At 47.2% G+C, this 288,358-nt stretch overlaps 6 protein-coding genes across 12 annotated transcripts; 3 read left to right on the top strand and 3 right to left on the bottom strand.

Annotated features, from left to right (window-relative positions):
- Positions 1 to 49,046: 49,046 nt before the first annotated feature.
- Positions 49,047 to 160,320, bottom strand: Eipr1 (EARP complex and GARP complex interacting protein 1). Its single transcript, XM_027424718.2, has 9 exons — positions 160,114 to 160,320; positions 151,888 to 151,971; positions 145,255 to 145,387; positions 86,083 to 86,239; positions 69,263 to 69,362; positions 56,619 to 56,755; positions 53,633 to 53,800; positions 51,711 to 51,875; positions 49,047 to 49,588 (listed from the first exon to the last, which is right to left on the bottom strand). The coding sequence occupies exons 1-9, from the start codon at positions 160,153 to 160,155 to the stop codon at positions 49,414 to 49,416; spliced, it is 1,161 nt and encodes a 386-aa protein (XP_027280519.1). The 5' UTR covers positions 160,156 to 160,320; the 3' UTR covers positions 49,047 to 49,413.
- A 1,193-nt stretch (positions 160,321 to 161,513) lies between these two features.
- On the top strand, positions 161,514 to 204,093 carry Trappc12 (trafficking protein particle complex 12). Of its 3 annotated transcripts, none has more exons than XM_027424715.2 (12): positions 161,514 to 161,665; positions 163,773 to 165,010; positions 166,391 to 166,507; positions 176,130 to 176,243; positions 177,292 to 177,430; positions 181,287 to 181,399; positions 191,375 to 191,447; positions 193,253 to 193,326; positions 197,591 to 197,689; positions 202,089 to 202,189; positions 202,949 to 203,036; positions 203,227 to 204,093. In XM_027424715.2, the coding sequence occupies exons 2-12, from the start codon at positions 163,778 to 163,780 to the stop codon at positions 203,467 to 203,469; spliced, it is 2,394 nt and encodes a 797-aa protein (XP_027280516.1). In that variant the 5' UTR covers positions 161,514 to 161,665; positions 163,773 to 163,777; the 3' UTR covers positions 203,470 to 204,093. The 3 variants fall into 3 exon arrangements, with proteins under 3 accessions (XP_027280516.1, XP_035303455.1, XP_027280517.1); XM_027424716.2 differs by lacking the exon at positions 161,514 to 161,665 and adding an exon at positions 161,705 to 161,846; XM_035447564.1 differs by lacking the exon at positions 197,591 to 197,689.
- Positions 204,094 to 207,740: 3,647 nt separating this feature from the next.
- Adi1 (acireductone dioxygenase 1) lies at positions 207,741 to 214,555 on the bottom strand. Its single transcript, NM_001285925.1, has 4 exons — positions 214,436 to 214,555; positions 211,485 to 211,604; positions 210,417 to 210,596; positions 207,741 to 207,860 (listed from the first exon to the last, which is right to left on the bottom strand). The coding sequence occupies exons 1-4, from the start codon at positions 214,553 to 214,555 to the stop codon at positions 207,741 to 207,743; spliced, it is 540 nt and encodes a 179-aa protein (NP_001272854.1).
- A 14,577-nt stretch (positions 214,556 to 229,132) lies between these two features.
- Rnaseh1 (ribonuclease H1) lies at positions 229,133 to 239,311 on the bottom strand. Its single transcript, NM_001285919.1, has 8 exons — positions 239,184 to 239,311; positions 236,857 to 236,972; positions 235,323 to 235,484; positions 232,787 to 232,886; positions 231,527 to 231,581; positions 231,138 to 231,222; positions 230,590 to 230,714; positions 229,133 to 229,219 (listed from the first exon to the last, which is right to left on the bottom strand). Exons 1-8 carry the CDS (start codon positions 239,309 to 239,311, stop codon positions 229,133 to 229,135), a joined length of 858 nt encoding a protein of 285 aa, NP_001272848.1.
- Positions 239,312 to 254,001: 14,690 nt separating this feature from the next.
- On the top strand, positions 254,002 to 259,065 carry Rps7 (ribosomal protein S7). The gene is made up of 7 exons (NM_001285924.1): positions 254,002 to 254,075; positions 254,271 to 254,353; positions 254,447 to 254,518; positions 255,858 to 256,001; positions 256,355 to 256,419; positions 258,294 to 258,444; positions 258,961 to 259,065. The coding sequence occupies exons 2-7, from the start codon at positions 254,279 to 254,281 to the stop codon at positions 259,036 to 259,038; spliced, it is 585 nt and encodes a 194-aa protein (NP_001272853.1). The 5' UTR covers positions 254,002 to 254,075; positions 254,271 to 254,278; the 3' UTR covers positions 259,039 to 259,065.
- Positions 259,066 to 266,656: 7,591 nt separating this feature from the next.
- Colec11 (collectin subfamily member 11) lies at positions 266,657 to 285,180 on the top strand. Of its 5 annotated transcripts, none has more exons than XM_035448044.1 (6): positions 266,657 to 266,804; positions 271,203 to 271,274; positions 279,698 to 279,769; positions 282,931 to 282,984; positions 284,024 to 284,119; positions 284,302 to 285,180. In XM_035448044.1, exons 1-6 carry the CDS (start codon positions 266,672 to 266,674, stop codon positions 284,691 to 284,693), a joined length of 819 nt encoding a protein of 272 aa, XP_035303935.1. In that variant the 5' UTR covers positions 266,657 to 266,671; the 3' UTR covers positions 284,694 to 285,180. The 5 variants fall into 5 exon arrangements, with proteins under 5 accessions (XP_035303935.1, XP_035303931.1, XP_035303932.1 ...); XM_035448040.1 differs by having other exon boundaries at positions 266,672 to 266,804; positions 284,284 to 285,180; XM_035448041.1 differs by lacking the exon at positions 271,203 to 271,274 and having other exon boundaries at positions 266,675 to 266,804.
- The last annotated feature ends 3,178 nt before the right edge of the window (positions 285,181 to 288,358 follow it).

The following is a 288,358-nucleotide window of genomic DNA, read 5'->3' as shown; positions in this document are numbered from 1 at the left end:
CATCTCAAAAGTAATACTGAAAAGTAGGAGATAAGCAAATTTCAAAATTCCTAATGGAAGGGTGGCAAAACAGGACAAAAGACAAGGGCACTTGCTGCCAAGCCTGCTAAGCTGAGTTCTATCCCCAGGACCCACATGGTGGAAGGGGAGAACCAACTCCCACAAGATGTCCTCTGACCTCCACACTGCATGCTGTGGCATGCACATAGAGACAGACACTAATGTAATAAATGTAAATAAAAATGAGTGAGTACATGTCATGTTTATCTTTTTGTGTCTGGGTTACCTCGTTCAGGATGGTTTCTTCTAGTTCCATCCATTTGCCTGCGAATTTCAAGATTCCGTTGGGTTTTTTTTTTTCTGCTGAGCAGTACTCCATTGTGTAAATGTACCACATTTCTTCTATCCATTCTTCAGCTGAGGGACATCTAGATTGCGTTCATGTTCTGGCTATTACAAATAATGCAGCTATGAACATAGTTGGGATTACCAGTCTACAATCCACACTGCCAGAAGACCTAGGAAACAAGGAGGACCCCAAAAGAAGATTGCATAGTACATTAAAGAAAGGACACTTGAACAAAGTGGAATCATGGGCATGGGCGGAGAGGAAGGAAGTGAGAAGGGAAGAAGGGGATGGGGAGGAGAACAAGAGGCCTGAGAGAGAGGAGGAATAGAGGAGGGCAGAAAAGGAGATGCCTTGATAGAGGGAGACAATACAGGTATGGAGAAAGATCTCGCACAGAGAAAATGTTAGGGGATCCACAGGGATGACCCCAACTAAGAATCCAAGCAGTGGTGGAGAAAATGTCACTGATGCCCTTCCCCTATAATGAGGTTGGTGTCTTCCTTGGTTACCATTCCTAGGGCCTTCATCCAATAGCTGTTTGAAGCAGAAACAGGCACCCACAGCTGAGCACTGAACCATACCATACCCCTAGAATCCAACTGTGGAGAGGGAGGAAGGATGAGCAAAGAAGCCAAGATGGTGCTGCAGAAACCCACAGAAACAGTTGACCTGACCTAGTGAGAGCATAAAGCTGCAGAATCAGCAGTGGACCAAACCCAGCCCTCTGAATGTGGGTGCCAGCTAGGAGGCCAAGACAGTCTATGGGACCTCTAGCAGTGGAGCCAGTCTTTAACCCTAGAGCACAAATGGACTTTGGGAGCCCATTCCCTATGGAGGGATACCATTGCAGCCCAGATACAGCAAGGAGGGCCTAGGCCCTCCCCCAAACGATATGACAGACTTTGAAGGTCCCTGGTGGAGGGCCTCACTATCCCTGGGGAGGAGTTTGGGGATGGGTTGGGGGGGTTGGTAGGGAACATGGGAGGATGGGAGGGCAAGGAAATGGGGGGATGGGTATGTAAACATGAGTAGTAATTAAAAAATTTAAATAAAAAATGCTTTGAAAAAAATAAAAATAAAATAAATGTAAATAAATGATGAATTACAAATGAATCCCAATCTAGGGTTGCATATATGCAAGATATCATCAAGTTTCTAAACATAGAAGAAACTCAAAGTTTGCCCCTGTGAACTGGTAACTCATGGAGGGCAGTAACTGTGGAGGTGGAGCTATGAAATCCACAGCAAGACAGAGAGGAATGTCCCCAACAAAAGGGGAGAGGGGTGCAAACCGGAACAGCTGAGTGGCAACCAAGAGGAGCTGGGGAGCTTTGTCCAGTGGAATCCATTTTCCCAGAAAGAACTGAAGAAATCCCTGTGGGGCCTGAGAGTGTCAAAAGGAAAGATGGGGCCTAGGTGCTTAGACAGCTCATGAATAAACAAAGCCTATTAATTCTGGACAAAAAACATGTACCATCTCAGGAAGGAAATGAAAATATAACACTCCCTGAAAGGTTCCTGTGCAAGCAAAATGGACTCCAGTATTTAACATGCTGCTTTTCCTTGTGAACAAGACCCCAGAAAGCATTCTAGATCTTTCACCCCAGTCACTAACATTTTGGTTTTTTGTTTGTTTGTTTTTTAGAGACACTCCACTCAGAGCTGGAGTCTCATGTCAAGTTGGGAACACATCCCAGAGAGGTGCCATTTGGACTTCAAAAGAAGCTACAGAGCCAGGATCCCTGTTACACAGTCCCCCAACATGACCCTTGCTGAGGCCCTGGCCATCCCACACCTGTTTTTCCCAGGAAAACAGTGCTTCCTAAGCAGCAAAAGGAATTCACTGCTGGAGAAGCCTGGCTTCTTCAGCTTACTCTGTGGGTCTTGAAGGGTGCTTCCTTCTCTCTGGATCACCGCGCAGGCCCACCACCAGTGGGCTGTCGGCATAAACATGAGCTATTTCCCCCTCACTTATAATAACCTCATTCCACTTTCTTCTTCCTGAAGTAGTTATGGTGTAATGATGTCATGTATTTAAGCTTGATAAACATAATTACTATCAACATTTAATTGATTCTTGATTACAATCAATTATATTTCTGAAACAATCAAGCATCCTACAATTAAAAATAATTGGTTCATTAGCACACGCCCTTACTTGACAATTACACAAATGCATTATTTATGTAATTAGACACATTTACAGTTCATTATTCCACATTTTATGCTATTGTTACAAAGCTACTAAACTCTTCAACTTACTTTTCAAACCTCCTTTGGCTAATAGTGAGATGGAACACTAAGTTGCTTCAAACAGATCCAGTAAGAACGGGAGGTTACCTACTGCAACACAAGCTATAAATCAGAAGCCTGAATAGCACATTGATTCCAAAACAATAATTAACCAATTTATCACCCTTATTTCTAGAGGAAGGCATGAGGGCCCATATTTGTGTGCACTCAATTGTGTGCTTTACAAGTTAAGCTGATCACTTGATTGAGGTGAAAATCTTCATAGAGTTGGGCAGGAATATTAAAAAAGCAAGCAACCATGTAGGCTGTGAGAGGTTTCTTTAATCAAAGATAGCACAAAGCCTGTCTGCGACTCTTCTTGCCTCTGTTGTCTAGTGGAAAGACCTACTCTATTGAGTGACCTGCTAACTAATTTTACCCACACCAAAGTCCAACAATTTCCTGTTCTCCTAAGTTCCTCTGTCACCCTTTTCCTCTCTCACTCCCAGAATTCTGGTGTTTCCATCCATGGTCCCAGGCATTTCTTGCTTCACTTGGAGGCTCCTTTCTAAATGTGACACTGACATTTCCCTACATGACTCCCAGGACTAGTCTTTCCCAGTAGTGGCATAACCTGTGAAGCTTCCTGGTTGCCCTCAGACACTACAGACTGAAAATCAGAATTCACCAATCCATGTATGGAGCTGAGAATGGAGCCAGAGCTGGAAGCAAACCTGGGTCTGAGTAGCTCCATGGAAGAGAGGAAGCAGTCACACTGACAGACTAGATGAAACATATGGGGCAAGACCACAGTAGAAACCAAAGTCCTAGGGAACCAGGACAAGCTGGAAAAGATGTGTCTCCTCTAGGAGCTCAGCGCCCAGGAGCCAGGGCAGAGAATCAGCTGGCTCCACACATCCTCAGAGGGTATGTAGGAGAGAGGAAAGGAGGTAACAGTTCTGTACAGGGAATTCTTGAGCAGGGCAGGATGTTACACATCTTGAGCAGTGCAGGATGTCACACAGTGTGCAGAAAGCCCACTGAATCAGGCAGTGTACCCCCCCACACACACACACACTCAATAGAGTAAGTCTTTCCACTAGACAATGGAGACAAGAAGAGTCACAGACAGGCTTTGTGCTATCTTTGATCAGAACAGAAACACTCTTACAGCCCACATGGATGCATGATTTTTAAAATATTCCTACCCAACTCTATGAAGATTTTTCACCTCAATCAAGGGTACCATTTATGGAGCTGGGGCCAACACTGTACTGGAGGAAAGGCCCGGTAGAGAACCAAAGTATAGAAGAAGGAAACAAAAGGATAGGGAGGGATAAAGGGGAGAAGAGGGAGAGAGAGGAAATGAGAGAGGCCCAAAGCCAACAAAGAACACCTAAACTAGTCAATCTGTACTTTCACAGCCAAGGGAAATACACAGCGAAATGTTTGTAGATCATGAATAGCCAAAAAAAAAAAAGGTAAGTGAATCCCTTGAGAGAGAAATAGATTCAGCAGCCAGACGATGACCTTTCCAGAAGTTTCCATTCGATGAGAGAGAACGTCCCATGCCAGCAAAGCCATCTAGCAAGATGAGGGTCCTGAGGAAAAGGAGCAATAGGCACCTAAATGAACTCTAGAGAAAGTCTGGAAATTTGTATATCTGTTACATAGTGAAGACTGAATTTATTTCCCTAAAAACATGACAGAGAAACAATTCAAAACATCAGAGAGGTTCGAAGGAAGACTTGGGATACCAGGGGCCACACAGAACATCCCACAGTGAGTAACACAGAGAACAAAGAAGTGAGCTGATGAAATGTTTGCTAAAAAACTGAATAAAATTTTCACTGGTTTAAGAAAAAGCACAAAATGTTCAACTAAGCACATAAAGCCCCTGAAGGTATAAAAAGAAGTCTCATACTTAACATATTCTGTGGTGAAATGTCACTATTTCAAAGATAATAATGATATAGCCATTGCTGGAATGCTGGGTAGTTGAAAACATGCATAAAATATTAATACATAAAGATCTGCATCATGTATTAAGGAGCCATGGGCAGCACACAGGGTACAGGCTATCGGTTATGAAATGGTGAGAAGGAGTCTGGGATGTTGGCTTATAGATGCATGAAAACCTTCTGGGAGGATTCATGGGAAAGCGAACACTCAAACTCTGAGATGCAGGCTAAGGCGGGACAGGATGAAGGAAGCGTTTCCATCCATCATTTATTCTTAAAATATTAACCACCTGAAAGTCATCTATTTTAAAATTACATTAAATAACAAAAGTTGTGGCAGCAAAGATCCATTTTCCTTTTGTCTGGAACTTACCTGAATTCTCTCTCTGCTCAGGGGCACTGTCGCCTCCCTCATACTGAGACCCAACACCGTCTGCAGCACTAGTGGCTGCAGTGACATGGGAATGAAAAGGATCAGGGTGACACACAGGACCTGGAAGTGGCAATGTCACACAAGCAAGCCTGCATTGTTAGGGGATGAGGGTGGGTGACTTGCTGGAGAGTGGAGTGGGTACCTTGCTGAGGGTGAGTTGTGGGAGTGGACATTATGCTTTTCACTGAGAAAACCGGAAATTGATGGGTAGAAACACATTCTGCCTCAAGTATATGGTCCAAAGACCTATTGGCGCCAAGCCACGCTAGAGGGAGAGGAAATAGGGACCTAGCTTCCTGCAGAAGGTACAAATAAGTATTATGAACCTACACCAACAGCTTCTACACTAAGGGTGTGATTGACAGAGAGCTGCAGAGATGGCTCAATGAGTAAGGCACTTGACGTCCGAGTGTGAGGACCTGATTCCCAGGGCCACCTGAAGTCAGACACAGAGGTAGGTGCATGTCTACAATCTCAGCGCTTCTGAGATTTTTGTCTCCTACAGAGAGACAGGAGACAGACACAGGAGAATCCCTGGGAGATCTCAAGTCCCTCAGCATGGTGAACTCAACAGCAAGCAATAAAGACCTTGTCGTAAAGTCTTAAATAAGGTGTAAAGTGAAGGTAGAGGCCTGGGGTTGTCTTCTGACCTCTGTGAGTACACCATGGTACACACATGCCTTTGCTGATACATACATACACACATACATATATACACACAAACAAACACATATAATATATATACATATATATATATATATATATATATAAAACCATACAGCCACACAAGAGAGAGATTTTAAAGTATTTAATTTACAAGAAATAACAGCACAAAGGGAATTAAAATACTATATAGTAGCAAGATGTTTGCATACTATTGAAGTTAATTTGTTATCAATATGATACTAATAATCAAAAATCCAGTCTATACAATGAACACAAGGTTCATATCAGCATTACAGAACATGGATGATGCTTGAAACACTAACTCAAAGAAATCAACTGTAAAGGGTCATAGATTATTCCATCTGTATAAAATGTCCAAAATAGGTAAATCCATGGGTGTAGAAAGTAGACAGGTGACTAACAGTAGGTAAAAGGAGAGGGCACTAAAATCTGTGGCGACAGCTGCTCAATCCTGAACACACACACACACACACACACACACACACACACACACACACACACACACACACACACACACAAACAGAAAACTGTTGTTTATATAAAGCATTCTAAACAACTGGAATTGAAATATAGGTTGATAAGATATCAAACTAAGAGGCTGGACAGATGGCTTAGCAGATACACTCATTGTCCTTCAGAGGATCTGCTTCAGTCCCAACCACCCATAGGGTGGCTCACAACCCTCTCCAGCCCCATTTTCCAGGGATCCAATGCCCTCTTCCGGCTTCTGTGGGCACTTCATGTACGTGGTGCACAGACATACATGCAGGCAAAACACTCATACCTAAAAATTAAAACAGTACATCTTTAAAATATCAAATTGATATAAAGCTGGAAGAGGCTTCACTCAGGAATAACCTAAGAGATGAGTAGTGCCCCCAGAAGAGTTAGAAGTACCTTCAGAAGTATCAGGAGACACTAAAAACTCAGCAGAAAAAAAAATGAAAAACTATCATGAAAGGAGATAAGGAAAGCTAATCCTAAATGCCCAAAAAGAAGATGCCAACCACACAAAGCTACACATTAAGAACCCAAGGTCAGTGGAAAATAAGTGCTACAACCACATTGGAAGACACACCAGGAGAGTCCCTCCCTGAAAAACAAAAATCAAATCGTGAAACACTAATAGACATATCCCACAGCAGTTATGAGTGGCAACAAGATTCAAACTTCCAAGTAGCACATTGGTGAAACTCAATTCTGAGGATAAAGTTTCTTTCAAAATTCCACTCAGTGTTCAATGCTCATCCCCAAGTGGGTCATCTACACCATCTCCTCCAAGGTCGAGGGATCATTTCCAAAGAGGGTGTGGAAAGAATGAAGATCCAGAGGAATGGGGTGGGGTCTTGAGGACCATAGCCTTCTGGGTATGACATAGCTCTGCACTCTTAAAACTTAACAGCAGCTGTGATTGCCTGCAAAAGACCTGCACAAACCCGGGGCTGTTGGTGTTCTGTCATGGAAGGGGGTGGCTGGTGAGGTGCCCCACCTCTAAGGATTTCTATGCAGTTCACAGTTGCTAGGAGAAAGGGGGGGCATTTTGTTCAGCGGTATAGCCACTGGCAAGGCACCCACCTGACCAAGGCATCCATCCTGGAAGCCACATCAGCTATACTTGCTGGGTCAAACACACAAAGTGAAAGGGAAACTTGAGAACAGAGAGGGCAGCAAGAAATGATAATGGATTAAATATAATCAAGATATGTCATGGATGCGTTATATACATGTACAAAATAGTCATGATAAAATCAGTCATAATAGATGAAAAAGAGAGGCTCTCAAAAACTCCAAACAGGGAGACTATGCCTCAGTTCCACAAACAACTGCCAGCATGGCCTCAGTTTCCCTTCCACAACTTCCAAGGCTTGAAAACAAGGAGAAAGTAGCAGAGTTTGGGTAGTGGGGAGAGGGAAGATTGTGGTAGGGGCTAAAAGGAGAGGAGGGAGGGAGGGAAACTGCTCAGGCTGGGGGGAAATGAATTAAAATTTTCAGTGGTAGTTTACAGTGGGTATAGGGCTCTCATCTGTCACCTCAGCACTCAACAGACTTGAGGCAGGAGGATAGTTGCTAATTTGAGGCCAGCCTGGGTTACATAGCAGAGACTCTGTCTCCTCCAGAACAAGAGGAAAGTCAATAGCCCCGAAGTTCTATACCCAGCTGAGATTTCAGAACTGGCAACCTCATCTCTGTCTTCAATATGAATGAAAAACCCCAAAGAGAGCAGACAGCATCAAAGCCATTTGATCAAACAAACCTAAATACTCATCAACTAAATAGTTTGTGTATGCAGTCTTTGACGACAAAACACTTCCTGTGAAGAAGACCTCCATGACAATATGATAGTGAAACAGCAGAGCCAAAGGAAAAGGTACAAGAAAATAAATGTACCAATTTCCTCAATTTAGATAGGAAAAATCAATACATATGCTTCATTCTTGATGTAGGCATCCAGACAATGTATGCTTTCTCTTCTCTAGGAAAATGAGTCACCATAATTGAATCAATAAGCAATAAACAAAAAGCCATGTATGAAATTGGAAATGGCATTCAAGAATTACTGCTCTCAAGTTCCCAGTGTTTTGGGGGCTGGCTTTTCAGACTGTCATGGAACAAATAATGTTCATGCTGGGCGTTTCCAGCGAATGAAAGAGGATGGATGGCTCATGGATCCTACATTCCCCAAGCTAGGATATCCTAGAGAAGTGGGTACAAAGGTGGATGAAAAAGAAATACAAGGCATGTCTGATGGCTACAGATGTCGACACTGCATAAGGAATTGTAACACATATGAAATTCTGTCCTCCAGTGTCTCAATGAAAACACCCATGCTGGAGTAAAGCAAGCCGGATCCCAGAAAGAATGCTTGAGTGTTGACAGAAGTGATTCACTGCCACCTTCTCAGGTACTGAAAAGGTGTTGGTGGATGTTTTCCCATAATGCAATTGTTCTCAAGCTTCCTAAAACAGCACTGTTGAGACCCTTTAATACAGCCCCTCATGTTGTGGTGACCCTCACTATAAAATTATTTTCATTGCTACTTTGTAACTGTAATCTTGCTAGTTATGGATTGTAATGAAAATATCTGTGGGTTTTCTGATGGTCTTAGATGACCCCAGTGAAAAGGTTGTTTCACCCCCAAAGGGGTCACAAGCTGCAGGCTGAGAACCACTGACATAAGAGGACACTTCTTAGCATGGAGTGAGTAGCCATGGCTTAAACACAACTACCTGGTGATAAATTCAATGCTGCTGTCACTGAAATCTTAGGGGGGCGTGTCAGATAATTTTATGTGTGTAACCAGCATCCTTCCAGCTCAACAAGGTAAGAAGAAAGGAATGGAAGGGATGGGTAGATACATTTGCCAATACATACAGCTACATAACCATACATATAATTATTGGGGGAAAGGGAGAATTGGCATTTCTCAAACATAAAAGAATTGCCTACTTGAAAAGAATCTTTTAAAACAACATACTTTTAAAATGTTTCTATGATTTCCTTTATTTTTTTGAGATCATAATTACACCATTTCTCCTTTCCCTTTCTTCCGGACAAACCCTTCCTATATACCACTCTTTGCTTTCTCTGAAACCCATGGCCTCTTTTTTTTTCATTAATTGTTGTTGAATACATATATAAAACACTTACTTGTAAAATCCACTAATATAAATATGAAAAGGCACGTTCCTCCAGGGAGCCACCAATAACAGGCAGCAATGAAAGAGAAACTGTTTGGGTCAGTCACACTGACTATGGAGGTTGACCTCTTTCAGGCTCTAGTGCTGGGAACCAGGTCCCCACGGGACTCATGACAGGAGACCCCAGGAAAAGGGAACACAGTGCCCACACCAACAGATCAGTGTAAAAGAGATGCATGTGGCCGGGCATTGGTGGCACACACCTTTAATCCCAGCACTCGGGAGGCAGAAGCAGGCAGATCTCTGTGAGTTCAAAGCCAGCCTGGTCTCCAGAGCGAGTGCCAGGATAGGCTCCAAAGCTACACAGAGAAACCCTGTCTCGAAAAAAACCAAAAAAAAAAAAAAAAAATGAGAGAGAGAGATGCACACTCATGCCAAACTAATTTATTAATTGGATGCAACACAGTCAATGCTATAATAAAGTTTTTAAGTGAAATTGAACACAAAGACCATCTCCAAGAACAGAGAACAATAAGCAAGGGAATTTAGAAAGAACATAAGCAGAGGTGCATGTGAGATACTTCATATTGAAATAAAGCTACCAGTTTGACAAGAAGGGAGGGAGAACCAGGCAGGGCAAAACACGCAGCACACTCCTAGGTAAGCACAGAGCCCACAATTGTGGCTGGGGGTCTAGGAGTCAGTACATGGCAAGGTATGGTCCTTAGTCTGAGAAGGTAGCCCAAAGTGCCCGGGGGGTCTCACCCCACAGTGTCTGTGTGATCTCCTGCTGGCTCCTTGTCATCTCTTGTTTGGCCAATGGAGAAGAATGGCAATAAACTATGTCATACTGGGATATCAGAAGGATAAACAGGAGCCACATGCAAGGCTCTCTTAGGTCTGCACACAGACTACCATGTAGAAGATAAAGGGGATGCAGTTGGGTATTGTGGCTCATGCCTGTAATCCCAGCCCTTGGGAAACTGAGGAGTTTCCCGCCAGCCTTGACCAAAATTAATTGAGTAACTGAAACAGGTGTGTTGAAAAATCAGCTATCTGGGAGGACAGCTAACAAGCTGTGTGTGTGCTCAGCCACACCCCCACTTGAAGGGCTAATGGACTTCCAAAGGATATCACAAAACATAACTGCTAAATAATGGTCAGAGAGGGTGCAGCAACCCATAATCCTGGGTGGATGGCAGGTGTTTTGTTTTGTTTTTTGGTCTTTTGATTTTTTTATTAATTTATTTTTTACATTCCAATCCCAGTTCCCCTTCCTCTCCTCCCACTGCCCCCACTCCCCCCTCCTCCCATCTGCTCCTTGGAGAGGGGAAGGCCTCTCCTAGGAAGTCTACTAAGTCTGTCCCATCATCTCACTGAGGCAGGACCAAGGCACCTCTCCACCCCCACACCCCACCCCTGTGTCTAGGCTGGGCAAGGTATCTCTCCATACTGAATGGGCTCCACTAAGTCAGTTTGTGCATTAGTGTTAGATCTTGGACCCACTGAATGGCAGATGCTTTAATCCCAGAGAAAGAAAGGAGATGAAGTCGATAGCAAACGTGAAATGTTGGGAGATTGGGAGAAATCGTCACTTTTAAGTTTTTTTTATGTGTATGTGCCTAAGCGTATACATGTGCACCCAAGTCTTCTGCAAGGGCAATAAGGGATCTTAGCCACTAAGCCGGGTCTGCAGGCAGCATCTGCACGTCTTACAGCAGAGACCTCAGGAAGAGGATGAGAGACATTGGTTTATGGTGGGCAAGTAAGTGGGGGCGGGGAAGTGTGTGTGTGTGTGTGTGTGTGTGTGTGTGTGTGTGTGTGTGTGTGTAGTGTGTGAGTAAAAGAGAGAATGTGTGTGAGAGCATGTGTGTAAGAGAATGTGAGAGGAGAGAGAAAGTGGGAGAGGGAGGGAGAGAGAGTATGTGTGTGTGAGGGTGTCAGTGTGTGTGAGTTAGAGAGGGAGAGTGTGTGTGTGTGTGTGTGTGTGAGAGAGAGAGAGAGAGAGAGAGAGAGAGAGAGAGAGAGAGGAGAGTATTGTGTGTGTATGTGTGTGTGTGTGTGTGTGTGTGAGAGAGAGAGAGAGAGAGAGTAAGAGAGGGAGAATATGTATGCGTGTGTGAGAGAGGGAGAGACCATGTATGTGTGTGTGTGAGAGAGAGTCAGTGTGTGTGTTGAACATGTGTGTGTGTGAGAGAAAGAGAGAGAGGAGAGAGTATTGTGTGAGAGTGTGTGTATGTGTTTATGTATGTGAGAGCATGTATGTGTGTGTGAGAGAGAATGTGTGTGTGTGTGTATGTGTGTGTGTGTGTGTGTGTGTGTGTGTGTGTGCACATGTGCGCACACATGCATGTTCACCCCCCTGCACATGTGTGCTGCTGAAATGTAGACAATTGGGTGGAGGTCAGAGTTCAGCCTCATGTGTGTTTCCCCAGGCTCCATCCAGTTTGTTATTTCCCAATTAGGTTAGCCTGACTGGTCAACAAGCCCCAGGGAACACATGTCTCCATCTCTCCAGTGCTGGCATCACACGTGTCTGTCATCACACCCAGATTTTCATACGGGTTCCGAAAATGGAATTCAAGCCCTCATACTTACGCAGTAAACCCTTCACCAACCGAGACATCCCCAAGCCCCCATATTTATGTTGAATCTGATAGGGCTTATGCCCTATCTAGATATAACACCTATCTAAAAGAGAAAATAGACAAGCTAAGGGGAAACAAACAAATTTCCAGCATGAGAATAGGGACACCTGCATTTTCCTGGTTTCATCTTACAGGAACCTATAGAAAAATTAAGCAAACTGACACACGGGTAGGAAATGTCATTTTACTAGCATTAAAAAATATACCATCTCTATGGAATAGCATTTGCTTGCCATGGTTACAGACCCGCATGAATATCGACACCTTGTGACAAGTGGCCAGGGGATGCACGAGGGCAGTGATGAGCAGGGAATGCCGGCTCGCCTCTGCATGCAGTCACTGCTTCAAAGACGGCTGTGACAGGATCAAATCAAACGGCACCACGTGAAGCCCTGCCACCGCCGTACTGCCAACTTACTGCTATCATTTGCAGGAAATATGAGGCACTAAAAGTCTGACACCACGTCCTCAGGAAAAAAATTGCAACGGGAAGAAGAAACGGCACGACATGAATCCAGCCTCTCAAATGAGTCGGCCAAACCTTGACAATTGATCTAGTGCACCATGATTTATCCCAGGAGACACTGACCCTCGAGTCAAGTAGAGCCCCAGACAATCCGAGAGCGCCATACGGGCTCCATTGTGCGGCACTGCAGAGGGAGAGCGTGCCCTTGGCAAGGACTTGAAGATGTGTGGAGATGGCTTGCCACAGCCACTGTCCCTCAGCAAAAGAGAGGAGCAGGGGAGGGTGGGATTCTGTAGCCTTTTGTACCAGAACAACCTGCAGCCCCAGCCCTGCTCTATACCCTTTGTAGCAGTTTCTACCATGCCCAGCAGGGCCATCAAGCACTTCCCAGGAATTATCTAACTACAACTGTCCTAAAAGGAGCAACAACCTTGTCCTCATTTCACAGAAAGGAAGAAAGAAAGAAAGAAAGAAAGAAAGAAAGAAAGAAAGAAAGAAAGAAAGAAAGAGAGACAAAGAAAGAAAGAGGGACGGAGGGAGGGAGAGAGAAAGAGAAAGAAGAGAGTGAGAGAGGAAGGAAAGAGAGAGGAAGGAAGGAAGGAAAGAAGGAAGGAAGGAAGGAAAGAAGGAAGGAAGGAAGGAAGGAAGGCAGAAAGAAAGGACAGCAAACCTCCTCTGACCTGTGTCAGTCTCCAGGCCTAGTAATTAGCATCTACAGAGTCAGCCAGAACCTAGGATCCTGGCACAATGGGAAATACAATGCACCTGTGTGACCTCCAGAGTCACCCATGAAGACAACTCCTGCTCACACATGCCCTGACTGTCCCTTTGAACTTGTTAGACCTGTCTCCATCCAATGGGCTTCCGGGCCCTTACGGTCTCCATTGATGCCTGGTATGATATCAGAGACCCAGAACAATGCGATGAGACTGTGGAGTTGTGGGACTCCATGCCACACACTGGACATAGTGTATAAGGACCCTGTGTCTCAATGTGCCACCCACGGGCAAAGAGAGGTTCCTAATTCACACGGGGTGCCAGAGGAGGAAAGACAATGTGTCCTAGTGGCAGGCACTGTTTCCATGGGTAAAGAGGAGTTCCTAATTCACACAGGGTGCCAGAGGAGGAAAGACAATATGTTCTATAGGCAGGAACGGCTTGTGATCAGAGGGCCAAGTTCCTTCTCGCCTCTTCCACACTCTACTGGGTGATCCTGACCCAGTTCTCATTGTTTATCTTTTCTACAGTCCTTTTGTAAAATGTGGCTATGCCTCCCTGCTCAGCTCACTCTGCCTCTTCTCATCAGAAAGGTAGTGCAGGCTGAAGAAGAAGGTGGCTGATTATATGTGGACTATGGTTCTGAACATGTCAGAGGACTTAGGGTGTTCTTCACAGAGCAGAGGATGCTTCCAGACCTCTCAAGCTCTGTGAGCCGAGCTGCAAGCAACCTCACCTGAGCAAGTAGCACGGCAAACAGAGCAGCTACTTCAAGGCCCCTGTGAAGCAGAGACTACCCCTACCTCACTGTCCTCTTGCTACTCAAGTCTGTAATTTAACTTTCTTTTCTGTGAACTGTGTGCACAGTGCTGCTTGGCCTCCTCACTGGATTGTGGCACAGTGGACCCAATGAGGCAGAGACCTGGAGAGGCTGAGGGAAGAACTGTTTCCCTAGAGTGGCCTTCTCCTTCGCTACAGAAAACAGTGCCAGAAGCTCCAGTCTGAGCTCCGTACTGCTAAAGAAGAGTTTATGCCTGCACCTCTACTCCAGATGGCTGACAGACATGGCCTCCACAAGGCCAGGCCCAGGCACACCAAACTACCCAACATTCCTCACAAAGTGCACTGCATTTCCTCCCAGGCCAGAGCCTCAGGCTGTTGGGTCATAAAACCAGCAGCCTCAGACACAGCAGCTCTGCCATGGTCAGGGACACTCACAGGGAGGGAAAACAGCCTCAGCTGCCGATTTTTGTCCATCTCTGTGACAGATGCTAAAGTGCCAGCAGTCAAAAGGATGCTTTGGGGCTGACAGCTGCCACTGTGCCTGTTACTGCCATCCCACGCATGTGCGAGTACACACACAGAGACATGTGCACAGCACAGAATGTGCATACCATGCATGCCTGTCTTCTCTGGGCCTTCTCAGTAGTGCTCATATTCCTTCTCGAATGAGGTCACTTCCCTTCTGGAAGGCAAATGTCCTCCCTGCAGAAGGATCTCCCTATTTGTTGGCATCTACCTGACAGGCATCTCTCCCAGGAGGGACAATACTAACTCCGAGGGGCAGTACTGCATACCGCTTCAAAGGGCCAAACCATCTGCTCTTCCCTCATCTACAGAGACTGTCTGAACTGCCAGATGTTACAGTGTCCCTAAAAGTTATCCCTGAACAGCCACAGGCAGAACCAGGAAAGAGATGGCCTGTGGAGTTGCAAGGCTGCTGCCAGGGAGCAGCGGTCACATTGGAGACACCCAGGTCAGCTCAGAACCAGGCCTGCTGGGATAGCTGCCATGCACTGTCCAGGGGCCAACCCACCATGCACCTCCAAAATTTGCAGTTTCCAGCCTCCAAGGAAGGACATCAAGAACTCAGAGGAGTTGAGGTCATTGAGGATCAAAGACAGACCTGGGGCAAGTCACACAAGCTTCATCAGCTCACCTAAGCCCCCAAGAATAGCTCCAAAGAAGTCCAAGCAGAGGACGCCAGAGACTGTCCCCACAGCACAGGTGCCATCAGAGAGAGACCTCTAGAGAGAATCTTCAGCCTGTGTATTAAGTGTCACTGTGGACCTGGACTATTGTCTGCTGTCTGAAGCCCTGGGCCTTCATCCCCTCTCTGTTACATATGCCTGCCCCAACCTGAGACCACACATCTACTCTATTTCTCAGGGCCTGCTTCTGGAAGCTCCTGTGGGAGAAACTGTGGAGTTTGCCTGAGACCAGTGTACCTCACTTCCATATATGCTCAAAGCTCATCTGTGCCAAGCATCACAGGTCAGGGTTGGAGGAGGATGAGGCAGCCCTGGTCCCTGTTTGCTGCAGAAACAAAGGACCACAAACACAGCAGCTTTGCCATGTGATCTCAGTCCCCAGAATTGTAGGAGAGGAGTAGTGTCTGGTATGTGGCACAATCCACTCCTTGTGAACTTAGATTTCATTGCTGATATCATTCCTGTGTCCAGAGAACCTACTGCCTATACCCTCCTCTCCCCTTCTACCTCCCAAAGACTTGGGGTCATACTGGGTAAGACAGACCATCTCTCTTCCTTAAATCCTAACCTCCATTCTCTCTGCAAAGCCCCAGTCATAAGTCCTGGGCATTTGGAGACTGGGACAAGGACACCTTTATGACCAACCAAGGGAGATCTAACGTATAAAGCAGAGTTGACCATGTGAGAGGCCATGCATAGGGAAATGCCCCCCAAAGCACAGCAATGCCATTCCCTGAGGCAGGAAGAAGCTGTCCTTCTCTGAGGACTAGACAACCATGGGTGCAGCCAGCATAAATTGGGTGATGGAGCTAAGGACCAGGCCCACCAGGCAGGGGCTTTGGATTTACTGAGAGGGCAATCAGAAGCCATTCAAGGGTTTAAGCCAAAGAACTACCTTGTCTGATTTATATTTCTAAAAGATCGCTCTCTTGCCTGACATTTGAGATGATATTTGAGATGTGCCTTGAAAGCACAGGTAGGATTTGGAGTGATGAGAAGGGGAGATGCATGGGTGCCCAGAGCCGGACAAGCGTGGTGGTAGGAAGAGAAGAGGGGAGGGGAGCAGAACCCTGGGTGAGACAGAGGGGCCAGGGCTGGGAGCTGGGGAACCCTCGGCAGCAGCAGAGAGGAGGGTGAAGTCTGCAGGGTGTCAGGGGTGGGGGGCACTCGGGGTCTGCTCCATGCAGCTCCTCAGAGCGATCAATACTGCCGATCAATACTGCGCTGGCAGCGTCTTTACATCATCATTAGACACCATTAAAGGATCAATAATTGGAATAAAGGGGAATCTTTGCAAAAGGTCAGCTTCAATGCTGCAGGGACAGATCACTCCAGGAGGAGCCAGTCTGGGGCCCAGAGCCAAGACTCTTCACAGACATTCTCTACTGCACTCGGGTATAGAGTAGGGGATTAATTCACTCAGAGAGCTTGAAGGAAAGATATCCCATCCCACCGTCCCTCTCCTGTTCCATACTCCCTCCCTCTTTCCTCGTTTGTAACACACAGATGGCTGCACCTGATAGGTCAGAGAAGTCTATAGGCTGTGACCATGTCTAAAGCAGGCGGCAGTATATGTGACACACTGGGGATGGGTCTCACCCCCTAGAGGTGGATCACCAGGTGATCAGCGGCCATGAAGACTTTCAGTTCAGGTCTCAGAGTCCTTCAGCAGGAGAATCACACCACCAACACCAACCTCCCAGACATTTACAGAAATAAGCATGGTCTCCGGCTCTGGTTTTCTTCTACTTCATGTTGTCACCAAAACGACAAGGCCTGAGTGTTTCTCTGCCTCTTGCTAGCAAATAAAAAGTACACGCTTCAGAACAGGACCCAGGATCATGCAGAACTTTTAAGTATGGTTCAGTGGAAACAAAGAGAAATGGTAGGGTGGAAATATGAACCCTGTCTCTTTAAACTCTGCTCACAGTGCAGGCAGGGCAAATTCACTGTGTGTGGTCTCCCTCAGATTGAGAGAGGACAGAATCATTGCTGGAGGTGTCAGCACAGACACCATGCCTGCCTTATTCATAGAGAAAAATAAAATATGAACCTTCCCTGTGACCCACGGACCTTTATATATTCTGCAGAGCTGCTTGAGCCTTAAATTAAATGAGAGATGCCATGCGCAGTACCGTCTTAGGATGGCTCTGCACCTGTCTGGTGGAGGAGTACTGCTGCTGCCCTCCGCCACCGGTGTTTGTCTTTCTTATTAAAGAGAAAGATGGAGAGCCCTGTGGGAAGGACCAGGTCTCAGCCAACAAAGGAGAGTTTAACCGTCTCCTGTCCTACTGAGCACAGTCAACGTCATCCATACTCCATGGAACAGTGACCTTGGCTCTGCCCAGGGACAATCCTAGGTCAGAGCTGACTTGCTCTGCCCTGAAAGGCAAATGCCCAATTCCAGTTACAACCTGCTAACTTGTCCTCAACTCTCATCCTTAACAAGATTCTACTGATTTATCAGTGCTTCTGTCCATACCCCCGAACCAGAGGTGTGCAGAAAATCCCAGCCTCACTGCAAGAACAGGTTCAAGAACCTCAGAGGACACCAGGTTGGCATCCCTGTGTGTCACCTCAGCACACCATATGGAGCTCTTGTGTCTGGCTGTGGCACTCATCCAAACAGAGCTGTGTCTCTTTGGAAGAGGAAAAGGAGGTAAAAACTGGGCACAGGAGATGGGGAATCACTTTCTTCAGTGATGTAGCCACTGTCAAGATGCCCAGACACCAATAAATATCTCTCACCCATGCTCATACAAGCCATCTTAATTAAACTCAGTGGCTGACATGAAAGGGAGGACAAGAGGGAGAAGTGGGGGTGACTCTCATCAAAATACGTTATGTACACACATGAAATCACAAATAATAATGACATGTCCAGGAAAGCAGCCTCCAGGACCATGTAGGCCCAGGATCCAGACTTTACACCACAAGTCAACAGAGCCAGAGAAGACACAGAAGGCTGTACCTCACCTGCATGTTCCACATGTGGCCCACTGATATTCCAGGAATCTCAAAAGCCTAAGGATGGCAGAAGACTCTGGTCCCTTCCCCTTCAGGACCCACTGGCCCTGTGGAGTCCTGGAACTCACACACTAATCTCAGAAGATGGGTCCTGAATATCAGTCCCTGGGATGCAGACGGGTGGTTCTAGCTTTCCATTTCATTCAAATCCTGTGGCCACTACTGTAGGGTGTGAGCAGTGAGGCCCGGTGGGAATAGGATGAGGATTCTACTTGTGCGACCATCAACTCCACTTCTAAAATTACCCCAAAGGGAATAGGAATCAGGGATTTAAAAAACGATTTCCCTTGGTCATTTTGCTGTGGCAATAACTGAATACCTCAGGCTCGATAGTATTGGCTCACAATCCATAAACTTTAGAGGTCTGAGGTCAGGGTTTTTTGCTGGTGAAATAGTTGCAGAATCCCAGAGTTGCACAGGGCAGGCAGCCCATGGTTAGAGAGCACATCTAAGAAATACAACTAGGCTGACTATTGAAGCAGGCTCACTCTCAAAATAACCCATCAAGCCATGAACGGACCACCCTCCTGACCCCATCACCTGGCAAATGTCATCTTGTTGAAAGTCTTGAAACTTTACAATGGTGACTAAATTTCAAAATGAGTTTGAGTGGAAACACCCAAATCATAGGGCATGAACTTGCCAGCCATAGCTCTCCCCAAGATGCCCCATGATGGCTACAGAGACAAGGCGGGTAGACACTGGACCAAATTTGTGCAGGGAAGGAAGCAACCACCATATTTAACCATAAGGCATGGTCTAATAAGCAATGAAAATTATCACCTGTGAATTTGGCTGATTAAATCAGGGCACGGCGGCCTGTGGGCTTCTCACACTATATCAGAGACACCTGGCTCATGAGTGTGCCACACACCAGAGCAAGGACTGACACAGCTGCCTTGCTAAGATACATAAAAGATGGACACGAGAGAGGCCCATCTGTGTCCCAAGTTTATCTCAATACCATTGTCCCAGAGTTGTCACCATATTGCCTTTGACTTTGACAACCTTGCCACAGACTTGTAACCTGGCACCAGGTCCCCTGCAGTGTCTCTTGGCGCTTGTGTTTACTCTTCGCTTTGACTCCTTGCATTTCCAAGGCCTCATTAGCTCTTCCATCTTTATATAAACTAATTCAGCTGTTGGAAGTATGCTGTGATTTGAGGGCTACGAAACTAGTAAATGGAATAAAGAACTTTCGGTGTCTATAGTCACGGTGACCGAGTGAGACCAGTAGCAAAGCCAGTGGAAATGCTGTAGCTTCAATAAATCTAACTTCCGGCTGCCTTTGTTTGTTTTTGTCAAATACCATGAAAGGTACAGGTAACAGTCCATGATAAGTGAAGCCAAGGAAGGAACCCGGAGGCAGGAGCTGAAGCAGAGACCATGGAGTAATACTGTTTACTGGCTTGCTTCCTACTTGCTCTCCTATATCTGTTATGCATCCCAGGCCCACCTATCTAGGGGTGGTACTGGCCACAGTGGGCTGGACCCTCCTATATCGATCAGCAATCAAGAAAATGCCCAAGAGCTGGGCATGTGGCACACGCCTTTGATCTTAGCACTCAGGAGTCAGAGGCAGGTGGATCTCTGTGGGTTTGAGGCCAACTTGGTCTATACATAGTGAGTTTCAGGGCATCCAGAGTTATAATACATAATGAGACCCTGTCTAAAAAAATGCTTTTAAGGAAAAGGAATAAAAGAAAGAAGAGGAAAAAAAAGAAAGAAAATGTCCCAGACATGCCTACAGGCCATTCTGACAGAGGCAATTCTGCAACTGAGGATCCCACTTCACAAGTGACTCTAAAGTATGTTAAATTTACAATAACAATGGCACAGCTCTGTCTGGAAAAATCTCAAAGAGTAGACAAAAGGGAGAGCTACAGGGATGGGGTGAGGCACAAGGTCCCAGGCCAGTTCCCTGACTACAACAGTACCATAGGATCACAAACTACCTGTTTCTAGGATCCCTAACACATCCCCACTCTGCACTCCAATGGCCTAGCTGGTAATTTCATTGCTTCCGTTCTAGGTCTTTTTAGCAGTCAACAGTGGAGCAGGTCCAGACCCCTTCACATAGCACTGTCTCTCAGATGCACACACACATGTGTGTATACTCAAAGCCCTGGAGATGTGTGCAGACATGTATTAGAAGTAGTTTCCTTGGAGAAGGTCTGGAGACTCCAGTGAATTCCCTCCCCAGGACCCTAAGAGCCTTGCCTATTTACACATACACATTCCTCTCCTCTCACAGGTGACCCCACATGGCTCAAGGGAAGCACAGTGTCCTGGGCCCTCTGAGGACTGAATTCCATGAGTGGTTTCAAAGAATAATCACAAAAAGGGGAAATGTCACCAAGAACTACTGTGGAAGAGCATCCCAGGGAAACGAACAGGTCCTGTGTGGCTTTTTAACAAAATTGGAAAGGACTCTCTCTCTCCCCTCCCGCCTTGGGTCCTTCAGGAAAATACTTCTTCCCCAATAAGCCAGACCCCCATCCAGCAGGCCATGCATCTCCATTTGTCTGGCTGTCTATGTGGAAGTAACAAAAGCAAGCAGACCACAAGCAGTTCTGGCAAGCTAATAACTGTCTTTTCTACGTACAGGTTTTCACTTCCCTCTAAGCCTGGGACTTTCTCCTTCGTTTAATTCCTGAGGTACACACATGTTCATGAACACACATGCATACAGACATACATAATACAAATGCACACATGAGCACATGGGCACACCTATACATTCCACACACAGAGAGACTAGAGAAAGAGAAACCCGTGCACATAGGCAGATGCATACACATTTGCATATGCCAGCTAAAGTACATTCGCATGCATGCACCTGTGCATAATCGGATGCTGGCCAACAATGTATGTATGCATGCACACACGGTGAGGACCGCCTCCTGGCTGGAGAGATTCACAACCGGGTTTTTACCCCAGGTCTGCCCTCTTGATGACCCACCGCTGTGAACCAGCTTCCTGCCACACATCAGGAAAGAGAAATATAGAGCCATTATCACACCATTAACTCGGAGCTAATGGGCCAGGTTCATCACCCCTTTTTCCTGATGCGAGGTAACTGCATGGGCCTGCTCTGTCTGAACTGTGACTCATCAACGTGGCCACAAATCAGCCTTGCTGGACAAAGGGAGCAGGGAAAGGCAGCTTCCCCCTCGTAACTGTGTGTGAGTCAGGCACGAGCCATAGTCCGGTCAAGCCCCTGGAAAGTTGGTTTCTATGTGAAGCTCCTTTTAGTGGGAAGTGTGGGCCTAGTGTGTTTACCAGTCTAAAGGCTATGGAACCTGGGGCAATGGAGCCTAAAAATGAGGCCAACTAAAGTCTCATGCAATAGCTGCTTTATTCAGAGAACCAGACAGTTTATACCCTGGGGGTTAAGAAAGGTCCCATGAGTAAAGTTCTCAGGAGTTCAACCTGTATACAATCACAGGAACAAGCTGCACATAGCAATAACATGTTTCTCCATAGAGGCACACAAACAAATAACAACAGCCAGTTGCAATGAGTAATCGAAAGTAAACTCACACACCCAGGAGGGTCTCAAAAGTCCATTCCAAGAACAACTCTGTTTTTGAAGAAACTGAGGTCACATGCTTCTTGTCTTGTTTTCTTCCATGCACTTAGAATTCCCCTCAGACAACTCCATTCTTGGACTATGTTCCAACACTAGTGGGGAGGCATACCTCAGTTAAAAGTTAGCATAATCCTCACCCTGTGTACCCTTGGGCTCTGAGCAAGTCTCCAACTCCCTAAGCTTCTGTTCCCTCAGTGGCCAAGGGAGGCAAGGAGGAAGAAAGAGGTCCCAGAGCCGCCTTGCATTCCCATCACACAGGGACATGGCCAGGAGGCACCATCTATGAATGGGTGGGTACACAGCCACAGCCCTCACCAAACCCCCAAACCTGCCAGAGCCTTGGTCTTAGACTTCCAGGCTTCAGAGAAATATGAAGTGAAATCTCTACTGTGTGGGATTCCACAACTGCTCCCCAGAATGCACACCCTTGCTCTCTCTCTCTCTCTCTCTCTCTCTCTCTCTCTCTCTCTCTCTCTCTCTCTCTCTCTCTCTGTGTGTGTGTGTGTGTGTGTGTGTGTGTGTGTATCTCTTTCTCTCTCCCTCTCCCCACTCTGTCATAGTGCTTTTGATGGTTAATGTCATCTTTACACAATTATCTAGGAGACAAGCTCCTAGGCACACCTGTAAGGAAATTTCTAAATGAGGTTGACTGACATGAAAAGACCTAGTCTATCTGGGCAGCACCATGACACAGGATGGAGTACAGGACTAAAGAAAATGGACAGCAAGCTGAGCACCTGATTGCAGGCACGAAGTGACCAGCTGCCTCAGGCTCCCAGAATGATGGACTTGTAGCTTTAAAGCATGATGCCCCAGCAATGAAAGAAAGACTGGTAGCCTTGAACCATGAGCCACAAACAAACCCTCCTTCTTTGTTTTCATTACAATATTTTATCACAACAACAGAAATAATTAATCTGGCTTCTAAGCAGACCAAGCCAGCAGGCAAGGGCGAAGAAGTGGGGGTCATGGTAATCTGTAATGGCATCTGCCTTGCCAATGAACTTGTAGCAGTGGTCACACCATTTGGGCGTGGTTTCAGAGGCGGATGGATGTCACCCTTTAAGGTAAGGAGCTGTGGGCACACACTTTCTTGGGTCGTGGAGAGCATCAAAAGGACAGAGACTGCATCTTCTGGAGCAAGAAGGCCACAGTGGTTATTTACTCCTATCTGTGTAAGTTGTTCCCCAATAAAACACCTATTTATCATTTATCTTGGGTGTGATGAACTCATTTAAACCCCGCCTTCAGTAGTCCCTCACTGTGGCTGAGTACAGAGCTGCCACTGTGGCCTCAGTAAGGAGTTTAGAGATGCACAGGGCAGCAAAGTGACAGAAAAAGACACACACACACACACACACACACACACACACACACACACACACACACACACACACACACACACACCCTCATTACCTGACTGGAGGTCCTGAGGCCATGGGGTCCAGCTAATGCTGGGAGGAGACAGGCCAAGGCCAGCTATCACTTTCTGGGATGTATTGCAATGCTGGATGGAAGTGTGGTCTCTGAACTCTGTCAAGATCCTAGGAGCATCATAGCAGTCTGTGGTCCCTGATGCATGATATGTTCTCCCAGACCCTACAGCCCACAATTCTGAGGGTCCTGAGTGGCAGGTAGGGACAGCTGGTTACTGTTGGCCAGTGTTTCTTGCCCTGGTTGGAGACTTTTCCATAATAAATAAGTATTGATTGAACACCGTGATCCTGGCACTTGGTAAAGCAGCCCTCCGTGTGTCTGTCTCCTGGAGTGACACATTTTCTCTCCAGCCTTCAGGACTCCCACACTCTGCCCACCTCTGAAACCCAAAGGCCAGGAACACGGGTAGCATGGCTTAGAGTAGCCACGACTTTTTTCACCTGGCTTTAGCTTGCCCTCAGAACTGGAGACAGGGTCTAACTTTGCTGTCCTTCCACTTGGTCACGAATATAAAACCCAGAGGTGTATTGCTACAGCTAGCCCCCACCCCCACCCCATGCATGGTCACCTGTGAGCTCTCCCAACTCCAAGTGTCTATGGGAAGCTGTATCATGGAAGAATCAGGTAGCATCATCCCATCGGGGTGTGGTGGAGCTATCTTTGGACAAAACCTGCCCTCTGTGTGGCTTCATTCCAGAGCTGTGCTCTGTAGGGCAGAACAAGGCTGCCCCCATGATTCCTGGGACAGAGACCAGACCCAGTACAGTACCTTCCATCCCATCTCCTATTCAGTGCTGATGGGTCAGTCCAGGTTAGTAGGGAAGGGATCCAGGTGGGAGGGTACCTGCCTGACATCGTATGTGTTATCCACATCTTTCTCTGTGTGTCTCTCTGTCTCTCTCTGTATCTTTCTGTCTCTGTCTTTGTCTCTCTCTGTCTCTGTCTTTGTCTCTCTCTGTCTCTGTCTTTGTCTCTCTCTGTGTCTGTCTCTGTCTCTCTCTGTGTCTGTCTTTCTATCTCTCTCTATGTCTGTTTCTGTCTCTGTGTCTGTCTGTCTGTCTGTGTCCTCTCTCTCTCTCTCTTTCTCTCTCTCTCTCTCTCTCTCTCTCTCTCCCTCTCTCTCTCTCTCTCTCTCTCTCTCTCTCTCTCTCTCTCTCTCTCTCTCTCTCTCTCTCTCTCACACACACACACACACACACACACACACACACACCTGTAACCAATGTGCCATGGCCTCTACAGCACACACACTCCTGGAAGGGCAGCTAGGAGGAAAGCTGCACCACCAGACCCATCTCCAACCCTGTCACTTACTAACTCTGTGACCCAATAAGTTAATTAACCTCCAGGAGCCTCAGTTTTCCCAACCATAAAAGTACCATAATGCCCTGTGCTGTTGAGCAAACGGATTCATCAGTATAAAACATGGGTGCTCAGGGCTTGTCAGTACCCTTGGAGTGCTTGCAACCTTCCTTCTCAACAAGATCACTTTGTAATGCCTACCCATCCTATTCAATCCACCATGTTCTGGACATGTCTGTGCCTCACTCGGCTAGGTAGGGAAGGACAGAGTAACTGTGACACCCCATGGGGAGGAGGAGTAAGCAGCAGTTCAGACTTCCCTTCCATCCTTATCTAGTGAGGGTGACACAAACCTCTTCAATGTGTCATAAACGCAGAGTACACCTGCCATTACCACTGTAATAAAGAGATACTGTGGGATTTCCCTTCTGCCCCCACCTCTCTTGACTTAACCCTTTCCTAGGCCACAATATTTACATCAGCTTTATGAAACTTCCCATGAGCCAAGTTAAACCCTTGGTGAAACGAAGCTAGCATAAACAAATGAACACACCAGACAATCTTCGATGTCCCCAGCCCTGCTGTGTCTTCCAAAGGGGTTCCCATCGATCGCTCTGCACTCCCTGACCCCTGGCCCCTGACCTGTCTCCTCCCAGAGGAAAGAGCACATCAGCAACTTTCCTGCCGCCATCCATAAACCTTGCTGAGTTAGACCCTCATCCTTCTTCCTGATTAGACCTTCCGCTCCGTTTGTCATCCGTCCGGGTGATCTACTTCTCTCCAGTCTGTCAAGTTGCCCCATAACCTCGTTCCCAGGGACTTCAATCTCTCAAAACCGGACTCAGATTTATTGTGAGGAACGGCCCCAGAATAGAAATTGCCTTGTCGCCCTTTGCAGGAAGATCAAAGACCACAGGGCCCCTCCCTGTGGACTGCATTGGCGCCTCCTCCCACCAGCCCCACAGTGTTCCAGGAGGCACAATAACCCCGGCACCATGGGTGGGGACTAACAGATAGTGAGAGTCATAAGGTCATGGCAGCAGGGTCACACTTCAGCTGTAAGGAGAGCCCACAAAAACAAGAACAACAGGACTAGGCTCAGAAAGACTGTGACCTTGCTATGAGCTCACTCCATTTTCAGCTGATAGACCCATCCTATTGGAAGTGCATGGCATCCAAGAGCAGCAGAACTTGCTCAGTCCTCTCCACGAGTCAATAAGCTCCTCTGGAAATGGACTTCATTCAACCCAGATGGCTCTGACCTGATGTGACCCCATCTTCAGAAGCCATACAACATCAGAAATGTCAATGGAGACAAATGGCATATCTCATCTTGCTAGCGCTGTCAGCTGGTGAGCCAGGTGTCTTGCTCCCTAGGGCTGGGTGGAAAGGTGTGCTGGATTGTTTCATGTCAACTTAACACAAGCTAAAGTCATCTGAGAGGAGGGAACTTCAATTAAGAAACACCTCCATAAAATCAGGCTGAAGGCGAGCCTGTAGGTCATTTTCTTAATTAGTGATTGATGGGGGAGGGCCCAGTCCATTGTGGGTGGTGCCATCCCTGGGGTGCTGGTCCTGGGTTCTATAAGAAAGCAGGCTGAGCAAGCCATGAGGAATAAGTCAGTAAGCAGCACCCCTCTATGGCCTGTGTATCAATCAGCTCCTGGCTCCAGATTCCTTTCCTACTTGAGTTCCTGTCCTGACTTCCTTTGATGATGCACAGTGATGTGCAAGTGTGAGCAGAATGAACCCTTCCCTCCCCAGCTTGTTTTTTAGTCATGGTATTTCATTGCAGCAATAGAAATCCTAACTAAGACTCTAGCACATATAACAGTGTTTCTCAACCTGTGGGTCACAACCCCTTTAGGGATCACATATCGGATATTTATATTACAACTCATAACAGCAGCAAAATTACAGTTATGAAGTAGCAACAAAATAACTTTATGCTTGGGGAGTGGGGTCACCAAAACATGAGGGATTGTATTAAAGGGTCCTAGCATTAGGAAAGTTGAAAACCATTGACACAGAACCTTCCAGAGCCAGACAGTTGATCTGTATGTTCCTGTACTTCTATCCAAAGGCTTGATACAAAGTACCTCCAAGAGTTGCTAAATGGATGAACAGATGGACATGTGTGTGTGTTTAGTAGATGAAATGTGTATGTATAGGACACGTTTATGACACTTTTCATTTTCTTTGAGAAATAGTAAAACCATCAGACAGCTGCCCAAGGCACTTGTATTAGTTACCTTTCTATTGCTATAAAGAGACACCATGACCAAGGCAACTCATGAAAGAAACATTTATCGGGCTGGCACAGTTCCAGAGAGCTAGAGTCCATGACCATCATGGTGAGGAATATGGCAGCAGACAAACAGGCATGGTGCTGGAGAAATAGCTGAGAGCTTACATCTGTATCCACAACCATGAAGCAGAGAGAGAAAGCTAACTGGGAGTGGCATGGGCTTCTGAAAGCTCAAAGCCTACCATAGTGACATACCTCCTACAACAAGGACACACCTCCTATTCATTCCCAAAGAGTTCCAATAACTGCAGCCCCAACATTAAAACATGAGTCTATGCAGACCATTTTCACTCAATCCACCACAGCAACCCTTCTCATTCCTTCTATCCTTTTTTCTGTCCTTGGTAAAAGGTGGCATAGTCATGTTGGTCCCACCACTCACAGGAATCTGGATTCTTGGCATCATCACGGATTACCAGGAAACCTGGTAACTTAAGTCTCAGAAACACATAGGGTAGAAACTTCTTCTAAGATCCTGCTTGGGACCTCCCTAGCATATGACCTTGGACAAGTCCAGTCATCCCCCTCATCCTGTACCTGGAACAGTAATGCCCTGGTCCCAGAGTCACTGAGGATGAGGCCTACAGGGGACCTGGGCTAGCATGCATCACCTCTGCTGTCAGTGGGTTCCTTGGCTCATCCTTGCCAATGGTGGCTTTGACATGCAAGGGGTCTGACTTGCAAGGTGTAGACACTAGGGTGGGAGGTGTCTCCAGAGGCAGCACTGATAGGGATGGGATGCATATATGTGCTGCCCCAGTAATTCTAGAAGACAGTAAACCTCACTAGGCCACATGCATGGGGGTAAGGAACACTCTCTCTCTCTCTCTCTCTCTCTCTCTCTCTCTCTCTCTCTCTCTCTCTCTCTCTCTCTCTCATGAGCTGCTATGAGCCAACAAGAAATACCTTAGCAGGCAAGTCATTGCAATCTAGAAGCATAGAGAGTTTGGGGAAGGCCAGGTTCCTAGGGCCCAGACTCCAGTCTGTGCTCAGGATTTCAGGCATGTGAAACAGAATGACTCTTCTGTGAGTCTGCAGAGGATGGACCTGAAATCCTGTGGCTGTACCTAGATGTATCTGAGCAACAGCTATGTGATAACACACCTGATGATGTGCCCATATGCCTGGGAAGAAGGAAGGTGTCCTCTGGGGAGCTAAGTAGGATTGTGGTATTGGCTTCCAGTGGGATCCTTGGGGGGTGAGCAAGGGTTCTTTCCTGGTCTACGTCCTGTGGCAAAGCTGGGGACAGGTAAGAGTCTGAAGTCTGCCTGGGTAGGCCCAGAGCTCTGCAGTCTCAACAAAAACTGCCTGGACTGCCTGTGATCCCCAGGCTCTGGCCAGCTTTATTTTCAACCCCCTGAATCCTGGAGCTGATAGGAACAGAGTTCTCCCAGTGTTATTTTCTGCCTCCTTAATTTTTAAAGGCTGAATCTGTGTTTTAATAAAACAACAGCTGGGTAAACCCTCAAGCAAGCCCTCTGTACTCTTCTCTGGGCTCTGGGGAAGGCCTGGTGCAAGGCTAAAATAGATGACAGCCTTGTGCTGTGTCCATAGCACCCTGGAATGATTTTTTTTTTTTTTTTTAGTTCACTGTGGTAACACACAGGGATGGTTCCCTTGAGAACACACCTCATCCAAGTTTCCCAATTAAAACCACAAAAATAGTCATGGTTTTAGCCAATAAAAAGTGGCTTTCAAATCCAGCCCTGATGCTGTGAAATGGGGAGGCTATCCCCATTACTCATCTGACATGTGGTGGCATGGATGGAGAAGAGATGCCCTCCCCCCATCCTTCCACCCTCCCAACCCCCCTACCTCCCCACCCCAACCACCACCACCACCACCCATCGATGCCTGGGACAAATAGAGGGGCTTGTCCTGTAGTCACAGGAGCTGGAGGGCTGTCCCTGTCCCTCACCAGCTGCAATGCTTGGCAGAGTGGTCCCTGTGCCTCACCTGGGCAACATAGTGAAGCTGGCCCTGATGGTGCAGGTGGTGGAGAGCAGACCCTGAGGGCATGAAGGCAGGAGAACAGGCCCCAACTCTCACTCATTGCTGCAAGGGGTGAATTAGCCAGGGCAATGCTGGAGAGCTCACCCTGGTGGTGAGGACAGGGAAGAAATGGCCCAGAACTGGTTATGACTTGGCCTGCCCCAGCATCTACCCCATCTATGATCTGCTGGCGAAGGGGTTGGATACGCCCACCGGAAACAAGTTTTCCTGAGGTTTGCTATCATCCATGAAGTAATATCACTGAACATAAAAGCTGAGTGTGCATGGACACGGTAGCACATGGCAGAGATGATGTGATTTTTACAAACTAGAAGTCTGGTGCTCATCCCTGACACCAGCCCTTCCCAGCACATTTCCAGTCCATCTTGTGGATGGAACCAGAAAGAAAAGCAACCTACTTGCAAGGATCCAACTTGTAACTGCTTTTCCTGCCTGTCCTTTGGGATGTGTACCCAGAGCCAATGCTTCATGCTGAGGAACCTGGGAACCAGCACCTACAGACTGGGAGTGCTCTGATTGCCAGAGGAGAGAGCTGACTTGGCTGGGTCGGGTGTGCCCTAGGAGGCTTGCAGTCCTCCAGCTGCCACTCTGGGCCTTCCCACCTGGCTCCCTGGTGGCATCTTGCTGATGGCTTCCATGCAGCACATTCAGTGCCATGTCTTTCCTGCAGGACAAACCAGAGGAGGTTCGTGAGCAGCGTCATTTCTCATGTGCCTGGTCTCTGACATCCAGGTGTCAGGGAAGCCCTGGGATTTTCTTTTATTTTTAATCACTCATTAAATTTGCTATTTGACAATGTCATACATGTATAAATTATGTCCTTACTGTTATCCTCACAGCTCTTACCTTCCTCCCGCCTCTTCAGTCGGTCTGCTTCTCAGATTCGTGTCCTTTTGTTTCAGACCCACTTGAATTTAAACACAATCATCTGTATGACCACAGGTTTGGCGCGATCTACTGGACACAGTCATCTGTATGACCATGGGTTTGGCGCAATCTACTGGACAGTCATCTGTATGACCACAGGTTTGGCATGATCTACTGGACACAGTCATCTGTATGACCATGGGTTTGGCACTATCCACTGGCCAATCACCTGTATGACCATGGGTTTGGCACTATCCACTGGACGATCACCTGTGTGACCATGGGTTTGGCACTATCCACTGGAGTCTGGCAGGCTCACCTGTAGATACACAACTGATGACAATGACTTCTCCTCCCCTAGAATCTATCAGTAGTCAATAGTTTAGCAGTAAGGGATACCGTCCATAAGCACCTCACCATCCATGATACACAACTGATGACAATGACTTCTCCTCCCCTAGAATCTATCAGTAGTCAATAGTTTAGCAGTAAGGGATACCGTCCATAAGCACCTCACCATCCATGCTGAATGTGGACAGGACCTGCCTCTAACTCGAGGTTGCAATGTCATGCCCAAAGATGGCATTTGACGGCTCTTCTCTCCATCCTCCTACTCTTACATTCTTTCCTCCTCATGTTCTACAATGTTACCTGAGCCGTAGATGGGGTCACATAAATGTCAAGCTTAGAACTGAGCTCTCCATTGTCACTTATTCTTAGCATGCTGGGCTGCCACATGTCTCTGCACTCATGTTCACTGCAAAGAATGGTTTCTATGTCCATAGGTATAAAAATAGATATATTTTTGGTGCTACATTGACTTAGTAAACAACAGTAGTAAGTCTCCCACCTACAGCCCACGACTTCCCAAAGCATGGGCATTTGACTGGGTTTATAGTACCAGGCATGGGCTCTCCCATAGAGTGGGCTTCAGATCCAATCAGAGAGCATCTGGTTACCCCCATGGCTGTGCAGATGGGTTCATCAGCCTGCCAGGTTGGTATCATGGCTCTTAAAGTGTTCCCATTAAATGGTATCAAGTAAATATGATCATTGTTCAAACAAATGAGTCTGTCTCTCTCTTCTACCTGGGTACTCTGTAAACTCATCTCCTTTTATATTTTCCCTGAAGTGATCTGTACACATGATTTTCCTGGACTTGTCGGTCCTCAGCACTTAAAGCCCTCCCACTCTGTGTCCAATCACATGCGTGTCATTTTCATGCTACAAAAGCAGATCTGCTTAGACCTCACAGAATGAAGAGGTGGTTGATGGGAGAGTGGTCCTTTGACAGCTGGGAACTTTCTCAAAGGGCAGCAGATGATAAGAATATCCTAAACCAGAAGCCTGGAGATCTCCCCGGATACAGAGACAAGGAGGGTCAGCAAACTGATGCCCATAAATAATTGATGGCCCTAGGTGCTAGAACCAGACAAGCTTTGTGTGCTTTGAATGAGCTTTGAAAAAACCTGTTTACTTAGTAAATCTTTAATAAATGCACATGTTTAATGTATAAAATAATACAGGTGGTGCTGGAAAAAAATGTGGGCAGGGGCTGAGGAGGGAGGACTGAGGAGAGGGAGGACTGAGGAGAGGGAGGACCGAGGAGAGGGAGGCCGAGGGGAGGGAGGGAGGGAAAGGAAGCCTTGGATCTTCCAGCACTTCCCTGAGGTACACTTGTTCTCACAGCACACTGCTTGTGTATTTTGCCTGCATTTTATTCTTCAATGTCTCTGAGGAGTCTAATTACTGGGGATTTCATTATTGTTTGCCTACATGGGCTATTTTTATCTTATTTGTCTATTTTGAACAGTTTTGAATATTTCTGATCACATTTGAAGGGTTATTTGTGGTGTGGGTATCAGAAATGAAGTCCAGTTAGAGGGTATGGTGCCTGGTAGGTGAGTGATCTACCACTGAGCAACACTACCAGACCCCTCCAGACACATTTGAGAGTGAGGTTCTGTAGGTGGGTGACAGGCTTTTCTTTGGAAGTGAGCAGGAATCCCCAGGTGTCATAATTAGTCATCTTTACTTCAAGGTGCCAGCAGTCTTGACCCATGTGTGCTCACCCTGTTCTCTCCGGATCTTTAGACAAGAAGGAAGGGCTTGGGTCTGTGCGTGGAGTGAAGTGTCGGCTGCCATTACTGGTGTCTGCCTGGGATTGGCTGTCTCTACTTTATTCAGTTCACCTCTGTTGTGACCCCCTATATCCAGCATCCACCCTGCTTCTCTATCTGCACACACCACTCGTGCCTGCTGAGTAAGAACGCCTCCTGCATCCCAGATTGTGCTCCAGATAGTCTTCTGGAAATCCTGTGCTGACGGTTCCTCTCCAAGCTCATCTTAAAGAGATCTTAGGAAGTAAGGAGATAAACACTGAGCCCAACCTGTCATCTCAAGCCAGAAGTCTAGCTCTCTCTTGCAAACAGAGGATAGCTGACAGACCCTGCAGTTCTCAGGGGGCGGGAGGGGAAGAAGACAGTGTATCTAGGGACACTTCTGAGGGTATGCAGCATTCAAGATGTCTGGGACCAAGGAGATGAGAGGCTCATGCATGAGGGGCAGGGTCTGTTTCTGCTGGGGACTTTCTGGAAAAGAAGGGAGGGAAAAGGCATGGAAGATCTCAGGAGAAGAGCTTGGACCCTGAACCATTTAGCCCATGTGACACTAGGGGTTTGTTGTAGTTTCCTGACTGAGAATGTAGAAACTTGTGCTGAAAGACCTACCTGTGAAGATGTCCTAGTTCTTCAAACCCCTTCCCTAAACTGCTGTGATGCCCGCTATCTCTGTAGCAACCAGAGAACACTGTCATACTATGTGACACACGGGCATATTCAGTGGCATGCATGAGATAGCAAAGCTACATGGGCACCTGAATTCTATCCCCTGTGACATGCTGCCTCCTGGAGACAATGAGTGCTAGACAGAGGACAGCACAGCCTCACAACCCCCCCCCCCCGAGTCAGAAAGCAGAGAAGCTTTCAATTCATTAATGGTCAGAAACCCTGTTGAACTCTTCAGTGATTAGCCAGGGCCCCGGTACTGCATGACCCTGAATTCTCTCACTTCCTATACTTGCAAAGAAATGGGCATCACTGTGGGGCTGAGAGAGGAAACTGAAGCATAGAGAGCTCACGTGCTGGGATGAAGGATGCAACCTGGATTTGAACCTGCATCTCCATGGCCCAAAGGCAACGCTCTTTCATCACTGCTGTTTCCTAACACTATAGAACACCACACAGACACCACCTAGTGCTACACTAACACCAATGGCAGGCTAGAACCATGCTAGTGCCACACTGGCACCATGCAAATACCACGCTGACCATGTTAATCTCACACCAGCACCATGCTAGCCATGTCAATCCCACATTAGCACCACACTAACCACACTCACCCACACCATCACCACAGTAACCACACTCACCCCACACCATCACCACACTAACCACGCTCACCCCACACCATCACCACACTAACCACGCTCACCCCACACCATCACCACACTAACCACGCTCACCCCACACCATCACCACACTAACCACGCTCACCCCACACCATCACCACACTAACCACGCTCACCCCACACCATCACCACACTAACCACGCTCACCCCACACTAACCACACTCACCCTACATTAGCACCACACTAACCCTTTCACTCCACACTAGCATCAGCTTCACATGAGAATACTGACACCAGGATGCTAGGATCTCACACCACAATACGAACCGAATCTTAGTTTAGTTGGCACAAAACAACATGAACGGAGGAACAGCTGTGACAAGACAAAGTTCCTTTTCACAATATGTGGCACCCAGACACAAAATCCTCCAGTGTCTAAATACCCTACTAGCACCGTGAAAATACTTCTGTCAACTGCCATGTGCCAGCAGAACTCAATAGACATATCAATAGCCCGGTTAAAGCCATTGGAAGTGGGGGCTTCAACATACTCTGGAAGTGGGGGCTTCAACATACTCTGGGTGCTCACCCATTCCGGAGCAGACACACCTATCTCTTTCATGCTTCCCCACAGAAATGTTCACTAGAGAGCAGCCACCACCACGCCACGCCTTGGATGGCACACAGCTCCCAGAGCCGTGGCTGACAGGACTTCTCCAATGTCTCCTTTGTTTTGCATGCTCTCTGCTTCTTTCTCGTGTCTTTGGCATGACAATACCTCAGTCCCTTTTAACATGCAGGTGAGGGTCCATCTGCACCAGTCTGTGGGGTCCTCATGCAGTGGCCCCACCGCAGGCACAGGGTGGGCAATCATGGGCAACTCTCCATCTGGACCATGAAGCATGTGAAATGACGTAGAACCACACACACACACACACCCAGGCACAGATGGGCAGGGCCAGCAGCAGGGAAGTCTGCATGAGGGGTGGTCTGTGTTAGGAGCAATAGCATATTAATCGTTAGGGCTCTGACGATTTTATAAATCTAGCTCACAAGATGTTTTATGGAAAGAATCTGGGTAAAGAATCCATGGGCCTCCCTGCTGTTTCCTACTGTGAGCCTGTAATTGTGGTAAACTAAGAAGGTTTCTTAAAGCAGGGATACATTTCCCTGACCTTGCAGGCAGACTCTAACCAGAAGTCTGGCTGGGCCTGGGAAAAGGCAGCAATAATAAGCTCCTAGGGACCAGGGTAGCCAGATAGGACTAGGAACCACTGTCTAGTGCCCCAATCTTTGGCTTTGTCCCCTCTCTTCCCCAGAGAGGTGGGGGCTGGAGAGAGCAGCTTCCCATGGGCTCCTTTAACAAAGCTGGATGCAATGCACCTCACCATGGCTAGTGGAGCCATTCAGGTAAGTGGCTCCTGTACTTGCACAACATGGGCTCTTAAAGGAGATCCAGCAGCCAGCATACAAATCAAAGCTTGGGCAGAGCTGTCTTCTCTCAGTGGCCCTCCTTGCTTCACTAGACCACATCGCTCAAGTGATGTGGGCAGGCTGAGTGCCGCTTCCCCCAACACTGTGCCATGAAACGCTGTCTACAGAGCTAGCACTCCCAGGTGGATGGGCTGGATCCTTCCAGCTGTCAGTCAGAGTGGCTGGGAATGATTCTATTCAGGGCACCGCATCATCAGAGGGAAGGCAGTGATGGGGAGTCGGGAGCCACAAGCTTTTTAATTATGTGCAGATCTCAACTGCAGAAATGATACTTCTGTCAAAGCAAAGGGTAACTAACGATTTTTCTGTGTGTGCTCAGCAGAGTGTGCCAAGAATTACGATAAGGGCAACACCTCATCCGAAGACTGCTTGGGTTTCTCTCTCAGCAATGCTGAGGAAAAATAGAAGTGATATCTGTGGGTCAGACCAATGGACCTGTCTGATAGGGGTTAATGGAGATGAGAGATAAGAATACCTCCTCACCATTCTGATGCTGCACTCAGTAGTGGTCAAGTCAGGGAGAGACTCAGATCACCTGGGACAACATGTTTATTAGGGTAACGAACTGACACACACTTCTTTTCAGCCTGTCTGTGGCTCAAACACTTTATGGCCAGGCAGTGCTCACAGACCTCCCACAGGGCCTGGGGACAGAGTCTGAGTGTCTCCAACTGTGACTCTGCTACAGAACCCTTGGAGTCCTTTGTTATTCTGCACTCAGCTGGCATGAGCCACAAGTGGGAATCCACCTTGTTTCTTTTCTCTCACCACCTGGCCCTGACCACACCCATCAAGTGAAGTATAGAGTGCACAGGAGAGGACATATCTAAGACAGAGAAACCAGAATGTCCCAGCTAAAGTTCTGTAGGAAAATGTCCTCATGATCCAGACAGGATTGAATGTTCCCAGTGAACATCAGATACCATGAGAAGATTCCCCAGTAAATGGACTCTCATATGACTCATAGGCTTCCCGGCAGACCCAAAGAAGCATAATGCATTTGTCAGCCCAGACCCGATTCTAAAACACAGCAGACCAGGGCCTTACTCAGCAGAAATTGACATTTTCATAGTCAAGCAAGATGCAAGTTTATGACCAGAGTGCCAGCAGGGATGGGTGCTGGCATGGCCTTCTGTCTTACTCCAGACAGCCCATGTCTTCAATCAGACGAATCATCCTGGCCTGTCTTCTTATCAGGGCACTAATCCTGTGATGGGAACACCACCTCCATGGTCTCATATGACCCTAGTCATTCCCAAATGCCATTACACAAAATTCCATCCAGGGCACACACTAAAATGACCTTGTGTCTTGTGAGATAGTCCTCATGACCTGGGCCCACCTCCTCCAGCTTTAAACAAGGGCTTCTTGACATATTCATGTGTTTCTGACTGGATATCTGTGAGAAGAGACTGTTTGACATGCTCCAAGATGTGGTATACCACGCCTGATCTCTATCCACTAGATGCCAGTAATACCCTATAGCTGGGACATTCAAAATTGTCTCCAAAGATCCCCAAATGTTCTGAGGGAAGCAAGAACACCCTTGGTTGAAAACCACAGACTTAAAGAGAACTCATTCCTCACAACATGGTACATACAGGATATAGGTTACTCCTCATCCTAGGAACCAGGAAAATCTGATTCTCAAGGTTAAAGACAGCCAGTACATGACAACCTTCAGATGTGTTCAATGTCTGAATTATCTATTCATCAACACCACTTTATTGCTGTGCTCCAAAGATGAAGGTGAACTCTGTTGGAAAAAAAAGAGGTTTCAAATACCTGCAAAGACAGCATCAGCAAGAGGCCTAAATCCCAGCCCAGAAGCAGCATCAGAGGAAGGCTAGAGCTTCAGGCCCAGAGCAGCATCAAGAGAGACTCAGATCTGGGAGCATCTTCAGAGGTAGGCCTGAGTTTCAGGCCTGGAGCATCAGCATTAGAGGGAGGTTCAAGCTTTAGGCCCCGAGCAGAGTCAGTGAAGCCACAAGCCTCAGACCCAGGAGCAGCAGTCAAAGGTAGGTCTGAGCTTTAGGCCCAGAGCAGCAGCATCAGAAAGAGGTTTGAGCTTCAGGCCCCAAGCAGTGTCAAGGAAGCCACAAGTCCCAGGCCTGGGAGTAGTGTCAGAGGGAGGCCTCAGCCTCAGGCCCAGGAGGTTGGAGTGATTGCCAGGTGAAATGACAGCAGTGCTTTCTAGCAGTAGCTTCCAGAAACTATTGCAGAAAGTTCCTCTGGGAAAGAGCACCTGTGTCCCAGCCAGCATCCACTGCCACTTCTTAGTTGGAGATACCCACTACTACTACATCAACCAAAGGAAAAAAAAAAAGGGACAGGGTCTTCACCTTCTCAGTAAGGTCAGAGTGACTAAGAATCTGGGAATACCTGCCAGATGTTTCTGCCTTTAAATGCAGTTATGCCTGAGATGTTCAACCAGCTCATTAAAACCTCCAGCTCATCTGAGGCTGCCTCACACAGTCATGCCACAGCCAGGTGTCTGGTTCCTACATTGTATCATGTTTTGACTAAAGCCATTATTGACCTATGGGGATGGGGAGCTGCAGACAGAATGACCCCCAGACAGGAAGAACAATGATGTCAACCCTCCTGGATGGAGTCTGGCAACTCATCCTACTTCTTGCCACTCTAGGGTCCTACCCTAGTGAATGTGAATGAACACTCTTTCCTAGAAGGCAACCTTGCTGGCTTTGTTGTGCTAACCCCACCCGTCAAGTGGTGACTCCCACACCTGGCACTCGGAACAATCAAGTGGAAGGTCAGAAAACAAACACACACACACACACACACACACACACACACACACACACACACACACACACACACACACACGAAGAGATGTCCCCTTAGTGGACCCTTCATGGCATTCCCCAGTGTCCTTCAAGGACAATGGCTTAATTTATTGCTGTTGACACTTTAAGTGGACTGCAGATTAATTTGTGGCATGAGGTCAGTTAAACTTCACTTTGCCGTCTCCAGGGTTTGCCCTCCACATGTAAGGCCTATTATCTGCCTTGTTCCAACACAATAAAATAGAATTCTCTTTCTCTTATAAGAAGTTAGTTTATACACAGAAGGAAAGGGAAGTAAATTCTGTGTTCCAAAAAGGAAGAGAGGAGGCAACTTACTTGTTATATAAAAATAATTTATACTCTGCAAAGTACCCATTCGTGATGATAATTTAAAGTTTAGTCCCCTCTTTGGTGGTAGAGTAGCTGGGCCAGGGTGTTTAGACAACTGGCATGCCATGCATGAACTCCGGAATTTTAGACACTGAAAGGTAAGCATTCATTAGGCTCTACCAATATCTTGTTGTCCCTAATTCATGTGTCTTTTGGAGCCCTGGCCACATTCCCAGTAGCAATGACCAATGTTCCACCAATAGATGTGGCAAGCTGAGCGGGTGCCAACTGACAGACAACATCCTGTGCTGTCTACTGTTACAAAATGAGTTGGTTCTGCATACAGCACAGCCCTGGAGACTTGGCCTGACTAGGAACAGTGAGGGAATGAAGAAAAGACAGACACACAGACATACCGAAAAGAGAATAAGCAGCCACAAGAACCTCTTCTCATAGAATATTCACAGACACAAGTATATCCATGCCATTCCTCCTTTGCTATTACAGACATATGTCAACCTGTCCATCCAGGGTTGAAGACTGCAACCTGTCGGTTCCATCTCCCCAGCTTCATTTCATCAACCTCAGATAAACACCTGTGCTCCATGAACAAACACACAGATATTTTAGGAGCACGTTCTCCCCCCCCCCGTGTCTTTTAATATCATTATTTGCCTCTTTGCCAAACAACTCTCATTTCTTCCAAAGCCTTAAGACATCTTTCTAGTTTCCCTTAGGATTACATTGCCTGTTTACAGGTATCTGTCTCACCACCTAAGTTTGAGCTCCCTGGGAGCAGGGACATCAATCATTACACTTCTCTGAACTCACACCCAACCAGGTCATGCCTCCCATAGCCCCTTGGAATATACTTATGAACAAGGCCCAGAGCACATGCCATGCCTTGGTGATTTTCTCTCATTTCATGAGTCTGTATTAGGTTCCCAACCTGAGGTGACAGCATGCTGTCTCTCTTCTGGAATGTTTGCGGACTAAGCCTGGGCACTGGCCAGCCAGCTGGTGTTTGCTATGCCCTGCCGAGGGTGCAAGGGCAGTGGGAAAATTCAGCGCCTTGATTAAAAATGAAAGAGGAAAGCCAGATGTGGTGGTACACACCCTTAATCCCAGCACTCTGAAAGCAGAAGCAAGTGGATCTCTGTGAGACCAGCTTGGTTAACATATAGAGTTCCAGGCCAGCCAAGACTGCACAGCAAAAGACTGAGACAAAGAGAAGAGGTGGGGGGACTCAGTCCCATTGGGCAGAAGCAGACAGGGCATATCTCACTAGAACAACTGGAAGGGCTTGGATCTGATATGCCTGCCTACAGGGCACAAAGCAGTTACTTATGCAAATTTATAGACCAATGTGTGTAACTGCAAAATACAAATCACAACTAACCTATCATGGTATAAACAGAGGGCCCCAGGCACATTAGTCTGAAATGAATTCTGTTCCTGCAGCAGGCTGTTCACAGCCACCTTCATGGGACTCCGGACAGAGCCCCCTCAGCACACAGCATCAGAACCTGAAGTAGCTGCTAACTACAAAAGAGGCCAGTACCAGGCTATAGGCAGCTACAGACTTCCATCTGTACAGCCTAGATACAACCTTCAGAAATTCCTCAGCTGTCTAGGTTTGCACATTGTGGAGTGGGGGGGGGGGAGGTGGCAGTGGTAAAAGCAATGCAGTTGTCTCTGCACCTCACAGCTATCACCACAGCTACCATTCCCACATAGCAAAGGTGCGGTTCTTATGGTGAGGCATAGCATTAAATCTAGAAGGCCCTACAAATATATGCTATTTCTACTTTACAAATGAAGAGACAGCTGAGAAGACTAACGGCAGAAGACAGAGGTAAAATACAAATGCAAGCCAGGAGGATTGCAGTTCTGCTGGGGGTGCCTAGCAGGTATGATTCCCACGATGCTGTCAGTCAACAGCATACACTCAGACAACAGGGAACAGGAGACTTTCAGCCCACTCGATTCCCCTACATCCAAATCCAATTCTCCCCGTAACAGTCCCCTCAGAATGGGTTTACCAGGACTGCCACACACCGAGATGTGCGCCGGGCTTAAGGAAGAAGACTCACCTTGCAGGTGAAGGATTTGTGAAGTGCAGTGGGTGTGGGACAGAAGCACAGGACAGCTCATCTTTAAAGGCCAGTCTGTGAGCTCTGGCTGCAAACATGTCTGGAAGAAGCTATTTGGAAAGCACTTGGCAGGAAAGAGGCTCTACAACAGCAGGAAGGCATATGGCTCCACAGCCCAACCTTGGCTGTCTGTGGCACTCCAGGAATGCTGAGGAGATACCCCTGTGTGGTTTTTTTGTCCAGGCTCCATCCAAATCAAGGCAGGGTAACATGGCTGTGTTAGGGTGTCAAAAGGCCTCCCCTACACTGCAATACATGACTTCTATATCACAACTTGTCCCTTGCCTGGTGGCTCTGTGAACACTTTAAATCCCTCCCACTTAAGTCTAGCCCAGAAGCTAAAGCTTAAACAGGAGTGACTCTCCTTAATCCTCCTTCAACTTAATCACACTCAACATCTTGCATATTTCAAAAGGAATACACATTAGCAGTATTCAGCCGTGAACATGTGAAGGTCACACTGGATTTGTTCTCCAAGACTGGAAGAAGAGCTGGAGAGACTGTCAGGAAGACAGAGGGCTCAGGTTGCTGCAGGGGCCCTGAGAGTTAGTTCCAGCCCCTCCTTCATCACAGTTTCCATGGAGAAGTGTCTAGGTTGGTGTCAGAGGCCAGGATGTTCTTGGAACCTCACTCCCATCAGGTAGAATCTCTTAATTACAAAGGGACAGACACTTCAGCACCAACTCCAGAAACTCCCTAACACTGGGGCTCTTAATTCTGTGGCAAAGGGAGGACCCAAGAAGAAGCAGAGCCCATAGTTCCACCTCTAAAATCTTCTCTTGGCTTCTTCAGACAGATGTCACTAGGTCCTAGGTTAGACCCTGTATCCTGCCTGGATGGGAACAGCCCTTTGCTGTCTTCTCTGCTTCCTTGCCTTGAAAGACTGAACTAAATCATGAGTTCCCCAAAGCTAACATTTCATCTGTTTTTGTCCCTAGCACTTAGCAAAGCATTGAGGCCCAATATCTGCTTGGTGGATGAATGGTGTCAAAAAACACTCCGTGGTGACCAAGGGACAGAACACACCTTCAGCCCCGAGCCCCTAGAGACAAAGCTTTGAGAGTTAGTTTATTGCCTCTTGTTTCAATGTTTGATAGCCAACCTTAAAATGTTGTATTCTTTCCTAAAAGATCTCTTTTTTTCACTCAGTAATGACGCTTATTCACTCCGTAATGACGCTTACTGGAAAATGGTGGCCCAGGCTTTGCTAAGTGCACAAAATTCAATGAACATGTGTCATGATCTCTGTCCTTTTGTCCTCTAACCTCTCAATATAAGCCCCCAAATTGCTTCAAAACTAACATATTAAATATGAAGTAGAAATACTGGTGAACTTGGAAGCCTAGGTGCATCTCAGGAGTAGAGCACATGCCTACCATGTCAAAGGTTTCCAACACAAGTGCAAGCAAAATCACACATGAGATGCTGTGCTGTCTCTCTGTGATGAGCAAAGTCTTTGTCCTATCCTGATTAATCCTACTGCTAACCTGCTGGCCAATCTAAGATTATTCTGTTCCCTCCCCCAGCCTCACAGTCAGCATGTGCACCCTGGGTCAGAACATCGTTCCAGGAGCATGGGACCTCGCTGCAGGAGGCTCAGTCCAGATAAGGTGCTCAGGGGATCCAGCAAGAGAAGAAAGCCTTTTTGGAGAGTACATGGAGCAAGGCCTGCTTTAGGGACTGCAGCCTCCTGGAAGCCACCATCTCTAATGAATATCATACAGATGGCCAGATGACACAAGCCTGTCCAGACATCTACCACGCTGCACTGGTCTCCAAACATGATTCTAAAGCCTACCATGATTTTCTTATCAAGCTCAAACCTGCTTCCCTAATAACATTATTCATTAGTTTTCACAGATGTCTTCAGCTTCAAAACATGTACTCAAATTTGACTTCCACAAGAGTCTCCAACCAAAGGCATGCTACACTTGCTCTGAAATTTATTTTCCCATGGGGGTCCAAACTACTCCAATATCTGTATATGAGACGCTTCTATGTAGCACTCAGCTTGGGGAGGCAGCCCAAGCTCCATACATCCTAGGTGGTGCCGGGCAGGGGTGCAGTGTAGAGGCTAGGCCATTGGCTGGGCCAGGGGTTAGCAGGCCACAGCTGTGCTGTACCTGGTCACTATGATATCAGTGAACATATGTCAATGAACAAGAGGTGCCTGTGGGTATGAGGACCATGAAGGTGGACATGTGTGACCTGTCTAACTATATACACTTCATGCTAGAGGCCCTGAGGACTGGGTCAAAGTATCTCTGAGCTGAAGGACACCCTTGGGCCAGCCAGGTCCTCGAGAGTCTCTGCTCGGCTTCTGAGGAGCTGACAGTTCCATGACTTCTGTGTATGTGTGTGATACCCCAGCATGACCACTGGCTGAAGCCCAGGACATAGATGGTACCACTGTCCAGGGCATCCCAAGTCCAACACATAGTCCAAGCAAATGTCCTCTCTTCTCCCCTCCTCTCCCTTCCCCCCTCCCACTCCCCCACCCCCTGTTTTCCTCCCACTCTCCCTTCTTACTCCCGTTTTTTGGGCATGAAGAGAAACAGTGGGAGGTCTTCATATGCTGTCCAGACTAGCTCAGAACTTCTGGCCTCGAGTAATTCCTGTTTCCACCTTCCAAGTAGCTGGCGACTACTGAACCTGGCTTGGATGGCCCCTCCTTGATCATGGCTTGCTGCTTCACAGAAAAGTGCCCAGCATAGATGAGTCTGCGACATGCAACAGGAGAGGGCACGCAAGATGAATGGGCCTCATCAGTGTATACTCTCGCCCTGCCCTTTCCTCATTTCGTCTGCAGCCCTCTTGAGCGACAGGCTGATGTGTGCTTAGCATACCCCCTCTGGGGTTCACAGTTCAGCCTATCTGGAGTTCTGATGTGTGTGGAGCCTCTCAAGGCCAAGGACATAGCCTTATCCAGACACACCTGGAGGGTCTCTATGACATGTCAGGGCCCTGTGCAGTGGCAGTCGGTGCTCTGTGCCCTGTTACGCCCCTGCTAGGATGCTGCCACAAGTCCTCAGGCTCCATGCAAAGGCTTCAGGCTTGTCTACTCCACAGTGTCCCACATCCTCTGTGCCACAGGCACACTCTCTCATAGCACCTCTGAGGACTGATGACAGTGCAGTGATCAAATATCGCTGATAGTTGTCTGAACAGGACAAGACAAAGTACATAGGTGATGACACACTGGCCTTCCAGAGATGCTACAGGGTACCACTCTGACTTCTAAGGTGGGTGCACACGGCCTGTCTGCAGGGTGTTCATGGGCTAAGGGGATGAACCATGATAAAAAGGAAGAAGGATGTAGGGCCAAACATTTGGGAAGGGCTGTCCCAGGGAACCCCACTGAAGCCAGAGCACAGATGTAGAACTTGTAGAGTTCATGAAGATTCACTCCACAGTGCCTCTTTTCTTGATGAGGATGTTGAGGCCAGCACTGGTGGGTAGCTCACTGCCTGAGTTTATCAGGAGTGCCAACATGGAGCACCTCCCAGAAGGCTGGTGACCAACCTCACATAGGGCTATGGGAAGAACAAGCTACCTTTAAACATAACAGGATTCCACCTTCACTTTCGGGACAAGATCCATGTTACTTGCTTTTTACGGCTGGAGACTCATGCCCAGAAAAGTAAAGAAAGCTGCCCTAGTTCATCAGGGAACCTCCCTCAACAATCAAACCCAGATCCCCAGGCTATCGTAACCACCTGACCTGCTCCACTATCAATGCTGAAATTAAAAGGTAATGCACAACAAAGGGTTAGGGTTAGCGTTAGGTTAAAGACACAGAATCACAATGGACAATGCACTCCTGTGATATGCTTGCACAGAGGATCACAGCATGGCCTGTGTGCAGGGTATCACACAGTAGGGTCTAATGATTGTGACTGGTGGTCTCAGGGAACACCTGTTCTACTAAAGCTTGTGTAGTCAACAACCCATTAAGAATGGCTTTCACCTAGTATGTACTACCAATGCTGAAACACATTCCCAGAATCAAGTCTGATGCATGCTTCTGGCTGAAGCCAAAGAAGCCGGAGGCTATCCTTCCATAGAATATTCCTCCTTTGGGAGAGGGGATTTCTGCCAATGGAGCCTCTCCCCTGGCCCTTGCACTATGGGCTAGGTCCTGTACTCCCTGCCCCCAGGCCTTGATGGCTTCATTAGTCAGGGCTGCACACCTCGGCCCTCCCCTGCACTCCAGTGTAGCCAGCTCTGAGGCGGCAAAAGAAAGACAATTCTAGCACAAGCCTTTCCATACGCTTATTAAGCAGCAAGACACAACAGGGCATGAATTATTATGCAATAACTCGTGCCTGGAAGCAATTTCAGACGCAGAAGTCGGCGGATTCATCATTATCATATATTCGGTTCTATTTTTCTTTTTCACGCTATAAAAAATCATGTCTAAGTCTCCTAAAACCATCATAGTTACATCAAAAAGTGGATTGGGCTATCAACTTCGACAGTTTAAGATAAGCCAGGCGCTGAGCAGAAAAAAACTCTTAAGAATTCTTTACTTAGGTTTGGGTTCTGTTGCTGGGAGATGATGATAAATATGTGGTTTCTTATCCCTGGGCGGGGGGAAAAAAAAAACAGCAAAAAAGGAAGTTCCCAGTTTAGGGAGCCAGGTATCCCTCCAAGATGCCAATGCCCACATGCTGCTGCCTGCACAAAAGGCAAACAGCACACTGCAGGGTGGGACTACCGTAAGAGGGAGGCCATTCTCCCAGGGACAAGTGTGGAGACAGCCGCAGTCACTCAGCTGCTATAATGGATAGAAGGGCATGGGATAGCTCAATGCTATTCCTTGTCCTCACAGGAATATGGACATGGCACCTTGCCATCCCTAATGAAGAATGGACAGCAGTGATGGGCTGCAGAGTCCCTTAAAGAGACTTGGGGGAAAATTCAGGATTCTGTGGCCACCCATTCCTAGGACATTAACGATGGCCTCGGGCCAGCCGGAGGGAGGTGCCACCAGCAGCCTGAGGTAACTCATTACAATAGACACCCAGCTGTAGGCTCTGGCTCAGGGCCCGGCTGTGGGACTCATTAGTTACATCGGAGAAATCAGCGATGCTGGAGACATTTGAGTTCGAGGTCCCACCCACCCTGTGGAGAAAAGTGCCTTCTCTGATAGTCCCACACAGCTGAGCCAGGACAAGGCCAGCGTCACCTGGTGGAGACAAGTGAGGTGGTTAGAGCCTCAGCCGAGACAGGCTGCTTTGATGTTCGCCCCCCAAGGCCCTCAGCTGAAGTTACAGCCCCTTCTGAACCTTCTCGGCAATATCTACTCTAGTACCTTCCTTAGTTTCCATCCCAGTCCCTACCCCAGGACCTACTCCATTCATTATCTACCCTCAGTATCTACCCCCAGTGCTTACCTACGTTAGTATCTACCCAAATATTTGCCCCAGCATGGAGCACTACTCAGATATTTACCCTAGTCCCCATCCCAATACCTACCTGAGCATCCATACCAGTACCTACCTGAATATCTACACCAGTATCCTCTCTAGTAACCACTTCAATACCACCCTAATATCTATACCATGGTACCTACCCTGATACACCCCAAATACTCACCTCATTACCCACCCTAGTATCTATGTCCTAGTACCTACCCTAATATATCCCAAACACTCACTTCAGTACCTACTTTATTATCTATGCCCAGTATCTGTCTGAATATCTATCCCACCCTAATGTACCCAGTGCCCACCCCAATACCCACCCAATAACTGCCCCAGAACTGTGATGTACCTCAGTACTCTCTCCTGCTCTTATTTTAATAATTATACCCTTGTATCTGCCCTTGTACATCTGGCATGTATGCCACAGTATCCACCCCACCCAGAACCTGCCCCAGTGCCCCTTGAGCCCCCACAAGGTCAGCAACCAGGACATGGAAAGGTATTGAACCATAGGACCCAGCAGGTTGTCTCCTGCTGCTCTGCCTCTCTCCAATATCTGATTTAGCTGACCCCAGACCTCTGGCTCTTCATCTGCAAAGGCTAGAAAACTGCTGACAAGAACACTCTGGGACCAGCAGCAATCAGGAACCAGGAAATGTCCTTCAGATGAACACAGTGGGAATTCCATAATCAGAGTGGCTGATGGTACAACATGACCAGTGTACTTCAAGCATGCACCCCATCCTGAACAACACTGGAATAGTGCTGGGTGGCTGGATTTGTGTGCTTGTCGGTGTCCCAAGAGTGCAGAGCACCAAGAGTGAACTCATTGTGCACGACATTGTCACTTAAATCACAACAGGTCGACAGAGATCACCAGGTATAACAGAAGAGGTGTGGGAACTTTGTACATTCTGCTCAGTTCCCCAGCAAATCTAAAGAATATCTACCACTAAATACAGGGTAGTGTAGCCTCTCCACAATGCACTAAATGAGCCTTAATGACCTGTAGTTGATGTTGGGAGAATCTGAGACTCAGATAAAGGCCCTGGTGCAAGACACCACAGTCAGTAACACCCATTCACAACTCAAGCTCAACAGTCATAACTGAGGGCCCTGCAGCCATTGCTGTGCTTAGGGGTCACCTCCAGCCCACCACCCCCAAATGTCCCTTGGCTGGCCCTTCTCATGCTGAAGCTGCCGCCCCAATGCAGATGGTTGAAGGTGGGGTGATTTCCCCAAGTGCTCCTAGCTCCAGCTCTCTGTGTAATTGGCCTGGAAGGCTTTTAACAATTGATGATAGCTGCAGACCTCGAGAGAAGCTCTGTTATTTTCTGCATCAAAGCAGTGCCCACGCTAGCCCAGCAAATGCAGCCCCTTTATTCTGAGACCATGGTGGGGGCTGGTGGGTGTCCTGAGAAATGTATGCTCAGTCACACACACAGCCATGTGCACAATATTGCACAGGACTGGGGTGGGGTAGGAGGGGTGGTCTGCACTGACCTTGGGAGGGGGGGCCCTGGCCAATGCAGGGCCTGTGTGGTTATTTGTGTCAAAGGGCACACCTCCACCAAAGCCATTCCTCAGCAGGCTGTGAGGCATTGCACCAAGGAACTGCCAGGCATGAGCAGAAGGGTCTAAGAATTATGGCTATGCTTGGTCTTAAATCACAGAGTGGTGACAGGCATTCCAACAGTGATCCATGAGCAGTGGCACAGGTCTGCATGGCAAGGCCTCTGGTTAATCTGTGTGAGCTGGTGACCTGGATGGGGCCAGGGTGCCCCCCTACACCCCCCCCCCAATCCCTTGCTGAGCCACTTCTGGAGCTGTAGGACCTGGCTCTGCTCTGGAGAGAACTAAAACACAGCTGTCCCTTCTGTGATGACCTCATGCTTTCTTTACAGCAAAAACCAACAACCAGAAGTAGATGCTGAGGCCTGGGAGCTCAACGTTAGCCCATCATGACAGCCCTGCCTACGGGGGACACTGAAGTTGGTCAATTAGATGGCTCCTGTTTGGCAGGCAGTGTGGTACTATCATGGTCAAGGTGCTTGTTCGGGTGGCTTCACCATGCCTGGTCCACCCGCAGTCTTCACCCAAAAGCCAGCGTGCATCCTGGCCATCTATGTGCCTCCCACAGGCCACTGTGGTGTGCGTCTCCCTCAGTGGATAGAACAGGGACCGTGACTTCATTTCACAGATGAAGAGTCGCCTCCTACGCGACTCTGAGCTTATCTGAGAGGCAGGCTCCAGATCAGCAACACACCGCCCACCTGCAAGCTCTGCACTTCCTAGGAGTCTGAGTGAGAGAGAGGGCTCTTCAAGAAACGGGGCTTGGAATCTGCTCTTCCTCGATGAGGACGCCCACCCTGAGGAAGGGCTGGAGTCCTTCTAGGCATCAACCACTTCCATCACCTGGGCAGCGAGCATACCTGTGCATCTTAAAGAGGTCTGATGACCTTGCTCCCGCCCCACCAATACATCAGCAAGCACACCAGATACTGATTCCCTCTCCCTCCACTCTCCTAGCCAGACTATCTCTCTCTGCCCATTCTAGGAGACAGGCACCACACTAGCAATATCTTTTAGCTGGTCAGATGCCATCAGAGACACAGATGAGCTTTTTAGGTGACTTTCAACCACTCAACCCAGGGTGGAACACCCAAGCTTCGCAGTTGCTTCTGTGACCCAACAAAGGTCCACGCTGGTACAGGGCCCTGCCATACGTGTATCCCAGCTGCCTCATTGCCTGTGTGCATGGATGACAACCTAGCACTGCTCAAATGACCTTGGAGGACCTTTCAAACCATGCTGCTCCTCTCTTTAAACCTAAACTCTTTAGAGGGAGAGTCTCGTTCTAGAGGTCTCTCAAGTCATCTCTGCCATACCTACAAGACCTCCTCACTATCAACTGGCACAGCTCAGGACACTCTGGGTCTCAGATGGAGCACTGCCACACCGAGACAGCACCGGCACACACGTGTGCCTTTGCACTCCATGCATCTTCATGCACAGAAGGAAGAGTGCCAGTCTACCCTGAAGGTGCCTCATGTGTGCGGGGGAGGGGTAGCTCTGTTACCACAAACCTGCTGCTTGCCTTCCAGCCTCAGCAACAGTCCATCAGGTCCCGTTGAGCCCTGCTAAAGTCATCTGAGAGGAGGGAACCTCCATTAAGAAAATGCCCCCATGAGATCCAGCTGTAGGGCATTTTCTCAATTAGTGATCAACAGAGAGAGGCCCAGCCCATTGTGGGTAGGGCTTATGGTCCTGGGTTCTATAAGAAAGCAACCTGAACAAGCCATGGGGAACAAGCCCGCAAGCAGCGCCCCCTTCCCCCACCCATGGCTTCTTCTGCATCAGCTCCTGTCTCCTGGTTCCTGCTTGAGTTCCTGTCATGACTTCCTTTAATGATGAACAGTGATGTGGAAGTGTAAATCAAATAAACCCTTTCCTCCCCTAGTTGCTTTTGGTTATGGTGTTTCATTGCAGTAATAGTGACCCTAACTAAGACACTATAGCAAACCACCAACAACCCAGGCTCTCAAGGCTAGGTACTTGTCCTTCACACCTGGGGCCAATACGTCACAGGTATTCTGCCTAATGGCACTGTGGGCACTAATGGCACCTGTCCATGGGTGAAGGATGCCACTGTGGGAAGGACACACCTGTCCACAGTACTCATTCTTTCCAGGCTGTGATATAGAAAACAAACAAAGAGCTATGTGATTTCCTCAATGAGGCAGAGAGCCTGACAGGAGTAAACTGTGTGCATCCCGATTCACTTTATTTCAGTTTGTAGTCTCATGAGAATAGCAAGGTGGAAAGACACTCATGAAATGTTAAACTCCCAACACCCTTAGAACAGTGAACAGACACCAAGAAGAGACTGGGCCACCATCAATTCATGCCACAAGGCAGGCCTGTCCAGCACGGTTCCCTCCCGAGTCAGGCACTGTGCTGATAGCTTCAGATGAGCTTCTGGCAGAAGCTCCACACATGTCCCTTAGAGTTCCTGTAGAAGCAAGGTTGGCTCACCCATGGAGGCATCAGTCTGCAAAGGGAATTACCTCATACCTGCAGATTTCTGAGAACCTGCCAAGTACCAACCAGCAGTGCCACGGGCCACTAGAGCAGTATGTGGTACTTCAGTGCCCTGGGGACTCTGTTGATAACCAGCCTCCCGTCGTAACTCAGGGAAGCAAATAGCCATGGGTCAGCTGAGGCCCAATCCACAGCATACACGCTGTCCTCGTGTTCCTCATAGGTGGCGATAACGTTGTCCTGCAGGGGTTCCTTACTCCTACAGCCCAAAAGAGAGAGAACTGAGTGAGGCACAGGGGATGTGAAAGATCACGGAGGAGAACATGGCACGAACAACATGCAAGCCCAGGAGTCCCCATGGCAGCTATGGGGACAGGGTACAACCTGTGGATTACAGCCATCATGAGTGTCTAACAATGCCTTGTGCCCCCATCCTTGGCATCATGACTTCCTGGGGTGATCACCTGTCTGGTGTATTATAAGGGCCTTGTCTAGAGATGGGGATACTATGCCTGGTAGAGTATAATAGCAAAGCTGTTAGCATGTGAGCCAAAAGGACACTAGGAGCAGCCAGGCTAGCTCTTTGCTGCAGTAGCCAGAGTCTGACTACAAAAGGCTCTGTCCAGGATCTCTGTTCAGGTGTGGAGCCTTCCTGGGTCTGATACTGGATAAAGCAACACCCTCTCCCCACATCCTTGGACTCAAGCCCAAGTGGTCCTCACAGAGAATCTCCAGGCTGTGAGCATGTGGCATGCATTCCCAAGGAGTGTGAGGTCTGAAACCTCATGTGCATAGGCCACTTCTCAGAAGGCACAGCTGCTCTGGCATTTTCTCCTCATTCCACAGAATGACTTCCAGGCATTGAATGCAGTCTGGGGGCCTTGAGCGCCTGCACAAAATGCTTCCTTTCCCCAGGAGACAGCTGGAACTCTTAAAGTCCCCCATCCACCCTTGAATTTCACCTGGAGTCTAAGGTATCACAAGGCCCCCTCTTTCCTAGCAAGTGGACCTGTCAGTGGTCAAGGAATACTTTGTGACAAACACCAAGAAGAGTCTCTGCAGGGGATCCCATCTTCCTGAATTCGGTGGCATCGACATGGCAGGAAGTCATCAGGACAGTCTGCCAGCCACAATCTCTCCCCTGCTTCCTTAATGCTTCCCATGCAGGGGGCAGCATACACATTAATCACTCGGCAGACTAAGGGAACAAGTCAGCTTCTCCCCTGGCACAGAGGAGGTGAGAGACAGCATTCTTGGCAGAAGCCAAGTCTACACGGTGCCCAGGAAGAGCAGCTGGAGGCTCTACACCTGTGCTCAGCAGTGCACCAACAGGAGAGTGACAGTGAAGGGACAAACCCTGCAGATGAGGCACATGGAGGTGTCTCCTCACAAAGTGACTAGCCAGACACAAGTGAACAAAGGAGTATGTGTGGACACAGACCAGGGCAGGAGCCTGCAGTGTGTTCTGGGCTCTGGCTGTTCGACTTATTGAGCTTCACTCCAGAGCCACCTTCCTCTGCAGTCTGGGCATGAATTTCTGGGGCGTGAGTGCCTTAGGGGAAGCCACTGACACACAGGAGCAGGGTAAAACCACTTTAGAGGACAAAAGCATTTCCCTCTACTATGGGCTCCACAAAGGAAGCTATGGGCCCTGCTGCCTTCTCTCACAACACAGTGAGAGCACCCATGCTGACTCAAACTGGAGCCCAGGCGGTTACTCTGTGATCACCAGCTATAAGGACAACCTCAGACCCCTATATGTGCAAGAGACAGGAGTCCTGACAAGAGGGTACAACCATGGCCATCTCCCAGTCATAGAGACAATTAGCATGGGAAACAGCTACATGACAAAAGGCTTTTGGAAAGCACTGAACCACAATGGTGTGGCTGGGATGTGCATACCAGAACATCTGTGCAGTGCTCAGGGCTGAGGAGGACCAACTGACTCACTGACCTGGACTGAGGCCCTTATTAACCAGCTGAGGCCTACAAGGAAATGGTCAGACTATGAACTATCCACCGAGAATCCTGAGAACACTGTGATAGTTCCACAGTGAGTGACAAGACCCAGGGGGTGTGATTCGCATTGTTACTGGTGTTCAAATCTGGAGACGACAATAATCTTTCAGATATGACATGTGGCATTAGAAAGACTGGAGAATACAGAAAAGAAACACAGGTACTCAAACCATGCAGGCAGACCCTTCATAACTGCACTGCTCCTTATCTCAGAGCTAATGACCTTCAGGTCTGTGGTGTGTGGACTACAGAGAGGACGGAGGCATCATCCTTATCACACACAGAAACCGCCTCGACCCAAATGTCATCTGTGGCCAGAGAGCACTCTTGCCCAGAAAGTCACTCGCAGCTGTGTCCCTTACTTCTCAGTGTGGTGCTCCTCTGGGTCGCTGACGTCATCATCGTCCACCAGGTGGCCAAATGGCTCTGAGGAGATAGAGACCATATTGGACAGGATGACTCTGCTGTCGCTGCTGCCAGTGAGGACCAGCTGGTCGTGAGAGTGGTTGTAGCGGACGCTCCACACCCTGCAACAGTCATGGGCAGATAAGCAATTGTGACTGAATACATATGAGTGCCACTGACCTTACTGGACAGGGCTACACTAGGTGTGGCAATGTAACCAACACCACACATGCTGATGCCAGAGACTTCCGGGAAGGAACTAGAGCCTACCATGTGCTGCTCTAAAATATTCTTTTAGGACCCAACAAACAAGACCAGAAGACTAAATGTCAGCTTGCACCTGCAGAGGGAAAAGGCTTGTCACTCAGCACTCCACCTCCTGAAGCAACACATGGATTAGTCACAACCTGGAACATCTAACAAAGCCCCACACACCTTTGCAGCATGCACTACCACATGACCCAAGACAAGGGCCTGGGCATCTCCCAAGTGTCAGGTCTGATACTGGGGGGCCACTTCATCCTCTCAGTGGCCAGGGGCCCCGCTGACTTTGGCCCCTGGATTCTGCTAAGACCACAGAAGACTCTAGTGCCTAGCTGGAGAGTGCAGCAGGCCTCATGTGCAAAGCTGTGCTCAGCATGGTGGGTACAGCTATGCTTTCTGCTCCGGCTGCAGCAAATTACAGCCATTCATCCCGTTCACCAGAACTGCACAGGAGGACCCTGGGGCTTCAGAGACACAGCACCACTTCTGGTAAGGAACTCACAAATCCAGAGACATAAGCCCAGAAGGAAAATTCCTGGAGGGGCCTCCTTACCTAGGGAGGAATCCTCAGGAAAATGGCTCTCTCAGCCAGACTTTCCTACACACACATTATACACACATTTCCTACACATACATGCACACACATATCTCCTACACACACATACACATGTACAGACACTCACATCACACATTTCCTACACACACAGATACACACTCACATTGTCTATGCATACATGGACATTCACATTCACAAATTTCCTACACACACACACACACTACACACTGCATTTCACACATTTCCTTTACACACATACACATATTACACATACATATTCACACATTTCCTACACATACTCACACAAACACACTCACATATGCTCACATACACTTACACATTTCCTACACACATACACACATTACACACACGTTTCCCATACACAGATACACATTAAAATCACACACATTTCCTACACACATACACACATCACACACGTTTCCTATACACAGATACACATTACACTCACACATTTCCTACACACAAACATGCATGTGCATGCACATATAGGCTTTGTGGGAATAAAAACATGATTTCACGGCATACATACTCTTCTGCATTTCATTCTTTTTTCCTTTCAGCATATGGTACACATGCAGACAATATTTGGAGAGGATGAATGGTCTTGGGCGTCCTTCCATATCCACACATACAGATATGCCTCATTCCTTCTGGCAGCTGCATAATCTCCCCTGCACGGATGTCACCAAATTTACCTAACCAATCCCCTACTGATGGACATTTGGGTTGCTTCCAGGTTCCTCGAGTGGCAAACAATGCTGTGTGAACATCTGTGCACATTTACTTTTCCACACTTGAACCGGCGCGGTTTAAAGAGGAACCAAATCTGGTGTTTTTCTTCTTTTCCTACACTTCTAAATCACAAACATTCACATTTGGAATTAGTGTTTCTTTAGGAAGAATAAAACTGGGCTGATTGAATGATTCACAGCAGCACAAACTAAGCTGGTTTGTGCTTTTCCAAATGGTAAAGTAATTAGCAAAATAAATTACATAATCCCCCCTTCCCTAAAGCAGCATGCAAATGAGTTTCTGTACCAGTGGGAGTGCTCCTCCAGGGTCTTCACAGGCTCGGTGACATTCCGTGTGTCCCAGAACTTCACCTTGCAGTCGTCTCCGCAGCTGGCGAGGTAATACTGCTTGTTGGGGTTGAAGTCGAGGTCACGCACCAGCTGCCCATGAGCATTCTCTATGCAGTATATCTGGCTGGATGGTGAATGGCACATGTAAAGAGTAAATAGGCTGTGGTAGCCACCTCACTTTTCCAGTACTCTCACTAAGCTCCCAACTGAAGAAAGAGTTGGCTCATGCCTCTGTTGGCAGCTAAGCAGAGGGAATCCTGCCTGGGTGCCTGGGCTCATCTATGTTCCTCCCCTTGCAGAAATGGTTCATGGTACAAACAGTGTTTATATCCCAAGAGTGTATGTGTAGTTCCCTGGACCAACTGGACAAATGGACAATGGTTTGTAGGTATCAAAAGTGTGACTTGGTGGGCCAGTGAGATGGCACAGTGGGTAAAGTTGCCTGCCACCAAGCTTGATCACCAGAGTTTGCTCCCAGGGACCTACACTGTGGAAGGAGACAACCAATTCCTTCAAGTTGTCCTCTGATTTCCACATGGACACAACAGTGAAGACATCCCACCCACTCTTGGGAGTGGGAGTGGCCAGAGGGACAATGACAGCCATGCAAAGCTGGACCAGATGTGTGAAGCACTGGCAGCTTTGAAGCACAGAATGAGAAAGAAAAAGGGGAAGACTGGACAGTGGTAGGAAGTGTGTTGCTACTATTTGGAGATATATGGAGAAAGACAAAGTAAAACAGAAAAAAAAAGCTGAAAAACTGACGAGAAAAATGATGGTGTTTGCTATGCTGGGCTTATTTGATGTCTGCCTGCATTCCCTCTAGTTCTCAAGGCAAGAGATGTGGAAAGGGTGTGTTTGGGATTATCCATATGATAGAGTGCATGTGCTCAATGTATACACACGGATACCTGAACCATGTCCACAGTGTTCACACACGCATATACTGTTCATGCACAATCATCCAAAACAGGGTCACATCACCCAGTGAGGGTGGAGAGTGGCTCCAGTCAGGGCTGGACCCCAATAACCCTGCAGTGCCCTTCCTTTCCACACTCTACTGACCCCTCTTCCTCAGGGGGAACTCAAACCTCCAATGCTATCAGTGGCTTCCTCATTTGCTATGACTTCAGTGGGGGTTGGGGCACAACCTGGAAGACATAATTACCTTTCATATAGCAGAACCCTCTCATGGTCTTCTGCCCTGTGACAAATATCTCAACCCCTTCCCTTCCCCTCAGGTTGGAGTCCCCAGTCTGAAGTGATTTTAATTAAGTAACTTATGCATGTGTGAGATGTGTGCACAGTACTCATGTACATGAGTACAGTTGCACATGTGTGGAGGTCAGGACAACCTTCTGGTATTTGTCCTATCTTTGCACTTTAAGTTCTGAAAAAAAGGCCGTTTTGCTGCTGTGTGAAACTGGCAACTGCCCTTGAGTTTCTGGAAATTCCGTGGCCCCTGCCTCCCATCACTCCCTATCAGCAGGGTGTGCTGGGTCTACAGACCCTTGAGTTGCTGCATCTGGCTCTAACGTGGGTCCTGGGGATGTAAAATTGGGATGTCAGGCTCACGGGGCAAGTGCTTTTACCCATGAAAGTGTCTCCCCAACCTAGAGTTTTACATCTTCAGCTGGCTAGTATCTACTACATTTCCTCAATATCCTGGTATTTCCCTACCCCCCAAAATCAGAAGCCCCAAACCCTTAATAACTCTCATGTGAAACAGGCAGAGCTGTAAAATCAAAACTGTGGGACATTCTTTCTGAAGGCCATGGGCAGTCACAGGTGCACTGTGCTTGACTGAGGCTTGCTTCAGTTTCTGGCAGCACAACTTTAACACGCGCCAGAAGAAACAGTACAGACGGCCAGGCTAGACAAAAACAAGGCTGTTGCCAAAGGGGTCACCGTCAGTGAGAGGAGAAAAGGCTTGCTGTCATGGTGACACTTCCTTGGGAAGTCAGTGACTTGTCACAGAGACAACCTGGGCACAACAAGGTCACTGTGGGGAGCAGCCAGCCAATGCTGCATTGCATCTTGCATCTTGGTGTGTGAGCCAGTCTTTGAGCTTCTCGCCTTCACATCCTTCAAAGAGTGGCAAGGAGAGAAGCCCAGAGGACAAAGAGAAGTGGGCTGCGCAGGATATCCATCACGGTTTGAGTCTACGGCCTCCAGCTTGATCAGGAAGCCAAATCACTCCTTTGTGCAGATATGCACAGGGGAGGAGTGCCTACCGGTTATTTATCAGCCCTGGATTTTCACAGGGGCCTCGGAACTAAAATTAAAGGTGTTCCCCCACCATGGAAGAAGCTCACGTTATTACATGACATCCGTCTCTTCAGCTCAGTGATAAATGATGGTGTGCTAAGGGGATAAACTGCATCTTAAAGGAGCCTGTGCAGGCTCCTGTTGCCATGGTAACAGACATCCCACCATCACTCCTCTGCCTATCAAAATCACAACTGGAACAGAAAAATCGCTCTTGTTTGTTCCATTAGAACTGCTGGTTGTTGCGTATAATTACTTAAATGACAAAATATGATTGCCCAATAGGTATGGCTCTTGAGAGCACAGAAATGGCCAGACAACTCCACAAGGGAGGCTTAGGCTAGGGACTGAAAGTGCCAGCCTGCAGCGCTAATCACAGAGATGGAGCATCTGTGTCGCCATGGGGCTTATGAGGCACCACAAAGCCCTGGCCTGGGTTTCCTTCCGCCCTGCCTCTGACACAGGAAAAGCTAAGGGACATCACAAAGCCAGCACCATGACAGCTCCCCGCAATGGCCTGCCAGCTTAATTTGGGGTGAAGATAATTCCAACAGAAATGAGAGGAAGACAGCAAGCCGCGTGTCCCCAACACCTCTGGCTTTCAATCAACTCCTTCAGAGGAGGAGGGGAAGGGATAAAGAAGCAGGGATCCAAAGTGTGGGCACATCACTGACCTCATGCTCCGTGTGTCCCAGCCTCGAAGGGTGGTGTCACTTGCTGTGGCCACCTGGGTGCAGTTGTGGTGTGGGCTCCACCGCCCCGCGGTGAACCTCAGCTGTCCCCTTCCTTCCAGAGCTGCTGAGCTGGCCAGCTGGGCATAGTGGGTATTGTTCAAAGGAGAGAAGAAAAATTTGAACTGCTTATAAGATTCTCGGGATTTTATGGAAATAATTAGAAAGAACAATTAGGGGATTCAGTCTTTGTTTCCCTCCCTTAGAAGGCAAGACCGCTTGAACCTTATTGGAAAAATAAAATAAAATAAAACTGAGCACAGCAAAAAATAGAAGGCACATTAATAGCCCTATTATGGAGGGCTTGCTCCAAGTGTGTGATTAGAGACAATCAGCTCAAGCTTGAAGAGAACAATACAGAATAACTCAAACATCTGGCTTTTCCAGAGACAGAGAAAACCAAGTCCCCATGGCCAGCTCCTTCCGGAATGACACATGTTCTTTAATCAAAGCAGTTCCCAATACACAGCCTCTTCCCCTTTATCATGAGGAGCACAGGACCCTCATGGGGGTTCCTTCAATCTCCACAGGCTGGTGAGGACCCACAAAACTGTTTCTTAGGGTGCTGAGAGAAGGCAGGCCTTGGCTCTGAGCTGGGGAAAGAAGCCCACTGCGCGATCCCCCTGCCTGAGATCTTCTGTCAAAGACCCCCAGGTCTCTCCATTTTTCATTTGAAGCTCTATTCATCTAGTTCACTTCGGCGCTATATTTCATACTTCTCCAACATGCCCAAACCCACTGTTGATGAATTCACTTAAACCTTCACACTGTGCTCTCAGAGCCCCCGGAGAAGCTGTGTGGCCAGTCACCCAGGGAGCCTGACCTGGCCTGAGTAGCTGGGGAGAGAAGGCCTTCTGGGGTTGCTAATAAGGCATAATATCCTGTGGTAGGACCTGGTATTACTGTGCTCTCCAACCATGAGAGGAACATGGATCTGACTGAGGGTCTGAACCACAGCACTAGGAAGCAAAGCCACAAGGGCACAGGATGGAAGAGTCATCAGGGCTTCTGGGAGGGACTGAGAAGCCACCCTTACCTGAGGCTCGGGCCTTCCTATCACTAGTGGAGGCCATCAGAATAGAGGCATTCTGAGGCTGGATTGCAAAATCTCTACATTACTCTGAAAGAGCTGACTGGACAGTGGATACCCTGCCAACAGTCCTGGCTGTACACAGGAGACAGGTGCACAGAGGTGGGGGTTCACCTGGTGCAGCATTATGACAACTGCAGCTCTCACCTCTTGAGACCAGAAACTCGGAAAGCTGTCATCCAGCAGGGTCTATGTGAGAAGAGGTCACAGGCATGTGTGATACACAAGTCCTGGCAGGGAAGAAGATGGTGGACCAGCCTGTCCCACAAAGTCCACAGGAATGGCCACGGGTGCCAAATAACATCTCAAAAGAGGCTATGAAGATGCACTTCCTATTCCTCTTTCCTGAACATCTATGAGGAAGCGCTCTTCTCCCCATTCAGGAAGACCATGAACCAAGGAATACACAGCATCTTACAATGCAAATCTTTCTGCCTTGCTATCCACTGTAGTGAGTGGTCACCACCCCAGAAAACCACACTCGCTCTGCAAGCCTCATGCTCCTACCTGACTCATCGGCGTTTGCTGTTTGGATGAACTCAACTCTGAAGACCCACACTTCTGCTGTGTGCGGAAGCTGTCACCTGTTCCATGGGGACACTTGAGGCAGGTATGCAGGTATGCAGGTACCAGAAAAGGGCCCAAACAAGAAGACAGAGTGAGGGCAGAGAGAAAGGAATCCCTAGGTCCTTGGGGAGTCCGAGGAGGGATTAGGAGGAGCAGCTATCAAGTGGGGCAGGCCTGGGAATGTGTTAGGTGCTGAAGGTGGAATGGGAGGGGCTGTGCCAGCAGCGACAGTGGAAAGAACACATAGACGATGTGAAACGTGTATGGTGTGGCTCAACAACCCCTTGCACCCAGTGAGGATGTGGTGGTGAAGGTAGGTAAGCCTGGCAAGCCACTAAGTTCTCATACAACAGGACACCCAGCAGCAGTCTGCTCACACAGCAGCATGCAGCAGAACAGGAAGGACTTGTATGGTGAGATGCCAGGAAGGGGACGAAGAGCTGAGTAGCTGGAGGTAAGGTCACTCTGCAGGCCAAGGCCTACACTCCCCAACACAGGCAGGTCAGACAGCAACAAGGGAAGAAATCAGGAAAGAGGAAGAGGAAATAGAGCCCATCAAGTCCGAGCTATCTCAGGATCACCACATCCAAAGTGGTTGCTGGAGGTCAGGGTGGATGAGTTCTGGGGACCCCACCCACCTCCATGCTTTCTCACTCAGCCCAGGTTTGAATGAATGATGCTCAGAGCACCTGGGAGGTCACCAGTGGCCAGGTGCAAGTCAGCTTTCAGAACTCAACATACGACTCTCATAGAAGAGTACTGGACAGCCTAGCTACCAACTAAGGATAATCAAAAATGGGGAAGAAGGGGAGGCAAAAGAGTGTGAGACTGGTGAGACACTGAGACTGGTGTCCTCTGCTCTTGCTAGTTCACTGTATCAAGTTCCCAGTCCCTTGCTTTCCTTACCCTTGCAGAATGGGGAGCTCAGTTCTGCTACCAGGGTGCAGTTCTGTTCAGTTAGCATAGGGGCGTGAGGAGGGCTGGGCATGTCGCTCAATGGCAGAGCCCTGCTTGCCTAGCAGACATAAGGCCCAGTTCTATCCCCAGCATTGCAACTAACTGCAACAAAAAAGCTCCTGGAAGGGAGGTTTAGATGCTGACTGAGCTACAGGCAGACATTGTAGAACAAGTGAAGAAGATGCTGAAGCCTGAGGAAGAAGCAGCTGTGATGCTGCGTACAAGGGAAAGAAAGGTGGCAGGAAGCACACGGCATGGACTCTGTGACACGGGAAGATGGCAAGACCTGGCAGCCACGATGGAACAGTTTCAAAAGGGGACAGCCAAAAGCAATGTTACATCAAGATCTAAAAGAAATTCTAACCAGACAATGATATTAACACCCACTTGGTATTTCTACAATAAGGATGTAGAATGGCTAGTCTCAGGCAATAATGTTGCAACTTAGGCTTGATGTCTCCAAACACACAGTGTGAATGAAAAACTTCCCACACTATCTTCTCTAGCTTTATACAGAAACACTTATCTAGTAGTCTTCTGGAAACCTAGTGTTCTGGTTAATGACAACTTGCGGGTGACAGAGACTATACTAAAATACCGGGGCTCGATATGCAGGGACATTTTGTTTTGCCTATTCAACACTGGGTTCTCATCAATTTCCCATTAAGCACATACATTTGCTGTCACAGTCTTCAGGAAAATGAGAATATAAAGTCATATTGAGGTTTTTAAGACTTATTTTTATTTTATGTATAAGAGCATTTGCCTGCATGGATATCTATGCACCACGTGTGTGCCTGGTACCCCCGAGTCCAGAAGAAGGCATTGAATTCCTTGGGACTGGAGTCACAGATGGTTGTGAACCATCTTTTGGGTGCTGGGACTCGAACCTGGGTCCTCTGGAAGTTACTGCTCTAAACCACTGAGCCATCTTTCCAGCCCCAGGTCATATCTTTAAAAGAACGCCGACTCATGGAGGAGACAGAGCAAGCTCGTAGGGGAAGCTGAAGTGAGAATGCCTGGCACCGTGCCAGGAGGAACGACACTCCTCCCCCCCAGCCTCAGAAAGTACAACCTCATGGAGCCTCCATCACCCCACAATGTCCACCCCACCCCATGAGGACTCTGCGGCAAGCCCCGGCAGCAGAGTTAAACACAGCCTGCTTCCACACGCTAAACTTCACCTGTGGGAAGTTCTACATTCCTGAAACAATAAGTTCCTAAATCATCAAGCAACCACCAGTTAATCACAAGGCCACAGAGCAAGTGCTTACTGCTATGCAAGCACTGCCTCCTCATACTTAGTATCTGCCTGGATGCAATGGCTCAAGGCAGAAGCAAAACCCCCAGCTATATTCCCTGGCAAGGCTCAAGGGAATGACTATTGGTTCATTGCCTGATAATATGATCAACACTCACAAGACACACATGAGGAAACCATGGCTGTCTTGAGAATTCAAACCATACGGCAATGAAGAAACCTAGCAAATGAGTGGTGGGGCTAGGTAAGCAATCATGGTATAAGTTTCCAAGATTTCCTGAGCTGAGGGAAGGAGGGCAATTTCCTGAAGGGCAGCTGTAACTTAACCTGGGAGGCACTTATCACAGAGGGGAGAACAAGAACAAAGTAGAAGGAAGGGGGAAGGGATGGGGAAGGTGTGAAGACCATGGCAGACAGAAAGGGTAGCAACCAGGATGTCCTCAAGGTGAACGGAAAACCGAGCTATGGGAAGATGAGCTGCCTCACTGGGAGCTGTAGATGGAAAATGCCTATGGCTGGCCACAGCCAAAACATTCAAATCTGACCCTGAGATTTGTGGCCTGGGCAACTCCACCCCCCTGGGCTACTGACCTCAAACCAGTTGCACCTCAGGGACCACACTATGAGAGATACCCTACAGAGGCTCAGTCAGCAGGAGCTGCATCCTCCAAAAGCCATGTGGCTGAGCGTGGAAGTGGTCTTCCCAGGGCAGTCACTAGCCCAGGTCCAGGGACAGATAATGCGGAGGAACCACTGGGCCATACCCAGGCCTCAAGTGGGATGTAAAACACACATGTATCAGTGTGGGCTGTGTGAGACAGGCAATGTTGTCGCCAAGTGTAAGACAGCAGCAGAGGTCCTAAGCTGAGGTATCAGAAAGTTCAGAGGTCAAGGGGAGACAATGAAAATTAATCTCAAGGTTAGGGACTCCACAGGCCTCCTCTTGCTTCACAGATGAGAAGACTAGACCTCAAGAAGGGTAAGGAACTCACTCATGGCCACACGGTCAGTTGAGGCAGAACCTGGACCTGACCCTGATCAGGCTAGTGTATGGACTCCCAATGCAAGGAATCAGAAAGATAAATCTTAGGAATGACCCACTCGGGGCAGCCACATGGACATGCTGCAGGGATGGCCACCACACCTCTGTTTTCCTGAGACATGGAGACAGCTCAGCAAGAACTCCACGGGTATGACAAACACAGTCATGTTTTTCAGCATTAAAGAGAAATATTCAGGGTCTCCTGGTCCAAAAGGGACGATTAAAGGCATCTAACAAATGTTTTTCAGGTGAAATGTCGCTAACGCCAGGACACAAACAAAAGGAAACACGTTCCAATGAACGCAATATGATGACTTTTGTCCTCTTTGAGCCTCACATGGGTGCATTTCAGAAAAGTCTGCAAGTTACAGTTGTGAAGACAAAGAGCTGCACTTTTACCACCATGGCCACTGAGCCAGAAAGTGTGCAGGAGCACTTGTGATGCTCATAGTAGCCCTGCAGAAAGAGCCAAGCACCCCTACCCCACCTCCTTGAAGAAGAGGCTGCCTGTGGTGCTTACACTGTTAGGTGGGCATAAAGCGACCCATGCAGGCTGTGTGAAGGGCAAGACAGGAACAGCTTATATGACAGCTCTGGCCACCTTACTCTGAGCCTCCTTCCAGCCTCGGGCCTGAGACTGCTTGAAGCCAGTGACTAGTTTAGATATGACACAGGATTGTGTCTGACACCTGGATAGAGGATTCTCTTTGCTAGTATTGTAGGAATCTGGATGTGATGGCTGGAACTGCTGCAGCCATCTTGCTAGCACCATGACAAATACCACTGATATAAAGCAATGGCAGAGCAGATGGATATGGAGCAGAGGACCTTCATGCTGTTGAAAAACTTTGTCTTCTTCAACCTTGCATCGGACTGTCCAACTCCCTTTTCTCTTGAGCCCCATCTTGCAACTGCAGTGAAATGCAGCCTGCCATCTTGCAACACCATCTGAAAGTGCTAACACACACACACACACACACACACACACACACACAATCTCAGACTAGGAACTCTACCCCAGGGGTGATCTGGCTTTGCTAGCTTCTGAGGGTTACTCTAGGCAGGTCTCTAAGTCTCAGGAGGCATGGCATCATCTAATGTAATTTAGGTGCACAGTGGAGATAGTCCTTGTAGGACTGGGTACAAGGATCAAATAAGATAAAGCAGCAATTGTCTGGCACGTGGTATTTTTTTTTTTTAATTTTGTCATGACTCAGTACACAACATATGGAAAATTTCAAGAGCTGAGTGGTCCTGGGGATAAGGTCAGAGTAAAGGCAATGCAGTCTGGAAATAGCAGAAATAGAATTCCTGCAGGAGTCTGGGTTAAAAGAGGGTAGACTCATCTGTAGGGAGAAATCTCAAGGCTGCAGCATGGCCACTGTTGGCTGCTTATAACCAGGTTTACAGTGCGAATCAGAAGCTAAAACACAACAGAAAGGCCTGAAAACCATGTATTTTGGTCAGAAAATGAGCATACTAGAAACTGTGGACAGGCTGACACAGCCGCTAAAGAGACTTAGGCTACTTACTAGAAAGCCCTGGCTTTTCAGTGGGACAAAAGAAGCCACCTTGAGGGCATCTCGGGAGCTGGCCAGATCCCACCAGCCCACAGGGATGAAAGAACAAACTACTGAAAAGTCTTTCCCTTGAGACAAAGCACCCCAGGTAGCCCTTCTTACAGAGGCTGCCCCATGCACTCAGAGGCTGCTACCAGTCCAAGAAGACCTGGCTGCCACTCAAGCAGGCAGCAGACCTTGGCATCATCCACATGATGCTAATTTTATAGGGATGCAGAATAGGAGAGCTGCAGGATCATGGAAGCTTCCACCCAGATTTGAAAGAAAAAACAGGGAGGCTGGGCAGTGTGTGGCAGGGCCAGATCCTTGTGTGCAGCCCCTGGAAGGGGTGTGTCCCTGAGAGCAAGGCCTCTGAGAGAGTAGTGTGGACTTTGAGGGTGAAATCAAAGCTGCAGTCAAGATCCCAGTATGTTGGGGCGAGAAGAACACAAAACATCTACAAGGGAAAGCAGCAGGCATTGAGCAGAGCTAGCCCAAGAGAGAAACTCCACGGACTGTCAAAGGGCTACCCAAGTCTCTGGCCCTCACATCATCACACTGCTGTGTGCTAGTTGCCAAACATGAAACTACAGGTTGTAGTATTTGCCATACTGAGTTCCAGTTTTGGTCCAATCTTTCCTTGCTGTCTTCCTGCTCCTCCCTTTTGGAATGGGGATGTTTACTTAGTACCATTGTATGCTCGAGTAAATAATTTGTTTTTTGAGTTTTATAGGGCACACAGCTAAGAGTGCCCTCAAATCCACATGGAGCTTCTGAACAATGTTTGAAATGTTAAGGCTGGCACTCTTAGAGATGGGCTAAAGTCATTTTGCATTATGAGATGGCCATGGCCTTGATTGGAAGGGGAGGCAGGCAGAAGAATATTATGATTTAAATAGGAAATGACTCTCAGTTTCCTGTTTTGAATGCTTGGTTCCCAAATAGTGGTGCTATTTTTTTTTTTTGGAGGATCTAGAAATATTAAGGGGTAGGACTTAGCTGGAGGAAATAGTCATTGGTATATGCCTCTTTTTAAAAAAAATTATTTTATGTGCATTGGTGTTCTACCTGAATGTATGTCTGTGTGAGGGTCCTGGAACTAGAGTTACAGATGGTTGTGAGCTGGGAATTGAGCTTGAGTCCTCTGGAAGAGCAACCAGTGCTCTTAACCTCTGAGCCATCTCTCCAGCCAAAGATTCTGCAGTGGGGTCACCTGTCAGAGGACCATGGATGAGGAATGGTGGGCACTGAGCACATGGAGACACTAGGCTTGCACCACAACTCCAGAGTTAGAGGCTCCTTTCTGTAAACTCACCTAAAGAGGTGAGTCTACCTGTTGCTAGAAAGATACCCCTACAGTCGGGGACACCAGCACTCAGCTGCTAGACTTGTGACTCCAGTACTGGGAATTGGTGAGTTATCTGTAAGGCTTACAAAATCTAAGGCCACAGATCACAGTAAGATATGTACTTAGAAAATTACTAACTCTGCGCTTTAAAGACAGTTGCTTTTAAAAGAAAATAGCTTCGTGTATAAAGCTCAGGCTTAGCTCTGAATTTTCTCTGTAGCCTCAAACAGATGATGAACACTGTATGCTCCTGCCTCAACCCCTCAGGTACTCAAGTTGCAGATGTGCCCCTATATCCAGCACAGCTGTCCTGAACGTCAGTCCACTGATCTCTACCTCAAGTCCAGACTCTAGAGGTGACACTAACTTTTGTGATTTGAGTCTCAAAAGAAAAAGTTTTCTTTTTTTTTTTTTTCACATTTCCACAAGGCAGCTTACAAACTTCATTAATGATCTTATTTACAGCATGTTGTTCCAAATAATTTTTTTTCCAAAAATCAAACTCACTCTCCCTGGGCACAATGTTATTGACAATTGCAGACACTCAAACTGAAGTCATGAGCCAGCCACTGAAACTCCACCATCCTGAAAGATGGAGACAGGGGCTGGGCAGGTGAGGGCCTTGGGAATCTCCTTTGCGGGAATGAGGCCAATCCCTCATCTGTCACTCATATCCATTGCCCTGCAGAAGGCTCCTTAGCCTCTTTAAGCCTCTTGCTTCCATCTGCCAAGTCAGAGGGTCAAAGAACACGTCTCAGTTTAAATGTACTCAAACACTGGTGAGAAGTAGCTGTCCCCTCCAAAGCTGCCTGCAACCTCTTCTGACATCAGATGGCCTAGGCCTGGGGCATGGCTGGCTCTTAAGAGTCTAAGCTTAGCTCTGGTTCACAAGAACTGCATGGAAAGCAAGGCCTATCATCTACACTGTGGAGCCGGCCACCACTACTCACTCTGCCTGCTTGCTATCCTCCTCCCATGTCCCCTGCCACTGGTTGACTAAAGAAAGACAGACAGTCAGACACACACACACACACACACACACACACACACACACACACACAGCCTTCATGCACTTGGATGTGGACTTTCAGGCTTTTCTCAGATTAGAGACACAGAATTCTCATATCATCCATGTCTCCAAATACAAGGCAGGAAGGGAAGACACCAAAATCTACTAGGGCTGGAGAGATGGCTCAGAGATTAAGAGCACCGACTGCTCTTCCAAAGGTCCTGAGTTCAATTCCCAGCAACCACATGGTGGCTCACAACCATCCGTTATGAGATCTGGTGCCCTCTTCTGATGTGCAGATATACATGGAAGCAGAATGTTGTATACATAATAAATAAATAAAATATTTAAAAAAAAAAGAAGGTATCTACTAAATAAAAGGTGCAGTAGCTCTTCCTCGTCTCTCTGCTAGGCAAAGCAAAGCAAAGCAAAGCTGCTGCAGGAAGCTGACCAAAGGGGGCCTTGGGTTATTTCCATGCTTTCCTTTGGCCTCACTCATCCCAGATGTGAAGCCAGAGAAGCCACAGCAGCAAATACCAGCAGAGCAGACCCAGAAGTACTTCTGGAAGCCTGTACACCTATATGTACCCTACAAAATGCACACACAAGCAAGTCAAGAAACTACCTGTCATACTCACATGATTGGTGAGAGGCTCCATTATTTCTCTGGGTGAAGTCCAACATATGAGACCTTAGATGATTATTAACTCAAATGGTTCATGGACCTTAGTGTAGGACACAGAAACATAGGCACCTGGGAAGATCTGGATGAGAAAGCCTTCAGAATCCATGGCTCCTCAAGATCCTCAGGCTTAACCCACAGGACAGTTCCCAAGAGGAACAGTATTTGGATAAGAAGTACTGATCAGGCTGTGAGAAGACACCTTGCATGCACTGGCAAAGTGAAAGAAGCCAAGCTGAACACCACACATGTCAGGTCTCAATTCTGTGACATTCCAGAAAAGACAAAGCTGAGCAAATAGTGACAAGGTAAGCAGACAGAGGAGCAAGAAGAGAACAGAGAGAAAATGGGTTGAACACTGGGCCTTTGGTACAGTGGGGGTCCCTGAAGAACACTGCAACATGGAACCCCATCACTCTGCCTCTGTCTGGACCACAAGGTCCAACTCAAAGGCAAGCCTTGTATGTGGTAAACTTTGGGGATGCAACAGATTGTACACAGCTAACAACAGGAGTCAGGGATGCTGCTGAGGGGATTGGGGAAATCACTGATTTCAGGTTTCTGCTATTCTGGAGATCAAGTTCAGGGCCTGCTAGGAAGTGCTCTACCGTTGCACTAGAGCTCTGCCCTTCTAACTTTTTATTTTGAACAGTGTTAAGTTGTCCATTCCGACCCTGAACACACACAATAGTCAAGAAAGCCTTAAAATTGCAATTCTCCTGCCTCAGCATCCTGATTAGCTGGAATTATAGGCCTGTGCTGCTTAAAGTCGATTTGTTTTTTAATGAAAACCTTTTGTGTGGGAAAGGACGGGGTAGTGGGATAGTAAGATGGTAGGAAGAGAAATAACAAAAACAAAATTTGTTTCAAAAATGCCATAATGAAAGCTATAATTTGTATGCTAATTAAAAATGAATTGGGTGGGTAGGGAGGTGGAGGAGGATCTGGGAGAAATGAGGAGGGGTGAATGCAATCAAAACATGTATAAAATTCTCAATAAATAAATAACATTTAAAAAGAAAGAAGAAAAATGAAACAAAACAAAAACAAAAAAATGTCATGGGCTTTGTGCAAACAAGCTCATACAAAAAAGATGAAGAAACAGGTGACATGGTAGGAGAAATATTTCCAAACTACATCTAGTTCTGAGACCTAAAAGTCAAAGGAAATAGCTCTGTGAACACTGATTTAGAATTTTAAACAACACTGTGTCTCTTCACAGGAGCTACTGTGTGTAAGAGCCATCACACTGAGGAACTCCTGTGTGGACACTAGCCGAAGCTTTGCCACCTTGACAGAGCCACTGATGTTCACTGAGGAAAGGCAGCAGGATGTGGAGATGAGTGAGCAGATGGAAACTGGGAGGCCACCCATGCCTTCTTCATCGCTGTCCACACACCCCATAGACCCTCCCACTCCAGGCCTCCCCAGGGTTCAGCTAATGATTATAAATGGCAAAGGATCTCCAATTTAATTGCAGAAGGTAATGATGCAGTGAGCATAAGATTAGATTCACCACAGAAGGCAATATCCTCAAACAATAGAAAAAGAAGAGCCGGTATGAGGAGGCTGCAATCGATGGGAAGGTTTCTGTATTAAATACCACGGCACTAGGTCACAAAGGGATATTGACAGAACTGCTGACAGCAGATAAAAAAGGGGGAGAGAAAACTAAATTGGTCTCTGCAGAAAATAAGTTACAGATTAATCACCCCACCATGAAATGCTTCAGCGATGACATGGGGTGTGAAGATGTGTTCACCATCTGACCACAGTACAGGACAGCCAAGGGCAAGTAGGACCTCCTGCACTACGGTGTGCCCCCTGGGCCTCTGCTGGGCACAGTTCCAGCTCAGGGACACAAAGAGTGCTCGGGAGGCTGTGCTAGCTCTATCCCAGGGTCATCACAAGCCTGCCTGATGTGCAGGGGAGGAGTATTTCCTTTCTGAAAGCTTTGACAGCTAAGATACAGCTGAAGGAGGAACTGGAGGGCTGGCTGACTACAGTCTAGCCCTCCCCCATATCTCCTAAGGTGGAGGTCACAAGTGCATTCCCAGGTCTGCACCTGTCCACAGGGTAGCCCAGACAACACATCTCCTGCCTGACTTTCTATCTTAAAAACTCACGTGAATTTGGGATTATCATACAGAATGTGGTGATTTTTTTAAAAAACAAAATGTGTTTTCAAAATCATTTTTCCCCTTAAATATTATCAATGCTCTAAGAAAACAGGCCAACTCAAACTTTACTTGATAGTATGGCCAGAGTTTTTAAGCTTTAAAAAGTCAGTTAATATTTTAAGAAGCCTAGCATCTATACCTCATATAAATAATGTCACATCATCATTCATGTTTTCTCTTTAACCTAGGGGCATTATTAATATTGTAAAGCACCAAGAGGGAAAGGAGCTCAGTAAGCATTATGGGAACAAATAAACATAAGTCATGGCCACCTGAGGGCCCACCCATGGATGCTGTGAAAGTGACAATGTGGCCCTTGGAGACATGACACTGTAAGGTCTCATTGCAGTTTTCTTCTTTCTACAGGTGATATTTTGACAACAAGTACAATGAAATTATGATTGCCTGTAAACATGCATTTTAAAAAAGAAAGATCTAAGGAATCAAACATGAAAAATACACAGAATACTTAACTCTTCAAAAGGCAAAATACTCAAAATGAGTATCCAAAACAAACTGATTTCCAAGAAAGTGCTATAATTCATTTTTAAAATCCATGTAAATACTTGAGAAGCTAGCCAGCAATGTGGAATCAAGCCTGCATAAGTGTCTCTCCTCAAATGTAATCCTAAAGAGGCCTCGTGAAAAGAGCATACTTGGACCTGAATTCAGCCACCCTCCTCAAGGCTCAGGACCACCTCACGGTGCTTTCAACTTGTACCCACAAGGCCTAGCACTCAGTTCTCCACTTTACACCTCAGTCCCTTCATCATTCCTGTGTGATAATTATTTCAAAATTCCAAATGTGTGGAACAGGAAGTGTATTCTGCATTCAACCCAAAAGGTCCAATTCTAAAGACCACCCAGTGAGACCTTTGTCCTTTTTACTCACCACAGCCTGGCTTGAGCTAGCCTGGAGGTCCCACAGCAGGATGCGGCTGTCAGCCAGAGAAATGACCTTCTTCCCATCCCCCATCGGCTCCCACACGACACTAAAGAAAGACAAATGCCAAATATTAATATGACCAATGGGGATCCCCAAGCCTGTAGCCACAGCTTTTATAAAAAAAAGTTTCACACTTAAGCAAGCTCTTTCCTGGCCCAAAGCCTCTAGTGTTTATTATTAACACTGGCATCTAATAACATATGTCAGAGACACTACCATTGTCTCAGTGGCTCCAAAGTCATATGTCAAAGCTGTGACCCCCAGCATTTCAGCATTGGGTAGAAGAAGATTGTGAGGGCATGTTCTCTGAATGGTGCCTGAGTCCCTTTGCAGGAGACAGCAGTCCTCTCTGTCTGTCTGGAGGAAGGTCCAATGGGTCAAAGACCGGAATGTAAACCCTGAAACACTGGAAATGCCAGAAGAAAACATAGGCTGTAGAACACAGGTGTAGGAAAGGACTTTCTAAATAGGATTCCATTTGCCCAGGAATTGAAGCCAATGATTGACAAAAAGAACTTCATAAAACTAAAAAGCTTCTACTCAACAATCAATGGAGAAGATGTTGAAGAGGAAGCCCGTAGAATGGGAGACTCTGCCAGCTATATATCTGACAGAGGATTAATATTCATAATATATAAAGAACTCAAAAGACAGAGTCAAAAAAAGAAAGAAAGAAAAAAGAAATGAAACATGAGGTGACTGACTGGGATCTAAACAGAGAGTTCTCAAAACAAGGGGAAAATAGAGAGAGAGAGAGAGAGAGAGAGAGAGAGAGAGAGAGAGAGAGAGAGACCTGCAAATTAAAGCAACTTAGAGATCCTTATTACCCAGTCAGAATGGAAAAACCATCATAACAACCAACAACAAAGGCTGGAGAGGATGTGGAGAAAAGGGAACCTTTATTAATTATAAGCTTGATTATAGACTGCTCCAGCCACTCTGGAAATCTGTGTGCAGAGCCCTCAATGGCTAAAAATAAATCTACCGTGACCCAGCTGTACTACTTCTCAGCATACAGTAAAAGGACTCAGCAAACTACTCTACAAATAATCCCTCAGCCATGTTCATTGCCACTCTATTCACAACAACCTCAGAGTGGAAGCAACCTAAATGTCTTTCAACTGACAAATGGATAATGAAAATGTGGTACTATACAGATGGAATACTATTCAGCTGTAAAGAAAACTGGAACCATAAATTTTGCAAGAAAGCGGGTGAAATAAGAGAAGATCACATTGAGTGAGATAGCCCAGATTAACAAAGGGAACTTTGGTTCTGGAATGGATTTAGCAAAGCCTATCTGACACTGGAACCAGTGCCTCACAGAAGTTAAGGCTGTGTTTGTGGGGAGCCAACTCTTCTTCCAGGCTGTGGTTATCAATCCTATAGTAGTTGTATTAGAGATATCCCAGTGTTCTCTTTGCCAACATTGTCTAACTTAGCTCTCAGTTGATCTTGGCCATTTTGCCACCCCCCCCCAAACATTTTGTTTGTTTGGGGAAAAGAATGAGGTATTTTGTTGTTGTTGGTTTGGTCTGGTTTGATTTTTTTAAGACAGGGTTTCTCTGTGTACCAGCTCTGGCTGTCCTGGAACTCTGCAGACTAGGCTGGCCTCAAACTCACAGAGATCCACCTGGCTCTGCCTCCCAGGTGTGGGGATTAAAGGCGTTCACCACCACAGTCTGGTTTGCTTCTTAGTAAACTTAACATCATCTTATTCACGACCTCCTGGTTTCCACCTATTGTTTTTGTCTTCTTTATTTCTCATCCCTGTCCTCCCTTTCAAAACCTCACCATTCAGAACCCATATCCCCACCAGTTCAGGTCACTGTTTTCATGGGATCAGAAGGTTCCATGAAAGTTTCCAAGGGAGGGAAGCAACCAATAGTCTACCCAGCTATGACACCTATGAACTAAAGCAACAACCAGCATGGCACAATAACCCTAAGGGTGCAGTAGTGGCATGCATACTTTGGGAATAACCCAGAAGCACTCTAGGTGAACTTAAGGCTCACTCAACAAGAGAAAAACCATGCCTGGTACAGGAAACACAGCCAACCACCCAGGGCTAGGGAAGTCAAGGATCTCAGAAGAGAACCTACAACAACCATTTCACTAAACCATAAACTACATTCTAAATATTTATCCTTACAGCTACAGGTTAAACACAGGTCTTACCGCCTTGCAACAGATGAAGATCATTACAGGAAAAATACAACTGATGAAAATACAGAGAATAAATGATCACGAGGAGTCCAGTGCTAACTGACAGATCTACAACACAATTCCTGAATGTAAGGCTCAGGGATCACCATGGGAAAGGGGTGGAAAGATTCTAAGAGCCAGAGGAACAGGAAGTTTGCTCTCAGATTTCATCTCCTAGATATTCCTCCAAAGCTACACCCATCAAGTCTCAGTGTAGGTGAGCCTTGATGTTTTATAGGCTGGCTTCTCTTCCTAAGTAAGGAGCTTCTTCCGGTTGGCATGGGTTGTCATGTCTTTTCTGCCACAGTAGACTGTATCCCCTCAGACCATGAGCCCAAATACACCCTCTCCCCACCCACTTAGGTTGCTTCTGCCAGATATGTGGTTATAGCAATGACAAAAGTCACACCGAAGTGCTCTCACACCATCCTAACCCAATGCTCATAGGACCCTGTGAACAAGACATCGCTCCTGCTAACAAAAGCCTGCAATGGCCCCTTTCCCCTGACCAGAGTGATGATCACACACTGCTCCACCCTGCCTCCTCATTGGCAGATCTATCTGTCTCTGAGAAAAATCTCACATTTCTCAGTATTTTGAACAGGGGAATGGATAAAATTATTTTCAAGTGGCTATAGAACTTTTATATCCAAAAAGGAAAACTATATTCTAATTTGAAAAGAAGCCACATATGCTAAGGCTCACAGGAGGCAGCTTTAGAAAATAACCTGGTTTTGAGTTCTTTACAGCTGAGCATTTACAAAAGCTTCATGTCCCAGACACAAAGTCTCTGTTACTTGTGTACTAAAGGTCATAATTAATGTAAAACCTATAGACAGCGGCTATGGAGCTTAGAAGGGGCAGGCAGGTAAGACATGGCATTTGCCAAATCCAGAGAGGCTCATCCCTGCTCTAGGACCCCGGTAGCTGGGCGGGTGCATGTCTCACTACATATTTGCTAGATAAGCGTAGACAATGCTAGGTGGTTTCGAGAAAGCCATGAGACTGCCTGCTTGTAGACAGGAAGCTCCCTGAAATAGAGTTCTGTGCAAGTAACAGGTAGCAAGACAAAATGGAGAGGGTCAAAAGGGGAAATTCTTAGGCACCCAATCAGAAGCATACCAGCATCTTACACTCCCTTCTGATCTGAGGTGGGAGCATCACTGCTCTTCACTGGCCCAGAACTGACACCAGAAAGGGCAAGTCAGTTACAGGGAACCATAGTCCGCAGACACTGAGACTCCCGGGAGGTGGTACCGCCTCTCATCATCTGCCCCACAGACAGCAGTGAGCTGTCCTCACTGGATGTATGGGACTGTCTCTTACCTTTCTAGGTGGCATGTGCACCACCCCTCACACTGTTCACAGCTGAATGTCTGGATTCCTGGTCAAATGTCAGTTCCCACAGCCTAGAAGAGCACTGCACAAGCAAGTATGTCCGGTGTACTTAAGATGCACAGAGGGGAACTGAGTAGAGAGCCCACATATGAGGTACAGCTCAGGGAGGAGAAGCCCATTCGCTGGGCTGCTCCCCAAGAGCACAGGAGTCTCCTCAGGAAAAATGCTGCTCCCCAAAGGAACAAGTGCCTCCTCAGGAAGAGGGCTGCTGGGGAAGTAATTCTTGTGACTGCTGAAAGCAGGTGAGTAAAGCCCTGCAGGCCCTTGATGGACACAGACACTTGGGCCCCTCTGTCCTTTATGTCCAAACATGTCTGCTCCCATTCTCATTTTTTTTTTCTTTTTGGTTTTTTGGGTTTTTGTTTTGTTTTGTTTTTCGAGACAGGGTTTCTCTGTAGCTTTGGAGGCTATCCTGGAACTCACTTTGTAGACCTGGCTGGTCTCGTACTCACAGAGATCTGCCTGCCTCTGCCTCCCAAGTGCTGGGATTAAAGGTGTGTGCCACCACCACCCGGCATCCCATTCCCAGTTTTAACATGCAGGGCAGCCTCGTCAAAGCTCACACATCCAGCTTTCATGCCTTGCCCCCACTGCATTACTGCAGAGTTGCTTCTTCACCTGGAATTCCCAGGGTACCAGATGCAGCACTCTGCCATCCTGCCCTTCCATCAGCAGTGTTATCTGTGGTGTTGATGATCTTTGTGGGACACAAGTTTGGGAGCTCTTAAACTCCACAGGCAAAACTAAGCTTGTTGAATTTTATCTTTTAGGGACTTTAGCCTGTCATATTTTGTGGAAATACTGCAAGGCCAATTTTAGCTCAGTGCAACTCTCAATAGGAAGCCTGCTACAACAATACTGCAGTGAGACTTGACACTTAAGAAGTACCTGACACATGCCAGGCACTGTGTGTCACCGCTGCCTTATGCAAGATACTGCCACATACCAGACACTGCATGTCACCACCTGTCTCATGTCAAACACTGCATGTCACCACCTGCCACATGCTGGGTGCATGTGATCTCTTTCCTTAATGCAGATACAACTCCACACTTAATGCAGACACTCACCACACCACCACACACTTAGATAATCTCCACTACAAACAATGCAGACACTCCTTACTATAAACTTAATGCAGATACTTGCCACTACACACTTCAGGAAGATACTCATCACTATAAACTTAACATCAATATTCATCACTACGAAATTTCCTCTCAGAGGTACTTTTGCTGCACCCCATGAATTTACTGTATGTGATTCCACTGCCATTTGTCTAGAGACGTTTATTTCCCTTAAAGGCTGACTTTTGCTGTTATCTTAAGACTGGTAGCTGGAACCCACCTGGAGCTCTCTCCCTCCCCCCCTCCTCTCTCCTCTCTCTCTCTCTCTCTCTCTCTCTCTCTCTCTCTCTCTCTCTCTCTCTCTCTCTCTCTCTCTCTCTCCCTCCTTTCTGCTTTGGGGAACTTAGCACACAGACTTGCTGTGTGTGTGTTTGTGGCACTGGCTTCCCCGCTCTTCACCAGGGTTTGCTAATGGCAGCTCAGCTGATCATCTTTACTGTTCCCATGTGGCCCCTGCCAGCACTGTCCTCACTCCTTTTCAGTGAGCTTGGAAAATATAACCACCCACATCTAACAAATCTTGTTAACAAATAATAACTAGCTCTCAGTGGGTACTAAAGGACCCTCCTCTGGGCATTGAGTTCAGGATGGCACCAGCTTTTGTGACACCTCGTTGAACCTTGATGTTAATTTATTCTGCTCACATAAAGTCAAATACCCAAGTTAAAAGATGTGAATTTAGAAAGGTTGGCACCCGTCACCTTCTCCCAACCTGAGATGATGACACACTGCTTGGGACATGTGCTCTCTAGGCTATCTCTAACATGCAGGGTGCCAATAACACAATCACAGAGGCTCCCAGGAGGACTATCACCAGCCATTGGTATCACTATGCAACCTCTGTGCTTTCTTAAAATTTATCCTGATAAACAGCCATGGTCAAATGAACACACTTCTATTCACAGGCTTCACAGAAGTCAGTATACAGACTTCTGTAATTTTTAACATTTTAAAATTTTCATTATATATATATATATATATATATATATATATATATATATGGGTGTTTTGCCTGCATGTATGTCTGTGTACCACATGAGTAACTGGTAACCACAGAGGCCAGAAATGGGCATCAGATCCCCTGGAACTGGAGTTACAGGTGGTTGTGAGCTGTCATATAGGTACTGGGAATCAAACGCGGGTCCTCTGCAAGAACAGTAGATACTCTTTTTTCTAATTTATTTATTTTATTTTATGTGCATTGGTGTTTTTCCATGGATGTCAGGAACCCTGGGACTGGAATTACAGACAGTTGTGAGCTGCCATGTGGGTGCTGGGAATTGAACCTGGGTCCTCTGGAAGAACAGTCAGTGCTCTTACCTGCTGAGCCACCTCTCCAGCCCCAGTAAATACTCTTAACCACTGACCCACCTCTCCAGCCCCAGGATTTCTGTGCCTTTAAAATCTGGTTACTGTTACATGATGGTTCTGGGTTCTTTCCAATTTTTCACACAACTGATTCATATGATAAGGCAGTAGGTATCTGGGAGATAAACTCTTTGGCACATATGAAGACCGGTTCTTGGGACTGCAATTTCTGGGTTGACAGATGTGCTTGCAGCCTCTTCCCACAGGGGTCCATTCCCATTTTGGTCACAAATGTGACCCTGGTCATTCTGTTAAGAACTCCCAATTCCCCCAAAAGTGTATTTGTTGCTTTGATTTGCATTTCTGTGACAATGAGGTAATGTGCACCTCCTGAAACATGAGAGTGGCTGCTCCCCGGTCTCTTGTGAACTTGTTCTTTAGGGGACCATGTCTAAAAAGCAGCCTTCACAGAAGCCCTTACTGACTTGTGAGGACTCGATCTTCATCAGTGTTTCACTGGGACAAATCCTCAGCAAGCATAGGCCTGGACGAGTGAACCAGAGAATCACTCGTCTTCCTTTTAGCACGCAATCAAATTTATCCAACTGGAAAATAAAAACTATAACGCTACTCACAACATTAAGTAAGATCCATAATCTGTTCAGCAAAAATGTGAAAACCTCTGAGTTGGGAGTCACTGTGTCAAGCAGCATGAGTGGGCCTCATCAAGCCTCCTCCACAAGGGCTGGATGGTAAACAGTGTAAACTAGATGAGCAGTGTGGCTTTCTGGACTGGCATAAAAGCAGTTACAGGAGACACGGGACCAAACCTTGGCAGGCACAATGTAATAAAACTTTACTTACGGGAAGGCCCCAGTGAGTGGGAGGCAAATGCTGGCCGAATTATTGCCAGAGCAAAAAGATCAACGGGGACACAGAACTCTTCATTTGTTTATGTGGCCAGGGTGCTCAGGCTTTTCTCAAAAGCCACCCGTTCAACGTCCATCCATGCTACCACTCTGTTCCAAACATGTGGGCTTTCTCCTCATTGGCATCCTTTTTGCTATCTTTAGAAGCAGGCATGGAGCCCTCAGAATGGTGGCCACACTCCTTCGTCCTCTCAGGACAACCACCTAGAGGAAAGAGCACGAACCATCTTGGCTATCAGGCCACACTGCCAGACTCTCCCAAGCAGACCACAGAATACTGAAACCAGGAGTTCAGAGGAAATCAAAATGGCCCAAGCTTTGGCCAGGGTAGCCCAGGGAGAGGGCTGCTGGCACCCTGGCAGAAGGAGAGATAGAATGCCCACGCTGTTCATTCTGTGTCTTTGGACTCTCACTGCCCCCAGTGTCAACTGTGCTCCAAGATTGTATGACAGGCATCTAAATTCACAGCTTGGCAGCACCTGGACACCACTACAGGTTCTTCCCGCACCTTCTGACTCACAGAATCCTCACTTCCATCAGAAGGCTACCTTTCCTGGGTGTGCAACTCAGCAAAGAGAAGACAGACATTTATTTCTCTAGCCAAAAGCCATGCCTTCAAGAAGAGAGTGTGCAAGTCATGGGATTTAGCAGGCCATGGGTAGAAAATACTCATGGGAAAAAAAAAGAAAAGCTTTCTTTTCCCAAAAAACGAGTGAGTAATTTCAATGAAGTCATTTTGTTATTGTTTGTTTTATGAAATTGAAAGTCACAAATGACTTCCATTAGCAACTTAGAGGCTAAGGTACAAGCCTGAAAGAAAAATATCCCCCTGAAACAGTAAATTGAGACTAGAAAAAGAAGCCGGCATGGCAGTGAAGACCTTTAACACCAGCACTCAGGGGGCAAAGGCAGAAAGAGCATTGTGAGTTTGAGGTCAGTCTTGGCTACATAGTAGGCTCCAGACCAGCCTGGTCTACATAGTAATGAGTTCTTATTCAGCCTATGCTACATAGTTAGTGCCAGGTCAGCCAGAGCTACCCCATGTCTTTAAAATATATCCATATTTTACCTGCTTGATGGCCATTTATCTGCTACTCATGCCAGAAGCCTTTAATTGCAGCAACTTGGGAAGCCAGAGAGGAGAACGTGAGCTGAGCACCAGCATATATCTCTTTATCCTGACAGCAGATATGATGTGACCCATACCCCCTACTGACACCACAGCTACAAGCTGCTCTCGTCATATGCCTTCCCTGGCATGATGGACTACACCCTCAAACTAAGAGCCCTTCCTTCCCTAGGTTTCTGTTGTGAGGTATTTTGTCTATTAATACAACCCCACTTATATAAATGCACCACAGATACTGGTTTTAAGAGGAAGGTAACCAGCAGAGGCCAGACACTTAGCTCTTGCTCTGTAAAGTGCAAACACTTAGCTGTGTTTTGCTCTCCTATGCACCTGGAGTCCTGGAGCACAGAGTCACCTTCCCAGTACTTGGCTTAAGGTCACTGGTAGTCATCCACCCTAAGCCATGCAGGTGCCAACCCATGGTCCCAGGTGCTCCAGGGTCATACTGACTATGTCGCTAATGGCTCACTAGCAGTCTTTTAAAAGAGAGTTGGAAGAAGCAAACAACCATCCCAGCAGGACTAAGAAAGCTTCTGGACATTTCCTTTAGGACAAGTCCAAAGTGGGCTTAAGGACTGGGGAGGAGAAGAAACAACATGGAAACCACCAGTGACCACACACAAGATACATCTCATCCAAGTCAGGGACACAGAGCAGCTTCCTGCTTCCACCATCACAGCCCCAGGCCCTAAAAGCCAAGACATTTTGGAGTCAGGCTTCTTGGAATCTCTGACAATAGACTCCCAGAAAACCGTGTCACCATTGTAAGACACCTCAAAATTGTAAGAAATTTTGGTAGCTCACCAATTAGAATCTATAGGCAGAGCAAAGACAACACCTACAGAGGACACACAGAAGGTAAACAAAGGAAAGCTGCCATCAGGCATGTCCCAAGTACAAACAGAAGCCCCGAGTCTCTTCCTCCAGAAAACTGTGATTCCTGCAGGTCGTGTGCAGAAGGCAGACACCCCACAGAAAACATACTCTGGCCCACAGGATTTCCTTCTGCTGTGGTCACTTCATGGAACTTTGCTGGGAGGATGCCGAAAGTGAGGAGCAGCCCCTTCTTAACTCTCCAGCAGCAGCATGAACCCTGAGTGGGCCCTTCAGAACACACCAGCCTGTTGATGAGCCCACCCTCCCTTGTCCTAACTCTTACTTTGCAGTCTGTCTTTTATCCTACAGCATGTGCTCACAAGACACAGGCGGAAAGGATTTCAGTTTCCTGCAGGCAGCATGGAGCTGCAGCACTGGGCAGGGCTGGCAGAGCTTCTCCAGAGCTGCACTGCCAATGACCTTTACACATGGCCATTGCCTCTGTTGTTGTTTTATAGGGAATCTTCCTCTGGTCATCACTGTTTATGATAGATGTAGTACACAACAGGCAATAAAAAGGGAAATTCTGTCTTCTTGTGTATCACCGTCATCAAACAGTGCTATAAATGAGAAACAGCCTATGGTTCCTGCCGTCCTTTCCACTCCAAACTAAGTTTTATTTATTTTTTGTTCATAAAAATCACCCACTTTTTATTATACTCTACCAAAGAATGAGGACATAAACAATATTAAAAAGTCAAGAATACAGTACCACACAGCCAGATGGAATGTGCTCTGTCCCTATATAACTGTGGTGCAAAAAACACAAGCAAGGGCTGACTGTGAATAAATCCACTGAAGTCACAGCTGAGGCACTTGGAGGAAACCAACGAGGGCCACAGGAGCAAGATGACAGATCTAATTCAACAGGTTTCATGTTCAAACAAAAGCACACTTTCCTTTAAGCATGAGCCCAAAACTAACAATTCTCCATTACACCTAGGGACAGCTCCATGACCACCAGGAAGCTCTCAAAGCAACCCCAGCACAACTTAAATCTGCAATTGCTATCTGCGTTCCTCCTCATGTCCCTTGACCATCAAGGACAAGAAGTGGAGGAGCAGGACAGCTTAACAAGAGGGTAGAACAGTCCACACAGGTCCCATTGCATGAGAAGTGGTAGCCACAACTGCCAGGTTTACCACATGTTACTTATTAAGTAGGGAAAGGCAAAAAATGTGTCTATGCAAGTCAACTCTTTTAAAATAATATTGCACAATAAATTCAATGTAATAAACTCTTTCTTTGGATCACAAAATAATGCTCCTGTGGCACACAGATCTGGTTAATAAACCTCACACAAGTGCTCTAAGGATTGAAAAAGCAGCTTTGGGAGCCACATCAGAAAGTCAACAAGCCCTTTTGATCTATCCACAGAGGTACAGGGCCTTTATGCTGTGACATAAGGAATACTTCTAGTGACAGAGTCGTGTTGATATGTTGCCTGGGAACTTTCTGACAGGCAAGCATGTAACTTTTGACACCAGGTGACTTGGTTATTAAAAGTCTGTTTATTCTGACATCTCACTGGGACAAACTTATGGCTCCATCAACCAGAAAAATTCCACTTTCAGGAAGACAGAAAGCCAAGGGCAAACACAGCCTGGAGGTGAGGAGAAGGTGGTTTTGAAAGGTGTTTTCTTCCTCTCTGGAGTGTAACACTCAGTTAACAGCTCAGGCACAGCTCCAAAGTATGTATGCCCAGCTTAAGAGAGAAGATGCCTTCTACCAGTCAAAGAGGGACAGAGACTGAGTGTAACAGGGAAGCCCTCTCCCACCAACCATGCAAGAACAAAGGGAAGATGTGCACTGAGGGGAGATACACAAACTCTCTACTCCACACAGATCCCAGGGTACACTACTGCCTGGGGTGGAGGAAGGTTGAGGGATGGGCAGAGCAGAGCCTGTTCCTCATCACCCTTAGAGCTGAAGGAGCAGCGCTGGCTCGGGTCATCTTAATATAGGGAATCCAAAATCCACCCCAACCCTGGACCCTGCCCTGGCTCATGCTCAGAGTCCCAGCCTCCTTCACTAGGCTACCAATGCCCAACGCTCTCCTTGCTGGAGTCCATCTAAGATTCAGGGAAAACACAGCAAGCCCAGGTGATGTTCAACTAATTCCAAGGACACATTATATAACTCCAAAGATTCTTGTTCCTAGATCTCAGCAAGTTCAAAGGTAGCTTTTAAATTATAGTAAACTTTGAAATAAAAAACAAACTAATATTGGAATGTCCTTCTGATCGTCTAGGTAAGTTCTTCAGTCTTCTCAACTCTCACCTCCTCAGCATTAGGAGTGCTAGCTATAGAAAAATGTCCTACACACAGAATCATCACACCTTTAGGATTAAAATTGTTATTGGACCTCAAGTTTCAATAACAGAACTTCAACACCATTGGTGGCCGCATCAGAAGCAACAGGCCCTGGGAGCTCATCTTCCTATGTATACAGGAAGGCACAGTAACAGGACCCATTGGTGAGCTGGACAAAGGGACATCATCAGATGCCAAGACTGTGGGGAATATGAGCTTGGATTTCTAGATGTCAAGATGAACAGGAACAGAATTCTGCTATTTAAAAGCTGCCCAGTCTGCAGCGTTTGGTGGAGAAAGCTAGAATAAACTAGCTTCCTCCCTCTCCACAGGGCACAATGGTGCACTCTCCGTTTCCTCCCACGTTCTGAGTGACACTCAGTTCAGAAGAGGACCAAAACAGAAACATACTCCTAAAGCAGTTTATCTAATGGAAATGAGCTAAAGTTTGGGGAGAATATGAATTTCTCTTTGCTGTGAATAGTGACCTACACTTTCTACACTGTATTTTCAGATTTCTGTACTTTGACTCTTCCCAGGAAAAACAGTCTGTAAGTTGCATTTTAACAGCTGACCTTTCTAATACTCATATGGGGCAAGGACATTCCTTTTACAGTGGTTACTGAGGAAACATGGAAGGATTTTCATACTGAGCTTTGACATTGTAGAACTGTCCTTTTCCTGGACAAACTAAGAAACAATCTAAGGGACAAGTTTGGTATTGACCAGTTGTTGGAAATCAGCTTATGAACTGCAGTGACACTGGAACGACTCTTCTAATGACGTGGCCCATCTAACACTGACCTGTGGTGATCACTGACAAATCTCTGCTGTCTCTGGACAGTCAGAACACAAACCTCTGAAAACCGCAGATGTGTTCCCTTCCCTCAAGCAGCTTTGCAGGACTTGGGGCAACCATCAACTTGTTCCTTACAATATTCACCCTATGTCAATGTCCACTCCTCACAAAAACCAAAAGCAGAGAGAGAAAGAGACAGGGCCAGGTCTTCTACTCCTGACAAGCACTCTGGGTCCCCTCCCTCTCCTCTCTCAACACCACTCCTGCCCTTTACTTCCTAATCACCATCTTGCTATGCACGCCAGCCCTCCCAGGTGTCCTGCATGCTCGGCCTGGCTGGCATTTCAGTGTGATATTTACTCTATCTGTATGGGAGGGTGTTTCTTCTTCAGCAGCTGGCTCAGGAAGCAGGGGTCAGTTGGCTGTTCAATGCCAGCCACTCAGAATGCTACCAGAGAAAAACCTGCATGGAGTTGCATGTTTAATACTGACACCTCCACAAGCCAGATCCTGGATGCAGGAGCTGGGAAGACGCCTCAGTGGGCTGCAATTAATTTTGTACACATTCTCAAAGCTTCTGACGACTAATAAAGCAAATCTCCTATGAAGGAGAAGGGAATGGTTTGCAGAACTGCTCCACACACTACTGGAAGGGGCACACAACAGGACATGGTGAGGTTTCTCTTGTTTTGGCTTTTCAGCTGTTGGCCCAAGTGCTCACTACCAAGTGGCTGGAGGCTTCCTGACCATCAGAAGGAGATGGAGAATGGCAGAACCAGCCATTAAAGCCAGGGTGATGCTGCTGCACCATATGACTCTTGGAAAGTGATCACCTCATTTTCTCATAGGCTGGGCTCCAGAAAGCCTCCCCTTTATTGGGACCCCTAAAGATGGGCAGATAGAAAGTGCTAGAAGCATTTGAGCATGGTGGTCCAGAGTTAACATACCCACAGTAAAACATCACACGCGCGTCAGTCTAGTCACTAACTCAACGAGTACTACACAAAACATAAATGGAAGAATGTTAAAAAGATGACCTCAGGTTGGAGGGATGGCTTAGTGGCTAAGACCACCAGCTGCTCCTACAGAGGACTCTTAGCACCCATGTGGCGGCTCACACTATCTGCAACTCCAGTTCCAGTGAATCCTCTTCTGTCCCACTCCCCAAACATCAGGTACATCTGTGGTACAAACACCTATGTGCAGGCAAAACTCTTCACATAACATTTTAAATAATAAATAGATAGTCCTTATCTACTCTTAAAGAGTAAAAGTGTGTAATGGACTCAGAAAAGTGACACTGGCAATCACCTCTTCTGGCCTCCATTCCCACACCAGTGACAAGTAGAATTCTGTTCATTGTGCTATGTAGATTCTTGTTATAGAAATGCAGCTGTATACAAGGCCTGATGTTTCAGTGTGTAACACACTAAAATGGTCAAAATGTCACAGCAGACCAGCAATATCTGGCCAAAACACCCCCCAGTGTTGGGTCCACATCCACTTGGAAGCTGCCTGTCTGCTCACTTGATTCACCACAGAGGGATGCAACTGGGCGGCCTCCAGTCCTCTGCTGGGCACACTGGGGCCATTTCTCTGGCAAGTTTCTTCTGCAGCCACCTCAGCCAGAACAGATGGTATGTCACTCTATGCAAAGGCATCAGGGAAGAAGTTCTTCACTCACTGCTGGATTCTTAGTAGCAAAGTCCTGTGGCACTGTGGCACCAAGTGTCAGGAGAGAGTCCACGGCATCTCACTAAGTTAGAGCTAGAAAGGTATGTACCATCCCCAAAACACCCAATCCACGGGAGAAAAGAAGACCAAACTAAGAGCATGGTAGGCTGTTGGCTCTGGACCTGAAGTCAGAGCCAAGATTGTGCCTGAGTCCACTGCCTCACCCAGGGCAACAGCAAGCCACCTGAGAATCTGAATGCTAGGGAAGGTAGCAGAGCCTCCCCCAAAAGCCTGCCGTGTTGTATCTGCCCTCCACTGGAGGTTGTGAGTGCGCTGGAAGCCTACTCTGATGAGGTTAGGCATTCCCAACACATGAAACAGCAGCCAGTTCCAAGTGACAATAGCTGCTGTGTTCATGTGGCCAGGAGGCAAACTTCTGCCACAAGTCCAGCAGCCCTCTAAGACGTCAGCAGGCCTCTGCTTCATTCCCCACGCTGCAGGACACTGTCAGGCCCTTTCACAGGTTCAGTGGACAAAGTGTCCTGACTCAGACACAGGCAGATCTTTCTACCTCGCTGTGGCTGGCAGTGATCCAATCCCAGCCACTGGGCCAGTGCTGTCTGTGGTGCTGAAGAAGCAGCCTTGCCCCTGACTAAGCACGGTCAATGAGGATGAGCATGAATGTGAGCAGGGGCGGGGATCACTGGCTGGAAGGAAGAAGATGACATAGATGTGATGATGCCAGGTCATGGTGCAGGGATGGAGCACAGGACCTCTCAGAAGCGGAGGCAGAGCCAAGAAAGTTATTAGCAACAGTTTCTGGTCACCTGACAACTCCACTAAGCTCAGCATGGAGCCTCTGTCCCAACAGTGCAGAGAAAGTGGTGGCTGAGGAACACTTGTCAGCCCTCGTTGCCTTACTGGCAAGTCATTACTTTTCAATTAAGTATCATGTTTCCACATTAAGGTCCTGCCAGGTAACTCATGCAATGACTATAAGATGGCATTTCCATTCAGGGAGTTTGCCTCCAGTGATGGGTTACTAGGAACCGAACTTACACACATAAGCACAGGCTTGCTGTGAAACCTCCAGGGATAGTGGAGTCACTAGTATTCTGCCATCATGCAGTTACCATAGGAACCGAAGAGAAGGGTGCACAGAGTTCCCAAGTCATTCCTACAATAGCCAGTGGAACTGCAGTTATTTAAATTAATACACCTAAAACAAACACATGTGAAAAAAGGATATACAATGATGCATTAAAAAACCAAAGAGAAGTTGAGACATCAAAATCAAGAGCACTCCAGATGAATCTGAGGATGGTCATCAGTGTTAACCACACATACTGGCTCAGCCTTTGTAGAGTGTACACAGCAGAGAGAAACTGAACAGGCACTCTGATACCCAGTTTCCTCCAGTGCACACACATGTGGCATGCCCTTCTGAGTGGTGTGTGACAAGAGTACTTGCAAGCTGGGAAGTCAAGGACGCAACGGTCATGCCCCTTATTCCCAGACAAGCTGAGAACCTTCTGGATAGGACCAGCCCTCTCCAAGTCACAGCTCACCGTCCATGAACTCCTTTGTCTGCTCTCTGAAAACATACACACATGGCACCCTGGAAACATACATGTACATGACACCCTGGAAAAACACACACACACACACACACACACACACACACACACACACACACACGGCACCCTGGAAACATACATACACAGGGCACCCATGACCATACACCAAGGCCTGGTTAGTCAGGGAACATCACTGTACGCCATGAACTCTGCAAGACTCTACTTAGGCAGCAGAGTGACAGCACAGAAGTGCCCACACCTGCAGCTCAAGGACTCTGGTTTCCCTTCACCTGGGAGACTCGGGTGGCATCTGCACTTAGAGCTGTTCTAGACAAGCAAGTGGTCAGTGACCAAGTGGAAATATAGCAGCCATGAAAACAAATTCCCTAGGGCTAGCACTGAAGCCCCTGAAGCCCCACACAGCTTGACTGTGGCAGACAGTGACAGTCTGGTCCCACAGTGACCAGTTCCAAGTGCTACCTCCAGGTGAGTCCCTCTTTGGTCTTCTAACAATCGTGACTCACTGCTTCCTGTTGGGACACAGTACACACTCATGGCAGGTCAGGGTATGTTACAGCCCATCCTGTCATGGGGGACTGTTAAGCTCTGGGTCTCCCCTGGGGACCATGACTCCCTAAGGCCAGGTCTCTTGATGCTCAACCATCATCCTGGGAGCCTAGAGGGTATGTGCAACAGCTGCTTGATACATTTTGCTGGGTTGGATTTATTTAATTGGTGAGCTGACTGCCGGCAGAGGATCCGTGTTTCCTTACAGACATGCACATGCACCCATGGGCATGGGCTTCGGCACAGACACTGATGTGTACGGTATCAAGTAAAGCAACAATTTTTGCTGGGAACAGCCATAACAGCATCATGCAGTGAAGTGTGAAGCCAGTGTCTCAATTTTACTAGATCAGCCATTGGCCACTGTGTGGAGGCCCTGGGTAGATAAAGCCAACTTCTAACCACACAGACAGAGCCTGCCCAGGAGCCCCACAAATGGTAGTCACATTTCTCCATCTCTGTACATGCCATAGGATTGACAGGAAACCAAAGGAAAGGGCAGAGACATGGGGGCACCTGAGGATATCACCAGGCACACCCTTCCTTCCTAAGGAGTCCACAGGAAGAGAAACTTTCGTGTTCTCAAGCTGAGGTGACGGATGACTGTTTTAAGTGCTGCACCAGGCCTGGCTAGTCTATTGTTCAGTCAGGTGGCTACAAGCAATGCTGATTTAGAAGAGGGAAGAGTAACCTAGAAAACACCTGGGCTAAGAGTGACAACGGAGGATAAACATCTAAGAGAAAGAGTACCAGAAGTGGGGAGCCAAGGGAGAGGGACGGGATGAAGTGAAGGCAGCTATGTACACACAGCACCTGAGCAGCCTCTAGGCTTCTTCCCTGTGTATAAAATATGTAGCATCCTACCAGGCCACATTGCCGTGAGCCCCGTTGTCAAGGTGACAGAGCAGCTCCAGGGTCTGCGCAGTGCTTGCAGGGTCGTCGGGGGACTCGTGGCTGCCGGATTCTAATTCCTTGGGCATCCTCCACACAGCAGCACATGCCTGGACTCGGCTGTCTGAAGCTAAGCAAAAGGAAAATGTCAGCAGGGCTCAGCCTCACATAAGCTCAACACTCACACAAGCCTATGAGCAGAGCATGCTGCTCCCTGAAATACTAACGTGCAGGAAGCAGAATGCAGAGCCAGCCCAACCTGAGCGCCAGTGGAGCCAGGCATAGCCTGCATCAGCAGCAGGGAGCCCAATATCCCTGGCTTATAAACCGCCATTCTGCTTTAGAGAATTTAACACCCTCAAAAGATGACAGTGTTTTTTAAGAAAGGGAACAAGGTGGGGGACACTGCCATAACTGCCAGACCCATGCTAAGGGCCTCTACTCACAGCCTCATGGGATCATAAACAAATGTCAAACACTGAGATGTTCTTCATCTGTCAAAAGCTCTGCTTCAGTTTGTCTGAAATGGTCGGTGTCTGTGTCTTGTAGCAGTGCTACAAGGTGAAACCCAAGTGTGCTCCTTGGGGAGCCAACATGTGAGAGGACAGCAGCCATCACACAAGGCACCTGCATAGTGCCCTCAGTGAACATGACCCATCCTCCCAGCTCCCACTGCAGGCGGCTTAGTGCCATTCTCAGAGCCTGGACACCTGGTACTCTACCGATACTCCAGGGATCTGGGCGTTCTTAGGGTACCCTGAGAAGTCATGTGTAGAAGACACAGAAAACAAACTCACATGGAAAGAGTGGATTCACAGCTCTCCAGACATGTGCCAGCACAGGTCTCGGGCACTCCAGAAAACATCTTAGCAGGGAAAGCATTTGAAACTAAGATTTTACATTAGATTCTGGGATATACTTTTAAATTTGCTTTTCATTTAGTTTTAGTTTCATTTGGTTTTAATTGTTTCTGAATCTCACATAGCCCAGACAGGCTTTGAACTTTCTATATATCCAAGGATGGCTTTGAACTCCTCACCTTCCAGGTTCCACTTCCCCGGTACTAGGATTGCAGCAGCACCACTCATAGCTGCCATTTAGTATTAAGTTGGAAATGTGCTAAACATTTCCTTAAACAAGGCCTTAAAGATTGCCTTGATGAACAGGTCCCTGGTGTGAAAGCATCTACTCTGTGGAGTGTTGGGGGCAGGGCAAGCAGCTGCTCTGTGGGGGTCACCAAGGTGGAAGCAGACTTTCTGTGGAGTGATCGTCTGTCCCACCCTGGCTGCTCACCAGAGTCCTTGGGTCACGTCATTTAACTCTAAGTATTGAAAAGGTGCTTATGGCATAGCAGTTCCCACTTCCTGATAAGTGCTCTCCCTTCAACACCCGTAGCAGCTGGCCAGAACACTGCTTATTGGGTGTTCTTCCTCTCTGTTCACCCTGCATTATTAGCCAACCCACAACAGAAAGCAACTCAAGAGCATTCAAGAGGATACTGTTGATAGAACGTACATACACTTGCTTCAATTGCCATACCATTTCATATCACTGTGAATGCCACAAAAGGATCCTTTGTTCCTATTTTCTTTTGTTTTATTTATTCTTATTTTTTCTGTGTTTTTCTATTTTGCTTTAAAGACATAAGCCCACATAGACAGACATATAGAAGATGAAAAGCAAATGGCTCAATGCCAAATAACTTAGCATACAGGAAAACTGACTGAAGGCAGCAGTGGGAAAGGCTTAGAGCAAGCCTGACTACATCATTTGTAGATGTTGGAGCTGCAGCACCTGGCTGCCTAAAGAAGCTAGGTAAACAGGAGAACAGGTCAGGAAAAAACATCAGACACAGTGGCCCAGGCCCACAATCGCAGACCGGAGAGGCTGAGGCAGAAACATGTTCAGCTCAAGGCCAGTCTGGGCTATAATGAAAGGTGCTGCTTTGGCACAAACAAGCAAACACGGGCAAAACCCAAAGGAGAAGAGCAAGGCCAGATATTTGTACCTAGAGCAGCAACAAAGGGTAGCACAGGCTGTCAGCATCTTCCAGGAAATGTGATATCACAACAGATACAAACAGGGTGAAGTGTCACACTGAGAAGATGCAGGGTTGTACTAAAGATGCTTAGTATTCAGATAAGGTGGCAAATTTGTAGAAAGACCAACATTTAACAGAACTGACTAAAGAAATAAACTTTCTGACTAGACAAGGATCTATTTAAGGCCTGGAGAGAAGGTTCAGTGGGTAAAGGCACTGGCCATCAAGCCTGAGACCTGAATTCAATCACTGGGGAGACTCAATTCCTGCAAGTTGGCATCCCACCTCCACACGTACACATACATACACAACAAATAATTAAATAAATTAACGAATGAAAAACTAAGTCTTGCACAGAAACGACTAAGTTCAGCGGATTACATCACAAATCTTCCTAAGCATCTAGAACAGGCAAGATCGCAGGTGTCATAGTTCCTGATTTTAACCCAGTACTTACAAGCAGGAGGAGGAAGACTGAAAGTTCAAAATCTGCTGTGATACAGTGAGATCCTGTCTCAAAATGGGGGAAAAGGAGAGAAGGAGGAAACACAAAGGAGAGAAGGATGGAGGGAAAGAGGGTGAGAGAAGAGAGCTTCCTACTTGATAAGAATCTAGAAGGCATTGCAAGATATTATGTGACATCACAATAATACAGATGCAAAAAGTGATATTAAATGAAGTTTGATGGTGTATATAAAAAATAGCAATGTTGCAAAGAAATGAGGTTGGGCCAGCAAGATGGCTTAATGGGTAAAGGTGCTTGCCTCCAAGTCTGACAACCTAAGTTCAATCCTCAGAACCCACGGAGTAGAAGGAAAGAATCAGCTCCTGCAAGGTGGCCTCTGACCTCCAGATGCACCAACACATATAAATCAGTGGATGAATGAAATAATTAAAAATACAAACGAGGGGGGCTGGATTGATGGCTCATGGCTAAGAGCACTGGCTGCTCTTCCAGAGGTCCTGAGTTCAATTCCAAGAGCCACACGGTGGCTCATAACCATCTGTAATAAGATCTGATGCCCTCTTCTGGTGGGCAGGCATACATACAGGCAGAATTGTGTGCATAATAAATAAATAAATCTTTTAAAAAAAAATACAAGCGAGGAAATGGGGATGATTCCAAATTAAGCAACCTAGTTCATCATATTAACAAGCTAAAGGGGAAAAAGTATGATCACCAAAACTACAGAAACACCCAATACAATTCAGTCTTGGCTTTTGTAGCACTCTGAAGTCTAGAAATAGAAGAAAATTTACTCTAAGGGGAGGGAAGAGAGAGAGAGGAGAGGAGACAAGGGGATGGAAACGTGGGGGAGGAGAGAGTTGGAAGCAAAAGAAAAGTCCTACAGCAAATGTAAGCGTTGTGGATGAAGTGTGAAGCTTTGTACTGCCAAGGCCACTTAACATTGTGCTAAAAGGAGAGCTACTTCATCTGTGTGGCAAGAAAAAAGTAAAAGTGAAGAACAGGAAAAGAAGAGGTCGCACTGCCGTAGTAAGCTAGAAAATGTACATGAATCTGCATGACACTATCAGGAACAAAGCAGCTCAAAGGAGATATGGAACTCAGCTGATTATCTACTGATCAGCAACAAGATGGCACAACAGGCTAGAGAGATGGCTCCCTGGGCTGGAGAGATGGCTCCATGGTTAAGAGCAGCGTGGCCCTCTTCCAAAGAACCTGAGTTCAAGTCCCAACACCCATGTCAGGCAACTCATAACCACCTGTACCTCCAGCCCCCATGGCCACCTGCATTCATGTGCACATACCCACACACAGTCATACACACATGTGCATGATCAAAAATAATAAAAAACCTTCTTTAAAGGCATGAAAAACTTTATTACTAAAAATGTGTGTGTGTGTGTGTGTGAGAGAGAGAGAGAGAGAGAGAGAGAGAGAGAGAGACAGACAGACAGAGACAGAGACAGAGACAGAGACAGAGAGAGTGTGTGTCAGATGGGAAGCACACTCACCACTTTAAAGAACTCATGGGGGCCAGAAATCAAAAGCCTGCATGAGAATGTGTACACCCCAGATACCCAACAGTCTTGAGAAAGAAAAGCAAAATGGCTTCAAGCTAGATGTCAGTTTTCTGGTAGCACAGATAGGCAAGCAGTACAAAGGAGGACAAAAGTCCACAAAGGGGCCCTTGCCAAGACAGTCACCTGATGTTCAACAAAAAGCCCACTGCATGAAAGTGGACAAATGCCTTTCAACAAATTATACTGGGTCAGTTTTGTACCACAAACAGTCTCAAGCACTAAGCACAGATGATGACTGAAAATGAAAGCATAAGAGGATCCAGGACAGTAGGGTCCATCCAGGTGCACATTTAACACCCTCACAACCTGAGGCCAGCAGAGTTCTTCAACAGCTGAGGCATGCCAGTCACTAGGGAAAAGATGGACAGCAAGCGACATTAAAATTAAGGACATCTGTTCACGGAAACACTATTATTTGGGCTTCATCAAATACAGCTCTATTAAAAAACAAGGAGGAAACATTATGATACATATCACTCGCTAAGGGCTGTGTCCAGAAGTTATAAAGAGCCTTTCAACTTGATAATAAAATAAATAGCATGTTTTTTAAATGGGTGGCAGACTGAATGAGACAATTCAGCAATGGAGATGTACAAATGGTCAGCACATTACAGGAATGGATATTCAATACCTTCAGTAATTAGGGAAATAAACGCAAAATAAAATCAAATGGAGACACACCACACTCGGCAGGGTGCCAAATGCCTAATCCAAAAAGGACAACCCTGAGTGTGTGAATAGTTGAAGAATCAGATCTCCCATGGGCTGAAGGGCGAGAAAACAGTGCACACGCTTCCAAAAACACCACAGGACACAACAATCCCCATATTAGAAGAACCTGCTCCATATGGGACTGTTCCAGACCCCCTGAACATGGGTGTCAGTGAGGTGGCCTTGGCAATCTATGGGGCTTCAGGTAGTAGATCAGTATTTATCCCTGGCGTACTAATGGATTTTGGGAGCCCATTCCATGTGGAGGGATGCTCTCTCAGCCTGGACACATGGAGGAGGGCCTAGGCCCTGCACTGGATGATATGACAAACTGGGGATCCCCCATGGAGAGCCTCACCCTCCCTGGGGAGTGGAGAGGGAATGGGATGGGGGTTTGGCGGGGTTGCTGGGGGTGGGGGTGGAGGGAGAGGGAGCTGGGATTAACATGTGAAGCAGGCTTGTTTCTAATTTAAATAAAAATCAATTTAAAAAAAAAAAAAAAGAGCCTACTCAAGCTCTGTGGCAGCTTCCAACTCCAGCAGTTAAGCTTGCCCCCCCCCAGGCACTCCCTCTAGTGGCCATGTGCAGACTGCCACAGCCAGAAGTCAGGGAAGGCATGAGCACAGTGATGGACTGGAAGAGAGCTAAGGGGATGAAATAGAGGTGGCACTTCAGGGACACACAGACATGTATCCAACTACCTAACAAGAATGCGTGCATGCGAGTGTGCAGAGACATTGGAAACGGCAAGAATGAATGAGCAGGAAGCTGGCAGAAGGCAGTCTTTCCCCAGGCCCAGCTGAGCCAGTCTCAAACCTGAACCCCACCGACTGTAGAGCCAGCAGCAGGCTGAGGGGCCAGCAGCCCTAGAAAGAATAAACACCCTAACTGTCACTCCAGTCCACACCCAAGAATCACCTGCTGCTGTTTGCTCATATGGTCGATCACTGGGCAAAGAGTAACAAACACCTAGACATGGCAGGGCCTGCCTAGCCAGGTGTGTGCTGGAGATTCAAGGCATCATGTCATCATGGAGATATCTGCAGACCAAATGTCAAGTAAAACCCTGGGCTTTACTTACAGGAGGTCCTCCAGGTGTGTGCCACTCTGTGTCATCTCCATGGTCCATACTTAACAAAACGAAACTGGCAGGACAGGCAGTTTAGGAGATGTCTATGTTCCGTCTGTGGCCTGTGCACTCCCAGAAGCTTCTGAAACTGCCCCCTCCCCCCACACTGCCAGAGGGTGGTAAAGATGTTAGCCTACTCCCTCCCAGAAAAACAACAGGAAGGCTAAAACCTGGATGCAAACACAAACAGTGGAAAGCAGAGCACAGTCTTCCATAGAGATGTGTCTGCTCCCCCATGCCCATTGGGATATAGTCCAAGGCTGGCAGACAACCCCCACAGGACATCACACTGACCAATGGTTGGTGACAACATGCTGAGCAGGCAGGAGAGAGTGCAGAAGGCCTCATCCAGGGGCAGGAGATGCAGCCATCCAGAGTCAGGGGCCTGGCACTTCTGACAAGACTTTAAACACTGTTCTGTCCACAATCATGAAAGCAGAGATGGCACACACAGGGGCATGGCCAGTGGCCTGGCTGGATGGTCAGTAAACTAAAAGAGAAAAATACACCAAAAAAGAGACTAGACATCTACCTTGTGACAAGAGGATGTTCCAGACACCACTAACCCTCAAAGAGCACTCTTCATTGTCACTGTAACCAACACCTACTCCAGGCATGCATTTGCCCCCTGAGCTCTGAGTGCACCAATGCCCCGGGTACCTTCACACATACAGAATCTGACCAGAAAACCACTGAACTACTTACTGAGTATGCAGACTGACCTGGAATCTGAGGAGCCACTATCCTCATCACACCACCTCTCCAAAGACTGCCAAGCTCTGCAGAGGGAGACCTAGTATAGCTTTAGCTGAAAGCACCAAATAGCACTGTGCCCCAGCAAGTGGCAGTGACAGTGCAGGGTCTTTATTTTTAGTTATCAAAAACTGCATGCATTTATGATAGACAGTATTATGTTCTTGAGCTGTGTAAGCATTGAGATGGCAAAATGGAACCAAATTAATATAAGCATTAACTTACGTCATCTAAAATCTACTCCCTTACCCTTTTTCACAGAAACAACAGACCTCTGGAACCATGAACCTAACTGGTTTGTCTCAGTGAAATTTGTGTCTTTAGACCAGCATTCCCCGACAGCCTCACCCAAGCCCCTGGTTAACCACCTCTGTGGCTGGATGAAGTAGGGTAATGCAGAACTGGTCTTCTGTGTTTTGCTTGTTACACCCACCACAGTGTTGGCCACACTCACCCAAGGTCTCAGAGGTTAGGATCTGCCTCTTTCCGTTGTGCCCCTCCTGCCCCTGTAGTTACCCACACCCCCCTCCACTGCATCCCAACTCACCTTCATAGCACAAATCCTACTGTCTGCCCTCGCCTCCCCTACAGCTTAGTTTTCCATTTCTCGTGGGCACTTTTCTAGTGTCCTGGCCTCCCTACACATTCTCATAGAAATACACATATAGGACAATTAAGGGAGCCAAGTGTGGTGGCACACACCTTTAATCTCAGCACTCAGGAGGCAGAGGCAGACTGATCTCTGAGTTCGAGGCCAGCCTGGTCTACAGAGCTAGCTCCAAGACAACAGGGGAGATGCAAAGCCAAGCAAAGTAAAGAAAGGGCCAGAGAGATGTCTCAGCAGGTAAAAATCACTTGCGGTATAAGCTCACAGTTTCAAGTTTGACCCCCAAAATCCACAGAAAAAGAACAAAACAAACTCTGAGAAAAGTTCCTTCTGACTCCCATCGTCATGCTGTACCCACACTCACAGTCTCACACACACAATAAATAAAACTTGATTTTAGAAAAATTACAAACTAGGGTATACATGAGAGATAGCATGTGATATTTCCTTTCTAAGCCCAGGTTACCCCATTGAATGTATTTTCCATTTCCATACACATCCTCAAGCTCTCACAGTAAAGCAAAAGACTTTAATTTTTCACTGGCATCCCTCAGCATATATCTTGCATTGCTTGACTTTGAAAACTGTTGCTTGAGTTGCTGGCTTAGTCTCAACGAAAATCATTCAAAGAGGGTCAGGAGAGATGGCTCAGCAGTTAAGAGTACTTGCTGCAAAAGGAGATACCATAATAGAGGGAGACATTTTAGGTTTACAGAGAAATCAGGCACTAGGGAGATGTCTGGAGATCTACAAAGTTAACACCAACTAACAATCTAAGCAACAGAGGAGAGGCTACATTAAATGCCCTCCCCTGATAATGAGATTGATGACTGACTTATATGCCGTCCTATAGCCTTCATCCAGCAGCTGATGGAAGTAGAAGCAGACACCCACACCTAATCACTGAACTGAACTGGAATCCAGTTGCAGAGAAGAACGAGTGATGGGCAAAGGAGTCCAGACCAGGCTGGTGAAACCCACAGAAACAGCTGACCTGAACAACAGGGAGCTCTTGGTCCCCAGACTGATAGCTGGAATACCAGCATAGGACTGATCCAGACCCCAGGAACATAGGTTTCAGTGAGGAGACCTCAGAAATCTACAGGACCTCCTGTAGATAAGTTCAGTACTTATCCCTAGCATAGGTGTGGACTTTGGGAGCCCAATCCACATACAGGGATACTCCCTGAGCCAAGACACACGGGGGATGGGCCTAGGCCCTATCCCAAAGGATATGATAGACTCTGACAACACCCTATGGAGGGCCTCACCATCCAGGGGGAGCAGAAAGGATATGTGATAGGTAGGGTTTTAGTTGGGAGGGGGTGGAGGAGGGGAGAGAGTGGGAACTGGGATTTTCATGTAAAACAATCTTGTTTCTAATTCAAATTAAAAAAAGAAATATAAAAAAAAAAAGAAAAAAGAGTACTTGCTGCTCTTGCAGAGGACTTGGTTTGGTTTCTAGCATCCACATCAGGCAGCTCACAAACACTCCAGCTCTAAGGAACTGACACCCTCTTCTGGCCTCCAAAGGTACACACACAGTATACATATACATACACAGACACTACAAACACACACACACACACACACACACACACACAAATAAATCTTTTTTTTTTTTTTAAGAGAAAATTCAATGAATGTTGGCTTGGGGTTAGGATAGGATTTCCAACAGTCTTTAAAACTCTGAACACACTTCTGCTGTTTTGTGCTGTGTGCTCTTTAAAAGCTGCTCTCTCAACATTGATCATGATAATCATGGAACCAAACTACTGTTCAACTTGTGAAGAAACTGAAGATGCCCTACTTCTGCAGTGTCAGTCGAGAGTCAACTCCCTGTCTGAGCATAAGCACATCCATGTCATACGTGAACTTCCTTTCATCTGTAATAAATACCTAGATATAGGTACACCAAAGAATAGATTTCTTTATGAACTGAAATGTTTGATATGTATAACTATTTCATATATATGGGACAGCAGAAATATTTCTTAGGCAAAAGAAGGGTGTCACCAGGCAGTGGTGGAGAGAGCTCCTTTAATCCCAGCACTCAGGAGGCAGAGGCAGGTGGATGCCTGAGTTCCAGGCCAGCAGCCTGGTCTACAGAGTGAGTTTCAGGACAGCAAGGGCAACACAGAGAAACCCTGTCTCAAAGACCAAAAAAGGAAGAGGGTGGGGGTCAAGTGGAAAGGTTCAGCAACCCTACTCCTGATGTACATAAACAGCAAACCAGTTAGCTGGAGCTGCTGGGAGATGCCAAGGGGTGGAGGACAACAGAAGTGGCCCCATCCCAAGGTCTGACCAATTTGCTTGTGCAGGGAACACAAGCAAACTTTACCAGACACTCTGAAAAAGGCTGCAAATCAACACATGTATCAGTTACAGCACCAAACTGTCAGCCCTGAAAACACCCACAGGAGTAACATTGTACAGACTGAGCAGGAGCATTGAGGATATGTTTATACAGATATATACATACAACAATAACTAATTAAAAAAGAGGGCATAAATTTGAAAGAGCAATGAGGGGTATATGGAAGAGTTTGGAGGGAGAAATTATGTAATTATAATCTCAAAAATGATGGGCTAGAGAGCTGGCTCAGAGGTTAAGAGCACTGGCTGTTCTTCCAGAGGTTATGAGTTCAATTCCCAGCAACCACATGGTGGCTCACAACCATCTTTAATGAGATCCTGGTGTCCTCTTCTGACAAGTGTATACATAATAATTTTTTTAAAAAAAAATGAAGGGAAAAAACATTATAAATCAATACATTTTTCTAAAAACTGGTAAGCAACAAGGACTGTCAAGTATATGTAAGTTTATTTTGATTTCTGAAAGATTACAATTTCTGTTCCAAAGCGTATCCTGAAATTTTAATGGGTTTAAGAATGTCCAAAATTACCCACAAAAAGATGTTAACACAAGAACGCACCAGGGAGACCAGAAAGCTGCAGGTGTCTCACTCAGGCAGTGACTGCCAGTACCATAGCCCTAGAGATAAAACCAGCATAATAAGAACTGTGGTGTCAGTCCAAGGAATACGGTAGGCACTACCAGAAACTACATCCTCAGAAACAGATGAAATTTAAGGTAAACAGAGCTAGGCAAGAAACACAGGAGGTGTGCCATGGAGACACACAATTGGTTCTCAAACTCTGAGGATTTCCATAACTGCATGCATCGCAGCAGAGCAGTCAGCGCACACCCAGTGGATATCAAAGAAGCAGAGGGACTTTCAGGGAGGAAAGCCCACCTTCAGAAGCAACAGGCTCTAATAACCAGGGAGGCATCTAGCTTTCATCTCTATTGTAACCCTTGCCTGAAATAAGGTTCTATGATGTAACCACCTGGGCAAGATTAATATCACTGTGACTAGGAGCCTATAGAGGGCACCAGGCACAAACCCTGTATAAAACAAAGCCTGTGGCATGGCACAAGAGACAAGGTCTGCATGCAACCAAGACAGCACACCAGGGACAGACTCTTACAGAAGCAGTCCACAGCACACAAAACAGGATCTGCATACAACCAAGCCAGGGCACCAGGCACACACAGTCTCTGTATACAGCTAAGCCAGGCACCAGGCAAGCACAGCCTCTGTATTCAGCTAAGCCAAGCACCAGGCACACATAGCCTCTGTATACAGCTAAGCCAGGCACCAGACATACACAGCCTCTGTATACATCTAAGCCAGGGTACCAGGCACAGCCTCCATACACAAGCAAATTACAGCACTGCTGCACATACCAACCCTGTTCATGCTGACAAAAAGCCAGAGAGCCACATGACAGCTAAGCTAGAAAGGATTTGAACTGTCACCCAATAACCTGGCCTCTACATCCTAGTAATGAGGAAACTGAGGCTGGACGGAGGTAACTGATTTCCAGGCTCACGGGGCTCATGACAACACCAGCATCAAAAATGAAATAGAGCATCTTGCCTCAGAAGAATCACTGCTTTGAGAGAGAAAATACTAAGTTATATCTTTAAGGCCAATTTGATACTTCTATTTTTTATATGAAACACAAGAGCTAAAAGCACTTAATGAGATAAAAAGATAATCAGGGCAAAATGAATGGAAGAGGCATACTTGAGGCTCCAACTGTACCCGTGGAGTGTGCTGCTTGCTGTAAGGGATTAGAGTCAAAAGGCTTAGAGGAATTCAAAGGAGATTAGAGCCTTTGTGGGCTGAATAGCAGCTGCAGCCAGCTTGCTAAAGGGCTAACAATGCCCTGGCTGGGGGACGTGGTGTGATCCCCAGCTGGAGGAGGAGGATGCTTCCGTGGGCTGCTGCATAATGAGCATACTCAGAGTCTAAGGGCTATTTTTAGAGGCTACAGCCATCTCAGCATCTGGTGCAGGCCAGGCAGGTGAGTGAGATGGAATCCAGCCGAGGCAATCACCTGACACAGGCATAGCTCCGGGTGTACAATGAGTGCCTTGGCACCTGAGACTAAAAATACCTTCTCCAGTGGCCTCCACAGTGCTTCAGAGCTGTGGTCACATGCAGAATGAAGAGTGAGTATGCAGGATACACAGGCTGACTGTAGTGAGAGGTCAGAGTCATAGGCATCCCAGCCAGCATGGCAGGTCTATCCCTTTATTTAGCTCTTGTCCTTCTCCAGGCAGATGTAACAAGGCACAGGCAACTCAAGGCACAGCAGAAAGATTGGCTGAGAAGGGGGTGTGACAGAGAAGGGGTGTTGTCAGCAGTACAAGAGTTCTACCCAGCAGCTCTGGTGTGCTTGCCCACCTCATGACTCACTGTAGGTCCCAGCAGAGCACTCAACTGGGTGACCAGGGAACAGTCATGGCCTTCTGCTCCATTCTTCACCTGAGACAGGTCACAGGCCAAGCCCTCAGTCTCAGGAGAACCCTAGTCCTCTCAAAGAAAGGAAGTGGGGAGACCTGTAAGCACTGCCTCTAGGACCATAAATGCTGTCAATTGCTACAGACTTGACACACAAGTCTGTCTGTGCTCCTATGGGGCTGTGTCTTAAATCCAGCTCACAGAAGGCTTAGGGGCTATCCATCCAACCTGCACTTACTTCCCTAATTCCTGTGTGTGCATCAGAAAAGATGGCCTTGACACTGACAGGGCTAATCCTCTCTCCCTAGCAATATCATAGCTGTGGTGTGCAGAAGAGCCAGTCATGCTAGGAGGGGCAGGAAAGCCCCAAGAAGTTTAGAAAACAGTCAGCCAAAGGCAACACTACATATGGAGGGCACAGAACAAGACCTCTGTGTAAGTCCGGATGTTGGCTGCTGCCTTTTTTTCCCCATCCCCTGGCAGAATGTATGGACCTAAGCACAAAGCTAGTAGAGAAAGCTGCACATGGCCAGACTCTCCGTGGCGGGGGGGAGGGGGACACGGGGACAGGACGGGACAACAGACAGTACTATAACAAAATAGCACAGCCAAAATCCAAGGTCTAATATTGAGATTGATGTAGCCTTAGTTTTCAGCAGACCATTATGAAAGGGTCCTCAGAGCCACCTGTTATTACTACCTAGCAGGGCCATGTAGTCCTGTATCAATCCTTGAGTTCTCCACAGAATCTGACCAGGGTCTAAAGGGGTGGGTACTGGCCAAGTCTGGCCTGTTGCCTGTTTGTGATCCATGTGCTAAGATTAGCATAAAAGGACAAGAGGAAGAGTGTGGGACCACGCGGCCTTCAGAGCTTCAATTCAACACTGCCTCATTGGTTCTTTGCAGCTGTTGTACCCTCATACTATTACAGCTTCCGGCTTCAGGCACTAACCTCACCAGCACCTGTCCTGTACAATCTGCAGCGTCCTTTAAGCACTTCTCCTACAGAGGGCACCCTGCTCTCAGGAGAGACACTGGAGGAAGACTGAAGGGAGAAAGACTCACAATGTGGGTCCGTCCTAGGACTCTCTACCCTCTGCTTTGTCTGGTCAGTCATCCCCAAGCTTCTCTACCCAGAGACAGTATGGACAGCTTCTTGACCACACCAGTTCTAGAAGGCCTTGAACCTGTTCCAGAGTTCCCATGACACCCGCCCCCCATGCCCCATAGGCTGTCGGGGGCTCCCAATCCCTCTGCACCCCGTGGTGGACTTTGGAAAGCCGTTCACTGGTCTGTCCAGCAACTGCAAACAAGCACTGGGCTGTCCTGGCCCCAGGTTCTCTGCTCTTCTAGGCCTGGGTTACATTACTACTCCACAAGGTCAGCACCATTTCAAGATCTCTCTTCCTTGGGTATCCGGACATTGCACCAAAAGTCTCCTTCTACATGAGGTCAGCTACTTGCTTCCCATCACAATTCTACACTGAACTTTGCTGTTTAAACTGCCCAGTGCTTTCTAACCCAAGCAGACTGCACAATCCATCAGGGTGCTGAGGAACCTCACACTGCCTAGACAGCAGTCCCTGGGGGGGGGGGTCCTTAGGTTCCTAAGGCCAATAGGTACACGGGGTGGTGAGTAGGCCCAGGGAGTCCCCAGCATTGTTACAGTGAAGCTTCCAGGGTACTTTTGCCATAAGAAGCCAACTACTTGTGGCCTTTTGGGGTCTGGGAAGCACCATCTGACTTGTTAACAGTAGGGCTCCACCCAGTGGCCTTCCAAGCTGGTAGTTATGCTTGAATTCTAGCATGGAGCATCACACTGGCATCCAGTGTTGAGGGGCAAAACTGGACACTCCAATGGGATACGACAGCTAGATGCTGGGGTCGGGAAGTCAAGTAGTGAGTGCCCTTTGCACACACCTTCTCCTGTCAAGAAACAGCCCAAGCCAGACAGTGGGTGTTCCCAGATGTAAGTAATTCAGAGGGCAGTTAGACTGGGTTGTATCAAAGATGTCAAGAGATGTCCAGGTGAAAATGACCAGTAGGCAGTTAGACACCTATAACTGGAGGCCGGTGACAGATGCAAAGGATCAAAACTAACTTTATCTTACAGTATGTTTAACAATTCCTTTTAGGTATCAACAGGCAAGAGCCTAGGATTTCTGAGATTAGCAACAGTGACAAAGTTCTGCCACCTATAAAGTCACTAGACAACATGGCTTCCTTTCAAAAGACACAAAGGACACAACCAAGAGCAGACATTGAAGCTAACCAGGAGTGTTGAGGGTTAAATACAGCTTTGATGTCAGCACTGGTCCCTCTGAGACTCCACGACTACACCCAGAGCAAGAAATTTATCTGCAGGCATACAGAGTAGTCGGAACTGAGACCTCTGTGTGATGACCTAGGCTCCTAGATTAAAGCCTGAGCCATAAAAGAACACTTTCAGCTGCTATTGGAACCATCAGGAACATGTTTATCACCAGGCATTGTTGGTGCACCCCTTTAATCCCAGCACTTGGAAGGCAGAGGCAGGCAGATCTCTGTGAGTTCAAGAGTAAGTTCTTGGTCTACAGAGTGGTCTACAGAGTAAGTTCCCAGTCAGACAGGACTGTTTCATAGAGAAAAACAACAACAAAACCCACATCTATCCCCTATACTGTAGAGACACTATTTTCCATTCTGAGGAGTCTATAACTTATACAGGTCCTTTAAATTTTGAGGTTATTTTTTGTTTTGGGGTTTTTTTTTGGGGGGGGGTCATCAAGATGGCTCAGTGGGTAAAAGTCATTGCCACCAAACTTGGCAAGCTGAGTTCAATCCCTGGAACCTACATGGTAGGAGAGAACTGACTCCTGAAGCTGTCCCTCCACACATATTCTACAGCATGCAGACAGTAGCAGCATACCATGGTATGTATGCACAACCCACATGCCCAATCAGCTCAATACGTATTTCCTAAAAATTGGGTTTTCTTTCTGGCATAGTTCAGTATTCTACCACAGAAACAGAGATTCCCGGAAAAGGGTGGCAGAGTAAGGAGGAGCAAGCAGCCTGGCGCCCGGGCTGCCACTTCCTGGCATGAGAAGGCAAAGGTAATCAATCGGGCAGCCCTGGTGAAGAGCCTGGCAGTCTACCCACAGGACTTACTTGCCCACAGCTCTTGAAAGCCTCAGATGCCACTGAGGGCACAGTAGGATGGTGATGCCTCCTTCCTGAGTAGTCAGCAATGGAGAGGAATTTTGTCGTTTCCATGGCTGAGGGCTGTAGCTGAGAACCATCTAAAGAGGAAGAGTAGGTCTAAGGCTGAGCCACTCTGAGGGGCTGAGAACAAGAAGCGATCCTAAGTTAGGGGGCCTGTGGACAAGCCTGTGGGACACTGTCTTTTGAGTAGACTGATGTGGGAGGGCCAGCCTACTGTGGGTGGTGTCACCAATGGGCAAGCTGAGAAAGCCATGGGAGAAAGACAGTAAACAACATGGTCTCTGCCTCACCTTTTGCCATGGCTCAATGACAGACTGTCACCTGTAGGATGAAATAAGCCCATTCCTCCCTAAGTTGTTTTTGGTCATGTGTTTATCACAGTGACAGAAGCAAACAGGAGAGGTGGTAAATACTGACTGTCAAGGTGCCTAAAAGATAAGCTTTGGGGCATGTCTGTAAAGGAGTTTCTGGACCAGGTTAGTTCAGACGGGCAGAGCCATTCCATGGACTTGGATCCTAGACTAAATAGAAAAGAGAAAGTGGGCTGTTTTAGCTCCTTTTCTGCCTGCTGTGATAAAAATACCATGTGCAAGAAAAATTACAGAAGAGTTTGTTGAGGGTTTCTGTTTCAGAGGGTTAGAGTCCATGGTGAAAGAATAAAAGCCAAGGGCAGGAACACCTGAGAACTTACATCTTAGATCTGCAAGTAAGAGACTGAGAAAGCGACACACTGGGAACAATACATCTTGAAACCTCAAAGGCACCTTCTCTAATGAGACCACACCTCCTAATCCTCCTCAAACTGGTCCACCAACTGAGGACCAAGTATTCAAAGCCTATGGGGTCATTCATCACTCTGCTTTCTGACCACATACGCAATGAGACCAGGTGCCTCACACTCCTGCAACCATGCCTCCCACCATGATGGGCTATACCCTCAACTGTGAGCCTTAAGTGGCTTTTGTTTGGGGGTTATTGTTATTGCACCATCTAAATAAAATACTGATGGAGCAGAGGGAAAAAGTTAGTGAAGAACCAGAACTTTGGGTGATGAAACTCAAGACTGAGCTCACTGATCCTCCCTGGAATGTGCTCTCACACTGACACTGCTTTTCACAATGCTTATTTATCTTCACAGTCAGTGCTTGATGAGATCTATTGACATTTTAACTATTTTTAATTTAAAAAAAAAGTGCTGGAAATGCAGTGTCTTAAGTTGGTAGAAGCCTAAGTTACTCCTCTCTCCCTTGCAAATATGGGATCCTTTAATGTTTGCCCTGTTTGGACCCTGACCTGAGGAATGCAATCCTGGATGGGCTGACTACATACAATCAGGCTCAATACTGGAATGGTTCAACTCTCTCAACCTCTCAAGCCCCTCCTTTCCACTTCCTCCCTCTCTCCTCCTCTCCCTCCCATCCCTTCTCCCTCTCCCTGTCATTCTCTCTGTTGAGAATTAAAGCTCAGGCCTTCTAAGTATCTTCCGGTGAGCTTCAGCCCCAGGCCCTGGCAGCATTTCTCAATCTTAGGAGACTGATGCCCAACAGATCCAGAGCTGCTATTGCCCCTTGCTGCTTATATAGAAGTAGTAACTCAGCTTCATGTAAAAGAAGGTGAGAGGGAGGGAAGGAGGAAGGCGAGAGAGAGAGAGAGAGAGAGAGAGAGAGAGAGAGAGAGAGAGAGAGAGAGAGAGATGCCCTAGGCTGTAGGCAGCCCCAGGCATTTTCCAGAGCCCAACACATGCTGAGGCTGGAGGAACACACCCACAAGTCACCCTCAATTCCTGTAGAGGTAGAACAACCTGCTGAGGCCTTATATGAAACGTGATAAAACTCACCAACAAAACTGTGACCTTGAGTGAGAGTTGGCCAAAGACACAACAGAACAGAACTACAGCTCCGCTGACTTCGGGCTCCATAATTTTAAGCATGTTAAGTGAGTGCTAGAATACAAATGTGAGCAAGTGACAATGATACCAAGTCTTAGCAGAGGCTTTGGGGGTTTTGTTTGTTATGTTTTAGAATTAAAAGAAGTATCTCGAAATAAAAATTACAGTTATTAAAAAACCTCATTTGGCAAGTTACTTCCTGGCAATTGAAACTGATTGGAATAAAGATGTCAAGAAAACACTAGGTATAGCACAGAAAACTGAAGAGGATGACACTGAGGCAACAGGGTGCTGGGATAGTTACCACACAATGGACTGGAGGAAAACATGTGACGTAAAGGCCTGAACTTTACAGAATCTTTACAGAAAATGTTAACAAGGGAGGAGACACACAAATTCTCCGGCTCAGAAAGCAGGACAATTTTCAATCAGTATAATTAAAAGCAAATCAATTTCTGGGCTAGCTAAAGAAAAATGCAAAGAGAAGACAAATCTGAAAACAGCCAGACCTGTGAGTAGTGTGTGGCTGCTTCTCCAGAGGAACCAGGGAGTCTAGAACAGCAGGCTCCAGGCTGAACAGAGGGGTGTCCAGTCAGCAGAACCATCAGACACTAAAGAAACATGGGCTCCAACTGTGCCTGCAATTCTAGCACATGAAAGACAAAAGCAGGGAAGTTTCCAGACCAGCCTGGGTTACATAGGCTGACCTTGTCTCAACACTCCCCACAGGCTTTCTCAGATTATTCAAAGTATAAGAATTGCTCCCACAATGTGCAGAACTGCACTCGAACACACACACACACACACACACACAAATTAATGTTATTTAAAGGAGACAAGCTTCTGCTATATCTGAGCTAGAATACCTTTAGGGTTTCTATTTGGTGTGAAGGAGCCCAAAATATTCCATGTATTTAAAAATAAATACACAAACAGATGAACGGTAATCAAGCTGGGATCCACATTCAGAGCAAAGCTGACAACACTGAGCTCCTGGATTGATGGCACACAGCATCAGAATTCCTCCCAATTATGAAAAAGAAGCACTGACAGCAGGGACTCCCCGGGGTCTACATGGTGGGTGCATGTAGGCAAAGGAGCCAAACAGCCCACTGGAGGTTACATGACTCTTTGAATATATCCATAGAGACGGTTAGAGATCAATAGTTTGTGTTTCTTTTCCATATATTCCACCATCTCCATAGTAGAAATAATAACGATATAAATTATTTAAAAGAAATTATTCCCAAAAGACCCTCTGAAAGCAGCTCCTAAGACACCCAACAAAGAGGCACCATGACCATGGAAGGAAAGTCCAAAGTCACAGCTAAGGACCAAATGGCAACTGAGAAGACATCTAGCTATGGACCAGCACAATGAGATCAGTGACTTTAATTCTCAAGTTGATAAAAGTGATCCGATTTTAAAATGGCCATTTAGGGTGAAAATGGACCAACAGTCGACTGTTGACTTCCTTGCTGTTTATTGTAAATGGTATATGTGGGATTTTACAAGATTCTTCCAGGGTGATTTATGGAAATATAGTACCTACTCTGACAGGCTCCATATCCATCTACTGTGAGTGTGCTGAGATCCTGTGATGACAAGGTCCGCTGTGCATGGCCCTCTCCTCCACAGGAAATGCTCCTCCCCAAAACACCTAAGAGGCAGCCCACAGGGGTGGAAGGCCATTCCTGCTACTCTGAAGGACTGCTTTTGTAGAGTGGGAGAAGCCCAGGCCACCATCTCCTTTCCTCCAGCAATCCATAGCTTCGGGTCTATCAGCACAGGCAAAACAGTGTCCTCCACTTGGGGTTTGCCGCCTGGTCTAAGGCTGTGACTGATGCCCTCACTATTCCCACTTCACAGGGACAGCTGTACCTGTGGATCTCTGCAACTGTGCTGGATGCTCTGTGAAACACTTGAAGGCCTTGGATCACTTGTCACAGGTGATGTTCTCTGCTGGATGCCCTGGGTGGACAGCATCCTATGACTTCCAGTTGGTCAGGGCTGCAGAGATGACTCAACAATAAGAGTACTTGCCGGTCTTGTGAAACCTAAGTTCAGTTCCCAGCACCCACAAGGTGGCCGCTCACAACTGCCTGTGACTTCATGGAATCTTATGCCTTCTTCTAGCACCTATTGTGTATACACACACACACACACACACACACACACAAATAAAAAATACATCTTCAAAAAATAGCAGATAAAAATAAATCCTAGTTGTCTTAACAAAGAACAAAAATGTAAGCATAGCAAAGGTTAAAAATAACAGCAATAGCAACTGTATTATTAGACTTAAGATGCTGACGTCAGCACTGGCATATCAACTGTCTGAAATTCCTCTAGTGTTATATTTTATACTTTTAACAATACCGTGAAGAGCCGCTTGGGGGAAGAAGATGACAGTAAAATTATGACATAGACACTATGATTACACATTACAAGTTTTCCTCTATGGAAGCAGTCTCAATATCCCAGCAGAGCCGTCTGATTCCTCTGAAAAGATGAATCCCACCAATATCTGAGCCCAAGTCCTCAGTCCACCTGCTGCTTCCACTCAACTGGCAAGTCTCATTCATACCAGCTGTGTGTTGTCTTGGTTAAGCACTGATTTAAAATACTAAAGAGAAGTGTCTGTGAAAATGAAGTACAACATTCTGAAAAGCCTCAATAATAGCAAGCTATTAAAAAGTCCTGTCTACTTAGAAGACCAAAAACAAAAGAAAACAAAACTCACTTGGGCAGGAGTCACAAAACCACAGTCTGTACATTCAGGGGGTATGTGCCCTCCTTGATGCACTGCAACTAGAACTGGAAACACTGGGTTTTAATGGGAAGAGCTATGGAAAAGGGGAGTACAGATGCAAGAGATTGGACTCCACAGAATGTCCTGATTTCTATCACAGACAGACAGCATAAGAACTATGAGAACCAGAGCTGAAGAGGTGGCTCAGGTAAGAGTGTGTATATGTGGTGTACTTGCAGAGGACAGCAGGCTCACGACTCTAATTCTAGCGCCAATAGAAGCCCAGTGGCCCTGGCCTCCATGCACAGACCCTCACATAGTCAAACACATGTGTCACCAACACACATTTATCTACAGCAGGGGCTATGTGTGATTCACCAAATGCTTGGCAAACATTAATGCTAATGGGAGATGGGATAACCTGCTCATAGTTTGCTGCCTCTTCTTAAGTAGCAGACCAGCCTTAGTTGGTAAGTGAGGGCCTACATGTCTCCTGAGTGTGTGGGGTCACATGGGTGGTGCTCCATCTGATCCCGTTTGTGTCTGGTAGAATCCTGGCTCAGTAATGCAACCTCTGTGAAGGCAGCCCTCTTGTGTGTGAGCCCCAAAGACAACATAGAAGACAGAGAAGTGAAGAGGACACCGCCAAGAGTCTTTCCTCTCCTTTACCACTGTGGCTCTGAGTGACAGCCTCACTGTTTGGCAGATCAGCTGGAAAACGCAAAAACAAGAATAAATGCTCTGGCCCACGCCATCACCCCGACAGCCATTCCTGAAACTGCTGTCCTGGTCGTTCCTGAAAGTCTCGGGAATGCAACTGCAGCTGAAGTTCCAGGTCCTAACCTAGTGATCACTTCCAGAGGGTCTGAAGGACTCTAGCAACAGCAGAAAGAAGGCTGATACCAGAGACACCTACAGCCTCCCCTCTCCAACAGAGGCTGCCCCCACCTCCTCCAGGCTTCTGCTTCCAGACGTGGTCCACAGGAACATGTCTCCACCCACACAGGCTCTGAGAATGCCCTTTAAGGGAGCTACAGTGCCCCGGGCCCCACCCTCTTTAATCCACAGCCCCTATTACCCCAGACCCACAGAACATCTGGAAGGGAACAGGTCAAGAAACAGGCAAATTCAACCAAGGAGTGGCACAGGCTAGCAGTCAAGAGTGTTGCTCTCTCTGGGGCGAGTAAAACTTCTCAGTAAAGTGTTTATGTTGCAACATGAAGACCTGAGTCTGAGCCTCAGAATCCAGGTAAAAAGCCTCCCGGATCTGGGGAGGCAGAGACAGATAAATTCTGAGGCTTGCTGGCTATCGTCTACTTGCTAAGCTCTAGGCCTGGTGTGTGAGAGATACTCTCTTTCTCTTCCTCCTCCCCATCTCTCTTTCTCCTCCCCCCCACTCTCTTTCTCCTACCCCCTCCCAACTGGGCCTCCTCTTGGACACCAAGTAGCAATGTTCAAATTCTCGATCTGCTGCTCCCACCCCCAGCTTTCCAAGCTCAGGCTGGCTATTGGAAAGGCTTGTCTTCTAGAAACTGAGCATGTGCAGGATGCAAATGTCTCCAGAGCATGGAGCAGACAAGGAGTGTGGCTGCTTCACTTGCACTGGCATCTTGATACCTGGCTTGGCCTGGCCTGATGGAAATGCCATGCCCAAGACAGGAATCATCCAGCCTCAACCCCAGCTAAATGAAGCATTCTGTAACCAGAATCAGCAGAGACTGACACATGGTTGATACATGCATCTGCCTGCTCTCTAGAGCAAACCTCAATGCCTAAAACAGGACAGTGGTATCCATGTCAAACTATTTGCTCTTTGGAGAACACTCTTGTTACTGAGAAACAGTGGTCCACAGCATGAGCTGAAGCATCAGACCTGAGAGATGAGGCTTTAAATCGACATCAGCGCTCTATTCTGGCACTTGGCCATGTCAGAAATTAATTAACACCCTTGCCAAAAAAAAAAAAAAAAAATCACACCTTCATTCTTTGAAAATCTAACGATTTGCAGACTGTCATGTTTAGGTGTCTACTATTTTTCCTCAGGCTGAAATACCAAAACACCCTCTTACAAAAATATCCACTTGACATACTTTACCCATAAAAACATCTTAGCTTCCCTGGTAAATACTGAGGGAAGTTGTCCCACTGGGTGCAAAGAGAGTGCACAGGACTGCCATCAAGAGGGTCATCACTTGGCCATCACTGGCAGCAAATGGTATTTCTGGCTTACTCATCAGCTGTGTGACCACAGGCAAACTCTTCTGGCCTTGGTGCCTCGCCTGCAAAATGTGGACAGGTCTCAATCTCTGGAGACATTGGAAAAAATTAAGTGAAAGAGAAAATGAGTGTCCTTGTCCTGTTCTTTAGCCAGGCAGATACTAAAAGGAACGGTCGTGGGAAGGTCCAGTAACTACCGCACAATAGGTCAGTGTAAGAACAGCACCACCGAGCTTGGGCAGGCAAACTGACACAAAGCAGGGAACAGCATGGAAGGGAACTAGTAGGACAGCCTTGCATGGAGATGGGGAGTGTGGCTCTGTGTCACAATACACACTGATGGTGACACATCTGAGGCCCAGGGCTACAGCTCATATCAGCACACATCTACACCTGCAAAGGGAACCTCATGCTTACTATGTCCTGCTGCAGCCTGTAGCTCACAGCTCAACTCTCACAAGCGTCCTTTGGTAAAGACAGAGAAGGGCAGCATAAATCTTAACTTTCCATATTGTCCATGGTGTTGTAATTTAAGAAAAGTGGTGCATGTGCGAGAGAAAGACACCATGCAACAGGGTTCAAGCAGAGGGGCTTTTTATTAGGGAAAGGGATCACAAAAAGGGGGAAGGGGAGGAGGGAGACCAGTCTCTGGGTACAGGAACAGCAGGAGAGAGAAGAGAGAGGGGGAGAGAGGGAGGGAGATGGGAGCAGGGGAGAGAGGGAGAGAGAGAGACAGAACAGAGAGATGGAAAGAAAAAGGTGAGGAGGATGGTAGGTGGGCAGGGCCCTTTTAAAAGGGGACAAGAAAATGTGCACAGATGGTGCTCTTAGTGGCAGCAGCTGAGGGCATATCTTGTCAGAACCCCAAGGGCAGGCCAGTACAAATGCTTGAATACTAACACATGGGCCATCTTTTCTTTTCTTTTTTTTTTTTTTTTTTTTTTTTTTTTTTTTGGTAATCTCTTTAACATCGGAAAAATAGCCAGGCAGTGGTGGTGCACACCTTTAATCACACTCAGGAGGCAGAGGCAGGTGAATCTCTGAGTTTGAGGCCAAGCTGGCTTAAAGAGTGAGTTCCAGGACAACTAGGACCAACTACACAGAGAAACCCTGTCTCAAAAAAAGAAAAAACAGCAATTGTGTTCGCAGCCGCTGCTCTCTAACGCCAGCACCGCCTCTCGCTTGCCGAGCTCCAGCCAAAGGAAAAGGGGGGTAAGTAAGGAAGTGCTCTTACCATGGCTCGTACAAAGCAGACTGCCCGAAAATCAACGGTGGTAAAGCACCAAGGAAACAACTGGCTACAAAAGCCGCTCGCAAGAGTGCGCCCTCTACTGGAGGGGTGAAAAAACCTTATCGTTACAGGCCTGGTACTGTGGCACTCAGTGAAATCAGACGCTATCAGAAATCCACTGAACTTCTGATTCGAAAGCTCCCCTTCCAGCGTCTGGTTCGAGAAATTGCTCAGGACTTCAAAACAGATCTGCGCTTCCAGAGTGCAGCTATTGGTGCTTTGCAGGAGGCAAGTGAGGCCTATCTGGTTGGCCTTTTTGAAGATACTAACCTGTGTGCTATCCACGCCAAATGTGTAACAATTATGCCAAAAGATATCCAGCTAGCCCCGTGCCACGATTGGCTCCAAAGCTACACAGAGAAACTCTGTCTCAAGAAACCAAAAAAAAAAAAAAAAAAGATATCCAGCAGCTAGCACGCCGCATATGCAGAGAACATGCTTAAAAGTCCATTATGAGGGGAAACATTAAATTCTCAAAAATTTTTTTCCTCTTCCTGTTATCAGTAGTTCTGAATGTTAGATATTTTTTCCATGGGGTCAAAAGGTACCTAAGTATATGATTGCAAGTGGAAAAATAGGGGACAGAAATCAGGTATTGGCAGTTTTTCCATTTTCATTTGTGTGTGAATTTTTAATATAAATGCAAGATGTAAAGCATTAATGCAAGCAAAATGTTTCAGTGAACACATTTCAACAGTTTAACTTTATAACAATTATAAATAAACCTGTTAATTTTCTGGACAATGCCAGCATTTGGATTTTTTTTAAATAAGTAAATTTCTTATTGATGGCAACTAAATGGTGTTTGTAGCATTTTATCATACAGTAGATTCCATCCATTCACTATACTTTTCTAACTGAGTTGTCCTACATGCAAGTACATGTTTTTAATGTTGTCTGTCTTCTGTGCTGTTCCTGTAAGTTTGCTATTAAAATACATTAAACTATAAAAAAAACAAAACAAAACAATAAATAGAAAAATAAAGCTGGGCAAAGGTATTTGCCACCAAAATGGATGACGAGATTCCAGTCTCTAGGACCCACATGGTGGAAGGGGAATCCCACAGGTGCCCTCTGACTTCCACATACATACCATAGCAATTATACACACACATACACAGAAAGAGAGAGAGAGAGAGAGAGAGAGAGAGAGAGAGAGAGAGAGAGAGAGAGAGAGAGAGAATAATTAAATGTAAATTTTTAAAATAAGGAGAAAGGGAAGTGATGCGATTAATTACTTGGTGGTTTTTCAAGCTGGTGGGGAAAGGAGACATCCTTCCCATATGGCCAGTCTTATACAGCAAAATCCCGTTACACCCGTTTAGCACCTCACATGGCAAATTCTGTTTATGTCATCCGTTCTTTTCACACATTTTATATTGTTATCCGCATTCTCAACCTGGTCGAGAAGTTACACATGGACACTGGCTCCCTGGAAAGGACTGGGACCTGGTCATCCTCCACAGTGACACTATCCCTTCCTCCTGCTGTCTCTGGGAGGATTGCTTCAGTTTAGAAGAACTGTATTAGCTGATGGCTCGCAAAGGATTCTTCTGACCCCAGGCCTGGGAGGATGTGGCATTCCCACATCTCAGAGCTCCACCTGGGCAGATAGATGCTTCAGCACCTGGAGGGAGCAGTCTTCATCACTGATGAGGAGGCTGATGGCTACCTGGCTCACTCCCTTTAGCATGTCTAGAGGGAAGGAGCTCCTGAGCAGACAGTCGGGCTCCTCTCTAATCTATTTGAGCCTTGCTCCCATTCTAGCAGTAACAAGCAAGTCTTCTGGTCTGCGGGATGCTCTTCTTCAATTTGATGAAAGGCTTCCACAACCACAGCCGCAATGTGGCAACACCCACTGGGACACAGCAAAAGGGACAAGATGCCCACTTTTGAGGGCACTCCAGGGCAGATGGCTCCTCTCACCTACATTCACCTGTCCACCCAAGGCCTGGGTTCTGCACATACATGGCCTGCACCACTACAAGGTAACTTCTGGATCCTAGACCCACATGGCCCTACTGAACACTGCTCCTTGGGGGTTCATAGCTAAGTGAACTACTGGGGGTCAGGCTGAGCACTGTTGGATGGCTGCCTCCTGGAACCAAGCAGGGAAAGAAGGTTGCCTGAGCCCCACTGGTACATGGACTATCTTTTCACTTCGTTTTAGCCTTTGCCTGACTAAAACAACCAAGAGGAAGATGATTTGACTTGCCTTGGTTTCAAGCCAACGTCACATGCCTGTCTCTATCGACCTGAAACAAGACTAAACACTGGGTAGAAAGTGCCTGGTGGTTCAGTTTCTCACCTCAAGGCAGGTAGGAGGCACAGAGAGAAAAGCAAGGACCAGAGAAGAGACAGCTCCTTCAAAGACCTCCAAAGCTGGCCCCCAACAGTCAACTAAGATATGAGCACCCAAGACGTTAGTAAACTCATGATCCAACCTCTTCAGTCAGCTGGGGACCATACCTTTAACAGGTGAGTGAGCTTGGAAGACCATCTCATATGCAAACTGTCACCAAAGTCTGACAGTGCTCACTAGGGACAATGACCTGTCTTTGCCCCCATGATCACAACTTAGCTATATCTATTTTGGTCCATGTGAAATCATGGTTTGGATCACACTCATGCTAGAAGTTCACTTGGTTACTGGAAAGGCAAGAAAACTGCGTTCTCTTTTTATACAAAGTTGTCCCTGGTTTTGTCACACACACACACACACACACACACACACACACACACACACACACACACACACGTAGTTAGCAGTCCTGAACATCAGCAGCCAGAGCACCCGTTCTTGAAAAAGAAGGGCTACAGGCAGTTCAGCGGTGGACTGGCTTGTGTCCATGTATGCACTTACACAGAAGGACAACAGCATTATGAAGGAGCAAAAGCATAAGGAAACAGGACACACCTCCTCAGAGACAGCCACATAGGAAAAGCTCAGCACTGGGTGTGCCAGCAGTGTGGGACAAAGCCTAGACCACAGCAAAGCCCCCCAATTGCCCCTCCTGTGGCCAATTCCAAAACACAGTTCATCCACTAAACTGTCACACAAAGTAAATAAAATTCATCCTTGCTCATCTCAATATCCCAAACTGAAATTCTATGCTGAAATTTGATTCCAAAATAAATCATTTAAATTTTCCATATTCTTTTCAAATATACTGTTTATTCCCAATCTCTATAGATGAGTCAAAAAGAAAAAGAAAAAACATTAACAACATATCCTCTTAAAGGAAAGATGGATTTTTCCAGAGATACCTGTGAGCCCGAAAAGACCACTTATTAAGGACACAGTGGTGATGAGATGGTCCAGTTGGGATCCAGTGTGCTACAGGAAGGAGGTGGAGGGGTCATGTTCAGCACAACAGGCCTAGGGGAGCAGCATTTGGAGGGAAAAATTACAGCAAGGATCCAGCCTGTGAAAATTCCCTGTCAAACCTGGTAAACACCAAGGTCCACAGAACAACACCACCCCCATGCCTCTGTGCCAGTCAAGAAGGACCTGCCCTGTACAAGAGCCCTTTCTGGGGAACCATCCCTCCTCACACCAGGGATCCCACACACAATCCTGAGACTGTGGCTGGACACAGCTGACAAGCAATGAAGTCTGACCTCTCTGGCCTGTGGTCTGGAACAAAGAAACCTGTCACAGGCTCCCATTAGAAGGTGTTTCCTCTCTCCCTTCCCTCCTACACTGTGCACATCTAATCATTCCCAGAACTGCACCTTGATTCCCTAAGGTTTAACCTTAGAGCTGACTACTCAGATGTCTACCACCCAACCCACAGAGTGGTACAGGCTGCAAAACTGGTTCCTGGATAGTATGTACACTGATGGGATGGAGCCAAAGGCCACACTGCCCAGGGAACAGCTGCTCAAGTGTGTGTTCCAAGGCTGCACTCCACCAGGCGCCTCTGCTATTCATGGAGAAGCCAGGAAGACCCAGCTGGTACCCATTAAGGCTTCCCATCATAGGAACAAGGGGACTTGCAGGTGCCCCAACCTTCCCGGTAACAAAAAGACCATGCGGCTGCCCACTAATGAGCCCGATGTCCCTCACACTCCAGGCCACATGCAGAGGTCTGAGGAAATAATCACCTGCAGGACGAGCCCTGATTATTCTCAACAGCACCTGTCCAAAGAAACAAGCGAAGTAGTCAGCACACCTACAGCTTCGTCAGCCCTTCCAGTGCTTTTCATTATTGCCGCTATTTACTGCACTTTACAGGGTTCCACCCCTATTAGTCTTCCTCCATGTCTATAGTCATCACTCAAAAGCATACAAAACATGCAAGCAGTGCCACTGTGAGCAATCCTGGGAGCCCAGCTGCCCCTGACCTGTGCTCCCCATTTTTTTCATTTGGGGCTTACTCCCTTCCCACCTCCTGAGGTTCAGCAAGCCAGTCAAAACAGCTAGCCAAACACCCCTCTGAAGGACTGACATCTGACTCTCAGACTCCTTCTCCTCATTTTACCATCCATGAAGCTGCTGTTTCTGTGAGCAGTGTGTAATATGTGTGTCTGTGTGTATGTGTCTGTATGTATACTTGTGCAAATGTCTGTATCTGTTATGTGTCTGTATCTGTGTCTATGTGTATGCATATATGTCTGTCATGTGTCTGTATATGTATGTGTATGCACACAGGTATGTATATGCATTTATGGGGGTATGGAATCCTGGGCCACATGCTTGCAAGGCAAGCTCTCTACTACTAAGCCACACTACAGCCACGTAAGACATAACTATCCACCAAAGGAGCACTAGTTACCTTACATTAGTGTGAACCACAGAGCACAACCACCTTGGAACAAGCTGGGAAGTGCAGTCAGACAGGGACTCTGTAGCAACATGTATTCCAGACCTAGCTGCAAAGAGGATGTGGATACTGGGGTAGAGGGTAAGGGGGAGGCTCCAGCCACAGACAGGGCCAAAATCTGGAGCCTCAGCCCATGACACAAGACAACAGCCACCTGATTTCCAATGCTCAAGCCTTCGGGGACCACAAAGGTTGTTCTTCTGTTTTAAGAATGTCAACTTCATTTAAAAAAAAAAAAAAAAAAAGTCAAAGTTTTTTTTTTTAAGGCATTTTAAAAGTGCCTGCCTTCATGCATAAATTGTGTGGATTGTATGATGAGCCACCATGTGCCTCCAGCTATCAGGATTTGCACTTCATGAAGTTGTAGGACACAACCCAGAAGATGCAGGGCCACCGCTTGAAATTGAGCCAATCCCTGAGCTTGCCAGAGTCAGGATGTAGAATCCCACCAATCTCTGAAACAGAATCCCACCAATCCCTGAGGTCCCTGAGCTCAAAATGCCACTAATCCCTGAGCATGAAATACCATCAATCCCTGACCTTCCTCCAGAACCAGACCACCAAAATCCACCAATCCCAAGGCACCCTGGAAAGCTCTACCCACCCCCTCAAGAAATCCTATATAAGGTTGTACCCTGTTCAGTTTGCAGCTGTTTCTCACCTGAGGCAGCCAGGTTCCTGGATTCTTCCCATGAATCTCTTGAGTGAGGTTTGCTGTACAGTGTGGCATTTTTGCCAGAGCAGAGCCCAGCTGTAACAACTTTCACCAGAGCAGAGCTCAGCTCAGCAGAACTGTAACACTCTTGCTGGAGCCTAGCACAACTACAACACTCTTGCTGGGGAAACTTTCTCCTAGCGGAAGGAGTTGTTAGACTCCAGAGGACCTAGGCAGAGCTGTAATACTGCACTGGGGAAACCATCCTCTGCCAGAGCAGAGCTGTTACACCTGCATTGGAGCTGGAGCTCGGCTGTAAGCTGCCAAACTTACAGTGACTTTGTGGTATTCCCTGGCTCCCAACTGCCAAGATACCTTTCCATCCTAGCTGCAATGCTTACAGACACCACCAAACTCAGCTTCCTACCAGGCATAGAAAACCAGGGAGTGGGCACACTATGTTCAATGCTGTTCTAGTCTGTTTCCAGGGGTATCTGTTTTCATCTTAAAAGCACATACAAGCAATTCTTTAGAGGGTATGCATCTTTTATTCAGAGGCTCCCACAGCACCTGAACCAGTGACTGGCAGACACTGTGTGTACATGTCATAAAGTTGTGCTAGTGGCCTCTTGGGGCTGGGTGGTTTGAATAAGAATGCACCCCACCCCCAAGTTGGTTCATATATTTAAATACTTAGTCAACAGGGAATAGAACTCTTTGAAAGGATTAGAAAGACTAGGAAAGGTGGCCTTGTTGCAAGAAGCTGCCACTGGGGATGGTGGACTTTGAGATTTCAAAATCCTATGCCAGGCCTAGGCTTACTCTCTCTGCTTACAGATCAGGATGTAGCAGTCTCATGCTCCAGCACCTGCCTGTATGCTGTCATGCTCCCCATGATAATAATGGACTAAACCTCAGAACTATAAGCAAGCCCCCAACTGCTTTCTATCATGAGAGCTGCCTTGGTCATGGTATCTCTTCACAGCAAAAGAAGAGTGGCTAAGACAGTGCCCAAGCTCATGTGCAACATGTCCAGACCACAGTGCACTGTGAGGAGAACCCACTAGCAAGGAGCAGGCTGAGGCCATCCTGACTCTACAACAAGTCCAGTTGCTAGGGTCTACCCTTCTTTTCCTCTGGACTAGGGTCATAGTGGTGCAGGGAATCTGCAGTAGAGGTTTTAGAATTAGAGAGCATTGGGCTGCATCTTAGTTCTCGCTGCAGGCTGCAGGAAGGTAATGAGTGTATTACTCACACACAGAGACTTGCTGAGAAGGTAGCCTGCCTCTGTGGTATGCCTTGAATGACTGAAGATATGCTGCAGCCTCCCCACAGTCCCCACACTTTCTGGCAGAAGCTGAGACCAGCTGCTCCATGCTTTCCTAGAATAAAGAAAAGAAAGAGGCCCCCATGCCCAGGCCTGAAGACTTCTCTTCTCCCCAAGACTGTTTTGCCACCAACTCCTCCTTCACTCTCCTCTGTATTCTTGGGACCCTGCTCAGTCTCCTCTCTTTTCCCCACTCTCAGAAGAGGTTCCCTAGCATGTGAGACCTGTACCCACCCTCCTGGACTGTCAAATGGACCCCTTTCCCCAATCAGCCTGCCTGTAGATGTGGATTATGCTACAGGGAGCAGCTAAGCCCAAGGTCAGAACAACAGGTGGCAGAGGCTGCCTGTGACCCTGAAATGTCACCTACATGTTAGGGAAGATGTTTGTTCTCAAGCACTGTTAACTAGCTCATAGGTCCCTCTAAGATACAGATTCTTTTTGGACCTCAAAGTTGGGAAGCAACTCAACAGTATCCCCCACCCCCCACCCCAGGATCTGTTTCCTTTACTCATAGTTTTGTAAATTAACATGCAGAGTAATGGGTTTCACTATGCATTCATCCATACTCTGTTTTTACTTGTCCTCACCCTAACTCCCCTTCTCTGGCTCCCACCTGGACATGGACCATGAAACTAGAAAGGAGATCATGAACGGAGAAGAAGAAATCCCAGGTGAGGGGAGGGGAGCATATTTGTGACATCAGCACTGAATTTGAAGTGCATGCTGGTAGGACTCTCACAGTTCCAGGACAATTGATTCCAACTCTCCCAGTCCTTTGAAAGTTATCACAGAGCAGAAAAACAGATGATCATGGAACACCAAATGTCACTGCTAAAGAGGTCTGTCCCCCAGTCTGCCATGGTGCTTGCAGGGTTCCTCTGCTTCTCTGTTGGTATCAGGTAAACAACAGTTACTAAGGAGGTAAGAATGTGTGCTTCAGGGGAAGTGGGGGAGGGTACTTCCAATAACAAAGTCAGACATCACTGTGGTCCTTAAAGAGGCAGAATGAAACTGTTGCTAAGCAACAGCCCCACTACCCTCCGTGGGCTCAGGTATCTGCTGTGTGACCTGCCAGCTGCACTGTCAGAAGGTGGCAACGACCTGACGTGGGCCCAAATGTGCAGATCGCAGATGGGATGACCCTTTACTGCTTGAGAGAAAAGGCCTTTCTGAGAACACAGCCAGACACCGTGACACAGAGAAGCACATGCCAGCTTCAAATAAACCTCAGAAAGTAGACGTTTCACACAAAAGCTGCAACAGAAATGTGCACATAAGGTTGGGGGATATTGCTTCAAATGTGATTCAGTCGCTCTCACATCGGTTCTTGCGCACACACACACACCCAGAAGAGCCTACCCCAGTGGCCACCATGAGCCTCCAGGCCAGGCTGTCTGAGTGCACACCAACTCCATGTCGTCAGGCTTGAAAGCACCAAATGTTTCCTCCAAGTGCCCACTGACCATCACCTCAGCTGACTGGCAGACCACCTCCCCAGGCTGACATCTGTGCTCTGTTGAGTGTCTGGGTATTAACTTGTCCCTCTGCCCTCTCCCCAGGCTGACATCTGTGCTCTGTTGAGTGTCTGGGGGACTGACTTGTCCCTCTGCCCTCTCCCAGCAAGGGCATTACTTTGTTCCTCCCTGTCTCTGGCTTCAGAGAGTTCCAGGCAAACCTCTGCTGCTCTATCACCCAACTCTTGAGTTTACTGTCTCTTTCTTGGTCACTTTGCTGTGGTTTTCAAACAAAGAACACCGATCTCAGAATGTTCTTTCTCCACATCCTGATGACGGAGGATAACATGATCCAAAAGACATGGGAAGGGTGAACGCACTAAGTCCAGGACCCTCACTGCTCACCTCACTCCAGTCCTGCCTTTCTGACTCTGTGAGCCTCTTGCTCCAGGCTCTCCTGGACCCCCTTTTCTCAAAGGCTTCCTCGGTCTCCTCCTTCACTTGTAAACACTGGCACAGCCAGTACCTGATCTGTGCTCCTCTCCAGAGACACTAGGTTGAATTTCAACACTCTTCTCTACACGAGCATCAGGCCTCCCCTTCAGCTCCCCAGGTGTGCCCATATAGGCTCCACTGCAATGAGAGGCGCCGTATATAACTCATACCCTCTGTCCCCAGGTGTGGGTCAGCACAAAATCTTGACCTGTCTTGATCCTCACATCCTCTTACACCAGACATTTAAACATACCATGGAATTGTGCTATTTCTCATTGCCTCAATATCCACCACCCTAGATCAAGCCTCCATCCCCGCCCACAGGCAGTCACAATGTCCCTGCTTACTCTGTTCAGCCAAGGATATCATCTGCCTGACCACATGCACATCTGTGGGCCTCAGAATGTGCAATGTATTTCATTATTTGCCTATTATTGCTACCTGCTTGGAGGTAGGGGGAACATGCCACTGGTCCTCACACCAATGAAGCTCTATGACTGAGGACCGTTGCCAGCTCAGAGTCTCATCCTCAGGTCTAGAACACTGCCCAACTTTCCAACCCTCAGCAAATCCTCAGTAGCTGGTGAGTGCATGATGCTGATATGTATGATATATGCAAAAGGACTGAAGAGAAGCAAAAACATACTTTAAAATCAAAAGATTACAAAACTGGTAATTTCTTTGGATGATATCTCATCCCTGGATTTTAATGGTAGATGTGTGTGGGAGGTTGGAGTTGGGGCTGTTGAATGCTCCCACACACTGAAGCCGTATGCCGACAGCAGGGTGTTCTTTAAGAGCCTTTCCCAGAGGTCATTAGGTCTGACTGTTTCCAACAGTCCTTACCTTGATCGTCTGGAATGACACATGGTCTCTAAGGAAGAGTGGTGGAGCAGGTGTAGCTGATCTCAGCAAGACTAAAAGACTCAGAGGGAAGGAGAAGCACAGTCCGTGTTCTCCAACACCCAGTTTCCCTAAACTGTGGGTCACAAACCCCATCTGAGGTCATGTAACTAAATGTGGGGTCTCAAAAAAAAAAAAAAAATAGCAACAGTAGAAAGTTTTGAATGTACAGCACCAATTACTTCAAAGACAAATGTGTCCTGAATCTGAAGTGTTTCTGTTAGCACACTTCCATGCTACACTGAGCAGCCTTACTACAGCCTTGGTTCTAAAGAAATACACCAAAGAAAGGTGCCTGAAACACATCAGCCCACAGTCATGGCTGCAGTCCATGTACTCCACATGTAGAACTCTGCTCTTGCAGAAACATAATGGTTTAATTACAAATGGGGGGTGGGGGGTCTTTTAGTACTTCCCTACTGCCATTCTTCAGCACGCATGGATTAAAGTGCAGTACAATGTTTAATTTGAATTAAAAAAAAACAAAACTGGTGTTTGAGTTGCTGATTTGAGTTTCATAAGAAGAAAGATCATTCAATGAATTTTAGCCTGGGATTAGGGCAGAATCTCTAGCAATTTCTAAAATGAGCCCAAACTTATATCTACCATTTTGTACTATATACTTACACAAAGTGGAGTCCGCAGTGAGGCAGGAAAATAGAAAAGGAGGGGTTAGAAAGATGGATCAGTAGTCAAGAGCAAATACTGCTCTTGCAGAGAACCCAAGCACCCACATCAGATGGCTCATAACTCCAGCTCCACCCACGTGTACACACACAAACAAACACACACACACACACACACACACACACACACACACTTAAAATTGTTCTAAAAACAGAAAAGGGGGAGGAAATTCCAGGGATTGGTATGTGATAGGAAGAGTCTCACAGCCCTACCTTCACTTCGCTCACTAAGTAAGCAAGCAAGCTCCAAAAGCCCAAGCTATACAGTCTTGGGAGAGGTGGGCAACTATGCGAGTGAAGGACCACCTTGCGCCCCTCCCCTCCCTCCCTGCTCTCTTGAAATCAGGCCACAGGGCAGACATGGAACACATCCAAGCCCCTTTGCATCTCTTAACCAATTCTTTCTTCCTTGTACCGCCACATGCATCTCTGCACAGGAACCTGAGCCCTGCAGACTCACATCCCGGCCTGTGACAGCACTGCTCAGCACAAAACCAGAGGAGCCACAATCCTGAAAAGCTGAAAACACTCCACGTCTGTAGTGTTAAATATCTAGCCAGCTGAAATGCAACAGCAGTAGGGAGGTGATTTTGTACACTTGAGTGGTACTGTGACCAAGCTCAGGGGCCTGGTGACTGTAACAGATACTTAAGGAGGAAAAGGGAGCAAACACTTCTGGCAGAGACTGTGCTACAATGGCAGGATTAGAGGCCAGAAAGTGAATGTACACTGGCCTCCAACTCTCCTTTTTCCATCAAGTTTTGTTTTGTTTTGTTTTGTTTTGTTTTGTTTTGTTTTTTGAGACAGGGTCTTTCTATATAGTCCTGGCTGACCTGGAAATCGTTTTGTAGACTAGGCTGCACTTGACTCACAAAAATCTGTCTGTCTGGTTTTCTATCAAGTACTTTAATTCTGGTGTGAACAAATAAAGTTTAGGCTTGTGAAAAATAAGATGCAGCCAAGATGAATTCTTTGAAATAAATAAATACGCTCATCTCATTAATATGTAAATTTAATCTTTAGTAAATGGCTGTGAGTGGGAAAGTTGAGACATTTAACCCACCAGACCCTGTTGACAGCAACCCCATGTGTTCACAGGTTTAACAGGTGCTCCTGCCACAGCCTCACAGGATATAGCTACAAAGGAACCTGCCTATCTGCACAAGCCAGGGCCAGGGATGAGTAGGGCAGCTTCTGCTCACACTTCTGAGAGGTCCTTCGTCTTGGGCAGTGACAAGGACATATGCTGGATATTGAAAAGCCAGTGCCCAGATGATAAGCCAAGTTTATACACTTGGCTGCCAGCACCCACAACAGTAGAGATGATGCAGGATGAGATGAGAGCTCAGGGCAGAGCCAAGGCCCGACCTAGCATCACTACACCCACTTAGAGGTCAAGAGCTCAGAGCAGAGCCAAGACCCTGCCCAGCATCATTATACACAGTTAGAGGGTGAGAGCTCAGATTTTTGTAATTAGGATCCAAATGGTTGCTATACTATGTGACTAGTACACAGTTCATTACATACCTGAATGCCTCTGTGCTCCAGTGTGCTGGGCACTGAATATCTATAGTTCCTAAGCTGTCTGTTTCCAAAGTCATCTAGGATGTGCTAGATGCTGAAAAGTATTATGATGTAGATCAATCCATGTTATAAAAGTGATCCTTCATGTTTTAAAGGTCTTTCATCTAAGTGTAATGCACAGCTCCTAAGACAATGGTTTTAAAAGCAACCAGAACTTTCCATCTCTCCACCATTAGCAAGTGACATACTTGTTGACACACACAGGGAATAATACGATGAGTGTGTAAATGGGGATGATCCCAGGACCCTGTGATACAATGTGTGAATGGGGATGGCCACAGGATGCTGTGATATGATGAGTGTGGGAATGAGTTATGGTCCCAGGATGCTGTGATATGAGTGTGGGAATGGGTTATGGTCCCAGGATGCTGTGATGTGATGAGTGTGGGAATGGGGATGGCCTAGGATCCTGCCTAAGCGCTTCCTGTAAACTATACAACAGATCTGTAGACTGATCCTGCAAGAAAACAGAATTATCACATTCAAAGACACAACTGGTTACCAAGTAGAGTATAAGTCAGACACAGTCACATGCCCTCTGGCAACACCACACAGGCAGAAGTGCATCAGTGCTTTCCTGCTGACCCAGAACTGGGTGTGGGCTGCACTTGGGCATTGCCGCCCATGTCACTGCAGCCCCACTCCAGGCCTGTAAAAGGAATCTCTCATCAAGACTTGTCACTTTTGGCTACATGCTAGCAACACTGGGAAAGGTTACTCTACCAACAGGCAGATCTACCTGGGAAGTATTCTGATCAAAAAGCCAGCACACAGGGTCCACAGGACCCCTGTGACTGAGACTAGCCCAGCAGGCAGTTGGTCAGTTGTACACTTCTGTTAAAGGTTCAGCATCTGTAATTTACATAGTAGACATAAATATCTTGTGCCTTCTGAATCTGGTTCTTCTACTGCATTGACCAAGCTGTGGAGGACAACAGTCCAACTCCGGTTCACATCCCTTAATTCCTCTTCATTTTGTATGTAATGATTCTAGGCCTAGAGAGGCTCACATGAGAACTGTCACCCAAATCCACTTGTACTTTTTCCGATTCTTGCAGCCCTGTGATGAATTGGAAACAGACAGCCCAGAGCCCTCAGGCCCTCCACAACAGCACACAGCAGACTGAAACAATGGCGATGTCATTAACAGATCCTGAAAATCTAATGTTTAAGACAGAGAAGGGAATACTTTGCCCATAAAAAAAAAAAAAAATAGACATTAATGGCTTGATCCAGAAAACAAAATTATTAGTTGGAATAAAATGAGCTGATTTTCCACATTAAACAAGACAAGCCATTCTAATCCAATAGTACCAAATGCCTAACTGAAGCACCAGCTTTCTTCCATCCCATTTCCCATGTGCCCTTCATGTCCTTTCACGCCACCATAGAGCCACCTTTGAGGAATTGTTGTGGACTGATTTGCCAAGGGTTAACCTCAATAACACTTTTGCACCACCACAGCCTTCCACATGCTTTCTCCACACTCCCTGGACCTGAACATGGTTGTTATTAGATATTTGTAAACCGTGTGAAGATATATTGCAGTGATTGTATAATAAAAAACTGAAAGGCTAATAGCTAGGCAGACAGTAGAGGCAGGGTTTCCATGCAAAGAGAGGAAGCAGGATATGAATTGAGGCATTCAAGACACCATTGAGACTCAAAACGAGTTGGACACACAAAATAGGAGACAGGTCAAAGCCACAAGGTAGAATGAAGATTAATTAAAAATATGGGTTAATTTAAGTAATAGCCAGGCATTGGTGGCACACTCCTTTAATCCCAGCACTCGGGAGGCAGAGGCAGGTGGATCTCTGTGAGTTCGAAGCCAGCCTGGTCTACAGAGCAAGTGCCAGGACAGGCTCCAAAGATACACAGAGAAACCCTGTCTCAAAAAAAAAAAAAAATTAAGTTATAATAGCTAGCCTATAACAAAAACAAGCAAACTCACCCTGGAAAAGTGGATGCCAGGAAATAAATTGAGGGCTAAAATCAATAGAGTAGAAACAAAGAAAACAATACAAAGAATCAATGAAGCAAAGAGTTGATTCTTGAAGAAAAATCAACAAGATAGACAAACCTTTATCCAAACTAACCAAAAAGGCGGAGAAAGAGCATGCAAATAAACAAAATCAGAAATGAAAAGGGGGACATATCGACGGACACTGAGGAAATCCAAAGAATCATCAGGTCATACTTTGAAAACCTGTACTCTACAAAATTCAAAAATTTAAAGGAAATGGGAAATTTTCTGGATAGATATCACTTACCAAAATTAAATCAAGAATATATAAGCAATTTAAATAGGACTATAACACTTAATGAAATAGAAGCAGTCATCAAAAGTGTCCTAACTAAAAAACAAAAAAAAAAAAAAAGCCTAGGGCCATATGGGTTCAGTGCAGAATTCTACCAAAAATTCAAAGAAGTGCTAATACCAATACTCCCCAAAGTGTTCCACACAATAGAAGCAGAAGGGTCATTACCAAATTCTTCTTACAAGGCTACAATTACCTTGGTACCCAAGCCATACAGAGACACAACTAAGATACAGAACTACAGACCAGTCTCCCTCATGAACATTGATGCAAAAATACTCAATAAAATACTGGCAAATTGAATCCAAGAACACATCAGAAAGATCAACTGGGCTTCAGAGATGCAGGGATGGTTCAACATACAAAAATCCATCAATGCAATCTACCATATAAACAAATTAAAAAAGAAAAACCACATGATCATCTCACTGGATGCTGAAAAAGCTGTTAACAAAATCCAACACCCCTTCATGACAAAGGACTTGGAGAGATCAAGTATAACAGGAACATACCTAAACATAACAAAAACGATACACAGCAAACCAACAGCCAACATTAAACTAAATGGAGAGAAACTCAAGGCAATTCCTCTAAAATCAGGAATAAGACACAGCTATCCACTCTCTCCATATCTTTTCAATATTGTACTTGAAATTCTAGCTAGAGCAATTAGACAAAAAAAAGGAGATCAAGCGGATACAAATTGGAAAGGAAGAAGTCAAAGTTTCACTATTTGCAGATGACATGATAGTTTATATAAGTGACCCGAAAAATTCTACCAGGGAACTCCTACAGCTGATAAACACCTTCAGCAATGTGGCAGGATACAAGATTAACTCAAAAAATCAGTAGTCGCACTATATATAGATGATAAATGGACAGAGAAAGATATCAGAGAAACATCACCCTTTATAATAGCTACAAACAACATAAAATATCTTGGGGTAACAAGTGAAAGACCTGTATTGCAAGAACTTTGGGTCTTTAAAGAAAGAAAATAAAGAAGACACCAGAAAAATGGTATCCCATGTTCTTGAATAGGTAGGATCAACACAGTAAAAATGACAATCTTGCCTAAAGCAATCTACAGATTCAATGCAATCCCCATCAAAATACAAGCACAATTCTTCACAGACCTTGAAAGAACAATACTCAACTTTATATGGAAAAACAAAAAACCCAGGATAGCCAAAACAACCCTGTACAATAAAGGAACTTCCGGAGGCATCACTAACCCTGACTTCAAGCTCTATTATAGAGCTATAATCCCGAAAACAGCTTGGTATTAGCACAAAAATAGACAGGTAGACCAATGGAATCAAATTAAAATCCCTGATATGGAAATGGGAATGAGTTTACCACAAGATCCAGCAATTCCACTCTTAGGCATATACACAAAAGAAGCACATGCATACAACAAGGACATCTGTTCAACAATGTTCATAGCAGCACTATTTAAAATAGCCAGAAACTGGAAGCAGCCTAGATAACCCTCAACCAAAGAATGAATAGAGAAAATGTGGTACATTTACACAATGGAGTACTACTCAGCAGAAAAAAACAATGGAATCTTGAAATTTGCAGGAAAATGGATGGAACTAGAAGAAATCATTCTGAGAGAGGTAACCCAATCACAAAAAGACAAACATGATATGTGCTCACTCATATGTGGATTTTAGACATAGAGTAAAAGATTACCAGCCTACAATCCACACTGCCAGAGAAGCTAGTAAACAAGGAGGATCTTAAGAGAGACATACATGGTCCCCTGGAGTAGGGGAAAGGGTCAAGATCCCTTTAGCAAATTGAGAGCACAGGAAGAGGGGGGAGGGAGCTTGGATAATGAGAAGGGAAGAAGAGGAGGGATGCAGAGGACATGAGGGAGCAGAAAGGTTGAGTCAGGGGAAGAATAGAAGATAACAAGAATGGTGATACCATAATAGAGGGAGACATTTTAGGTTTACAGAGAAATCAGGCACTAGGGAAATGTCTAGAGATCTACAAAAATGACACCAGCTAACAATCTAAGCAACAGAGGAGAGGCTACCTTGAAGGCCCTGCCCTGATAATGAGATTGATGACTGACTTATATGCCACCCGATAGCCCTCATCCAGCAGCTGGTGGAAGTAGAAGCAGACACCCACAACTTATCACTGAACTGAACTGGAATCCAGTTGCAGAGAAGAACGAGTGATGGGCATGGGGTCCAGACCAGGCTGGTGAAACCCACAAAAACAACTGACCTGAACATAGGGGAACTCTTGCTCCCCAGACTGATAACTGGGACACCAGCAGGGGGACTGATCAAGACCCCAGGAACATGGATTTCATTGAGGAAACCTCGGAAATCTACAGGACCTCCTGTAGTAGTTCAGTACTTATCCCTAGCACAGGTGTGGACTTTGGGAGCCCAATCCACACAGAGGAATACTCCCTGCGCCTAGACACACAGGGGTGAGCCTAGGCCCTATCCCAAAGGATATGATAGACTCTGATGACCCACCCCATGGAAGGCCTCACCATCCAGGGGGAGCAGAAAGGATATGTGATAGGTAGGGTTTTAGTTGGGGTGGGGGTGGTAGGGGAGGACCGGAGGGAGAAGGAACCTGGGATTGTCATGTAAAACAATCTTGTTTCTAATTCAAATAAAAAAATCTGAAAGAAAAAAAGAAACCCCTGATATGGACCCACATACCTATAAACACCTGATCTTTGCTAAAATCATACAATGGAAAAAAGAAAGCATCTTCAACAAACAGTGCTGGCATAACTGGATGTAGACATGTAGAAGATTGCACACATATCCTTATCTATCTCCATGCACAAAACTTAAGTCTAAATGGATCAAAGACCTCATCATAAATCCAGCCACACTGAACCTATTAGAACAGAAAGTGGGAGGTATCTGTGAATGAATTGGTACAGGAGATCACTTCATGAACATAAATCCAGTAGCATAGACACTGAGATTGACAATTAAAAACTGGGATCTCCTGAAACTGAGAAGCTTCTGTACGGCAAAGGACACAGTCAACAAGACAAAGTGGCAGTCCACAGAATGGGAAAAAGATCTTCACCAACCCCACATCTGACAGAGGGCTGATTTCCAAAATATACAAACAATTCAAGAAGCTAGTCACCAAAATACTAAACAATCCAATTAAAAAGTGGGGTACAGAATTAAGTAGAGAATTCCCAATAGAGGAATCTAAAATAGCTAAAAGACACTTAAGAAAGTGTTCAACATCCTTAGCCATCAGGGAAATGCAAATCAATACAATTCTGAGATACCATCTTACTCCTGTCAGAATGGCTAAAATCAATAACACCAATGACAATCTATGCTGGAGAGGATGTGGAGAAAGGGGGACACTCCTCCACTGCTGGTGAGATTGCAAACTTGTGCAGCCACTTTGGAAATCAGTATGGCAGTTTCTCAGGAAAACAGGAATCAGTATACCTCAAGATCCAGCAATTCCACTCTTGGGCATATACCCAAAGGATGCATATACATACAATACAACAAGGACATATGTTCAACTATGTTCATAGCAGCATTGTTTGTAATAGTCAGAAGCTGGAAGCAATCTAGATGCCCCTCAACCAAAGACTGGATGGAGAAAATGGGGGTACATTTATACAATGGAGTACTATTTCAGTGAGAAAAAAAAACAATGAAATCTTAAAATTCACAGGCAAATGGATAGAACTGGAAGAAACCATCCTGTGTGAAGTAACCCAGTCACAGAAAGACAAGCATGGTATGTACTCACTCATATATGGATATTAGACACAGAGCAAAGGACTACCAACCTACAATCCATACCACCAGAGAAACTAGGAAACAAGGAGGACCCTAAGAGAGAAATGCATGGTCCCCCAAAGAAGGGGAAAGGGACAAGATCTCCTGAACAAATTGGGAGCATGGGGGGGGGGGATAAGGGAGGGAGATAGGAAAAAGAGAAGGGGAGAGGAGGAGTGAAGAGGAGAACAAGAGGGATAAGGAAGACTGAGTCAGGGGAGGGATACAGGAGAGCAAGAAAAGAGATGTCTTGGTGGAGGGAACCAGTACAGGTTTAAAGAGGAATCTGGCACTAGGAAAATGTTCAGAGACCCACAAAGATGACCCCAACTAAGAATCTAGGCAGTAGTGGAGAGGCTGCCTTTGATGCCCTTCCCCTATAATAAGACCGATGACTACTTTAATTGTCATCCTAGAGCCTTCATCCAGTAGCTAAATGAAGCAGAAGCAGGCATCCACAGTTAACCACTTAACTATTCTCCCGGAATCCAGTTGTAGAGAGGGATGAACAAAGAAGACAAGACCATGCTGGAGAAACCTACAGAAAAAGCTGACCTGACCAAGTGAGAGCACAGGGACCCCAGTCGTAAAGATGGGGAACCAGCATTGGACCGAACCAAGTCCTCTGAATGCGGGTGCCAGTTGGGAGGCCTGGGCAGTCTGTGGGACCTCTGGCAGTGGCCAGTGTTTACCCCTATGCACAAATGGACTTTGGGAGCCCATTTTTCTATGGAGGGATACTATTTCAGTCCAGATACACGGAGGAGGGCCTGGGCCCTCCCCCAAATGATGTGACAGACTTTGATGGTCCCCCATGGAAGGCCTCATGATCCTTGGGTAGTGGCTGGGGGTGGGTTGGTGAGAGTCAGTTTGGGGTATGGGAGGATGGGAGAGAGAGGGAATGAGTGGAGGATTGATTTTGCAAAACAAGATTGTTCCTAAGGAAAAAAGGGGGGAAAAAGAGCTAATAGGACAAGCCTAAGCTAAAGTGGAGCTTTCATAATTAATAATAAGTCTCCATATTGTTATTTGTGAGCTGGCAGTCCAAAGGAAAGTCCGATTACAGATTCCAGAAGGAAAGGGGACAATGATTGCTTGTCTAGAGCAGGGCTCTGAGTGGATTTGGGAAGTATGGTGAAGGGTAGCATTTACTGTGTAGAAAGGTCCCTATGTAGGTTAGAGGTGCCCAGTTGGCAGACAGCCTCCCAGAAGATACAAACATGCCACTCTCTAACTGGCCTCTGGAAATCACACTGAATGGGCTCCAGTGATCCCATCCAAATTCTTTCTTGCCACTGCCAATTTCCATGAAAAATGGCATGAAAGCTGCCTAGGGAAGAGGCCATTTCCAGGAAGAAAACTGAGGCCAGGTCCACTGAGTCTTCTGTGGATAGACCAGGGAGCTCTGAGGTACAGGCACACCCTCTGGGTTAGAGACTCAGTTTCAGTGAGATGTATATATGACAACAGACGCACGTCTCCTTCCCAGGTCTCCCCTCATTAACAAGCACAGAGCTTCACCCACGGACAAGCCACAGGACCTGTGTGAATGAGAGGACTTCCCAAACCAGGCCGCTCAACCTGAGAACCTTCTTGTCCTTCCACAGAGGTCAGGCTAATCACCAAGTAGAAGGTAATAGCTGGAAGCTGACAAGGGGCCTGGACTATCACCTTGCTAACAGACCAGAATTATGTTAGAAACAAAACAACTTTCGGGAGACATGCTTGGTCTTGCAACCCTGGTCTCATGGTTCAAAGTTCTTCCTACCAATTCAGACTGACTAAATGTGAGCTCCGGGGACAAACTAAGAGATGCAGTATAGACACAGTCACAATGCCAAGGGAGGGAAGATAATATTGTATGTCTTCTCATGTTTGACTCGACTGTTTCTACTACCTTGGGCCTCAGCTGTGGCAGGTGTTTTTATTAGAACACAAGGGAATAAGAACTAATGGGTCAAGAGGTGGGGCTACACGCTAATTAGGACGTGACAGGACCACAGGAAGGCTTGGGGAGGGGAAGCTGCCAGATGCAGTGAGGCAGAATGCAGAAGACTTTTTAATGGGGCTCCTGAGCCTGCACACACTGCAGCCAAATCTCCAGAGTGCAATGAACTTGAGACAGTGCGTACAGAATACTCCCTCGGCAGCCTGAGGTTTCCAAGCCATTTGAAAGCCTCTCAGCACAGAGCAAGAGAAACAACTTCCTGAACCCGTGGCTCTAGTGTGACAAGGGTGTCAGTGGCAGGGCCTAGTGGAAAGATCACAGGCCCTGCTGACTTTTATGACGTTGGCAAAGTATATACAAGGCCACCCTAAAGCAAACAGAGAGCTGATTTTAAAAGCAAAAGGCAACATTTGAAACTGAATTTTTGAGTCTTCCTGAGTTGTTTGTAGAAGAATGTCTTCCAAGTCAGTCAGTCGGTGAGCTGCATGTCCTATGAGAGGTGACCTGCAGATGACACAGCTTCGATCAGTAAAAAAGTGCCCTGCTACTCCAAACTCAACATCAGCTTCATCACACCAGCCACCTTCCTACGGGCACCAGCCTTCTCTTCATATCTCCACTCTACTTATCAGCTCCCTGGAATTCAATCCTCGAGATCAGTGACAATACACGGTCAGGCTGTGCTCATCATGATGGCCACTAGGGGGATTCCCAGGCCTTGGCTTGGCATCAACCTTTGGTCTTCTCTGAGTACCCATCCTGGCTAATCCTTCCCGCCACCCTCCAGCACCGCCATGGCCCTGCACCACAGTCACTCTGGTGGACATCTGTCTACTGCCTGTCTTCCCCACACAATTTCAGAGGAGGCTAGGGCTTCACAGTGACTGGCCTACTGATGTTTCAATGTAGCAGTACCCACAGCACAGTGAAAGGAAGTGATGTGAACAGAAGTGGGAAGACAGACTTGACAGCCAGGAGAGAGGTAGGAGTAGGGAGGCCCTGGGGAGCCACAGCAAGAAACTCAGGCCCTGTGACCCAGCTCCTTCCTCTGTGACATGCTATGAACAAAGAGTTCCAGTCAGTCTGGCTGCTGATAACCTCACCACCATTTTATAGAAGGTCCCGGATAGAATCTTACAAAGCTTAATATGAGCCCAAGAACTGTGGAGCTCTATGGAGGGAGGTGATGGGAAGGGGCTTGGGGCATGCTACAGAGGGAGGGATGGTGTGGTCCTCACAGGCCAGAAGAAGCTTGAGTGCACAGAGCCATCCACCACAGATGAATGAGGCTAAGGGCCTACACCTTGCCTGCTGCACAGATATAGCCAACAGGCCAGAGTAAAACTCGGATTTACCAGCCTCTTCTCACCAACCCTGATATGCACCAAGGACTCGGGCTTGATCACACTGATCTAGGCTGAATCTTACTGTAGGGCTTGACTAGCAACTCTTCAGGTAGATGCCCAGGGGCCAAGCTGAGACCCTGGAGGGAGATGGGAGAAAATGTGCTCCTGTCAGGGTAGGGAGATGAGGAAAGGGCAGGCCTGGCTGGTCTGCACAACCCTGGGGTCTCATTTACCAGGTGCCACCTCGAGAGCTGGAGTGGTCCCCATCCACAGCTCCAAGGAGGGCACCTACCTACCCCTGGTGCACATGACCCACTCCCTGCCATCCCAGAAGGCCCCAGCAGGAGCACCGGACACAGTCAGTATTTCATGTGTGCTGTGCACTGTCAGCTCCCACGCTTCTCATTTCCCGAGGATGCGGTGTTGACATGATTGACGCTCTCCCTGACATTTCTTTCACCTTCCTCTGCTGAAAAATTCATGCTGGTGCTCATGAGGGATGCTCCTGCCCAAGCATAAGGCAGGAGATGGATGCTGGCAACATCCGTATCGGCTGCTGCTCACTGCCCTTCTACAACCATAGACGGAGCTCAGCAAGTCCTCATTTACAAAGCAGACTTTAAAGCTTCCAATTGACCAATCTTCTGCCATGGTTTTCCATAGGGAATGGCTGTTAATTTTAAGGACATATCCATATCCATCTCTTGGTCTTCCTGAAGTCCAGTGGTTGAAGTCCCCAGCTTCACAGTATTGCCTATTCTATTTCTGATGCTTTGTGTGCTGGGTCCAGAGTGACAGGCAGAAGGGCCTGAGAAGGGCTGCCTTCAGACTGGGGACTTGCCAGCCTTGGTTGTCTTGTGCCTGGGATTGTTTCTCTCCCTGAACCTTCCCTAACCCTCACCAATCCCCTGGAAACACAGGCCTGATCCCAAAGGCCCTGGATCTGGGTTCTGATGAGGTCACTGTGATGGGCTCCAACCCCCATACTGCCTACTCTAGGTCACCTTACATGCCTAGTCTCACACTGTGAAGGTCTCCAAGCCTGCACTGCCGGCCCTAGCTCCCTTCACAGGACCTATCCTTACAATGCCCTGGATGGTCCAGCCTGAGCTACTTGCCAAACTGCCAGTCAACCTCCTTCTATCCACAGGACCAACAGCAACGTCTGTCAGCCACTCATTCACTTCTCTGGCATGCCTAGCCATGTCCGCATAGCACTTCCAGCTGAATGACACAGACCCATATGGACAGGTTTGTATACACCCCCATTATTATTCCCATATGGACAGCTATGCATACACCCCCATTATTATTCCCACCATTCCCACATCCACTATCACCTCCCACCATCTTTACCACTATCCCTGCTATCGCTGTCCCTACTGTGAATAAAAATGGCCCCCACAGGTTCATAGGGAGTGGCACTATTAGGAGATGTGGTCTTGTTGGAGTAGGTGTGGCCTTGTTAGAGGAAGTGTGTCACTAGGGGGAGGTCTTTGAGGTCTCAGAAGCTTAAGGCCTGAGTATCATATCACAGTCACTGCTGCTGTTGCCTGAGGATCCAGATGCAGAATTCTCAAGGATCCCTCTAGCACCATGTCTGCCTACACACTACCAAGCTCCCCACCCATGATGATAATGGACCAAACCTCTGAACTGTAAGACAGCCCGCAATGAAATGTTTTCCTTTGTAAGAGTTGCCATGGTCATGGTGTCTCTTCACAGCCATAGAAACCCTAAACAAGACACCTACCAACACCATCACTCCCACCCACCCCCATCACCAATGTCTACACCATCTCTCCCCTTCAACACCAGGATGTACAGAGCAATTCACCACCACAGCAGAACATCTTCACCTTCATTTACCACTTCCTCCGGGGAGACCACAGGACACACCTGACTTATGTGAGCCCCTAAGTATACAAGTTGCCAGGGCCCTACCCCTGAGGACCTCCAACAGCCAGGTTCCACCCATAGACACTTTAATTGCCCAGCCCCCAACTTACAAAGTGCAAAGCCCAGGCTCAGGACTTGAAAACCCACCAATCCCCTCCCTAGAAAGCTCCACCCCTAAGAAATGCTACATAAACATTGCCTTCTGCACAGTTCTCTACTGTTGCTTGCCCAAGCAGAGGCAGCCACCCTCCTGGGTTCTTCCTTCCCAGTTAATTCTCCTTTGTGAGGTTTTGCTGTGCAGGGTGACTGTGGTGTTCCTTGGCTCCCAACTGCCAGGATGCCTTTCCCTTCAGAGCTATAACACTTGGGGGAAGCCTTCCCTGCTGGAGCAGAGCTGTATACTTCCACTAGGGCAGTCTTTCCCCTTAGAGTGTAACACAGCTTCTATGCACACTGAAGTTATACATTTCAAAGTAAAATTACTATGAGGCCAAGCACACTGTGAACTCACAGATGACCATCATGCTTGATTTTGCAGATTCATAAATAAGTCATGAGTCATGTGCATGATTCAGTCAATAATGCCCTCTGTATACGAAAGTGGTCCCATAAGGTCATAATAGAACTGAAGAGATCCTGCCACCTACTGACACTATTATCACCATAATGTCACAACGAAATGCATTCCACATTTGCAATGGTACTGGTGTGAATGAAGTCACTGAAATGCCAGTCTATAAAATTACAGCACATAAACTCATGTGTGGAGCATAACACTGGATAACTATCAATTATAGTATTGGATTCTGTATTTATTCTACTAGAATTTCTATTGTTATTTTTTAGTGTGTTCCTTATTTACTTTTTTAAAGTTTAGAGCCACCTTTAGTGGTGTGAGGTTTTTGTTTTGTACCTACACACCTGTAATCCTAGTCCTGGAAAGGTTGAGGCAAGAAGATCCTGAGTTTGAGACCAGCCTGGCCTCGGCCAGGGCTATACTAGTGAATTCTGTCCCAAGTCACCCTGGACTACCCAAAAGATCCCTTCTCAAGAAAACAAAAACAAATAAGCAAAAACACAAAATCAACATACAGCATTCTACAAGCAACACTCGCCCCCTTGGTATTATGGGGTCTTTAATCTTCATTAAGAGTAATGACCCTCGCCACCCAGGTCTGTGTACATGAGCCCTATTCCCTTTGTGCAGAAGTACAGCCTGAGCAACATGTTCCTCAGAGTACATCCCATCTTCTTGCAATCTCTGATGTTTGGGATCGGATCCTGCTTCTATTCATGGCCTAGGCTCTGGCTCATGAGCAGAGACGTCTTCCTCAAGCTAACTGCTCTTCAATTCCAAGTTTCTCTGTCTTAATTGGAATTTTTTTCTACCAGGAAGTCTTTTAATTATTGTTTTCTTCCTCAAGAATTATTACAGAAATAACTTCAAGCCAAAGACCAGAGTGGGCTACACAGCAGACATGGGCTGCTCAGCCAGGCTCCTTGACTCTAGAACCCACGGTCTGACCTCGGCTCCACCTCTTCAGGTCACAACATCTTGCCATACCCAAGGCAGCCCCAACAGTAAGCAGCTTAAAAATGCCTCCCGCAAAACAGAGTGTGGCCTGCAGGGTGTCACTTCTAATCAGAAATACAAAGCAGAAGTATGCAAGCTGGGGGCCCATGTGTGCTTTGCACAGGGTATGGCTCACCGAACACCAGGAATGCATGAAGTGAGGACAGGCAGGCTGCCTCACAGCTGGTGTGAGAATGTAATGGTGACAGAAGTCCCTTCCCAAACCTCCCCATAAATAAACTAATAAAAAAGACATAATGGCTGTTAAAGACGTGCATATGTTAAAGCCCCAAGTCCCAGGTGACCATGTACAGAGACAGGCTTCTAGGGAAGAATTAAGGTTAAATGAGGCCACAAGGGTAGGGCTGTGACCTGACATGACTGGTGTCCTTACAGAAGACAGACAGAAGAGCACACAGAGGCAAGACCACTGAACACACACAAGAGGTATCTGCAAACCACAGAGAGAGGCCTTGAGAGACACAAACAGCTAGGCATTCCTTTTGACTTCCAGTCTGCAGACCCAGAAGGGAGCAAACCTCTGTTGTTTAAACCCCATCCATATAGGGTTGCTATAAAGGGTACACAACATTTGGGGCAAGGAACCACCTCAAGGCCACCTTCCTAATGCAGAGTCCAGGTCCCAAAAGCCAGGGAGACTGCACACTTTTCTCTGCATCTCCAAAGCAGAGCTACAGAAGCTTCGGGAGAGGTGAGGGCCAAGGACAGAGAACAAGCACCAGGCTGTGGGCAAGCACAGCAAATGACCCATCTGGAGCTGAGGGAGGAGACTGGCATAGTGTTTTTTATGGTCTTACCGGAAAAATTAATTCAGATTGGGTTTCGTCAAAGCACCCCCATGGGCTGAGACCAGGAGGAAGGACTATAAACAAAGCACACTGATAAATGGCAGAACACTGAGCTTTGAGGAGCGTCCAGGGTGCACTGGGACCAGGCCTTATTTAACATCTTCATTAGTGATCTGGAAGGAGCAGTAAACAGCACATTAATTACACATCCAGATGACTCTGAATTTGGAGGTGCTGCAGAAAGTCAATGAGGACAGAAAAATGACGCAAACGGGACCCAAGGGCCTTTGTGAGGAGCGTAGGAGCATAGGAACTGTCCGGGGCTCGGCCTCACATAAGAGGCTGGTGGTAACACTTCTGTGCCAGTCAATATCCACTGCCCCAAGTATCAGGGGCTTGGCAGGTGCAGCCAAGTCCCCCCACCCCCCACCCCCTACAACTAAGTGGCAATAAACAGTAGAATTCAAGCCCAAAGTCTCCCTGCCTGTTATTATAAAGATTCAGGTCTCCTGTCACACCCTGAACCTCAAGCTTATGAGGAGGCCCACCCACAATCATGGTCAGCTGAGTTTACTGTGACACATGGATGCCACCTAACAATATCACAGCACAATGCATTACTGATGTGAGCACCTACACACAAATATATACTACTGTGATAGTGAACTGTTACTGGGTTATGAATTTATCACACTAGACTTTAACCAGCTTTTACAAAAGAAAAAGAAAGGTGTAAAACCACCTTTTATGTCAGTGGGCAGTTACGCTGCCTGTCTCATGTGCATCAGGTCTTTTGATTACACCACTTTCTCTTGGGCTAGATTTGGCCTCGTGTTGTTGTATTTGGTCCTAACAGGTGTGTAAGCAGTCTCTATGATGCCACGACAGAATTACCTAGCCACACAATTCTCAGAATGTGCCCATATCATTAAGTAAGATGCTGCATTTAAGTTTAAACTTAAATATAAAATGCTTCATTTTAAAACACATTCTTGTGTGAAAGTAGGAAATTTCAGACAAGGTCTGGCAGAAAGTGTTGAGACACTTTCACATTCAACATCTGAGTAAGGCAGAGGTTCTGAAAAGAAGTCTGCCACCAACAGACTCATATGAAGGGTGCCTGGGAGCCCCAGCCTGTGAAGAGCCCCCAGGTCCTCAGCAGTGAGCTCTTGATTCCTCTCTCTTTTTCAAAGAGTTCTTTCTTGGCTCAAGATGATGAGAAAAGCTAGCCCTGCCTTTTCCAAGTATGCATTACCTTAAAACAAAGTCGGTATTCAGTCTTAGCATCTACTCAGCAAGCACGAAGGGAAGTAAGCAAAGATGGAAGCCAGCAAGCTTCAGAGATATGCAGCAGGGCCCTGCATGCAGCCAGGCATCCTCTGGTCCCACATTTAATTAGCATCCCCTCGACAGTGATCCTCATGGACTCTAATTGTTCTCCCTGCCTCTCCCGGGTGCCATTCTCAAAGGACCCTTGATCATTTCATCTCAGAATTCTGGTTTTATAAAGGGAAGCCTTAAGATAACTCTCTTCCCAGGAAACCCCTCTTCTCTTCGCTCATTTCCACCAAGCAATCATTTAAATTGAAAAAAAAATGTAATTATTTTCTAATATGGCACAGAGATAAAGGGGAAATGGTGGCTTTTCACAGAGAGCTGTTCCCTGACCCACAGATGCGGCCATTACTATAATCAGAGCACTTAGGGTACTGGGCCAGCGGGGCATCATGGACCACCTTGCCTCAGCACCTCCACACTACAGATAAAAAACCAAGCCAGGGAGACTCAAGAGGTGAGCCCCTGGGATGTCCCTCCATGCTCCTCTGAAGAAGCTGCAAGCTCAACAACAGGAGGCACACATTCAGCTTCCCTTCCCAGCACTGCAGGAGCCCATGTTTCACGGATAAAAGAGCAGTTGTTCTGAAAAACCATTTTGCAACCTCCAACTCACAGAGTAAGCAGTGACACTCACCTCATGAGTAGATCCAGGTTCAAACCACAGCAGCAACTGGCTTTGGTGCCAGCCACATCTGTCTGCCCCATGGGACCACATGCTCTGGAACCCTGTGTCCTAGACACTTCGGCTACACCTTCCTCACAGACCTGTAACAAGGTTCACATCCAGGAAAACACACAAGCAACTCCTTTCCCTTTGCTGACTGGATGGATAGCAGTGTGGAGTTCGACATAACAGTCTCCACTCTTACCCTCACATGTTCCCAGACCCACGATGCAGACTCAGCTCACCATCTCCTCCACAATTAAGTTCCCCTTATCCTAACAAAACAGGGGTGCCAGGGGTGTGAGATGGGAAATGAAGATGCAGGTGCAGTCCTGGGTCAGCAACCCAGGCTTCAGGCTGTCACCCCTTCCGGGGTTATGGCACAGGTCCAACAGCTGCCCCAGCGTGACAAGCAGGGCATCGTGTACAGTGCTGCACTGGGTGCCCAGTGCTGGGACAGCTCCTTTCCTGGTGCTGGTTTGTGCACGGTGCTCAGGAAGGACTACCTTAAGCTGCTCTCACTAGATCTGGAAAGCAGGCATAAATACAAACACTAAGTTGACAGTACCAATGTTAAAATAACTCCAGGACTGAGCAAGAGCTGCCTAACACAACAGACTGCTCAGTCACCACCAGGGTTCTCAAAATACCCGGTACAGACGGCTTCCTGAGATCTCAAGAGTTACAACAGTCAAGACACTCCTTCCTATCTTACAGACAAGGAACTGGGGCTCAAAGGCAATAAAGGCCCACCCCAGAGATGTGCTGTTATGTACAATGGTATAGCTGTCTGGCCCTTTGGCCTGGACCTATCTTATAACTGGCTTCTGCCTTTGAGAACATGGTTACTATCAGCTCAAAGCAGGTGCCTCTGGCCAACTCAGGAATCATTGCAGCAGTTCTTGGGACCAACTCCAGCTTCATCTTCTCTGTGCAGGACAGTGACACAATGGGACATCATTTCAGGAACATTCTGCTGACTGTGCATGTTTAAAGGGTAACAGTAAACTCAGGCAGGTCCAATGTCACAGCTGCCCCCCCCCTGGAGTTTTATCATTGAACAGGTAGCACCTCATGGACCCTCCTGCTACATTCACCAGGTCCAGTCACCCACACTGCACCAGTCTACTCACTGCTGGTTGGTTCACTCACCACACCACACCACGCCAGGCACCATGTGAGGTGCAATCCACGGCTGCTTGTTATACTTTGAGTATGAAATGTCTCCTAGAGGATCCTGAATCTAACCAGTTAACTTCTAACTGGCTGTGGAATCTACTGGATGTGAGCACTAGCTGGCAAACATAGGATCATGGGCAGGCTTTGGGAGCTACAGCGAGGCTCTGCTTCTGGCCCAGGACCCACTTCCAGTCCAAGTTCACTGCTTCCTGGTGTATCACTACGTGAGCCAGAGGCCATGTGCTTCTGCCGCCATGCCTTCTGCTCCACGATGGGCTGAGCCCTCTCATACCATATATCAAAATAAATCCTACCTCCCTTAAATTTCTTTTAGGCATCTGATCACAATGTCAAGAAAGGTAATTAACACACTGTTCCTGACAACAAAAGCCAGATCATCTTGTGACTCCACAGATGAGAATGACCTCCCTGTGAGAACACCCAGTCTCTGGTGGATGAGTCTGCTCTACCAGGAGGTCTTGTGGGTTCAAAGCCCTGGATGCCTGATCATATGCAGTCCTCAGAGCACCCAGACAGTAGGGCAGACTTCTGTCAGCCACCTGTTACTGTGCCTGCTCCAGGAGGCCAAATGAGGGATCGTCCCACCGTGAGACCCACACAAACAGGCAGGCCTTGAGGGAGGAGCACTCTGATGATGACTCTGGCACCCTGACATGAAGGGGAACTGCGATTCCCAGAATCCAGTGCATGTGCATGTATTTGTGTGTGTGTGTTATGCTTCTGCTGGCACTGTCCTTGCTGTTACTCTTGTAGCAGTGACCTCACAGTCAGTAGAGGGCACCATTGGCCTGGCTCTGTGACCTTGCCTGTGACCCATCACATGCCCCTCCCCCCTTGTCATGTCTTCTGATGAACCTGTCTTTACTGCTGCTCAGAATGGCCCACACGATTCCCAGAAGGTTTGCTGGGTGGTCCAGCAAACCTTCCTGTTCACATTTGAAGTTCCTGTGTGACCTCATCTCCGCCATCCTATCAAGAGCAGAGCAGCTGCCCCTGTTCTCTGGAGCTTACCAACAGAAAGGAAGAACATGTGTCCTGACAGGGCTATGTCCTTTACAAACTGGTAAGTGTTTGCATAGCAGATCTGAGGGGTCCTCAGTGGTCTCGTGTTTTATTCATGAGATTCCTGTGAATTTCTCACTCTGCTTGCTAACATATCTAAATTCATTTTACACTATAAATAATCCTTTCATTGCTTAAAATCAATAAAATTGACACTAGAGAACGACATACCACATCTACCCTGTAGATCTGGCCCCCACTCTGCAGCTGCCCTAAGAATTCTGTGTCTGCATTTTAGAAGCTTCTGCTACCATCACAGAAAGGATACATGAATAAGGTGTGCAAATGGTGACCTAGAGGGTGGGGTACACCACACTCCAGCTGCTGGCCAATCCATGCATCATGTTCTACCCATCCCAAGTACTACTGGTCCCCTAACCCTGGGGATCTATCCGTGAATCCCTGTGGTTTAGGAGTCAGGAACTAAATTCTGCAGACCCTGTGCCCACCCCACGATGCACACTGGCCACTAGAGCACAGGTGCCAGGAGTCAACCCGAGTCTGAGATGCGTCTTCCAGGCGAGGCCTGAGAGTCAGAGTCTGCTTAGGGAAAGGTCAGAAGATAAGGTTTCAGGAATGGTGTGTGGCCATTCTGAGCAGCAGTAAAGACAGGTTCACCAGAAGACATGACAAGGGGGGAGGGGCATGTGATGGGTCACAGGCAAGGTCACAGAGCCAGGCCAATGGTGCCCTCTACTGACTGTGAGGTCACTGCTACAAGAGTAACAGCAAGGACAGTGCCAGCAGAAGCATAACACACACACACAAATACATGCACATGTATGAGTATACATGTGTCAAAGCACACACAGGGACAGTATGAACACACAACACACTCTAATTCAGAAAAATAAAAATGCTATTAAAGGAGGATAGTTGGAGCTGGAGAGACGGCTCAGCAGCTAATGACATGCGCTACTTTTTCAGAAGATGAGTTTGATTCCCAGTTGGTAGTTCATAATTGCATATAACTTCAGCTCCAAAGGATCCAATGTCCTTGTGTAATCTCTTGAAGACACCAACATACATGTGGCAGATATTCACAAACACAAACATAAAGATAAATTAAATCTTGAATAAATCCATCAGTGTTTCACCATTCTCAGTCTTCCAATAACTGTAGAGTCTGCGTGTCCCAATTAAGGTACAACCTGAGCACTGATGTTTACAGTAATGTCCACACCAAGATTCCCACAGAAGATCACACATCTCTAAGTGCGTTCCATGTCTAAATATCTTTATAGAAGCTCCCTTCCCACGGTTCTCTCTCCCATCCTTTCAGTAAAATCCACTAAGAATTTAGCACACATGTGAAAGCGGGACACCACCACTGGCCTGAGGATACAAATTGAAAGAAAGTGGTACCCCAAAGCCTGCTGGCCTCCACCCATCAATCTACTTCCTGTACCTGTCCACACCACAGGTGGGCTGTGCACTCTGAGACACATCTAGAATGCCTCAAGCCTTGACTCAAGCCCACATCACCCTGGTGAGAGAGAACAAGCGGTAGGTTCTCTACAAACACACACTAACAAATGATCGATAACAAGACATCTACAACCAGCCAAGAAAAAATGGGGGGAAGGAGAACTCTGCTCCTCACAGGAAGATCTGCATGAAGGGGTATACCTTAAGCAACATGTTCTAATCCCAGTGTGTTGTGCTTTTGACAGAATTCCTATTTAATTTAAAGAAGCGTGGAAACCTAGTAGTTCATAGGTAATCTGTATGCAAAAAAGGGGGAAAAATACATGTAAGTATTCACATGTAAAGTACAGGAGCTCTCCCTGAGAAGGCTTTCTGTATTCAGTCACATGTGGCAGGGCTGTGCCCTGTAAAGCAAAGGCTTTCTGGAGGCATCTGGAGAGAAGAGTTGGGCACCTGTCCCGTGATGGAGACTGTCACCACAGACCATTCGAGTAGATTAGGCACAAGACAAAGCATGGCTTCAAAGAGCACAGAGCTAAGAAGCACCACCAACTCCTGCTGGCTGCACTGAGAAGAGTGAGCCCAACACTCTGGAGGTCAGGGCTGCCTACAGACCAAACCTGCAAACAGGGTTCCTGGGATTCACAGACTTGAATGCTGTCAAACTGCTTCCTTCCTAGAAAGGATAGGAGACAAGAAAAACACTGAATGGTGAGCCAACCTGCCTTCAACATTGAGGGGGGAAAGGCTAGTCTCACAAAGATCCTGACTTGACGAGATTCTAGGTAACTGGAAGGAACCAATACACATGGCAGCAAGCCAGGACGAAGGCTTCTTCTTCATACCAGTCGGCTGCTGCTGTTAACCACTAGCAAGTGAGCAGCTCAAATCACTGTCAGCCCCATACGGACTGAGGAGCTGCCAAACCCAAGTAGAGAGCCAAGAAAACCTGACATTCAGACCCAGAAGCCCTAGAAACTTAATTCTACCCACAACTGGGGATCCCACCAATATTCGAAATCCAGTCCCAAATAACACTTGTCAGGAGACTCAGAAGAACATACACTAAGCCATCAGTGTGTACCTCGGGACCCTGGGGGCAGAAGTGCTGCCCCAAAGCCCATCTTGACGGCAGCTTCTCAGAGTGGACAGAATTGTGCAGGGGTAGCAAACCGTTACAGTGGAGAGATACTCCAGATGGCAGCACTTGAAAGAGCTCAGAGACTTGAGGAAGAAAGTAGAAAGAAATGGAGATTCATGTGTTCCTCAGTGAGCTTAAGGAAGACTGTGAGTCTATGGAGGACAGAGTCTATGGAGGAGAGAGAGTCTATGGAGGAAAGTGAGTGTATGGAGGACAGAGAGTCTATGGAGGACAGACAGTCGGTGGAGGACAGACAGTCGATAGAGTAGAGAGAGTCTAAGGAGGACAGATCTATGGGGGACAGAGAGTCTATGGAGGACAGAGAGTCTATAGAGGACAGGGAGTCTATGGAGGACAGAGAGTCTATGGAGGACTGTGAGTCTATAGAGGACAGGGAGTCTATGGAGGACAGAGAGTCTATGGAGGACAGAGTCTATGGAGGACAGAGAGTCTATGGAGGATAGAGAGTCTATGGAGGAGAGAGAGTCTACAGAGGACAGAGAGTCTATGGAGGACAGAGAGTCTATGGAGGACTGTGAGTCTATAGAGGACAGGGAGTCTATGGAGGAGGACAGAGAGTCTATGGAGGACTGTGAGTCTATAGAGGACAGGGAGTCTATGGAGGACAGAGAGTCTATAGAGGACAGGGAGTCTATGGAGGACAGAGAGTTTATGGAGGACAGGGAGTCTATGGAGGACAGAGAGTCTATGGAGGACTGTGAGTCTATAGAGGACAGAGAGTCTATGGAGGAGAGAGAGTCTACAGAGGGCAGAGAGTCTATGGAGGACTGTGAGTCTATAGAGGACAGAGAGTCAATGGAGGTCAGAGAGTCAATGGAGGTCAGAGAGTCTATAGAGGATAGTGCACATGGTAGGAAGCATGACCATAAGGTGGAAACAAGACCCTGAAGACCCCAGACCTGAGTCCTCCAGAGATATACTTGAAACTACCAATGGACCTTCACTTCTGGCTGCCTTCCATCATTTTCTGAATGCAATTCCCATAGTGACCATACCTGGCCACCACTGTGCACAGCATGGAGAGGACTGGGCTTGAGGGATTGTTCTGACAATAACATCAGAGTAAACTCTGACCCCACCACCTCTTGTGGTACATCCTGGACACCCAGCATGGCCTTGGCTAGGACTCTAAAGAACACGACTGGGTCTGACGCACTCCAGGACTCATCTGCATGCAAACCCGTGTGCACAACCCTGAGTACTGTCAGACCTGTAATCTGCTAAGAACTGGGCTAATATGACCAAGGGAAGGGATGTCCTGCGACTGTCAGCACCACACGCTATATCAAAGGTGAGGGTGACAAAAATCAGCAGACTTGAGGTAATCATAAACATCAGCCTCATGTCTAAATGTGACTTTCTGGAGACCACTGTCTTCATGCAAGAAACATGGCTCTCTTCAAGTATGAAAGGCTGCAATCTCCCTAAAAGGAGAGAGAATGGATAGCTGGATTAGAAGACTGGAGACAGAATGCTGGGATGAGTGTGACAGCCATGGAACAGGAGCAACAATCAGACTGAGGTGACTACATACAAGTCACCTTCAGTAGAGTCTGCTCAAGTGACATAGGGCAGCATTTGTACCAGTGTTCAATACAGCAGGTAGGAGTATAACAAATTCACCCTCTCAGACATACCAATGTAAAGACAAATGGGAAAGCTGTGTTGCAAAGACAGAGCAACAGACAAACAACCACCACCTAGAGCAGCCTGGTGATGAAAGGGAGCTTCTGGTGTGTGGCTCCCATAGGCTCATACATATAAATGCTTGACCACAGTTGGTGAACTGTTTTGGAATGGGTTAGGGGGTGTGGCCTTATTGGAGGATATGGGTCACTGGAAGTGGGCTTTGAAGTTTCAAAAGCCAAAACCATTCCCAGTTAGCTCCCCCTCTCTGCCCCATGGTCCTTGTCTCAACAGGTACACTCTCAGCTACTTCTCCCAAGCCATACCTGCCTGCTTGCCACCATGCTCCCCAACATGATGGCCACTGACTCACCCTTTGAAACTGCAAACATGCTCCCAATTAAATGCTGGGGGTTTTTATAAGTTGCCTTGGTCATGGTGTTTCTTCACAACAACAGTATGGTAACTAAGACAGGCAAATTTAATGTGAATGTCTTCCCAACAAGTGGAATAACACCATGTAAAAAAATTAAAAGTAAAAAATGAAGGATATGGGGAACACCAGACATGATAGGGAGCACTGGGTGTGTTGGCAAACACTCTGTAGCCCAAGCAAATGGAAGGTTGAACAGGAGGTTAAGAATTCAAGACCAGCTTGAGCTATATAGGAAACACCTATCAAAAAAGAAGGAAGAAAGGAAGGGAGGGAGAGAGGGAAGGAAGGAAGTTTCAATGGATTATGGGAGGAAAAGATCTTTCAGCAAACTTTTTTTTCCCGGAATAAGAGAACATATGTTTAAAATAAAGACAGGATGGCCTGAAGTTATGACAGAAAGAAATGAACAGGCAGCACACTATGGAGCAGAGTCTAATCAGAAGGTTCTAGAAGAAGACTTTCTGGTAGACACCCAACAGAAAGTGATGCACGCTATGGCATGAGATGAGTGTTTCTCCCAAAACCAGCATCAGGAAAGTCATCGCAAAGACAGCAAGGAGAACTGAGGGAGAAGTGGGGTCGGCTCACTGTCTCTGACACAAATGCTGAAGGTCCCAGAGACTGGAACACTAGGCTGGCAGGTGGAGGCCTGCCAGGCGCATGGAAACACAACTAGCAAGTGCACATAACACCACTGTTGTCAGAGAGGGCTAGATGACAGCTCAGGAAACCCTATGTCCCCAACATCAGGCAGTGAGAAGGAAGCAAGTCGATGCCATGCTTGGAGTTGTGTGGCTCGCACCAGAGCAGAGTACCCCTTTCAGAACCCTCCAGTGCTCCTGGAACAGCAACCAACCCTGAACCCCAAACATCCACTCCCACTGTCACAGTGTATAAGGGCAGCACCTACGTGAATGATCACAAATTCTAAATTGCCCACAGAACCATTGTCAATACAAAATCACTCTCACATGACACCACCAGCTCGCTCTCTTCCTCTCTCTCTCTCTTTCTCTCTCTCTCTCTCTCTCTCTCCCTCCCTCCCTCTCTCTCACACACACACAGAGAGGGGGGAGAGAGAGACAGAGAGAGAGAGAAAGGAGAGAGAGAGAGAGAGAGAGAGAGAAATAAGCATGGCACTTACTTTTGTTGTAGCAGGTGGCAAGCACGCCTTTATCTGCTGGGCTGGCACTGATATGCCAGATCTCACCCGCTTGATGAAGGAGGACATTTTTATTTATAATGTTATTTTCATCATCAAAATCTATGATGTGGATCTACAAAAGCAAGAAAAGGACAGTCAGCATCTCAAATTCTTTCCTCACACCTTAATAAGCTATATGATTATAGAGAAGCACAAGCAAACTCAGTGTCGGCTGCACCTTTGAAGAGTACATGCCCCTACAGTTTTATTCTCACAGAGCCCCTTTTCCCAGAGGCAGAGTGCCAAGTCCCCACGGAGGACTTCCACAATGCCACACTGCATAATGCTGCCAGCCAGTCTTCTCCAGTCTAAAAACCTACAGTGTTAATAAGCCTCTGCTCTCAAGAGGCTCGGGATGAGGGCATGCTAGTATCCACCTCTCAGTTACTCAGACCTGCTCTGTGGTGGCAGGGAGGATGGGAAGTGGCAAGGGACTGCTGTCCAGTGAGGTCCAGAGTGACCATGGGGGCTGCTGCCCAATGAGACCTGAGAACAACTGTGGGGGCTGCTGGTCTTAGGGTGACCCCTTAAGGGGGCTGATGCCCACTGGGAGCCAGGTGAACCATGCCTGGTCCCTCTATGATGCACAAGACTCAACTCAAGGCAGCAGTGACTGAGGTGGGATGGGACTGTATTTTAGTACATTTATTGTTTCTTTTTAAAAATGAGGCCAACATATCAGCACCCGTGGTTGTATACTATTAATTACAACACTGTTAAATTTAGGTCTCTGAGTGAGAAGGCTAGCTACACCAACTCCATGCTTTCCTGGAAAAAAATTAGAGGAAATGTAATGATTTTCACACTCAAACTCTCTGATTAGGACCCAAGCCAGTAGAAAACACTTATTTTTAAAAAACGTACATATACTAAGAAAACACATGGATCTGCACATATTTCTTCCAGGAAAGCTCCCCATTGGCACTCATTACTGTAATGAAGGAGACAAAGCCACCTTGATGCCCAGGACGAGTTCAGACACCTGCCAGTGCCTGGCTGTGGTAGAACCCCATGGAGCTATTTAGTACCTGGTAGACTATTTAGCAGTGTGGGAAGATGTCCGTATATAGATTTCAGAAGACAGGAACATAAAAAAGAACTACACAAATATGATACACATTTTTGTCTAAAAACGCACATGTGTCCCCCAACTGAGAATAAATTCAAGGAGTCTCTCCGGAGGTGGGAGCCACAGTCTTTGCCTTTGACTCTATGTGCTTCACATTTTTAATGGTTTTTCTAATGAATAATATGCGTGACTTTTGCTATCAAAACAAACATCTAATACTAAAGTGTTTGCAACATTAGCTAACAGCATGTGTATGTGGTCTAGCTTCAGAAGGACTCTTGCTTATTCATGATTCTTCCTCCCCTTCAGTGTTTCATGCAAAAGTGACCCCGTCTTCTTCAAGAGTCGCTCTGCGCTCCCCAGTGTGGAGTCCAATGCCAGTGGCCTGAAATGGCCAGTGCTGGCCACTTAAAAGGTTGAGCAGGCCAGTTAGTACAAACAAACCCAGGGCACACAGGTACAGTCCCCTACCCTTTGGGAAACATTAGGAGTGCCTGTGAGTTTCTCCCTGCCCTCCAGTTCAGCTCAAAAGCAGATGAGACAGATCTGAGGTAACAGAGACCAGGAGTGGTAGGGCTGTTAAGGGATGGGGACACTGGACAAAACAACAAATCAAAAGTGGGTGGTGCTATTTGTAATAGCCAGAAATTGGAAGCAGCCTAGATGCCCCTCAACCAAGTAATGGATAGAGAAAATGTGGTACATTTACACAATGGAGTACTACTCAGCAGAAAAAAACAAACAAACAATGGAATCTTGAAATTTGCAGGAAAATGGATGGAACTAGAAGAAACCATTCTGAGTGAAGTAACCCAATCACAAAAAGACAAATATGATATGTACTCACTCATATGTGGATTTTAGACATAAAGTAAAGGAATACCAGCCTACAATCCACACTGCCAGAGAAACTAGTAAACAAGGAGGACCTTAAGAAAGACATACATGATCCCCTGGAGTGGGTCAAGATATCCTGAGCAAATTGGGAGCACGGGAAGAGGTGGGAGGGAGCTAGGAGAATGAGAAGGGGAGAAGAGGAGGGATGCAGAGGACATGAGGGAGAAGAAAGGTTGAGTCAGGGGAAGAATAGAAGATAACAAGAATGGAGATACCATAATAGAGGGAGACATTTTAGGTTTACAGAGAAATCAGGTACTAGGGAAATGTCTGGAGATCTACAAAGATGAGAAGGTGGTAGGGGAGGAGGGGAGGGAGAGGGAACTGGGATTATCATGCAAAACAATCTTGTTTCTAATTTAAATAAAAAAAATCTGAAAAAAAGTGGGTGGTGGCACACCCCTTTAATCCCAGCACTGGGGAGGGAGAGGCAGGCGGATCGCCATGAGGTTGAGGCCAGCCTAGTCTACAGAATGAGTTCCAGGACAGCCAAGGCTACAGAGAAACCCTTTCTCAGAGGAAAGAAAGAAAGAAAGAAAGAAAGAAAGAAAGAAAGAAAGAAAGAAAGAAAGAAAGAAAGAGGGTGGCATGTGTGACTCTCCCACATCAATGCACACAAAATAAACAAAAAATGCAATAAAAATTTTTTTTCAACCATGCATAGTGGCACACACCCCATCACTTGGGAGGTAGGGGCAGGTGGGTCTCTGGAAGTTCAAAGCCAGCCTGGTTTACATAGCAAATTTCAGGACTATACGGTGATATCCTGTCACAAAAAAGTTAAAGTCAAAAGCAGGGTCCCACAAGATGGCTCATGGAGTAAAGGCACTTGTTACCACACCTGATGACCTGAATTTGATCCCTGGACCCTAGATGGGGAAAGTAAAGATTTGACTCCTTCGAGCTGTCCTCTGACTTCCCACACACAACAAAAGCAGAGATGGGAAGATGGCTTGGTGAGGGAAGTCCTTGTCAGACAAACATGAGGACTTTAGTTCAGATTCCCCAGAACCCATGTAAAATCCAAGTGTGACTGCAGGCATCTGCAACCCCAATACAGTGGGGAGGAGACAGGAGCCCCCAGCTCGCAGTTGGCCTATGGGGTAGTGGGTTAAGTACAATAAGGAGATCCTGTACCAAAAGTAAGATTAAAAGGGATACCCAACATCCATCGATACCCTCCACAGGTTCACATGGGTGCATGCACCCACACCCATCAAAAGCTGCCTACTTAAAGAGCCTCTAGGCTCCAGTGGTGCCCTGTGGGATCCTTACACACTGACTGCTGCCTTTGCCCATCTTCCATGGTACTGCTTCAGCTGAACTGTCTGTCCCCTCCAGTCACTCACTAGCTTTCCTTGCCTGAAGGCCCATGACTACACCCAGCTCTCAACTCATAGCTCAGTGACAATGACAGAGAGCCCTCCTATGCTGATGCTGGACAGGGCAAGCCATTTACATGGTCATGTCTCATTAATTTTCTCTAATCCCAGTAAAAGTCAGTGGCACTAAAAACACTATCGTCTGTTTCCCTCTATCATGTGAGGTAGGAAACCTGGGTTCCAGCCTGAATCCCGCCACTTCCTGGCTGTGTTACCTTAGGTGAGTCACTAAGCCCATCTGGGCTCTTACTTCAACATTTGTAAATTTAGAGAATTGGATTTCTAGATCCATTTAGCTAAGGCCAGAGTCCATCTTTCAGCTATAACTGTAAAGAAGAAATGGCAACCTTAATAAATATGTCACACTTTCCCCAATGCTTATCAGGCCAATGGTGTGACTCCCTAAATATATTAACATCCTTGAGTCTTCCACCCCAGAACATAAACCCCAAAGAAGCTTGGCAACACAGAGAACCCAAAATACCCTGATTCCAGAACCCCCTAGGCCTGGATCTGTGTCTTTTAAAGCAATGAATACTCTTTTGCACAATGAAGACACATCCATGAAGCCAAAGCTAGGGAGATGACTAACCCAATCAGATTACTGGAGGCCACAAACTGTCTCTTCATTGTCTCATTAGATGTAAATATAAAACTCAGAAATACTTAAGTATAGCATTTTTAACCTTTATTTTTATTTTATGTATATGGGTATTTTGCCTCCATGGACGTCTGCATACTACATGCATGCAGTGTCTGTGGAGGCCAGGAGAGGGCATCGGATCCACTGAGTCTGAAGTTACAGAGGGTTGTGAGCCCCCTTGTGGATGCTGGGAATCAAACCTAGGTTCCTATTGTTGAGCCATCTCTTCAACCCAAAGTACAGCATTTTAAAAAGAAATTATGGGGGCATAATCAATACATCAAATGAAACCAGAGTTCTCAGACAGTGAAGAACGTGACTCACAGAGGCAACACATCGAGGGAAGCGTGGCAGGGGACTGGCTATCTTGGTCTCTGTCTCTCCTGAGACTGACTCAGATGTCCAGCCTGCTCCAGGTACACAATCCCAGCCAACCCTGGGGGTGCTCAAGGGTTCTGATGAAACAGACTGTTGGGAAATCCTTGACCCAAACACAACCCCACATCTCCTGGATGCAGACCTCTCATGCTCCACCACACCACAACCACCCACAACTGAGGGTTGAAGAAGGTGACATGAGGTCTGTGGAAAGTTCTGGGGTATTGGCTTCAAGTCTCTCTAACAGGCAAACTGGCCAGGTCTCCATGACATGCAGACCTACAGGCCCATGGAATCCACTGTGGCAAAAATCACAGAACTGGAGTTCCAGGCACAAGAACCCCAGATATTATCATTTCTTTAGAAGAAAAAGAATCTAAATTGACTGCCTAGAAATATAACAAATGTCAAACAAAATCTAGGACATCACAATATTTCCTTGTAAATAAACAAATGTATTTTAATATTAGAAATAACCATGGACTGGGTGTTGGTGGTGCATGCCTTTAATCCCAGCACTCGGGAGGCAGAGGCAGGAGGATCTCTGTTTATTCGAAGCCATACTGATCTACAGAGCAAATTCCAGGACAGGCTCCAAAGCAATACAGAGAAACCCTCTCTCGAAAAACCAAAAAAAAAAAAGAAAAGAAAAAAGAAAAAAAGAAATAACCATGGGAGCTCAGCCATTAAGAGTATGTACTGCCTTTGCAGAGGATCAGGGCACCTTTGGCCTTCTTGGGCTCCTGCACTTGTAGACACATACCCACACAGAGATCCATACACAGATACATAATTAAAAATAAATAAAAAAATAGTGTTGCCAACGTGTCTAAACTTCTATAACATAAAGGCACCTGTGACAACTGCTTAGTGACAGGGTGACAGGCATTAAAAGATCCTTAGTCCTCAGAAAATGCCCAGGGCATCCCACAGTAGAGAGGGATAAAATTGAAGAAAAATAGAAACAGAAAAGAACCAACCAGAATCGTACAGTAGGAGCCCTATACTGAAGGCACATATCCCAGAGGACAGGTAGAGCAGAGTCAACAGTTGCTTCTGAGCCAGGAAGGGAGGAAGGAAGGGGAAGGTGTCATGAGGCACAGCTGGGAGAGACAAAGGCTCAGAACCCTGGGAAGGACACTGTGAGATTCCACATACCTTTGTTAAGGTAGATTCAGAGACTACAAACACACATCTTTTTTCTTTTTTTTAAGAAACTTTATTTTATATGTATGGCTGTTGTGCCTGAATGTTTACCTGTATACCATGTATGTGTCTAATGCCCAAAGCAGCCAAAAGACAGCATCAGATTTCCTGGAACTAAAGTTACCAGACTGCTTCTTAATCACTTATCCAGTAAAATCTGTGTGACCATAAAACAAAACCAAACTACAAAAGCAACTAAACATGGCTAAAGAAGATAGCACAGTGACTAAACTACTCGCTGCATGATCATGAAGACCTGAGTTTGGATTGTCAGCACTTACATAAAAGCCAGATGTGATGGCTGATAAACTGATAATCCTAGCAGTAGAGAAGGAGAGACAGACAGATCTCTGGAGCTCACAAATCTGGCCAAATCAATGAGCTCTAGGCTTAATGAGCAACCCCAACTCAACATAAAAGGTACTGCCTGACATGATGGCACACACCTCTAATCTCAGCACTCAGGAGGCAGACAGATCTCTTGGAGTTTGAGGCCAGCCTGGTCTACATAGTTCCAAACCAGCCAGGCTACGAAGTAAGATGTCTTACTCTGTTACACACACACACACACACACACACACACACAGAGAGAGAGAGAGAGAGAGAGAGAGAGAGAGAGAGAGAGAGAGAGAGAGAGAGAGAGAGAAAGAGAATACAATTGAAAAGACATCCAAAGTCAACCTTTAACCTCCATATACACATGCACTTATAATACACACACAAACACGTACATACATCATACACCCATACAAACATGTAAGAGAAAAAAAACAAACATGTAAGAGATACACTAAACAGAATGTTTAAATTATTGTGCTTAATGATTATACAGTTGAATAATAGTTATGACTTGGAAATATATACTTAAACCTAATGAAAATTTTGTTTGGTGGCATTAAATTTTTTAAAATGTTGCTTAAAAAATCAAGAGCAAAATGGATATGAAACTAAGAATAAGCTTAGTAATTAACATGTATACATTTGTCAAAAATAGTTACCTGATTATCATATTTAAGAGACTGTGTCCCAACCAAGAAGCGAATGGCATCTGTTTCTGCAGTTTGAGGTGTTAGAGCACGTGCCTGAGGAGGAAGGAAACGCATACACATTTATGAAGTTAGGCTTAATAGACACTGAAAAGTCGGCTCATCTCATCTGCTGTGATGAAGGATAAATCAGCAGTGTCTAGAGGCGACTGCACACTCCTAACACAACTGCACTTCAAATCTGTACGTGAAATAACTCTAAGTGGGCACTAATCTAAGCAATAAAGATACAAATTATTCACACAGCAATAGTTAAGTTGTGTAATAAAACCACCATGTCAGCAATAAATAGATTGGTTCAACAAATTACCCTTCATCAAAACAACACAACAGAAATGGCTTCCAGCGATGCAATGCAGGTAGTTGAAGCCAACTTCCCTGCAGAGAACTAGAAAAGCTATGCAAAACACAGTCTGCCTCAAGGCCTGAGTCTGTGAAGAAGCCTGGGATCTGGTTACATGGCACCTGCAGGTTGAAGTCTGAGGAAAACTGTGACAGCGTAGGAGGCTTGGGATGCAAACCTGCACAGGGCAGGGTCCACCACAAAGAAGCTGGCAAAGCTCTCACCACACAGGGACTCAGTAAGGGGGAGCAGAAATATAACCAGAGGTGGCACTGAAGCTGTGCAGACCACTGCTCCTAGGCTGGGGGAAACCTGCCAGCAGTAAGTCTTCCACAGAAAGGGAGCATCCAAAGTGATCATGCAGAAACTGAGTCATTTCACAGTAAGACAAAAAAAAAAAAAAAAAAAAAAAAAAAAAAGGGCAAAAACAAAAGAAAATGGAAAGGGGCAGGAAGTTCAAATAGCCTATCCCCTAGGAAACAGGCCCTAACATTCTAAGATGTATATACCAGGAAGAGTGGTGCTCTGCCATTTGTCACAGACATCTGCCATTTGGGAGACCTGGGCTGGATGGCCCTTCAGAGCTTAAGCAAAACAGTTGAGCAACTGGGGTTGCAGGTCGTCCCCAGAAAGTGGAATGAGCTTGGGGAAAATGCTCCTGCAGACGAAGGCATCTCTAGGGTCAGGGTCCAACCAAGCCACCAGGCTTCCCGAAGATGAAGTCTAGGAAACTGAGGAGAGCATAAACTGTAGTAACAACTACAGTCAGAGCGTTCATTGGTAAAAGGCAAAATGAAAAATTTCATGCTCGGAGAAAACGGATTACCCAACTCTTTCAGTCCAATCATTACCAGGACCCAGGCCAGAGCCCTGTAACTTACTTACACTTTGCATCCTGCTGTAGGCACAACAATGGCCCAGTCAAAATGTCTACATCCCAATCCCTAGATCTATGACTGTGCTCATACACACAGAGAGAAGGGACTGTACAGCTTCCACTAAGTCAAGGACTGGAGAAGGGGAGAATGTCCAGGAACACTCTCGTGGCTGAAGTCACATGGAAACAGCAGGATCAGGGATGGAGTTACAGGGGGAAATGTCAATCAACCCTCTAGTTTCATTTGCTCCTACTCACATGTGGCACTGCATACCCATGACCCCAGGCACAGGGGTCATGAGTTCAAGGCAAGCCTGGGCTATATAATGAGAACCTCCCTCAGAAATCAAGCAGGGAGAAACCAGTCAATTTGGAGGCCACACAGCTAAGCCATACATTATTAGTTTGCCATTGATAGTACCTCTGATGTATGGGGCTACAAGTTCCCTGGGCCACTTTTACCAAGAAGTTATTCTTCACTTACTGTGTGGCATTCCATGGGTGACTAGAGAAGGACAAAGGTTTGGTGTTGGTCTCCTTGGAGGTCTTACCTTTAATTTAGATCCAACTGTGCTCTGCATAGGCACATTGGTCACTGATAAATATTTTGTCCAGAACTGTAATATAAGGCATACTTGACCCAGACTTAAGTCTCTCTCTTCCCACTTCAAAGCTAAAGATGTTTAACTAGCCATAACTGGAAATTCCAGTCCATGAAGAAGGAAGAAAGGGGACACTCATTCCTGGAAGATCTCATCATTCTCAAAAGAGACATGAATATTCCTCCAATTCTTAGCCTCTCCCCTCATCATTCCCACCCATGATTCTTCTGGAAGAGAGATGTTGATTTGTGAGCAAAGTTCCATACTTTCCTCCTGTGTTCTTTGTCCTCAACACTCCTCCCTCAAACGTTGGGTTTTCAGTAAGATGAGCCTCCAGGAAAGGTGAGAGTAGCTTAAGAAAGACTTGGGCAGGGCTGGAGAGATGGCTCAGAGGTTAAGAGCACTGACTGCTCTTCCAGAGGTCCTCAGTTCAATTCCCAGCAACCACATGGTGGCTTACAACCATCTGTGCCCTCTTCTGGCATGCAGGGATACATGCAGGCAGAATACTGCATACATAATAAATAAATATTTTTTAAAAATTCTTAAAAAAAGAAAGGAAGAAAGAAAGGAAAGAAAGAAAGAAAGAAAGAAAGAAAGAAAGAAAGAAAGAAAGAAAGAAAGACAGACAGACAGACAGACAGACAGACAGACAGACTTGGGCAACTGTAAGAACTCACTTGGGCAGCTGTGCTGGCTCTAAAGATGGAGGAAGGAGTCACGTGTCCAGGAATGTAGGCAGCTTTGGATGCTGGGAAAGGCAGGGTTACAAATGCTCACATGAAGCCACCCCCAAGTAACAAAGACCTCCAGTGAATTAATTTTAGTAGTGAGGCTGTCATGGGGCTCCTCTCTTAGGGAACAATGGAAGCCTCTAAATTTCTGTCCACACTGTACACAGCCACTCCCCCACTACAGTCTCCTTCCTGACCATCGCAGCTGAGCTCAGTGTTTTTACTGCTTACTTATTTATGTGCTTATTTCTTCTTTCTTTTCTTTGAAAATCAGTAAGAGAGAGCGTTAACAGCTGCCTTGACCATCTAGTCTATACCACAATTAGTGCAATTTTAGATTTCAGAAGAACCATTAACACTACCTCTGTTTCCCCACCCTTCCCAGGGGCAGCAGCACGAAATTTAACTGATGGTGTATTTCAATAAAATGGAGGAACTACCTGTCCAGGGAAGCATACACACTATGTGGAACACCCTCTCACCATGCAAAGCAGGCTAAGGACACATGGTCAGTCCTCCCTCCCCCTGCACACTTGGATGGACAGTTTGAACATCCTTACCAGTTTGTGAAAATTTGTGGATGTAGGCATCTGCACAGACATGCACCAAAAGCTGGGGACTATCAGTAACACCTCAGAACCTCTGAACTCTATGTGCCGTAAAGAACCCACTTAGACCACAGTGACTTTCAGAGGGAAGAAGGCAGCCACCAAGGGCCAGAGCGACCCTGGTGGGCAGAAAACAGACAGAGGGCTCCCCTTTAGATTAGTATACAAAGACCTTCAAATGCAGCTTAGGGTCACACAGATGATACAAGGCCCAGAGTTCCCAAAAAACAGGACCAGGGAGAGGACCCAACTGAGAAGAAATAACTATTCCACATTGAAAGTCTTTTCTAAGGATTGGGGAGATGGCTCAGTGGTTAAGAGCGCTGACTGCTCTTGAAGAGGGTCTGAGTTCAATTCCCTGCACCTATACAGTAGCTCACAAATACCTATGACTCCAATTCTTCTTCTAACTTCCATGGGCACATGGTACACAAATGGCAACCCATTTATATGTGATCTTTTTTTAAAAGGTCCTTTTTGTATTTCAGGTTGATGGCAAAAGGCTGGCACACACTTATCTCCTGTTCTGCAGATGTCATGGAAATGTCCAAGAGGTTCAAGGCCTAGACTCATCAAGAGAGAGAAGACAAACAGCTAAAAATATTGAAATACAAACTGTATGGGATTAAATATCAAAGACACTGGCAAAGACCACGGTAAAAGGAAAACATTTCACAAAATCATCCTGTGGCTCAAGATTAGGCAGAAAACAAGATTAAATGTCTTCATTTCACAAAAGGAGGAAATCAAAATTAAGTGCCCTGCATTAGCAGCCATCTAAAAAATAAGAGCAGTTCCAGAATGCGTCTGTTCCTGGGTGAAGATGACGGGCAGGGACACACCTCATGTCAGGCATGATGTTACCTACCTCATGCATGCTACTTACAGTGCCCTGGGAAGGTATGGGAGAAGTGACAGAGAATAGAGCTCAGAAAGCAAGCTGCCAGAATTCAGCATGGCATTACTGACCTAGAGGTATTTTTTTTCAATCTCATACAATACATGGTTGTGGTTTTTTGTTTTGTTCTGTTTCAAGAAAAACAGATAAATCATTCTCACAAACAAATCTAAAATGTGTCTGTAAGAGTCTCACAGAAGTTTCAACTGAGACCTTCCCATTTTTAGGAGAGGCTATTTGTTAAGCAGAATTACTAAGGTTGATTTATTCTAGCCATTCTGGTATTGGATCACTTGTTCTATGTCAGTTTCTACCAATAAGCTACAAATAAAGTGCAAGACCCAGACTTTTCATTAGCAGAGAGAAAACAGAGACTTTACAAGACCACAAGACAAACTGGTAGAGTATTAAGTGTCAAAAACACTGACACAGACCACTGTAGTAAAATCACCCTCTGGTGAAACATTAAGCAGAAAAGAAGATTAAATGCCATCACTTGCTTCTCTTTTTGCTCTCTTCTATTCCTCACTTCTCTCTCTTCCTCTCTACCCCTCCTCTACCTGGAATAAACTATGGTTAAAAAAAAAAGAGAGAGAGAGAGAAAGAAAGAAAGAAAGAAAGAAAGAAAGAAAGAAAGAAAGAAAAGAAAGAGAAAAAATGTCATCATTTGCGGAAGAAGTTAACCAAAACTAAGTGACCTGCACTAGCAGTTTGGTCTGATCAGGAAGATAATCTAACAGGTTCCACTGAGTCAAGGACTGGATTAGTGGAGAATGCCTGGCTGTCTCTAGAGCTTTTACAGTGAAGCAGGTGACATATGTGGCTACAGTTAGAATGTCAGACACCTTTCATAAGTCCATGTGTCCCCTTGTTCTCATGCAGAAAAGCTCTAGCATATTTTTAATGAGATTTCTAGTTGATGGTCTCCATGAAATAAGCCAAACAAATAACAGGACCTGAAAAAGGCTGAAGGGTCCAGACAATGGCAGAAAATAGTCACTAGGAACTCAGGAGTTCACAGCACTCCGTTGGGAAACTTATTCTCTCACCTGGCTGCTTCCTAAAGTGTGAAATGCATGGCTAACTACACAGTAGACAGCCAAAAGCATCTAAAAGCAGTGCCCTTGAAAGAGTAATACTAGCTTAGCAAAGAGAGCAGTGACAAAATGCTCGGGCTCTAACCAGAGAACAGGGCCAGGCCAGCCTTCTCCTACAATTAGCAGACTCCCCTCACAAACAGCCTCCTCACCAAGACACCAGGAGAGCAAGCTAGCCAAAGTGAGTGGACAACTGAAGGAGCAGAAGAGAGAAACAAGAAAAAATAAAAATACATATATTAAATAGCTACCTGATGAATATTTTTAAACAAGCCATGGCTCAGTGGTAGAGCACTGGACTACCATGCAGGAGTTCTCAAGTTCCATCCCAGCACCACAAAAACCAACTGACCAACTGAACCCTGAAACCCTGTGTACAGAAACACCTCTGCCCTGGGCAAGGTTGAATGGAACACACAAGAGCTGTAACTTGTCTGTTTCCAACTGTGATCCAATGACACAAAAGGCCTGGTACACAGTAGGCCACAATGTAGTTATTTGATGTCCTGGTCCATTTTTTGTCAATTTGTCACAAGCTGGAGTTATCTGGGAAGAGGAACTTCAAATTACAAAATGCCTCCATCAGATTGGCTTGCAGGCAATTTTGTGGGACATTTTTTTTTATTAGTTCAAATTAGGAACAAGCTTGCTTCAGATGTCAATCCCTTCTCCCTCTCCCTCCCCTCCCCCCAACATCCCACCTGCCCCTAGCCATCCCCCCTCCACTCCCCAGGCAGGGTAAGGCCCTCAAAAGGGGCTCCCCAAAGTCTACCACATCATCCTGGGCCAGGCCTAGGCCCTTCTTGTGGGACATTTTCTACATTAACTGTTGATATGGGCAGTGTCACCCCTAGGTAGCTGGTCCTGGGAGATACAGGAGAGGTAACTGACCATGAACCTGAGAGCAAGGCAGAAAGCAGCATTCCTCCATGGTCTCTGCTTCAGTTCCTACCTCCACATCCCTGTCTTAAGTTCCTGCCCTCGACTTCCCTTCATAATAGACCTGTGAGGTGAAATAAACCCTTCCTTCCCCAAGTTGCTTTTGGTCATGGTGTTTATCACAGCAATAGAAAAAGCAAGCTAAGCTGGGCAGCGGTGGTGCACGCCTTTATTCCCAGCACTCAGGAGGCAGTGGCAAGTGGATCTCTGAGCTCAAGGCCAGGGTTACATAGAGAAACTGTTTGGAGGGGAGGGAGAGCTAAGACATTTGTCAACTGAATGATGAAAGATTGCACCAAGAAAATAGGTTACCAAGATTTATCTCAAGGAAGAAAGGAAGGAAGGAAGGAAGGAAGGAAGGAAGGAAGGAAGGAAGGAAGGAAGGAAGAAAGAAAGGTCTGGAGAGATGGCTCAGGGATTACTAATACTAGCTGCTCTTGCGGAGAACCCAGGTTCAATTCCTAGCATCCACATGGAGGCTCACAACTATCTGTAATTCCAGTTCCAAGGTATCTGCACCCTCTTCTGGCCTCCATGAGCACTGGTACACATATAATGCCTAGGCATATATGCAGGCAAGACACTGATACACAATGAGTTCCAGGACAGCCAGGGCCACATTTCAAAAAGGAGAGGGAGGGGGAGGGAGGGAGGGAGGGAGGGAGAGGGGAGGGAGAGAGGGGAGAGAGAGAGAGAAATAAGAAGCCTGAACAGCTATTACAAGGAACTACACCATCAACTACACCATGATGGAGTGAGAGGATAGGGGTGGGCGGGTAACACCATGCTGCCCTTACTGTCCCACAGCCCGAAGCATGGGAACTCCCAGGTCCTATGAAGCCACCCTACCAGCTAAACAAAGCTCAGCCACCAAACCCACAAGCTGACAACAAGAAACTTTTGGAGAACTTTCACTAAGTAAGCAGGATCTAGCATGGGAACCCCTTCCCTGCTCATGAAGAGAATCTAGTACCTTTATCAATTGGCCCTTGACCATCCGTAACTCCAACTCTAAGGAATCTAATGCCCTCTTTCTGATGTCCCTAGCCACCATGGACACATGCGGGGCACATACATGCATGCAGGGAAAATACTCATATGCCCAAAGTAAAAATAAACAAATCTTAAAAACAAAAACAAAAACAAAAAACCTCTAAAGACACACATCTATGGACGCTCCCAAGTACAAGGCTTCCTCAGGAAGCAGCAGGCTGACTCTAGCACAGGCCCAGTAGCCTTCCCTGACTCCTGCCAACAGTGCTAACCACTCATCTCCTCCCTAGCACGAGATTGCTGCGCCCTGGCCTTGTGATTTGATGTGTATCGCTGTGTGCAGATTTTAAGCCAACCTCCCTGTCCTCTTCCACTATACCTTTGATCGTACATCAGGTATCCCTCAGCTTAGAGGCTGTTAGTAGTACACGGAACGACCTGAACACAGTTCGTCGAACATGTGTATGCTCTGTCTCAATTACATGAGGCTTGCCTGAGAACTTGGAGCCCAGAGGCTGGGGCTATGCATCTCATTTATAAACCATCCCAATCTATAGACAAGATTCCCCTGAGACAAACTGGGAGACGAAAACCCCATTCCACTACTCACTCGATCAGTAAGTAACCTAAACTGCACACATCACGAATAAGATTAAAGTGGGAGGCGGAGCAAACAAGTAGAATTCAACAGCTATTGAGGAGGTAAAAGTTCACAAGAAAAAAAAAGAAGGAGAGGTATATTCCCAACCCGAGTGCGCAAAATGCTTTATAACACCCACGCAGAACTTTTTCCCCCTGGAGCCCCTCTCTGTCGGACTCGTATTGTGCAGTATCCAGCACACACATCTGTGCTCAATAATTGCTCCTCAAGGTGACAGTAGTGAGGGTGTGATTAAGACACCTGCGGGGCCGAGCGCTCACCCTCTGCTGTCCACACCGTCCATGCCTCACTCGGCTATACTCCGAGCGGGTCACTTCTCCCCAAACCACGCCCGCGATGCCCAGAATCCTCGAAATCAGGATGAGCACGCTCGCCCTCGGGTCAGGCCCCGGTCAGGTACTGACCGCCGGCATCCTCCATGCCCACCTGGAACTCCAGGCCATAGATCACCGGCGCGTCGTCCTCCATGACGCTCTGCTCGCCCCGCCGCTCACGCCTCAATGCCCGAGTCCAGCCTCACCAGCAATCGGCCAAAACCCATTCATTCCCTGCCCGGGGGGAAAAAAAAAATGGACCACACGCTCAGGGCCGGCTTATTGACGGCCAACTTCCTGTTTTCTTCGTGACGTCATCAGTACGCTCCTCCCTGATAACCAATAGCAGCCGTGCTTTTCTTCTACACATGCTCATTTGGATTCTCATGTGGGCTGGGAGCCGCGGGGGCTGCTGGGTTGGAGGGCGGGGCCAGGAGCAAATGCCGCGGGAATGGGCGGCCACCAGGGCGGCGCTCTAGCTCCAGGAGCTGCTCTCTGTTCTTCCATCCCCTGCACGATAAAGAGAGCAGCTAAATTGGCACCAGGGCACTGCCAGGACCTCAGGAGCAGACCCTTTTTCTTTATTTTATGTTATTTTTTTGCATTCTAATCCCAGTTCCCCCTTCGTCCTCTCTTGCCGCTCCCCCTACCTTCCCCTCATCTCAGCTCCCCCGCATCTGCAGGAGCCGGCTCTTAAATGTTCATTTAAACACGAGATGCTGCAAGTTTGAGTCAAGCCCGCAGTGGTGTAGGTGAGCAGTGAGGTGCAACGATGGACATTTCCCGTGGTCTATACTGTCCAGAGCCCCCAGAGATGGAGGGCTCTTATGTCCTGGCATGGAAAGTGCTGGAAGATAAGAATGCATCACGGGGGACTCACTGGCCTGGTTCTGTGGAGTTCTGGATCTACACACATTTCCTCTGTGTTTGTGACTTTTCCCACTACCTCGGACCGGCCTTCGTGACAGCAGTTTATGAAACACTACCATTAGCTCCCTTAGTAGCCATCCATTGCCCACTTCTGTGCCTAACACTGTGACTTTCTGGTGAGATCTCTGGCCACTAGCTTCCACCAATCCAAACGCTAACAGTGTCATCAGACAGTACCTGAGGCCTGTAGCAGAGGGATCCCTGCTTTGCTGTAACCAACCTACCCAATGCTTCCTAAGTGTGCTCGAGAAGTGTATAGATTTACTTCTTGTTCTTACTGTAAAGTAAGAACTGTAATGTAAGAACTTACTGTAAAGTTGTTACCATGTCGGGCAGCAGAATTTAACTAAGGTGACCTGAATCTGTGTTCCCAAGCTATAGCCACTCATCGTTGGCTGCAGAATAAACCCGTAGCCCCTTGGAGATGACAGATGTGCTTTTACACTGTCACAGCCTTTTCTGAGTTGTCACTAGGAAGCAACAAACAAGGGTCCTTGACTTGAGACCCATACTGAACGGTCCCGCCCACCGGTCCTAAACCGGAAATGTTCCTGGTTTCCGGCTTCTAGTGGGAGCTCCCGAACTGAGCATATGCGGAAGTCGGGCTTTACTAGCCGGCACGCGCAGGCGCATAAGCGCTTGGGAACTCTGATCTGGAGTCGGCTTCCTGTCTTCAGTCAACTCTTCGGACCCTCTTCACCCGTGGGGGGCCCGCCCCCGGGGGCGGGTAGCAGGTGAGGAGTGGGCTGCAGTCAGGAGGGACCGCCGGGGACCCTCGACCTTCCCACGAAGGGCGGTGTCCGCGCGTAGTCACCGCCCTCTTTCACGCCGGGCTGGGACCCGCCAGTCTGCGGCAGCCCCCGCAGCGATTGGCTTTTGATTTAGCCAAGTCTGTGGTTTGTGGCTTTGGACAAGGTACACGCCCCGCCCTCCGCACCCCCCCCCACCCCAGCCTCAGTTTCTCCCTTACAAAGTGAGGGTCAGGCTCATGTGCATGCATAGTAGGTGTCCGTGTTACATCACCAGTGTTCATGATATGCTTTTGTTTCACCCCAACTTTTGTCCTGCCTTCCTCGGTGTTTCATGCCCCCACAATTAAACACTGCAGTAAGCCAAACGCGGGGTGCCTTAAGAGACAGCCTTAACCTGAGCACTGAAGAGTGAGTAGTGTTGGCCGAGCAAAGTGATTCATGCCTGTAAGCCCAGTGTTTGGCAAATTGAGACAGGAAGACTTCAAGTTTGAGATCAGCCTGAGCTAAATAGGGGGCCCCCATCTCAAAAGGAGAAGGAAGGAAGGAAGGAAGGAAGGAAGGAAGGAAGGAAGGAAAAATAATGGTGGCAAGAGAGAACTGGTTCCAGATATGCTTGTGTTCTGACCATACATACACAAATGAATAAATATAGTAAGATGGGAATGTTGGTGCTGTAGGAAGATCAGGAGTTCTATTACATAACAAATTTAAGGCCAACTAAGGTTATCCTGGTCTACAGATGGAGTTCCAGGACAGCCAAAGCAGTTGCACAGAAACCCTGTGGGGGAGTTGGGGGGGGACCTAGGAGAAGAAACATGATTACCATATGATCTAGCACTTCCATCTCTGGGCATTGGAATAGGACGTACCAAAGAACTGAAATTAGAATTTCAAAGATACATTCACATATCCTGTTGACAGCAGTGTGAATGGTCATTAGAGGCTAGATGAAACCCAAGTATCTGGTGATGGATAAATGGATAAACAAACCACACCATGCCTGAAGTACAGTGTTGTTCACCTGTCAAAGGGAATGAAAGCCCATCCATGCTGCAGCATGGATGTTCTGTAAAGTGTGGATAATGAGCTATGATAGCCATACTTCCAGCAATGATAGTTCACTCACTGAGTGAGCATTTAGCAAGCAAAGAAAGCAAACAGCACACAGCAGACAGAAGCAGGAAGTAGACAGTGAAGCCTCATCCTGTCAGAGCTCACAACATCCATCAGAGAAGACCAAAGAGGTCTGACTGAGAGTGAGCAAAGGACATCAGTGAATTGGTGCTCACAACATCCTACAGAGTTCTCTAGGGAGGCAGCAGTCCTGCTGGAGTTCTGGACTGAGGGTCCTGGACACAGCAGAGAAGTCTCTCCATGGGTGAGTGTCTGTTGCCAATGGTTACCTTCCAGCTGTTCTCAAGAGCGTGATTTTACTGTCAAGATGTGTTGCTGTTCTCAGCCTGTACCTAGACAAGGGCCCTTGGAGGACACTATAAGATAGGCGTGGTTGGGCCTGAGATAGGGGGACAAAGAGGGAGGGCAGCTTCACAGTAAGTACAGACAGCCCTTGTTCACTGGTAAGACTATACATCACAATGGATGAGTGCTTTATGATTCTGCTCAAGTGGGATCCCTAGAAACTTTAAAAAGATGGGAGGTATGGTTGTCTGTGTGTGGGTGGAGGGTGGTGGATTTAATGGCTATAGAATGCTCGAGTTGCAAGTTGATCAAATTGGAGAACAGTGAAAATGCACTAAACATTACTGAACTGCACACTTAAAAGTGGCTAGCAGTAAATTGTGTGTGTGTGTGTGTGTGTGTGTGTGTGTTTTATCACAATTAAAAATCAGTAAATAAATGAGAAAAAGAAATTTCTAATTTTGTACCATTTGGATGTGGAACCGTTAAAACCTGTGACACACTGAGAAACAAGAAAATGGAGCACAGCCTATCATCTCAGAACCTCAGAGTTTGTAAGCCCAAGCACACACAGGTTATGTGAGATCCTTTCTTGAGGGGGCAGGGATCAGGTTACTTATCAATACTTGAAGTAGACAGTGATGTGATTTATGACTGTCTCTGTTTTCAGGCAACATGGAAAAAGCTAAAGATGGCGAAGAGAGCCCAAGTGAGGCATCTCCTCCAGCCCAGGTGGGGCTTGAAAATATCCCTGCGACGGTGTCTGGGGAGGAGGGCCAGCTGCTGTATCACGAGGAGACTATCGATCTTGGTGGAGACGAGTTTGGGTCTGAAGAGAATGAGGAACCCTCATCCGAAGACTCTCGAAACTTTGTAGATAAGCTCAACGAGCACATGATGGAGAGTGTGCTCATCTCTGACTCTCCCAACAACAGTGAGGGTGATGTGGGGGACCTTGGCTGCCTGCAGGATGTTGTGGAGCCACCAGGAGGTGTTGCTGATGGCAGGATGCCCAGTGCCACGAACAAGGAAGCAGGGGACACCTTGAGTAATGGCAGCGAAACCGATGGAGACGACACGCCCAGAGACGTTTCAGACATGACACCTGATAGCAGAGCATCTCTCAAAGAAGACTCAACGCAGGAAGATGTGACTGGCATGCCTGCACTGGAGAACTCTGGCACAGAGGACGCAGGGCCTGGTAATGGCCAAGCTCACCCAGAAGAACGGACCTCAGAAGTGTCGTCCAGTCAGTCCTCCTCAAAAGATGAGCCTGTACCTGTCTGCACCATCTTCAGCCAGGCCACCTCTGCTCCCTCCCAGCCACACTTGTTTCTGCAGGACGGCTTTGAGTCGCAGATGGTAAAGTCTCCGAGTTTCAGTAGCACCAGTGAGACGTCAGCCAAGACCCCTCCTCCGATGGTCCAGCCCAGTCCCAGCCTAAGTACATTTTTTGGAGACACAATGAGCTCCAATTCCTTGGCCTCTGACTTTTTTGATTCCTTCACAACCTCTACCTTCATCTCAGTCAGTAATCCCAATGCAGGTTCCCCAGTTCCAGAAAAGCTCTCTTCACTCACTGCCCCTGTGGGAGAAAAGTCGCCAGATACCACCAGCCCATCTTACTCTACAAGGATGGAACGATCAGAATCAGGTGTTTCCCCAGCACCTCTGGACGTCCCTGAGTCTCCAAAGCCATTCTCACAGATCCAGGCTGTGTTTGCCGGGAGTGACGACCCCTTCGCCACAGCCCTGAGCATGAGCGAGATGGACCGGAGGAATGATGCATGGCTTCCCAGCCAAGAGACCAGAGAGGTCCTGATGAAGGTAGCGACCCAGCAATATGGCACTGTGTTCATAGACAAGGAGAACCTCACCATGCCTGGCCTCAAGTTTGACAACATCCAGGTAGGATATGGAATGTTTCTATGTCCACATCTCACTCCGTGTCATCTCTTTCCAGAAATGTGTGTAGCAGGTATTTGGCAGTAGCTATAACTCTAGCCTCCTAGGCAGAATGTCAATAAATTTTGGAAGAAAGTAAATAAAGGAAGAGTGTATTCTAGGGCCGGAGAGATGGCTCACTGGTAGTGTTTGCAATTCCAGAGGACTAGCATTCAGTTCCCAGCTTTCATATCAGGCAGCTCATGGCTGCCTATAACTCTGGTTTCTGCAGGCCTGGCACTCATGTTCACATACCCCCACCCCCACCCCCAGACAGACAGACAGACACACACACACACACACACACACACACACACACACACACACACTCACATAGGTAAAAGTAAATCTTTACAAAAGAGTGCATTTTGAAGGTTTTACCTGATAGTGGGAGATTAGGTCAGACCCAGAGTGGGCTAGTGGATGACTGAAGGAGATGAAGACCTCAAAATGTCCATGGCTCTGGGTCTGTAACTTTCCAGGCTTCTGCCTCCCCAGGCAGCTCATATGAACCTTTTCCTCCACCTGGTTTTATGTGACTTCCCTTTTAAAGGAAGTAAAATGCTTGAAGTAATGCCTCATGTCCTCCACCCTGTCTCCAGGTGGGCATAACCAGAAGAATCAAGTTGGGAGATAAAAATTGCCCCAGTGCAGAAATAGACTTAAAGTATGTCTGTCCTCCAACTCCAGCAAGCCCAGAGCCCTAGGCTTGGGACAAGGCTGGGACAGAGCCCTGTTTACCTTGACTATGAACTTATCATTAAGAAGGGACCACCAGGGGCCGGAGAGATGGCTCAGCAGTTAAGAGCACTGACTGTTCTTTCAGAGGACCCAGGTTCAATTCCCAGCACCTACATGGCAGTTTACAACTGTCAAGTTCCAGCGGATCTAACACCTTCATACCAATGTACATAAGATACATTTAAATAATTTATTAAAAAAAGGAGAAGAAGGAGCCACCAGCATTGATGTCAATGCAGGTAACTCCACACATACACACCCACACACCCCCAAGACATCCCAGTAAGCTTGAGGAACTGGTGGGATGCGGGCACAGCCCTGTTCAGTCTTCCACATAGTGCTGCTCTAAGTGACCACAGGTCCCTGTCTTCAGTGTGTCACCTCATGGGGGCCCTCTCCTGAACCCATCCATCAATAAAAGCCCCTGTCCTGGCCAAGTTGTGGTCTCTGCTAAAAACCCAATCTAATGGTGATTTGCTACCTCTTGAAATAAAGGATAGCTGTAAGATGAGGAATCTTCTAGAAGTCATAGCTTTGCTTCTGGCTGGTTGCAGCTTTCCATGAGCGTTTCACCGTCTCCACATCTTTCCCTCACTGTTTTAGGGAGATGCAGTTAAGGACTTGATGCTTCGCTTCCTGGGTGAGAAGGCTGCAGCAAGAAGAGAAGTCTTAACCGCCAGCTCGGTTGAACAGTCTTTCGTGGGGCTGAAGCAACTCATTGTAAGTAACACACTGACTTCAGCACGTCCTTCCTGATAAGGCCTGGCTTCCCTCACAGTCTCTTCCTCCCCCACAAGTGAATTGCCCTGAATACAGCACCAGAAGCTGTTGCACAGAAAGTGTTGCCTGGTGCGTGTCAGTCCTGGACAGCAAAGAACACTCCCTTAACATGCTGCTCGTTTGGAGTTCACTTGGTTCCTTTAAGTTATCAAAGGGCTGCAGACAACAGAGATGCCCATTAGCTAGAACAAATGCAGATAGTTTGTTTTGTTTCGCTTGTCTGTTCTTTTCTGTTTTCTGAGACACACTGTCGCCCAGACTGGCCCTAATTTCACAGGCTTGAATGAACCTCCACACACTCTATGACAACAGGCCCATGTCACCTTGTCTTTATGGTCTTTATCAAATGTGCTCCATTGGTCCAGGTTTACTGTTTAACGGGCGAATTCCTAAACACTGTCAAACATCACCATGTTCTATGAACAGGTCTCTCTAATCTGCTAGTCCTACACTGTACGCCCTACACAGGCTGAGTTCTCTGCAGTGAATTCCTGGCTTGAGGGATAGCTTCACAGTGTTATTTGTTATTCTTCACTATGAGGGGAAGGTCCTGGAAGTTGATCACACATATCTCCTATAGGAATCCTCAGGCAACCTTCTGGTAATGAAGTACTCAAATGGTAGCCTCATCTCAGACTAAGACAGCACCCCCTTCCCCTGCCTCATTCATGAACTCTGGTGTTGCTACTACACGGTGTCCATGTCCAAGTGGTCAGTGGGCATGCCGTATGGAAGGGATCTGGAAAATGATGTTTGACTTGAGAAATGAGAGGTCAAGCCCATGCTCTGCCTGATCTTTCACTCTCCTAACTATGATGAACAGTCTAAAGGATTCATTCACTTTTAAACTTTGAGTGAGAGGCGGTTTCCTGCTTTATTCCACTAATTTTTCAGGCAAAATATTTTAGTTACTCTTCTATTGCTGTGACCAGGTGAGACACTCAGCCTTGTGTAACTGAGCAATTACTGGCTTCTTGGACTTTCTGTTAACAGGTACAATAGATGCCCAAGAAGTAAAAACTATCTAGACTATCCTGCCTGAAGTAATCCTTATTCTTATTGTTCTCCCATCCCTACGAATACTCTAGATAATAGAGGAAATTAATAATCCAGCACTAACAGTTAAAACAATAGGACACCAATGATACTGAAGCTATGAATATACAGATTATGAAGACATGTGTTTTGACTCTTACATCATTCCAACAAATGACCTAAAACCAGGAGAACTTCGACTTCTAGAAGTCGGCTAGCCACTGTTGGATTAGTTGGATTGCAGCCTGTAAGTCAGTCCAATAAATTCCCTTTATACATATATTCATTCCATAAGTTCTGTGACTCCAGAGAACCCTGACTGATACAATAATAATTAAAAAAAAGAAAAAAATCCTTCATGTGACTTGGGCATCTGAATTCAAGAGAACCTGTCCATGAAGGAAAAAAGGCACACTGCTGTGTTAGCAGCTGCTATTAAAGATAAGACATCCACCACTCCCTGGCTGTGACTCAGGACACCTCTCAAACATCTGTAGCCTCTAACAAGTGAGGGCACAGGGATTCCCCTTGCTCTGGGACAGAGCATTTCCACCATGTCCAGTCTTTGTGTAGACTCAAAGATGCAAAAGTCTCACTTCTGTCCCTTTCTGGGGCTAGAGAGGGAAAGTGTATGAGCTTTTCTTTTTTAAAAAAATTTGGAAAACTGTGGTAGGTGTTGTGATACCAGCACTGGGGAGGGAGATGCAAGAGGACCATAGTTCAAGGTCATCCTGAGCTACACAGTGGGGTCAATGCTAGCCCAGGTCACATGAGACACTGTCTCATAAAGTGTAGTTTTGAGATTTGGGCGTAGTTTTGTTTTTTCAAACTGACTACTTCCTAATCCCCAAAACAAGGGAGGGGCCTCCACCACAAAGGACAGAGTCACCCCAGCCTCCATGCCTTTCCCACTGCCATAGACTGTAATTTGAAAGTATGAGCTCAAGTAAACCTTTTCCCCAAAAAAGGGGGTAAGGGTGGGGGCGGACATCCAAATGCCCTAGGTGTCCCCATGGTGCCCAGGTCTTCCTCTTCTGCAGAGCACCTGAAGACCATGCTTTCTGATGGATGTTGATTGTTGATTACTTCCTGTCACTTGACATAGTATTAACATAGTATTTCTGAGCCACAAACTATGAACTGGGGTTGATGCTTTACAGAATAGCTACTAGAACTGGGCTGTGTCTAGGGGTCTGGGGTGGGTGGGTGGGTGTGTGTGTCCGTGTCCCCATCTATCTGTCTGTGTATCTGTGTGTCTATTTCTGATGGACTTGAAACAAATTCCATGCTATGTTTCTTCAGCTTCACATCAATCTTTTGGCTCTGAAAAAAGATAGCAGAAGTTGCTAGCTCTCACTCTCTGGAGGCCTACTACCTTCACAGTCACTTATTCAGTGTACTCAAATTTAGAGACTTGGTACTATAATTTTTAAAACTTCACACCCCAAACTCACTGACCTGAGGGGCCTCTATCTCAGCATCTTTAGCCCTGACAGGATAGCCAGCTTTCCTGATGCTGGCAGTGAAGGTTGGCCTGTTTCCTCAGTCTCGCCACTTGCACCTTCCACAGACAGCCGCTTGTTCAGAGCTTAAATAGCAGTTCCTTAGGTCCAGTCAGCATCAGAAATCCCTTGGACCTTTTGTCCCTGGGATAAAGTCCCCCCCTGTTCCACAGTCTGAGAGACCAAGCCTTCCACACCTCCCTTCTCTATACACTGCTCTTTCTAGAACAGTCGTGTGGTCACCAGAAACACAGGTCTTCACTCAATAACCCAGAAGAGTACAGAACCCTGGCAGAGACCTTGTCCTGTAACAGAAACAGGCAGCTGTCACTGTGGCTGGCATTTATCAGCGGAAGCCTGGATCTGCCAGCAGCAGCAGTGTGCCATTCCTCTCAGCATCTTTCACTGCACTACCATTGTGTTCTCAGAAAGGTCAGTGGTTCACATGCCCCAGTGTATTATATACATAACAATTAGGGTTTAATTTTCAGTAAATGTCAATCTAATGTCCCATTGATTCTCTTACTGAAATGATTCTCTAATTATTCCCGTGATTAAAAGCTTTATGTAGCTCAGCATGTCAACATGTGCCTGTAATTCCAACAATCTGAGGTGGGAAGATTACATATTTGAGACCAGTCTGGGTTCCATAGCTAGATGTTAAGAAGATAAGATTCTGTCAGAGAAAAAAAGCAAGATGCTGGTTTTTTAAACAGTCAGAAACAGCTGCTCTAAGTGTCTGCTTCTCTTCAATTGTCGGTGAGATTGTCAGCGAACACCTCTGTGGCCCACGTGAGCTGGTAAAGCAAGCAGACCTTCCCATGGTCAGGGGCAGGTGTTCCCCTTCCCTCTATTGATGACGGACAGGCTACACTTGCAGCATGACCTCATTTCCCAGTACATCTCTAAAGTCACACACTGCCCTGCACTGATTGTAATCCATCTGCCTTCTGTGTTCCCACCATCCATGGTTATTCCTAGTGTTAATACATGATTGTATTCCCACCAACACCCACCCCCCATACATTGAAAATGCTTGAGGTCATGGGAGATCTTACTGCAGGTCCCAACCAGGAAGCATCTTCAGGACAGTGGTGTATTTGTAAAAAGACCATGGTGTTTAATTGTGTCCTAAAGGAATTCCTACCATCTTAAGGAGGAAAGAGCTTCCTAATATATTTTCCTAAGTCTCATCAGGGTGTTCCAAGATTGTAATTTACAGATAAGTGAATGTCACTGCCTGGAGAGAAGGACATTTTAGTCACTGCCGTGGTGTCATGGGCAGAATGGACGATGCCCTTTGAGGGCAAGCAGACAAGATATGTACTTAAGTGTCTGCTACTCGGATACGTCACACCAGATGATCTGTCTTAGCTTTGAAGATCAGAGCGTGCCTGTGTTCAGTTCTCAGAGTCTTATCTTATTTCCTTGTTTTTTAAAAAGTACTGTTTATTTAAATTTAGAAATTTTCCTCATTCCAAACTAACTTCATCATCAGAGTGCTGCAAGACCTACACAGTAGAGATGAAGTTTCCAAAAGATTCCTTGAAGCCTCAAGTTTTTCATGTCATGCTTCAAAGACTAACTTTTAAAAAAACAAAAATTATTTACCAACATCTCACATTGAAAATAGAAGGGGATTTAAAAAAGAAGAAGAAGAAAAGAAAATAGAAGGGGAAAAAGAAGGTAGAAAACGCTAAGAATAGCAAAAATCACTAAGGAAATAATTATCATTTCAAACAGGTGGCAGCATCCTTGGACTGGCTGTGTAGCTAGAAATGGAGGGATGATCTAACATGTTTGAGGTTCAATTCCAACACCACTGTCACCACCCCCCCCAAAAAAAAAACAAAAAAAAACCGTAAACACTGAGGAAGAACAATGAAAAAGACAACTGCTTTGGATAAATCTAAAGCCAAATATGCAGAACTGAACAGAAGATATATATATATATATATATATATATATATATATATATATATGACTCCTCAAACTAAGAAGGAAAAGAAATAGGCTGTAGGGGAAAGAGACAGAAGACATAAAGAGGTTCCTGGAAATCTCGTGGCCAGTAACTATGGGAAGAGCTCAACTCCAGCAGGGATCACAGAAACATAAGCAGAGCAGAACTATCCCAACCCCGGCAGCTGGGCAGAGGTCGGCAGCACATGCTGTCCCTAAAACTGCCTCATAGAAAAGCTTGACAGCAGTTAGTAATGTGGAGTGTCACAGGGTTCCCATTGCTGAGATGAAACACCATGACCAAAAGCAACTTGAGGATATTTGGCTTAAATATCCTGGGTTGAGGGAGGCCAGGTCAGGAACTCAAACAGGGCAGGAACCTGGAGGCAGGAACTGATGCAGAGGCCATGAAGGGATGCTGATTACTGACTTGCTTCCCATGGTGTGCTCAGCCTGCTTTCTTATAGAACCCAGTACCACCAGCCCAGGGTGGCACCACCCACAGTGATCCAGGCCCACCCACATTAATCATCAGTCAAGAAAATGCCCTGCACACTTACCCACAGGCCAGTCTAGTGGGGGCATTTTCACAATTGAGGTTCCTTCTTCCTAAATGACTATAGTTTGTGTCAAGCTGACATAAAACCAGCCAGTACATGGATATTCTGTAACCTTTGACCCCACAGACCCACCTCTAACATTAGGCTTTGGAATAGTTGGAAAGCCAGATGTGGTGGCTCACATCTACAATCTGCATAGCAAGTTCAGGGCCATCCTAGGGTACAACTGCTCCTGTCTCTGAGATCCAGAATACCCAACAACTCCTGGAGAAAGGATGGAGTGTAGCTTAGTGGCAGAGTACTTGCTTGGTATGCACAAGGCCCGAGGTTTGTCTTCAGCACCAGAGAAAAAGGAGAGGGGAGGCATAGGGGATAGTGATTGACAACAAAAACAGGATTCACAAGAGGCCAGGCAAAATGAAAAGAATGCCTAGAAACCCAGCCCTCTGGGTGGAAGCAGGAAGCTTCCAGCCCAGGCTTGGGCTGCTCATCAGACATGTCTCAAAACAAAAGCAAGAAACCATAACAAAATGTGAGGAAAAAAAAAAAAAAAAAAAACCTCCTATGTGCAGGTATGGAAAGACATTCCAAAGGTATCTTTTATAACCAGGTACGATGGTGAACACCTTTAACCCCAGTACCAGGAGGCAGAGGAAGGCCCAGATCTCTGAGTCCATGCCCAACCTGGTCTACAAATCAAGTTCCAGGCCAGCCAAGGCTACACAGTGAGACGTTGTCTCAAGAAGAAAAAAGTTGCAGGGGCTGGCAACTGGTGGCTCAGTGGGTAAAAGTGCTTGCTGTATAAGCATGGGGCTCAGGTTCAAATCCCCAGCACAGCACCACATAAAAACCAGGTTGTAGATGCCTGTAATTGTAGCACCGGGGAAGACACAGATGGGTCCCAGGTGCTGGCTGGCCAGCCAGCCAGCATGACCAAAAAGGTGAGCTTCCAGTCAAGTGAGAGATGATGTCTCAAGGGAGTAAAGCAGAGAGCAGTAGAGGGAGACACTCAGCTTCCTCCTCTGGCCTCCACATACATGCACAGAAACATGTGCACCCACACAAAAGACACAAAAAAAGAATATTTGTTACATATTTGTTGTTGCTAAAACATGTTATTAAAACCTGCAATAGCGGGTTGGCTCAGCAGTTAAGAGCACTGGCTACTCTTCCAAAGGACCCGCGTTCAATTCCCAGCACCCACATGGCAGCTCACAACTGTCTGTAACTCCAGTTCCAGGGGATCTGACACCCTCACACAGACATATATGCAGGCAAAACAGCAGTACATATTGAATGAATGAATGAATGAATGAATGAATGAATGAATGAATGAATCTTTAAAGAAAAAAAAAACCTGTAAGAGCAAGTAACACAAGAAAATCAAGTTATATGCAGCCAATTAAACACTTGGGAGCGATTGCAATAAATGAGCCACAGCCGCATTCATAAATACAAGTTAAATTTGAAGAGCAGTATTGAACAATAAAAGCAAATTACACAAGCTTGCCTAGAGGGTGCTAGTTCATATTCATACTTGAAAACTGATGGATGACACCTTAGCCATGCCTCGGAAAGCCAGCAAAGCCAGGCACTGTGGAACGACTTAGCACCTTCCCCACATGCTCTCCCAGCACCTATTACAGGTTGTCCCCTGTCCTAACAGGTCCTGAGAGATCTGCTGCTTGGTGTGCACCCTGTAACATCCCCCACCCACTCTTCAGGGACCATGGCAGGGCAGTGACTCCTCTGTCCTGACTGGCTCCGAAGATTAGTGAGGAGAGAGGGCTGTGGTCACGGTTGACTCCCTCCCTAGGTGACAAGAAGTTATTCCCAGGCCAGAAAATGTCTTTGAAGCACAGAGTAACTAGAGTCCAATGAGAATTCTGTATTCTCTCATCGGGAAATAAAGACCTGGGGAGGTGTAGCGTGGAAGCAGTGAGCTAGAGCTACGCAATAGCTAGCATGCACTGTGTGGTTTCCTCTGCCATTCCTGGTGACTTTGTTTACATAACAGTCTGAGGGAAACCCCTCCTTCCCGTTTGCCTACTTGCCTGGTTGACCAAGACCGGATGATCCAAATCACAAGTAGCTATTGATCTTGAGTTACCAAGAGCCCTTTCATGTTCCAAACCTGATCCTGGCCCTTGGCCCTCTACCACAGGCTTCTTGTCCCCAAACGCCCTTATGGCCCCTGAGAAATGAAGGTGGCAGGGCTCTCAGGCTGCTGCCCCGGGCATTGCATGTTACCTCAAGGAGGAAGTGGGTCCTTGTGACTCCTAGAGTTTGACTGTCAGGTTAACATGCACTTCTTGAGGTTTAAGTGCATGCCATGTATAGACCAGTTACAGCGGTTACCACAGGAATCTTAGGCATCTGTGGGAATGTTACTCTGGGAGGAGCCAGTAACACCCTAATGCTACTGCATTCTGCTCATCCAGGGAAGAAGCCACTTCCAGAAGATTTACACTCACTTAAAAGATGAAAATTAAGATGATGAGTTTTGCTTCATTTTTATTAGCAGATGTAGTTTGAGATATAGAAGATAGCTCAGTGTATAGAATCCCAGCAGGCTCCATGCGCTTTTTTAAGACATTCTACTATTTTTAATCATTTATGGAGCACTTCATATCTGCAAGTTCCTTACAAATAATTTTATTGCACATTTAAATGTTTTATTTGTGGTGGGTATCCATACAGAGTGGTTATAAAATGAGATAGGAGCCTTTACTACATAAGAATTGTTTTTAAAATATGTAAGCAGGTTTTTCTCATGTACATATTTTTTGCCCACACACAAATTCTAATTGCCTTTCTAATGTGTCAAGCAGATAACATATAGTGACATCATAAAACTTAGCATCAGGAGACTCGGTATCTACGACAGTCATCACTTGGTATCAATGGCGATGGTTTTCAGGAACCCCAGGAGTACCAAACCCTGTGGGTGTTCAGCTCTCTTGTATACTGTGGCATAGTGTCTGTATGTTGTGTATACACAGCCTCCACTACAGTTGTCCCCACTGTATACCTTCCAACACCAGTACCCACAAGTGTGTTGTAAGCAGCTGTTGGACTGTGTCAGGTGGGAAGTCCAACATGAAAACAGCCCACATGTGGTTTTGTAGCAATGTCCATCAGCAGTTGCTTAGATTTGCACCTGCAGATTGTGCAGGTGCAGAGTGCTGCCGGATCTAAACACTTCTCAATACACTCCCATTCCTGACCTCTGCTTACTGCTTGCCTAACCCTACAGGGCCACCATTCAGCAGCTGGAAAGAACATGGTGACTGCTGAAGGGCTCTGTGACACAGGAAGCAAACAGGAGTGGTACAGTCAGTAGTCACTTAGAGCTCTCGAAAAGGCGTCACTGAGTAGCGTGGGGGTTGAGCCATCACTTCGGTGGCTCATCCCTGCCACATCCAACCTTTGTAACCCACCCTCATGAGCCTTTGTGCCCTTCATCCTCACACACCCCACTGTCCCCTTTACTTCCAGAACTGTCCAAGTTTTCCTTGGGAGTCCCTGCCTGTCCTGCTCACTAGGCTTCCCTTACCTGTCTATAAGGCAGGTCTTTTCCTGACGGAAGGCTTCCCAACTTTGTTTATACCAAGTGCTGCTCCAGACAAGGCCAACATGCCTAAGCAGCAGCATAGCAAGGGAATAGCAGGGCACTTGTGTTGGCTTGGCCTGCTCCAACACATATCAGAGCTGGCTCTTGCTTGACAAATCTTTCCCTCTCTCACACTTTCACACTTGTAATTCAAAATGAGTATATAAGGCGTTTGTTGCAAGATGTGCATGTTGCTGAGTTTAGAGAGAGCGTTTGTGTAAATTATCTAAAGATTTCTCTAAGCTATCATCCAGACCATGGGTCCCACATAGAAACTGTGGGACTGTGATTTGGACAGTGCAGAGGAACACGGCACCAGGTTCATCCTAGCAGCTGACTGACTGTTCTCAGACTTAAGGACTGTGACCTGCTCTGAGGAAAGCCGTGGACTCCCCTTGTTGTGATCACTACCCAGTGTCTAGGTGGCTTGGCTGAATAGTGTCCTTGTCACCAGAAAGAGGCAAAGGACCAAAGGGTGTTCTGATCCTCCATATAGTACGTGAAGCTTCCTGAGAGGTGGACTGGTGTGGTCTGTCACCTTTGCAGGAGCAGGAAAAGGGAACAGCTGAGAAGTCCATCCACCTAATGAGAACTGCAGCATCCCATTAGAGTAGCCCCGTCTAGATTAGCGGCTGTGGGGGAACTGTCCAGTGGCCTCCCCATGTTGTATGTATCATTCAGCTTTAATGTTGTGATCTGAATGTCTTGACTGACACCTGCTTCTTGTACCTTTTACTGCCAAATCACATGGACCATATTGTCAAGTGGCATTGGCCTCTGCACCAACTAGCCAGCTGCCTTTGCCCTGGTTACTAGGATCTGGATGGCATTGCTTCCACAAAGTAAGAAAGTGTATGTGTAGTTGACACTGCCTGTTCTTATTCTTCTCGAAGAGCTGCCGGAACTGGAGGGCGGCGGTCGACCTGTGTGGACGCCTGCTCACAGCCCACGGACAAGGCTATGGCAAGAGTGGGCTGCCCACCAACCACACAACAGACTCCTTGCAGGTCAGAACACCTTCTATTGTGTGTTACATGGTTTATCATTGGGAACTTGCCGGGGACTGTAGCCTTTCATGTAAAATATGGGGTAAGGGTTTCCACATCCCGAACTTGATCCCCATGAGAGGTCAGTGGTCCTTCCTGCCCATGTTTAATTCCTCCCAAGTGACCTGAGGGTCTCAGTCTCCAGCAAGTGCAGAGCTTACCTAGTCTAAAATGAGACATGTGAAAAGAGAGATGTTCAGGGAAGTAAACTCCTCCAATGAGGAATAGCCTCGGAAGTCTGAGTTTTTAACATCAATTCCAGTGTCACCAGGAGTCCCACTGAGAAGAGTTTCCAGAAGGCTATCTGTGGAGCAGCCTGTGGCGGACTCCTTGCTCTCTTGTGCCTTCCCACCAAGAGCCTGTGCACTTGGAGAATGGGCACAGCCTTCAGTTCAAACGCTGTCACTGTCACCTGAGTCAGCCCTGTCACTCAAACCTGCACCCTTCTGGCTCCACAGTGCCTTCCGCATTAATAGCCTAAGGTATTCACCTCACAGACTGCCCTCCAAGCCAGTGACCACACCCTTCCCTATGCTTGCAGGGCCTCCTCAGAGTCGACCCTTCCATTCTGAAAGGCCATCCTCACATTGCCTGTGTACCCCACCCCTCACTCACCCCCACCATATGTCTCCACTCACTCCCACCATATGGTTCCCTGCAGTAAGAGGTCTGTTTTCTCCACTGCTGTGCTTCCATGAGCACCCACACCACTCAGTTAGCCACCACCACACGGTTCCCTATGTAAGAGGAGCTGTTTGCTCCTCAGAAGCTGACATGCTTCCTAGACACACACCTTGTATTATTGAATTAGATTCAGCAAGATGAAATTGTTGATGTTGTTGCTCTGGAGCGCAGCGGTGTTTCTGTAAACACTGAACTGTGTAAATGTGAGGACAGCAATAATCTTAACCCTGAGTCCTGGCTTTCCTGTAGTGGAGGTCAGGCTCCACACAAGGTCTCAAAGACAAAGCTGACATGGGGTGACCTTTTGTCCAATCCTGCATTTCAGCTCTGGTTTGTGAGACTGGCATTGCTGGTGAAGTTGGGCCTTTTCCAGAATGCTGAGGTGGAATTTGAACCCTTTGGAAATCTGGACCAGCCAGACCTATATTATGAATACTACCCACACGTGTACCCGGGACGCAGAGGTAAGACAGGACTGCTTCCAGTCTATGTATTGTACGGATTTTGCTCTGCTTGCTATGGTTTATACAAAATCCATATCCTAGGTTTTCCTTACGTGATTGTGAGAAATTAAATCGGTAGCCCAAAGCTGCAAAAGCTCATGAAGTTTTATGAACGTGTTGACCTGGAAGTACTTGTTGGTACTTTCTGGGTCTTTTAGAAGCCACTTGGCTAGCACCTTCCAGAACCTGTTGCTCACTGCTCTCCAAAATTGCCATTTTGCCATGGCCTAATATGCGTGCACAAGTTCCTGAAATAAAAGCAAAGATTCCTGAGACAAACTCATCTTTCTATGTCCATGGCTGCTGGGAGTCTCTGTTCTTAATTTACTTTAAAATTTGATCATAGCAACCGAGGGCATCATACACTGTCTGGAGACACCAGGGCATAGCATGGGCTGTGCTAGGACAGGGGCATAAAATAAGGCTGGAAAGAAGGAAAGGCAGATCCTCTGAAACCTTGTGTCCAAGTGTCGTGGTCTGGATGAGAATGCTTGGTCGCCAGTTGATGGACTGGATAGGGAAGGATTAAGAGGTGTGGCCTTGTTGGAGGGGGTGTGCCACTGCGGGTGGGCTCTGAGGTTTCAAGAGCCTCCAGTGCTTCCCAGTGCTCTCTCTGTCTCGTGGCTATGGATCAAAATGTGGGCTGTCAGCTGTTCCTTTGCTCCACTGTCATGGACTCTACTCTCTGAATTTGTGAGCCAAATTAAGCTAGTTCTGATTAGGCTTTGTCTGTGACTGACAAAACATAGACCATGAACTGCGGAGACTCATCTCTCAGTGGCACCAGGCTACCAAGCTGGTAAGCACATAGCGTTATGAAGGGTCTGGGCTCTTCCTGGTGACATTCACATGGAGTGGAGATGCAGAATTACTATTTCATATCAGTGGCTTCTGAGAACTTGACAGGTATTAGAGGGCAGTCTAAAAAAGGCAGGTGTTTCCTGAGGAAGTGATAAAAAGCTCAACTCCCCTTCTGACCACCACTGTCCTGCTGTTCAGGACCGTCAGGTCTCTTGCTCAGGAATGCAGAGGCCTCTGCACCACACCCTCCTCTGTGGGGATTCTCCAAGGAGCAAGCTTCCTTGAAGGATAGGAGCAGCTGTTTGAGTCCAGGTGTAGAGCAATCATTGTCACTGTAACTCCGAGGCCATATTCTGCAGATGTGCAGCCTGAAGAACATGCAAGTGTGCAGCCTGGAAAGCATGCAGATGTGCAGTTGATAGAGCATGCGGATGTGCAGCCTGGAGAGCATGCGGATGTGCAGTTTATAGAGCATGCGGATGTGTAGCCTGGAGAGCATGCGGATGTGCAGTTTATAGAGCATGTGGATGTGTAGCCTGGAGAGCATGCAGATGTGCAGTTTATAGAGCATACAGATGTGCAGTTTATATAGCATGCGGATGTGTAGCCTGGAGAGCATGCAGATGTGCAGTTTATAGAGCATACGGATGTGTAGCCTGGAAAGCATGCATATGTGCAGTTTATAGAGCATACAGATGTGCAGTTTATAGAGCATGCGGATGTGTAGCCTGGAGAGCATGCGGATGTGCAGTTTATAGAGCATGTGGATGTGCAGTTTATAGAGCATGCAGATGTGCAGTTTATAGAGCATGTGGATGTGCAGTGTATAGAGCATGCAGATGTGCAGTTTATAGAGCATGTGGATGTGCAGCCTGGAGAGCATGCAGATGTGCAGTTTATAGAGCATACGGATGTGTAGCCTGGAAAGCATGCAGATGTGCAGCATGGAGAGCATGCAGGTGTGCAGCATGGAGAGCATGCAGAAGTGCTGTCTCTAGAGCATGCGGATGTGCAGCCTGTATTCTGCTTCTGAAATTAAATGGCACTCACATGTGAATGAAGGGAAGACAGAGTTGTGCATCATTAAGCAGCTAATTCAGATTATGAAATGGACATAAATCACACATGCTGGAGTGTTAACATGCATCCATAGTGATAGGCTGGACGCTGGCTAATGCCTCTTATCATTTTATGGCATAACAAGCATAAATGTAAGAGTTTGATTCATTCATTTCATTTTAGCTCACAATATATAAGCAAAGCAAATCATTAAAATGTGTTTTAAAAAGGAGGTTATAGTAATACAAACAAACAAATAACTTATGAACAAGCTTTAATATATTTCATTTAAGATTGGACATAATTTGTAACCATTCAAGATATTCATAACAAGACTTGATGAATTGTGTATGAAGCTGATGAAGTGGAGTTGTTTTTTTCATTCACAAAAGGGACAGTGCTGTGTTTGGTATATTTCTCGGATAGTTTAGCAGTTTCTATCCAATGTTGAGCTGCTCTGCAAGCCTAGTTAGCTTTGTCCACTGACCCTTGGTTCCAGCTGGTCTGCTGTACACAGCCCCCTTCCTGCTCATAGGAGCAGCTGTGTCCACTGGCCCTTGGTTGCAGCCAGTCTGTCTGCTGTACAGAGCCCCCTTCTTGCTCACGGGGACAGCAAGGAGGATGATGAGTTCAAGCCATGCAGCCCCAGTACCCACAGACCTCGGCCCGCTGCCCCCAATCCTGCTCTGCCACCACACCCACTGCTCTCTCCTACCAAGGTTGCATGTCCCTCCCCAGCACCGAGGCCCCATGACTTGAGCTCTCATTACTAGTCCTGCCCTCTCCCCTGGGAAGGAAAGACTAGGAGTAGCATGAGTTTGGGGTTTTCGTGGTACTGCTTAACGTTAAACAGTGCCTTCCCTTCAGTGCACTGGAGGATATGAGGTGAAAGATCTCTCTCCAGAAATAAAACACATTTTTATTATCTTCAGTGCATCAGAACAGCGCCCCTATGGGTCTCAGGTCTGTGTGTTTAGTTCAGGTTGCAGCAGCTGCATTGATGATGGGGAGCCTCACCTCAGAACTTAGTCCTGGTAGATCACCCTCACATCAGCTGAGCCAGATGTACTGACTCTCGACTTAACTGAGAGCTAAGTTTCTGTCCTCCCCGAAACTGTCTGTTCCTCTAAGTTCTCACCTAGTCTCCAGTCTTCCTCTGCTCCCTCCAGCTTCTGCAGCTCACAGGTCTCATCCTCAAACTAAATTCTGAAAGTCTTTTATATCCACACAAAACCTGACCTAGCAGCTCAAATTAAATGTGCAGCATAATATTGCAAACATCTGGGATTTCATTTTTTTTTACTGCAAAATCAGTTCACCTCCCACAGCTAACGTGTTGTGCTGAAGTTATATTTAAATTTATAGTTCACATCACTCTGCCTGAACTCCAGAACACCAAGGAAGGATGCCCTCTTCCTACTTCCTGCAGCTGGAGTGGGAAGGATGCCCTCGTCCTGCTTCCCACAGCTAGGGCAGGAAGAATAGCCTCTTCCTGCTTCTTGCAGCTGTAGTGGGAAGGATGACCTCTTCCTGCTACCCACAGCTAGAGGAGGATGGATACCCTCTTCCTGATTCCAGCACCATATGGCAGATGAGGGGCAGAGATAGCTCTCCCATGCTCATGTACTTGGAGTAGTTCACCTGCACCCCAGTCAATAGGGTCAGCTCTACTATGCTGCCCAGGTCAGGTGTAAGCAATACTGTTCCATGACCTCTGTGTCAGCCCCTACCTCTGCCCCTGCCTCCAGGTTACTGCCTTGATTTCCTGCCCTGACTTCCCTGGATGATGAACTACAAGCTGTAAGATGAAATAAACCCTCTTTTCCCCCCAATGGTCATGGCATTTCATCAGTGATAGGAACAGTAACTCAGACACTTGCAAATGCCTCCTTTGCATAGTCAGAAAATGCACACATTCATAGTAAGCTCATTGACTCATTTCTGATTTCTACTCTAGGCTCCATGGTCCCCTTTTCGATGCGCATTCTGCATGCAGAACTGCAGCAGTATCTGGGGAACCCACAGGACTCCTTGGACCGACTACATAGGGTCAAGACCGTCTGCAGCAAGGTAACCACCGTGGTATTCATTCTGCTTTGTCTCAGCATTCACATTATGCCATTCTCCACCAGTCCCCCAGGGAGGCCATCTCACTTCCTCCTCACACACAAGGTCCTGGAATAGTGTAGCCATGGTACTCTTGCCTAAAGTTATTGTGTGGGGGAGGGTTCAGCACAGGAGAATTATGGTTTGGGGCAGAGTCTCTGAGTCCTGAAAGTCCTTTCCTTAGTTCACAGTGGTCATATTCCTCACTGGAAATCACATGGGTAAACACTGACCAGCCTCCCCAAGAGTGAGGCAGGCCACTCCTGTGCCAAGCAGAGCTCTGTAGCCATGTGGGATCTTCAGAATGACCCTGAGCATAATTCACAGGACCCAGCCATAATTCACAGGACCAATGTCAGAGGCCAGAAGGCCATGGGTGCTTGTCTAATTGTTCCCAACTGCCAAGTAATTTTTGAATCAACAGAACCTCAAACTGTCATTCCCATTCTTTGACTTTATGGAGAAGTGTGGAGTTTAGTGGCTTCACCATCCACAGGTTGTGGGAAACCCCTCACTCAGAAGTTTCATGGCATTGCTCTGCAACCCTCCTCACAGTGTTCCTTTGTGGGACCTGTTAGTAATGGCAGCATGGCATAATTTTTGAGAAAAATATGGTAACATTTGTTAAATCTCTTTTCACTTCCTGGCTTTTCTTATAAAACTGTTGTGCTGTTCCAGGGTCATGACTTTAGTCTCCCCACAGAGTGCAGAGTGATGAGAGCTCTGCCAGGTTGTGCAGAGAGGCCCTTACTAAAGTGTGGACAGAGATTGAGGCACTCAACTCCCTTGGCTTTGTACCCACTTCACTTTCATGCCATAACATAGAAGGTAGATGAGCTAGGCATGGTGTCACATGTAATCCCAGGACTCCAGAGACTGAGGTGGGGGGGGGTGCAGGACACAAGTTCTAAGCCAGATTATGCTATATCTGAGAGCACTACCCAAAAACATTACCAAAAGACAGACCTGCTTGCTTGCCTACACTTACTCAACTTTTTCTCGTAGTAACTCTTCTTATATGGTAAGCACAAAGCAAGCATGGTGATACACACCTGCAATGTCCATACTCGGGAAAGAACCTAGAAAAGAACAGGCTAAGGCAGGAGGATTGCAGAGTCAAAGCCAGCCTTGGCTACCTGGCAAAACCCTGTCTCAGAAACCACAGACTTGGTACTGGTGAGATGGCTTAGCGGGTAAGGGGGCTTGCCACGAAGCCTAACATCCTGGAAGCCAAAGCCGAGAGGGGAGTAGAACCCATTACAGAATTCTGGGGAGTTGTAATCCGGTTTGCCCTGTTAAGTTCTTCCTGTATAGAAGGAATGAATAGAGTCTGTGTGTGTTCAATGTGCTTATCAGGTTGATGGGTATTTTTGTTTGTTTGTTTTTTCCCCCGAGACAGGGTTTCTCTGTGGTTTTGGAGGCTGTCCTGGAACTAGCTCTTGTAGATCAGGCTGGTATCAAACTCACAGAGATCTGCCTCCCTCTGCCTCCCGAGTGCTGGGATTAAAGGCGTGCACCACCATTGCCCAGCCAACTTGATGTTCTTAAATGGCGTCCAGTTTTATCAGGCCGACACTTATTTTCCACAAAGGTGTCCAGTGTTGGTTTTGTCTATTGTCTTGAGTCCTTTGGTGAATTCACGTGTTTGGTTTAAATGGTGTCAAGTGTGCCTTGCTGCTATGACTCTGAAGTTCATGGCTGTCACTGTCTGCACATGCCTATCTTCTGCTTTCTGAGCCTCTCTTTCTGGTTCTGCAGGCTGTCTGCACCTCTGGGTCTCACCAGAGCTTTGCAAGCCATTTGGGAAAGAATCCACTCAATAGAGACATTCCTAAGAGTCATTTGCATAAATTGGTATAATCCATAAATAGTGAGGTCCAATTAGCTTGAGGTTAATTTCATTTGCCAATACAGATGAGCCACCTCCCCCACTGCCCCAAATCCCAAGTAGATTTGGCTTTAGGGTTCCAGGTGGAAAGGCTTCCTTAGCTGCAGCTGGAGTAGGCAGCAGATGAGGCTCTGTCTCTACACTCTGAAAAAGAATCGCGTGGGGTGTGAGTGGCCTGCTTCTCTACTGATGACTGACGAGACAGCGTGAGAGCTCTGTTCCAGGAAGGGTTGGCATCTTTGCTAAAAGGGGTTTCTGACAGATGGGCACACTTGGATTTGCTGCTTTACAGTAGACAAAGTTAGAAATGCAGGACAACAGCCACCACTGTCCTCTCAGTGTGGCTCAGGCAGGCCGGCCGCCAGCACCCTGATGCCGTAAGCCGAGGGCTCCCCACTGATGCAGATGCTCCTCCTGCTCCACTTCCCTTTCCCTCCTGTGGAGAGCAAATTAATTGCGACTTAGTCAAAGAAGATGGGGGCACTCGGCAAGCAGATTAAAGAGATAGAAAGAGTGAGTGAGGATAGTTTCATCCATCCCAGCTGCAGGCACACTCCCTGCCCTCCAGGCTCAAACTTGGCCCCCTGTTTCTGCCCAGAGTGACTTGCCCTCAGTGACAGAGCCATGCCTCCCTTTGTGTGGGTTTGCAGGATTGCTGCCCTGGTGGGGCTCACAGTGGAAATGTACTTCAGAAACCTCTGAATGGCACCATTACAAATCCCAGGGCATGGACAATAAAGCCAATGGCCACAGCCAGACAAGGGTGGGATTTTGATACACTAAGCATGGGCCCCAAGACTAAAGAGAGACACATAGGAGCCCAGAATAAAGCAGGCTTTCCGGCTAGGAAAAGATGTCTCCCATTCAGCCCTCTTTGCCTTTCTGTTCTCAGCATACACATTCCCTCAGTCTGATATGAGTGGAGAGAAAAGTACACCTCTCCCCTTTTAAGGCGGGAAGGTCCGATAGGCATTGACTGTGAGAGTCATTGACTGTGAGAGAGCGCTTTGGGTGCAGACATCCAACTGTTCATCCTGACCAGCCCTGGCCTGCAGTGCTGAGCAATGCTGCTAGTGACTGGGACTAGTGACCACTCAGTGCTGGACAGTAGGGATGTGTAGTAATATCACCCTGAGAACCCTCTTCCCTGCAGGAAGACTGTCCCAGAGAGCCCCCAGGTGCCATCGGTAAAGGCAGGAAGGCCTCCCTGTTAGTCAGAAGCAAGGTGTCTGTAACAAGTTAAGACACCTGCTGAGCCACCTTCTCAGGTAACTGTAAAGCTCAAAGCAGGGACCCTGGATCCATTCTGTATGCATAGGTTACAGGTTGCCTTTTTAAAACTGTCAAGCAAGTGGTAGTAGCTGTAAATGGATTCAAGCAGGGTGCCAAAGTCATTCAAGGCATCATTTCCCTGGGACACACAGCTTTCCTGTGCTGTGAGTGTGTAGTGATAGTTGTCTGCCTTGTAGGAATGGGTCTGTTACCCAGATCTAATCCAGAATGTTCCCAGGGGGGTCTGGAAGAACCCTCCCGCCTGCTCTCATCGGAGAAACGGCCATGCCAGGAGCCTCTCTTTCAGCCCCATGCTTCACCTTTGTTGCTTCCTCCTCACGCCTGCCCACTCAGTTCCAAGTGCCTTCTTCCCACACCTGAAGTTGATTGCAGTGGTGAGCTCGTGAGACACCCAGTGAGGGGTATATTTCAGGATGTGCAGATTGAATGAACTGAAATCCCAAGGTGTTTCAGCTCACTGCTTCTCATGGGAACCCCTACATTGAAATCGGTGCAAGGTAACCTTGACTCAGCTGCTGATTTGTGATCAGCTGCTGCCTAGCAAATTATTCCATGGCTTAAAGCACTTGCTTTAATCTTTGATTAGTGAGTTAATTGCACCTGTCGATGGGTTAGAGCGCTGTATTTCTATGCATGCAAATGCCGCCTCCTTTGTCAGCCCTTAGCCCATCTCTGACACCTGTACACTCAGAGCCTCCTTCTGACTTCCACCTGGGGAGCGAACCGGCCATGCTGCCCTCCAGTTCCATCAATGCTGCTGCAAGTGACAGAATTTCCTTCTCTCCTCCTGAACACCTCTCAGCTGTGCGAAGATGCCGCATGTCCTCTGTACACTTATCTGTTGTTGGGCAGAGTTGTAGGAACGTGGTACCTAGGGGGCAGACAGGTTCCATTCTCTTGGGCTGCAGAATTGCCATATATTACCACTCTACAGAAAGTGCAGGAGACAAAAACTTCTGGAGAAAACAAGCTCATTCAGGGTGGGCGCTGAAGGAGGCCAGACTCCTCAGATCTGTCCATGGGTGGAAAGGGCCGTATGGGAGATGGGCCTGGGCTTCAGGTGCCCATGCTGGGCAAGGGGCCTTCTGTCCAGAGGCCTTTTCCTCCTGAACATTCTCCTGAATCGTGATCCGAGGCCAGCGTCTGCATTTGCTCCTCAGGTCAAGACAGTCACTCTTCTGTGAGCTGGGTCATGTAAACTAAGCGGAGCAGGGGGCCTTACAGAGTCTATAAAAGAGGAGAGATCAGATGGAGGAGAAGCAAAAGGAAGTGAAATGAGGGGAAGATGGTGGAGACAGTCAAAGCCAGATATCCCCATCCCTCTCCATGTCCCTCATGTCACTCCTTCAAAACAAGCTTGTCATTCTGGACATAACGCCTGCGCTGTTCAGTACATTGGTGCTGATTTCAGGATTTTTTTAAAGGACTCCCCCTCTTGTTTTTCATGGTAGTTGTGATCATGGATATAGGGCAGGGACCTATCCCGAGAAGCCACTCAAAGAAACCAGTGATAAAATCAGAGAAGGCGCCTTCTGCAACCTGGTGACCACACCAGGAGAAGCAGAGTTTGTGTCCTGAGTCTGTCTACTAAGTCGCCTCGGTGTTAGCAGCACAGAGAAGCCAGGGCAAACACTGTGATTCTGTAGCTTCAGGCCATGTGGTCTGTGACTGCAGTCCACTTGGTATTGCCTGGGGCCTGAGTCTCAGGATTCACCGTGCATTGCTTTAGATTGCCACCTTTGTCTGAAGTTCATCAAGGGGGTCTATTGGTGGCGGCTCTTAGTCTTTCAGAACGGGAAATGTCACTCCATTCCCTCCTGGTCCGCAAGGCAGTAACAGCCTGGCAATGTCACCGCACCCAAGGTATTCTGTCTAGACCACCTCCAGGGCAGTTGTAGTTCTAGGTGAGATGGATGACTCCACTGGGCCTAGAGGGGGCTGCCAGGTAGCTCCCTCACACATGTCAAGCCTTTCTGTTTGTTCATAAGAGGACCCCCACCCCTTGCTTGCATGTCCTCCTGTGGCAGCTGACTCCCAGCCAAGGGAAGAGATAGAAGCCCAGAACATGACCTTATGTCTTAGAGGGCCCAGTGTCCCCGCCACCTGTTTCTGTTTGTTTAAGAGCCACAAACTCCAGCCTTTGAATTGTGTGCACTGAAGTGAGAAGGTGTTGTGTGTTTTAAGTATTACACCTTGGCGAGTTGGCCAGGATCTGCTGTTTCTAAGGATGAATAGCTCCTTGGCACGCTTTGGGAGAACCCTGCCCTCCATTTCTTCTCCCTGACAGTTCTTGGTGTGAGCTCATGACTCCAGGAGGAGCCTAGGGTCAGGTTTCTGGAGAAACCACTCCCTACAGGCCTCAGTGCCCTACACAGCTCCCGACTTCCTCTACAACATCTCACACATCCTGCTGAGAAAGCTCCCAGAAGTTTCAGAGACCCACTTACTATTTAGCAGTCAGCAAGTGTTACCTCACTGCTCCCAGATCACACATTTCCAAACCTTTTCTGTTTGTTGCAGGGACAGAGGCAAAGAAAGACCACAGAAAAACTCTGAGGCAATGGAGGGGTTTTTGTTTTGTTTTGTTGTTTTTTTAATGTTGTGGCTTTGTGTAATTCATTTTCCCTCGGCACTTCTAAAGTTTACAAAACACTAAAAGTACATTCTCCATGGAGCCCTGTGCCCCATAATGCAAACAAGAAAAATGTGTTGGGGCTTCCAGATAAGGAAATAGAAATTAGAGATGATAAGCTCAAGTCACCCTGAACTTGAGGCCACATCTCACTGTGCCCAAAGTCACTGCTATGACTGTGCCACACACTGCACAAGGGCGTGAAGGGCTGGGGGAAGAGGAACTGTTTGTGTTCTGAACTGACGATGCCTATCTGTAGAACATGGTTCCCTGTAGTTTACAGACAGCTCCCTGAGCTGAGAGTGAGGTATCCAGCCCTTTCTGCCCAGATGCCCCCATTCACCCACGTGAACACACTCACACTCTCCTTTGTCACTTTGTCCTTTGTGTTCACTCTAACTGTGTGCATTTCCTGGTCCTCTCTGGTCACTTAATTCCATATAGTCACTCTGCACTGTGCAGTTGCCTGGTCCTGTATAGTCACTCTGTCCCAAGATGTCATTTTGCCTTATGTGGTCACTCTGTCCTTGATGGCCATTCTGCCCTGTGCAGTGCATGGTCCCATATGGTCACTTTTATCTGAGTGGCCATTCTGCACTGCAGTGTGTGGTCTGTCTTGTGTGGTCATTAAATATCAGGTCACTCTGCCTTGTGTGGTGTCTGGTCCTGTGACATCACTGTCCCATGTTGTCATTTTACCCTGCATAGTAAGTGGTCTTTTAATGGTCATTTTGTCCTTTGTAGTCACCCTGCTCTGTGCAGTGCATGGCCCTTTGTGGTCACTGTCCTGTGTGCTCACTCTGTCCCATGTAGTCACTCTGCCCTATGCTTTACATCGTTGTCCCTCTGTCTCCTCTGCCCCAGACCCTCCTCATCTTTTACAGACTTTGAGATCCACAGTGCACATGTATCTTCCCCTCGCCTCTTCCTACAGATGCTTAACAGCTTTTCATCCAAAGATCTCAGAGTAGAGACCACCCTGCTTCGCCTCAGAGCCTGCTATCCCTTGGCCCTACTGACTCTGCTCTCTCTTGCCAGCACTAAAAGGGAGACTGAGCCACAGATAGAGATGGTGTGACAGATGCCTCTTTTCTGAGCCCAGGCCTCCGGCTGCTCTAGCCTGTCATATCACCATCCTCAGGCTGGAGCTCTGTCCTGTGCTTTCTCAGTGCCCATCATCAGGGAGCACTCAGGCGTGTCTGTCACTGGCTCCTGGGCATCCGGTTCCTTGTCTCTGCAGTGGCAGATTGCAGGCCCAAGGCTGGATCTCTGAAGGATGGTGAAGCCTAGACCTGTGCACATGGCCAAGGCGACTCCCAGATAACTGAACACAGCCCCCCCCCTCCTGAAGCTGTACTGCACCCATTCTCAGGACATGGCACCCAAGGGACCTCCTACAAAGCGTCACCTGGGTTTGTCCCACAGGTTCTAACCACATGCCAGCAGGGCCTCAGCTGAGGACTGTTTTGACCTCAGAGAGTCTTATAAGCCATTAACTCTTTACAAGATGTTGACCCAGAACAGAGCTGGGCCAGAAATGGTATGCAACAGAGTCCTAACTAATTGGGTGACTGAGGGAGGAGGAACACTTGAACCTGTGAGTTCAAAACCAGCCTGGGCCGTATCAGGAGACCTGTTTTGAGGGAAGGGAATAAAGCCCTGTCCTCCCTTTTTTAATTACAAAGTAAGCTATCCTACTCACCTGGGGCCATAGTCTCTGTGTCTGCCTGGAGAGCCATATCTTGGATTAGAAGATAGCCTGCTCCTGTGGCATTGCTTCCTAGCACTTTTGGCTGAACCTCACACACAGCTCCCATTAGGCCATGCCGTCCATAGTGTCATCACTATCATTGTGATTCTGAGTATGGGAGGGCCAGGATGGGTGAAGACGAGGCTTTAGGGTGAAGGAGGAATGGGCCTGCACAACTGTAGATCCTGTCTCATCCCCAGACAGGGTGGGCACTGTGGGCCTCGGCTACAATGTACTCTTTATTTAAATTTGACAACGTTGGAAGGTTTATCTAATCCAATACAGTAGAAATGCCAGCCGCCCTCTTGCAGACCTGGAGCAAGCCAATATCATTCTGCCACCCACGCTTTCACAGGAACCTCAGCCTTCAGAGCATGTCCCAGAACAGCATGGTTATTGTGCCAGCTGGGAGGGGTCTAGTTGATACTTGTTCTCTGGTTCTTGCATCCAGGGCAAGAGAGACCTGTGGGTGGGGGGTGTAACCACGCCATAGTTACAAGTTCAGCCTTCCCCTACAGCATCCACATTTCCTAAATAGTGCAGATATGGCCACCTTGGGTCAGAAGCCTGCACTGGACATACCCTTCTCACGTCTGTAGCCAGAACCTTAGGTGACTGTCCTGCCCACTGACACTCAAGCCCTTTAGTGGCCTGGGATACTGCAGACCCTGGAGCTCCTCACAGTGCCCCCTCACCCAACTCACAGGAGTTGCCCGAGGCTGTAACCTGCTCCAGTCCCTCCCCCTGTGTGTTGATGCATGTTATTCTAGTTACTTTTCTTAGAAATACTGTGACCCCACTCAGGAGGCAGAGGCAGGTGGATCTCTGTGAGTTCGAGGCCAGCCTGGTCTCCACAGCGAGTGCCAGGATAGGCTCCAAAGCTACACAGAGAAACCCTGTCTCAAAAAACCAAAAAAAAAAAAAAAAAAAAAAAAAAGGAAGGAAGGAAGGAAGGAAGAAAGAAAGAAAGAAAGAAAGATATCGTGACCCACTACCCAGCACAAACCACTGAAGGGAAAAATGTTTGTTTTGATTCCTGTTTTCAGAGGGATCAAGCTGATCACTTGGCCCATGTGCTTCAGCAAAACATCACAGGAAAATAGCATGGCACAAGCTGTCCCCTTTATAACCTATAGATGGTCCCAAGGGCCTTTCCCCAGTACCCATGTCTACCAGCTAAGTAAGCCCTGCTCTCTGAGCTTTCTAGAACCTCACAGTAGTGCCACCAGCTTGATACATGGGTATGAACCAGTGAGCCTATTGGTTCTCATAAGGCATACTGGGAAAAGAGAATTCATAAGGCCAAGAGAGCCCAGAGCAGGCAGTAAAGGACTTGCTGGCTCTGCCTTTGCTACACCCACCGCCAGTAGCTTCGGTTTGTGCTGCCTCACACGTCGCATTGGGGAGCCCTTCCTTGCTCCCCCATTTTCTGTGCTGCTTCCCTCAAGTGCCCCACTTCTCCTTCAGAGCCAGAACAGCAGGCAGTTCCCACCCTCCCCGTGGGTGCTGGTGGAGCTATCCAGGGCTCCATGGATGTAGCCCTCCCCCAGGCCTGAATGCCCAGTACAGGGATCCACATGTGTTCCAAGATATGTGATGTGATAGTCCCAGAACACGGAATTGTGCACACAGACCTCTCCACACCCCTCACATCTGAAGAACTGTCCACTTGCCTGCTGTGTGTGGCTCTTTCCAGTTGTAAATATCAGCCTTTGTCCTAGTTTACTGAGCTCTCAGACTGAACCCTGAATGCTGGTGCCCTCTGCTGTCCCTTATCTCTTCCCTTTCTTGCCGGGCTCTCTCTCTCTACTCCAGCCTGACGGGATTCAAGACCTTATTCCCTGTCAGTTTCTGGTTTCGTGATTATCAAATTAGCTGAGAAATGTCATTTGACCTCATTTGAACTGGCTTACTTCTCTCCAAGGTCACATTCGTGAACCCTATGTCTGTCCCCTGAATCTCTCAAAGGACAGTTGTGGGCCCCATGCCTGTCTCTAGTCACAGTCCACAGCTCATTATTCTCTTGCTTATACAAAATACTAACTTTCAAAGGAGAATGAATACCCAGTGTGGATAGGTAAGTGAAAAGAGGACACTCAATGGAGTCCTCCACTGCCTACCCGAGCCTCCTGTGTTCTGGGTCTGAGAAGGCTTTACATGAGTCTCGTAACCCTAAACTCTACCTTCCACCAGAGTGGGGGCCCTGCTCTTCTCATCGCCTCCAAATAACCAGTAGTCATCACAGTGCAAAGGACATGTCTGTGCGAACTTTCCTTAATTGATTGGTTTTCAGAGAAAGTTTGCTCTTTCTAGGATATACAACAGTGTAGACAAATCCACTCACAGTTTTGTTGTCCTTATTTGAAATGACTGCAGATCCTGGCAAACTTGGAGCAAGGCTTAGCAGAAGATGGCGGCCTGAGCAGCGTCACCCAGGAGAGCAGGCAAGGTAAGCAGTCCCCTTCTGTTCTCGCCCTCAGATATGGAAGGCTTAACCCTACAGTTGGTTCTCACTCTTACCCATTGGGGAATAGTCCTTTCATCCATTCCCCACCCACCCCCGACCCCCGCTGTCGCTGTGCTGTGGATGTACCCTAGGTAGGTGAGAGGAAGAACGTGGGTTTTAACCAAATGATGAGAAATTTAAATGGATTCTAAGAATCACCCAACCCAGTCATCGGTGCCCTAGGGACTTTTCACTTGCCTAGACAGATTTGCAGGGCAGGAGGAGCCCACTGAGAAGGAGAGGAAGGGAGCCATAGTGTGCACAGTCAGTGGCTGAGCATTCCAACCTCCCATGGCATCTTAGAAATGGACACATGGTGAACTTCATTGGCAGAACTGCCTCTGAGAAGGTCGTGTCTCAGTCTGTTTCCTTTTTGCTACCATGAAATGCCCAATTCTGGTTAATTTATAAAGAGGGGAGTTGTTTTAGACTCAACATTTCTGGAATCCAGGATGTCCCTGAGTTGGTGCTGGCATATGGTGAGTTCTTCTGCATTGTAGCAGGAAGTAGATATCACATGATTCTTTTAGAAAACCACCAATGCCATGATGTGGCCTCACCTCAGGACTCCACTAATCTCACAGTGCCCTCCCAAAGACCCCCACTTCAAATACCATCAAGGTGTGGCTCTAGGGATTATATCCCTGATACATGAACTCTGTGTACACATCCCCACCATGGCAGTTATTCTGTCTACAGTATGCTGAGTACACTAGCAAGGAGCCCTGGATTTGAAGGGCCAGGTGTGTATGCGTGCTGTGTGGGTGATGGATATGTGGTATGCGTGCATGACTTGGGATGTGTATAAATGCATTTATGTGGATATATCCTGTGGGTGACAAGGCTGAAGCCCAGAGGCACAGATGTGTCAGCTTGCCCTAGTTTGTGCAAGCAGTAAAGTCCCCAGCTCAGCCCTTATTCCTGATGACCTCAAAAACCATCAGCCCTCCACTCACATCAAATGTCTGTGAAGGGATCATTCCAGCCCCAGTGAGTTCACAGAGGCAGCTTGAAAACCAAAGAAGAAATGGCCAGTGAAAGTTGTGAACCAGTGGACAGCTGGAGTCAGAAGTGTGCAGAGATGCACAGCTTACCCATCTGCCACATGGACAACCATGGGCACTGCCCTTGTCCCATTTGCAAGCCTGAGTGCTTCTCACCTTTCACGGACCACTTTTGTGATCACTACCAGCATACACCCTCAACAAAGCCTGTGTAGAAGGCAGACCAGCATTGTTCCCTTCTAAGACTAAAGGCCTGGAGAAGTGGCCAGTTCCAGGCTGCAGGCACCAAGGCCTGACCTCTGCAGAGCCTGCTTCTCCACAGCCACTGGACCAGAACAGGGACTGTGTACATGGGTCAGCCTCCACCGTGGGCAACAGATGTGCTGTGTGTGCATCAGGCACGCTCATAGGCTTAGAGTTCTGGGATAGAAGCGGGCTTCTGATTACCGCTTCATCTTCTGTCTGAGCTGGGCTGTTTTTCTTGCTGCATCTGTGTAGGTGGTCTCATATGAGAGCCCACTCTGGCCATCCCAATGAGAACACTGTCTTCTGTCTCCAGTGCGGCATACAGTGAACAAAAATTCCGGGTGAAACCTGGTAGGGTTAGGCTGGGATGGGGGTGAGGGGCTTTGAAATCAATAACACAGGGTGCAGCAGTTGCCAGCTTGCATGAGCATGCTTGCTCAAGCGTGCTCACACCTCTCTCTCTCTCTCTCTCTCCCTCTCTCTCTCTCTCTCCTGCAGCCTCCATCCAGCTGTGGAGGTCACGTCTGGGCCGTGTGCTGTATTCCATGGCAAACTGTCTGCTCCTGATGAAGGTACGTGGGCAGCTGAGCTGTAGAACACCTTGTTCTAGAAGGCAGTGTCAGCAGGAAGCCTGCTACAAGGAAGTGCTGTGTGTTCCAACAGGCCTGATGAGGAAGTGGGCCGTGGGCCTCAGCAGTGTCAGCATGGCCTAGATTGCTCAGTACAGTTCACTCACACTTGGGGGCCAAACATGTCATTTTGAAATTCTGCAGAAAACGGTTTATGTTACTGAATTTAATTGAGCAGGCCTAGGTCTAAATGGTCTAATTAAAATTGCTCATTCTACTCGTTTTTCCTCTGAACTACAGCCAGAAAAAGTGTCCTTTGTTCTCCTGGCTTCAGTGTGAGGGTCATCTTTTGTTTGTTTGTTTAATGATTGATGGTTTTGACCTCTGAAGGCAGGTTTTCCCACCAGACCCACTCATAAGGAGGTTACCCCAAGCTTTCCACCTGAGGAGCCAGAGTGAGTCAGGGAGCCCAGCCGAGCCATCAGCCTCTGTTCTCCACACAGGCCTTGCCAGCCTAGACAGCCGTGTTTTCAGACTTCTCTCTTATTTCAAATCCATCCTATGCCTGGCTTGCCTCCCGTCCTGGGCACGGGTGGTCTGCCACAGAGCTGATGGCCTTGCTGCCAGCTGCAGGCACTGAAGCTGCCACAGAATCTGTCAGTGGCAGACGCCCGCCCAGAGCAGCACCGTTAACACCTTCCAAGCTGTGGTGAGACAGCTCATCACTCCTCCCACAGCCAAGGTCATCCTGCTCTGACTGAGCATCCGCCAGTGGGCATGTTACCAAGTGGAGAAATGTGCTCCTCCACGTGGCCATGTCCTTGGGTTTGGCAGGAGAAAGAATGTGGTCACAGCCCAGCCATAGGGCAGCATGCATCCTTTGCACCTCTGCAGGTGTGTGATGTGTGACATTGGGTGTAGATAGCCAGGCCAGGCTCATCCTTTGGTATGTGACCTTGACACAGAAAGAATGGGTGTCCTAATATCTCTCCCAGCCGTGGACCGCACATCTCTTTCCTCCTTTTTAACACATTACGGTTTTCAGTAGTTGTGTGCCTAACACATTTGCACTAGGCTTGTTGCCTGTAGGGCCACTCTGTTCCTGGCCTCTTCCCTCCTCCTCCCTCATGACATCTTGCAAAGCCCGCCCCGCCCCCACCTCTACCCCTACCCCCATGTGCTGCAGCCTTTGCCAGGGAAGGGCCTCGCCCTCAGCACTCCTGTGGCCAGGGGCAACCTTAGAAGCCACAGTGAGCATCCAGCATCACCTGAAAGTCTCACATGCAGCATTGGTGTTGCCCAACCACAAGCTGCACACCCTCAAGGAAGGAAGTCCCCACTTTGATGCTGGGCATTCAGCTGCTTGCATTTCTGACATGCTCTGCTAGAAAAATGCTTTTCTTTGTTTTCCTGCAGCAGTGATGCCACCAGTAACTCAGGCACAAGCATCTGCCTGTGTCACCCCATCATTCTAGACTCAGTGCAGGACAGAGGATCATGTTTCAAAAATACTTTCACAATGGTGTGATTTACTTCAAAGTTCGGTTTAATCTTTATTTTCATGAGTTAAAGGAGTGAGAGAAACATTGCAAGTACAGTGAATGCAAGCATGTGCATTCTGCTGCCATCTAGTGGGCACAACCAGCATTGCCGCAGTGGCTGGGCTGCATGGCCTGTGTGCCAGCTAACAATGACTTAGTTAATCAGCCTTTCAATAAGAAATTTGGTTATATGTACCAGTTCTGAGTATCCCACATTGCAATGTCTGGAACACTTTCTTGCAAGACAAAGCCCTCCATTCGTAAACATGATCAGAGCGAACCTGCCCGGAGATGTAGCCTCCCTTGGATAATCCCCAGTGTGCCCCTATACCTCCCACACAACACCACCACCTGTGTGGCTTCTTTGTGGGAAAAAGCCCGCACCACACAGGTTTCCTCCTCCTTACTCAGGTCACTACTCCATGAAGCCTTTGGTGGCAAAAGACCATTAATATGGCTTAGCTGTCACTCCTCCAGTGCAGTTGCTCACAGGTTGTGCTAGAGTACTTTTTGCCCACGCATGAGTGTCTGTGTGTCTTTTTAAGGTGGGTGGTCAGAAGAATAGATTTGGCACTCTCCAAGAAGCTTCTGTTGGCCTCAGTCCTGTAAAGAGGCCTTCTGGTTCCAAGAATTTGTGGTTTCACTGAGCTGTAACCAACTGGGAAGTAGCCCACACAGCTCTAAACCCTCCCCCTAACAGGCATGCCCTAAAGCCTGAGGCTTGTTGACATCTGCAAACATGGATGCCTCTGACAGCTGCCTGCTGATCCCTTCTCTGCTGCTACTTTCTCTCATGGTTCCCAAGTCTGTGGGTCTATCCTGCCTCCCCAGGAAAGCAGTAAAATTCCATCAAAGCTGGATGTGATGTTGCACACCTTTAATACCAACACTTTCCAGACGGGGATCTCTGAGACTTCAAGACCAGCCCGGTCTGCATCACTACAGGCCATACAGAGCTACATAGTGTTAAAAGACTATAAAAGAAACCATTATCTATGACAGGTATATTCAGGTGTATTTAAGCCCTGTTTCTTTCCTGCCAAGCCATCCTCGGTAGCATGAACCCCTGACTCCAGGCAGGTTTGGAAGGCAATAATGCCAGTCAAAAAACCTAGGGTCTTAGCAGGGCTTGTCACCCAGGCATACTGGCCTTCTGAGCTCCCACCCTGGCCCTGTCAACAGCTGTTTATCAGATGCATCAAAAGCAAAATGGAGCGCAGGTCACGACAGCGTGTGATCAGACGCAGCACTGTGACCAGGAGCTGGTGACACTCGGCACCGCCTGCCCTTTGCTTACTGAAACCAAATGTAAGGGTACATGTTAGGTTAGAGGGGCAGCAGAGCAGAGCTGAGGGACCATGACTCTCCTGGGGGAAGTAAGACTGGTTGCTGCTCATCTGGGGAGCAGCCAGACCCTAGGACAGTGGTCTGAAAGCAGGTCTATCCACAAGCTACACAAAGATGGTGTGTCCTCCCAGCCATAACCCTGGCTTCCAGAATGTGAGGAGATGTCACATAGAGTCACAGTGCCCCCTCTAAGGACACTCCATGGGACATGGACACAGATGCACCTGTACACACTCACACATGCACCGGCTGGCCCAACTAGAAGTAAGGCAGCCTGGCCTTGGGCAGCAGTGATGCAGTGGGAAAGGAAATGAAGGCATGTGGGCTCTGGCTCCTTGTGAGCATCAGGCCTTGAATAAAATTAGTTTTAACGAGCAGCACTTGGAGGTACCAGACTGGAGAGTAAAACTGGAGTTTCACTCGTCTGTCTTTTAACCTCCCAATTAGCAAACTCAGTAACTGTAGTCCCAGTTTGGAGGAAACAAAGTTTAGAATACAGAAATGCAATACCCTCCCAAATTTTATGGTTAGGAGAAAATCAGCAGTGGTGTCCCTGGGCTGGTGACCATGAGCAGTAGAGGAGAGAAAATCAGTGTTCAGCACAGGTCATGCCACAGAGCTTACTCAGGGACACAGCTACAGAGGATGCAGAAGGAGCTGACTTCTGAATCTTGTGATAACACCCTTTATCACTGCAGACCACTGTAGACACTGCAGGCAGGGTTGGCATGTAGCGTGGCCACTACTAGGAAGGTGCACAGAGCTGGAGTATGTGAAGGCAAAAGGGCTCTGCAGAATGCAGGCACCAAGCTTATAGCACCTCAGTTCCTTTGTGACCCTGTCCCAGCCCTGACTACACATAGGGACATCCACATGCCCTCACTGTCACAGCAGAGTTCATCAGTGGGCTATTCGTTTCAATACCAACATTTCACCTCAGTATCTAGCACTTTTAAGGTATGGATTACATGTTTAGAGGATGGGACAGTGTAGAACCACAAGTCCTTGTAACAATTTTGCCAGAAAAAAGCTAGGGACCCAGCGTGGGGAAGTGTGACTTCTGCTTAGGTAGGAGCAAGAAGCAGCCTTTAGGCCAAATTCTGGGTCCAGAGCCCCTGTGATAACAGAAGAACGTATATGGCACAGAGAACTCAGTCCACCACCATTGAGGGGAGGGGTCCTGCACTGGCACTCTCTCTCTCTCTCTCTCTCTCTCTCTCTCTCTCTCTCTCTCTCTTCTCTCTCTCTCTCTCTCTCTCTCTGTGTGTGTGTGTGTGTGTGTGTGTGTGAGTGAGTGTGTGTGTCCTTGGTGTGCAACGCTCTGTGAACAGCTGTACAGCTTTTCCAGCTCACGGCATGCTTTTGGTCTCTTGCCACAGGACTACGTGCTGGCTGTAGATGCTTACCGCGCAGTTATCAAGTACTACCCAGAGCAGGAGCCACAGCTACTGAGTGGTATTGGCCGCATCCTCCTCCAGGTACTGACCACACTGCTGACAGCCTGAAAGCTGAGTAGGGCAGCTGCAGTCCAGCAGGGCTGCCTGAAAATTCTGTGTCCCTCAGGACTTACACAAATAGGGAGTAGTAAGGAAATATTTCAGTTCAAATTAACGGGACAATTAAGGAGTCCTTTGCAATGATTCTGCTGGATGTTGTTCTGTCCTGTTGTGGTTAGGGACATCTGTCAAACTGCAGCTGTTCTGTTGAGGGGACACTCAAGTGCACCCTGACCCAGTGGCTGCAGTAACACAGAGGCTCAGCAGGGCTCTCTGATGTTTGGCGCATCTTCCTGTCAGTTCCAGGATCATGATCTCCCACTGCAGGCTGCCCAGCATATGGGCCCTGTGCATCCATCTCTTGAGAGCCTCTGAATGTGGGAGAGGCAGGTGGGTGAGGGACAACTAATGGCAAGAGGAGAAAGCCAAACCACACAGGCGCATGGCCAAGCCCTGCTACACTCATGACCTTACAGTTGGCCACCACATCTAAACAGAATCTCTAGCTGGAACGCCTCTTCTGACACTAGGAGTCTAGAACTCCAGGTACCAAATCCTGCTTCCCAACTCCTTAGCAAGGTCTTCTTGGAAGACCCAGGACACAGGAGGGAACCCTGAAAATACTCGTGCAGAGTGGGAAGTTTGATAGTTTGGGGGCCCGGACAGCCCTAAGGATGTATGTCCATTATAGACCACATCTCCACAGTGACGGTCGTGTAACAGAAGGAAGGGTAAATGTTTATGGGATGAGACTGATGTCATCACTGAGCTGGGGCTGATGAATGTTGAGTGCGTGGGAAGATGATGGAAAAGGGGCCCTTGCTCCATCCTGAATTTGATCTGCAAGTCAGATGAGGGCCATGGCTCACTGGTGTTGTAAGCCAGTGCTGCCCTGGGGAGGAAAGAGGGGTAGTGCCATCAGCAGATAAAGGGCAAAACGTAAGGGCAGTTTGTTTGCCATGTGGCAGGGCTAGGCTGCTCAGCCTTGGGGAGTGCTGCAGGCCAGTGCTTCCTCTCAGGGTCCAAGACAGAGGAGAGCCATAGTCCTCTGGACATATTGCTTCCCTGGGCCAAGGCATCAGAGCCCAAAGAAGTTAAATCTTCAAGGCCAGGATTCCTGGGCACTGTGTTGAGTTTGACCTGCAAGCAGTGTGGTTCTGGCATCTGTGCCTTGTATGCCCAGTCTTTTTGCCCTGGGGGCACTGATCTTCAGTGAGAAAGAGGAACAGCCTCCCTCTGCAGCCATCCCAGCAGACTCAGGCCCTTGTCAGCAAAACATGGACAGGCTTACGATACCTGGTCATCCCACCCCATGGGTGAGCAGAGCGAGCCCCTCTATAGCCATTTCTGTCTGAGTGTGTGAAACCAAATGTGGACATACTCACATGTTCTCAGAGGCCATCTCTGACTTTTGAGTCTAGGAAAGTACGCCAGAGAAATGGAAGATCAGACACTGATCCAAACAAGGCAAGACACTTTCCATCACAATGCTAAAACGTGGGAATAGAAGTAGTTTGCTGTAAACAAATGTGCAGAGGTCCGTGGGGAAAAATTGGTAACAATCAGGGTTGGACTGCACTGACTGAGATGAAGTAGATGACAGTGGGCCACTAGATAATCTCATAGAGGTGAATTGGAAATCGACATGCACCTTCTCCATTGGCTTCACACTTAAACATTTAAATTTGTTGTTGAGGTTTTTCCAAAATGTTGTGTGACCTAGGAATAGGTGAGCCATTATTTTATTACCCCCACAATTGCTAGACCACAGAGGAAAACAAGGCACATGCCCCTCCCCTAGCCCCTGCTGGGTCTCCTGGCCACAGACCTTCTGTTATAATTCTTCAGGGTGTTTTATTCTGAAGAGCAGTCTTCATCCATTCTGAGATGGGCACAGAGCAAGTCTGGCTGTGAGCACAGGGTCAGTCACCTCTGTAGACTGTGTGCCATTCATGTAACAGCTGGAAACCCAGCTCAGGCGTGCAGCACAATAAAGGGCTTGTTTCTGAGTCAGGTCCCAGATGTGAGGGAACTCTTTAACGCCTTTGCCTGTTCCCACAGGCGTTGACTGCCTCCTGCCCATATTCCCTGCCAGCCTTCAGAGAGGCCAGGTGGCATCTGCATATTTGAATCTCTCAGGCTGTCACTGTCACACAGAGTCCTACAGACCATGTGTGCCTTCTGCTCAGAAAGCAGGTGGACAGTGTCTAGGGGGAGGGGATTAAACATGAGAGGGATTCTACACTGAGGAAGCCCTTTCACTGAAGGCTGGAGACACCTGTATCCGGGAGCTCCTCCGACAGTCTAAAGGCAGAACAGAGTGATCCCTTCTCTGGACATCTGGAGCATTTGTCCTTTGAAGTTACTTCTCCCTGGCTCACAACTCTGCCCCTCCAGATCTTTTCACATGGGTCTTAGGAGGTCATCACTCATACCAGCAGGATAGCTTTGAACCTCCATAGAAGTGTAGTAGCCAATGGAAGCCGAAGCGCTGCTTTCCAAGACAGGACAAGAAGATACCCATGATTGTGTGACTTCAAAGCAGAAGACCGATGACTGTCAAGAGATCGCTGGAGAGCCAGGAAGGTGCCTGACCATAGGGGACTGCAGCGATCCAGGGAGTGAATGCTGGAACACAGCGGGGAGGAGCAGGAGAGGCCTCGACATGTCAGGGAGGTTGGCAGCATAGCAGATGAGGATGGCCATTTGGAAGTGCAACTATGAGAAGGAGCACGTGGGGAACAGTGGTACACAGTGATCCAAGGATGCCTGACGGATAGTGGCTGTACATTCTGATGTGTTCTAGACAACACAAAGTTCATTAACCAGCAGTCAGACCTCAAAAAAACTGCTTAGAAAGGAATGGTCTCCAGCTTGGAAAACTGTCAACCCCTCCCCAGGAAATGCAAAACCTTTCCTTGTTTATTTTTTGAGCCGTTGAGTGGCTAAAAATGATTATAAGGACAAATAGCAAATGAGGCGATGTCTATTCAAGAACACCAATGAGAAGGCTAAAGTGATTCAACCAGGGCTGCCCCCTCATCCCCAGCTCAGCAGGTGAGATGAGCCCAAGCTAGAGAAGGCTCCTTCTACTTCCCCCTCCCCTCCTCAGGCCTAGGGCCACTGTGGATACAGTGGTCACTAACTGCCTGTTACCCCCTCCTGTGGGGCAAAGCAGTGCTCCACCAGGGTAGAACCTCAGGCGCTCTCTCCCCCAAACTGCCCTACCCAATGCCATTCTGCAGAGACTTGGCCTCACTCTGGTTCCAAAAACAGGCCTGCAGGTAGGTAGCTGATGATCTGCTCCCCAAAACACTGACTCCCACATACAATGTAAGACAGAAGTCACCCCAAGTGTGTTCCCAGACACTGACAAGGTGCTGTCAAAGGGAACATCCACCAGGCCAAGACAACCCAAACTAGCTTCCTAATACATAAGCTAGACATCACCAGAATGGAGAACTCACACAGCTCAGTTGCTCAGGGATCCTCCAGGTATTAGGAGGCAAACAGGGTGTTCATTATAATAAGGTACAATGTGGTCAAAAGATAGTATCCTGTGGGACTTTGGGAGTGTCCTCCAGGCAGGCCGTGAACACATGAGACGTGTTGTCTGTCCCTTACCCGTGTGTGTAAAGTTACTGTGGAACAGAGTCCTTTATTTTCTTCCACTTCTCTAAGTTGAGTGTTGGTTTCCCTTCACACTCTTTTGGCAAAAGGAGGACATGTACAACTCAGCTCTGTACCCTGACACCCTCTACCCCATCACCAATGGAGAGCCAGGGCTGAGTTGTAAGCAGAAGGGCCAGAGCTTCTGGTGCTTATCATAGGGGCCCTGCTTTGTTTGAGGGGCTGATGGCTTCCTCACAAGGCATGAGTGGGTTTGCTCCTTTATTTTTATAATATTATTATCAAATATTATTGTAATTATCAAATATTATAATATTGTCTTATATGGTTAAAATATTACTGTGAAATTGGCAAATTGGTGGTATCTACTCTGTCACTAGGCAGAAATACCCCAGAAATTGACATGGGCATCTTGGGTCATTACCAAAGTTTGTTTTTACTTAATGCTGTGCCAGAATTTGTTCTTGGGGCACAGCTGTTAATTTGTAAGACTTGAGCCAGGTGTTTGTTCACATTAACGTAATTCTCTGATGGAGACAGGAAGCACCAGATACTTGGGGTTGCTTTGCTTCATTACTGGACACTACCTGAGACTGACTTAAAAGTCTCCTGCTCACTGGATGTGCTCTGGGGTCCCCTGCATGACACACAGGGGACTTCCTATTGCAACATGATACAGTGGAACAAGTGTGACTTTACATACCTCTTTTAACCCGTCAGCTAAACTGACTGGATAACTTTGTCAAAGCAGATTGGAGACATAAAAACAGCCGAAAAATATTTTCAAGACGTTGAGAAAGTAACGAAGAAGTTGGATGGACTGCAGGGTAAAATAATGGTCTTAATGAACAGGTAAATATCTTCCAATGATCTACTTAGTGTGTATGCATGCATGTACACATGCATGCTGAGATCTACTTAGTGTGTGTGCATGTATGTACATATGCATGCTGAGCTGGAAGGACCACTGTGGAGAGTTGGCTCTGATGCATGTGAGCTCTGGGACTGAACTAGGGTTCAAAGGACAGCTGGTGATCTAACCTGCCATGTCATCTCACTGGCCCACAGTTTGAGGTGTGTCTTTCTCCCATCTGTCCCAGTCCTCAGTGCCGAGACCCAGGAGCCTCAGGCCAGGTAGCCAGCCTGTTGGCCTTCTAGAACTACAGCCCTGATCCTTACTCCTAAGAACCAGTCTGCAGGGATCCCTGCTCTTCAGAGTACGCCTGTTCTCAGTGTAGACTTACACAGGTGTGGTACGCCCACCATTGGGCTCCTGCCAGCACTGGTTTCAGGATTAGCTTTCATGAGTCACGTGTATGGTCATCAGGACAGGCCTGCTCCCCCTCTAACCAGTCCAGGAAGGGAACAGGGGTCAGTCTATAAGGCAGGAAGTCACCTTGGTTGGAGCTTTGGGGTCTGGAACCTGGACAGCTGACTTGTTAGCAAGCCTGGTGTTTGGGTAGGCCGTAAAGCCACTGCCGCCATCTGAGAGAACACAGCTCACTCTGGCATGTGTGCCCCTAATCCCCATGGTGCATGTGACACTGGCCCTGGACGGAGAGAACTCTTATCTTTCCTGTGCTCACTGCTTTACCTGTGTATGCATTGCAGAGCCTTTCTGTACCTTGGCCAGAATAACTTTGCAGACGCTCACAAGTTCTTCACAGAGATTTTGAGGATGGACCCCACAAACGCAGTGGTAAGACATGCAGACTTGGTACCCCAGCAGGCCCCTCTACCTTTTGTAGACCAGCAAACCCAGATTTCCTACTCTAGCCTGGCCTGGCCTCCAATAGCTAGAGACATCCATAAAGGGGCTGGTGAGACACGGGGACCAGGGACCACCAAGAGCAGGCAGTGCCACCCTAAGCACATGTCCTTTCCCCCAGGCCAACAACAACGCCGCTGTGTGTCTGCTTTACCTGGGCAAGCTCAAGGACTCCCTGCGGCAGCTGGAGGCCATGGTGCAGCAGGACCCCAGGCACTACCTGCATGAGAGCGTGCTCTTCAACCTGACCACCATGTATGAGCTGGAGTCCTCAAGGAGCATGCAGAAGAAGCAGGGCCTGCTCGAGGCTGTCGCCAGCAAAGAAGGGGACAGCTTCAACACACAGTGCCTCAAGCTGGCCTAGTTCCCGCCAGGTATCTGCACCCTGCAGACACTTGAGCAGGGGGATCAGGAAACGCGTTTGACAGGCGTATAGGAGCATGCCTTGAGCTGGGGCCACTCTCAGACCCGCTGCCCTGCCTGCCATGCAGTCCCCACAGCACTGCCTGTTGGTGAAGGGCTGTGTGGATGGCATGCAGAGGCAGGACACTTTGGGTCCCTTTGGTTTGTTCCTGGACGTTAACCTGCTAGTTTATCACTTCTGAATACTCACAGAGAAGCAGCAGGTGTATAGTATTGCCTGTTCTCAGTATAGGCCTAAATGACTGCAGTTGACTGTCTTCCCTCCACCATATCCCAAACAAAGCACCTCTCTGGTTTTCAGCTCACTCCTGGCCTGACAGGCTGCCCTGGATGGCCTGGGAGGGGTTGAGAGCCATCAGCACACCCACAGCTGGGACAAGAAGCGTCTTAGGACAGGCATGGCATCTAAAGGCTGACCGCAGCTGACACACAACATCAGGATGCGGTAGAGCACAGCCCTTGTGTGCTGAGGGCCTGGCTTCCACCCCTGCTCCATCAACAAAATGTCTGTGGGACAAAGCAAAGCTACATGTCTGTTCACTGTTGGAATAAAATGAAATGATAATCTCTTGTGTGACTTCCTGGGGAGACATGGGTAAATACCTCAAGTGACACAGATGATAAACTAGACTATCTTACCCAAGACTAACTTAGAAAAACAGTGAATTTGGGGCATTGGGGGGGGCACAGTAGCATAGACACCCAGAGGTACTGAAAAGGACGTCCTGATACCCTATCTTGGTGGTGCCTCTCAAAAGCTGTGTCTTTGAGTCCTGCAGACCTTAGAGGCAGCTCAGCTGGCCAGCCTCCTCTCCCCAGATGCTATTCCCACTGTGTAACCTTGAGGAGGGGCCTATGAACATAGGAAGTTGTGTTCCTCCAGGAGGCAAAAGTTCAGTTCAGAGGAAATAGCTACACAGCACTCCACCCATTCCCAGCTTACATTTTCCCAACCTCCCTCCCCTTTCATGGCATTTCTTGAGACTTAAAGGTGTCATGTACATGTTGGTTTGTGACTAAACACTGTCCCGCTGTGCCTTAGCAACAGTCACTCTCAGGAGTTGACTGGCTGGGCCTCCTCTGTCATCTTTGAAGTAAAGACAGATGTTTCAGAGGATAGTTAAACAGGCACAGCACATCTGCTTTCACAAAATCAGAGCAGTGGCCTGTGACCTGGCCAGCCACAAGTGTCAGTCATGAGTTTCCTCCAGGGGGGCACACCTCAACTGCACTCAGAAGCCAGAAAGGCGACATCAGATCCCCTACGGCTGGAGTTCCATGTGGTTGTGAGCCCCGGGCACAGGTTCTGGGGACCGCAGGAGCATCGAGCAGTCTTAACCCTGAGCCATCTCATCTGATCTCTTGTTCTGCACGTTCTTAAGGGTGGAACTAGGAATACGGCATAGGGAAGAGGTAGGGCCAAGTGCACATTCACTGCCACCAAGGACAAGACATGTGATCACAGTCTCTATGACCAGAAACCAGGACCTAGGGGCTGAGGCAGAACATCTTGCCTGTATCCAGCCAGGATGTGGAAGCAAAGTCACAAGGGTCCCCAGCTCTGGCCATGGGGCAAACACCCTGCTCACCTCAGGCACCACATCAGATGGCATGCCAGGAACTACCAGATAGATGTTCTGGCAACAGAAACAGCATCTTGAGTTCTGGTCTCACATCTAAGATTGGCTGAATTCTCCCCAAGGCTGCATGCCCCGCTATCTTAGTGTTCTGTTGCTGTGAAGAAACATCATGACCACGGCAACTCTTTTAAAAGAAAACACTTAATTGGGGGTGGCTTACAGTTTCAGAGGCTTAGTTCATCATGGTGGCAGGAAGCATGGCAGCATGCAAGCAGACATGGTGCTGGAGAAATAATCAAGAGTTCTACAGGAACAAAAAACTACTGGGCCTTGCTTGGGCTTTTGAAACCTCAAAGCCCACCCCAAGTGACACACTTCCTCCAGGGCCACACCTACTTCAAAAGGCCACACCTCCTAATCCTTCCTAAGTAGTGCCACTCCCTGGTGACCAAGCATTCAAAGCCTCTGGGGGCCATTCCTATTCATCCTCCCTTTAGAGGCAAGGGCTAGAGAAGATAGAAGGATGACTGTTCTTGCAGTCCTGGGATCATGGCCCAAAATTGGGCCACTCCAGATGAGTTTGAGCGTATGTCAGAGCTATGACACAGCAAACTAGATTTGCACATGGGGGAGCTACCACACAGCTGACCCACAAATGGGCAGATTCCAAGTTCTTTCCGCCTGCCCTCCCCATCTCTACAGCATCTGGCACACGTTCAGGCTCAGCACAAGTTCTCTGACTAAACCAGGGCAGATGCTGGTACACACTTCACACTTCTGATCCCTCACACAGGGAACCCAGCTTCCCTGGCAACCCAGCCTGTCATCACTCTGAAATCAGGAGTAACAGGCTCTTTTTAAGGGCTCACTACACCAGTTTTTTTAACAGCCATTGTTCTAATCACTCACCACCATGCCACACTAATAACTGCCACACTCCTTCAGGAACAAGCCCCCTTTCTTGCTTGTCTCCTCCTAGACTGTTAATGCCTGTGGGTCTTGGGCCCATCTGAATAGCAACACCTCCATGAAGCCCTGTCCAACCACACTGGTGAGACGTAACAGGCCAGCATGTGACCAGCCTTCCCAAGGACATTTATATAGAGCCCACCCTTAGGAAGCTCACCAGGAGGGAACACAGAGTCTGGAGCTCACCTAGGTCTGGTTCAAGCAGAGTCAATGCCAAAACCTTCATGTGCCATACATCATCCTTGGTACGTGTAGTTGGGTGTTCAAGTTATAGGATGTTCAGGCAGGCCAGCATTCATACTGGCCTGTGGACATTCATCTAGCATAAACAGCACACGCAAAGGGAAGCCTGCGTGACTTAGTTTTCTATTGCTGTGATAAACACCTCCCCCAAAAGGGGGAGGAAAGGGTTTATTTCATTTCCCAGGTTGCAGTCTATCATGAAGGGAAGTCAGAGCAGAAATCTGGGGGAAAGAACTGAAACAAAAGCCATGAAGGAACACAGGCACCCAGAAAGCAGGCAAGAGGATCTCAGTGAGTTTGAGGCCAGCCTGGTCTACATATCCACTTCCAAGCCAGCCACTGCTACAGAGTAATAGTCTTAAAAAGAACAAACAACAATAACCGGTAGACAAAAACTAGCAGATCAGTCCTTACTTACAGACAGTAGCTCTAGATGGGGAGAGCCCAGGATGTGCTGCTTGTACACATTTGAGTTCTGAAGCTTTGGTCACCCACCCATGACTCAGGCTCCCCTGTATGGCAGAAGCAAGCACCCAAATCCAAAATCCAACACGGTAACAAAGGAAACCTCACACTGAGAGCTATCACTTGGAGAACAGCCTGCCCTTCTGCAGCACGGACTGTGGGGCTTTCTGTAATTGTGACACACTACACACAAACATAGTTCAGCATTATTATTCTTTATTTGTGGTGCTAGGGCCCACACCCGGGGCCTTGCACATGCTTGGTTAGTGTTCTAAGTACATAAGGCACTTGAGGAGGAAAATCATACATTACTTCTTTTGACTCTTGGTTGTAAAAGGACTGAAATCACACTGGAAAATTTCTATGCTGATGTAAAAATTAACTATGCACATATAAAATCATATAAGGAATCCAGAAGAGGGCTTTAATGAACCAAGTAAAACACCATACATTCGCATGAGTGCAACACAGCTTACCTGGAGCATACGATTAAGATAGCTGCTTTAATATGAAGGAAAAGGAACTAACAACCCCACTTCCCCTCCCAAAGATTAGTGAGCAAGAAAAACATCTTCCTTCTGGTCAGTTGTGCTGGGTGTAACTGCCCCCTTCCAAAGGGCATAGCTTCACAATCCAAAGACAGCTACAGAAGAACCTTCTGGGACATGAAGATCTGTTATGCACCAATGCACACACACCAAACCAGGGCTTCCATACCTCTCTATGTCTTGACAGAGTTCAGGAAAATTAAGATCACTTATTCACATTTTTGTGGCTTCCAAGTAAGAATCACTTTTATAGATGCTTTTGATTAAAAAGATTCTGATTTTCCAGTCTTGCCAAGAAGAGCTGGTCTAGCGTCAAGTCCACATACAAAAGCAGAGAGGTGAGCAACCTTCCCACCAGTAACTGCAGCGAGAGCCTCACACAGTGCAGTACTCTTCAAAGTGCACCGCTATGCTCTTCCTTCCAAAAACTTCATGTACTGAACCCGGGCATCAAAATGGTCAGCTGGACGGTTGTACGGTGTCCACACAGGCTCTCCCACAAACAGCCGCATGGCCTTCACGTAATTCTGGAAAACAGGCCCCATATCTCACTGAACACTGCTACTCATCTATGTGAGAACCATCAAGGCAGCCCTCAAAGCTGTCTCACCCACTTAACACTCAGCTCCTTCAGACCTCTGTGCAAGGGAGAGGCCATTTCCAAGCAGCATCTAAGCATCTGCAGCTCCTCCTCCAGGTCCACACCTGAGCAGAAACAAGTCTGGACTCCACCCACCCTCCTTGCTTCCCCACCTGGGCACTACCCTCCTAAGGACCAGCACCAGACCAGACCCCTGCTGCTGGCTGGTAAGAGAATAATTTGTCAGCACTTGTCTAAACCAGAAATGCAGGTTTCATGCAGCCCTTGCCTTCATTCTACAAATTAAACATACCCAGGGAAAACTGACAAATGCATGTTACTTACAGAACTACTGACAGCCACAAAGTGAAAATAAGCTCATCACTAGGGACTCCCCACACAGTGGGTAAATCACAGTGCATGTCTTACAGTGCACCTATGAGCAAGACATGGGGCTCTTTACACACCCCAGAAGAGTGAACTGCAGAGCTGGCTGCTTCCAGGGTAAAAGGAGGAAAGAAAGATGGTGACTCTGAATATTCAAACACCCTTTAACACAGTGGTTCTCAACATGTGGCTCAAGGCCCCTTTGGGGTCATACATCAGATATCTTGCATATTAAATATTTACATGAAGATTCATAACAGTAGCAAAATTACAGTTATGATGCAGCAATGAAATCATTTTATGGTTGGGGGTCACCACAGCATGAGGGACTCTTTTTAAAGGGTGGTAGCACTAGGGAAGTTGAGAACCACTGATCTAAAGGAACTGTGGAAATGCAGCCATTAGTGCCCTTCAGGGATTGAACTGGGGCCCTGAGGAACAGGGAAGAGAACAATGTTCCTGAACGCCTTGTATCTATCTCTTAATTTTTATCTTGTTCTGTTTTACAGGGTCTCGCCTTACCCAGTCTATCCTCAAAACCTGATATGTAGCTGAGAAAGAACTTGAGGCCCTCATCCTCCTGCCTGAACCTCCCAAATGCTGAGGTGACAAGCTTATGCCATCATACCTGGCTTCATAATTCTGAATTTTAAACTATGTGCATTTCCTATTAATTTGGAAGGGCTAGAGAGATGGCTCAGTAGTTAAGAGTGCAGATGCTATTGGTGGGAGTCCAAGTTCAGTTCCCAACACCCATGTCAGGTGGCCCACAATCTCAACTCCAGTTCCAGAAGACCCAACGCCCTCTCCTGGATTCTGTAGGAACCTGCACTCATGAGCACTTACCCCAACAGACATAAACATAATTCAAAAATAAAGTATTTTTTACATGGGGGTGGGCCTAGGCCCTACCCCAAAGGACACAATTGACTCTGATGACACCCTATGGAAGGCCTCACCCTCCAAGGGAAGCAGAAAAGATATGTGATACGTAGGGCTTTAGTTGGGGGGGGGGTTGTAGGAGAAGAGGGAGGGAGAGGGAACTGGGATTGACATGTAAAACAATCTTGTTTCTAATTCAAATTTTTTTTTAAAAAAAAAAGTATTTTTTAGTTAACTTGGGCTGGGGATGTAGCTCAGTTGTTAGTCAGTCCAGCACAAAGCCCCTTGGTTCCATCCACAACACCACAGAAACTAGGTTTGGTGGCAAACACCCGTAATCACAGTACTGGGGAGGTGGAGACAGGAAGATCAGAATTTTGAGGTTATTCTCAACTATATAATGAATTCAAGACCAGCCTGGAATACAAGAGACCCTGTCTTCAAAACCAAAAATATACTTAAATATCAGGTTTAACCCAAAATGTCTTCTAAAACCCTAAAAACTAATTCCAGTGCTTACTTCCAGTCCTAATTGACGAGGGATAAAGTTCTTGTTCACTGTAAAGATTTGTCACTCATAATGGTTTAATAAAATGCTGATTGGCCAGTAGCCAGGCAGGGAGTATAGATGGGGCCACTAGACTAGAAGGATTCTGGGAAGAGGGAAGGCAGAGATGGAGTCACCAGCCAGATGCAGAGGAAGCAAGTTGAGAATGTCTTACTGAGAAAAGGTACCAAGCCACGTGGTTAAACATAACTAAGAATTATGCATTAATTTAAGTTGGAAGAGTTAAGTCTGAGCAATAGGACAAACAGTTTATAATTGAACGGCTAAAGGACCAGGCTGGACAGAAACTTCTGTCTATACCTAATAACTGTACTGCATGCACAACTGCTGAGGTCCCCAAATGAGAATGCCGCCACCCTACAGGTGCATTATAACCACAAGCCCCTACATCAGTGACAAGTGCAGGCTTCCCACTCAGCAGAGGAGTGAGTCTCTCTCCTGAAGATATCTGCTCCCTTCACTAAAGCCTTGTGATTAACACTGTGCCCAAGAAGAAAAGGGAGATTCTGATCCTTCCCACGAAGGCTCCCTGGCCACAGGCTCCACTGGAGCTGTGACTGGCTGGGTGTCTAGGAGATGGGCCTCAAGCAACACAGCTAACAAGTCACCATGGTCACCTGTGATGTCTATGCACAGGCCAGACCACAGAGCACAGCACACTCTCACCTTCTCGTCCAGCGTGAAACGGTGATAGATGCCAGCAGGAAGCGTGATCATGTCCCCCTTCTCCATGGAAATCCGGATCCACTTGTCCTCCTTGTCCCTGACATCGAAGTACCCACTGCCCTCCAGGATGTAGCGGATCTCCTCATCCAGGTGCAGATGCTCCTCGAAGAACATCTTGATCTAGTGCAAGAGAGAAGCTGTCATGCAGTCTTACAGCCAGACTGCAGTGAATGCTACATGCCACTAAAAGTACCAGGAGCTGAGCCAGGGAGATGGCACTGTTGGTAAAGGCACCTGCCACCAAGACTGATGTCTTGAATTTAATCCCCAGAACCCAAATGGTAGAAGGAGCCAAATGAGACAGGGTCTCGTGTAGCCTAGGCTGGCCTCAAACTTGCTAAGTAGCTGAGATGACCTTGAACTTCTGATCCCCCTGTCTGTCTTCACCTTCCAAGTGGCTGCCATTAATGCTCTGCTCTGTGAGGACATTCTGAATGACTCTGCCACCAAACTCAAATGGCACCGGAAAAGTGGTCAGGTGCCCTGAAGACACCACACCACTCCCAGGAAAACATTCAAGTCAGGGAAGAGCCAGGTCCAGAGCTGTGAATCCCATGGAGAAAAACCCAAGCTGATCGCGGAATCACTGGTGGATCCACCACATATAAGGGATAAATGACCACCATAGTCACATCCCTCAAAATAGCTGGAAGGGAAAGGCTTCCTGGCCACAGGCTCCACTGGATCTCTCTGAGAGAGCTATGACTGGCCGGGTGTCTAGGAGATGGGCCTCAAGCAACACAGCACTTGGAAGGTGAAGACAGACGGGAGGATCAGAAATTCAAGGTCATCTCAGCTACTTAGCAAGTTTGAGGCCAGCCTAGGCTACACGAGACCCTGTCTCATTTAGCTCCTTCTACCATTTGGGTTCTGGGGATTAAATTCAAGACATCAGTCTTGGCTCACTCCACAAGGAAAGCATCACCCTGCCCCCAAACCACACTAAATGGAAAGTCTTGTGTTAACAGGAAGGAAGGTAGTGACTCTCCCCAGGCAGGGCCTGCTCACCTTCTCCTCATAATTGGGAAGTCTATCTTTGCATATGGTAATGATGTCCATCCAGGAGTAGTTTCTCTCTTTCCGGATCTTTTCCAGTTCTGGATCATTCTCATACTTGTCAGCATCCAGCTACATACATAAGTGCAAGCAAAACAGGCCACCTTAGCACAAGGATGTGTAGCAAGTGAACTGAGAGTTTAGCTCTCTGGTACAATGCTTGCCTAGTAGGGCACAAGGTCCTGGGTTTGCTCCGCAGCCCTGTATGAAGGAAGCATAGCAACACACACCTTCCAGAAGTACCTGCAACTAGATCACCTAACAGGGAATCTTTTATTCTTTGCCAGTCCTAGCCCAGCCCTCCTCCTCCCCTTTTGATAGACCGTCCATTTTCTACAGTGCCAGGTAGAAACCCCAGCTCTGCCTGAGTTTGCTCTCCTCTGCCAGCAGTCCTGCTGGGTCCTCCGAATTTCCAGGTGAAGTTCTTATCCCTCATACCCTCGATGTGTGTGACCACTCTGCCATCTTCCATGCAGTCTTACTAGGCTCTGTGTGGTTAGCGTGATTCCTATGCCCACAAACCAAGCCCAAGTTCACCAAGATGGACTGGGAGAGCTGCTGTCCTTTGGCCCCACTTGACTTTTCTACTTCTATCTGCTCCATCCCTCCACTGTTTAAAAAAAAAAAAAAAAATCTAGACTCTAAGCTGAGATAGAACCACTTGCCACTCTTAAGAATTACTGAAATATTGGGGCTGGAAAGATGGCTCAGCAGTTAAGGGCACTGACTGTTTTCCCAAAAGACCAGGGTTCAAATCCCAGCACCCACATGGCAGCTAGCAACTGACTGTAACTCCAGGATCTGACACTCTCACACAGACTTACCAGCAGGCAAAACACCAATACACATACAATAAAAGTAAAAGAATCCCAGCACTTGAGAGGCAGAGGCAGGTGGATCTCTGTGAGTTCCAGACCAGCCTGGTCTCCAGAGCGAGTGCCAGGATAGGCTCCAAAGCTACACAGAGAAACCCTGCCTCGAAAAACAAAAGACAAGAGAAGGAAGGAAGGAAGGAAGGAAGGAAGGAAGGAAGGAAGGAAGGAAGGAAAAGAAAAGATTAATTAAAAAAAAATTACTGGAAGTGTTTGTGGTGGCCCATGATTGTAATTCCAGCTACTGAGGATGCAGGAGAGTTGTGACTTAGGGGCTACCTAAGCTACACAGCAAAAATCTATCTCAAAAAAAGAAAATACATACTCACACCTTTTCATGGCAAGGTCCCATACCTCAAATTCCTGCTCACAATTTTCATGTATCACAATCCTACCTATTCTTAAAGTCCAAAGTCAAGGATGGAAGCCTCTTCCTGACATGCTTTCAAAGGCTCCTGAAAGAACTAATCTAAAATCCTATATGAAGCTCTAGCAATGAACTTAGTGATGCTTAGTTTTTGTTTTGCAAAGTGCACATTTTATCATCATCAGAACAGCACACCAATGACCACTCTTGGGCCTAGTGTCCACGGGGCCAGAAGAGAACAGAACTCCTCTGAAACTAGAGTTACAGATTTTTGAGCCAGCCAGGCAGTGGTGGCACACGACTTTTCACAGTGGGGTTGTGATTGCTCCTGAATGAGGTGAGTGGCCCTACAGCTCTGCAAAGGGAGCTGTTTAAGCCTTCTGTGAGCAGTTCTTAGTGGGCGTTCACCAGTAACCAAAGACACCTGGTGGGATTCCAGTTTCAATTATGCAAACAATCTGCTGTTTACAGATTATATGGGGTATGCAGGAAGTCTTGAGTTTGCCTCCTAGTCTAATGCATGAGGACTGCCAGAAGGGACTAAGACACTATTCCAAACAAAAGCCCTCACTCCCACTGTGTGGTCATGAGGGGCCTTTGTATCGCCTTGTTCTGTGCCCACTTTCCCTAGCAACTTCTGCAATGGAGGGAAGACTAACTCCTCCACTTGACAGGAATGCCAGGGGCCTCTGAGCAAACCTCCCACCCCGGAGCCACAGCTTGACTTATGTGACATGACTTCAGTTAACTAAAAGTCACTAATTTTAGAGGTCATCAGGTGAGTGGGTAGGTGTCATCACGGATGCCTAGATTACTTCTCAGAAACCGGAAGCCTGTGTTTTTTGAAACCATCCCCCATGCCTGAGCTGGTGTCCAACGAGTGACCTTTTGATTCAAGAGGCCCAGAGTACATCAACCACATCATTTTCTGGGCATGCGTCCCATGCAGAGCCATGATTGCCCATGTGCACACCGGATTCTTCTCCAATCACCTTTCACCCTGATTCCTATGCCAAAAATATCCTAGCAGAGATGGATTTGAGCATAGTCCCCACTTCACGTGGCCACCCTACTTGGTCCCTGGCATCCAAGGCCCTCACTTCAGTTGTGGGCTCACCACCACCACATGGTGAGGTGTTTGTTTTGGGTATGAGTGCTCTATCTACATGTATGTCTGCATGCCCGAAGAGGGCATCAGATCCCATTACAGACAGTTATAGGCCACCATGTGGTTGCTGGGAATTGAACTCAGGACCTCTGGAAGTGCAGCCGGTGCTCTTAACCGCTGAGCCATCTCTCCTGCCCCAAGCCTCTATGGTTTTTAGGGATATGACTGTAAAGTTCCTCAGGGGTGACTCTAAGCCAGCTAGCTGGTTTGCATTTCACTTTGACCATACCAATGAAGATATGCTAGAGCCAATCACCCCTCCACCAGCCCCACAGTGTTGGAACTGCGTTACCCGTGACACTACCACGTGACTGACAAGTGGCATTGCGTTTGCAAACATTAGCTGTGAGAGCCGATGCGTGCCACGAAGAAAGCAGGCCCCAAATCCGTCGTTTTAGAGAGAGCGAGGGAGGGAGCGGCCATGCTGAGCATGCGCGGCGCCCCCAAGCCTCTCACAGCGTGCGCAGGCGCGCGGTGCTTCGACCCGCACCCGTACCTTCCAATACAGCACTCCGAGCGTGCGCAGCTGCTCCAGGCCCACCGGGCGGTCGGGCTGCGCGCGGTGGGGCATCCGCGGGTCGGCCGCGGACTCGTCCATGTACCAGGCTTGCACCATGTCGACTGCGGCTTCCGCGAGCTACGCTGAAGGGGGCGGGTCTGGGCCGAGAGAGCCCGGCCGTTTATGGGCCGGGCCTGTGGGCGGGGCTGCCGGGAGGGCGGGGCTCTGTTGGGCGGGGCATCAAGCTCCACCAGACGTGGCACCAACAGGCTGTGCTTAGACTTTCGGTACCAACATGCGTGGCTGGTAGAAGCAGCGATTCATTCTTAACTCATAGAAAGCAAATGCAAACCGAAAAGCGTGATTGTCAAAACAGCCCAGGGACTCAGCTGCATGTGCAGATGCAGTCATACAGAACTGCATGGTTGTGAACTACCAAGTGGCTGCTGGGAACTGCACCTAGGTCCCTCTGAAAGAGCATTAAGTGCTCTTAACCGCCGTGCCTCCTTTCCAGCGGCATGATGGTTAATTTTAACTGTCATCTTAACAGACCTATAATCACCCATGGAGAGGGTATCGTTGAGAAATTGTCTAGATCATGCTGGCCTGTGGCATGTCTGTGGGGGACTGTCTAAATTTCATTAATTCAAATATGATCGGCTCCTGTGGGTGGCACTAATCCCTAGGCAAGAAAGTGTAGAGAGGGGGCTGACATCAGTAAGCTCGAATGTGTTTCTCTCTACCCTTGACTACTTGCTTCCAGTTCCTGCTCTGACAGCTCCGCTGCCCCCAACGATCAACTTTAACATGGAATTGTGAGCTAAATAAACCATTTCTACCTTTAAGCTGCCCTTGTCAGAGTATTTTACCACAGCAAGGAAAGCAGGGCAGACACGTAACTGCTGAGGCTGTGGATATCTGTTTTATCTGCGGGTGGGGAGCCCCGGGGTCAGAGTCCTCTGATACCCTCTTCTGACTTCTGTGGGTATGCTCAGATGTGATGCTCATACGTGCAAGCAAAACACTTATAAATAAATCTAAAATAAAATTAGCTACCTCGCTATTAGAAGGTGAGGCACAGAATAAGGACAGTTGTTCCTTCAGACAATCTGATTAAGAAAGCCCTATTGGTGGGACTTAGAACTCTTTTTTTGTTGTTTGTTTTGTTTGTTTGTTTTTTGTTTTTCGAGACAGGGTTTCTCTGTGTAGCTTTGGAGCCTATCCTGGCACTCGCTCTGGAGACCAGGCTGGCCTCGAACTCACAGAGATCCGCCTACCTCTGCCTCCCGAGTACTGGGATTAAAGGCATGCGCCACCAATGCCTGGCTAAGGGACTTAGAACTCTTAATATGATGCACCGGCTAATTCATGATCTGTGCAATGTGCAAGGGTGTGATAAAGATTCAAGGATGACAAATGTCTGTCATCTCAGGGTTGGGGAAACAGGAATATACAAGATTTTCCCGTCTGGGGGAGTTTGGGCTAGCCATCTTTGATAGAAAAAAAAAAAAAAAAGTCATGTATTTTACAGGTAAGAAAACAGAGGCACAGATGGCTTCAAGGAATTTGTGTTCACAGGAAGTGACAAGGCAGGGGTCTGAACTCAGAAAGCCTAGCCCAAACGTCTCTGCAGATAGCTACTAAAATATAGAGCGAGTAGCAAAACCTTTGTTCAACCATAGAAGTAACAGTCTTGAAACTGGGAGGTTGCTCCTCTCCTGCCTCTGCTGGCGGCTCCTAGCTACAGCAGCACAGCAGGATCCTCGGGCACTGTGTGTTGGCCTCTGTCTTATGCAGAGGTCTTTTCTGTCCCAACTGGGACGAGAGAGGGCAGAGGTGCATGCCAAGAAAATCATACTTTAGGAAAGTAAGATGGTGGAGATGCCCCCGAATAACTGTGAAGGGAAACTCTGCGTCCACCAGCATTATTTCAAGCAGAATCTTCGAAACAGCACTATTGATCTCCTGCAGCCGTTCTGCCATGAGATTTCCCCTTTGAAGGAGACTCTTCTGAACTTGAACCGTTTCTTCCAGAATAGCCGGCAGCATCCTGGAATCGCTTTCATGACCAGAATTTATTGCCCCAGTTAAGACACTTGGGAAGAACAGTTTGGATATTTTGGAAGACAGCTGGTCTCCATCATTGCAGACCTGCCTGGGCTGTACCCTCTAGGCTTTCGTGAGAATGTGAGGCTAGTATATAGTCCCTATATAAAAGTCCTTTTTTAGATAAGGTTTCACTGTGTCACCCTGAGTGGCTTAGAACTTTCTATGTAGACAAAGCTGTCCTCACACTCACAGAGATCCACCTGTACCTGCCTCTCAAGTGCTGGGATTAAAGGTGTGATATCACCTATAGCAGTCATTTCTAAGTATAAAGGCTATTCTTAGGTTTGGGCACAGAGGTAAACTCATGTAATTCTAGGATTTGGTAAGTTGAGGCAGGAGGACTGAGAGTTCAAGGCCAGGCTGGGCTGAAAAGCAAGATCCTGTCTCATTGGGCGGTGGTGGTGCATGCCTTTAGTCCCAGCACTAGGGAGGCAGAGGCAGGTGGATCTCTGTGATTCGAGACCAGCCTGGTCTACAAGAGCTAATTCCAGGACAGCCTCCAAAGCCACAAAGAAACTCTGTCTCAAAAAACGCAAAAAAAAAAAAAAATCTGTCTCATATAACAACAGCAATAACAAAAACAAGCTGGGGCATAGCCAGCACTGCAGGAAAACAAACAAAACACAAGATTTTTTTTTATTATGTATACAACATTCTGCTTCCATATATATCTGCATACCAAAAGAGGGCACCAGGTCTCATAACGAATGGTTGTGAGCCACCATGTGGTTGCTGGGAATTGAACTCAGGACCTCTGGAAGAGCAGTCAGTGCTCTTAACCTCTGAGCTATCTCTCCAGCCCCCACAAAAACATTCTTAAAGATTTACTTATTTTGTTTTTTATGTGTATGAATGTTTACTTGTGTGTATGGATATGCTACACAGGCCTTTGGTGCCCCAGGAAGTCAGAAAAAGACATTAGATCTCCTGGAACTGGAGCTACAAACAGTTGTGAGCCACCATGTGGGTACTGGCAGCCAAACTGAGATCCTCTGCAAGATCAGTCAGCGCTCTTAACCACTCTTCAGACCCACAAAAAAAAATTTTTTTTTAATCTTTATTTTATGTGCATTGGCCTTTGCCATGGGTGTCAGGTCCCCTGGAACTGGAATTACAGACAGTTGTGAACTGACATGTGGGTGCTGGGAATTGGACCCAGGTCCTCTGGAAGAGCAATCAGTGCTCTTAACTACTCTCCAGAACCACAAAGCATTCTTAAACTGGAAAGCCTTGCACGCCTATAATCCCAGCACTAGAGATGCCAAAGGCAGAAAGGCAGTCAATTTAAGACCAACCTGGCTACATCATTGGGCTCAAAACAACAAGATCCTTAGCTCACTGAGCATTCAAAAGAGGCAACAGTCTGCACCTGGCTCTGTTTGACGTGTGGGTCATGCTGTGTGATATTAATAATTTCTATCTGATCACCATGTACCTACTTCTCCTTACCTGGGGGTTGGGGATATATAGTCTTGAGGTTTCCCCTTGTTTGCAGGCTAACAGGTTAGCCTTGCCTACTGAGTAGATGTAACCCAGAGAGACCTCACACAGTGATTAGAGGAAAACTTTGCCAGACTGCCAGCACTTTTGCACAAATTCCTGAGCACAGTGCCCACCAACCAGGATGAAGATGAGTCCTGCAGCTTCACCCAATGGGATGAACTGAGAAAAAGAACCTGGAGCTGAGGGAATTGAGATCCACCCTTCGGATGGGGTCATGTTCAGACGTGCGGCCGCTGTGCTGGCTACTGTGCTTCCTGCACAGTGTGGACACCACGTCTTCTGCTTGTGATTCAACAGGATCAGCAGCATTTTCCTGCTTCAGCGAGGACAGGAATGTCTCATGTTTAATTTAAGGAATGTCTTATGTTTAATCTTTGTGAACCTGTGTAGACAACGCTGCTGGGAAGCCGGTCAATGTGGTTTGCCTCGCCTCGGGAACAGACAGCTGAGCCGCCAGTGGACTCCATTATCACATCACTGCACTAGCTACACACCATCCCTCCAATCCTCACCAACACACTTTCTTGTCCTTACGGTTTGGACCCTTGAGGATACAGATGGCAGGATACCAAGTACTTTCAATTCACACACCTGAGGAAGGTTATAGTGGCTTGACTGGGCACCGCTCATGTGACGTTAACAGGTCTCTCTCCATCTCTCTTCCCATCCTTCTCTCTTCTTCCCTCCTTGTTCTTTGTGTTGTCTCCCTTCTCTGTCAGCCTCTGTCTCTCCTCTCTCCATCCCTCACCCCCTTTTCTCTGTGTGGTGGCTTATTTAATTTATTAATTTAATTAGGTATTTTTTAATTAACTTAATGTATTAACTCATTTCCTATTACTATAACACAAAGTCTGAGGCTCTGTTCTTTATGAGGTGAATGGGTTGAGGATCCAAGATTAACTAACCTCATCTGCTTGGCCTGTGGTAAGCAACATCCGTTGCATTGCTTCATGGCAGGCAGCACCATGGTAGGAACATGTTGGAGGGAGAGACTATGTAGAAAGCTGGAAATGTGCTGGAGCAAGGTTTTCTATCACCTGCCCTCACAGGAAGTATGTGGGGTCTAGAGAGAACTACATGACTTCTGAGGACAATGCCCCCGGTGGCCTAAACCGCCTGCACCACCTCCATGCAGAGGAGCAGCATGAACTTCCCACACACGAGCTTTGGGGACGGATGCAAACCACAGGACAGCCACCAGCAGCTGTGGTAACTCAGAGGAAGGACTCTCTATGTAACAGCCAGCATCCAGTCTTCTGGAAAATTCCAGGCATCCTAGCTAAAGTGAAAATAAAAGAATACCTGCAGATCTCTGTAGCGATGGAGAGGTGCTCTGTGTGGCCAGCTGGGGTCAACATCAGACAGGAGAGGACAAAGAGAAGCATTCCAAAGCAGATGCCCATGCCCACTGCCAACCTGTCCAAGCCTCTTGCTTTCTGTGTGTCTAGCAGAGCTGGGACTCGGGGACACGGAAGGCAAGCAGAACTGCAGTTGGCCTGGGTCATGGCCAGTCCTACTCAGACCCAGCCAGAAAAATGTGGAGCCCACCCATTGTGGAGCCCAGATTCAAACTACTTTCCCTGTTAAGGTCAGAACTGAATTAATGTCTTCAAAATGGAAGAAGAGCCTGGAGGGCTTTGTGGGAAATAGAAAATGCTGGGGGGGGGGGGCAGAATAACTAATTGAAGACGCAGAGATGGCTGGAAGCTATGTGGGACTCTGGGGTACAGGAGCTGGCTCTGACAACAAATAAGACTGTGTTGTGAAACTCAAGGGCCCAGATATAAATAAGCATGGCTAACCAGAAGATATGGATAACAGGAATTGGTGAGACTGACACAGAACCTATGCATCAAGGAAACCCAGTGAGTGCCTACCAGACGGGAGATGAGTGTATTCCTGCCTCCGGCTTAAAGGGAGAACGATTCCAGAAATGCCATTCAAAGCTAGGTTATCAAATGATGGAATTATCGAAGCTGAGTGACAGAGATAGCTAGTCATCAAACTATCCTTTGTTATTCATCTATGTCTGAAAATGTCCAATAAGACTTTTAAGTTATCTGTTTATTAAGAAACAAGTAATCTCTATGTGTAAATTTTCTTAACTGAGGAAAGAAAAAGGGTAAGGGGCTGGATATCTTAACAAAGAAGCCATGCCTAGAAACAGCTGCTTGGAGGCCACACTCAGCAAAATGCTGCTCAAGCTAATTAAAAGGAAATCCTGCCTCTTGATCCTAATAATATGTGTCTGAAGGAAACATGGATGACTTGAGTGTGACTCTAGACTTTTTCCTAGAGGAAAAAGGAGGGACTATCATCATGATGTTGAATGATCTCAATCAACTACTAGCCAAAAATCAACCCAAACATTTGATGAGAGGCCATTTTCCTTCAGATCCAGGATTTCACCGTCCCCCCCAAACATGGAATGAAATATTTCCAGGTCACATGAGAGAAATTGCAAGTCTCTTCATCTTCCAAAACTGCTGATGCCCTGTGTGTGATGGATGGGTCACACCTTTAATTCCCACACTCAGAGGCAGAGGAAGGTGGCTCTCTATGAGTTTGAGACCAGCCAAGTCTGCTTAGTGAAACCCTGTCTCAAAAAAAAAAAAAAAAGAAAAATAGGCTGGGTGGTGATGGCACATGCCTTTAATCCCAGCATTCAGGAGTCAGAGGAAAGTGGATCTCTTGAATTAGAAGCCAGCCTGGTCTACAGAGTGAGTTCCAGGAGAACAGGGGGCTACACAGAGAAACTCTGTCTCAAACAGCCAATAAGCAAACAAACATGCATTGGCATAAAGTTGCTTGTCCCTTTAGGCCTCACTCTTGTGGTCACTTCTAATCCCGGGGCCTCTCAGAGGTTCTACTTCCCAACATGTAGATAGTCTAACCACATGAGGCAAAACTGCTCAACGATGATAAAACATTTTGCTATTTGGGGAGGCATCATGGTATCTACTATTTCTGAATGTTCCACAAAATATTCTGTGATAAACTCCATGTTGTAATGTGGTGAATGGGTCAATGGAAGGAAAGCAGAAACTTAAGACCAAGTAAAGTAAGTATTGAGTTGGATATCCCAATCCTAACAAGCACAGGGAAGTAAGATAATTGACATGGAAGGTGGGCTATGCAGATAGGATTTCATAAAGCAGTTCTCATGGTGGCATCCAGTGTCAGTAACTAGCAGGTCTCCACACTGGAAGAGCTAGTACCCCACATCTTGAATCTGAGGTGGCAAAGCCATCACTGCCCCAGCCTCAACCTTCATTGAGTCCCAATATCAACCCTCTACACTGTGGGGCTTCTCACTGTGGGCACTGGGACCTAGACTCACAGAGGGATTGGAGAGATTTCTCAGTCGCTAATGGCATTTGCTGCTGCTGGCTTACAACTCTAACTCCAGTTCCAGGGGATCCAATACCCTCTTCTGGCCTCTGAGAGCACTAGGCATGTGCATGGTACACAAACATTCAGACAAAACATACATACACGTAAAAAATAAAAAGAGAAACCCCAGGAACCCCTTCCCAGTCAATTGAATCTTTTTGGGGGAGGAGGGGGATTCAAGACAGGGTTTCTCTGTGTAGCACTGGCTGTCCTGAAACTCACAGAGATCAGCCTGCCTCTGCCTCCCAAATGATGGGATTAAAAGTGTGTGCCACCACCACTCAGCCCAGCCTATCTTGCTACAGGGCCCATCAGCTTGTAGATTTCCCCAGTACAGAGCAGGCACCCTCTTCCTGGCCTCACCATCACTGTGGCACCTTTCTTACCAGGGGCACTACCCCAGTGACCTAAGAGTGGCATCATTTCTCTCCCTCCAGCCCTGGAAGCCTGTGAAAGCCCTTTAGTCTACCTCTGTGACTTCCTACAGTGGTGGCTACAGCCGGTCCCTGCACCTTTAGGTGCTAAGACATACCAGCTCTTAACTTGCCACCTTCTGCTTCCTTCCACCCTTTGCAGAGATTTGGATACAGGCATTCTGTTCATTTTCCATGAAGGCCATCCCAAATTCAGGACTACTATTCAAGAGGGCGAGGTTGGCCAACTGCAAGCTGGGGACTCTTTGGGTCTAGTTACTCCTGTTTCAGCATCCTGAATTCCAGCCGGTTATAAAATCCCATCAGGTGTGTGCCCTCTCGGAGGCCATGGGGAGCACTGAGCAGCAAGTGCACAGGCTCCTCACTGTTCTAGTGAGATGATGCTGATTGCAGGGGCTGGAATGTAAACAAGAGCCCTCAAGCTGATGAAGGGTGCCTGCTCTGACATTTCCTTCCTGTCACACAGTTCTCCAGAGAGCTCTCAGCCTCCAAGGTCCTCATCAGCATCACCCTGACAGCCCGTCGTGGGGCTACAGATGTGACAGGAGGTTTCTAAATCCTAGAGGAGTAGATTCAACCTACAGCAGACACGGCTTGTTTAAAACTGCCCCAAAGGACTCACATTAGAGAGGCAAGCCAGGAGTGACTATGGAGATCGATCAGGAAGAAAGACCCACCAGGGCATCCGAGGCCCTCTTCATCCCAGACTGAGCCACCTGCTATCCAGCTGCTGTTGACCAGACATGCAAGGACCAAATAACATGGACGCCATCTGTGATACACCTCTGGTTGTGTTTGTCAAGGAGTGTCTGGATTGGGTTAAGAGCCTGGAGTGAGAAAGCAAGCTGAGTGCCAGCATTCATCTCTCTGTGTATCCTGACTGCATAGAGAAGGTTACCAGTGGCCTTATACTCCTGCTACCATGGCTTCCCTGCTGTAATAGACAGAACCTCAAACCATGAGCCAAAATAAGTACTTCTTTATGTAGCTTTTGTAAAGAACAAAAGTAAACAGTACAACACCCCCAACACCTTGGTAGCCACTGGAGAAAAATAATATACATATGAAGATGAAAAATATTTTTCATTCTTGTTCTAGGGGTTCAGTTGCTGCGATGAAACACCATGACCAAAAGGCAAGTTGGAGAGGAATGGGCTTATTTGTCCTACACTTCAGCATTGCATTGTTTATCACAGAAAGAAGTCAGGACAGGAACTAAAACAGGGCAAGATCCTGGAGGCAGAAGCTGATGCAGAGGCCATGGAGGGGAGCTGCTTACTGATTTGTTTTCTATGACTTATGGAGGACCAGCAGCCCAGAGATGGCACTACCCACCATGGGCTAGACCCTCTCCCATTGCTCACTCAGTGAGAAAATGCCCTACAGCTGGATGGATCTCAGGGAGGCATTTCCTCAACTGAGGCTCCTCCTCCTTTTGACTAGCTTGTTTCAAGTTGACACACAAAACCAGCCAGTACAGTTCCCAAGTGGAATGTATACAACTCAAACCCAGTGTAATTTTTTAAAAAATCATTTAGTTTATGTGTTTGTTTCTCTGTGTATGCATGTCTGTCTGTCTGTCTGTAGTGTGTGTCTACATGTATGTGGTCAGAGAACAGTTTTCAGAAATATGTTCTTTCCTTCCACCACGTGGGTTCTAGGATGAACATGGGTCATCAGGCTTGGCAGCAAGTGACTTTACCTACTGATCCACCTGACAGGTCTCCCCTGAAAATTTTCTTGAGCTTGGAGTCAGAGTAACCTTCCCTACCTTCATGTCTTGTTCCATGATGAACTTGTATCAAGCCATCCCAGAACATCTGCTTCACAGGAATACGACATCAAGGAAAGGACCTGTGGTCTAATGCTGAAGATGAAGACTCCTGGGACTGTAGCTTACCATTTTCCTCATCTGGAGAGGCCCTGAGCACCCTGTAAGTTGACACTGTATAAACTGGCATGATTGTTCCATGGTATGGTTAAGTGGATGGTGTATGTTGTAGATATGAGAGAGAGAACAACGAGAGGCACCCATGTTGCACAAAATTTGTTTAACCATACAAATATGTGTTGCATTTGTTTAACCATGCAAAAATGTGTTGCATTTGTTTAACCATGCAAAAATGTGTTGCAGTTTTACCTTGACTGCCTAAAGCACTAGATTGATCTAATAAGAAGCTGAATGAATAAATAGAGAGGGAGGAGGTATAGGTGGGACTTACAGGCAGGGAAAGTAAGGAGGAGGAATTTAGTCTTGGGAAAGAAAAAGAAAGAGCCAGCCAGATATGAAGGAAGGAGGAAAGTAGGACATACTGAATGAAAGAAAGGTAAAAAACTATGAGCAAAAATGTAGATGAAGCCGGGTGGCGGTGGCACACACCTTTAATCCTAGCACTCAGGAGGCAGAAGCGGGTGGATTTCTGTGAGTTCGATGCCAGCCTGGTCTACAGAGCCAGTGCCAGGACAGGCTCCAAAGCTGCACAGAGAAATCCTGTCTCAAAAAACAAAAACAAAAACAAAAAAGGAGATGAATAGAAACAGGTTAGATTTAATTAAAAGAGCTAGCTGGACAAGCCTAAGCTAAGCCTAGGCATTCATAATAAGTCTCTGTGTCTTTACTGGGGAGCTGATTGGCAGCCCACAGAAAATGCCAACTACACAGCTGCAAGAGTCTAGAGCAGAGGGGGAAAGTAATGGTAGACTGAGCATGTCCAGCAGACTCGGACCAGACAGACCATGAGAGAAGCAGGAGCAGAGTACAGAGAGCAACATAGAGAGAGGGAGAGCTGGGGAGAGCAGAGAGAGAGGAAGGGGGGAGACAGAGAGAGACAGACAGATGGAGAGTACAAAGTCAAAAGAGCAAGGTTAGAAGGAGAATTGAACAGCTGGGGAAAGGGAAGCCTGTGAGCTGGAGAAATTTAGGATTGGCTGAGGTGAGAAGAATGAGGTACTGAGGGAGACTGGAGGCCAGCATGCTCTTTGGTATGCTAATAGGCACCGCAGGTAGCCACTTGTCCCTTTTGCCTTTTGAGATTTGGGGAAATGGATTTTCCTTTAGGCCTGATAACACAGCACAGAGATTCCTCCTGTATACATTGGGACTCCAGCCACATCCAGGTAGAGGGTGAATAGACAAGGCACTGGCAAGGAAAGCCTGCTGGGGAGCAGGTGTCCAGGTGGCATGTGGACAGTGCAGCCTGCAGAAGCCATGGAGCATACATTAGCTCGGCAAAGTACTTTTGAATGCTGGGGTTGCCGAGAGATAATCACCTAACCGTTGAAGGTTGAGAGACCCGCTTCACCCACGGCATGCTCTCTCGGATATACTCCAGCCGTTTCCACCTGAGTGGGAAGTGCGAGGAGGCTGGCAATTAGCCATCAGACAAGACGGTGGGGAGAGACTCGAGTACAGGAAGGAGTGGAATGAGTGTCCTCAGCAGGCGATGGGGCTGCTTGCCTGGGAAGTGCAAGACAATCAGCGAGGGAGGGGAGTACTAAGAGTACCACAGGCAGTTCTGATACTGGCTTTCAAGAGGCAGTGGCTTTTCTGAACAACACTCTTGCTGTTGATTACATAAAGAACCAGGTCCACTGGATGGCTGTGTGCTCTCCGAGCATGTATAAAACCCTGAGTGCAGTTCCCCAGCACCCCCACCTTGTCAGTCCATTTTGTGCAGCTGTGACAGACAGCCACCAGTAGGGTTATCTTTCTATAATAGTCCCAGGGATTGAGCAAGGACCACGTGCATCAGGCAAGAACTCCACAGCTGAGCTCTATCCTTTGCCCTCTGTTTAATGTTCGAGACAAGACTCTAAGTAGCTCAGGCTGGCCGTGAATTTGGCATCCTCCTGCCTCAGGCTTGTGCCGCCAGGCCCAGAGTAGATGAAATGATTCATTTAAAAAACGGAATTTTATTTCTCACAGTTAAGGAGGTTGGGAGGTCCAATATGGATAGGCCACCTTACCTGACAGGTAAGGGGCAGGTGCATCTCATCAGGGGTGGGCACATGTCAGCTCAGGTCTCCCTCTTTAAAAAAAGCCACCAATGCAGGTATGGAGGGATGGCTCGGCAGTTAAGAACACTTGCTGCTCTTGCAGAGGACCAAGGTTTGGTTCCCAGCACCCACATCAGGCAATCAGGCAGCTCACCTGTAACTCTAGTTGCAGGGGCACCATGGCTTCTGGCCGCCTCTGGCACCCGGCATACCTGCCCAACAAGCCCTAGTAATCTGCCTATCTCCTTTTCCCCACTGCTGGCTTTATGGGGACATGCGGCCATGTCCAGCTTTTGCCCAGGTAAGGATCTAAACTCAGGTCTTCACACTCATGTGGTAAGCACTTTACTGGCTGAGTCATTTCTTCAGCCTGTGTCTGACTTTACATGTGGGTCTAGAAATCCAAACTGGGACTCTCCTGCTTGTGTAGCAAGCACTTTACCAACCAACCTAGGTCCCCAGCCCCCTCTGACATTTTGTGGCAGAGTCTTGCTAAGTTGCTTGGGCCAGTCTTGAACTCTTAGTAGCCTATGCAGTCCTTGAAGCTAAAATGATGGACTCAGGTTCAGTGAGGCACCAAAAACAAGGTGGTTAGGTGTGGAGGCACTTTGATCCTAGCTCGTTCAAATCCATAGAGCTCAAGGCCAGCCAGGGCTGCCACAGAGTAGCACCCTATCTCAAAATAAGTGGAGTGCAACTGAAGAAAATACCCACCACATACTTCCATATACACCTGCACACAGACATGAGAACACACAGAGAAACATGTACACACACACACACACACACACACACACACACACACACACACACACACACTACACAAAACCTAGGAACAGCCGTATGCACCTATAATCCTGGCACTGGGGAGGTGGGGACACATGAATTACTGGGGCTTGTCTTGCTGGTCAGTCTAGCAGAATTAGTGAGCCCCAGATCCAGTGAGTGATACTGTTTCAAACAAAACAAGATGTGGGGCTGGAGAGAAGGATTGACAGCTTGAGAGTGCTGCTCTTACAGAAAGAAGGTCCGGGGTCAGTTGCCAGTGCTCACATTGGGTGGTTTCCAAGTACAGCTCCTGCAGATCCAATACCCTGCTCCTGGCCTTGGAGAGCATCAGCACACACATACACAACATGTAAGTGAGAAGGAAGGTGGCTTGAGGACATGCTCCAACTGTAATATGCACCCATTCCATGAAACACAGGTATGCTGACTGACCAACTGAACAATGCATCTATTTCCAAAAGCAATTTTATTATGAATCTCACACGCTTGAAATACAGTCAAATTTGCAACAGCATCATAGGACTTCTCATGGGCTATCCTTAGTGGTGTATTATCCTAGGGTTTCTGTAAAACACATCAGGACAGCTGGATTCTGTCCTCTAGCCAGTCTTCATATCAAGCCAACATTGAGGCCTTTGCTCACTGTAAAACACCATTCAAAGGTTGTCAGTCAGTGGAAGGGGGAGGGACTGGTTCAGAAAAGGGACCAGACCAGACGAGGTTATGGGTGGCTAAAGTGGTCAAAATACATCATGCTGGTATATGAAAACTTAATAAAACCTATTACAAATAATATATGCTAACAAAAAAATTTTAGAGGTGGAGAATAAGGACAGTTGGCATACTCTCCAGCCTACACACAGTGAGCTGAGATTTAGTTTAGTAGCAGAGCTTGCCCACTGTGTCAGAGACTCTATATTCAGTCCTCAGTAAACAAACACACAAAAAACAATGTTAAGAGATTCTGTTTCAAGCTAGCCTCAAACTTGCTACACAGCTAAGCCGACCTTGAACTCCTGACCCTCCTGCCTCTGCTTCTCAAACCCTGAAATTACAGGTGTGTGCCACCACACCTGGTTCTAATGTAGGACTCTGCCACACATGTGCACAGGTGTGGCAGAAGACACATGACACTGGGTGTCCTGCTCTGTCACTCTCTGCCCAGTTCCCTTGAGACTCTCTCACCACTGGACCTGGACCTCAGACTTTCACCAGTCTGGATGTCCTGCAGTCTTCACCCATCACAGTACTGGGGGTCCGAGTGTTCTTTGGCCATGCCCACCTAGTGACGGTGCTAGTGCTGGGGTCCTGAGCTCAGGTCAGGTCTTATCAAGTGTAAACTATTATCCTCTCCCAGCCTCATGCAGGACTCTGAGCTGGCCTTCCTACACAGATCACTCACCAAGCCAGCAGAGGTGGGTACCAATCATCCTGACTTCACTCAGGCCAACCACCCCGCCCTTCCCAAGACACACTTGTGCTTTCAGAGGCCTGCAGTGACATCCAAAACATACTGTCTTCACATGCGCAGTTGTCACAGCAACAACCTGCAGAGCAAGCAGGAGAGCATGTGAACTTCAGCTGGCACTGGTTCTCAGGGGTGACTCCAGATGGCCCAGCTTCTCACAGTGTTAAGAAACTCAAGAGTCAGCTCCAGTGACAACTCTGTTTTAGTGACCCCGTCATTCTTATATTCTCTAGAGTAAGGCTGCACAATGTTCCATTGCTTAAGGGATGTGAGGGTTTGTTTGCCTGAGAACAATTTAACCAGCCCATTTCTCTAGAGTGATTTTCTCAATTTCTAGTCTTAGATAGTAAGGGACACTCACCTTTAACAGTAACTGAATGAACTAAATGTATTTTGTCATTCCTGTATATTTTTATTACAAAAATAAATAATAAAAATAGCCAAAGAAATCTATTAGCAATATATTCATGAATCTTGATTTTTAAATTTCTCAGCTGTTCCTACAAGGTGGCTCCGGAGCCAAGGTCATATGGATGCAGGCTCTGCCTGCAGCAAGCCCAGCCTTGGGTCCCACGTGGCCATATCATCTCTGATGTACACAGGGGCACAGGATGCCAGCAGGGGCAGGAGGTTTGTACTTGTGCATACTGAAAGGAAAATGGACATTCTGGAACCTTCAGACCATGCATACTGAACAGTTCCTACTGAAACCAATTTGGAGCATTTTGTTTTTGTTTTGTTTTGTTTTTGTGCCCCACCACCGCCCGGCTTACTGGAGCATTTTGGGCCAGAATGTAACAAATCAAGCAAGAAAATCAGACCCAAAAGGCACAAAAACTGAAATTTCACAGAAGTGTTCAATTTTCCCTTTCCATTATTTAAGCACTTCTCATCAAGCTGTATCACAGGTCCCAGTCGAGTCCTCCGTGCTGTGGCCTCACTGCACATCTGGGTAAAGGAACAGCCACTGCCTTGGGTCTGAGTGTACAGCAACTGCTTTGCTCAGTCTGCAGACTGCTTCGCGCCTTCCCTTGCCAGCCTGTCAGCCTCTTCGTTGCCCACAAATCCAGAGTGACCAGGAATGTGCATCTGTTAAAATAAAACCCCCCTTGAATTTTTTCTGATATTTATGTGAACTGTGCATGGCAAGACCTCACATCCAGAAGAGACTGGCAATCAAAGCTCATATTCACAGCCCCATCCTCTGAACAGGGTAAGACACTAGGGCAGGAGCCATGGTTCCGATAGTACAGTATTTCAATTCTCAGTGCCACACAAACTGAGGTGACATGTGTTTGCAGTCCCAAAACTGGCAGCACCAAAACTCAATCAAGATCACCCTTGCTACATAGCACATTTCAGACCAACTTGAACTACAGCCTGCCTCCAACCAACCACACTACTCAAGATGACAAGAATATATAGATTATTTGGTTAAGAAGTTCACCGAAACCCCCAGAACAATAAAGGCTGTTCCACTGCTCTTGGTTGGCCACCAGAGCTATATGCTAAGACCCTACTGCTGAAGACAACACACACCTTGGCTGCAGGACATACAGAAACCAACCAGAAACTGATTTGGAAGCTGCCATCCTGCTGTTAGCTCTCTAACTTGGGAAGGCGCTATGTAGGCTGGTGGGGAAGAAGTCTTACTCTGCTGTGAACATGCCATAACACCAACCCAACAGGTAAGATGTGCACACTAGAGTAATAGTGACAAGTCTGTTTGGGGGGTAACCACCTGACTTCTGACTGAAGTTACAGCCTACCCTACATCTGGTACTGTAAACCTATCAAAGCATGTACTGGGTAGTCACAGGCCCTAGTATGAGAGCTACTACTGATCTATGTCACCCACTCCAAGGCTCAGGCAGGGTACATCATGGGAGAAGAGGGAAGAATGTAACAGGGAGAAAGGAGTGAAGTGTCATAGAATGTCACCTTCCAGGCAAGGCATGCTACTGCACTCATGAGCTCATTGAAGCTGTGACTAGCAGCACAGGGCCTGCCCAGGACTGGACCTGTCAACACTCTTCCCCAGATGGGGAAGGGGTGCATGAGGTCCCTCTACTCCCTGGGCTTCTACAGGTGATTAATGGTTTATGAGGGAGGATAGACTTTCTTCAGTGCTGCAGACACTGCTAAGGTACCCATACTGCTGTAAACAACCATTCATTTGTATTCCTGTAAATAACCAACTAAACAAACCAATTAAACACAGAAAACAAAACAAAAACAAAAAAAAAAACATGGAAGGAGGAAAGAGGAAGGAGACAGGTATGCCCAAAACATGATGTACATGTAGGATGTCACAATGAAACCTATTCTTGTGTCTAATTAACACACTAACAAATAAATTAACTTTATGGAAGCTGCTATTTTAACCTAGTCACTTTACACCGCTTCCCAACTCCATCCTCTCAGTAAATTCAGACCGTGCAATGTGAAGCGTGACTCACCCACTTGATGTCCATACCCCGAGTGAGCTCGTCCAGCTCCATGAAGTCCTCCTTGTTGATCACGTCTTTCCCTGTACTCGTTCTCCAGCCATTCTTCTTCCAGCCCTGAACCCAGCTGGTTATCCCTAGGGGACACATGCTCACAGGCTCACCCATCAGGAGGGCCTGGCCTCTCCTGGCCCCTAGTCTCTCCTTGAAATGGCTCCTCTTGTTCCGAGTCAAAGCCTGGATGGTTCCCTTCCTCAGGTGCTCTCCCCTGCTTAAGCCTTCAGCACAGTCCCAAGGCCCCAAACTTTCCTCTCCCTGCATCCAATCAGAAGAACAAGAGCTCAGCATCCCCCAGCCCTGGAGCCAGCACACTGTGACTGAGGTTACTAACATCCTGACCTCAGGTGTTATGGGGCCAAGGAGTCCCAACCCCCACAAGACAGGAGACCTAGACTCCTATTTCTCTGAACCTGAAAAGCCCAGTGTCACCAGGGACTGTTACACTACCTCCTACTAGGAAGAAAGGCCTGTTCCCCTTCTCTGTGCCCGGGAAAGCTTACCATTGATGGTGAACATGCTGTCTGTGTAAAGAACCAGCTTGCTGATGTTCTGAGCCTTGGCTTGCATGATGGCTTTGCAGGCTGCCTTGGAAAAATAAGTCCAAGGTCATGCTATATGCATTACTGACTGAGTGCTTTAAGCCTGAAGCACTCTTCTTTCTGTTCCACCATGCTGTCTTCTCTATGTGCAGAGGCTAAACCAACAATTCCCCCCATGAAACCTACATGAAATGATTCTAGAACTTTTTCTAGAGTCTTTGAAGACTATTGTTAGCCTGAAAGTTTCTTGTGGGCTTTCAATACCTTCTATGCAAGACAACAAAGAAAGGGAACAAGACTGATGTGGTCACATGGAAAAAAGGCACACTCACTATTATCTGGGAACTTACATGGATCTCCGCCCTCTGGTTTGTCTGTCGCCCAGGAAGTCTAAAACCTACATTTCTGTTTCAAAACAGCACAATAAAGAAAAAACAAAATTACAATGCTAATTCCCAAAGTGATTCTTCTCAGCAGATTAATAACAAACTAGTGTTCATTTCTAACTGAAACATAAAACCTACATACAAACAACAGCCTCGAAAAACAAACCAAGGCTGGGACACAGCTCTATGCCAAGCTCCCACAAGACCCTGTTCCAAGCCAGGCAGTGGTGGTGCACACCTTTAATCCCAGCACTCAGGAGGCAGAGGCAGGTGGATCTCTGTGAGTTCAAGGCCAGGTTGGTCTACACAGAAAGCTCCAGGACAACCAGGGCAACAGAGAGAATCTATCTCAACAAACAGAAACAAAACAAAAAGATCCAAGGTTGAAGATATAAAAAGTTCGTTATGCACCGGGCAGTGGTGACGCACACCTTTAATCCCAGCACTCGGGAGGCAGAGGCAGGTGGATCTCTGTGAGTTCGAGACCAGCCTGGTCTACAAGAGCTTGTTCCAGGACAGTCCCCAAAGCCAAGAGAAACCTTGTCTTGGGGGTGGGGGTGGGGGTGAATCAATGATCATTTACAAACTGTCTGACAGCAGTTTCCCATGAACTTCAGACCTGGTCTACAAACATCTCAGGGGTGGCTGACAGCCACTATTCCATACCCTTCACCGCAGGGACGGGGTATATGTGAATGGTCCAGTTTCACCCCTTTGGCTGTGCTTTCTGACTGTCTCTAGGTTACAAGTCTTCAAAAGTCTAAAAGTCACCAGGTGTAGTACACACCTTTAATCCCTGCACTTGGGAGAGAGAGGCAGGAGGATCTCTATGAGTGCCAGGCCAGCCTGGTCTCACAGTTGAGATTCAGGACAGCCAGAGCTACATAAAGATACCCTGTCTCCAAAAAAAAAAAAAAAACGAGTCTAGAAGTCTAGTGATGAGATGGGTTTGGAGCTAGTATCCTGTCCCTGCATCACTGTGGGCTGGCTCCTCTACGCATATGTCTTAACACTTGTATGAATTAGGCCCAGGGAAACAATACCAAGTCTCGGTATTTGGCACTGTCAAGAACCAAGCTGCCTGGCACTGATATAAATCAAAGCTGGTCTTCTATCCCCACCAAAGCTCTTTACCTGGCAGGCTTTGCCAAGAATACATCAATAAGCAAATCCTGCCAAGACCTGGTAAAAATGTGATGTTCACACTCAACTGTGTTTACTTACAAGGGATGGCCTGGCCCCCAGTAAACGCCAATTCCTGCTCTCGCCCGCCTGCGCCCGTTACTGGAGCAGCAGCCATCCGTGTAGACAACAACTGATTCTCCTGCAAGAGGGAAGAGGGAGGCCACTGCACCAACCTGCTAAACACTGATCCACTGCTGTAGTTTTCCATCCAGAATGACATGCATTTCTTCCTATGAGGTGTGGCCACTTTTTACTTGTCCCACGTGCCAGGTGAGTTAAAGGTAAGACAGAACTTCCCATTGTAAGACCTGTTTATATCTCAAGCTAAAGGGTCCCTTGTGCCTGGGCACCTTCACTCTCAAGCCATCTTTCCAGAGAAAGCAATGTTTGGTGTGATATTGGCCCCACATGTCAGAAAGTCAAATTTGCTGGCAAGTGGTCTCGTTTTCTCTTAGCACATTTGCCACTAATTGTAAAGTAGTTCTCATTTCTGCTTCCTTTCAAACATGGTTTGCTCAAGTGGGAAGGACAGACCTGGGGCCACTGTCAGGCCCAAGTGCAGTCAGCAGCACCCTCAGCAAAGGGTAGGGAGAAACTGACTGGCAAAGTGTCTGACGTGGAAGAGGGGGAGTCAGAAACCACCTCCACAGGAGACACGATCCAGAGGACAGTGGCCTGGGCACAGCAGGCTCAGGGGAGGCATGGAGACCAGTGGCCCTCAAAGAAGCAAGGCTAGGAACATCTGAGCAGAGGATGGGCAGGCCTCCTCTGTCAGCTGGAACTTGATTATTTTTCTTGAAGACACTAAAGACTCTGTGCCAAGTGACAACTGGCATGCTGGAAATGGCTCATCCCTTAGGTTCCTGATGATGAATGCCCGAGCTGGGGTTTATATTGATGTGATGAGACACCATGACCAACAGCAACTTGGAGGAAAGGGTTTATCTGGCTCATACTCACACATTATAGTCCATCACTGAGGGACGTTAGGACAGGAACACAAACAGGGCAGGAACCTGGAGGTAGGTGCAGGGGCCGTGGAGGGGTGCTGCTTACTGCTTGTTCCTCATGGCTTGCTCAGCCTGCTTTGTTATAGAAACCAGGACCACCAGCCCAGAGATGGCACCACCCACTGTGGATCACGCCCTTCTCTATCAATCACTAAGAAAATGCCTATACCCTGATCTTATGGAGACATTATTTTCTTATTTTCTTTCTTTTTTTTTTGTTTTGTTTTGTTTTGTTTTTGGAGACAGGGCTTCTCTGTGTAGCTTTGGAGCCTATCCTGGCACTCGCTCTGGAGACCAGGCTGGCCTCGAACTCACAGAGATCCGCCTGCCTCTGCCTCCCAAGTGCTGGGATTAAAGGCGTGCGCCACCAATGCCCGGCGCCAGACATTATTTTCTTAAATGAGCTTCTGTCCCCTTAGATGTCTTTAGTCTGTGTCAAGTTGACATACAACTATGCAGCACACTGAGCAGTAAAGGACACTTGTTCATCTTAGGTAATTGCCAAACCCATGGACTTGAACATCTTCTGGTGCTTTCCCTGGAGGTAAAGTATAGATGGCTACCTCTTGGCAAAACTCAGGATATATCAATGCTGATTCATCTTTAAATGCTGCATCTTTCTGTTCCCATGTATGCAAGACAAAAAAGGACATTTACATACTATAGTTACTAAGAGCACAAACTGGAGCAAAACACAGGAAGAGCCCATGATCTCTTTTTCTCAGGACACAGTGAGGTCTGAGGGCTGGACAAATGTCTACATATGCTGGCCTCTAACAGACAGCTCTGGGTGAGCCCTCCTCCTTCCTCTGCCTCCGAAGCCTCTGGCTATGTAAGGGTTTCCTAAGAATTTCCAAAAGATTAATGATTTTGCACTATTTGATAAGCTATAAAATAGTGGCCTTGATGGACAGTGGTGGCACACACACACATTTAATCCCAGTGTTTGGGAGGCAGAGGCAGGTGGATTTCTGTGAGTTCGAAGCCAGCCTGGTCTACAGAGGGAGTGCTCCAAAGCTACACAAAGAAACCCTGTCTCAAAAAAAAAAAAAAAAAAAAAGTTGCCTCATTGCCAGGCCTGGTTGCTAGGAGGCTAAAGAAAGGGGATAATAAGTTGAAGGCTAGCCTGGGCTTCAATGGGAGGGGTTCAATGCCACCCTGGGTAACCCAGGGAGACCCTGCTGTAGAATAAAACGTAAAAGGGTAGGAGCACATTGATAACAGCCCTGGACTACCAAGAAGGAAACCAAAGGGACTTTTTGTTAATGTCCTACCTCCAAAGTAAAAGACCTCAGAAATTTCTAGAGATATTTACAGAAAAAAAAAAAAAAATGGGGCTAAAAATCATCTTACACCCTTAATTCCAGCACTGGGAGGCTGTGGCAGGAGGATCTCTGAGTTTGAGGCCACCAGAGCTACACACTGAGACCCTGTGTCAAAAAGACCAACAACAACAAAACAAAGAATTTAAATTCCTTCTTGCTTAGAAAGGAAAAGATTTCATGCTGATTGTTATTCATTTTTTCATAACTGTACTAAAAATTTTGAACCCAAGAAAGGCATACCCATATAAGAAAACTTGTCCTTGCTCACTGGGGGAGCCGGCTCTGTGTTCTGTCTGGTGTGCTTTGACCCTGGCTCTGGTAGCTCTTCCTCTTCACCCACAGGCTCCCGAGGCCGCTTGCTGATCTTCACCTGTGATTCCTGCACACGAGTGGTTTCCTGCCCTGAAAGAAGAGACCAACCATGGTCCAAAACCAGACAGCATTCTGGAAGAGTTTTTACCATTACCACACCAGACTGGGGCGGGACACTCTAGATGTAAACCTACTAAGAAAGAATGGTTGAGAACAAACTATCCCAGATTCCAAGGCTCCCACTGAAAATAAATAGTAATAGATGAATAAATAAAGATCTTGAAACCCCGTTTCCCAAGGGAGGTTCAGATATAGTTTTTAGGGTTTTGTTTTGTTTTGTTTTTTGTCCAGTGTTCTAAATTAGTCAGCTTGCTGACATGAGTCCTGTATGTGTGCTCTAGATCTGGTGTCCCTTATAGTAGGCCTCTTGCTTCCAGGACATTTGTGACACATGAAATGTAAAGAAACTTAAGTGGTAGGCTGTTGAGATGGCTCAGAGGTTAAGAGCACCACCTTCTCTTCCAGAGGTCCTGAGTTCAATTCCCAGCAACTGCATGGTGGCTCACAACCATCTGTAATGAGTTCTGGCACCTCTTCTGGCCTGCAGGCATACATGCAGACAGGACACTATATACATAAATCTTAAAAAAAAAAAAAAAAAAAAATGCTTCGGCTGTGAAGAAAAAAAAAGAAAAAGAAACTTAAGTGGTGTGATTCTATGGACTATGGCCTAATGACATTATGATCATTCGACTGGAGAACAGAGTCCTAGAAATGATAGCATTCTGTATATTTGTTTGCTCTTACAGGGTCCTGCCATGTAGGCCAGCTCTGGAAATAGCTGTGTTCTTTCATGCCTTGAATTCCCGATCCTAGGCACCATACACCTGGGTGTGTGTGTGTGTTAATGTTCAAGCATCCATCCCTCCTGAGTTACAGGAAATTGTGTCACCCAACATGGATGCTAAGAATCAAACTCTGGTCCTCTGAACCACTTTTACTTGGTGTTTTTTGTTTGTTTGTTTTTGAGACAGGCTTTCTGTTTTAGCCCTGGCTGCCCTAGAACTCAGAACTCATTCTATAGGCCTTGAACTTGGAAATCTGGTTGCCTCTGCCTCTCAAAGACTGAGATTAAAATCATGTGCCACCATGACCCGGCTTAACTACTATTCTTTTTTGTTTGTTTGTTTGTTTGTTTGTTTGTTTGTTTTTGGAGACAGGGCTTCTCTGTGTAGCTTTGGAGCCTATCCTGGCACTCGCTCTGGAGACCAGGCTAGCCTCGAACTCACAGAGATCTGCCTGCCTCTGCCTCCCGAGTGCTGGGATTAAAGGCGTGCGCCACCAACACCTGCCATTGAACTACAATTCTTAACTCTAATCGTACAAGGAAAAACAGATAATCATGATGTTGGGGATGTAAGGGGCTTTTCATAGGTTAAAACTTCACACTAATGTTACATACCTTTTGAACCATCTGGGCTTGGAGAGTTCCTGACAAAGGCCCAAGCTTCATCTTCTGTAGCAAATTTCTTAAACCTGGCAGCAGGAAATCGGTCCACCTGTTCTTTGCACTCACTCCTGGAAGAGTGCATACATTAACCCAGGCTTCATTTCCCCTCCAATTTACATATTTATTTGTTTATTTATTTTATTTTTATTGGTGGTTTTTCAAGACAGGGTTTCTCTGTGTAGCCTTGGCTCTCCTGGAACTCACTCTGTAGACAGAGACCCGCTGGCCTCTGCCTCCTGAGTGCTGGAATCAAAGGCATGTGCCACCACCACCTGGCTTATTGGTGTTTTACACCAGTTTTAGATTCACATCAACTAGGAACAGAAAGTAGAAAGTCCTCTTAAGCCTTGGCCTCCAAATGTTCCTGGTCCACTGCTTACACTAGAGCGGGCTCATTCATGCTATTGTAAAGTTTATAGGTCTGACAGCTAGGGCTGTTACATGGAGAAACCGTCTTGAAAAACGAAACAAAACAAAAGTCTACAGGGTTAGTGAATGCATAATGACTGTGACAGGGGTTTACATGACCACACCATCCAGGAGGGGTATTAGAAAGCCCCTCCTGGCCAGGCAGTGGTAGCACTCACTTTTAATCCCAGCACTTGGGAGGCAGAGGCAGGCAGATCTCTGTGAGTTCAAGACCAGCCTGGTCTACAAGAGCTAGTTCCAGGATAGCCTCCAAAGCCACAGAGAAACCCTGTCTTGGGGAGGGGGAAAAAAAAAGCTCCACCTGTAGGCTGGGGGTGGGGCATCTATGACCCCACACTCTAGAGGCAGAGGCGGGAGGATCACAAGTTCAATGCCACCCTGATCTATATGCAGGTCTAGGCCAGCCAGTGCTACCTAAAAACCCTATTCCCAAACCACCTTGGTTTGGGAGTATACTCCTGTAATCCCAGCATTTGGTAAGTGGAGACAAAATATCAGAAGTTCAAAGTCATCTTTGGTTTATAGCTAGTTCAGTTGAAGGCCAGCCTGTCTCCAAATAAACAAAACCTGTCTGCTCTCATAATCATCCCTTCCTTGTTTCTAACCCCTAAAAACCACTGCTTGTTTTTGCAATTTCCATGTTTGTTCCAGGACGTCATATAGTTGGAATCACACACTGTAGATAATTTCAAATTGTCTTTTCCTCTTAGCATGATATAGTAAGTGTTCTTTCATACTGTTTCATCTTTAATAACTCATTTTAGGTCTGCATAACATACCTCATGATTTAGCTTCATTTCTGTGTTAATACTGGCCTGACCATTCTGGTAAATGCTATCCAGGCTGTACATCTAATACCATAAGGTCTTCCACAGCTCCAGTGCACACTAAAATTTTGTTTTCTTTAAGAATCAATCAAGCCGGGCAGTGGTGGTGCACACCTTTAATCCCAGAACTCGAGAGGTAGAGAAAGGTGGATCTCCGTAGAGTTCAAGGCCAGCCTGGTCTACAGAGAGAGATCCAGGACAGCCAAGACTACAAAAAGAAACCCTGTCTCAAAAAAAAAAAAAAAAGATATATATATATATCAAACCAGAACAAACAAAAAAATCAATCACAGAAAAAGGGCTGGTATCAGAAATACTTCTTCCTCAGTAGTGTTGCTAGTGAGCCTAGGGAAACACACAGACGCACAGGGACAATGAACCTTGACATCAGGAGCTTACTGTCATATATGCCCAAACCTGGGTTCAAGCCCTGATTCTGCCACTTAACCTACCCATGAAACTGAAAACAACAACTGCCTTCGGGTACTGCTACAAGGATCCGAAGGCAACGACTAGCTTCTAGCTTAAGACTCTCCATCTCTCTCTTCCCCTTCCTCCTCACCTCTCTTTGAGGTCTCTCCTTCCATAGGCCATGCTGACCATTAACTTGTAGTGATCCTCCTGCCTCACACTCACCAGTACTGAGTTTACAAACATGTACCACCACACCTGGTAATAACTATCCTTTTTAAAACCAGGAGGGAATGAGGCTATAGCTCTGCTGCTTGTCTAGCATGTGCTGAGCCCTGGGTTCGAGCCCCGGGTTCGAGCCCCGGTACTACATAAACAGAGGGTAATGGTGCCTGTCTGCAATCCCTAAATTGGGAAATGAAGGCAGAAAAACCAGTTGGTACAGGGGGTCTCACACACAAAACACCCACAGGGGCGATCAGAACACGGGGACCCTCATGCCAGTTCTGGTCTGCAATGGTTCTATGTGCTCTTAGCAGACCTTGACTGCAACACAGACTAAAAAAGCTCTTTGGTATTTAGAATAAAGGGCTCCGCCGGGCTCCGTCTCACCAACTCAGGAAGACGCCGGTCCTGCGGCCCCTCCTCACCGCATAGAACATCCCGAGCCCGCAAATGCCTCGCCTCACGCGTACGACGGACAGAGTTACTGTGTGGGACAGCGGGAGCAGCCAACGCATCGCTCAGGTCTGTGAAGGAACCTACATCGCCGCCGGCGAGCCTCCCGCCCGCAACCTGGCATACTTCCGGTGCAGGGAGATGACGTTACAGGCGCTTGTAGAAGGAGGGGCTGAGCCTGTCGCGGGGAGGGGCGGAGCATAGGGTTGAAAGCCTTGTGTGATGTGTTTACCAAAGAAGGTGAGATAGTAGGTTTGTAGGCTGCATTGCCTCGCAGCTTCCCAACGCCTGGAGTGGGGAGGCAGGGAGGGAGGGAGGGAGAGAGGGAGGGAGGGGGAGGGCGAGACGAAGGAATGGAAGGATCACCTCTGGATAGAGAATGGATGTGAAGGCAATGAGAACCCCTGTGAAGCTACACTTCCTATTCTAGGATGCCCACCTCTGCAGGGTATGGTTCCCTAGTCTCTTCCAGCAGATACGGGGCAATGGGAATGACCATAGGAAAATGGATGAGGTGATGACATGAATACACAACATCATTCTGGCCATATAATTAAGGGGATGAAGCAAGTCACTGTAGAAAATTGGGAAATCCTTTTTATAACCTAAAAGCAACTGAAATTTAAAAGCATACTCCTTGGGGGGCTAGCAAGATGTCTTCAAAAGTAAAAGTACTTGCCACCAAACTTGCCAACTCGAGTTCCATACTCAGGACCCACACAGTAGAAGGCAGGGGACTGACTCCCGGGCAAGTTTTCCTCTTACCTACACATATGTGCTATGATGCAAGTATAGGTATGCACACAAATGTAATTTTAAAATTAAAATGCATACTACTTGAAGCTCCATGGATATATAGAAAGTGCTAAATATAAAGGAAAAGCATGGATGGGAAAATTCACTGTAATGGTTGCCCCTGGTTACCAGTCCTTCAGCTAAACCTCAGCGGGGTTTGTGGAATATAAAGCAATTCTACTCTTCTCTTTACTTTAGCAATCATTTCTCTTATTTCATGTATGTGGGCGTTTCACTTGCATGTATGGCCTGCCCATAGACATCAGGAGAGGGCATTGGATCCCCTGGAATTTGGAATCAAGCCTAGGTCCTTTAAGAGAGCAGCCACTATTCTTAATGAATCAGCCATCTCTCCAGAACCACCAGGCATGGTGGCTCCACCTATAATCCCAGCGCTGTGTAGACTAAGGCAGGAGGATTACCGCACATTCAAGGCCAGCTTCCACTCCGAAGTGAATCATAGCACTGGGGACTGAAGTTAGGGTCTCACATATATTAGGCATAATCCCTGCCAGAGCTTCCTCTCAGTCCTTCATTTTATTTTATTGTTTTTCAAGGAAGGGTTTCTCGGGGGCTGAAGAGATGGCTCAGAGGTTAAGAGCACAGGCTACTCTTCCAGAGGTCATGAGAGTTCAATTCCTAGCATTCACAAGGTGGCTCACAACCATCTAAAGTAAGATCTGGTGCCCCTTATCAACCAGTGAGTAATATATGTAATCCACCTTATAAACAGACTGAGGGGGAAAAAACCACATGATCATCTCACAAGATGCCGAAAATCCTTTGACAGAATCCAACACCCCTTCATGATGAAGGTCTTAGAGAAATTAGGGATAATAGGAACATACCTCAACATAATAAAAGCAATATACAGCAAGCCGACAGCCAACATCATATTAAATGGAGAGAAACTCAATGCAATTCCTCTAAAATCAGGGACAAGAAAAGGCTGTCCACTCTCTCCATAACTCTTCAATATTGTCCTTGAAGTTCTAGCTAGAGCAATAAGACAACACAGGGAGATCAAGGGAATAGAAATCAGAAAGGAAGAACTCAAACTCTCACTATTTGCAGATGATATGATAGTCTACATAAATGACCCGAAAAAAATCTACCCAGGGAACTCCTACAGCTGATAAACACCTTCAGCAAAGTGGCAGGATACAAGATTAACTCAAAAAAATCTGTAGCTCTACCGATGATACATTGGTGGAGAAAGAAATCAGAGAAACATCACCCTTTACAATTGCCACAAATAACATAAAAATACCTTGGGGTAACACTAACCAAAAAAGTGAAAGACCTGTACCATAAGAATTTCAACTCTCTAAAGAAAGAAATTATAGAAGATACCAGAAAATGGAGAGATCTCACAGGCTCTTGGATAGGTAGGATCAACATAGTAAAAATCGCAGTCTTGCCAAAAGCAATCCCCATCAAAATCCCAACACAATTCTTCACAGACCTTGAAAGAACAATTCTCAACTTCATACAGAGAAACAAACAAACAAACAAAAAACCCAGGATAGCCAAAACAAACCTGTACAATAAAGGAACTTCTGGAGGCATCACCATCCCTGACTTCAAGCTCTATTACAGAGCTATAGTCCTGAAAACAGCTTGGTATTGGCACAAAAATAGACAGGGAGACCAATGGAATAGAGTTGAAAACCCTGATATTAACCCACATACCTATGAACACCTGATTTTTGACAAACAATCCAAATATATACGCTGGAACAAAGAGAGCATCTTCAACAAATGGTGCTGGCATAACTGGATGCTCACATGTAGAAGACTGCAGATAGACCAAACCTATCGCCATGCACAAAACTTAAGTCAAAATGGATCAAAGACCTCAACATAAACCCCACCACACTAACCCTATTAGAAGACAAAGTGGGAAATACCCTTGAATTAATTGGTACAGGAGACCACTTCCTGAACATTACACCACTAGCACAGACACTGAGATCAACAATTGATAAATGGGACCTCCTGAAACTAAGAAGCTTCTGTAAGGGAAAGGACACAGTCACCAAGACAAAACGGCAGCCCACAGACTGGGAAAAGATATTTACCAACCCCACTTCTGACAGAGGGCTGATCTCTAAAATATACAAAGAACTCAAGAAGTTAGTCTCCAAACAGCAAACAATCCAATTAAAAAGTGGGGTACAGAACTAAATAGACAATTCTCAATAGAGGAACCAAAAATGGCTGAAAGACACTTAAAGTGTTCAACATCCTTAGCCATTAGGGAAATGCAAATCAAAACAACTCTGAGATACCATCTTACTCCTGTCAGAATGGCTGATATCAAAAACAACAATAACAATTTATGCTGGAGAGGATGTGGAGAAAGGGGAACACTCCTCCACTGCTGGTGCAAGTGCCAACTTGTACAGCCACTTTGGAAATCAGTATAGGAACTCCTCAAGAAAATGGGAATCAATCTACCACAGATCCAGCAATTCCACTCCTAGGCATATACCCAAAAGAAGTACATTCATACAACAAGGACATCTGTTCAACGATGTTCATAGCAGCACTATTTGTAATAGCCAGAAACTGGAAGCAGCCTAGATGCCCCTCAACCAAAGAATGGATAGAGAAAATGTGGTACATTTACACAATGGAGTACTACTCAGAGAAAAAAGACAATGGAATCTTGACATCTGCAGGAAAATGGATGGAACTAGAAGAAACCATTCTGAGTGAGATAACCCAATCACAAAAAGACAAACATGATATATACTCACTCATATGTGGATTTTAGACATAAAGTAAAGTAATACCAGTCTACAATCCACACTGCCAAGCTAGTAAACAAGGAGGACCCTAAGAGAGACAAACATTGTCCCCTGGAGTAGGGGAAAGGATCAAAATCCCCTGAGCAAATTGAGAGCAGGGGAAGAGGGGGAGGGAGCTAGGAGAATGAGAAGGGGAGAAGAGGAGGGGTGAGGAGGACATGAGGGAGCAGAAAGGTTGAGTCAGGGGGAGAATAGAAGATAACAAGAATGGAGATACCATAATAGAGGGAGACATTTTAAGTTTACAGAGAAATCAGGCACTAGGGAAATGTCTGGAGATCTACAAAGATGACACCAGGTAACAATCTAAGCAACAAAGGAAAGGCTACTTTAAATGTCCTCCCCTGATAATGAGATCGATGACTGACTTATCTGCCACCCGATAGCCCTCATCCAGCACCTGGGGAAAGTAGAAGCAGACACCCACAACTAATCACTGAACTGAACTGGAATCCAGATGCAGAGAAGGGCAAATGAAGAGCAAAGGGGTCCAGACAAGGCTGGTGAAACTCACAGAAACAACTGACCTGAACATCGGGGAACTCTTGGTCCCCAGACTAATAGCTGGGATACCAGCACCGGACTGATCCAGACTCCAGGAACATGGATTTCATTGAGGAAACCTCGGAAATCTATAGGACCTCCTGTAGTAATTCAGTACTTATCCCTAGCATAGGTGTGGACTTTGGGAGCCCATTCCACATAGAGGAATACTCCCTGAGCCAAGACACACAAGGGATCCCAAAGGATATGATAAACTCTGATGACACCCTATGGAAGGCCTCACCATCCGGGGGAGCAGAAAGGATATGTGATAGGTTTTTAGTTGGGGGGTGTGGTAGGGGAGGAGGGGAGTGAGAAGGGAACTGGGATTGTCATGTAAAATAATCTTGTTTCTAATTCAAATAAAAAATATCTGCAAAAAAATAAAATAAAATGATCTGGTGCCCCTTTCTGGTGTGGCAAACATGCAGGTAGAACACTGTATATGTAATAAATAAATAAACAAATAAATAAATAAGAAAAGAGAAGAGAAGAAAAGAAAAATGAAGAAAAGGGTTTATCTGTGTAGCTTTGCATCCTGTCCTGGAACTTGCTCTGTAGACCAGGCTGGCCTCAAATTCACAGAGATCTGCCTGCTGCTGGCTCCCAATTGCTGGGATCAATGGCATGTGCCATCACCTCCCAGCCCTTCATTTTATTTTTTATGTAGCAAGACTTGATATCAACTAAAATAAAACTTCAAAGTTGCAAAAAAATTTTAAGGTTTAAATGAGGAGGTATGGGATGCTAACAGTCCTGCAGAAACCAGGTGTGGTGGCACATACCTACCATCCCAGGCTGAGGAGTGGGCAGTAAGAAGATCAATAGTTCAAGAAGATCATCCTTGGCTACAGAGTAAACTCAGGACCAGGCTGGAATATGAGAGACACTGTTTCTTTTTCTTTTTTCTTTTTTTTTTCTTTTCTTTTTTTTTTTTTTTTTTGGTTTTTTGAGACAAGGGTTTCTCTGTGGCTTTGGAGGCTCTTGTAGACCAGACTGGTCTCGAACTCACAGAGATCCGCCTGCCTCTGCCTCCGGAGTGCTGGAATTAAAGGTGTGTGCCACCACCGCCCGGCAAGAGACACTGTTTCAAAAAATAATTTGAAAATAATAAGGGGTCTTAAGAACAAAATTCTTTTTTTAAAAGATTTTATTTATGTATTATGTATACAACATTTTGCTTCCATGTACAGCTGCATACCAGAAGAGGGCACCGGATCTTATAAGAATGGTTGTGTGCCACCATGTGGTTACTGGGAATTGAACTCAGGACCTCTGGGAGAACAGCCAGTGCTCTTAACCTCTGAGCCATCTCTCCAGCCCAAGAACAAAATTCTTGAGACTGCTTGGTCTTGGGGTAAATGACTCAGAAGGCAAAGTGTTGGCTGTGCAGGCCTGGTGTTCTGAATTAGATCTCCAGAACTCACAAAAGTGGATGGAAAACTGGACATGGTGTCACATGCCTTTAACTCCAGCACTCAGGAGGCAGAGGCAGGAGGATCTCTGTAAATTCAAAGACAGTCTGGTCTTCATATAGATCTTCAAGACAGCCAGGACTGAATAGAGAGATTCTGTCTCAAAAAAAAAAAAAGTGGATGGAGAGAACTGACTTCATAAAGTTGTCTTCGGACATCCACAGGAATGCTGTGGCATGTGCATCCCAAGACATACTGATTTTAAAAATGCTAACTTTAGCTCGGTGTGGTAGTACTTGCCTCAATCCCAGCCCCCTTGGAGGCAGAGGCAAGCAGATCTCTGTGAGTTTCAGGTCAGTTAGTCTACAAAACAAGTTCTAGGACAGCTAAGGAAACACAGAGAAATCCTGTCTCAAAACAAGGAAACAAGTTGGGTGTGGTGGCACATACCTTTGAGCCCTGCACTCAGGAGACAGAGGCAGGTAAATTCCAGTTGAGTTGAAGGCCAGCCTGGTCTACAAAGTGAGTTCCCAGGACAGGCTCCAAAGCTACACAGAGAAACCTGTCTCAAAAAAACAAAACAAGCCTGGGGGTGGTGGCAAACACCTTTAATCCCAGCAATCTGGAGGCAGAGGCAGGTGGATGTCTGTGAGTTTGAGACCAGCCTGGTCTACAAGAGCTAGTTCCAGGACAGCCTCCAAAGCCACAGAGAAACCCTGTCTCGAAAAACCAAAAAACAAACAAACAAACAAACAAAAACCACCCTCTGGGCCAAAACTACATTGGGGAGCCACAATCCCCTGTAGCCTCTGTTTTCCCGAGGAGCCTTGCAGTCTGACTGTTGAGCTCCACCTGACATCCTGTATGGGGTGTGCCTTGGAATTCCCATGTCTCCAGCCCTACCAAAGAGTTTTTCTCTTCAAAACACATATTTGGAAACACTAAAGTGCTTTTCAGAAACATGATATTAAATGCTATCAGTTTTTATGAAAAATGTAATATGTAAGAAAATATAACTTGAAGTTATAAATTAAAAGTTGGAACACATTTTTTTTTTGTTTTTTTGTTTTTTTGTTTTTTGAGACAGGGTTTCTCTGTGCAGCTTTGGAGCCTATCCTGGCACTCGCTCTGGAGATCAGGCTGGCCTCGAACTCACAGAGATCCGCCTGCCTCTGCCTCCCGATTGCTGGGATTAAAAGCTTGTGCCACCAACGCCCGGCTTGGAACACATTTTTATATTAAATTCTTATATTGGTTTTTAATTATTTTTAAGGTCAGAAACTTTTTGTTTTGTTTTGTTTTTGAGAGTGTGTTCTTTCTGGTGGAATACATTTGTGATCGGCAGATTCTCAGTGTATGACACAAAGGTAAAGAGCGACTTCCCTCCATCCACTGGATGGCTCAGGTGTCTGATGATCGTAAATTGAGTGACCTTGAAGTTTCACAGAACAGGCCAGCGACCTCCCTCTCCCTGGGCATCTGCTATCCCATGGTTTCTATCTTCATTACAAGCTGATAAGATCATGATGAAAGCCCTGCCAGCCCTAAGTGAAGGGAGAGAGGGGACCTTCGGTGAAATTCAGTCCATTAACTTTTGATCAGAGACAGGCGTGTAGATTCATCTATTCAAGGATTCATCACCACCTCTCAGAAGCTTGTTATGACTTGAAGCTCTCTGGACTTTTTACATTTTAGACCCTGAGATGACACATTGCCAACACGGGATTTTAAAGTTTCTGTTATTCTTTTGTTTAAAAAGAAGAAAAGAGAAATGCTGAGACATGAGACATAAGACTACAAGTTTATTATAAGGCCCGGCAGAATGGGGAGACTAAGAAGAGGAACAGGGTAATGGCTGACCGCCATGGCCGGTCGCCATAGAGAGGCAGAGAGAGAGCATAGGTGGGAGACAGAGTAGAGAGAAAGCAGAGACAAAGCAGAGAGAGGGAACAGAGAGCGTAAATGGGCAGGGACTTGTCTTTTAAAGGGGTCCTCTGCACCTGCGTGCAGACTTAGTTCCCATGGAACCTTGGGCTGACCAGGGTATTGCCTGTTCCACCAGGTAACAGGGGCAGGCCAGCATAATGCCTGAACCTTTCAGTTTCTGTTTCATTTGTCCTGTGTGTGTGTGTGTGTGTGTGTGTGTGTGTCTGTGTGTGTGTGTGTCTGTGTGTGTCTGTGTGTGTGTGTCTGTGTGTCTGTGTGTGTCTATGTGTTGTGTGTGTGTGTGTGTGTAGCTGAGATGACAACTTGTGGAAGTCAGTTCTCTTCTACCATGTCTGAGGAACTGAACTCAGGTGCTCAGTTTGGAGGCAGGCACCTTTACCTACTGAGCCATTTCATTGGCCATGCCACTGTGTTTCACACAATAACGAGCAATTTTTTTTTTTAAATTGGAGACAGGGTTTCATGTGTCCCAAGCTGGCTCAGTTTGACAAGTAGTTTAAGATGACCTTGAACTTTTAATCTTTCTGACTCTTCCTCTCCAGTGCTGGGAACAACCACTGTGTGTGTGTGTGTGTGTGTGTGGTGTGGTTCTGGGAATGGAATATAGGGCCTCATGTATGCCAAGCAAGTATCCTACCAACTGAGCTACTTCCACAGTCCCTAAGAAGTAATATGCTTTCATGGTGAACAGGTTTTGGACCTGTGACTCTATAACCTAGCAGTAGTTTTGGACAAACTCATTGCTCAGAGTCTCATGGCCCCTGCAGACACTGTAATGGGATCCCTTCTCCTGGAAAGAAATCTTTTGTTGTTGCTGCTGCTGCTGTTGTTGTTTTGAGACAGAGATTATGAGTAACAGCTCTGGCTGTCCTAAAGCTCGATTTGTAGACCAGGTTGGCCTAGAACTCAGAGATCTGCCTACTTCTGCCTCTGGGAATGCTGGCTGGGATTAAAACTTGTGCCACCATCGTTGGCTGGAAAAAAATCTTAGTTCTCTGTGAATGTGCCTTCCTTTCTTCACTCAACTGGTCCCTGGGAAGTCAGAAATATAAAGTACCTAGGCCTCCTGTAGTATACTAAATGTTCCCACCCCCTCCAAATTGCAGAAGTTAAACCCATCCCTCCACCTGCAGGGATGTGATGAGATCTAGAGAGCAGAGCCCTCATGCTGAGATTCATGGCTGCATGAAGAGCTCCCAGAGAGCCTGTGTGGTGATCAGGCTGAGTCCTTCACTAAGTGTCTCTGCCTTGTTTAAAACAGTACCTTTCAGGCTGGCCTTGCCCTGGCAACTCCATTTTACAAACAACACTTGCTCCATTTTAGTGCAAATGCAGAGGCAGGATGGCTCTGCAATTCCTGCACATGTTGAAGACACCCACAAGGCCAGGTTGACAGCTATTACTAAAAGCATGAAGTAGACTGTGATCACATGAGCACAAAGGCACATTAACACTAAACCAGCTGCCTGATGGTGCACACTTTTAATCCCAGCACTTGAGGGGCAGAGGCAGGTGGATCTCTGTGAGCTTAAGGCCAGTCTGGTCTACAAGAGCTAGTTCCAGGGCAGCCAGAGACATACAGAGATACCCCTTCTTGAAAAACCAACAACCCAAACCAAAAGAAAACCAAAACAACCAAACAACAACAAAACAAAACAAACTACATCAGCAAAGTAGTACTCAAAAAATGATTGAACACATCTGATAAGAATGCAACACCTCACCTGGACTCCAAGAAGAAGACACCAGCACTCAATGCAGATGGCCCTCTCTGACCTGTCTGTCATCTAGCCACCTACTAGTCTACAGAGTGAGTTCCAATAGATAGATAGATAGATAGATAGATAGATAGATAGATAGATAGATAGATAGATAGATTTCCCATGTCTTCATTACTCCAGAATGGCTTGGCCCCCAGTGGCGGTGGTGCAGGCCTTTAATCCCAGCACTCAGGAGGCAAAGGCAGGCGGGTCTCTGGGAGTTCTCTGTGAGTTCGAGACCAGCCTGGTCTACAAGAGCTAGTTCCAGGACAGTCTCTAAAGCCATAGAGAAACCCTGTCTCAAAAAACAAAACAAAACAAAAAACAAAAAACAAAAGCAGGCTGAGAAAGCCATGTAAGCAGTTCTCCTCTATGGTCTCTGCATCAGCTCCTACCTCCAGGTTCCTGCCCTGCTTGAGTTTCTGTCCTGACTTCCTTCACTGATGAACAGTGGTATGGAAGCGAAAGCCAAATAAACCCTTTTCTCTACAACTTGCTTTGTGGTCATGCTGTTTCACTGTAGCACCAGAAACTATTAAGACAGTCTTCCATCTGTTTGACCCAGTGTTGCACAGTCTCGCCTCCACAGTCCTGTGGTCTTGTACCTCACATCCATGGCTTCCACAGGGAGTAGAAATAAAGTATTAGCTTGCCTCTTTGTGATATGTGCTCAAGATATTACTGGAGAGATGGTCAGTGGTTAAGAGCAGTTGCTGTGGATGGCCTCACTATCCTTGGGGAGTGGGTAGAGGTGGGCTGGGAGGATTGGTGGGGGGAATGGGAGGAAGGGAGGGCAAGGGAATGGGGGAATTGATAGGTAAACTAAGAATGCTTCTAAAAAGAAAAAGAAACAGTTGCTGCTCTTGCAGAGGACTGGGTTCGGTTCCCAGCAACCATATGGTGGTTCACAATGGCCTATAACTTTAGTTATTATTATTATTATTATTATTATTATTATTATTATTATTATTATTATTATTATTGGTTTTTCGAGACAGGGTTTCTCTGTGTAGCTTTTGGAGCCTATCCTGGCACTCGCTCTGGAGACCAGGCTGGCCTCGAACTCACAGAGATCCGCCTGCCTCTGCCTCCCGAGTGCTGGGATTAAAGGCGTGTGCCACCAATGCCCAGCCTATAACTCTAGTTATAAGATATCCATTGCCCTATTCTGTCCACCATGGACACCAAGCTTGCACATGGTGCACATACATACAAGCAGGAAAGACCACACAATACATTTAAAACATTTTTTTTGACAGGGTTTCTCTGTGTAGCTTTGGAGCCTATCCTGACACTCGCTCTGTAGCCCAGGTTGGCCTTGAACTCACAGAGATCTGCCTGCCCCTGCCTCCCGAGTGCTGGGATTAAAGGCATGCGCCACCAACACCCGGCTCATTTAAAACATTTTTAAGCCGTATCTTTAAACTGTATGACCATTGGGATGAGAAGGGAATACTATCAACCACCCTGCACACATAAATTTAGTAACTTAGATAATGGATCAATATCTTTAAAAAAACCCATAAGCTACCAAATATTAGCTAAAATGATATAATTTTTTATTTTATTTATTTTATAAATATTTATTTTATGACTGTTTTGCCTGCATGTGTGTCTGTGCACTGTGTGAGTGCCTGGTGCCCAATGAGGCCAGAAGAATGCATTAGATCCCCTAGAATTGGAGTAACAGATGGTTTGTGAGCCACATGAGGGCTGGGTATTGAAGAGCAACCAGTCCTCTGGAAGAGCAACCAGTGTTCTTAACCACTGAGAAATCTCTCCATCCCTAAACTGATATTTGAATAGTCGCCTGAATATTAAAAAAAATAAAAGAAACCCAAAACAACTGAACCCCAATGTGGTAGCACATATCTGTAGCCCTAGCATTTGGGAAGAGAAGCCAGGAGGATCAGGGGTTCCAGGTCATCCTCAGCAACATAGTGATTTCTTGGCCACCTTGGGCTATATGAGATCCTGACTCAAGCAAGCAAGCAAACAACAACAAATAGAGCTTGTAATTTTAAAAACACCTCAGGAAAGAAAAAGTCTTCAGGCCCTGCTGATTTCACAGGATAATTCAAGCAAATGCTGATTTAGAATTAATGCCTAATCTATACAGTGTTTTCCAGTAAACAGAAGACAAGGAACATTTTGCAACTCATTTTATGATGCTGGAATTAACCTTATATTGAAACCAAAACAGTAAGAAAGAAAAAACAAACAAACAAAACAACTAGTCAGCAGAATGTAGTGGTAAATACTTGTAATCCCAGCACTTGGGGTCAGAATTACAACTTCAAGGCAGTCTGGTTTATATATCTAGTTCCAAGTCAGGGAATACCAAGTAGAACTCAGTCTCAAAATAGCAAACAAAGAGAAGGAGAGAGAAAATATGGATTACAGACAATGTCTTTCACAAGCATGGGTATAATAAAGCAATATGAAAACAATGTTGTTTCATAATTAAGTTAGGTATTTCTAGAGATAGGAAAGTGGTTCAATACTTGTAAATCAATCAATGTTGTCTACCATATTAACACAAGCTACAAAGAAAACCTACATGATAATACTAATGGATCATTAAAGTATGTGATATCATATCATCCAGCACCCATTCATGCCAAAACTTCTTGAAATAACAGGAACAGGAAGGAACTTCCTCAACTTGAAAACAAACATCCACATATTTGTCTATCCTTCCATCTATATAAACCTTTCAATCAATAATACTATCCTTAGAGACCAGGTGTTTCCCCCCAAAAGCATCAGTTACCAATCCTATTCAACAAAGCATTAGAAAACCAGTGGAATTTACTGGGATGGATTTCTAGGTTATTCCTTCTGCATAATAGCAGAGACATAAGGCAGGCTAGGAGGCATGTAGAGAAAGGGAATGGAAATGGTTCTTCCACAGGTCACAAGGATTGATCAAAGAAGATTATAGATTCCTCCTGTCATTTATACCTCTGGGAGAAGGAAATTCAGTTTTCTCCAATAGAGTGACACTGGATATATCAACCATTTCAGGGCAGGCCTCATGTTCAGGAGTAGTTGACCAACATAAATGGACTCACAGTTTGTGTATGTGTGTGTGCAAGCTTTTATTTAGTTACAGTTTGGTGTTGTTTTTTTTGTGGTAGTTTGTTTTCTTGGTTTGGGGGGCTTTGTGGTTGTATTGGGTTTTTGTTTGTTTTTTTGAGAAAGAAAAGTTGGGTGGGAGGGGGAGAGGATCTAGAAGGGCTTGAGTGAAGGGAAGAATATGATCAAAGTAATTTTAAAGTTAAGAATTATTTTATATATACTCTAAAAGGTATATTATATATAACTTTCTTCATTGAACAAGCTTCAATTAACTCTTAATTTTTCAAAGAGCTCTGGGCATCTTGATCTCACTATGTACAACAGACTGGCATCAAAGTCACAGGGATCCCCCTGATTCTACATCCTGAATGCTGGGACTAAAGGTGAGCAGTATCACCATCCCCGGCCTGTAGCTTTAAAACTCAGAAAGAGGCTGACTATTGTGACTTTTACACCATTTTCTATAGTGCCTGGCCCATGGTAGGTAACAATTTTCCCCACTAACCTTGACAGGTAGTAAAACTCAAAAGAAAGGACAATCTGGTGTAAGAGGTGACCTCTAACTGTTACCAAGTGACTAGGTCCTAACTGCTCTTTAATTTGTAGGGTACTTATGTAAGTCATTACAACTTACTATCATATACTTATATAATATCCTCACCAAACTGCATTCTCCATGAAGGCAAGGATTCTGTTGGTTTTAATAACCAGTGTATAGTCTAAATCAGGCATATTCAATTGTAGAGCAGGGACTCACTGGGCACATGAATTTAAGGTGATAGCTGAGGTGGGCACTTCTTCAATAAATGGAATTTATCCTCAGATCTATCAGACATTTGCTCCTGACCTATCTTTTCTTTCTTTTTTTTTTTTTTTACTATTCATGCTGTGACTAAAGGAAGTTGTGTTATAGCAAGTCCTCTCCCAACATTGTCTTCATTCTGTCTTTTGTTTTTCTCTGTGTAGGCTGTTTTGGAACTCGCTATGTAGATTGGGCTGGCCTGGAACTCAGATCTGCCTGACTCTGCCTCCTAAGTGCTGGGGTTAAAGGTTCATTCGGTTTGAGTGTTTCTCCCCACAAGTGCGCTCTCACTGACCTGGCTTCCTTGCTCTCCCCACCTTTTAGGGCATAAGTTTTCCGTGTAGCCTTGGCAGGCAGAGGCCTGGCCTTCTAGATTTAACTCAATCTCGGCCTCTCCTATGGGCTCTTTCAGTAAATGTTTTGTTGTGTTGTTTCTTGAGACAAGGTTTCTCTGTCTAGTCCTGGAACTCACACTGTAGATCAGGCTGGCCTCAAACTCAAGAGATCTGAGTGTCTCTGCCTCCCAGATGCTGAGACTAAAGGCTTTGCCACCACTACCCAGCTTGTAAAAGGGTTTTTGTTGCTGTTGTTTTTTGAGACTAGATCTCTACAGAGCCTTGAGTAGACCATCCTGGCCTTCAACTCACGTCCTGATGCGCCACAACATCCGGCATTCTCCATAAACGTTAAAATTCAACAGGACAGCCTGTCTTTTTGTTTGTTTGGTTGGTTGGTTTTCGACACAGGGTTTCTCTGTGGCTTTGGAGGCTGTACTGGAACTCGCTCTCGCAGCCCAGGCTGATCTCAAACGCACAGAGATCCGCCAGCCTCTGCCTCCCGAGTGCAGGGATTAAAGGCGTCCGCCACCACTGCCAGGCAGCTTCATATTTTTGAGGACTGTTTCCTGAACATGTTCAGAATCTCCTGATGCACCAAGCATAGACGTTAGAAATAGGAATTCATAGATTGGTGGCGGCGGCACTCTAATCTCGAAAATCCAAAAAGTAAAATAAAATAAATGGGAATTTATGACAGATATTCAAACACTACCTCATTGCTTTCATTCCCTATATGACGAACTGGAATTACCGTCTGATCCCTTTTCTTTTTTGTTTTTTTTTTCTTGACAGGGTTTCTCAACGTAGCCTTGGCTTTCTGCAATTCTCTTTGTAGAGCAGGCTGGCCTCAGTCTCAGAGATCCTCCTGCCTCTGCCTCCCAAATGCTAGGATTAAAGGTGTGCACCACACCGCCAGGCTAATCTGACTCCTTTTCATAAGGTCAGCGTGAAAAGAAGGGTAAGCTCGGGACTAATTAAACATTTTAAACGTCCCATCTTCGTGGCGAACGGAGCCGAGTTCTTCCAGACCGGTCCTGTCTTCGGGGACTGTCTATCCGCCACCACCCTGTCCAGGAACACACGAAAAGACTACAACTACGGAAGCTGAGAACTTCCAGAAACGGAACCAAAGGCCTACTCCTACAGGAGTGACACCGCAACACTCGTCCTCCGGAAACACTTCCGGGAACATGCGAGGCGATCTACCACTTTTCAAGAGGAGAGCTTGCTCCCGCCCATCCACTTCCGCTGCCACGCCTCTTTTCTTCCGCCACCCGGATATGAGCAGTTCTCGCGAGATCCGGGCCTCTTTCTAAGCCGGCACTCCTTAAGGTATGTTGGCGCCTGGCGATGGCGCCGCGGGTTTTTTGCAGAGTTTCGGGGGAAGGACTCTCATAGGATCTTCGGGGCGTCAGGCCCTGTTCCCCGGGTTGGGGATACCATGGATTACCCGGTCTGCGCCCGCCGATGGCCCCCGGCCGGGCGTCCCGCGCGACCCAGTTGACTGACGGCACCTTCTCCCCCTAGGGCGAGCCATGTTCAGCTCGAGCGCCAAGATCGTGAAGCCCAATGGCGAGAAGCCAGACGAGTTCGAGTCTGGCATCTCTCAGGTGAGTGTGTCCTCGGGTGTCCGGGTCCCCATGATGCCGTGACCTCGGGTCCTTCTCACCCCGGCGTGGCACCCACGTTCTCCGTGTCCGCAGGCGCTGCTCGAGCTGGAGATGAACTCCGATCTCAAGGCGCAGCTGCGGGAGCTGAACATCACGGCAGCCAAGGTGAGTGGAGACCACCCCGGGGCTCGCACAGTGCTCGGGTCTGTGACAGCCTCGGCCTTCGTGTCTGGGCTGGGAAAAGGGAGAAGCGTAGACGTAGGAACTCCCCAGTGCGGTGAGTCCTCACTGTACGTTCTTGCACCTCGCCACATCCGATGATAACATTTCTTTTTAAATTAGCTTTGTTTTATGTGCATTGGTGTGAAGGTGTCAGATCCTCTAGTACTGGAGCGAAAGACAGCAGTGAGCTCTCAGCGGGTGCTGAGAATTGAACCCGGCTCTTCTGGGGGAGCAGCCGGTGCTCTCAATCGCTGGTGCTCTCAATCGCTGAGCCATCTCTCCGCCCCCCCCCCCCAGATAGATGCTGGAATTTCTGGTTACTGACTTGAAGCATGTGCCTCCCAAAGGAAGTGTCTAGACCCAATATGACTCCTTACTGGACCGTCAGGTTTAGTGGGGGCTTTATAAGGTTTTGGTGTGACAGGGATTTGTTTAGGATTTATTTTGTGACTGTTAGTGGTCTGCTTGTGTTGCGTTTGCACACCACGTGTGTCCCTGAAACTGGATAGTTGTTAGTTCTGGGAGCTGAACCTGGGAACTTTGCTAGCACAAGTGCTGCGCCTCACCCTGAGTCAACCCTAGCCCGGGATTAGTGTGCTGTGAGGTTTTTATTGCCAAATTCATACTGTTTGGACTGTATAGTGTATGGAACAGGCTTGACATCCAGGCCATGGGGATTTAAGGTTTAGTCATGCTGGGGGAACTTGAGGTTGCTTGTGGCCAGCGTCCTGGGTGGCATGGCCCTCACTGGTGAGACAGAATCTCTGGTAACCTAGGCAGGCCCTTATGAACTTGGTCCTTCTTTCTGCCTCTACCTCTCTGGTGCTGGGGTAATGGGCATGTATCTGCTGGTCGCTCGGTGTCTCTTGTAGAGTCGCCCACATTCATTCTGAGATTACATTTCAGTGACCTCCAGTGGCTGATATCCTGGAGATTCAACCTCTGGATCCCTAACTCCATTCTCAGGACCTCAAAGTGAGGGTTAGGTTTTAACTCATGAACTTCAGGTACCCCGTAGTCTATATCCAAACCATAGGAGAATGGTGTTTGGAAGGGGAGCTGTTTGTTGTTTGTGCGTAGTGCATGACATTAATCCCATCACTTGTGAGGCAGAGGCAGGTATATCTGGGATAAAGGCCAGACAGGTCTACATAGAATGTTTCAGAAGGGGGCAGCTCTTGATTTAGATGTGTGGTATTTGATGTATTCACATTAACGGTGTTACCTCAGTGGGGGGAATTGGAGGTGAAGGACTTAATGACACGGACTTTGTTCCTCTTAGGAAATTGAAGTTGGTGGTGGCCGGAAAGCCATTATAATTTTTGTACCAGTTCCTCAGTTGAAATCGTTCCAGAAAATCCAAGTACGACTGGTTCGTGAATTGGAGAAAAAGTTCAGTGGGAAGCACGTAGTCTTCATTGCTCAGGTATCTGTTCAGTTTCCTGTATTCTGAATTACTTGGGTCTAGGTGTCGGGAGTGAGAATGGTGACAACCCTGTTAGTGTAAAGCTTGGTGTTGGGGGTAGAACACTGGAGTGTGTTTGCTCTGGGGAGTCAGCAGTCTGAAGGGTCTGATAAGTGACAGTGCTGTGTGTTTAGGATTGGATTTGGTGCAGTGTGGGGGATGCTCTGTGTGGGGCTGATTGGAAAGCAATATCATTGAAGCATTTCAGTGGGCTGGTTTGAATGTGAAAACATTTTTGCATTTGAAGCAGTTGGTCGTTTCTTAGCAGCTTTGCCTCAGCTCATTTGCTGTTTTTGTGTTTGTTTTCATCAAAGAGGAGGATTCTGCCCAAGCCAACTCGGAAAAGCCGCACGAAAAACAAGCAAAAGCGCCCCAGAAGGTGAGTGTTTTAGCTGCTTCTGCCAGGTGTTCACTACTCACTGGCTGTTGATTTGTGTAAGGCACTGAGCACAGCACGTCATTGGTGTAGAGTCAAGACTGAGCCTGTTTCTCTTAACTCAGGATGTGTTAAGTGTTGGATGTAGCTGAGGGGCTGTGCTGTTGTCATGTGCTGCTAACAATGCTAACAGCCACTTCATGAATTGGTCTTTAGACTGAGGCCTTGTTGGTGTTGCTGTAATTATGTCAGATTTGTATTGAAGATTCCTGCACATTAAGGGCGAAAAGTGTCGTTTTCCCTCATAACTGCTATAGGCAATCTTGTGAGACATACAATTTGTATGGTGTGTTCTGTCAGTGCTTTTGAGACAGGATCTCGAAGTCCAAGTTCACTTTCAACTTGCTGTTAGCCAAGACTGCTCTTTAACTCCTGCCCTTACTGCGCCAGTGCTAGGATTACAGGTGCACACCATCATGTCCTGTGGGTGTTGTTTGTATTGCAGTATGGTGGTTAATAATGCTAAGAATTTTTCGCAATTCAATCTTGCCTTGAAGCACTGGAAAATAGGTGGGAATTTTGTGTGTGGGTAAATGCTGTCTGTAGGAAGGAAGACAGGTAATGGTCACAGCTGAGACTATAGTTTTTCCAGGGGGCAGTTGGAGTGGTGGGATTTTTTGTCATATTACTTAGTGGGGTTTTCGATTATGGTCCTTGGAGCCTGGTCAAGTAAGTAGCCCTTGCATGGCAGAGCTAAGATTACCTGCCATGCTGTAGTGTTCCCTTAGCAACTTCTGCCCTTGACGCCTAGGTCCTTCCTTGGTGTAGGGTGTGGTAGTCCTTCCTATACTTCTGTCTCCAGACCCTGCTAAAATGACAGTGTGCTTTAAAGAGGAGCAGTGGGCAGGCATCTGATAACTGGATGATACTGAGTGTGAACATACAGAGAGGGTGAGGCGTGTGTGCGGGTTGGACCGACAGCCATAACACCAGTCCCTCCAGAGTTTGGAATTACAGATGGTTCCTGACTTGGGTGGGTTGGCTTTGTAGTAATGTGAAATCAGGAGAAACTATAGTTGGGATTCCGAATTTAGTGCTTTTCCCAGGCTATGGTGTCCTCATGAGCTTTGATGCTTGTCAGTGGCTGCAGCTCTCAGGTATCATGTGATCACCATGTAACACCCACAGTGCTCTCCAGTAAGCTGGGGTGCATGCTAGGGCAGGTGTATTAAATACCTGGCTAGGCCATTTCCACCCATGCTTGTAAGTCGGAGCCAGGAGTGTGTGGCTTTCCAGGCCTTGGAATTGGGATGCTCTGAGAAACAAGGGTCCACCAGAGCTTCACCTAATGGCAGGGTCAGTGAGAACGCTGTCTTTGGAGATGGATGCTGTCATGTTTGATCATGGAAAATGAGATTTAGCAGCATCTGGGAGATCAAGGAAAGAGCCTGGGAGTTTTTGATTTGGTGAATTACATGGCCAGGTTAAATTACTTCAGCTGTGCATGGAATTAAAAAGAGCTTACTGCAGTTGAGAATCACAACATGTGAAAGTCCCTGTCCCCTAGATTCATGTGCTCTTGTCTTGTAAGTAGGTTGCCAGGGTGTCACTTCAGAGCATACAGCTTTGGACATAAATGCTGGCTTGTTTGTCAATTCGAGCAAAAGTTTTAGTCTGTGGGATGCTGACTGGATAAATAGCCTCTTTAGGAGCCAAATATGTTGATACAAGGACTCGTGGTTGGCCCTGAACTCATGGGGAATCCTGCCTGTTTACCCAGGTTTGTGTGTCACAGGTGTGAGCCATCACACTCAGCTGTTTTCTGTTTTGTTCCAAGGGTGCTTCTGCCATTTTGCTGATGTTTGTCCTTCTTTCAGTCGCACCCTCACTGCAGTGCACGATGCCATTCTTGAGGACTTGGTCTTCCCAAGTGAGATTGTGGGCAAGAGGATCCGTGTGAAACTGGATGGCAGCCGGCTCATAAAGGTTCACTTAGACAAAGCACAGCAGAACAATGTAGAGCACAAGGTGAGTAAGGGTTTAACACCCAAAGGAAGGAAGGTCCAGCCCCTGGGAGAGCACGGTCAGCTCTTCTCCACTACTCCTGTCCCATCTGATTCTGTGGCGGGTTTAGTATTGGATGCTTTAGAAACCGGAGTGCTTTGGACGCTGTTAACTGACTAGGATGTGGACACAGTTGCCAGGGCTGTGGCCTCCAGTTTCAGGGAGGACAGATTGGATGGGTATATTAGGCAGCTTGGATGGGTGGTGGTATATTAGGATGGGGGGTGCGGTCTTGGTACCTGCTGCCCTGTGGGTGCCCAACTAGGTGGCTTTGAATTGTGTAAAGGAGCAAGCAGGCGGCTGTACAAGTCCTACCTCAGGGTTGGAGTTAGGTTTCTGCCCAGGCCAAGAGTTGCAGGGGACATGTTGTACATAGTCATTCTTTCTCTTCCTCGTTGCTGAAGAAAACCACATGGTGCATTAGCCTTCAGTGCTGTTGCAGATTTAAAAGTTAGTGATGACTTCTGTCTTCTTTTTCAGGTGGAAACTTTTTCTGGTGTGTATAAGAAGCTCACGGGCAAGGATGTCAATTTTGAATTCCCAGAGTTTCAGTTGTAAAGTAAATGACTGAATAAATGTCATTCATAGTACTTGGTTGTCTTTTTCAAGTCTAAAATGGTGTGTGTCGGGTTGTGCAGAGCATGCATGCTCTATTCCCAACACTTAACAGATTAGGATCTAAATTCCTAGCCTCTGGGGCCACCAGTCATACATGTTAGGTGCACATACATACATGAAAGCAAACATTGAAGAATCCATAGAAAAGATATTACTACTAAAGGCTGGTGAAGCTGTTTCAGCTACTTGTGTTCTTAACTGCCCAGTTGAGGACCTCAGGAGTTACTTGACAGTATATAAGATACTTTGTTTGGAAAGTAGTAAGTGCATTTATCACCATTACCTTGATCAATAAACTTGAAGTCAGAGAAGTAGGAGGAAAGGGTTGGTTCATGAGGGCCCCACACCCCTCCTTGGGCTTCTGGCAATTACTAGTTGGTTGGGTATGGGGAGGTTGCTAGGTACAGGGAAGCATTGTTTTCAGTTCTGGAGCTACTAGTTATCTGTGCTCCAATGAACAGTCCCACCCATGCTCATGCAAGCACCCAAAATTAAACTCTAAATTTAGAAACAGATTAGAGAGGTGGTGTCATGGTTGGTTTTATGTCATCTGAAAGGAAATAGGAAAATGCCTCCATAAGATTCATCTGTAAGGCATTTTCTTAAGTGATTGAGGGAAGGGCCCAGCCTCTTGTGGGTGGTGCTATCCCTAGGCAGGTGGTCCTAGGTGCTATAAGAAAACAGACTGAGCAAGCCAGTAAGCAGTACTCCATGGCCCTGCCCTGTGTGAGTTCTGAACTTTCTTCAGTGGTTAACTATGATGTGGAAGAGTTAACTAAATAAACATTCTCCTCCTCAACTTGCTTTTGGCCATGGTGTTCATCACAGAAATAGTAACCCAAACTTGGTAGAGCACTGGCTGCTCTTGTAGAAGGTGGGGATTCACTTCTCAGTACCCACTGGCAGATTTCAGCTGTCTGTAACTCCAGTTCAAGGCACACACACACAGTGCACAAGACATACATTCAGACAAAATACCTGTAACAAGATGTTATTTGTTTTTTTGAGACAAGGTTTCTCTGTAGCTTTGGAGCCTATCCTGACACTTGCTCTGTAGACCAGGCTGGCTCTGAACTCAGAGATCCGCCTGCCTCTACCTCCCAAGTGCTGGGATTAAAGATGTGGGCCACCAATGCCCAAAGTCTTTTAAGAGCCCTAGCCTGGTGGTGGTTGCACACGCCTTTAATCCCAGCACTAGGGAGGCAGAGGCAGGAGGTGGATCTCTGAGTCGGAGACCAGCCTGGTCTACAAGAGCTAGCTCCAGGACTGCCTCCAAAGCTACAGAGGAACCCTGTCTCGAACCGCCCCCCCCCAAAAAAAAAGAAGCTGTGGGGCATTTGTTGGGAAGAAGATAATCTGCAGGAGTGAGAAGAGAAAGTCATTCCTAGTGAATAAAATACGAATGACTGTTGTACAGAGCTCCCTCCTTAGCATGACAGCCACTATCAGAGCAGCTGTGACTACCAAGAGATCTGAGGATCAGGCCTGTTGACGTTACTTCACGGGGTAGGGGGCACTGAGGCCTCATCTTAGTCACTCAGAGAGGATCTCCCAGCCAGGTGTATGTAATTCTGCCCTAACTGCACACAGAATCATGTGGTTATTTGACAGGGGCTCCACCTACGCCCCTATGAGAAGCTGTCATCCATGTTGGTGTGACATCAGACATGATAGCTTTGTTACCCAGACTACTTTATACGCTAATATCAGTAAGCCTAATAAACTCATTGGCTTTGGAGCCTGGTAGATGTTTACTGAGAGTTCCTGAAACAATAGAATTTTCAAAGAAGTTAAAAATACAAAATTGGCGTAGGGGGTGGTGCATGCCCTTAATCCCAGCATTCAGGAGGCAGAGGCAGGTGGATCTCTGAGTTCGAGGCCAGCCTGGTCTATAGAGTGAGTTCCAGAACCACAGCTATGCAGAGAAACCCATCTTGAAAAAAAACAAAATAAATAGTCTACCAACTACTAGGTATACTTTTGGAAGTAACTTCAATTGCTGGTTTTTGAACTGCCTTGGGAAGGCTAGCTTTGTTTACCTCACTTGCTGGCCAGACTCTCTCAGAGATGGCTTGAAGAGATAGTGAAATGCCCACTGGTGGTGTCTGTAGAGGTGCATGCCTTTAATCACAGCACTCCAGAGGCAGAGACAGGCTAATCTCTGAGGCTGGCCTAGGCTACTGAGTGAGTTCAGGACAGGCTCCAAAGAGATGGAGGGAGGGAGGAAGGGAGGGAGGGAGGGAGGGAGGGAGGGGGAGGGAGGGAGGGAGGACCGAGAACACCTGTGTATAGTCCATGCCTGACAGTATCCACTTTACAATTGCCCTCCATGTGCATTTTAGTCTTGAGTTTCTGGCCGTGTGAGGGAGCCACACAATTTTTGTCATGGCTGTGATCACTCTGGCATGTTTTATAGGACTGTTCTTTACTCCTAGTGGTCACTGGTTGAGTGGTGGTTCTGCTAGGACAGTCACTATACCCAGTGGGTCCTCTCTTCTATTCCATTAGTCTGTTGATTCTTCCCTAGGACTGTACAGTAGCTTGAGGAGTAGGCTAGCAAGGCTGGCTCTTGAGGGTTGAGGGGTAAGGCCAGTCACAGCCAATATGGGGCTGCTGACACACTGGTGTAGACTCTTCATCAATGTCCTCACAGGGGCTGTCAGTGGGTCCCTAAGTGTCTCTGGCACAGCCACCTTAGCCTTGGGAATGCATTACAAATGAGCACTCTGGGATCCCTACACTCAGGCTATCAGTTTAGAAACCCTAGTGCCTAGAGCTGGAAAGGTGGCTCAGTGGATAAGAGCATTTACTCTGCAGAGAACTGAGCTTGGTTCCAACACCCACGTGGCCACTCACAATGTCCTGTGTCTCTATTTCCGGGGCATCTGATACCTTCTTTCTAGCTTCTGTAGGCATCACCAGGGCAGGCTCCTTGGGAGAACCTCTGGCCACTTTCCCAAGCCACTGCCATGTAAATGGTGCAATCCAGAATCATAACACTGGGCAAATATGTTAATGGTTAAGTACTCAAGACCTTTTAACAAATTAGCAAGAAGAGAGATTCCCAATTGCCCGCACCCTGGTCTCTCTGCTCCATGTCCCAGAGTGACTGGGATTAGGATAGTGTAGTGGGCCAAGTGCTGTGCACTCTCTGGAAACTCAGGCAGTCTGTGAGTGAGGGGGACCTTTGGGGAGGTGACCATGGTGAATGTCCTTATGGACAAAGTGTCCCACAGATACAGCAGCACGTCCGGTGTGACCCCCACTGAAGTTTCCCATCCAGAGCAGAGTGGGTTTCATGTAACTCTTGTATCCAAACTCCATGGTTATCTCAGAGAGATGTAAACACTGGCTGGATGTGAGCCAGTCTTGTTCTGCCTGGGAATGGGATGGTCTGTGGGGTCAGAGCTCTCAGGCAAATGGCTCTAACCCTGGGCCTGTGCTGTCAGGGCAGAGAGGAGGATGCAGTGGTCTGTTTCTAGGGGGGGAGTAGCCAGTGTTTCCTGGTGACTTGACACTAGTTTGTGACTCCAGGGTCAGCTTATAATTCAAAAGTTCTAACTCACAATCTACTCAACATAGACAAGTTAAATTAACACTGTTTTTGTAACAGGGAAGATTTTGTTGGCACTTTTAAAAATGCCCTCAAGCCAAAGCGTGGCCTGGTTTTTGTCTTCCTATTTAATTTTCCTTCTTTATTCTCCCTTTTTGTGCTTAATTTATTAAAATAGTTTCTGTATAATTTATTTTCATAAAGTATAAAAAATAACTAAATGGTTAAAATAGACTTTTATGATTGCTGTACCGACCCATGTCTTTTTGGGAAGGGATGAAAAAGAGATTTGAAATAAAAATGTTTAGATATGAAAAAAAAAAAGCCTTCAAGATGGGCTGGGGATCAGTTGATAGTGTGCCTGGTGTGTACAGGGTCCTGAGTTCAAGCCCTTCAGCATAAGGCTGAAGATTTGGAAGTGGTAGGTGGCTCATGTTATCCCAGCACTTAGAGACCGCACAGAACTCGACTGCCTTTCCTAGTTTCTGTGTGGTGATATATTGTATTAGTGTATGTCTGAAAGCAGGTGCATGTGTGTCCAGAGATTCAAGTCTCCCTCATTACTCTCCATCTTGGTTTTTTGTTGATTTGACTGGAGACACAGTCTCACTATGTACTCCTGTCTGGCCTGAAACTTGCTACATAGTGCAAGCCGGCCTGTAACTAAACAACAATCAAACTTCAGTCTTCAGGGTGCAGACTGTCAGTATGCACCACCATGTTCAGCATATATACTTATTTGAAGAAAAAGAAAAGAAAGGAAAACAGGAAAGAAAACCGAAAACTAGTGAGAATGGGGTGGGGGTTGGCTGGGATCTCCAGGCACCCCAGCCTGGAAGCAGGGGCTGTGTTCCCACACTCCTCAGGGTCCTGCAGGATAGCTAATGGTTTCAGGCAGGAAGCTCTTTCAGATAAGACTGCAGCCTCCAGCAGATTCGCTGGGCTGTCTGACAGCCCAGGCACGGGTTCCCTCTGAGTTGGTCTGCAGCTGGGCTCTAAATAAGCAGCCATGAGGCTTCTTGGAGCAGTATCTCTACCAGCCGGGGACCATCAGGACAGCACCTTCGCCTAGTGTGCATCCAGGTAGGAGATGCTGCCCCAGGACACTAGGCCAAGATTGAACAGGTGTTGAGGCAGGGACAGGAGGGCAAATTTCCAAACAGGGTTGGAGGGTAGACTCAGGCTGTGGAATTTGGCAAGGTGGGACTCAGTCTCAGATTCAGGCATCCTGGAAATGGTCCATAAGTCAGACACTAGAGTTCCAGAGTTTGTTTAGCTCAGTAGTTAACGGAGGAATCTTTGAGAGGCCAACGGAGGCAGATTGTGATCAGTTGGCCGATAGATGATGGAATTGCAAGCACTTAGGTTACTTAGTGCCCAGAGGTTGGAGTGATCACTTCTAACTCCCGTGGGGGAGTAACATACTCCAGACTACTGCTGAGCAGAGTTTATGGGGTGACAGCTGAGCAAGCCCTGTTCAGAGACCTATAGTTCAAAGGTACACTCAGCAGTGGATCTCAGGTGGAGGGGAGTGGATCTCAGGGAGGAAGGAACATTTCTCTCAGGGGAGCCATCTAACAGTGGGTCTCCAGTCTCCCAACACTGGGAAGCCGAGCAGCTCGAAAGGGTGTTGCTTTCGCCCTGATACCAGACTTTGGGATAGGTTGTTGTGTCTGAGTGGCCCCAGGTGGCTGCTCCAAATTGAAATGGTTACATTTGTAGGCCATTGTGTGGCATAATGGGGCTCCAAACCTCCACATTTAGTTCCATCTCCAATTTTGAGACATCTGTGCCAGAGATGAAAGAGATCAGCAGATTTCTCCTCACCATAGTGTTGGTAAGATCCTCTCTGTAGCCTCCTGGTGGGGGTGGGAGTGTCCCTTTAGGGCAGAGGAGGCTTCCAAGAAACGGTGCTGTTCCCAGCAGACAGTTCAGAGTCTGTGGGATCCAGGGCTCTATTGTAGGTGTTTAATGGACATGTCACCTTGTGTGTTTGGCAGTACAGTTCACAGTTTCCTCCCGATCTGCTACCTGTCCATTCTTACGTGTTTCTCTCCCCCAGAAATCTGTCTCTTTAATGGAAGCGGGGGGGGGGGGGAGGGGGCTTAAGTCTTTGTGCTCTGACTGAGAGCAAGGATGTTGTTTTTAAAAAGATTTCAGGGTTGCTGTATAGTCTCCGTTTATAAAACCAAATTCCTTGCTTGAGAGGGGGCTGACCAGGACACAGATCAGCTTCCTGGTGGGTATCCATGTGCCCACCTCCCTTGTTTTGGAGCAGGAATGAATTAGCGGACAGGGCAGGACCCTATCTCATAAAGACACACAGACAGGAGAGTCAGTGAGAGAGCAGATGATGGAGGAGGATCCAGATCCAGAGCATTCTGAGCCTCTGCTCTCCCTGCTTGCCTGCAGTGGCCTGACCTTTTTAATGGAAGAGAAGTGGTGACTGTCCTCCTGGACACCTGCTATCTCTGGAAGAACATTTTTTGTTTTGTTTTGTTTTTTGTTTGTTTATTTTTGTTGTTGTTGTTTTTCCCAAGACAGGGTTTCTCTGCATAACAGCTCTAGCTGTCCTGGAACTCACCCTGTAGATCAGGCTGGCCTTTGAAATCACAGAGATCTGCCTGTCTCTGCCTCCTGGGTGCTAGGATTAAAGGCATGCACCACCAACGCCTGGCATCCACTTCCATTCTTATTCCAATAAATATGGTCTCCAGAGGAGAGCCAAGTGGTCCCTTTACAAAGGCAAGCCCTGATCAAAAGCCTCCATCTTGTTTTGAGGACCCCCCCCCCCCCGCAAAGGTTTCACTGTAACACTAGACCCGAGTCTTCACTCTGTTCAGGGCTTTTTCTCTCTTGTGCTCACCAGGCCAGGCAACTCCTCCCCAAGCTCCATTCAAGAGACTTCACCAGGGAGGCCATCCCTGACCCTTGTCTCTAAAGGGCAGCGCCTGCAGGTTCAGGTCATCTTGTGCCTCCTCTCCTCCCTGGGGAAGATGACTCCTCTCTGCTGCTTCTGTTTTTTTTTTTTTTTTTTATCTTTTTGTCTCTTTTTAAAAAAAGGTTTATTTATTTTTGTATGTATGCATGCCTGCATGTGTGTATGCACACTAGGTGTGTACAGTGCCCACAGAAGCTAGAAGAGGACATTGGGGCCCACTGGAACTGGGGTTATGGGTGGTTGTGCACCACCATAGGGGTTCTGAGAACTAAACCTGGATCCTGTGTAAGTGGAGCAGATACTTTTAACTACTTAACCACCATCGTTCCCGTCCCTGGCTGTCTCCTTTGACTGGAAAGGAACTTTAGTTCTTTCTCCACCCCAGCACCTGGAACTATGCCTGGCAGACAGGCATAGCTGGCACCTGGAAATATTGCTGAGTGGTTGACTGACCCGGGGGATAGGTGCCAGGAAGCATCAGAGGCCTTCTGGGATGAATAATTGTGTGGTTATTGCTGTAATTGCTACTGTGTGGTTCCGATGCCCAGCCCTTTTCCAGAGTCAGCTTTTTCTTCTTGCTTTTTATGTATCTTTCTCTATTTCTTCTTGCCATTACTTTGGCCTTCTCAATTCTTCTCTTCCTTCTCTGCTTTCAAGCCACCCAGTATGGATCTCTGTTTATACAGAGCTATCCCCTCTCAGACATGCTCCAGGCTCTGCAGGAATATCATGTCTTGCATTGGAGCCTTTGTCTTCTGTGAGCCTGAGTTTCTGCTGTTAGGATGAGATGAGCCTCCTGGGCAGGCCTCATTCTCAGTGACTTGCTCTGAGGAAGGCTGGACAGTGCAAGTGACCTTCAGCAAAGGCTTAGGGGAAGAGTTCTGGGCACACATGGCGCCCTAGATGCCTGAAAACTTCAGGGATTCTCAGTGGAGGTTGGTAAATGGTGAATAAGCGAGCCACGGAGAGAGGGGAGTGCATGCGTGTGGCCTGCTGTTTGCAAAGCGCTGCCGTCTGTGTCAGATCCTGTCACTGTTTATGCCTTCCTTCTTCCAGGAGTCAGTGTCCTGCCTGCACTCATGATGACGAGGGACCTGGCTCTGGCAGGCATGCTGATTAGCCTGGCTTTCCTGTCACTGTTGCCATCTGGATGTCCTCAGCAGACCACAGAGGACGCCTGCTCTGTGCAGATTCTTGTCCCCGGACTCAAAGGTAATGGCTCTTCTGCTGCTCTGGCGCTACCCTGGTCATGCCTCTGGGTGTCTCAGTCTCCTGCATGGCCTGGTACTTCACAAATTCACAAAGAATAAATGGCTGTGGTCCAGGTGCATCCTGGGAAATCTGCCCGTCTCTTGGGCTTGGGATTTCCTGGCTAGAAGACCAAGGTTCCATGACAGGTAAACCTTTTCTAGCCAAGGAATTTCGAATTTCTCATTAGCGATATATATGCAACACAGCCTTCTTCTCGGGAGCCTTTTGTGAGGGTCTGGCTCATTTGATCTTGTTCATCATGAGCATGAGCCGGAGGGCTGAGGTTAGCCAGCTTCTTTCCTGCTGCATGATGCTACAGTGTTTACATCCCATGGCATGTAGAGATGAAGTCTGCTTGCAGACACATTTGCAAACAGAACAATAGTCCAGGGGTGTTGGTGGCTTTTCTTCAACTGACAATGAGGGTATCAATGTAGTCCTTGTTCTTCATGAAAATGAGGACACACTGTAAGGATTCAGGCACTATGCTGGCCTGACCCTGTTGCCAGGTCAGCCCAGGGTTCCATGATTGCATAGTCTGCACACAGGTGCAAAGAGCCCCTTTAAAAGAAAGACCCCTGCCCACTTTATGCTCTCTTTCTACTCGTTCCTACTCTCTTTCTGCTCTCTCTTTTCCCTCTGTCTTTCCTGCTGTTCCCCTGGGGGCAGACAGGACTTTTCCTGTCACCCTCTTCTCTTCTTTCCTTTCTCTGTCTCTCTGTCTGTGTCTCTTTACCTCTTTTCTCTCCCCCGCCTTCCCTTTCTAATAAAACTTCTCACTTAAGCTCTGTCTGACTGGCATGTATGTCCTCCGCCTTGGTCACCCTCACCTGCCATGGAATCTGCCAAGGTTCCTCATGCTTTATCATAACGCACACACCTTCATAGTTGGGTCAGACATTATCAAAGCGTGACCCGGATGAAAGCTTTGCGTTCACAGATGTAGATCTGACTTGAGAGGGCGCAAGCGGTAAATTATTTCTACCAGGGAAGAGAAAGCAGTACTACTGATGGTGGGGAATGAGATGGCAGTTTAAATGTCAACCTGACCTCGTAGATGGCTCGTCAGAACTCCACGGGAGCCTGGAAAAAGGGCTGGGCTCTCTGTGGCCTGTTTATCAACACGTGTAAGGAGTCCCTCCCACCCCACTAAGCTTTGAGCAATGCTGGGAACATCTTTGATCTTTATGGCCAGTCAGGGTTGCCCTCCAAGGCCTCCTGGAACAGCTAGACTCAGAGTCTCCATTGAGTTGGGTGTGGCCCTTTAGAGGCAGAGTCAAAAATGCTTTTGAACAAAGGGTCTCACTATGAAATCCTGGCTAGCTGGGGACTCCTGCTCTGCCTGCCTCTGCCTCCTGAGTGCTGAGATCAAAGGGGTGCACTATCACCATCTAGCAAAAACAAATTTTTATGACAAAGTAGTCTCAGGACATAAGGTAATCATGGACAGAGTTGAACTGCATTGGTGTAGGGCGGACTTCAGAGCCTGGGCATCAAGGTGGTTTTTTTTTGGGGGGGGGTCAGCAGTGGGAAGCTCAGGAGGTCTTGTCCCCTTCTTGCCCCTGTGGGTGAAATGGGAAGATTATTCATGAGAATGACATTTAAATGAAGAGGCTTTTCTGATTGGTTGAGAGATATAAAAATTCTTCATTTGGGTCCCGTGTGTGTGTGTGTGTGTGTGTGTGTATATGTATTATGTGTGTACAAATATGTGTGCTTGCATGTGGTGGTCCTTTGACATTGTTCCAGGTGATATCAACCTTGGGTTTTGAGATAGGGTCTCTCACTGACCTGGTGCTTACCAATTAGTCTAGTCTGGCTACCCAGAGAGCCCCAGGGATCCTCCTGACTCTTTCTCCCCAGCACATGTGTGTGTTACTATGCTTGGCTTTTTATATAGAGATTAGGGATCAACTCCATTCCTGTGTTTGCTGTGACAAACACACTACTCACAGCTGTTACTTCATTGCCCAGGCACCATGTTTTAAAATATTTTCATTGGTGTGTTATATCTCATTCCTGCTATATAGTCTGTTAAGTCCTGTTGCAGTCTCTTATGGTGAGTTGGAATCAATATGAACAGTTTTTCAATAAAAGGAGAGACAGACACAAGACTCAAGGGGAGGTCAGGTGGAAGTTGTGTGGTGGGCCCAGTGTCCTTCTTGCCTTCTTTTTAAAGGGGAGGTGCCATCAGGTAAGTGACAAGTGCAGAGGATGATGGTCTGGTTCACTCAGTTTTACCCTAATCCAGGCTCTGATGCCCAAAGAAGCTGTGGTCAGGCCCAGAGCCTGCACTTGGCTCGTCCCTCAGCTGTCATAGGCCATGCCTTCACCAATGCACACCCACCTGCCTCAAATAAGTGAGGCATGTGTAAACTCTAGCAGCTTCTTAGAAAGCTTCTAGAAAAGCTGGAAGGTGTGCTTACAGTCACCTCTCAGTGAGTACTGACAATGCACCTGCTGTGGTGGAGGCCTTCCTTCAGGTGCTCTGGGGGACTTCAGCCCCATGAAGAGAAGAGTCATGGTAGCTGCTTCCGGTGACACACACAGTGATGCATGCACTAAGAAAGAAACACTTCCACATCCTTGCCCATCTTTGGTGGGCATTTGCAGGGGCGGGTTTTGCTTTCGCTCCTCTGTGGGCGATCATGTTGTCCCCTGTGGTTCAGCCTCAGCCTAGCCGTGGCAGGCTCATCTGGAGAGCCTTTGATTCATTCCCTTCTGCCTGTGTGCCTTTCCTCAGAGCACTGCTCTGCTCTGCCTGGCTGCATCCTGCTCACCACACAGCTTCGGCTTAAAAGCCACTTCAGTGGGGAGACGTCTGATCTGATGCATGCGATGTCACTTTTGCTGAAGCTAGTGCCTCCTTCTACCCCGTACCCCGTGTGGCTAATGAGAATTCTCATGTCAATCTGACTTAAAATATTTTTCCTCCTGGATGGCTCACAGAGCATTCTCTTTGTTGTTGACATTCATTTGGCAGTGTCGCTGACACGTCTTCGCTATTTGGCCCTGATTTTTCCCGTGTGGTCTTCTGCAGGCTTTTGTTGTGTTCCTGCTTTCATGCACCCACCCCTACCCCCAGAACTGGAAAGTGTATCTGGCAGCTCTCTACACACTCTAGGGCGTTACACGTCACTCTCTTCCTCTCTGTGTCTCTCTGGAATTCTTGTGAGATGGGTTTGGGCATTTATGAGTTGGTTTCTCTCTCTCTCTCTCTCTCTCTCTCTCTCTCTCTCTCTCTCTCTCTTTTCCATCTCAACTTGATAACTTCAAAACAAAACCATCAAGGCTTCACAGTTGAGTGTTCCTTAGTGAACAGAAATCCTGGCCCTAATGTTTTGTCTCATGGGAAGTGAGTGAGCTTTCTTCCGGCTACTGCTTTCTAGCTGTGAGGGTGAATTTCAAACAGAAGGTCCCCAGTGGGCTTTCTGTCACACTCACACTCACTGCCACACACCACCATGTCTCCCCTCTCTCTCCACCCCCCCACCCCGCAATTTTGGACAGGGTTTCATTGTGTAGCCCTGGATAGCCTGGAATTCACTATATAGACCAGGATGTATAGACCAAGAGGCAGAGACATGTGGATCTCTGTGAGTTTGAGACCAGGCTGGGGTATAACTCAGTGTAGCTTTTGGTGACTTTCTGTCTTTTAGAAAGAGAAAAGCAGAATCAGATTTGCGTTGTAGGAAGGTCATTTGATCAGGATTGGGTTGGGGTTGAGGCTAGAGAGTAGGTCCCCTGGTCCCCTGGTCCCCTGGCCCCCTGGTCTGCTGTGACTCTCAACCTACCTGTGTACTCATCAAATATCCTGACTGCTTATTTACACCTTTGCCTCTTATACCTGGCCACTGAACCCCAGAACACGGAGGGCACACTTTATTGGTACCAGGTAGCCCGCCCACAGGGGAGGCTACCGTCGGTCATGATGAGAAGACAAGGAGATGCTCCGTGAGAACCCCAGTCTGTTCTCCCCAGCATGTTACCAGGCCACATATTTCTCTGGGGGCCACCTAGTAGTGACATTCCTCCTTACTTCTTATTGTTGGAGCAGTGTGGAGAGCCTTATGGTGGCAAGATAGATGGGGAACCCGCCTAGAAGGGACAGTAGATAGAGGGAAAAACCTGTTCCCTGAAAAATAAAGCAGTGTAGGGAAAGTACATCCTGAGCTTAGACACAGGCACCCAGAACTCGTCCCAGTGATGCTGATTGCAGTTTGGGGTAGCTTGGGCACGGAGTAGGGTCAGACTGGCTGCACCATGTGTGAGAGCCTTCCTAATTCTTCTGTATGATGCATAACATCATAGCCCTGTCCTAGCCAGAAAGGGCCTAAACAGTTATGACTTCTTCCACAGGGGATGCAGGAGAAAAGGGAGACAAAGGAGCCCCAGGGCGGCCAGGAAGAGTCGGCCCTACAGGAGAAAAAGGTGAGTGTCGCAGCTGAGCAGCACCTCGTAACCATTTCTTTTTGTACTTGACACCCCTGCAGCATGTGGGCAGGCTATGGGCACAGATCTACAGGGCCTTCAGTTTCGTGTCTCCAGGGCTCCGCCTGACACTGGTTGCCTGAGAGCTGTCCCTCCAACAGTTGTTTGAAACAGATCTCGAAATGAAATATCTTTAAATAGCTTTGAAGTCCCTGGGTGATCTCAGTTGTAGCTGAGCTCCTTGTCTGTGTACTTCACTGTCCCCCAAGCAAGTGACCTCCCCTTCTTGAGACTAGGGAGGTCTGCAAGTACAGAAATCCCAGTTCCCATGCTGGGCTGCAGTCTCTATAGAGTGTCAGTCTCTGGAAGGACCTGAGGTTGGCTTGTATTAATAGGCCTAGGTGCTGCAGCAGCAGGCTGTGTTTCCCAGGGCAGTGGGCTCCCCACCCTTGGTCTGGACAGCTCAGCTTCCACCAGATGTAACTTGTGCCCACCTGGGACTGCTCTGAAGGAAACGGCTGATGTGCCCAGCAAGCAACACCCTGCCAGGGAGAATTGCCTTTATTGAAACAAAGCCAGGCAGGATGGAGCCAGCAGAATCGCCTGCTGTCATCTGCTGTTTATTGAGGCAAGAACAGTATCTACATTTCTGGGTTGTGTGGCAGGCGCAGAGTGGCTCTGCTGATGTGACCCGATACGTGAGTGTCTGTGTCGTCCCAGATTTTTCTGTCTGGTCCCCAGACTTAAGCTGTGACAAGAGCGGGTGGCTGTCTTGTTCCCTCCACAGAGGCTGAGGCCCCTCCTGGCACAGACAGTGGAGGGCAGCTGCACCAGCACCGGTCTGTCATGAGCTGTAACACACACACGCCATCCTTCATAAAAATCGCTGAGGAGGCTGAATTGCAAGTGCCCCTTTTGCCCCATCTCCACTTCAAAGGGCTCTGATATCTTCATTAAAATTAATATGAATCACACACCTGCTGTGAGCTGCCCACCCGCTCCACTCCTCCTGCGTGTCTGGAGAACAAATGGGAACCACCCCACTTCTCGTTAGAGTAATGGGCTATAAGGACGGCAGGTCACAATGGCTCCCAGCATTTGGAGTTGCCTCCGTCAAGCTTCTCCACTTAAAGGCACAGGTGCTAAATGTATCTCAGCGCCACTGAGCATGTGTGCACACCACATAAAGCTGACTGTCCTGTGAAGCAGCTGGAAGACCTTCCTGGAAGTAGGAAGGAAATGAAAGCTTTTGTCAGAATCTCCTCCCGCAGGAGCTTTAGCCTTGTAACGATGCTGCCAATTCTGCCCATGGAGCTAAAACAAGTCTGACCAAAAAGGGAGGATGAGCAGACAGTCTTGATGTCTCAGTAGTTTTCATCTTCTCTTCCTCCTCAACACATTCAAACAATAGGATACTCCTAGCTGCAGCAGCCGCCAATCCCATATGCAGCTATTAAGGAAGGTGGAGATAGCAAGAGATTGTTCCATGTGTCTATCCTTCCCCTCCCCCCCACCACCCTGGGTGCTTTGAGTAAACTGGATTCTAAGCCAACTCTGTGCTAACTAACTTTACCACCCTGGGGTGTGTAAGGATCGACCGTATAGCATGTATGCTCACATGCAAAGCATGTGTATTGTGTGTACATGCTTATATGCAGACATGCATGCACACACAAACACACATGTAAATTACTATTTGTATGCTTATCTATAAGTATGCACATATAAAGTGTCATGTGTTTTTGTGCCCACATATGTGCACATGTATGTATGTGTGCAAATACTCTGTGTATGTGTTTGCGTTCACATGGATATTTGTGTGTCTGTATGGTACACATGTATCTTTGTGTGCACATATATGCATGTGAATGAATTCACGTGTCTGTATTTTATATGGAGTGCACAAATATTTGCAGGAGAGGAAACAGAGGCTTGAAGATGATTTACAACTTGTCCAAGGTTAGTGTAAGTGAAGCTGGATGTGATGTCGCACATCTTTAATCCCAGCACTCGGGAGGTAGAGGCAGACAAATCCCTGTTAATTTAAGGCCAGCCTGGTCTACATAGTGAGTTCTAAGCCAGCCCGGACTCTTGTGAATGGAGACCTGGGGTTTGGGTCTGGGTCAGAGTGTGGATTATGCCTGGAATAACTGGATAATTGTGTTCACTGTGTGGCCTTGGACGTATCCCTTCTGGGCCTTACTTCTCTGAGAATGTAGAAGATGACCGGGTCAGTCAGCTTGTGCTGCCACAGTGGGCCACCAAGTAGAAAGTGATTTGTTTCTTTGAAATCTGGAGGTTGGAAGTCTAAGACATAGGTTGAGCAGGGATGGTTTCTCCAGGACTTCCTTTTCCTGTGTCCTCACATGCACTATACTCTGTGCATACCTGGTGTCTTCTCTTATAAGGCCACCAGTGCTGTTGGATTAGTGACAGACACACGACCTATGACCTCAATGAGCATTCACAACTCACTTCAGCACAGACTTTTTAGATGGACTGTTCAGCTCATCAAAAGATGGGAATGGTGGGCTGGGGATGAGACTCAGTCAGTAAAGTGCTTGCTACACAAGCACATAGACCCGAGTTCAATTCCGCAGAACCCGTGTGAAAAAAATCAGGCACAGTGGCCCATATGTGTAACTGCAGTGCTGAAGAGACAGAGCCAGCCTAGCCAAATTGGCAGGTTCTAGGTCATCGAGAGACCTTGTTTTAATAAACACCTGGCCTTTGGCCTTCACACACATGCACACACAAATGAACACATATGTATACACACATCATAGCAATGAGAATGATATGATGTTCAGCTCAGTAGAGTCACACAAATGTACTGTCCTGGCACAGTATACCGGAAGTGTCTGTGTTGGTCCCTTACTGGTGGAGAAGGGAGCAGACCTACCCCTCTCTGCAGGCTCTCCCGTGCTCTTGCTGTCTTCAAGGATTAGGTGATGGGGGAATCTCAGGCAGACTGAAAGAAGCAGGGACAAAGCCAGCACTAGCTGTGTTTGGTGCCCATCAATCACCTGGGACTGTGTTAAAAGTGCAGGTGCACATCTACCCAGCCCCTGGGGCTGTCCGTGTGGCTTGTCACATTTCCAGACTCCCGAGTGCCTCCGCCTGTGACGATGAATAATTGTTGCTGGGGACACGTGTGTCCCACCTGCTATGTGCCAGGTGCAGTTCTGGGTGGTGTGCCTATCTCTCCAGCATCCAACTAGGGGCATACTGCCAACCCTGTTTCATAGGTGCAGACCCAGCACAGAGGCCACTGAGCCAAGCTCTGAGCCCGTTTTGCCAACAAGGATGCCAGGCTGCTGTTTGAGGTGGCACAGAGCCACCGAGCAAGGCCATCAGGCAGTGGGGAGGAAGGGGAGAAGACAGACAACTTGATTATGGGTATTTTCTTTCAAAAGCCTTTTCTACAGGATTTTAGCTTCTTCTTGTTACTTTAAAAATGTATTATTTTCTGTGTATGAGTATTTTGCATGCATATATATTTATATTCAATGTTCCACATGTGTGCCTGGTTCCAGAAGAAGGCATCAGATTCCTTGGAATGGGAGTTATAGATGATTGCATGCTGCCATGTGGATGCTGGGAACTGAACCCCCCGGTCCTCTGAAAGAACAGCTATTGCTCTTAACCATTGAGTCATCTTTCCAGCCTCTTATATTATATGTAGTTTTTGAGACAAGATCTCATTCTATCTTATTCTATAGCTCTAGCTGGCTCTTAACTCACTATGTAGACCAGGCTGGCCTTGAATTCACAGGGATTATAATATGAATCACCATTCCCACCTTATATGTTCACTTTTTTGAGGCAGAGTCTCATGAAGCCCAAGCTGGCCCTGAAATTACTATATAGTCAAGGATGACCTAACACTTCTGGTCTTCTTACTTGTATCTCCTGAGTGCTAGGATTACAAACTGTGTCCAGTTGCATGCTGGGAACTTTGTGCATGCTAGCAATCACTCTCCCAACTAAACTATACCACAGGCTACCCCAGGCTCAGATTCAAGGTGTACAGAGCTAAAATCAAAGGCTCAGAGAGGGTGGAGGTTTGAGTAGGTATAGCCCCCATAGACTCATGTGTTTGAATGCTTGCTGTATAGAGAATGGCACTATTAGGAGGTGTGGCCTCATTGGAGTAGGTGTGGCCTTATTGGAGGAAGAGTATCATTGTGGAGGAGGGCTTTGAGGTCTCTTATGCTAAAGTGAATCCTAGTACAAGAGTGTTTACTTCTGCTGCCTGTGGATCAAGACATAGTACTCTTGGCTTCTTCAGCACCACATCTGCCTGCACGCCACCATGGTTTCCTGCCATGATGATAATGGACTAAACCCCTGAACTGTAAGCCAGCCCCAATTAGATGTTTTCTTTATAGGAGCTGCCGCGGTCATGCTGTCTCTTCCCAGCAACAGAAACCCTAACTAAGACAGAGAGATTAATAAATTCACCCAGGGTTGCTGACTAACCCAGGTTATTCAGTTCCATAAGGGTAGAGAGGATATGTAGACTCAGGGCTGCTTCAGTCCTTGTGGGGCTACTTTTCCTGTCTCCCCAAATCTTGGCACATCTTAAACCAATGGCATCAATGTTCTGTGGGAACTTGATAGCACTGTCCAGCACTCAGGGACCCAAGAGGCCCCCTAAAGGCTGCTGCCTACCCAGGCCACCTGGCCTGGTCTTTCTAGAGCTTGAGACTCAGATTTTGCCTCCCTTGTGTCCTTCGTCTCCTCTGAGCTGAGTTGCTGTTGTCTCCACCGTGTCTTGTTTTCCACACTTGCTCTTGGTTCCTGTGTACCCCGATGGCAGGGCTTGGCACCCATGCTTCTCCAAGGGCAGGAGCTGAGCATGGTGCCAGCTGGTACCAAGAGCCAAGTGTCAGCAACAGCTTTGAATTCCTGCTCCTGTTGTGCTGTGAGAGTTGGGGATGGGTTGAAGCCAAGTGTTCTCAAATCAGCCTCAGGTTGTGGCTGATTTATGACAGCCGGACACGTGCTGGACTCTCACTGCATGCCGGCAGCCAGTGGACTGAATTGGACAATGGAGTGCTAATTGATTGTTCTGTTGAGGTGGGAATTTTCCAGGGAAGGAAAACCACCCGGAGGCATTTGTGATGCAAATGTTTTTCCTTCGGAGACTTTTGAGCCTCTTTATCCTGTCTGCCTGTCACCTCAGGGACCTGATCTTCTACCGTGTGGCCAGAAGGCTGAGAAGGCAGAGCTGTGGTATGACTTTTCCCCTACTATAGCCTTGAATCAGCTAGACAATTCTTGAAGGGAAGCAGCCCCATCCATAGTAGACAGGAGACCTGGATCCTTTCCCATCTTTCCCTACACAGCATACAACAAGCCACACGTACACTCGGGAACCTCAATCCCACCTGCCTTGTGGTAGCAGGCAACTGATCTCCCAAGGTTTTAGGCATTTAGTGGGAGCTGGCCTTTCCAGGGTGAAATCTTTGCTTTTTATTTTCTAGGACCCAGCTACCCAGCCCTTGTCCATATGGGAATGTGGCAAGCCTGGGCATTGGAATGAACCATCTGTCCATTCTTTATACAGGAGAGCAGTGCAGTGGGGTGGAGTGTACCCATCTGTCAGATGGACAAGCTGAACCTTATGTCCCCCAAACATGTGATGTGAACTTGGGCTGGGCAGGCATGCTCACTGGCTGGCACGGGGGTGGGGAACAGTGGAGTTGGACTCCTGTATGTGGAGAACTGCTGTGCTCCCACCTCCTCTGTGGGGCTTCAGCGGGTCATTTTGACGTGTCTTATCTGTGGTTTCCAGGGTGCATGCATGCAGCCAAAGGCAGCTTCAATTACAGATCAACACAAAGTAACAAATGTACATCAAATGTGAGATATTTTTGTGAATTCTTTAAAAACTCAGTTGCGTGGCCTAGCATGAACCATGCAGATGTCAGGGGAATGCTACAACCTCAAAAGATTGGAGAGGATTGCTAAGGTCTCTCCTTCCTTCCCCATTCTTTAACTCATTGATCATGACACACTGCCTGCCCTGGTCTTAGCCCTTCTCCCTCTAAACACCACCCTGACTGCCCCCCCCCCCGGCCACTTGTAGGGCTTCATAGAGTTGCTGCCCAGCTACTAGATTCCTCTAATCCCACTAGATTCCTTCTTTACTGGTATCAAACCCTACTCTGTCCTCATCTTGCATCCACTGCCTTTCTTCCTGTTTAACTCTGAGATTTTGGAGCCCTGTGCCCTCCCTGGTTTTCCCGTTTTTTTGTTTTTTTTTTTGTTTGTTTGTTTTGTTTTTCTTTTTTTTCTGAAGTCTTTTTTTTCAAGACAGGGTTTCTCTGTGGCTTTGGAGGATGTCCTGGAACTAGCTCTTGTAGACCAGGCTGGTCTCAAACTCACATAGATCTTCCTGCCTCTGCCTCCCGAGTGCTGGGATTAAAGGCGTGTGCCACCACCGCCCGGCGGTTTTCCCGGTTTTAAAATGACCCACTCTGGGAGCTGGAGAGATGGCTCAGTGGTTAAGAGCACTGACTGTTCTTCCAGAGGTCCTGAGTTCAATTCCCAGCAACCACATGGTGGCTCACAAACACCCTGAATGAGATCTGGTGCCCTCTGCTGGCATGCAGGCAGAAGAAGACTGTATACATAATAAATAAATAAATAAAATCTTAAAAAAAATTGACCCACTCTGTACAAGGATATCCAGGCCAGAAGCCTTGACCTCACCTTACATCCCATCACTGAGTTGTTGTCAACTCTCAGACAACTGTCAGTTGGGAGGCTTCTTTTCATTCTCCTGGATGCTGTCTGGCTAGCCACCAGCTGGCCTCTGTGCCTGCCTTGTCCACTTCTCCTCAAGTGTGGCTGGGTTTCCCAAGCAGGAATCTGATCTCCTCTTCCTGACTCTCCAGGGGTTCCCACTGCTCCAAGGATGCATGTGCCCTCTCAGATGCCCCACTCAGCCTCCAGATGGGTCAAAGCCCCTTACTACTTCAGTACCTTCTTTCTCTCCTACAGTTGTACCTCTTCCTTGGGTTTCAATGGCCAGATTATGCCCTGTGTCCTCAGCTCACACTCTGTACCCTTGCTCTGCCCTTCTACCCACAGGCTTCACCCATCTCTGTCTCCCCCGATACCAGGGAAGCAGAACCGTTTTCAAGTCAGTAGATCCTGGCTCTTGACCTAGTTCTGCTGGACTTTCAGAGTCCAGCCTGGTCAAGTCACTTAATCCTAGAACTACCTATGTGCTGCTGACCAGTTTTAGAAGCAGTAAAGGAGAACACGTGTGCATGAATGTGCTTTGTAATCAAGCACTTTGTTCTCCAAGGACGGTGTGTTTTCTGATCAGTCAGTGCTCTGTCCTTTGAACTCCATCTGCTCCGCACCAGGGAACATTCTGTCTGCTCCAGCACTGGGAGGCCCTTGGGAAGTGCTGTTCTGTGAGGTGCTTCATCAGCACACAGTGGAGTTCTTCCTCCTGCCTGTCTCCAGAGCTATCTACATTGAGCTTCTATTCATCTCTGTAACCCTGTGGGCAATAGAAGGTCAAAAGGTCATGTCATCTTGACCACAGACTGTCCATGGTGAAGTTGGTGCACAGGGCTTCTCTGTATGCTTGTTTGCTATTTGTGCTTTGGTGTCTCATCAGTGGGGATCCTGAAAAGATTCCCAGGAGCATCTCTGAGGAAGTGAGGACATGGCATTGAGAAATGTCTTCTGCCTTGACTTGTTATTCCAGTGATCAGTGTTCTCTGGGGGAAAGCAAGGCCATCCCCTGCTCCTTCTTGCAATGGTTGGGAGACTGGATGATGCAAATATTTGCCAACAGGAAGCACACAGCAGGCACTGTGCTACAGACCTGCCACAAGGCATGCAGAGAGCATTCTGGTCTCTTCTCCCTGTGTCCTCTGTCTCCCGCAGAGCCACCTTCAAATGCAACCAGAGCAGGTGCCCAGGGCTTTGTTTTTCCCTAGCTGTGTCTGCCTTCCAGAGTGATGCTTTTGGTTTGAGTGTGTGAGAACAAGCTTGGGAGACACTGTTGAGCTAGGACACAGCTTAGGCTGCCCTTCCTGACCCAGGTTCAGAGGAGAATTGGCCTTGGCTGAGTGACTTGGGAGTGTTGGCCTGTCCTCTTCCCTTCTGCCATCTGTGTGATTCATATCCTTCACTAGAAACAAAACTGATGGGCTACCTGTGAGGAAACATCCTATGACAGTCATATATGTGCCCTGAAAGAGCTGTTCTTTATGCATTCGCTTCCAGTGTACATGTGTACATATGTGTGATGGTGAGGAGGGGCATGTCGATCACCTGTGCACATGTGATGGTGAAGAGGGGGCTGTCAGATCACCTGTGCACATGTGATGGTGAGGAGGGGTGTGTCAGATCACCTGTGTGTCAATCAATTTTGGCCTTATTGTTTTCTACAGGAGACATGGGGGACAAAGGACAGAAAGGCACCGTGGGCCGCCATGGAAAAATTGGTCCCATTGGCGCTAAAGGTATTTGAGACACACTTCTTGCCCTATATTTCCCTGATAGGCTCAGAACAGTGGCTGCCTGTGCCACTTTGCCTGGAGCTCTTGTTTTCATGTGTCACCCTGACAAATTCTGTTGCAGTATTCTCACTACAGGGATACTTAAAGGGATTGCTGGCTCTGTGAGCACCAGGGTGGGTGGGGTCACACCAGCCTATAGCACTTAAAGAGCATTTAACCTCCTGGATGCAGGATCCAGGTCATGTGCTGAGCCAGAGCCTGAATCTTCAGCACACCTTCCTTATAGAGCGTGATGAGATGATGAGAGACTCGTGTGGTCAGGATGAACCGGTTGTGTCATGAATTGTTGTCTTCACCCCCACTCCTATCCTCACTTTCCAACGGATGTGTTCTGAGCACCTGGACCCAGGGGGACACAAAGGTCATGCATTTCTCTTCGTGATCTCATTGAAGTCTCCTGTGCTCCTGTGTGGGTTTGCCATGGGGAGACTGAACTTGGGTGGCCAGGGGATGGCAATCAGAAGCAAAGGAGGAATTTGGCTGAGGTCTTCCCAGCTGTCTCTTGAGTTCTAACACTGGAGCGGGTTGACTCAGGCCTGGAGATGTCTTGGTTTGAGGTATGAGCTGTGTTTGGTTTGGGTGGTTTGCTGTGGTCCTGTGCTGTGCTTGCAGAGAAAGATTAGGAGTGTTGGGGAGGTGGGTACTCTGCTTGGTTATCTCTTCTTCAGGAACCTGCTGTCAGACATCATCCTGATGAGCATGGAGTGCTGAGGGACATTCAAGCTACAAAACCTTCACAGATACTCGATGAAGCATCAATCTCATAAAAGCTGCCATTTCAACTGTTCCAGCTGTACAGTTCAGTGGCGCCAACACATTCACGATGTGACGCAACCATGCCCACTGTTCCCAAAAGCTTTTTGTCACTCCACAGAGATGCTGCACCATTAAGCATTAACTCCCTCCCCTTCCCAGCCCCTGACAACCCAGAGTCTGCTTTTTGTGTCTGTGAATTTGCCCATCCTACATACCATACAACGGGATTCACTCTTTCTGGTGGTCTTGTTTCCCTCAGTTAGTACAGTGTTCTCAGAATTCATCATGTCAAAATCCCCTTATTTTAAGGCTGAAAGACACCCACTGCACAAATACACCATGTTTTGTTTAAGTATTGTGAGAATTCCTTCCCCGAGGAGACATAAATGATGTCTACCTCTTCCTCCTAAGGTCCCAAAAGCAAACCAAAGTACTATTTTTTTTTTTTTGTTGTTGTTGTTTTTTGTTTTTTCGAGACAGGGTTTCTCTGTGTAGCTTTGGAGCCTATCCTGGCACTCGCTCTGGAGACCAGGCTGGCCTCGAACTCACAGAGATCCGCCTGCCTCTGCCTCCTGAGTGCTGGGATTAAAGGCATGTGCCACCAATGCCAGTCACCAAAATACTATTTCACCAAAGTTTAACTTAGAAAGCAAATGGATTTATTGGTCTTACTTCCAGAGCATGGGTGAGGGACTACTTGCAGAACTGTGGGGGGCCCCAAAGCAGTGACATTAGAAAGTCACATTGATGGAATCTCCCCTTCTATGGGAAGTTAACCTTCCCTAGCATACATGCTCTGGTACCTCTGAGACTCCAAGGTCTGCATGCCCCCCCCCTTCTCTGAGTGATAAGACATCAACAGCCAACAGTTAGGGCAGAATCACATGTAAATGGTTGGTAGGAGTGGCTGGAAGTCAGGTAAGGGTCCAGTGACCCCCCCTTGCATTCCCCCATTCTCTGAGTGATGATGGGACATCAACAGCCAACAGTCACGATCTGATGGCATCTTGCCAAGTAGACACAGCTGTCAGGGTGAAGATTGTGGATGATCTGCCCAGAGGACGGAGTCCTACGCTGCAATCTCCCAATCCGTGGACACTCTGGCCATCTGTCCCCATTGGCTACTGTGGCCAATGCTGTAATGAGGGAGCCATCGAGTGAGTGAGAGGAAGACAGAAGGAGTGCATATTCTTTTCTACACAGCATGTGTGCTGGGCAGATCTCCAAGTCTCACATGCAGACCAGGGCCACCCTTGTTTGGCTTTGATTACTTGATTGGCTTTGTCTCCAGGGCTGTCCTCTTGGATCCTGGCCAGGCCGAGATTCTGGAGGTCTTCAAGCACCTGGAAGAACATAGGAATAATATAGGCAGGGGCTGCTTAAATGCTTCTTCCTTCCTTATGTGAACAGACTGCGAATCTGTAGACATGGAGCTCATAGCCCTTCACGGAGATGATTCTGTCCTCTGAGAAAGAGAGAGGATGCATTAGGGATTTAAAAATGACTGCTGTACAAACGCACACGTGGACATGCACACACACAAAACACACATATGCATGTACATGTACTCACAAAGCATACATACACAAGCACACACATAAGCATGCACACATACATGTACACACACACACACACACACACACACACACACACACACACAAAGAACATGGTGACTTGATCTCACAGAAGCTGGGCAGCTCTGTTGCTGTCATTGTGTTCTATACTATGCGTGTGTGTGTGTGTGTGTGTGTGTGTGTGTGTGTGTGTGTGTGTGTGTTTTGAGGAAATTGAAGGCAAGGGGTTAGGAGGCTTGCCCTGCCTACCTGGAGGCCAGGCAGGGTCCTGGTGTCTGGGCCCTTCTGTGACACTACATTACCTGGAGTGGATCCAGAGGAACTTTGATTACAGCTTGGGATTATCAGTGCTGTTTACACTTCCTGGATCAGGCTTTCCCTAAATTCATCCCACCTCCCATTTTATGTTCATCCAGATTTTCCTGTTGAGCTGGCCTACTGTCATCTGCTCTTGGTGTTAAGTAATCTATACAATGTTGCTTGTAAAACATTCCCTGAGGGGCACTGCGCTCCCCAGAGGTGACTTCAAGTATGCCATTGGATGCTCCCCCAAAGCCCATAGATTGTAAATGTCCATGTTTATAAACAGCCTAAGGAGCTGCTCTTAGAACATGGCAATGGGGACTGATGGGAAATCAATCCAGACCCTCGTACAGCTCTACCACTGAGCTACATTCTCAGCTTCAATAAATAAGACTTTTAACTTGACGCATTTTAATTCTAGGGACATTTCCCCTTTGGATGGTAACTTTAATTTTTCTTTTAATCACCCAGGTGAAAAAGGAGACTCTGGTGACATCGGACCCCCGGGTCCCAGTGGAGAGCCTGGTATGACAAATCATAAACCATGGGGCTGGAGCAATGGTCCACAGGTTCAGACCACTGGATGCTCTTCCAGAAGACCTGGGTTCAGTTCCTAGCAACCACATGGCAGCTCACAAATTATACCTCCAGTTCTAAGAAATCAGATGCCCTCTTCTGGCCTCTGGAGTCACTGTAGACACACATGGTGCACAGACATACATGTAGGCAAAACACCCATACACATAGAATGAAATAATTATAAGTAATAATGATAAATTAAAAAAAGAAAAAAGATACATGTGGCTGCATGAAGCCCTGGGGATGGTGGTGCACACCCATAATCTTATCAGTCATCATATAAAGGCAGGGGGAATAAGAAGTTCAAGGTCATCCTGGGCTACATAGCTGTGCTACATGGGATACAATCTCAAAACAAACAAAACAAAAGAGTTAATAACGGTAAGGTGCCCATGCTACCGTTTGGTACAACCCTAGTGAAACTCATTGGGACAGACAGACAGACAGACAGACAGACAGACAGACACACACACACACACACACACACACACACACACACACACACACGGTGTTGGAAGGAGGAAGGGGATCAGTTGGAAAGGGTAGAAGGGGACAAGAGATGTTAACTGGATGAATATGATCAAAATACATTATGTACATGTATGAACATGTCACAGTGAAGCCCACTATCTCGCATAATTACTACACACGGTCAGAAACATTTGAAACTCACAAACTGAAACTGCCTTGGGCAGGAAAGCAGGGAGCTCAAGTAGCTGATAAGCTTCTTGTCAGGCTGGCTCTGCTGTGGGATAGTCCAGTCTCTGTTTTCTCTACTGTTGTAACCTTCTCAGGGTTGCAGTCTGTCTGCAAGGTATCATCCTGTCTGTGTAGCAGGCTCAGCTCTACCTGCCCTAGAGGTCAGGATGCTCATTTCCTGATCCCTTTCTCTGTGGCATATGCACCTGGTGTGTGTGTGTGTGTGTGTGTGTGTGTGTGTGTGTGTGTACCCTTCTTTTCCAAAACCAGATGCTGCTTCTTACAGGCATTCCATGTGAGTGCAGCCAGCTGCGGAAGGCTATCGGGGAGATGGACAACCAGGTCACTCAACTGACAACTGAGCTGAAATTCATAAAAAATGGTACGTTGGACTGAGGCCTTTCCCTTCCCTGCTCCTCCCTCCCCGCTTCTCCCCTAAAGCTGGACAGCATCTGCTGCTCAGCGTCCACCGCTGCCGTGCCTGTGGCCGTGGTGTGGTGGAGTGCGTTGAGTTTGTTTATAGAAATGCAAGTGCTGGCCTTTCAGCACTGCCCTCCCCTGCAGCTGTTGCTGGTGTGCGTGAGACTGAGAGCAAGATCTACCTGCTGGTGAAGGAGGAGAAGCGGTATGCAGATGCCCAGCTGTCCTGCCAAGGCCGAGGAGGCACCCTGAGCATGCCCAAGGACGAGGCGGCCAATGGCCTGATGGCGTCGTACCTGGCACAGGCCGGCCTGGCCCGAGTCTTCATAGGCATCAATGACCTGGAGAAGGAAGGTGACTTTGTGTACTCTGACCGCTCCCCCATGCAGACTTTCAACAAGTGGCGAAGTGGAGAGCCCAACAACGCCTATGACGAGGAGGACTGTGTAGAGATGGTGGCCTCAGGGGGCTGGAACGATGTGGCATGCCACATTACCATGTACTTCATGTGTGAGTTTGACAAGGAAAACTTGTGAGTGCTCAAAGTCTGTAGCTCAGGGGAGACAGCCATCTGAACCCTATCCTTCATAAACAGCCTTCAGGACACCAGTGGCCACAAGCTACCCCTGAGATCAGTCACCATGTCTGCCAGTTCCTTTCCATAAGGAGTTCAGAGCCTCATTGCCAGAAGGGCAGTTTGAATCATAGGAGGGGGAACCCTTGGTTCCCAGTGCTGGTCTGCATAGGTGAAGTTTTACCACTGTGTCCGAGCCGAGATGCCCATTATAGAGTCACCACTCAGAAAGATGCAGTGATACCCTTGTCTTTGTCCAGCCACAAATCAATGCAAATGTCGAAGCAGTCATGTGCAAACAGTGGCAGGTAGGAGTTGCCACCCACTTTTCAAACTACACAAAAAGCACCATTCGGTGGTGACCAATGTTTCTATAAGTTACTCTAACACATAGGTGCCTTTCACTATTACCCACGTAGGAACACAGCTGCTCTGCTTCAAACCCATACTTCAGGAACACGAATAAATCCTCTGGATTTCACTATGGAACGTGTGGCGCTTTCTGTTCTAGTTTCTTCAGTAGCTATGTTATCTATTGCTGTGGATTAAGCAAGCCACCCTGAAACATAGTGACCTAGAAGATTTTTGCATGAGGTGTCTGAAGGCCAGGGGTTCACACGAGGCTCAGCAAGTCTGTCACAGTGAGAACCAGGTCACTCACCATTGATTGATTTGGTGGGTTCCACTCCTCTGAGGATATATGGAATGGTGAGCCTTTGCTTCTCACTGGCTGGTAGGAAGCAGAGGTCACCACAGTCCTTGCTAATCAAAGGTCCCTCTAAGGCACAGCCCAACGTGGCAGTCCTGGCAGTCCCTTCATCAGAGCAGTGAGGGGAGGGGCCAGAGGACTCCTGGGAGACCAAAGCCACAGGCTTCCTAACCTGGCCTTAGGGCCACACTCCTCAGTGTTGGCTGTGTGCTGCTTATTAGGTCTGTCACCAGCTCCAGCCTACACATGGGACACTAGGGACTGAAGCTTGGATGCGGGGGGGGGGGTCTTGCAGTAACAACTCTTTCTAACCCCCTTTTTGTAAGTGGGAATCTTTAGTAAAACAGAATTAATGCTTTACTTCCCAAAGAAAATACATCATCACATGCAACTCTACTTGGGATCAAGAAAAGAGTGAATTATGGCGACAGCACCCTGGAGCACTTGGTCTTTCTAGGGAGGTCCTGGCTGCCCTATGTTCTGGGTAATTTTCTTTTTCTTTTTTCACTCAATCTGGAGGCCAGGCTGGCCTCAAACTCACAGAGATCCACCTGCCTCTGCCTCCCCAGTGTTGGGATTAAAGGCATGTGCCACCAACGCCCGGCAATTTTCTTTTATGTGTAGGTAGGTGCGGGGAGCTTCCTGGACACCAAACCCAGAGTCTTACACAGGCTTTACTCCAGTCTTAGACTGCTCCATGAAGAGTGTTTGCACAGTGAGCTAACCTGGAAGATGCAATGCTACCTGGTGAAGCCACGTATCCCACCCTGGCTTCAGCCTCAGAAAAATGGTGAACAGGTGTTCCCACTGTTCAGTGTGTCTGCCTTGGGAGGTGAGGGCAGGTGTGCTGTTTCTTGTGACAGTGCATCCGTGTCCCTAGAGTCAACCCTCCAGTCTCCAGGAGTCTTGTGGCTCCTGTCAGCACCCATGAACCTGGGCAGACTGACTTGGTGGCTTCTCAGACTCAGTTCTTGACATAAGTTTTTTGAAACTTTCTTGGAAGCTTATTTAGGCACCATGATGTCACACAGCACCGTCCTCTGAGCAGAATGAACTACATCTTCATAAATCTAGTGTCTGGTTGCAAAGTGCAATCATAGCTAGGCTGGTCAACTGCTGACATGCCCTCAATGCAAGAGGGGATGTGGAGGCCGGTTGTATGCAATTCTGTCCTAACTACAGGTGGACTTAGGGTCTCAGAGGAGCTAAATTATGTGGGCTGGGAAAGGACTAGGAGAAGAGGGCTCCGTCATCCATGCTGGGTGCACATCTTCCAGTATGGCTGTTTGAGGGTCTTCTACACTCTTGCACAAAGGGGGTGTCCACCTCGGGCTTGTGAGCCATGCTGGCATCTCCCTGCTCTTCAGTAGCATCTGCTGTCCATGAGATGTCTCCCTTGTTCACTTATCCTGGGTGAACCTTCAGAGAGAAAGAACGTTGCTACAGAAGTGGGCAGAGAGTCACCAGGGAAGTCTGATAGCTTAGTTCTCGTGTCCTGTGGACTGCCTGGAGAGTCTTCCTCATCCTACAAAATGGGATCTATGCTGTCTCGTGTGTCTGTGCCCACTCCCCAATGCCCTGACCTCCAGAGATCAACTTGTGCAAGCAGCTGTATGCCCACAGCAACCAGCCCAGGCACATCCCAAGCTGGGATGTGTCTTTTACACATGGTGGGAACCTGAGTCACCTAAACTCTTTGGGACTGGGGTTCCTTGTTCACTGGCCTCATGAGGACTCTGTGGGACAGAGCAAGTGGAGTACCCAACATGACTCAGTGCTGAGCACTTAACACCAAGGACACCGGGACACCTGCTGAGAGGCAGTGGTGATGATAACCTAATACAGTCTTGCAATCCCACGGGAACTCAGCATTGTTCAGGACATTGGTTCTTAACCTATGGGTTTCAACCCCAGTGTAGTCACATATCAGATATCCTGCAAATCAGATATTTTCATGATTCATAACAGTGGCAAAATCATAGTTATGAAGTAGTAACTAAATAACTTTACGTTTGGGGGTCACCACAACACCAGGGACTAGTTTTTTGTTTTTGTTTTTGTTTTGTTTTGTCAGAAGAGCTGGGGCTGCTTTAGTGGGGAAACTTGGAATTTTTTATTAGTTTATTTTTTACATTCCAATCCCAGTTCCCTCTCCTTCCTCTCCTCCCACTCCCCCAACTCCTCCCTCCTCCCATCTGCTCCACAGAGAGGGTAAGGTCTCCCCTAGGAAGTCTACTAAGTCTGTCCCATCATCTCCTTGAAGCAGGACCAAGGCACCTCTCCACTCCCACACCCCTGTGTCTAGGCTGGGCAAGGTATCTCTAGAATGGGCTCCACTAAATCAGTTTGTGCATTAGTGTTAGATCTTGGTCCCACTGCCAATGGCCTCATACATTGTCCCAGTTATACCATTGTCACCTATATTAAGGAAGTCTAGTTCGGTCTTATGCAGATTGATGAGGGACTGTATTAAAGGGTCGAAGCATTAGGAAGATTAAGAACCACTGCTCTAGTATGTGTTCATCCTTAGCCCTGAAGCCTCATCTTTACCTCATTGGAACCGAGCGGGGGTGGACCAGAGCTCTGTCCTGCACACTGCCTCCCATCTCATGGGAGGCTGGAAGCGCCAGGCGCCTTGTGGTTTCCTCTGTTAAACTCCATTTAGGCAAATCTGTGTTATTATAAAACATGGCGACGGCATTCTAGCCATTATCTGTCCCTGGTTACGGACATTGACATCACGGTGACTGTTTGGAAGCAAGCAGATCAGATCGGGTACGCACACTTGGGCCCGGAGCTAGACCTCTGTTGTGAATTTCCTTCCGAGGCTCCTCGGGAGGGAAACTCGGTCCAGAACCCCCGGGATGGCTGGGGGCGGGGCTGGCTGCACAGCAGGCAGGGCTGCGGCGGCTCAGGCA

Source organism: Cricetulus griseus, chromosome 7 (assembly GCF_003668045.3).
Source record: "Cricetulus griseus strain 17A/GY chromosome 7, alternate assembly CriGri-PICRH-1.0, whole genome shotgun sequence".
Taxonomy (NCBI): domain Eukaryota; kingdom Metazoa; phylum Chordata; class Mammalia; order Rodentia; family Cricetidae; genus Cricetulus; species Cricetulus griseus.
This window is presented reverse-complemented; position numbering and strand designations above follow the sequence as displayed.

Excerpts from the sequence above, each read along its gene's own strand:
- Trappc12 (XM_027424715.2), top strand. The coding sequence starts at position 163,778 with ATGGAAAAAGCTAAAGATGGCGAAGAGAGCCCAAGTGAGGCATCTCCT. Across the intron at positions 193,327-197,590 it reads ACTGTCTGCTCCTGATGAAG|GACTACGTGCTGGCTGTAGA; the intron begins GTACGTGGGCAG and ends CTCTTGCCACAG. Across the intron at positions 203,037-203,226 it reads TGGACCCCACAAACGCAGTG|GCCAACAACAACGCCGCTGT; the intron begins GTAAGACATGCA and ends CCTTTCCCCCAG.
- Eipr1 (XM_027424718.2), bottom strand. The coding sequence starts at position 160,155 with ATGGAGGACGACGCGCCGGTGATCTATGGCCTGGAGTTCCAG. Across the intron at positions 53,801-56,618 it reads TGGGACACACGGAGCATGAG|CCAGATATACTGCATAGAGA; the intron begins GTCAGTGATGTG and ends TTCACCATCCAG. Across the intron at positions 49,589-51,710 it reads GAGGAGCACCACACTGAGAA|GAGTAAGGAACCCCTGCAGG; the intron begins GTAAGGGACACA and ends TTTGGGCTGTAG.
- Adi1 (NM_001285925.1), bottom strand. The coding sequence starts at position 214,555 with ATGGTGCAAGCCTGGTACATGGACGAGTCCGCGGCCGACCCGCGGATG. Across the intron at positions 211,605-214,435 it reads TCGGAGTGCTGTATTGGAAG|CTGGATGCTGACAAGTATGA; the intron begins GTACGGGTGCGG and ends TTATGTATGTAG. Across the intron at positions 207,861-210,416 it reads GTTTCACGCTGGACGAGAAG|AATTACGTGAAGGCCATGCG; the intron begins GTGAGAGTGTGC and ends CCTGTTTTCCAG.
- Colec11 (XM_035448040.1), top strand. The coding sequence starts at position 266,672 with ATGATGACGAGGGACCTGGCTCTGGCAGGCATGCTGATTAGCCTGGCT. Across the intron at positions 266,805-271,202 it reads TCTTGTCCCCGGACTCAAAG|GGGATGCAGGAGAAAAGGGA; the intron begins GTAATGGCTCTT and ends CTTCTTCCACAG. Across the intron at positions 279,770-282,930 it reads TGGTCCCATTGGCGCTAAAG|GTGAAAAAGGAGACTCTGGT; the intron begins GTATTTGAGACA and ends TTAATCACCCAG.
- Rnaseh1 (NM_001285919.1), bottom strand. The coding sequence starts at position 239,311 with ATGCGTTGGCTGCTCCCGCTGTCCCACACAGTAACTCTGTCCGTCGTA. Across the intron at positions 235,485-236,856 it reads AAGCCCAGATGGTTCAAAAG|GGCAGGAAACCACTCGTGTG; the intron begins GTATGTAACATT and ends CTCTTCTTTCAG. Across the intron at positions 231,223-231,526 it reads ACCAGAGGGCGGAGATCCAT|GCAGCCTGCAAAGCCATCAT; the intron begins GTAAGTTCCCAG and ends TATTTTTCCAAG.
- Rps7 (NM_001285924.1), top strand. The coding sequence starts at position 254,279 with ATGTTCAGCTCGAGCGCCAAGATCGTGAAGCCCAATGGCGAGAAGCCA. Across the intron at positions 256,420-258,293 it reads AAGCAAAAGCGCCCCAGAAG|TCGCACCCTCACTGCAGTGC; the intron begins GTGAGTGTTTTA and ends TCCTTCTTTCAG. Across the intron at positions 258,445-258,960 it reads AGAACAATGTAGAGCACAAG|GTGGAAACTTTTTCTGGTGT; the intron begins GTGAGTAAGGGT and ends CTTCTTTTTCAG.